The sequence below is a fragment of the Stegostoma tigrinum genome, chromosome 10 (genome assembly GCF_030684315.1).
Source record: "Stegostoma tigrinum isolate sSteTig4 chromosome 10, sSteTig4.hap1, whole genome shotgun sequence".
NCBI classification, from domain to species: domain Eukaryota; kingdom Metazoa; phylum Chordata; class Chondrichthyes; order Orectolobiformes; family Stegostomatidae; genus Stegostoma; species Stegostoma tigrinum.
The window spans coordinates 39609022-39852814 of record NC_081363.1 but is presented as its reverse complement, the minus strand read 5'-3'; the positions used below and the strand labels follow the sequence as shown (position 1 = coordinate 39852814).

The following is a 243793-nucleotide window of genomic DNA, read 5'->3' as shown; positions in this document are numbered from 1 at the left end:
TTTTAAAATATACTGTGGATTAGGCGCCTAAAAGATATTCACTTTTAAAAATTTTCCAATGAATTAATACAGTTCAAAGCTCTAAATTCTGGATCAAGATATCCATATTTCCACATTTACCCTCAATCGTGATGTTAGCTTCCTTGAGTTCAACTGATCATTTCTTCCTGTACGGATTCTGACCTTTACCCTGACCTCATTCTGTTCATGTAGCTTCAGATGAAGTTTCTTTGCTTCTGCAAATTGTAGACCTTTCTACTCTAGGCCTACTCCTACAGATCAGCTTGCCCTGATGTCATTTATGTCGAACTCATGTTCCAACCTTTTAGGTAGTTTAAAAGGGAATGGCGGAAAGTGTCTCTCTCTTTGATTGCTGGAAATCGAACAGGAAATCAAACAACTTCTTCCAGCCAATCTGTAGAATATAAAATCTAAAAAGCAACAGCTGAACTGCTAGAGACAGCACTAACTGGAACTGCCCAATTTAATGATTGCAACGTTACACGATCTAGTCCACACGAAAAAACCATACACTGATTTGTATATCTTTTTAATTTTTTATTGTTTTAATCATTTCTCATTTCTAATTTCTAATCTGTATAGATTGGCTAATTTTAAAGCATTAACATATTGATACTGGGAAAGATGGGAAGGGTCCATTGTTTTAAGTTAAGTTTTAAGTTAACCTTATTGCAACCAATTGAGTGGGATTGAATAACGAAGAGAAGGTAATTCCTCCCACTTCACCTTGAATCGTAAAGAAAGGAACCCCTTGCCAGGGACCAGTTATGATGACGTATTCATGTGAGTCTGCCAATGTTCTTTAATACAGGCTCATTGCACTAAAGAAAGAAAAACAAACATATTGAGAAAAGACACATTTTGTCAAAGTTTTATATTGTGAACTCATCAAGTCAATTTGAAATATAAGAAAGAAATTAACATTTATACTGCATGAGTGGAGAGCTGAATAGTTTGCAAGTGGATTGTGATTGGTTGAGACAAACAGAATGTAACCATTAATGCTAATTGACAGTTAACCACTGCACTTTGTTTAAATTTTAAATCAAACAGTTTAATTTTGATTTATCAGGGCATTGCCTGAGAAATGAACCAGCGGATGGCTTTCACTTATTTTCTGGAGTTCCAACAGGTAAAATGTGCACACATGATCTTTTTGTCTGAAAAGATAGCGGGCCCTGTGTATTAATACAGGTAGCTTCCAGTGCACAGAGGTATGCCATGCTGTGAGCCTGATCGGCAATCTAAATTTGTTGTCTGCATAATTCTTCACACATTTGCAATTAGCAAGAAAATTCTATTCAATTCCAGAATCACATCTTTCTGTCAATTGCTGTATGGGGGCATTCTCTACAACAACACCACTGCAAAATCTATTTGCTGAGCTGGAAAATATAAGTTCATAGGGTCACATACCTGGAGTATATATGTACAGATTGATTAACAATAATTCTATTAATATTGGGGTGTGGAGAAAATTCAGCAGGTTGTTGTCTGAGATGGAACATCCTGGCTGTGAAGAGAGGCTAGAAAAGCTAGGTTGTTTCCTTTGGTGCAGAGAAGGTTGAGGGAATCCTAATAAAGGAGCATAAGTTTATGAGAGGTATGGGGAGGGTGAAGAGAAAGCAGACGATCCCCTTAGTTGAATAGTCACTAATACGGGGGCATATTTTTAAGGTGAAAGGCAGGAGTTTAAAGAGGACTTGAGGGAAAGTTTTCACTCTCAGATGTGGTAAGGATCTGGAATGCACTGCCTGGGAGGATAGCTGAAGTGGGTGACCACACAACCTTTAAAAAATATTTGGGTGAACACTTGAAATGTCATAACATTCAAGGTAATGAGCCAAGTGCTAGAATATGACCAGTGCAGTTTTACTGTAGTTTTGGCACTACACACCTTAAGGGCCAAGGGACATCTTATGTACTGTATGGTTCTATGATTTACATCAGTATTCTTGCAATCTGTTCTGATGAGCGCAAGACAATAAAAGTTTCAATAAAATATGTATTTTTTCAGAAATGCCCAACTTTTGTATACTCAAATAACTATTGAACCAAAACTATCAAATATATTTTATATCACAGTTTAAAAAGATCTTAACATGAACATCAATACAAAGCTTCAACATTTTCCTTTATAGATACTAAATATTAGTGAAGAATCATCCAGTCTTGACTCTTCATATTTTACTAAGTCTTTCCAGTATCAATGGCCTAGGAATATCTTTCTGGTTCTGAAGACTTGGATTTCTTTTCAGTTCTAGTGTTATTGAAGTTTCACTTCAGTTCTCATGGCCTACTTCTCTTTCCAGTTGTGACATCTTGTATATGTCTTCTCAGATTCTCACAGATTGAAGAGTTTGTAAAGTAAAACTACACTTCTGCTGGGGTAAAACAGTTCTTAATAACTGAAAGCCTGGTTCTTCTGAACTGAAACCTGATTCTGAACTGAATTCAAACTGTTGGTGGTCCTTAGTTTGTTTTTTTTTGTTTGTCATAAAACATTCAGCTTTGTAAATACTTCTTACAACACAGATATCCTGCTAGGAATATAAGTTGTATGCTTTCTTGGCAGTTGTGTCTTTAGGATACTGTTTCAAATGTCTTTCCGAACTCTTTATAACAAAAATTACCTTCTCAAAGTTGCAACCATGCATCAAATTTACCTTTACTTTAATAATCAAATGCCACAATAGTTGTAAATTGTTAGAATTAATTACTGGAATATTTACTGCAATGACTATACCTAAGAGCATGAACAAATGGAATCTTTGTTTGCTTTTAAATGAATAGACTGGGGGTGATGACTACAAATGTGATGCCATTAGTTAAGAAAGGGGCAAAGGATAAACCAGGAAACTACAAACATGTCAGCTTGACATCAATAGTGGGAAAACTAATGGAGGCTAGATTACAGGATAAGGTAAATATACACTTGGAGAAAAACAAGATTAATCACATAGCTTTGTCATGGGCAAGTTATGCCTGACAAATTTAGTTGAGTTCTTTGATGAGGTGATAAAGGTAGTGGATGGGGGTGGTGCAATAGACGTTTTATACTTTGACTTTGAGAAAGCATTTGATGTATTGCCACATGACAGGTAGGTTAGCAAATTAGAAATTTTTGGGATTAACAAATCCTTGGCAGTATGGATTAGAAGTTATCCAAATGATAAGAAACAGAGGCTAGGTATAGATGGGCATTTCTCAGATGGGAGATGAGCTGAACGTAATGTTCCCCAGAGGTCAATGTTGGGGCTCTTACTTTTTATGATTTATACAAACAATTTGGAGGTGAATGCTGAGGGCAATAGCTCTAAATTTGCAGATGGTATTTAAGTTAGGAAGAATAGTACATTATGAGGATGGCACTGAATGACTTCAGACAGACATTGATAAATTCAGCAATTGAGCAGACACTTGGCAGATGAATTTCAAAGCAGAAAAATCCATGCATTACGGTAGAAGAAATATGGAAAGACAATACAGGCTCAATGGTACTATTTTGAGGGGAGTACAGTAACAGAGGGACCTTGGGGTTCAATTGCAAAATTCTCTGAAGGTGGTTGGGCAAATTGAAACAATTATTAAGAAGTCTTATTGGGATCCTTGGGTTTATAAATAGTGGCATAGAGTATAAAAACAAGGAAGTGATGTTACTCCTCTACAAATCATTGGCCAGACCACATTTGAAGTATTGCGTGCAGTTCTGGGAGCCTTATTTAAGGTAGTATTTTTAATCCCTGGAGAGAGTTTAAACAAATATTAACAGAATGATTCTAAGAATGAATGATCTTAGGTAGAAGGAAAACTTAAAGACCTTATTGAGGTCAAAATTTTGAATAATTTTAGCAGGGGAAATAAGGATATTCTGCTCTCACTAGTTGGTATATCAGTAACTGGGGGTCACAATTTCAAGATTATGAGCAAGCTGTGAGATGATGAGAAATGTTTTTACTCAGAGAGTTGTAAGGTTTTGGAGAGCACTGCCTGGGAGAGTGGTGGAAGTGGATTCCATTGGAGGTTTCAAAAGAGAGCTGGATATATAGAACATAGAACATAGAACATCACAGCACAGTACAGGCCCTTCGGCCCTCGATGTTGTGCTGACCTGTCATACCGATCTCAAGCCCATCTAACCTACACTATTCCATGTACGTCCATATGCTTATCCAATGACGACTTAAATGTACCTAAAGTTGGCGAATCTACTACTGTTGCAGGCAAAGCGTTCCATTCCCTTACTACTCTCCGAGTAAAGAAACTACCTCTGACATCAAAGTTCTTTGAGAAGGTGACCAAACAGGTAGATGAGAGTAAACCATTTGATGTGGTGTATATGGATTTCAGCAAGGCGTTCGATAAGGTTCCCCACAATAGGCTATTGTACAAAATGCAGAGGAATGGAATTGTGGGAGATATAGCAGTTTGGATCGGAAATTGGCTTCTGAAAGAAGACAGAGGGTGGTAGTTGATGGGAAATGTTCATCCTGGAGACCAGTTACTAGTGGTGTACCGCAAGGGTCGGTGTTGGGTCCACTGCTGTTTGTCATTTTTTGTTTGAAAGTGATGATTTATAGGGCTATGGAGAATGGGACTAGCTGGGTATGTGCTTCAGGAGCTGATACAGACACGAAAAGCTGAATAGCCTTTTTTTTCTACTGTAAAATTCAATGATTCTATGATTACATAATGTTTATATCTATGGTTTTGTTTTGCATTGAGACAATTTTAGACCCTCAACACCCTGGGCACCACCCGTCAGTTTCCTAACGTCCCTCGATCTCTTCATCTCTAACTGCCTTCATGACATCAATTGCCAGAATCTCTCTACCACTCTCACTCACTCCAACCTCTCCCCCACAGAACATGCAGCCCTCCACTCCCTCCGCTCCAACTCCAACCTCACCATTAAATCTGCTGATAAGGCGGGGGGTGGGGGGGAGAGCGGTGGTGGTATGGCGCACTGACTTGTAAATTGCTGAGGCCAGACGGCAACTCTCTGACACCTCCTCCTACCAGCCCCTTGATTGTGACCTCACCCCGATCACCAAACCATCATCTCCCAGACCATCAACAACTTCATCACCTCGGGAGATCTCCTGTCCACAGCCTCCAGCCTGATCATTCCCCAACCCCTACACTGCCTGTTTCTATCTCCTCCCCAAAATCCACAAACCTGACTGCCCCAGCCAACCCATTGTCTCTGCCTGCTCCTGCACCGCTGTACCCACCTCAGCTTACCTTGTCTCCATTTTATCCCCGCAGTCCAGGAACTCACCACCTACATTCGGGACAATACCCACACCCTCCACCTTCTCCAGGACTTCCCATTCCCTGGCCCCCAATACCTCATCTTCACTATGGACATCTATTCTCTGTAACACCTGTATTCCCCCATGCAGACAGTCTAAAAGCCCTCTGCTTCTTCCTCTGCCGCAGGCCCAACCAGCCCTCCTCTACCAACGCCCTCATCTGACTGACGGAACTTATCCTCACCCATAATAACCTTTCCTTTTAACTTCTCCCAAACTAAAGGGGTGACTATTGGCACCCTCATGGGTTTGAGCTATGTCTGCCTTTTCATAGGATATGTGAAACAATCCCTCTTCTGCTGCTATACTGGCCCTATCCTTCACCTCTTCCTCTGCTACATCGATGACTGTATCGGCGCTATCACATGCTCTTGCAAAAATGTGATTCCTTACTCCCAATTCTTCCACCTCTGCCGCATCTGCTTCCGGGATGAAATGTTCCACAACCGGAATATCCCAGATGTCCTCCTTCTTCAAGGAGTGTAACTTCCCCTTTCCTGTGATTCATAATGCCACCAACCACTGCATTTCCTGCACTTCTGCCCTCACATCCCCTCCCATCCTCCAACAACAAGGATAGAGTCCCCCTGGTCCTCACAACCTCCGAATCCAACGCACCATCCTCTGCCACTTTTGACACTGGTAATCTGACACCACGACCAAAGAGATATTTCCCTCCCCACCTCTATCTGCATTTCATAGGGGCTGCTCACTCTGTGACTCCCTTGTCTACTTCCTGCCAACCCCAGCACTCCTGCCACCTTTCCCTGCAACCACAGGAAGTGCTACACTTGCCCCTACACCTCTCCTCTCACCTCCATCCAAGGCACCAAACAATCCTTCTGCATCTGACAGGGATTCACCTGTAAGTCTTCTAACCTGGTCTACTGCATCCATTGCTCTCGATGTGGTCTCCTCTATATCAGAGAGACCAAGCACAGAGTCGGTGACAGATTTACAGAGCATCTGCACTATGTTAGCTCCAATCAACACCGCCTTCCAGTTGCCAGCCATTTCAACTCCCCTTCCCATTCCCTTCATGACATGTCCATCTTGGGCCCCCACCATGACACAATAAGGCCACACAAAAATTGGAGGAACAACACCCTATATTCTGCCTCGGGAGCTTACAGCCTAATGGCGTCAACATAGAATTCACTAGCTTCAAAATCTCCCCACCCCTGGCCTCATTCCATGTTCAACCTTCCCCCTCATCCCCACCTCCTTGACCTGACACAACCAATCCATCTTCCTTCTCACCTGTCCACCCCACCCTTTCCACTGACCAATCTCCATAACCCCTTACCAGCATCCACCTGCCACAATCCTACCTACCTGACCCCAGTCTCACCCCCCTCATTTATTTCTGACCTCTCTTCCCCCTCCTCAGTCCTGATACGAAGCACAACTTTCCTGCTGCTCTCATGCTGCCTGACTTGCTGTGTTTCTCCAGCTCCACACTGTGTTATCTCTGACTCCAGCATCCGCAGTTCTTACTCTATCTCCTTAACAACTATCCTGAGATATTCTAATTTAGCTTATACTGGTGCCATAAAGTCTGAACTTCAAAAAAGCTATATACTGAAATCCAAGGAAGAAGAAAATTAGTGAAACTTACTGTGTGTTGGATTACGTAGGATCTCTCTCAGTTTACTGGCTAAACAATGGACAGCAAAAGAATTTCCGATTCCCAGAAAAATTAATTACATATACCATCAGTGATTTTAGTACTGGATTGATATATATCAACATAATTTGATTTTGTGCTTTATCAGCATTCTGTTGTTTTCAAAGAGGAACAATTAAGAAACCGCTAAGTATTCAATTTCCTATGTTTTGGAATCAGTGGTGGTAACAATTCCTGTTCATAATTACTCCACCAATTTCTTTTCAGAAAGAAATCCCCTACAACACTCCCTGGAGCTGGTGTGGCAAGAGATTTAAAGAGACCAGTTAAGGGTGTTTCTATCCACCCAGCACTGCACACTTACTTTTCCAAAAATCAGATGCTTTACTTTACAAATTTAAGTCATATATAAGAAACAGTCTGACAATTTCTGTCTTGCAGCAATTTCAGGCTCCACATAACAAGAAAAAAGCACTTACAAATTCCACCATGGGACTTGAAAATGCTGGCATTTGCATAAACCTTTAAGTAAGTAATAGATGGTGTTTAATGCGGGCAATGTTACAAGTTACATGCATATGTTGCTTTCATTCAAGTTATAAAAACCGAAAGGACTGTGGATGCTGTAAATCAGGAACTAAACAGAAGTTGCTGGAAAAGTTCAGCAGTCCCGGCAGCATCTGTGAAGAAAAATCAGAGTTAACCTTTCAGGTCCGGTAACCCTTCCTCAGAATTGATGGTATGTTGGAAATTTTTTTTATTATGCAGAAGATAGGGTGGGGTAAAGGGTTAAGGAGTAAACAATTGATGGAGATAGAGCTCAAAGAGAGAGAAGAACAGTTGAATAGATAAAGGAATGGATAATGATTTGGTTAGGAAGGTGAAAAGCTACTAATGGGGACAATTAGTAATGTGTGTAATGGCAGACCATGTGATAACAAGGCTTGGTGTCTGGGGGTTAAGGACATGGGAGAAGGTGCCTCAAGCCCTAAAATTGTTGAACTCGATATTGAGTCTAGAAGGCCGTAGAATTCCCAAGCAGAAAATGAGGTGCTGTTCTTCCAGCTTGTGCTCAGTTGTGCTGGAGCATTGCAGCAAGCCTGAGATAGAGATGTCAGCCAGGAAACAGGATGGTATGTTGAAGTAGCAGGCAACTAGAAGGTCAGATTCTTTTTTGTGAGCAGAACGTAGGTGTTCTGTGAAGTGGTCACCCAGACTACACCTTGATTTCTCAGTGCAGAGGAGACCACATCGTGAGCAGAAAATGCAGTAGACTAGATTCTGAGAAGTGCAGGTGACACCTGGAAGGTGTGTTTGAGCCCTTAGATAATGAGGAGGGAGTAAGTAAATGGATAGGTGTTACACATTCCATGGTTGCAGGGGAAGTTGCTGTGAGGCTGTGGGGGTGTTGAGAGTGAAAGACAAGCGGTCCAGGGTGTCCCAGAGTGAATGGCCATTGTGGAAGGCTGACAGGAGAGGGGAGGGAATATGTGTCTGGTGCTGGCAGCCCATTGGAAGTGGCGGAAATAGTGGCTAATGACCCTAATTGAAGCTGCTAACCTGGTACCATGTATATATTGGTTCTGGGTGGTTGCAACCCAGTTTTAGTTATTTGAAAACACTTTTGTTGAGCATTTGATTGCACTTCAACCTCATACTCCTGGACTTTGGGCATCCAGTGTGGGAGGGTGTGGGCGAGTCAGATGTGCGTATAAATTCATCAATGAGGAAACACGGGTGATTTACTGGTAGTAGCTAATAGGTGAGAAAAACACCCTGGGTAATTTGGTGATGGGAACAAAAACCAAATGTGTGTAAGACCACTTCTGGATATGTGAATCAAAACAGCTAATGAGAATCAAAACAGCTAACTTGCAAGTGTTCTTATGGTGCAGTGCCAGAGATAGGAAAACTAGATTCAAGTCCCACTTGCTTAGGAGGTGTATCATAGCATTCCTAAACAGGTTGTGGGATTAAAACAAAACACAGCTAACTTGCCAGGTCCAGGCTGTGGAAGGGGTCTTAATTTCCAACTGCCTTTCCCTCTTCTGTGGCTATGTTTGTGCCTAGGTGCTCCTCAGAGATGGAGAATGCTCTGTCCACCAAAACAGGATGTAGTTTCACTGCGATGGAGATAACTTCACAGTGCTGCATGGGATAGCTGTGCTGCTAATTGAAGAAATGTTTGAGAAGTTGAACTGACAAAACATAACTAGTTAACTGGTTGCAGCAACAGCGTGAGTGGGAGCTTGGAGCAGGAGCCTGTCGGGAAGCCGGTGAATCACTGTTTTTGAATCTATAAAGAGCTTACCTAGTGAATAGGCGGAGGTACACTGAGCAGGAGCCGACACGGGACTGGTGAGTGAGTGAGGGAATGTATTTGTGTGGTTGCGTTACCCGAGACACTACCCGGGGAGTGTCTCCCACCCATCCTCCTCCTCTAACCAAAAAAAAAGGTTCTGTGTGCCTGATTGGTAAGGTAACAAGTTTATTTTTTATTCTTTATTTTTTAAGTCTTGGGAATTTAGAATAATGGGAACGGAGGTCAGGGCAGTTGAATGTTCCTCCTGCAGAATGTGGGAGGTAAGGGTCACCACTAGTGACCCTGCTGACTACATCTGAGGGAGGTGCACCCAACTCTAGCTCCTTGAAAACCGTGTTAGGGAACTGGAGCTGGAGCTGGATGAACTTTGGACCATTCGGGAGGCAGAGGGGGTTATTCAGAGGAGTTACAGGGAGGTAGTCACTCCTCAGGTACAAGAAAAAGGCAGATGGGTTACGGTCAGGGGACGGAAAGGGAACCGGCAGGCAGTGCAGGGATCCCCGGTGGCCATTCCCCTCAACAATAAGTATACCATTTTGCGTACTGTTGGGGGGACGACTTACCAGGGGAAAGCAGTGGGGCACAGGTCTCTGGCACAGAGTCTGTCCCTGCTGCTTAGAAGGGAAGGGGGGAGAGGAGCAGAGCATTAGTCATTGGGGACTCCATAGTTAGGGGGACAGATAGGATGTTCAGTGGGGACGAGAGAGACTCACGGTTGGTGTGTTGCCTCCCAGGTGCCAGGGTGCGTGATGTCTCTGATCATGTTTTTGGGATCCTTAAGGGGGAGGGGGAGCAGCCCCAAGTCGTGGTCCACATTGGCACCAACGACATAGGTAGGAAGAGAGATGGGGATTTAAGGCAGAAATTCAGGGAGCTAAGATGGAAGCTGAGAGCTAGGACGAACAGAGTTGTTGTCTCTGGTTTGTTGCCCGTGCCACGTGCTAGTGAGCGAGAAATAAGGAGAGAGAGGAGTTGAACACGTGGCTACAGGGATGGTGCAGGAGGGAGGGTTTTGGATTCTTGGATAATTGGGGCTCTTTCTGGGGTAGGTGGGACCTCTACAAGCAAGATGGTCTTCACCAGAACCAGAGGGGTACCGATATCCTGGGGGGGAAATTTGCTAAGGCTATTCGGGTGGGTTTAAATTAATTCAACAGGGAGATGGGCACCAAAATTGTAGTTCGACTATAGAAAAGGTTGAGAGTAGGGTGGTCCGAAATCAAGTTTCAGGGAAGCAAGATGGCACCGGCAAGCAAGAAGTTGGTTTGAAGTGTGTCTACTTCAATGCCAGGAGCGTCCGGAATAAGGTAGGTGAACTTGCAGCATGGGTTAGTACCTGGGACTTCGATGTTGTGGCCATTTCGGAGACATGGATAGAGCAGGGACAGGAATGGTTGTTGCAGATTCCGGGATTTAGATGTTTCAGTAAGAACAGAGAAGATGGTAAAAGGGGTGGAGGTGTGGCATTGTTGGTCAAGGACAGTATTACAGTTGCAGAAAGGATGTTTGGGGACTCGTCAACTGAGGTAGTATGGGCTGAGGTTAGAAACAGGAAAGGAGAGGTCACCCTGTTGGGAGTTTTCTATAGGCCTCCGAATAGTTCCAGCGATGTAGAGGAAAGGATAGCAAAGATGATTCTCGATAGGAGTGAGAGAGACAGAGTAGTCGTCATGGGGGACTTCAACTTTCCAAATATTGACTGGGAACACTATAGTTCGAGTACTACAGATGGGTCAGTTTTTGTCCAGTGTGTGCAGGAGGGCTTCCTGACACAGTATGCAGATAGGCCAACAACGGGTGAAGCCACATTAGATTTGGTACTGGGCAATGAGCCTGGCCAGGAGTTAGATTTGGAAGTAGGTGAGCACTTTGGTGATAGCAATCACAATTCTGTTATGTTTACTTTAGTGATGGAAAGGGATAGGTGCATACCACTGGGCAAGAGTTATAGCTGGGGGAAAGGCAATTACAATGAGATTAGGCAAGATTTAGGGAGCATAGAATGGGGAAGGAAACTGCAGGGGATGGGCACATTAGAAATGTGGAGCTTATTCAAGGAAAAGCTCCTGTGTGTCCTAGATATATATGTACCTGTCAGGCAGGGAGGAAGCTGTAGAGCGCAGGAGCCGTGGTTTACGAAGGAGTTGGAATCTCTGGTCAATAGGAAGAAGAAGGCTTATGTTAGGATGAGATGTGAAGGCTCAGTTAGGGCACTTGTGGGCTACGAGGTAGCCAGGAAAGACCTAAAGAGAGAGCTCAGAAGAGCCAGGAGGAGACATGAGAAGTTGTTGGTGGATAGGATCAGGGTAAACCCTAAGGCTTTCTATAGGTATTTAAGGAATAAAAGAATGACGAAAGTAAGATTAGGGCCAATCAAGGTTAGTAGTGATAAGTTGTGTGTGGAGTCAGATGAGATAGAGGAAGTGCTAAATGAATATTTTTCAACCGTATTCCCTCTAGAAAACGACAATGTTGTCGAGGAGAATACTGAGATACAGGCTACTAGACTAGGTGGGATTGAGGTTCACAAGGAAGAGGTATTAGAAACCCTTCAGAGGATGAAGATAGATAAGTCCCCTGGGCCGGACGGGATTTATCCTCGGATCCTCTGGGAAGCCAGGGAGGAGATTGCCGAGCCTTTGGCATTGATCTTTAACTCGTCATTGTCTACAGGAATAGTGCCAGATGACTGGAGAATAGCAAATGTAGTTCCCCAGTTCAAGAAGGGGAGTGGAGACAACCCTGGTAATTATAGACCAGTGAGCCTAACTCCAGTTGTTGGTAAAGTGTTGCTAAAGGTCATAAGAGATAGGATTTATAATCATCTAGAAAAGAATAAATTGATTAGGGATAGTCAGCACGGTTTTGTGAAGGGTAGGTCGTGCCTCACAAACCTTATTGAGTTCTTTGAGAAGGTGACCAAACAGGTAGATGAGAGTAAACCGGTTGATGTGGTGTACATGGATTTCAGCAAGGCGTTCGATAAGGTTCCCCACAATAGGCTATTGTACAAAATGCGGAGGAATGGAATGGTGGGAGATATAGCAGTTCGGATCAGAAATTGGCTTGCTGAAAGAAGACAGAGGGTGGTAGTTGATGGGAAATGTTCATCCGGGAGACCAGTTACTAGTGGTGTACCACAAGGGTCGGTGTTGGGTCCACTGCTGTTTGTCATTTTTATAAATGACCTGGATGAGGGCGTAGAAGGTTGGGTTAGTAAATTTGCAGACGACACTAAGGTTGGTGGAGTTGTGGATAGTGACGAAGGATGTTGGAGGTTACAGAGGGACACAGATAAGCTGCAGAGCTGGGCTGAGAGGTGGCAAATGGAGTTTAGTGTGGACAAGTGTGAGGTGATGCACTTTGGCAGGAGTAACCAGAAGGCAACGTACAGGGCTAATGGTAAGATTCTTAGTAGTGTAGATGAGCAGAGAGATCTCGGTGTCCATGTACACAGACACTTGAAAGTTGCCACCCAGGTTGACAGGGCTGTTAAGAAGGCATACAGTGTTTTAGCTTTTATTAATAGAGGGATCGAGTTCCGGAACCAAGAGGTTATGGTGAAGCTGTACAAAACTCTGGTGTGGCCCCACTTGGAGTATTGTGTACAGTTCTGGTCACCGCATTATAAGAAAGGTGTGGAAGCTTTGGAAAGGGTGCAGAGGAGATTTACTAGGATGTTGCCTGGTATGGAGGGAAGGTCTTATGAGGAAAGGCTGAGGGACCTGAGGCTGTTTTCATTAGAGAGAAGAAGGTTGAGACGTGACTTAATTGACACATATAAAATAATCAGAGGGTTAGATCGGGTGGATAGGGAGAGCCTTTTTCCTCGGATGGTGACGGGGAGCACAAGGGGGCATAGCTTTACATTGAGGGGTGAAAGATATAGGACAGATGTCAGAGGTAGTTTCTTTACTCAGAGAGTAGTTAGGGAATGGAACGCTTTGCCTGCAACGGTAGTAGATTCACCAACTTTAGGTACATTCAAGCCATCATTGGATAAGCATATGGACGTACATGGAATAGTGTAGGTTAGATGGGCTTGAGATCGGTATGACAGGTCGGCACAACATCGAGGGCTGAAGGGCCTGTCCTGCGCTGTAATATTCTATGTTCTAGACAAATTTGTTGAGCTCACTATCAAGTACCAGTTCAGAGGGATCTGAGCTTCCTTTCAGTTGAATGACTGGTTAGCTTTGAGAAGTATGCAAGCTGTGAGAGTTTGTGTGGAAGTTTGTAAGTTGTCAGAACTGAAAAGGAATCCAGGCTTCTGAACTGGAAAGATATCTCTAAGCTCTCGAAATGAAAGGGTCAGCTAAGTCAGAAATAAAAGAGTTAAGAAAGGAGTGACGCTTCACCAGGGATGAAAATTTACAAAAGATATTGCTGGGAAAAAGGTTGATATTTTGTTCTACTATTTATGTTTAGATTTTTCTAAGCTGTTTTATGTACATATATAGTGAGGGTTTTGTTTGTTTTCTGCTTTTCTGAAATAAATTTTTGTGTTCCTTTGTTAGAGAGCATTCACACTCTTGGGTGAATGTTTTCAGTGGCTAACTGCCACAGTGGCCAATTGCAAAAATTAAACATATGATCTTCTAATAGTATCAGAGATAATGGGAACTGCAGATGCTGGAGAATTCCAAGATAAGATCCCAATTCCTCCGCCTCCGCCGCATCCGCTCCCACGATAAGACATTCCACTCCCGCACATCCCAGATGTCCAAGTTCTTTAAGGATCGCAACTTTCCCCCCACAGTGATCGAGAACGCCCTTGACCGCGTCTCCCGTATTTCCCACAACACATCCCTCACACCCCGCCCCCGCCACAACTGCCCTAAGAGGATCCCCCTCGTTCTCACACACCACCCTACCAACCTCCGGATACAACGCATCATCCTCCGACACTTTCGCCATTTACAATCCGACTCCACCACCCAAGACATTTTTCCATCCCCACCCCTGTCTGCTTTCCGGAGAGACCACTCTCTCCGTGACTCCCTTGTTCGCTCCACACTGCCCTCCAACCCCACCACACCCGGCACTTTCCCCTGCAACCGCAGGAAATGCTACACTTGCCCCCACACCTCCTCCCTCACCTCTATCCCAGGCCCCAAGATGACATTCCACATTAAGCAGAGGTTCACCTGCACATCTGCCAATGTGGTATACTGCATCCACTGTACCCGGTGTGGCTTCCTCTACATTGGGGAAACCAGGCAGAGGCTTGGAGACCGCTTTGCAGAACACCTCCGCTCAGCTCGCAACAAACAACTGCACCTCCCAGTCACAAACCATTTCCACTCCCCCTCCCATTCTCTAGATGACATGTCCATCATGGGCCTCCTGCACTGCCACAATGATGCCACCCGAAGGTTGCAGGAACAGCAACTCATATTCCGCTTGGGAACCCTGCAGCCCAATGGTATCAATGTGGACTTCACCAGTTTCAAAATCTCCCCTTCCCCTACTGCATCCCTAAACCAGCCCAGTTCGTCCCCTCCCCCCACTGCACCACACAACCAGCCCAGCTCTTCCCCCCCACCCACTGCATCCCAAAACCAGTCCAACCTGTCTCTGCCTCCCTAACCGGTTCTTCCTCTCACCCATCCCTTCCTCCCACCCCAAGCCGCACCCCCATCTACCTACTAACCTCATCCCACCTCCTTGACCTGTCCGTCTTCCCTGGACTGACCTATCCCCTCCCTACCTCCCCACCTATACTCTCTCCACCTATCTTCTTTACTCTCCATCTTCGGTCCGCCTCCCCCTCTCTCCCTATTTATTCCAGTTCCCTCTCCCCATCCCCCTCTCTGATGAAGGGTCTAGGCCCGAAAAGTCAGCTTTTGTGCTCCTGAGATGCTGCTTGGCCTGCTGTGTTCATCCAGCCTCACATTTTACTATATGATCTTCTAAGCCAGGTTTCACTCTGGGATCTTACTTGTTCAATGTTACCATCAGCTGGGATCATAACAGAAAAATTAAAGAAGAATTTCTGCAAATTGATATAAGCCCCAACATGGGAAAATTGCATGTGCAGCTCTGAGGTTTTCAGCAATTCATTTTCCCACAGCTGTGTGTGTGGCACAAGAATTCAAAGTATTTTAAACAAATACAGAAAAATATATAATAGTCAATGAACAACATTAAGATTGATTTAATTTGGGATCAGGTTTACAAAACGTTGGCCATGGGATCATGGCGTTGGCCAGGGGGGGGTTTACACGTACAACAGCAAGCTTTTGAACTGAAGTTACGTGAAAGCCAGCTGCTGGCTTGGGCTGGTTTGACAGATCAGTCCTGAGGGATGACATTGGGTGCAAGTCCTTATTTGGTGGAAGACTAATGAGGTAGTCCTAATGGTGTCCTTCGAGTGAGCCTGTAATGGAAAGACACCGGCTCGTCAGATGAACTAAGAATGAACAAGGACAAGATACCTGTAAGATAAAGAGAAAAGCTAAGAATGAAGGATTTTGGTGTGCCAGCAGCAAAAACTCTGGAGATTTTGTGAAGTTGTGGACCCCAAGCTTCGAAGCGTGGAGATAACCCTGAACCTTGGGAGAAATTGCCTGGCCAGCATGAACTTCTAATCTTGCATATTAACCTTTATTTTGGCTAACTGTTCAGGAGGGAATGTCATGGAAACCAATGGGGTTGTGCTTAGTTTCTAGCCTTGTATGAATTGCAGCCTACTGCTAAGTTTTTCTGAACTAAACGGTGTGAATTGTATGTCCATTTTAACTAATTTAATAAAGTTAGTGAAGCTCTAAGGAAGAGTCACTGGACATGAAACGTTAACTCTGATTTCTCTCTACAGAAGCTGCCAGACCTGCTGAGCTTTCATAGTAATCTCTATTTTTGTTCCAAATAAAGTTAGTGGTTAGTTGATACAGATTTACCTCTTTCCCTCTTTGTGCCGAGCCAATAACAGTTGTTGAAGGTGGTAAACCGGCGACAGTGGTTTGATGCCTGTGAAATCCCTCATTTAGGGTTCAAAGAAGAGGCATCTCACAGTAATTCATCAAGAGAGCACTATTAGTTATGTTGTTCCTACTTGCCATAAAATGGTACAGAAATCATGCTGGAAAGAGTTTACATTGACAGAGTTTATGAATGAACAAAGTATCCAGTGTCATATAACAAGTTTTCAGATTGAAGATTTGAGAATTTCTTTTGCTCATTTACCCTATTAACTGTTGATTGAAGTGCGAAAAATGAACTGGCTTCTTATTGCTCATTAATGAATGCTGACAGGGGCCACAATTGTAAATTCCTGTCACCATTTACAGCTAGCTTGTACTGCCATGGAATTGGAGTCAGAGAGGTTTAATCTCCGTATTTAAGGACGTGTATAATGTATTAGAGGCTGGACAGCTAATATTTGTTAAATTGGTTCCTATGATGAAAGGGTTATCCTATGGGAAAAGAATGAATAAATTGGGCCTGTAGGCCTGTATTTTATGGAGTTTGGACAGTTACAATGAACATATGTCCCCAAAGTTTTGTTACCCAATTAGAGGAGCAGAGCCCAGAGAAATTCCAACTCTGCTAACCTGACCTTCAAAAATGACCAAACATTCAGCTCAGTGACATGGGCTGGATTGCAAGTTGGCCCAGGCCTCAGTTCCCATGATGGGCTGGTTGGAAATTCTCCCTCAGGAATTCATCACAGTGTTCAAATTTTAAACATAAAAATTAAAACAGAGAACACCCCTCCTGCTGTCACCTTTCACTCTCCTCGCTCATCTTGTGCTATCAGTGTCAACTAATCTCCTGCAAACTCATATCACCTGTACCAACCCACGTTCTTGCATCCACCTCTTATGAATCCTCGTGCCCTATAGGCCCCCAATTATTCTCACTACTTTGATTCCTATGCCAGCTCAATGTTAACTCATACCATCCACCTATCACCCTTTGCTCTTCCTCCTCCATGCAGCCCTTAATGATGCTCAATATGTGTTCAGTTATATGAGTTTCCAAGGGGCATTAAAGGGAGCTAGGAGCCGACATTGTGTATGAACTTCAATTTGCAAACTTGAAATTGTTATATAACATGTCTAGTTAAGAGATTGGATGATCATTCTGAAAAACCCAAATAATAAGAAGTTGAATAACTATCACATTTTATTTACTGTTGAAGCACCAGAATATAGCCAGTGACTATGTGATCAAACTTTCCAATATGTTTCCAACAGACAATATATTGCAGAAAATTGTTTAAATGACACATTATTTCACATATGCATTAGAAAACAAAAGCAAAAACAAAGATTTTTAATACTGTATAAGTAATATTAGAACACGAGCGTGCAAAATTGGATTTTGAATTTGACATAGCAATTGTTGTTGATATTGGAAATTTTAAGTACAGTACATGCATATTTCACTTCTGGGTATATTTGGAAACTACACAAACATTTCTTAGTTCTTTAAAACTCTGTGCAGAAACATTTATCTAGCCGTATCTGTATACTTTATCTGAAGGACAATTGAAGAAAATTTACATTAATTATAACACAGGTATTATTTAACGCTGTCACAGGTGGCTAGCTGTTAAAATACCAACAATTTAAATACAGTAGACCAAAATAAATGTTCACAGTATCGCAAATATTTATGACAGTCACCTGGCTTTTCCCTTCCTACTGTTTAGTCTGGTTATTAAACTATTTAAATTTTGCTAATTACGGTATTGCAGAATTGTTGGCAGTTCACTCTCTGGTGCCATCCATGGTTATTTCGAAGTTATTGTTTTCAAAGAGGCTCATTAGCTCCAAACACAATCCGCATTTAATACTTGGTAAAAAAAACACAGCTATTGCTGTCTTATTGTCATGTCACAAGACACTCAATAATTGTACCTCACCTACTAAGATGTGAAATCTAGTGATCTGTGACAATTGACCTAGAAAATAATAATAAACTTCATAATCCAAATTGAGAAAATTGTTTGTATTTAAAATACTTTATCTTCTGGTTCCAGTCTTATTTACATGCCCTTCATGTCAAAATTTTTCGTCTATGATCCAATTAAACAAGCATACATAAAGTCTACCAGTAATTGACTGATAAATATTTACTTCTTTGTAAATATTACACCTCATGTCATATCAAAAAAAACTTTAAAAGTCCAGATTTTTGTAACAGAATTCTCTGTCAATGTTGAAATTTTCAGAGTGAAATAAACCATGAGGTGCATCAGTCCAGAATATAGAGTCAAAAATAACCTGAGATTTTTTGTATAACTATGGAGTACATGGTATAATGGTGAAAACAATCACCTTCATCTACGAGGCTCAAAACTTTCACTGTAAAAGTTGTATGTGGTTTAAAATCTCATTCCAGTGGGGAAGGCCACACTGTCCAACATCATTCTCAACGGGCACTTTTAAATTTCAAGTAGACTGCTATGGTTATTTATGGGTGGCAGTGTGGCTTAGTGGTTAGTGCTGCTGTCTTACATCACTGGGCACTAGAGTTTGATGCCAGCTTCGAACGAGTGTCTGTCTGGAGTTTGCACATTCACCCTGTATCTGTGTGGGCTTCGTCCCACAGCCCAAAGATGTGCAGCTGAGCTAAATTAGCCAGACTAAATTGTCCGTAGTGTCCAGGGATGTGTAGGCTAGCTGGATTAGCCAGGGAAAAGGCAGAGTTACAGGGATATGGTAGGAGAGCCGGGGCGGGGCGCTTTTCATACGATGAGTATGGACTTGATGGCTGAATGGCTTGCTTCTACACTATAGGGATTCTACGATCTAACAAAAACTCAATTTCAAAGAATAATCTGTTAATTGTTTTTATGCTCAGGTTCATGAGATCACAATAACTACAGCTATTGTAAAATCAATTATCAGATGGGAATCATGATACTTCTTTGTTACAGAGCAAGTGGCCATGGCTATAAGCATAATTCTCTCATCCCACTCAGTTTTACACACTATAAGAAAAGAAAATACAAACTTCAAAACTTATCATGGAAGTTGTGAGTGTATAACCTCATGTAATTAATTTTAAAAAATGATATAAAAACACTAGTCTTACTTTTTGTAATCATGAATCTACCAGATGGTTGGACAAACCCATCTTGTTTTCCAGCCTTCAGGGATGGAAATCTACCATCCTAACTAAGTCTGACCAGCATGTCAATTCAGATCCCTGGCAAGATGGTTGACTATTAACTTGCCTCTGAAATGGCATGACAAATGATTCTGTTCAAAGGCAATTAGGAATGGGCAACAAACATTGGCCTTGTCAGGAATAAGCACGTCTTATGAAAATATAAATTAAAAATTTACAAAAAAGCTTTGGGTGGACTATATTCCTGACATTTCAGAATGATTTTTCTTTCTGTACAAACGTTGTCTTGAATTTGAACCAGTGTGGCTTTCGGACCCAATCAGGACCTCATATTACAGCACTTGCTCTGTTTCGTGTCAGCCTGTCTCTCCTGTCTATTATTTGTCAGACAGACTATTCCTCATCTATTGCTCTTCCAACTACTTGAGAGCAGAATCAGTCAATATGATTTGGTAATGAAACGCACCATTGTTACCACTTTGTTTTAATGAATAATGGTGTCAAAGCAGCAGCAGAATCCAAACTAACAGTGGAATGTCAATATATCTCACCTTGTTTACAGCATGCTATCCCTAATCTTAATGTACAACCGTAATTTAGAGATAAATTCATTCTGACATTTGCATTTTAACACGTATAAGACCCGGTATGTTCAATGACAATGTAATGAGAAATCCCTAAAGTAGTAAAGTTATTTCAGATCTGCTTTGGACATGATAGGTGCTCCATAAAATGAAGTACTTATGTCTCTAATTAGGCAATCAACCACAGGTTGGTGGGTGTGTCAGAACTGGAAAAGTTCTAACACGCTATATAACACGCTATATCCAACATTGATGTGTTTGTTTACTAAAGTAAATCACCCTTTTGATGGTTACCAGATGATTTCTAGAGAGCCTTAAGTAAGGTAGGGTTGGAAAAGAGTTTGCTCATCATGGGAGAGTCGGAGTTATTCATTGGTGTGTTGAGAATGTTCAGAATCTTCTTTTCATCTGATTTTTTCACACTGACTTTCAAGTGCAAGATGGCTCTAACATGTTCTTTTCTGCAGAGAATGAACCATTTGATTAGGATGAATAGCTCAAAAGGGTTTCATTGCAGCAAAAACTACATTTACAATCTACAGAAAAGTGAAGAATAATTATTCTCTCCAGCAGTAGTTATCTGCATACGTGTGAATTGCTAACTTAACTACCAAACATTCTAGAAGTGAGTCATACAATAATAAAATCTTAATTGGTTGCACCCTTGTGCATAAACTTGAATCAGAAATCTCAATTTTGGAACTTACCTTCTTTGAATTTTTCTTACAATCAAGTGTGGCACTGCATTTGAGAAACTTGATGAAACAACATTAGCTACTCTGTCGAAACATTGCTGTCTATGTTGATTGATACCACACATGAGTTTAATCCCTTTCACTCTGATAATGCCATTGTCTTAAAGCAACTGATACATGTTTTTGATTGTACTAATTGCAGAAGCTTCTTAAAAATCATTTTAATTTGTATCCTGCCATAGGATTGCCATCTAAATGCGTATCAAATTCTAAGGTCTCACGTATTTGAAACAGGGAGCAGATATTTTATGTCAGATATTTTAGGTGGGAAATGGCTGCAGGACCCCTTTGAAACAAATGATATGCCCAGACTGAGAGGCTTGAGTCATAAGTCTGTAATTGTGGCATGTGATTCACCATAGTTTTGCAAACATGGAAAATCCAAGCTCATTCATGCAGAACTCAAAGAAGGGTCTAGGCCCGAAACGTCAGCTTTTGTGCTCCTGAGATGCTGCTTGGCCTGCTGTGTTCATCCAGCTCCACACTTTGTTATCTTGGAATTCTCCAGCATCTGCAGTTCCCATTATCACAGACTTTATGTGTACCCTTACTGCACAGCACTAACTCCAATCATTATTATGACATCAGGTGACTGATGCTAATGAGTGTTAGACAGCATGTGAAAGTCAACACCATGCAAACCTTTGACTGCAAAAGGAACTTTATAAAGTTACAATAGACTATTTGCATATAGGCTATTTGCATATCAAAACGAATCATGCCCTGTTGTGCATTAGTCAGTTCACAAAGATTTCCATATATTACTAATGTGCTACAGCTGTTGTATAGCATCTGAAAGGTGGCGTGACTCCATCTTCTGTCACTTAGTTAACTCCAGAAAAATGCTGTAAACATTTATCAACAATTAAAAATCAGTTCAGAATGTCTCAAAGCAGCCATAATATCCGAAACTGACTGTGTGCTCAGTTCCAGCAAAGATTCTTTGCTGGACTTGATTGATAGACTTATATAAGAAAAGTAGGAAAAAACCAGGCAATTGCACTAAAATGCCATTTGATTGATACTGATTATAAGGTGGCAATGTCACGGAAAGTAGTTTTCTAGTTTTGTGAGTTAGGCTTTTTTGATACTATGTTTAGCTCCACTTACTGTATATTGGTTGCACAATCTCAGATTTGGCTGGAAGTATTATCATAACATCACTTTTTAATAAACAGAGAAACATTTTATCCTTACATTCTTATATGTTTCAAAAAATACAAATGTCGATTAAAAATGATCAGGTCGACTACAAAATCTAAACACTGAAAAGAATACTTTAAAAAAATTTAAAACTTCCTGTTACGATTAAATACTTTGAAAGTTTGTTTTTTTTTGGAAAAACAATAAGTTAATTAGTTAGAGGTTCGGCCATATTGGTATTTTTGAGTTTTGTAGCTGTATTTTCAAACTGTTCTTACCCAACATCTGGGAAATCTCGAAAGAGTGCAGCTACTTCCACCACAATTGCATCTACATCTTTCAGTCTGATGATTTCAGCTATTTTAAGGAGGGCTGATTTGAGAATGGTATCTGCAGATCCCTGGTTAAGTGGAAAAGAAAAGCAATTCTCTTGTTAATGATCTTAAAAAAGGAATTATATGACAGTCGTAACAGAACAGTTATCAATGGGTCTTGATGATATGATGAATTGTAATGGATGCACTCAAATGATTTGTAACCATTACCAAAAACCAAAGTTACAATGATCAACTCATCCTTTTGCTTTTGTTATTAATGACGGTACACTGCCAGATTTACTCTTTGTTGCAACACACATGGAATATAACAGCAATCTTGTCAATTTTGTCATAGTATCTAATCAGCAGCTCGAAGGAAGTCACCACCACAGAGCCTGAGAAGCGAACATTTGCTTGCAGGCTCCAGACAGTGTCTCGAGTCCAAAGGCCCAGTGTATAATAGAGGAAGCCAGCATTGGGAAGTGGGAGGGCTAGGAGGTGACTCTGGTAGTCCCTGGAAATGAATACTTCCTCATTTCCCCATGATATACTCTATCTATTCTATTTCAATTAGTAAACCACTCTATTGTCCTTCATAGCTGCTTTATGATGGCCTCAATCAATCCTGTTTATCTTTGTATCACCAGCAAATTTGAATACATTACATCCATTTCCCTAGACTGTAAACAGTTAAGGCCCGAGCAGTGAACCTTGTATTACTCCATTATTAACATGCTGCTTTTACAGAAATGACCTGTTTATTCAGACTTTGTTTTGTGTTCAATCCTCAGTTCATAATAATAGATTATTTGCAATTCCACAAACTCACATTTTGTGTAACGACATATTTTATTTTGTACCTTGGATAGATTCTGAAAATCCAAATGTACTACATACTTTGGTTATGCTTCATCTAATCTGCCAGTCAAATAAATCAAAAATAGTAACAGATTTGTCAAACACTGTTTTCCTGTCATAAACCCTGCTGATATGATGAATTCTTCAAGTGCCCTATTATGGCTCCCTTAACAATAGATTAACAAATAGCATTTCTCTATTATTTATCTCAGGCTTTTTGGTCACTAATTTTCATGAATAGCTGGCTTACATTTTCTAACTTCAGTCCAGGGGGGCCACTTCCAGAACGTTGAGAAAATGTCAGAATTACAAAATTGATGTATCCCCTGAAATGACGTTTCAGAGGCCGGCATCCCATCACCAATCACCCCTGATTTACAAATGCATAGTCTTGAACAATAGCACTGCCTCTCAATGAATCAGGCATTCAGCAGTCCAAAATCCCAGACATTCACTCTTTTATGTCAGCCAGGGCTCCCTGATTGGACTGGTTTAACAGATCCAATCATATTCTATGAGGGCCAGCTGGCTGGCTTTATCACAATCACTACAACGCCAGTCTCCAGAGGCATATCATGTAAAATGCTGAGGTACAGGCATCAGAATTTAGTTGTATTGATTTCATCAGTTTGTTTTTCTGTAGTAGCCAACCATGGACTCTGCGCCTAGCTGCCACGGAAAGGCTACTAACATCATCAAAGACCCATTGCAGCCTGGTAATGATCTCCTATAACCTCTTCTGTCAGGCAGAAGATATAGAAACCTGAACACAAGCGTAAGCAGGTTCAGGAAAAGCGCTTCCCGGCTGTTATTAGACTGACAAATGGACTCTTTAGCCTCAAATAATGCTGATCTTGCTAACATTAATCACACCTAGTACACGTCCTGTGCAATGTATCATGTATGCCTCTGTCTCAGTCTTTTTGATCTGCACATCCTTGCTTGATATGATCTGCCTGTACTGCTCGTAAACAAAGCTTATGACTGCATTTCAGTGAACATGACAATAAATCAATCAACTAATCATCAATCAATGTGGGACCTTGTCAAAGGCCTTGCTAAAGTCCATGTAAACCATGTCAACTGCACTATCTTCATCAATATTCAGTCACCTTTTCAAAAAACTCAATTAAATTGGTCAGACAGCATCTTCCTCCAACAAATCTGTGACGACTATTCATGCTCGATCACTGCCTTTCCAAGTGTTGATTAATGCTGTCCTTCAGAATTTATTCCAATATTATCCCACCACTGGTATCAGACTAACTGGTCTGTAATTACCTGGCCTAACCCTGCTGCCCTTCTTGAATAAAGGAACCACATTAACTATCCTCCAGTCACCTGGCACTTCGCCAATGACCAGTAAAGCATTATATACCACCTCTAGGGCCCCTCTAATCTCCTCTCGTGTTTCCCATAGCAGCCTGGGATACATGTCACCAGGCTCTGGGGATTTGTGCATCTTTATGTCTGCTAAAATATCTAATACCTCCTTCCTATTAATCTTAATGCATTCACCATCCCAACTCAAATCCCTGGCTAGAATTTCCGTCTCCTCTGTGAATGCAAATGAGAACTATTCATTTAAGATCTCAGCCACATCCATTAGCTCTATGCGCAGACTGCCCCCTTGGTCTTGAATAAGTACCATTTTTTTTCCTGGTAATCCTCTTACTCTTAATACACTTAGAAAATGCTTTGGGTTTGCCTTAATCCCATCTGCCAAAGATATGATGTGGCCTCTCTTTGCCCTCCTAATTTCCTTTTCAAGCCACCTCCTACACTCTCTACACTTTTGAAGAGTCTCCCCTATATTTAATGTGCTTTTTCTGACATATGCTTTCTTCTTTATGTTTATCAAATTACCAATATCCCTTATCATTTAGGGTTCCCTGGACATGCTGCCCTTGCCCTTCAGACTTAGAGGAACAGGTTGTCCCTGAATTCTCACTATACCATGTTTAAAAGGTTCCCACTTTCCAAAGATAGGTTTATTTGCAAGTAGCTGCTCCCGGTCTATGTTTGACAGATCCTGTCTAATGATACTGAAATTTTCCTTTCCCCAGTTGAGATACAACTTCTGCTCTGTCCCTATCCTTTTCCATAATGACTTTGAAATTTACAGAGTTATGGTCATTATCCCCAAAATACTCACCCACTGAAACTGTAACCACTTGACTGGCTTCATTCCCTCGGATTAAGTCTAGCACTGTCCCATCCCTAATAGGACTGTCTGCTTACTGGGACAAGAAAGTCTCTGGAAGCAATTCCAAAATTCCATTTAATCCTTTCACACTAATGTGAACCCAGTTAATGTTAACAAAGTTGAAGCCCCTATAACTATAACCCTCTGTTTCTCTCACCTTTCTGTGATTTGCCTACATATCTGCTTCTCTATCTCCCCCTGACCTTTGGGAGGCCTGTAGTACAATCCCAGTAAATTGATCACCCCTTTTTTTATTTTGAAGCTCTAGCCATACGGTGTCATTTGAAGACCCTTCTAGGAAGTCTTCTCTTATTGCTGCAGTCTTCTCTTATTGCTCAGTAGCACATGGCTCTGTAAGTATTCAGGAGATTACAATCGTAGTAGTATTCATCATTACCACCCATGTCTTCCTGCTGCTGGACCTCACTTCTTTTTTAATGCATGTCACCCTCCCCCTCCAGAGCACACTGCAGCCACTCTGCAATCTCCCTGACGTGGCACCAGGGAAGCAACACACCATGCAAGAGTCTTGTTTGCTGCTACAGAATGGCCTATCAGTTCCTCTTACCATCCAGTCCCCTATCACCAAAGCTCTTTCCAGTCTTTTTCCTCTCCTGCTGGTGCCACAGAGCTAACCGTGGTGCCACAAACTTTGCCTGCTGCTGCTTTCCCCTGAGAGCCATTCTCCTCCAACAGTATCTAACACGGGTTAGCTGTTTGAGAGGGGAATGGCCTCAGGGGACTCCTGCACTGCCTGCCCACACTGACTCATATTCCTGGTGGTCACCTGATGCTTCTCTGTCTGTGTAGCCCCTACCTGTGGTGTGAGCAGCTCACTAAATATGCTAGCCACAAACAGAGGTCCATCAGTGTGTGGAGGGAGTTTAGGGGAAGAGTGGTGTAATGGTCTTGCCACATTCCACAACAAAGGGAAATAAAAACTGAAACTACTGTAAAAACTCAGCACGTCTGGGAGCATCCATGGAAACAGAGCAGAGTTAATGTCTCAGTGACCCCTCTTCGGAACACTTCAGTTTTTCTGACCATGGAATTTTTCCAACAGTTTCTATTTTAGTTTCTGATTCCCAGCACCCGCAATTCTTTAGTTTATTTTTTTTCTAGTCCATAACAAAGTAGATCCTGGCTAATTCCTAGGCGACAGGGTTTAATGCCCTATGTTATAGCTGATGGAATTTAAATTCAATTCAGAAATATTGAATATAAATCTAGTCTCAGCAAAGGTAATAACGAAACCATTACTGATTATGGTAAAAAAACCCATCTGGTTCAGTAGATAATGGGAACTGCAGATGGTGGAGAATCCGAGATAACAAAGTGTGAGGCTGGATGAACACAGCAGGCCAAGCAGCATCTCAGGAGCACAAAAGCTGACGTTTCGGGCCTAGACCCTTCATCAGAGAGGGGGATGGGGTGAGGGTTCTGGAATAAATAGGGAGAGAGGGGGAGGCGGACCGAAGATGGAGAGAAAAGAAGATAGGTGGAAAGGAGAGTATAGGTGGGGAGGGGATATGTCAGTCTGGGGAGGACGGACAGGTGAAGGAGCAGGATGTGGTTAGTAGGTGGGAAACGGAGGTGCGGCTTGAGGTGGGAGGAGTGGATAGGCGAGAGGAAGTACTAGTTAGGGAGGCGGGGACAAGCTGGGCTGGCTTTGGGATGCAGTAGGAGAAGGGGAGATTTTGAAGCTTGTGAAGTCCACATTGATACCATTAGGCTGCAGGGTTCCCAAGCGGAATATGAGTTGCTGTTCCTGCAACCTTCGGGTGGCATCATTGTGGCACTGCAGGAGGCCCGTGATGGACATGTCGTCTAAAGAACGGGAGGGGGAGTTAATATGGTTCACGACTGGGAGATGCAGTTGTTTATTGCTTACCGAGCAGAGGTGTTCCGCAAAGCGGTCTCCAAGCCTCCGCTTGGTTTCCCCAATGTAGAGGAAGCCACACCGGGTACAGTGGATGCAGTATACCACATTGTCCGATGTGCAGGTGAACATATGCTTAATGTGGAAAGTCATCTTGGGGTCTGAGATGCTGCTTGGCCTGCTGTGTTCATCCAGCTTCACCCTTTGCCATCTGGTTCAGGACATCCTTTAGTGACTTTATGTGTTCTGTTCTCCCATTTTTTGAGCCAGTCTCTATTATCGTTAACGCTCAAACTGATTGTCTTAGCCTGTAGCTTACCAACCTATAGCTTTGTGTGTTGCACTATAAACTTAATTTGGATTAATGCCTCACAATGTTTTACATTTTTGTTATTTGTTTCTCCCAATCCCTTGCAGCTTGTTTCTCTTTACTACTGTCACATTCTGGTCCTCATCATTTTCATAACTAATTCTGTTTACTTACATAGAAACTGAATAATTTTTGTAACTGTTGAGTTTCTATCTGTATCTGGTCTGCCACTTGTTTCTCTTGGTTTTCTGTTTTACAACTCAACTTTCTCTTCATAATCCGAAGGACATATTCTGTAATAAGCTGCTTGTGGATTTCCATCAATAGATCCTGTTTAAACAAACAAAGGAAATTATAGTAGGGTGTATGTATCGAACATTCCATTCCCATTTGAAAGCTAACATTATATTCAGGCGTTAAAATTTCTTCTGAAAACATGTTTTGGATCCAAGTAAAATGTTTATGAAAGAGCTTTTCTTTAAAGTTGATACTTACCCCTCTAGTTTCCCCCCTGTTACTTTTCAGATTTAGCACATTTCACAGACTACAATTGCTCTGAAGATTACATTTTTCCCAGAAAGAAAATGATCAGGAGGCCTACATTTGGGCTCTGGGCTCACAATGAAGCAAGTCCACCTGCTTAATATTTGGGATGGCTATCAGTCAGAGCATCTGAAATGAGGGGTGGTTGGTCAATGTTCCTGAACTGACTGGGGAAGGTCAAGGTGGCACCAGATGGAGGCGCTGTACTTCTGACGAGCCCAGCAGCCAATCCCTCATTCTCAGCATTATCAAGTGGATCTGTCTGCAGGAGAACATGCACACAATATCAAGTCTTTGCAGGTGCATGGCTAATGTTTGCTAATTCGATCCTGGCTTCAAACTGAACACAGCATAAGCATATTGTGTTCTTCGAAGACCACATTTTCCCCTTGCCTCCTGTGAATAGATGACTTACAGACAAGGTGTGTCTCCCACATGCAAAAGTGCCCTGCTAATCAATCCTTGCATCAACTATTTCGCCTTTTTGCTGCTTACCAGCATTGCCCTAATGCCTCCAGCAAAACCACAAGGAGACACCAGTCTGTCAGCAATCCAGCATGATGTCCCCTGCCATAAATTTGTCAACAAAGCCTCTAGCCACCCTATCTCCAAAAGTGCCTCAACGCCTCTGGAGAAATTTCTCCTATATTCCCATGAGGGTTGCAATATTGCTACCTGAACTTTATCAGTGATAGCAAACTGTTTTTTTTCAACAGTATTCACTCTAGAAAACGACAATGTTGTCGAGGAGAATACTGAGATACAGGCTACTAGACTAGGTGGGATTGAGGTTCACAAGGAAGAGGTGTTGGAAATCCTACAGAGTGTGAAGATAGATAAGTCCCCTGGGCCAGATCGGATTTATCCTCGGATCCTCTGGGAAGCCAGGAAGGAGATTGCCGAGCCTTTGGCATTGATCTTTAACTCGTCATTGTCTACAGGAATAGTGCCAGATGACTGGAGAATAGCAAATGTGGTTCCCCTGTTCAAGAAGGGGAGTAGAGACAACCCTGGTAATTATAGACCAGTGAGCCTTACTTCAGTTGTTGGTAAAGTGTTGGAAAAGGTTATAAGAGATAGGATTTATAATCATCTAGAAACGAATAACTTGATTAGGGATAGTCAGCACGGTTTTGTGAAGGGTAGGTCGTGCCTCACAAACCTTATTGAGTTCTTTGAGAAGGTGACCAAACAGGTAGATGAGAGTAAACCGGTTGATGTGGCGTATATGGATTTCAACAAGGCGTTCAATAAGGTTCCCCACAATAGGCTACTGTACAAAATGCGGAGGAATGGGATTGTGGGAGATATAGCAGTTTGGATCGGAAATTGGTTTGCTGAAAGAAGACAGAGGGTGGTAGTTGATGGGAAATGTTCATCCTGGAGACCAGTTATTAGTGGAGTACTGCAAGGGTCGGTGTTGGGTTGGTCCACTGCTGTTTGTCATTTTTATAAATGACCTGGATGAGGGCGTAGAAGGATGGGTTAGTAAATTTGCAGACGACACTAAGGTCGGTGGAGTTGTGGATAGTGACGAAGGATGTTGTAGGTTACAGAGAGACATAGATAAGCTGCAGGGCTGGGCTGAGAGGTGGCAAATGGAGTTTAATGCGGACAAGTGTGAGGTGATGCACTTTGGTAGGAGTAACCGGAAGGCAAAGTACTGGGCTAATCGTAAGATTCTTGGTAGTGTAGATGAGCAAAGAGATCTCGGTGTCCATGTACACAGATCCTTGAAAGTTGCCACCCAGGTTGACAGGGCTGTTAAGAAGGCATACAGTGTTTTAGCTTTTATTAATAGAGGGATTGAGTTCCGGAACCAAGAGGTTATGGTGAAGCTGTACAAAACTCTGGTGCGGCCGCACTTGGAGTATTGTGTACAGTTCTGGTCACTGCATTATAAGAAGGATGTGGAAGCTTTGGAAAGGGTGCAGAGGAGATTTACCAGGATGTTGCCTGGTATGGAGGGAAGGTCTTACAAGGAAAGGCTGAGGGACTTGAGGCTGTTTTCGTTAGAGAGAAGAAGGCTGAGAGGTGACTGAATTGACACATATAAAATAATCAGAAGGTCAGATAGGGTGGGTAGGTAGAGCCTTTTTCCTTGGATGGTGACGGCGAGCATTAAGGGGCATAGCTTTAAATTGAGGGGTGAAAGATATAGGACAGATGTCAGAGGTAGTTTCTTTACTCAGAGAGTAGTAAGGGAATGGAACGCTTTGCCTGCAACGGTAGTAGATTTGCCAACTTTAAGTACATTTAAGTCGTCATTGGATAAGCATATGGATGTACATGGAATAGTGTAGGTTAGATGGGCTTCAGGTTGGTATGACAGGTCGGCACAACATCAAAGGCTGAAGGGCCTGTACTGTGCTGTATTGTTCTATGTTCTCTGTTTCAATCACACTTGATTTTGTCCACACCCATTCATGATTCCAACATGGATCCCTTTACATGGGGTCTGTTGGACAGAAGTGAGTCCCACTATTGTTCTTGTCCCAGCCCAAGACTACTAATTGTCCCATTTGTCATTCTGCTTGAGACTGGTTAAGATTGTTTAGTATGATTCTGAAACTTTTGATGGCTCAGTGTTCCATCATAAATATATTTACAAATTGACCTCTCAACAGTATGGTAACATTCTCACACAAGCCTTGTAGAAAGTTGACACAGCCAATGATTGTTAGCTTCACAGAGCTTTGAAAAGTTCATTTTCATGATGAGTTTTCTCTCATGTCAACAATACATTGTGACATACCTGATACTGCGGTGCTTTCAATTTCTTTAATTCTGAGAGATGCTTCTCTGTTATTGCAGATATTTCATTTATTGGTTCTGTACACTTAAACCATTTTTCTGATACTAGCTTTTTACAGTGAGGCTGCGGAAGAATATAATTATAATTATAATTATATAATTAATCTATTTTAAGTCAAATTATTTAAGCATAAAATAACTTCCTTTCAAAATCTGACTGTGAACAAAAACCAACTATTTCCAAATTTTACCGAATCATTCCTAATGCAGATTTGCACATTGCCAAAAGTATATCATATATTCAAGAAGATGAAGACTCCTACTTAATCTTCCTCAATTTTATAAGAAGCTACTTCAACAGTCCTTGAAAGATCATGTTTAGGGTTATTGTACCTTTAATTCACAAAACAAGGTCTTTAAAATAATGTCTTTTTTCTTCCTCTCCATTTCATTCAGAACTGAAAGGATGTTCTCTTTCAACACAAGATTTGTGATTTTCTCATTTGTATTAAGGTGGTTTCTAAAAAGATGAAAAATGCATAAATCCCACATGTTTAAACTGACAGAGCATTGTGAGCAGACTTGTAAAGACAAACCTGTTGGGTCAATAGCACAAAACAATGATCTGATATTTGATGTGTGACCTTTCTGGGGATGAGAATGGGAGAAGAATCAGTCATGGACTATCAGTCATCCTCAGCAGCTCCATAGAAGTGAGCTGCCAGCTCCAACCAGCTCTAAAGCCAGGTGAGGAAAATTAATTCTTAAAAGAAATCATGTTAGCTTGGAGCATATTTCTTGGAGCACCAGATATAGTCATGTGAAAAATAGTTGAATTTTGTCTCTGTCGTCATCCTGATAATAGTCCATCAAGGTCTGATTTAAATCTATCATGTTAACCATTACTGTTGAGCTTGGCTTGTATTATGATTGCAAAGAATTTCTTGTACATTACTACTTTTTTTAATGGCGGGGCCATTAGCTGTTTGACTGTTGGTTCAGAATGAACAGCATGGGTTCAATTCCTGCTACTGGCTGAGGTTACCATGAAGGACTCTCTCGTTCTCAACCTCTCCCCTCATGTGTGGTGTACTGACCCTCAGGTTAAACCACCACCAGGTACCTCTCAATCTAATGAGGGAGCAGCCCTATTGTCTGGTAGGGCCACACCCATTTTATTGATCTACAGATCAATTTGAGAAATTGAACTGATGGTTTTTTCGTGAACTGTTGTCCAAACATAAGTATTTATCAGTATTTTGCAGTAATCCTTAGACTTTTCTGTTTTACACGTAAAATCTAGAGAATGAATATACTTGGTACTGCTTGACAATGCTGCTGTTTTCAATGTGACAGGAATTACGCCAGGCAATGTGTTAAACTTACCTGATAGATTCACAGCTGTTGATCACTGAGATTATGACAGAAATGAAGTTTGGATGGTTCAAATGGCTTTTTTCAAAATTCTCTGTTGATCTCTGAAAACTGAGAAACATTTTACATGTTATTCCTTTTTATTTGTACCACTAGAGCTGTGAACAAAATATTGTATGTATTAATTCGACTTAATTAATTAGATTATTAGGTTTCTTTGCCTTCTGTGTTTCTGAGATGTTCAAGATGTTACAAGGGTTTAACAAGATAGAATGAAACAATTTATTTTTCTTTGATGGGAAATCAAGATCAAAGGGACACCTTAATAAAACAAGTGCGAGGCCATTAAAAAGTGAAAGTAGAATCTACTCTTTTTAAAAAAGGGCCAATGATAATTTGTGTTCTCTTTTAAAATGGCTGACTGAGATTGAAAAATATCTGTTAGATAAAGAAAGCAAGGTTATGCAGGGAAAAATAATAAATAGAATTAAGGGATGTATAAATCATACTCCTGTTATATTTTAATGAACTTCTCTAGGCTTGTTACAACCTATCTTTGTAGACTTCACATCCCGAGGTAGGACTTAATCTCAGGCCTGCTAGACCTGAGGAGGGAACACCACTATTACACCTTTCTGCTGTGGTTAAATAGTGAAACAGGCTTGAAGTTAAAATAGGTCAAACCTTTTCCAATGTTGCAATGTATCATAATGAATATTTTTCTAAATATGTCACTCTCTTTCCCCCAATCTTCAAATACATTATTCAAAACAATCAACTTCCTCTTTGCACCTTTATCTACTTCCTTCCGGTTAACTGCATTCTTAAGACAACCCTGTTGCAGTTTTCATGCCACACTAATTTTTTTTTCAAATTTCTCTGCTAATCTCTGCTGAAGCTGAATAAATGCTGAGATTAGATCACAGTTTGCAGGAAATTAAATCTTTGCAGCTCAAATTAAGCCATTACATTTTCCCTAAAATAGGTTTAGTAGGAAACACAGGAAAGAAAAGATTTTCATCCCAATTGCTTCTGTCCTGTGAAAACAAGGTGTGGAGCTGGATGAACAAGAAGGGTCTAGACCCAAAAATTCAGCTTTCCTGTTCCTCTGATGCTGCTTGGCCTGCTGTGTTCATCCAGCTCTGCAGCTTGTTGTCTCAGACTCTCCAGTAGCGGCAGATCCTACTATCTCTACATAGCGGGGATTTTTCCAATCATCACTTTCATCTCATGTTTAAAAGCCCAAGCCTTTTTGACAGGCAACTGAGAACAGGTAATTGAGTAAGGTGAAGGGCTAGATCACACAGCAGTAAGGTGTTGCTAAGTCAATTGACACAGGACAAGTGGATAAAAGGTTAGGATGCCATGTGGGTAAAGGACTTCTGTAGCAGATGGATGATTGAAGTGGTAGGGTGGTTGAATGACAGGTACGATGGCTTAGTGTAGATGATCAGGGCAAAGGCTTGAAGTAGTGTGTTCAGGGTGGATCAAGTGTCAGCACGGTGGTCAGGTGCTGAGGCTGGGGTTTAGGTGTTCAGTGGGTCAGGCTTGAAAAAGGTGGTGCGGTTGGGCACATGTTGGATTTTCATGTAGTTGGTGTGATTGATTATTTGGTTAGAGGCTCAGCCTTATAGTTATCCAGGAGTTAGGGCAGGTTTTCATCCCTCTAACATATCTTGGGTAACTATCCAGTTGGCAATTACTGCATTGCCAGTGTGTCACAGTTCCCAACAGGTCTCAATACATAATACATTGATATCTTATTGTTCAGAAACCAGAGGATCTGGTCCTTTATGTGTTGAGATTGAGATTCCCCGCAATCTTGTATTTTAACACACAGACTCCCACGGACTGAAAAGATGTGGAGCTCCTTGGATTCTTAATTCAGGAGTGTTGCACTCATTATCCAGGTATGATCCAGAAGTGATGTTAACGAATTTATCTGCAGTGATCAGTTACAGCACTCCTTCCACTAACTGAGGTTTCAGTCTTTATCATTCTATTCCTAGTGAACTTGATTTTCCATTGTCTTTTCATTTGCTCATGGGTGTTTACTGCTCATCACTAATTGCCCAGAGGTCAGATAAAAGTCAAGCATTCCTGAGAGTCTAGAATCACATGTAAGTAAGACCAGGTAAGGATGGCAGATTTTGTGCAATGACAGTGCAAACATGGTCGCCGTTAGACTAACTTGTCCTGGATTTTTATTAAATTTAAATGTTGCCAGCTGCCACGGTGGAATTTGAACCCATATCCCGACAATGTTGGCCTGGGTTTCTAGACTGGTACTTCAGTTACTGTTACACCATATGCCACGATTTGGACCTGCAGCCTTTTACTCACTAGTTCTTGCCTTCAATGAAATTAATTCCAAGCCTAGAGAGGCTGGGTTGCAAAAATTGATGTATTAATTACCACCAAGTGGAAAGGGTTGTTAACCAAGTATCATGGGATCTGTCCATCTGAAATTAATGTGCAGCAGCCTGTGAATTGTATGGTATCTTTCCTGCCATGGCCTGGGATGAGTTATCTCCCATGATCACTCACTTTTCAGCTCATTATTTTTACAAGGTAGATGTTACTTGGCAATTCGTGCGGTGAGCAAGGTGGAAGTGTGAGAACTGTGGGCCCGTACAGCATTGGTGCCATGTTGAAGGCCCAAGTGGACACCAGTTCAGACACTGCAAGCCTGAAATTAGCCCTCAAATTGTGGTGGCTGCCCCCAAAATCTCAACAGAAAACAAAGAGATCAAAATTAGCACTTTTTTTGCTTCACAGACAAAGCTGTTGGACGCTCTAATAGAGAGAAGTGGAGTCCTCTTCACTGCTGACTGCAACAGGAGGCCAACTGGCCATACCCAGCCAGTCTGGGCAGATGTAGCAGCGTGGGTCAGTATACTGTGCAAAGTAATGCAGAAAAAGGCCAATGATATCTCCCACTCAGCAAGGGTAAATGACAACATCTTTCCCCAGCTGCCACCTACTCACAGGGCTACCATTGACCTGAACAGTGACACTGAACATAGTATCTCACCATGGCTGATGGATTACAACTCTCAGAATCATAGCATTATTTCCGCTCGAAGGCTCACATTCACCTCATAACCTATAATTACTAGCCCGTTCTGCTCTTTGTGCTTCCTACTCACTCACTGGGGACACTTCACTGTCAAATGAGATCACTGCTTTTTCATCCACTTCCATCATACATAGTCCTTCTCTATCTCACATTACATGGAAAAAAAAACGGGCCCATAACACAGTCAACAGATTCAAGACTGGCCAGGGTGGGAGGCAGTAGCCATTAGGCTGTTCATGCCTTTGGGAACAAGAGAGTGGAGATGACCAGGCAGAACCAGGCTGCTCATGGGGCAAACAGCACAATGAACTCCATTGTACTATATTCTTCTCTGATTATCATCGGTACTAACACATTCTTGGTTCGTGCAAGCTTTTAGCCTCCTCAACTAATCTTTCTTCCGTTACACAGGCATGACCAGCACTCAAGTAACTTCAAGAATGAAGGGGCCACAGCCTGAATCCTTTGGAAGACACTCACCAGCAGAGAGACTAACACCTTGGTGAATACTGTAGCTAGATCAGATTTAGGGGCACAATCTGATGAATTCATCATTGGCTGAATGGACGAAGCAACAACCGTAGTCTCTGCCAATGAACAGGCACCTGCTCAGCCCTATGCAGAGGACATGCCCCTGTACTTGGTCAGAAGTAACACTGTCAACTTGTAGAGACAAGCACAGGAACATCAAGCAGCTGGGCCAGATGCACTTGGCAGATAGGAACAATCCAACACACTCACTATTGGATTGTTCCTATCTGCTGTGTGGTTCCTGGCCAACTTCATGAAAACGGTGGCTGCAGGTTCAGGTCCAGCAGAATACCTAGCGGCTGCTCGATATGGACTCAGATTTGCAATCCATTTCTCTAGCCTTGGATGTGCAGCATTAATGTCAAGACGAGACAGGTGGAAGGTACAACCTGTACAGCCCTTTGTTTGCCTGTGACCCCAAGTTCAAGTCAAGGACAGTAAACCAGAATCTGAGGAACAGACTCTCAGCAGGGTGAGCCTTCCAGCTGAAAGACACTGGGGGATGGCTATCTAAAGTCTTTAAATCAGCAGGGTGACCCAGAGAACAGGCTCCTTCCTTTCCAGCTGCAATAGTAGGGTCTGAAACCAGATGTAGTGGGAAGGAGAGGAAGATGAAAATATATTGAGGGCACTTAGATGATACATCACTGTAAATTAATCATCATTTTTCACTGTTACAGCATCTGCTGTGTTAGCTTTGTTGCTTTAGAACCAGGTAAAGTGCGATCCACATGATAGATAAGGAAAATCTTTGTACATCCCAAGGGATTTATGACATTACAATCACCAAGCCTTGATCACCTTTCAAAAGTAATCACATTGGTGAATGCAGTTAGCTTCATCCTTCAAGGCAGTGACATGTTCAATGTGCACCTCACATGTTCAATGTTCCTCATAGCTCAACAGTCTGAACTGAGAAGGTGCATAGCACAAGGCTTTTCACAGTTAAACACTATTATAGGGGATGCTCAAGCAGACTGAAACATTGAAGGGATTCAGATGAAGAAAAGATCAAGAGGGGTTTTGTCAGCTTTACTGTCAATCTAGTGGTCCTCGTGAAGGCATGGACTACAGATGATGCTGAGCCCTTAGCCTTGCGGATGGATTAACAGATGTGATGTAAATGCACTGTCTCATAGCCACTCTTCTTATATAATGCTGATGTAGGGCAGTTAAATTGTAACAAATTCAAGGATCATAACATTTACTCTGTTTTACAAGAAGGGATGAAAAGCAAGTAAATAAGAGAGACCTTTCATTTGCAAGAGGAAAATTCCACCCTTAGATCATAATTTTGTGTGGTTTTCTTTCATTGTAAATAACCTCTCATTCAAGAACCTACTTCCTGCTGATTGCAACCTTCAGATATTACAGCAGCAATTCCAAAATAACACAATAAAAGGTTCTGAAACTGAGTTGTACTGTGACTTTACTATAGTTTTCAAAAAATTATAGCTTTGTAGCTGAAACTTTGCGTGAACTTTGCCAACACATTTTTCTTAAAATATTTGAATTCGATCATAGGAAGCTATGGAAAACTCTTTTTCTTTACTCACAGTGGGTTCGGTCCAACAACGGGTTAAATTAGACAGGAGAAAAAAAAATGTTTATTTCTCTGGTATGAAATAGTGACCTGGCAGCTGAGTCTATCTTCTTAACTTTAAAGTTTAAAATGTTGCTGAGGCTGTGCTTCAAAATGGAGGTGTCTTCTCTATTTGAACTGATCTGAAGCCAGCTATTTCTCTCTGAATTGGCGGTCATGCGTCTGGCTCTCCACCTTCATGAGCTGTGCACCCGCCTGTCAACTGGCTACTAATTGATCAAACTCGGGAATGCCTCTGTGGCAAAACTAATATGACCACTGTAGATAAACATTATCTACTGTTTGCAGATGACTGCAGTGTCATTGTCTGCTCTGCAATAGATTTGCAAGTCATTTTCCGTCTGTTCCATTCTGCACAGAAGTAAATCAGTCTGTTGTTGAACACTGCCATAACAAACCATATATTAATCTGAGGAAGGGTCACCGGACCCGAAATGTTAACTCTGATTTCTCTTCATAGATGCTGCCAGACCTGTTAAGCTTTTCCAGTGACTTCTGTTTTGTTTCTGACTCATACAGCATCTGCAATGCTTTCCATTTTTATCATATACCAACCCATACCTAATTTGTAAAATATTCAACATTTATAGTAGATTATTTTGAGTACTTCCTATAATTTGGCAGCTACTTCTCTCCAAAGATGATCATTGTCAAGGAAATCCATCCTTGGATGAGATGTGTGAGCATACATAGGTTTAAGGTGAGAGGGGAAAGATTTAAAAGGGACCTAAGGGGCAACATTTCATACAGAGGGTAGTGCGTGTATGGAATCAGCTGCCAGAGGAAGTGATGGAGGTTGGCACAATTACAACATTTAAAAGGCATCTGGATTGGTTTATGAATAGGAAGGCTTTAGAGGCATATGTGTAAAATGGTGGCAAATGGGACTAGATTAATTTAGGATATCTGCTCAGCATGGACAAGTCAGACCAATGGGTCTGTTTCTGTGCTGTACATCTCCATGACTATATATGGGTATAGACTAGAGCAGTGAATTTTTAGCAAGGCCTCTGTAAGTGTTCTAGTGTACAGAGCAATTATCAGCATCATACCCTTGTACAGCTGCCAGACCCTGGGCTTAATCTTATTTTCCTCTGACTAAGCATGGAGGGGGCCTAAAAATAGGAGATACATTCGTTCACAGACATGATCACACAAATATATGTTCCTTCGCTCTGAGTTCTGAGGAAGGGTCACTGGACCCGAAACGTTAACTCTGTTTTCTCCTCCACAGAAGCTGCCAGATCTGCTGAGCTTTTCCGGCAACTTTGTTTTTGTTTACAGCATCCGCACTTCTTTTGGTTTTTATTTTCCTTAGCTTATGCCCAAGTATTCATGCCCAAGTAAAATGGCAAATTTTACGGACAGGTTGGACATCCTGACTCCCACTGGGACCTCTCCAAATTCCCAGTGCCATTTTTAAAAGGTGCATATACAACACTTCAGCTTCTGCAACCGAAAGTATCACAAATTTTCTGCTCATTCTCCCACCCACCTCTGGAGATGTCTGATACTGGGCAAAATCAGCACCTGGTTCAGCAGTACCTCCTTACAGATTCTCCCAAGGCCTGTCCAGGAGAGAAGCAAAGTGCTTTTCCCTACTGATGACTACATCAGGCCAGACTGGCTGTTGAGGGCAACCTGCATAGATGTGGCTGTGGAGGTGGATTCCAGACATAAGGCTTCTCAAGCCTTTAAGCAGGAGGCTGCTGAGATGGCAGGACAACAAGGGGAAGGGGGTGGGAGAGTGGATATCTATGGCCATGTAGTGAGATAGCCTCAAATCTGCTCTTTCCAACTGCACATCATCCAGCAAAGTCTTGATAAAATCGTGGATAAGAGTTGCAGCTCACAACACAAACAAATTGCACAAATAGAAACGAAGAGCCACAGAGAGTCACCCGAGGATTATTATCGTCTCACAATATTCCAGTAGTGCTTGCTGCAACACGCCCTTCTGTCAGGAACCTAAACACCCTCATCAGGTCAGTCCAAGGAGGTTCACAGGAGACTCCTGACAGGCTGGATTTCTTTAGGGCCCAGATCACCCAAAGTATTCATATATGCATTATAAACAACCATGTCTTGTTCTCTGCTGTCCTCAAGGAGGGACATAACCTCTGAAAAGTGAGAATGTAAGCTATTAATGTTGGGTTTCAGGAGTCACTCAACATAATACAGCTCCTCTACATCTCTGTGATAGATGAATGCCCCTTGCAAGTGAAGTTTGAGCCGTATAAGCAGAGACCTTTCAAAGGCGTGTGTAGCTGCACACTCATGTTTTGATCAAAAACAGTGATCAGGAGGTTTTTGGTACAAATGGAACTGAATCACTTGCAGTCAATGCCAAACAAAGTAGCTAATGTTTTACAATTACAAACCAAGCATGCCCTTGAGGATAGGAGAACCTCTGTGCCAGGATTGATTTATATTTCTGAGTACCCTTCTTCTAGTTTCAGGAGATAGCTGGCTTGTCCATCTCCTGCATTCCTTGCTTCCCCCATCCCCGCTCTCCACCCCCAAACATCTAAGTTCTCACCCCATCATTAAACTGTGTTGTACAAGGTTAAGCAAACAATCACTGTTCTGGAGACCAAATCTACTGTATGCTGGAGTTCTGCCAAATGTAAATGTGTAAATGCTGTAAGCCGTAACCTTTCAGCGATAAGCCAAAGATCTATATAAAAGTATGAGATAGTCACCCTGTGCATTCTACGAACTAGTAAATGTATTTGGAGAAGAAAGGTTGAGAAACAATGTTCAGATCGGCACAAGAATCACCTCACAGTTTTAACTAATAGAGTTATATGCCAACACTTCATAATTGTAAGCTAAATTATTTTTATTTGTAAGAAATAGTAATTCTCATCAAGGATAGCTACCTGGACTATGCTTTCTGTCAATATGAGTCACACTCTGAAACACAGGTAAATTGGGGTACTCTGCATACTTTTCAAAATCTTTAACTTTTAGGACAATTCAGGGAATAGTAGTTCTTGATTTCCAGTGAGGTGGAACAATGCAGACAGCCTGGACACTGAAGAAGTGAAAGTCTTTCATGTTTAGTACAGAAACCTGACTGGATGATGTCATGGAACTGTGGGTGCGACATATTGTAGTCATACCCTGAAATATCTGTAAATCTGGCAGCTCAGGCTCTCTGGGTTCATGGTGAACTGGACAAACTGTATTGCTTACTACAGGCTAAGAGACTCAATACTACTGTTACTTTTAGCACCACAGATATAGACAGCAGTCAAGGGCTGCTTGAATACTGTTGGAGCTGCATTCATCCAGGAAAGTGGGGAGTATTCACATTCCTGACTTGTGCCTTGGAGATAGATGGTGGACAGGTATCAGAGATCCAGGATATGAGCGATCCACGATTCCTAGCATCTGCCCTGCTTTTGGTAGCCAGTGTTTATATAATGGCTCCATTTCAGTTTCTGATTAAGGATAAACCCCATGATGTTGATAGTGGGGTATTCAGCAATGGTAATGTCACAAAATGTCAAGGGGTGAAGGTTGGTCTTCTTTCTTTGGAGATTGCCATTGCCTGGCAATTGTGCGTGAATATTATTCACCATGTACCAGCCCAAGACTGGGTGATGTCCAGATTTTGCTGCATTTGAACACAAACTGCTTCAGCATCTGAGGAGGTATGAATGGTGATGAACATTGTGCAGTCTTTGGTGATCAACCCCACCTCTGAACTAATGATAGAGAGAAGGTTTTTTTAATACAGCAGCTGAAGATGCTTGGGCCTAGGTCTGCCTTTCATTCATCTGCAGGTCACTGAAACAACACTGGTATGCCCTCTCTTGGCAGAGGGGCTGATAGCACTGAAATCCCTTGTTTCCCTTTCCATATACTGCTCTTAGGGCCAAAAGATCACAGGAAATAGAAATGTGAATAGGCTGTTCAGCTTCTCAGTTCTGCTCTGCCATTCAATGGGATTGTTGCTGATCTGATATTTCTCACACCCATTTTCCTGCCTTTTCCCTATAACCCTTGATTCCTCTACTGATCAAGAATTTATCAATCTCAGCCTTAAATACTCATAAAGACTCTTCTCTGTAGCAAGGAGTTCCAAAGACTAACAACCCTCTGAGAGAAGAAATTCCTCTTCGTCTCAGTCTCAAATTGGTGCCCCTTTACTTTGTAACTATGCCCTCTAGTCCTAGACTTTCCCATGGAGGGGAAATACCCTCTCAGTATTTACCCTGTCAAACCCTTTAAGAGTCCTACATGTTTCAATGAAGTTGCTTTCATTCTTCTAAATTCCAATAAATACAATCCCAACTTGTTTAATCTTTACTCATAAAACAATCTTTCCAAACCAGAGATTATCATTCGTGGTGTCTCTGGTTCTGATGGCATTGTCCATCCCTTCACCTTCTCATTATTCATCTTGACTTCAGTAAAGCTAACACAGTTTTGTTAATCAAACACCTGGCATGAAGGTACTGGCCGGTGACACAATGAATGATATGTATGTTTGAGATCTTAGCAAAGTTAAGGTTACCCTTTGGGCTCTTATCAGGTGTCTTGGGTGAAAACCTGCCCTACTGCCAACTTTACATTCTCCATGATTAATTTCCCTCTTCCTGATGCTGCCATGCACAAAGTATTTGTGGCTTTGGTCTTTACATTACTTTCCATGCATGTGGAAATGAGTTAAATGTGACTCTTGGTGGTCTTCATCACTGCCTGATAAACTTGAAATGTATGGCCTGCATAACAGTTTTATCTCTACCCTCTTAATTATTGTACTGTAGCCCTATGTATCCTCACCACTGATGAATACCTCCCAGTACCATCAGCAATGTCGGTGATTCTTGGGTGCCCATCTTGTCAAAGATTAATTAAAGTAGAACATAGGAATACAGCAGCAGGAGTACACATTCACCTTCGGGGATATGTTGTTATGTTGATGTTTGGAGCTGAAAGAACTTAATTGTTTTTATTTTACAGTTAGTATTTCCCTTCATTACAAAACTCTAACTGAAGTCTCTGACAACAATACAATTTGGTTTGTTTAATTGCTACTAGACCTGCTGAGCTTTTCCAGCAATTTTTGATTTTATTTAGTTTCTGATAAAAAAATCCAAAACAACTTTACATGCTGGAAATCAGAAATAAAATGGAAGGGTCATCGGACCTGAAACATTAACTCTGATTTCACTCCGCAGATGCTGCCAGACCTGAAGAGCTTTCCCAGCAATTTTTCTGTCCAAATTGTCACCAGTGTTCAAATTTTTAAGCTCCAACTCTTAAAAAAGACTTTGTTGCTTATCCTGCTTGCGTACGGCACTGAAAACATTGAGGCCATAACTTGTTTCCTATTTGCTAAAGAAGTGACCCAGGTCCACATTGTAATTTCTATCTTCTACTGGTCATGACCCTTCAGAATGCAGGGTTCACGTCCTGAAACTTTACATTTCGACTTAACTATCTTCTGCTACCAATGCTGTATGTTAAAAGGTAACTATATTTGAAGAGAGTACAAATCCCTTCTGATAACCACACTCCATAAAATTCACATTCCACTGATTAATGGCTCCCCATACTTTTACAACCAATTCACCCCTAATTAGTAGATCCGTCAACTGTTCCCTATTAGGTTTCAGGCATTCCTTCTGGCAATATTAGATGGCAACAAGTGTTTTGTATTTTTTATCATCATCAAGTTCAGAGATATTATTAAACGCTTCTGGAGATGAGGCTTGAGCCTAAAAGTAGGGCTGTGCTGTGCTGCCAGAGACATCAAAATTGATGCTTTATTTAACATTTGTTACTCCACATCTCTGGAGTAGATGTGACATGAACCCAGGCCACCTGTTCCAAAGATAGAGACACTACCACTGTACCAGAGGAGCCCTTTGTCCATCCACACTTCATTGTCTTCAGCTGAGCTACTTGTAATGCCAGAAGCCTGCCTTGCGCAACATCCCTCTGATAAACCATCGCCCTCACCAATATCCAAAATGGAAAGCTGATTAGTCAGTGAAGTAAACAGTGCTACATGTCTGATCTTTCTAGACTGTCATGTGGCCATCCACTCCCTCTTTGCCTGCCTGATCCTAATCTACAACGTGACCACTTTGTTAAATGTGGTATCCATTGGGTTCTCAACATTGCAGATACCTGTTTTTATCCCTCACCTGCTCCTCTAGATGGTACTGACTGCACACTTCAGTGTCAACTAGCTCTTAAGAAGTGTCAGTCTTTTGCTACACTCCACTGAATTTTTATTGCAGTTGCATGGAACTCTGCATAGCCGTGTGGCCATGTCACTTAGAGGGAACATTGGTCATATGTGGTCCTGCTGGGAATCCTAAACAATTCTGTGTAAGGGGTGAGGCCTCATGAGGTTGACCAGCTCATGAAAAATCTGTCATATGTGGTCTTGCTTACTGTAGCTAACCATTTACAGTTTAGTAGGTGAAGGGTAACTGGATTCACTAGCCCTGCCCAAATAAGAGAGTACATTAGCTGATATCAGAACAATGATGAGAGGGCAGGAAAGAAGAATGCAACCATAAAGCAGTCTGAAATGAAAAGGGTGCTGTATTTCAAAGACGACTCAACAGCAAAGGCTCACAGAAGGTGGGCTGGATGCAAAAGGTAGCAAGGAATGGAGCTTCATGGTTATCAGGATCATTGTAAATATCCACAGGAATGGAGGGAGCAGAGTATCAAAGTGATAAGGGCAAGGAGGCAATGAAGGCTGGAAGCTGCATATTAAGGATGGGGCACACAACGGGATAATTAGATGCACAGGGGAGTGAAAGCAAGCAAGTAAACTTAATAAGCAGTTGGTGTAAAGGTCTAGGCCCGAAACGTCAGCTTTCCTGCTCCTAAGATGCTGCTTGGCCTGCTGTGTTCATCTGGCTCTGCACCTTGTTGTCTTGGATTCTCCAGCATCTGCAGTTCCCATTATCTCTGGTGTAAGGATGAATCTGGGCATGGGGACTGACACTGGGAGAAGTGCAGGAATATCAAGGGGAGATAATGAAAGGGCCAAAAGTCACACAAAGAATTTGAAGAAGGAGAGAAATGACACCAAGGGAAAGGAGAAGTGATGTAGGAAAAATATATTCCAAAGGAGATGGTAATGAAAGTAAAAGTTTGGAACCATCACCTTTCCACATGATTTCTAGGGAGCGCACAGTACAAATGGAAGGAGGGTCCAAGATCTGTTTGCACGTGTTCCTGCACACACAAACATATCTAACTGAATTACAGCCTGGCAATTTGAATACAGGTGACAATTCGGGCAGATTTGAAGCAATCAAAATAGAAACTAAATAATAGTGTTAACTTCCATTGGAAAGAAAAGATCAAGTGGTTGACTCATTGACTGTTTATGGGTTGTGGTCAGATTTTGATAAATTTAGAAAAACTGAGGACAGCACCATGAAAGAGTACATGATGGTATGCATTGCAGAAATCTGATTTGGAAAATTAGTGGCAACGGTGGTCGGGACAAAGCTAAGAAATTGGAGAGTTCTATCAGTTTCAGATTTGGGTTTGATAACACATGAAAATCTTGGAAAAGAGTGTTCATTCCTTGTTAAGTAGTTGGAATCAGTCTTTTTTTTAAGCTTAGATGTAGTGTTGTGAAATACTTCATTAAGTAGAATGTTGCTGAAGGAAGTACAGATAAAACTTCACATGGAAAACAACAAAACCACTGTATTTGGATAGTCTATTTAAATGCAATTCACACAGTAAGAAAGTCTGCTGCCACCCTGAAAATGCTGTCAGTGCACACGTACAAAATGTGAGTGTGCCATACCATTACCAGTAAAGGCAGTGACATCATTCCAACCTATTATTTCATACTTATTGTGACTATGTAAGAGCTGACATGTCTTTTATTGGCGCAGCGTTTCACAAAGTGCATGTGCAGAACTTTCTGCAAGCACAATATGAACCTGTTGAGGGTGCCAGGAAACACAACCGCACACAATCAAGCATTTGTTGTATTCCTTTAATGGAACATTACCGCTCCACTAAAGAAATGAAAGAAGTACCATTGACATCAGAGATTGAAATTAAGAAGAAAAAAATGACACAGGCTATTTACCCATCTGTCCTCTAAAATATTTAAAATATTAGTGGAAAATGCAGAAATAAGGAGAGGGAAGTAAAATACTCCTCAGAGAGAGAGAGAGACGATAGATGTCAGATTCTTAAAATAAATCATTAAAGGATGCCAATGACAGCCTATGGAAAGTAAGCCCTTAGCTGAGAACCTCATTAAGGTAGTGGCTATTGATCGAAAGGTCTTAAAGAGTCTAAAGATGACCACAAAACCATTGGCAATTGCCAGAAAAACTCATCTAGTTCACTAATATCAATCTGGGATGTTAACTATCATCTTTCCCAGTCTTGCTCACATGTGACTCCAGACCTATCACAATATGGTTAACTCTTAACTCCTCCCTGGCGTGGACAAAAAGCACTACTGGTGTCCACATCCCATCAGCAATTTAATAAAAAACATCCAATATCCTCTTGAATGCTTCAATTAAACTGTCCCCACAACATTAATAGGTAATGCATTTTACACCCAAAACACTCACTGTGTGAAAGCTTTTTTCTCACTGCGTACTTGCTCCTTTTGCAAAGCAAATTAAACCTGTGCCACCTGGATCCTTGTACAATTGGGAACAGCTTCTCCCTACATACCTTGCCTAGACCCTTCATGATCTTGAAACCTTGCTCTTAGTCTTCCCTTCTCCAAGGAAAACTGTGCCAACAGTTCCTAAGGTTTTAGAGTAGATTTGTAGCTCGGATTGTGGATGTTGTGGTTGGTTTCCTCGCCGAGCTGGTTCATTGTTCCTCCGACGTTTCATTACCCTGCTGGATAACATCAATAGTGCAGCCTCTGGTGAAACGCTGTTGTTCTTTCCTGCCTGGTATTTAAACTCTGGTGTCCATTGAGTTAGTTCACCTCACTTCCGGTTTTCCTTTGCAGTGAAGTATATGTAGGGTCCAGCTCAATGTGTTTATTGATAGCCTTCTTAGTGGTCAACCAATTTTTTTTCTGATGAAGGGTCTAGGCCCGAAATGCTTTTATGCTCCTAAGATGCTGCTTGGCCTGCTGTGTTCATCCAGCTCCACAATTTATTACCTCTAGGAATTCTTGTGCTTGTCTCTGCTTTGCCTGTCCCAGGATCCTGGTGTTTTCACAATCAAATTGGTGGCTTTCCTCATCCATGTTGACGGAGATGACTGAAATATTGGTCATGTCTTTTTGTTGCCAGATGATGTTCGTGTACTCTTGTGGCCAATTTCCTTCCTATCTGTCCAATACAATGTTTTTCGCAGTCTTTGCAAGTAAACTTGTGTAAGATATTGGTCCTGACTGTAGTGGGTAACAGGTCTTTGGCTCTGGTTAGCAGTCGGCGAAGGGTCTATGTAGGTTTGTACACTACTCTGATGCCCAGTGGTCGTAGGAGTCTTGGGGTTAGTTCAGATGTGTTCTTGATGTATGGTAGCATTATGAGTGTGTTAGGGCGTGCAGTGTCTTCCTGTTGTTAGTGTGATAGGCATCATCGGACCCAGTTGTTCAGGTATCCGTTGTCCTTGAATTCTTAGTGGAGGTACTCCTCTTCTTTTTAGCGTAGTTCTGCGTTGCTGCAGTGCGTTGCTGCTCATTTAAATAGTGTTTTCATGCAACTTCGTTTGTGGGTGCTATGGTGGTTGCTGTTGAAATTCAGTACTTGGTCAGTGTGCGTGGCTTTCCTGTGCACTTTTGTTAGGAATTTCCTGTTGGTCCTGTGTTCTACCATGATGTCTAGGAATGGGAGCTGTTCATTCTTTTCCTCTTCCCTGGTGAATCCGATCCCGATGAGAGTGTTGTTTATTAGTTCATGTGTCTCTTCTAGTTTGGTCCATTTAATAATGATGACAGTGTCGTCCATGTATCAGATCCATAGTTTAGGTTGGATCTGAGGAAGGCCACGCTTTCCAGTCTCTACATCACTGCTTCAGCTATTAGTCCCGAAATAGGTGACCCCATGGGTGCCCCGTTGATCTGTTCATATATTTGGCAGTTAAAGGTGAGGTGGGTCATGAGACATAGGTCCAGTAGCATGTTGTCTGTGGAGATGGTGTCACTTAGGTCTCGTTCTTTCATAAGTGTTGTTAGTGTTTCTCTTGCTAGTGGTATGTCTGTTGATGTGAATAGGGCAGCGACGTCGAATGATACCATGGTCTCGTCATCGTCTGTTCTTGTGTCCTTGATGGAATTGAGGAACTCCTGGGCTGAGTGGACTGAGTGGGGTGACTTTGCTGATGAGGTGCTTTAGTCTCCTTTGTAACTCCTTGGCTAATCTGTGTAATGGCATGCCGGGCAGGGATTTTATAGGTCTGAGGGGTACTTCTGGTTTGCGTACCTTCAGGAGGCCATAGAATTGGGGGGTGTTAGATCCCTCAGGTTTCATTCTTAGGAAGTCTGTTTCGTTGATCTGTCCGGTCTGTTTGAGTCTCTTTAACGTGTTGAGAATCTTGTTGCCCAGTTGCGATGTCGGGTCTATTTGAACTTGCCGGTATGTGTTCTCGTCAGCTAGTACTGTCTGTGCTCTGGTGAGGTAATCTTGTTTGTTTAGTATTACTGGCGTATGCCCTTTGTCTGCTGGTAGTGTTTTGATGTTTTTGTCGTTTTCCGGTCCTTCTAGGACCTTCCTTTCAGATGTGTTAAGAGTGTTCAGTTCACTCCTTCCGGTCAGTGTCGGGATCACTGTCTGCCTTATGGCTTGTTGTGCTGCCTCACTGATACGGTTGGTCTTCAGTGTGGCTTCTAGTGGGGTTAGGAGGTCTGTTTTTGTAGTTGGCTGTAGCTGTGGTTGTAGCTGAGTCCGCGAATTAGAACAGCTTTCTCTGTCGACAGACAATCGACAGGCATACCAGGCGGGAAAACACAACAGCGCTTCATCGGAGGCTGCACTGAAGATGTTACCCAGCATGGTAATGAAACATCTGCGGAGCAACGAACCAGCTCGGTAAGCTAACCAACCACAACAATCCCAACAGTTTCTAATCCATCTTCATAACTGAAGGTTTTCATCCCTAGAACCATTCTCATACACCTTATTTGCATTCTCTCCAATACGTTCATATGCTTTCTAAAGGTTAGAACTTGCCATATCTCTTGATTATCAATTCTGTGAATTCTTCCGAAACACCTATGGCAGTTGGTAAGAGCAGTAGAGTTTCCAGGTCAGACAGAACCATATGGTAGCTACAGTGCAACAACCAGCCCATACTATAAGACTCCTCATGCAGGTAATTGCCGTGGGCTAGAACTCGGAGGAATGACCACACACACCAAGCTGAAATCTGTACAATAAACGCGTGATAAATATTTGCTGTTTCACATCCTGATAAGTATATGAATATATATGAGTACATATTCATTGTGTGGGCGGCACGGTGGCTCAGTGGTTAGCACTGCAGCCTCACAGTGCCAGGGTCTTGGGTTCGATTCCCACCTCGGGCGGCTGTCTGTGTGGAGTTTGCACATTCTCCCCCTATCCGTGTGGGTTTCCTCTGGGTGCTCCGGTTTCCTCCCACAGTCCAGAGGTGTGCAGGTTGCATGGATTGGCTACGCTAAATTGCCCATAGTGTTCGGAGGTCTGTAGGTTAGGTGGGTTATAGGGGGATGGGTCTGGGTGGGATGCTCCAAGGGTCAGTGTCGACTTGTTGGGCTGAAGGGCCTGTTTCCACACTGTAGGGATTCTATGATATGATTCTGACCCAGAAATATTTAAATGAAGAATAACTCTTCATTCTGCACAATCATTTGGGATTTCGGGGCTCTTACGAAGTCACGATTTAAATAGCAATAATAACCTGTAATATTATCTACATTTCATGCAGTTTACTGTACCTTTCCAGGAAGTAATTTGCTTCTTCCAGCATTATATTTAGTGCTTGGTCACCCAGTTCACTAGCGATTGTTCTGGAGTCTTGAACTGCTCCACTGATTATCTACATATAAGAGGGAAATCTTAGCAGACTGATACGAGAGAAGTAGCAAAGGTTTTAGACCCTTAGAATGACCAAATCAACATTGTAAAATTACCACAGTTTGATGAAACTTAAGCAGACAAGTTTAAACAAGTTCGGCAATAAAATTTAGGAGTAGATAAATTTCAATGGGATTATACCAAAGTAATAGATTGGAAATGGTTATCATCCTGTGTTTCTGCAACTTTTCTTTTTAAAAGCTGCAGTTATTAAATGAAAGAAAAACATTGCTGGATTTTTTGAATCCTTACCAGTAACGTTTACATATAAAATATATCAAGTAATAAGCCCAGGCTCTTTTCATCCAGCTGTTTCCACAATATGGTGAGTGGGTAATGCTAGGTCACCTATTCTTAGGCCTAGTCAGGCCATAAAGCAGTGGGTAGGGCCTTGGAAGGGAAGGGGAAGAATTGTTCCAAAGAAGACTCAAATATCTCGAAAACAGAAATTGAGGAAGAACCAGAAAGTTGCTATAAGGCACAAGATTGAACATGATGTCATGATGAACGCCAGTTCCAACATGCCTGAGAAACTGAATATTATCAAAGTGGCACAGAAGAATGGTAAGGGAAATAATTAGGTTAAGCAGACCTTTACCAGTCTGGAAAAACTTTGCAACTATCAGAAAAAAGTTCAGCAAAGCTTGAAAATTAGACGTTCGTCATACTTTTGGACCCCTAGGCACATTTTCTTTCATTCATTAAAAATTACTTCATATTGCAAAACTAAACTAAAACACTGGGCAGTGGCAGGTGGGCCAAAGTGCTAAAGAAATTTTTGTAAGTGATTCTTTGAAAAATGAGAGGGAGTGGATGTGATGGGTGGGGCTTATATCAAGTGCAGGGGTTTCCTATTCACACTGGGAGCAGTACTGTCATCCCTATTGTTTCCCAACTCTACCAGTTGTCAAACTCTGCTTTCCTGCCTGCTTTTTATTTTTGGCTTGGTATCAGTACGTCTACCACAGAAGGACTTCTTTGATTGTGGTTTGTGGTTGGCAAACCAAGAGGTGATCTTCAACTGGCAGCCTCCTGGCACTGGATTCCCAAGGGAAGGAATTCTGTGAGTGCATCAGCCACTTAATGATTGGTGAGTGAGTGGCATTTCAATTTGCACGGTTTCTCTGGGTTGGTGGTTCATAAACGGAAAGTGAGAGACAGGGAGGCAACTCAGGAGAGGAATTGGAAAAAGGAAAGGTGACATATTGGAGCAATGAAAGATTGGGAGGTAACTGTCAAGACACTGGGACGTATTATTAAAATCCCATCAAGACAAAGCTGGGATGACTGGTCACCTAACCAATTTGGAAAGTATATAATCAATTGAGAACAGGCTTCAAAAACTGACTGCTGCCAGAAATGAACATATATCAAGAGGTTGGGCACAATTTCATGGGCCCATTCCTAACATTCTGATGTCGATTTGTTCACTCGGGCATTGAGTGCCTCAGAACAAGGTCACCCCTGCTCTCCAGAAGGCTGTAAATTTGGCCCACACCCACCATGGATGTGAATCACTGGCCCACTGCAAACACTGAGGGTTGAATATCAGTGATGGCAAGATGAAGCTCTTCAGAGGAGTTACACCATCTCCATTGGAAAGACTACCAGAATCTTTCCCACCCTGGGCTCAATCATAGTGAAAGGGAAGGATGGGAGGCCAGAAGATGGAAAGTTCCTCATCCCGTACATTAAGAGAGAGCAGAAGGCTGAGGAGGGGAGGGCAAGCTGTGGTGGCCCTTTCCCTGGAGGATGTTGCTGTCCAGGACCTGGAACATCGGATGGTTATTTGTTTATGAAGTGGTTAGCCAGTAAATGAGTACCTCAATTATCCAGGGATGGATATGCCACCCAACCTTTATTTTATTACTAAAATATCAGTGGAGATAGGGAGGCAAAGATGGTGGCACCTATGTTATACTATCTCTCTCACTCCATCTGCCAGCCCATTCTCGGTAGGGTATAAAGATTCCACCAATTCTTACTGGTTGAAAATATTATCTTGCTCTCTAACCTCTATTGTTTAGGTAGTGCAGTAGGACACTAAGTTAGTTGTTATATTAGCAATTTGTTAATGAGTTGATCAAAATAGATGTAACTGTGTTATCTGACTGAAAGATAAAGAGGGTGGCACAGTGACTCAGTGGTTAGCACTGATGCCTCACAGCGCCAGGGACCCAGGTTTGATTCTAGCCTCGGGCAACCGTCTGTGTGGAATTCTGCACATTCTACCAGTGTCTGCGTGGGTTTCCTCCCACAGTCCAAAGATGTGCAGGATTGGACATACTAAATTGCCCAGACTGTCTACGGTGTGTAAATTGGGTGGATTAGCCATGGGGAAGGGGTAGGGGGATGGGTCTGGTTGGGATGCTGTTTGGAGGGATGGTATAGATCCACACTGCAGGGATTCTATATGAAATTAAATGCTGTTCTCGGTTCTGTGGGAAAACTAGCTGCGGAGAATAAAATATGTTTTTCTTTGCCCCAAAAACTGGATTTGATTAGATTATATAAGTGGTCCTTTCTAATTTATTATTCAAAATGTACTTGTTTTACTTCATACTATAGATAGTCAAATGGAAGGAAATTCATGTACACAAATCTTTGGATTTCATGTTGCCCAGTTGATAGCTAATGGATAGCAATAGAAATCATTTGGAAACTTTAACGGATTTTGTAAATCAGCTAAATGTCCTGCACTGCCCTTTCCAGGCTGTACTGTTTGGATGGTTGGCAACAACAAAATGTGGAAGGAATTAGTCATATCCTGTTTTGGAAATAAGTTCTACTGCAGGTACCTGAATTATATCAATCGGTAATTCGCTGTGGTAACAATCATTCAGTACCAAAGGCTCTTTTTCACTTCTCCAATTCTCTTCTTCAATTTGCAGGCTTTTTGTCATATGCATTCTAGCATCTGACTAAAATTTAAAAGCAGAACAATTAAATAACATAAAACATTGTCTATAAACTACTTAATCTGTGCAAAAGTCACCTACAAAATATTGCAGCAAAAATATTTGTGATAAATGGATCAACAGTCATCGTGGTATTACTCTACGTATAATATTTTTGAATTCATTCCAAAATAGGTAAAAAAGTGATAAACATTTACCTGTAAAACAGAAAGGTACTCATTTTTGAAATGGTTAATTGTCTTTTCTGGGAGCAATGTGTTCAACAGTTTCTGGCGTGTATCTTCGGATGGTATGACAGCAATCATTATGCTAAACATGTATCAGAAATGACCACATTTCAAAACTCTGATGTAAATGTAATAAATGTAATTAACATTAAAATTAAACCAGCCTTCAACTCTCATTTTTATAATCATACGGCATGCGCTATCAATAGATGTATCAACAGTACATAACAGGGCAGAATTTAAAGTCCGTCCACCCATCGTATTTGTGGGTGATAGGGATTGGGGTCACTAAGTCAGGTGGAGTAGTGGCAGGATTGAAAGCCCACGTCTCCCATCTCTCCCCTGAACACTCATGGACAGATCTGCTGTCTTGCTTCAAATTGAGGCCCTTGAATGGGATTTTAATGCCCAATTAAACAGCTCATCTCTCTGCTGCTGGTACTCAATCTCATCATGCAGCAAGTCCAGAAAGTGAAATCCACGCCAGCTCTCCACTCCCTAGGGGCCTTGATGTTGGGAAAAGATGACCTCCTGATGAGGTAGATTTGCTCTTAATGCTGCAGGCCTTCCCACAAAGAGGGGATGGCATAGTGCTGTCACATCTCTCGTCACCTAGATTTAATTCCACCCACATTAACATGTAATATCATAGAATCATAGAATTCCTATCGTGAGGAAACGGGCCCTTCAGCTCAACAAGTCCACATTGACCCTCAGAGCATCCCACCCAGACCCATTCCCCTAATCTACACACCCCTGAACACTATGGGCAATTTAGCATGGCCAATCCACCTAGCCTGCACATCTTTGGACTGTGGGAGGAAACTGGAGCACCCGGAGGAAACCCATGCAGACACAGGGAGAATGTGCAAACTCCACACAATATACATACAATGTATGCTACTTGTACAAATACTGTGAAAAGTAAGGGCTATTGATTGCCTTATTACCAATAAAACACAAAATTAACTCAATTCCATGTTGTGCTGGGATACAATATATGCCATTTATGGTAAATATATATTGGAATGTAGTAACTGACACTGAAATTTACAATAACCTTAATACATTTCAAGTACAATAATGGACTGATATTAGATGTTTTGGCTTTACCAGGTAGCTTTGACTGCAGTATTAAAACAAAAATCCCCTGCCAGAAAAAAAATGAACTTATGACTATTGACACTCGATTAAGCTGGTGAGATTTATTAAAATTAGGATTTAACACCCTATTCCAGTTTTACTGAGTGTCAGTGATTTAAATGATGAATACTGATGAATTAGGCAATTATAAAATGTAACTCTTTTAACAAAGTAATGCACTAAGTCTGTGATATTTATGTTAAAAATCACCAAATCTGATGTTCATTAAAATACATATTTAAATCAGTTAACTCAGTTAGTAATTTGGTGACATGCAGCAACATTTTGAGTACTGAATTGCCAACCTTTCATTCTTACTTATAATTTTGCACATAGTTGTTGTTGGATGTTAAACAGTGGAAGCTGTTTCTTCATAACAGAGGCAGAACATCAATTTTAAAAATTCATCAGGTGTCTTAAGCACATACAGGGTGCTGATTACAGAGGCAAGATGGGCAGAAAATTGTGTATATGTGAGCAGTTCAAAATTGAATGGAACAGCAATTTACTGAAAATATCCATGAAGAAATCAAGAAGCCAAAAATGCTGAAACCTATGTGTAATTGAGGTCAATGATTAAACTTCTAGTTAAATTCTAGAGGAAATACTGTTTGGTTCTTAGAACTTTTTCTATTCATTTCTTGGCGCAAAAAGAGATTGGTAGCTGAGAATTTTATAACGTTAGAAGTAATACAAATTTCCCAAGGTTAAGAAAATAATTCAGTAAAGGCAGAATCAGAGTGACTTACTCTGGATAGCACTTATGAATCCAATACAGAAGCGGATAAACTTCTTTTCCTTTCAGTCCACTCTCTGCTAATAATGAGATATGGGAAGAAACTTTTTTATGATAGTATTCAGCATACTTTGCACATATATTGTATTCCTTGGGATAACATGGATTAATGTAGTTCACAATGGTGTCAAAATCTGCTTTGAGTTGGCGACGAAGTTGCACCAAACACTGGTCTAGCCAGTTAATCTTATTGTCATCGGAAACACTGGGTGGTTCACTTATTCTTTGGTTCACAGACTGCTGTAAAATGCTTAGCCATTTAGTGTCCCATTGTCTTGGCCTAAACTCTGGAATGCTTCCAAATTTTTCCTTTTCTTCCAGGTATATTTGATCTGCTTTCTCTTCTTGGATTTTCACTTGGACTGCCATTTTCAAGAGATTTGGTTGTTCTTTGGAAATGTTAATTGACTCTTTTACTACATTGAAAATTTCAGCACTAAGCAGCTCATACAATGAATTAAGTTCTTTCATTTCCTTTCTGGTGCCTTCATCATTTGTCATCACATTAATGTATTGCTCATATTCTAACTTGATGAGATGCTGGTCAGCTTTGAAATATCTTTTTTGTTCAATAAGTTCTTTAATTTCTTTTTCTAGGCAGAAGAGAGGCATTATTAGTATTCAGACAAGATCAACCATTTTTTCTGCTTGAATGTGAATTAGAAATGGTTCAATAATTTTAAAAAAAGTTGGTTACCAGCTTGGAGTTTGTGTGCTTGTAAAACTATTACTGTGCAAATGTTTGGCAGTTTTATTTCTGGGTAACCTTTCAGTAAATTTTTTTTTTAGTTCTTAAAAATACCATCAGTCTATTGCAGAGAAAGCAATATTCCATTGTTGGCTATAAATATGCTCGATTATTAAAAGTATAATCTCAATAGTATTAAACTGTGAATAAAATATATAAAATTCATGATTAACCTGATTTAATACCGCTAAAACTGGAATAAGTACTCTGTTAAGAAAAAGCAGAGAGCTAATGTTTCCAGTCCAAGGACCCTTCTCTAAAACAGAAAGTAGCTAGGAAAACGTGGTAGATGTGCTGAAGGTGGGGCCAGAAGGAAATGAATGGATAGGTGTAGATGGAACCCAGAGAAAGAAAATAATTAGGCAGGCAAAGGGATGGGTGATAATATGCCCAGGAGAAAGGAAAACTGACAATGAGGAGCATAAGTAGCTGAACGTGAGCTGGCTGTGTTGAAAGGAGCACATATCATGATATGACAGGACCTGGGGTGTTGGAGTGTGTAAAAGACATAAAGGAAGGTGCTCAGGCCTTAAAATTATTGAACACAGTATTGAGTCTTGAGGGCTGCAGGTCTCCAAGTGGAAAATGAGATGGTGCTCTTACAGGTTGTACTGAGTCTTGCTGGAGCACTGCAGCAAGCCTGAGACAGAGATGTTAGTCAGAGACCATAGTGACATGTTGAAGTGGCAGGCAGCTGAAAGCTCAGGGTCATTTTTTTGTGAACAGAGCATAGCTGTTCCACAAAGTAGTCACCCAGTTTCTGCATCATCTCCTCAGTGTACAGCATACCACATTGTGAGCAGCAAATATGGTGGGCTAGATTGAAAGAATCACTGCTTCTCTGGTACGTGTCTAAAATGTTGGAATAGTGAGGAGGGGGAGGTCATTGGGTAGGTGTTACACATTCTGCGATTGTTTGAGCAGGTTCCATGAGAGGGGTGGGTAGTGGGGAGTGGAGGTGGATTGGACCAGGTTATCCCAGAGGGAATGGTCCCTGAGGCAAGTTGTCAAGGGAGGGAATGGGAATACGTGTTGGGAATGGTAGCTAAAGATCCTTTGGATACGAATGCTTGTGGGTGGAAAGTAAGGACCAAGAAACCCTGTTGATTTTATGGAAGGGAAGAGGAGGGGTAAGAAATGTGGCAAATGGGTCGGACACATGGCTCAGGGCCCTGTCAACCACAGTGACGGGGAATCATTGGTGGACTTTTCTGAGACTCCCTGTTGGCATCGTCAGAACAGATGTGAAGGAGATGGAGAAAGCGGGAAAATGGAATGGAGTCTTTACAGCAAACAGAGTGTAAGGATGGATAGTCCAGGTAACCTTCTTCCCAAAATCCACAGACAGACCCATTGTTTCTGCCTGTTTCTGCCCTACAGAAGTATCTCCTCCTACTTTTGACTCAATTTATTATTCCCCTTGTCCAATCCATTCCCACTTACATCTGCAGTTCTTCTGACGCTTTCTGCTGGCTTCAGAATTTCCAGTTCGTGGGCTCCAGCCACCTCCTCTTTAGCCTGGACTTGTAATCCCCTTATATGCCCTTCCCAATCAGAATGGTCTTGGAGCCCTTCCTGAAAATAGGCCTGAACTGTTTCCATCCACCACCAGCCTCCTCCACCTGGACGAGCTCAACCTCATTTTGAAAAATTCTCCTTTAAATCTTCTCACTTCCTTCAGATCAAAGGGGTGGCCTTGGTCACATGGCCCCCAGTTATACCTGTCTCTTTGTGAGGCATATTGAACATTCCTTGTTTTAATCCTACTCCAGCCCCCATCTACAACTCTTTCTCTCCAATATTGATGATATTATTGGTGCTGCTTCCATCTCTCATTTGGAATTGGAAAAATTTATCAATTTAGTTTCCAATTTCCATTCTGTTCTCACCTTTACCTGGTCCATTACTGTCTCTTCCCTCCCCTGCCTTGTTGTCTCTGTTTCCATTTCTGGAGATAGGTTGGCCACCAATATCTACTATACACCAGTAAACACTTCCACGGTTACCTGGACTATACATCCTCACATACTGCTTCCTATAAAGAATCCATCCCATTGTCCCGAAATGTTAACTCTGATTTATCTTCACAGATGCTGCCAGATCTGTTCAGATATTCCAGCAACTTCAGTTTTTGGTTCCAAACTAATTATGTAAATTAGCCAACAGGAGGAGGAATTTGGTTTTGATCACCACCAAATCAACTTGATCCATGGCGACCCTCAATCCTCCCACACTCACACCCTCAACACTGCTCCCACTACCTGCACCCCAGCCTCATTTGACTTGGTTTGTTCCCAACTGAGCAGCCTTTGATCTCCCTGACATCAGGTCATTCTGAAACTGGAAAGCTGTAGTGAGGTGCCCCTTGGGATTTAAAGCTCCTCAATTTAAATTGAATAAGGTTTGGATCTCAGTATGACTTGGCTTCTTCTAATACCACCCCCATACTCCACACTCAAAACTGGTGGACTGTTATCACAAGATAATAAAATGTGAGGCTGGATGAACACAGCAGGCCAAGCAGCATCTCAGGAGCACAAAAGCTGACGTTTCGGGCCTAGACCCTTCATCAGAGAGGGGGATGGGGGGAGGGAACTGGAATAAATAGGGAGAGAGGGGGAGGCGGACCGAAGATGGAGAGCAAAGAAGATAGGTGGAGAGGGTGTAGGTGGGGAGGTAGGGAGGGGATAGGTCAGTCCAGGGAAGACGGACAGGTCAAGGAGGTGGGATGAGGTTAGTAGGTAGCTGGGGGTGCGGCTGGGGGTGGGAGGAGCACAAAAGCTGACGTTTCGGGCCTAGACCCTTCATCAGAGAGGGGGATGGGGGGAGGGAACTGGAATAAATAGGGAGAGAGGGGGAGGCGGACCGAAGATGGAGAGCAAAGAAGATAGGTGGAGAGGGTGTAGGTGGGGAGGTAGGGAGGGGATAGGTCAGTCCAGGGAAGACGGACAGGTCAAGGAGGTGGGATGAGGTTAGTAGGTAGCTGGGGGTGCGGCTGGGGGTGGGAGGATGCACAAAAGCTGACGTTTCGGGCCTAGACCCTTCATCAGAGAGGGGGATGGGGGGAGGGAACTGGAATAAATAGGGAGAGAGGGGGAGGCGGACCGAAGATGGAGAGCAAAGAAGATAGGTGGAGAGGGTGTAGGTGGGGAGGTAGGGAGGGGATAGGTCAGTCCAGGGAAGACGGACAGGTCAAGGAGGTGGGATGAGGTTAGTAGGTAGCTGGGGGTGCGGCTGGGGGTGGGAGGTTATCACAAGTTGGCCAGCCTTTAGTATAATTGTATTCGTATGTTTTTTTTCTCTGAACGGAAGTGAGAAAGGAATGAGCTTCAGTATATCAGAGAAAATAAATGTTTTAAGAAGCTGGGTTGGATGGGATGAGCTAAACAAGGTGATCATTGAAAGTTTTGAGATTTTCTAATTAAAAACAAACAATTTGATGCTTACTGAAGCAAAGCTTTAAAAAAGCTCATAAAGATTTACAGCAATGCAAAGTCATGTGTCACTGTTCAATCATTTAAACTGTCTAGTCTTGTCATGATTCAACTTACTTACCTGATCAAAAAAAATTAGGGTTTGTTTCACCTGAGATTTGTTTTAATATTTTAGCTTTTTCTTTAACTTATTTTCTGCATGTACTCGAAATGAAGTTATAAAACAGCTCTATGTTACTGTTATAAACATATATATACTGCTACTTCCTCTCACATCAATGAGAAATTCCAACCTTTCTAAAGTTCTTGGATGAAGGTGCGCTATCTTTGATACCCTGAACAACCAAAATTTTATTACTTACAAAAGGCACTACCAAAAGAGAAACCTACCTTGCAGCAGTCTTATTGAATGCCAGAGTTGGCCATTGATTTCCAAAATATCCACAATGTTGTCTGTTGAATCCAAATACTCTTCAGTGTCTGATGCCATATTGTGGGAAGGCACTGAAAAACATGCTGTGAGGAGATTATATTTCTTACCAGTGCTTCGTTTATGACTTTTTCTTGAAGGGTCAGCTTTCTGTGGTTTCAGATCTTTTTCAGTAGTAGCCTTGTTGCCATTATCCTCAATAATGCTTGTCCTTGTAACACATGAAGTGCCTCAAAAGAAAGTGAAAAGAAACAATTAATTATAAAATAGAGAGTAGTGAAGAAAAAAAGGACAAATATTTTCTGACTTCCAAATTTTGTTTGGACTCAAACCGTAACGAATAGCCTAGTTTGAGGTAAGGATCACTGTATATTTATTCTTATTCATCTCTTCTCTTTTATCTGGCATGTGTTATTACATAACAGCAGCTAAAGAACCCAGCAACCATCAGAGAGAAAGACAGAGGCAGGGAGGGAGCGAGAGAAAGAACTACAGACCAACTTAGCAACCAATAATTTGTCCAAACTTTCAGCTTTGGAGACAATATCTGATACCTTGTGAATCAAAATTCCAATCAAACATTATCAATAACAAAACAAGGACACTTTGACTTCTAGAATGACAGGTCATAGACTTAGCTAAGGGCATGTAGATTTAAAACAGAGGTGAGGAGGAATTACCTCTCTCAAAGGATCATAAATCTGTGGAATTCACCACCCAGAATGCAGTGGATGCTAGGACAGTGAGTAAATTTAAACAGGAGATAGAGAGATTTTTAATCTGAAGGTTTATGGGGTTGGGCAGAAAATTGGAGCTGAGGCCAAGATGAGATCAGCCACGATCATATAGAATGGTGGAGCAGGCTCAAGGAAGCTGAATTGCCTATTCCTGCTCCTAGCTCCTACATTCTTATATATTTGTTGCAAATAAAAAGTAAATTTACAGGTCTTTGGATAAGTATGTACTGATGTCCACTCAGACTCAAGCCAGGGCTTACCATAAAAGGCAATGCCAACGGCATATCAATAAGGATAGCAACAATATAGCTACTTTTCACTTGTTTGACAAACTGAGGATGGATGGTGGACTAACTTTCAAGTCAGCTCATGTGTTAACATTATATGGCTAGCTCTTCTTGCTGAAGAGGGAAATAAAATTTGAAACCTCTCGACATTGACTTTAGCTTTTACTATTCAACAAAAACATTGTTTATTGCAAAACTTAAAATATCTCATTTATTTGGAAAACAAGTATTTAAAAGTTAGAAGGAAAAAATAGCCTTTTATGTCAAAAGCTTACCAAAGAGCCTCTTAAATTTGTTCATGATTCTAACCAGTTGTGGTTAAATGGTTTTGAACTCCAGTCTGAACCACAGTAATTTTAAGGATTTATGCTTTACTGCAAAACCTAAATAACAAGGCAGAGAGAGAGAGAAAAAAACTCTTGGCATAAATTCAAAACAATAGCATTTAGTACTTTTCTTCAATTAGTCACCCTTTTTGAACATTGAGAGTGTAAAAGGGAACACAGCAAGATGCAGCTAACAATTTGATATAACTGTGGAGTGTCGAAAGTTGAGGGGTGAGCTTATAGAAGTTTTTAAAAATCAGGTCTTTCCCCCAGGGTAGGGAGTCCAAAACTAGAGGGCATAGGTTTAAGGTGAGAGGGGAAAGGGATCTAAGGGGCAACATTTTCACACAGAGGGCGGCGCGTGTATAGAATGAGCTGCCACAGAAATTGGCGAAGGCTGTACAATTACAACATTTAAAAAGTATCTAGATGGCTACATGGATAGGAAGCGTTGACAGGGATATGGGCCAATTGCTGCCAAATGGAACTATATTAATTTAGGATATCTTGTTGGCATGGACGAGTTGGACTGAAGGCTCTGTTTCCAAGTTGTATATCTATGACTCCATGATTCAATAAACAATTACAAATCTGGATCCATCATATTTCAAACTATCAGAAGAATTTACTGCAACAGCCTACATTTATACAATTTCCTGGACATTGTTAAATATCTCAAGATTCTTCACCAGATATAATCGGATGAAAGAAGTGATATGAATTCAAGAGAGGCACTTACACTTGGTTGGAACGGAATTTTGTTTTCCTCTTTTCCTATTTCAAACATGATGTGTTTTCTCGGGCGGTCAGGTGACGAAGGAGCAGCGCTCGAAAGCTTTCAGTGTGGTTTCAAATAAACCTGTTGGACTATAACCTGGTGTCGTGTGACGTCTGACTATTTCAAACATGATTGCGGGACTGTGCGGAGCAAGTGAAAAGCGATTGCTGAAGGTCAACATCAGCTTGGGTTAGTGTATGTTGCCAGCGTGCAGGCTTTCTAAACCACTCTCTGACCCACACATTTTCCTGTACTCGCAAACTTTCTCACTCAGTTACACATACATACACTCACTTTCACTGATTAACGCTGCGTTACACGTATATTTTATTGTCAAAAAAAATCCTCACTCTTTAAATTTGGGTCAGGTCTATATTCACACGTTAACACTCAAATTCTTTCACTTATGCCCTGAGTCAGTAGTCGTTAGCCGACGGAAAACTCTGATCTCATCTTGAGAGAGATGTGCCAGATTGCACTCCTTCCTATTTTCTCTCATACTCTTTGAGGTGTCCTCTTTCTCAGAAGTTAGCTCACTTTCTTCCCCATACCTTTTCGTTGCGTGGGGTCCTAGAGACAGACCCCTACATTCCTCTAGAAAGTATCAATGTGCGTGTGTTTGTGACTGGGTGTGTGTGTGTGGGGGTGGGTGTCTGTGTGGGGGGTGGGTGTGTGTGTGTGTGTGGGGGGGGGGGTGGTGTGGGGTTGGGTTGGGTGTGTGTGTGGGTGCTGGGGGCGGGTCATAAGTTCAAATAGATAGAGATCCAGAACAGACAGACAGCAACGTCAAAGAACCAGAATACTGCACAGGGCGAGAGGGCGGCTTCAGTACCAAGAACAGTTAATTATTTCGTAAACTATGTTTATTCTCTTCTTCCTAACCCTCTTTCACAACACAATGGGCAGAATCCTCCTGCCACACATCCCCATTCTAATGTACCTTGATCAATCATGTAAATGCCCGGTTTAATTTTCCTTATCTGTCCCTTGCTGGTCATTTGTGAAAAGTTGGAAGACAGCATCCCGAAACTCTGCTAGAGAAAATCAAATGCTGCAGATGTTGGAAATCTGAAATTAAATCGGGAGATTGTGGAAATCCTCAGCAAGATTGGGGGCAGACCAATACTTCAGACTAGAATTTCCAGCATATTTTTGTTTTGGGTTTAGTGTGGGGCTTTATTTCTTTGCGAGATTCCAGAGTGTCTATTTTGACCTGGGGCAATATGTTGGCCTCATTTTTCCCTTGTGCTGACAGCTCAGCCGTCCGCCACACCCCCCCCCCCAACACAAACACACACACACACACACACACACACACATACATACAAACAGTCCAGGCAATTATAACCGAAATGACCTTGAGATTCAGGGTCCCATTCATCAGTATGGGTTACTCACCAAATTCAAATTCTTCGAACAGAACGAATTCAATCCTGCACTGCTTGAATTTTGCTGGTTTTCGTAACGGATCTCAACCGGGGACCTGCGCCGACTCACTTCCGAGCTGCCTCTGTCTGAGCCCTGTGCAGTACCAGCAAGGAGGGAGGGTCTATGATTATAGAATAATTGGAAATTACGTGGGGAATCCCGAACTGGGTCTGCTGTCCCTATGATAGAGAGAAAAGAAAATGTCCAAAAGCCACAGCAGACTATGAAGCAATAAATTATATTTAAAAAGAAAACAGAAAGTGCTGGAGACGCTCGGTCTGGAAGTTGCTGAGAGAAATGAAACCCTGGGAATCTTACAGGGGACTGAAATATTGGATCCAGTGACAAATCTGGGAGAATGGAGTGAAAAATTGGATGGTACCTTTTTCACTGCGGGCATCCACTCTGCATTTTGAAAGAGTTCTGGGCATTGAGATGAGGTTCCCTCTGAGGGGCAGCTAATGGCTATTCAGGACGGTAATTGCTAACATCCTCATTAATGCTGAATCTTGACTTATTAATATGCAGATCCCTATTCCACCTTTGTCTGTGAAAGTGCTTCCTAACATGCCCTGAAGGATCTGTTTCTAAGTTTTAGACTGCGCCCTAGTCCTAGAATCCCCAATCAGTGGAAAGAATTCATCTTTACTCACCCTGTCTTTTCCTGTAAATATCTTGAAGACTTTGTTAATATCAGTCGTTAGCCTTCTAAATTCTAGAGAAAACAGGCCTAATTTGGCATTATTTTCCCACATAACCTATCCCCTGAGGTCCAGATATTATTCTTGTAAACCCAAGTTGTACCAAGTCCAACATACCCTCCCTAAGGCATTGTGCCCAGATTTGATCATGTTACAGGTTGGTGGTGCCATTCAAGGGCTGGCAAGGAAAAGCCAAAGCTTGTGCCCACATGGCGATATGGATGGTGACAGGGTAAAGTTGAGGTATAAGGTTTATAAGTGGTACAGAACAAGAGGGCGTGGAAGGCTACATGAGGTGATTATTAGCTGTGACCATCACCTTTGTCACCATGGGAGGTCAGTACAGGACCATGATGGACATCATTAAACTGTAATATCAGGGTTCAGGAGAGAAAGAGGAAATTTGCAAGTGGACCTCTATGTGGTAGGTGTCGACATCATGGAGGGGTTGGGTGGAGTGTCAGGGAAATCAATGGAACTGGGCTGTCGGAGTACATCAAGGTAATAGGGAACATGGAGTCTCTGGTGTGGGGTAGGGGTTGAAGTGTACCTGGAAACCAGATCAAACCTGGTGCTGACAGTGTCCACCATGAACTGTGGTGCCTGTTGTCACTTGTCATTTGTCAGAGTGATCTGATTGACAGCTGGTTCCAGTAGATGTGTGCTAGGACCAGTAGATCACCATGGAATGTAAAATAATTATCAGTTACCTTGACTATATTGTTTGCATTGAGGAGGCAAACTGGAATTTTGATTTGTTTTGTTTGTATTTTCCTTTGATGACTGTAAATGAAAGGATCACCTTTGGAATTACCTGAATGCTTGCCTGTCTGTGATGGAGCTCCACTGGACAATAATAAGGTAATGGGGCTGCAGAGGGACACTGCAGACAGTATAACAATCACTGAGACAGGGTGGTTGATGGGATACACCTAAGGATAGGTAGACTGTTTGAGTTGGTGGTTAGATATGGACTGGGAGAAGAAAGTGGAGCTCCTTGTGCAAGGAAGTGCCAGCCATTCCAGCTATGTGCTGTGAGCAACATGTGTTTTGGGCTGCTGCGCTGTTACATTGTTAGTGAAAGGAATGGCAATGCTTGGTTGAGTTTGAAGATGGTATAACGGATGCCAGATTCTCCAGATTATTTGGTGAGCAGTGTTCCTCCTAACATCCTTACCATTAGCACAAGTCTCCGAGGCACATGTGACTCCTGGAACTGAAATCAATGCCACAATTAATGTGATCATGCTGATTATCACACGTTGGACATCGGATTATCTGTGCATGAATGCAGCCTTCCAGCTTTGAGGGAAAACTGCCAGTGAGTGGCAAGTTCTTCCAGCTACAGTGAGTTGAAACTTGGCAAAATTGGCAGTTAGCCAAAATATGACCAAAGTTAACATTTCTTGTCCAGTATGATTATTCCTGCAGCTGCCAGAGCTGTTCAGTTTCTTCAGCATTTTTTGCTTCTTATTTCAGATCTCTAGTAGCCACAGTAATTTGCTTTTATTAAATTATATTCAGCATTTCTCTCCCTCTGATCAAAAATTTACTGTCCCTGTTTGTAAAGAGCACAATAAAAATACAGAATGCAAAATACTATCAAATGGGAGCTTGTTTTGACAAATCCAGCAGGGCCTCTAACTTAAAACAACAAATGCTAGAGATCACACAGGGTCAGGCTGCATCCATGGAGAGAGAGCAAACTAATGTTTCAAGTCTAGATGACTCCTTTAACTGTTAAATGTGCATTTTAATTGGTTTTCAAAGGATGGCAGATTGTTGTTAAAACAAAAAAGAAATCATTGATAGGAGTCAGAGTATTGACGAGGTCAACTGAGAAAGCTACCAATAACAGTGCAACAGTCTTAAAAAAAAACTGGCATTGACCAAAGAGTTGACTTCTGAACAAATACAAAGTTGCTGGGAAAGCTCAGCAGATCTGGCAGCATCTGTGAAGGAGAAAACAGAGTTAATGTTTCGAGTCCAGTGACCCTTCCTCAGAACTTAGCTGACTTCTGAAAGTCGTCAACATGTGACAGGCAAGATTTGCATGGCCTTGGTACCTTGAGAGTAGAGAATAAACTGAAATAGATCAAACTTTGTTTAAACAGGCTCCTTATGAACTGGTGATAATGGGAACTGCAGATGCTGGAGAATCCAAGATAATAAAATGTGAGGCTGGATGAACACAGCAGGCCCAGCAGCATCTCAGGAGCACAAAAGCTGACGTTTCGGGCCTAGACCCTTCATCAGAGGTCTGTGCTCCTGAGATGCTGCTGGGCCTGCTGTGTTCATCCAGCCTCACATTTTATTATCCTTACGAACTGGCACTCTTTACAAACTGGTAAAAATTGTATACCTCAAATGTCACCAAGCTCAACTATATTGTTCTGTCCATTTGTTATTGTCTTCTAAATTTATTTACCTCAATGTAATCATATTTGTCGTTCAATTAAATGGCGACATGAAATAGCCATAGCTGATTCAATTTCAAATCAATTTCTTCTCTAATATCATGATCTACCACGATGTCTGAATAGTTAGTTGAAGGTGCGAATGAGAAGGCTCTTTGCAGTAAGTTTTATTTAAGGCAAAGTTGCATTTTTATTTAAGTGATTTATGCTGTAAATGTAGTATAACAGTGATGTCTATACGCCTACATTACATTTCTATTGCTGAGTGTATGTTTTTACATTGATATTTTGGACCTCTTGATTATCTGGAATATTCGATCAATTGGCACACTCCTGATCCTGTGAGTGCTGGATAATAAAATGTTTACTGTAGTATTTCACAATGGAAGAAAAGAATAACATGAACACACGAAGTCAGAAAATCATGCATAACACAGGACAGAAGGTCACCAATGCTTGTGATAGCAATTAAGTTAATCCTGACACCCATTATCTTGAAAATTATTCTCCATTTATTCTTTGTCTATTGGAATTACTGAACTAGACAGTTTCCCTTGATGACTGAAGAGGGGGCATGGAGGCTGATGGCAAATTCGCAGCATTTGTTGCCATTAAAAGGTAAAGTGGCCATCGTTCTACCAGACTATAAGGCTGTCCCGTTAGACAGATGGACAAATACTGGTGATGGTTTAAACTAAGGGTCAATACACCTCAGTCAATAGGAGGAATTGAGAAGGAGAGTACTTCACCGTTGTCTCAGCCAGTGTAGAAATTAAACCTACCTTATCATAGGATCCCTACAGAGTGCAAACAGGCCATTTGGCCCACCGAGTCCACATTGACTGTCCAAAGAGCAACCCACACTGACCCACTCCACTGTTCTATCCCTGCAACTATCCCTGAAACTACAGAACCCAGAGGAAACCCATACAGAAACAGAGAAAATGTGCACACTCCATACAGATAGTCACCCATCTGGCTAACCACAGTGCTAATCACTGAGCCACTGTGCCACACTATTGGTGTTCTCTCTACATAGCAAACTAGCCTGCTAGCTAAATGAGCAAACTAACCCTTCCAAGACTGTACTGTCAGAATATGGACAACTGTGGGAACTATGGGGTTGTGGTCTTAGCTGTGGATATACTGTCCCACCTCATGGCCATCAACCCTACTCCTTCCTACTGCCTGAGATGATGAAATTAGCACTCTCCTCAGCGTTGTTAGGAACCCTGTCAAAAGATAACCTGTTCAACAGGTTTAACTGGCATATGCGTTCCAAAATTTGATAGGAGCAAAATTAGTGAAAAACATTGTCAAAACTGTGAGGTGCTAAAAACCAACTAAACCAAGTTTTAAATAATATCCTAAGCATGCTTGCACAGAATATTCTTTTTCTTTCAGCCAAGTACATGTCTCAGTCTTTAATTTCTTCCATGTTAAAACTGCTTTTAGTTTACTCTTTGCAGGGAAAGGTTTGTTTGCAAAAGTCTTTTCGTGTGCTTGGCTGCTTGGGCAGCCTGGCATCAGTTCAGTTCCATGCTGAGAATCCTCATTTGCATTGCTCAGCAGTAGAGGTAGATTAGAGAGGTTCTCGGATTACATACCGGATTTAGAAGTCAGTGGAAAGCCCCATGCTTTTATCACCAAGCTATGCAGTTAGTTGGCTTGTGACACAGTGATACCAACAGTATCAATTCTGTTGATGTCTCCAATGGAAGGGTTGCCTCATCAACCTCTCCCCTCACTAGGACGTGGTGACCCTTAGGTTACCTCTCTTCAGTCAGACAGCAGTCCTGTGTTCTGCAAAGACAATGGTGACTACTTATTTTGGACCAAAATAGGGTCTGTCTACACCATCTTTTGAGAAAGTGTATTACAGATCATAGCAACACAGTTTTTTTGTATTTATTCACAGGGTTTGGGTGTCACTGGCTAGGTCTAATTACTAATTACTAAATCCTAATCACCTTTTAGAAGACGATGAGTTGATTTCTTGAACCATTACAATCCATAGAGTGTGGATACATTTAAAGCTTTGGCAAAGATCTGTAGCTCAAGTTGTGGGTGAGTTTGTTGACTTACTCGCTGAGCTGGTTTGTTCTTGTTCAGATGTTTCATCGCTATGCTAGGTGACATCATCAGACAGGCCTCCGATGAAACGATGCTATTCTACTCTGCTTGGACTTTATACTGTCCGGTCCGTTATGGTGAGGACTGTCATCTCTGGTTTAGATCTAATGGGGTTTGTATATCGGGTCCAATTCTATATGTTTGTTGATTCCATTACAGGTGGAGAACCATGCCTTGAGGAATTCCCGTGCGTGCCTATGTTTTGTTCAGATTACTATGATTTCCTTGTCTGAACTAAACTGATGACCATCATTGTCTGTGAGTACTTATATTAAGGAGAGTTTGTCATGCTGTTTTTCTGCTCACTGCTGTTCATGTATTCTGATCGCTGGTTTCCCTCCTGTCTGTCCGATGTAATGTTTGTGGATGAATGATTCATCTGCAGATGCCTCCTCAACAGACAACAACAGGAGGACACAGTATGCCCTAACGCACTGGTCACACTGCCCTACCTCAAGAATGTATTGGAACTGACAACAAGACTCCTAAGACCACTAGGAATCATGGTGGCCCTCAAGCCGACAGCCACTTTATGACAAACATTTACAAGGATTAGAGACCCCATTCCCACAACATGCAGAATGAACGTGGTTTACAAAATACCATGCAACGACTGCCACAAACATTACATTGGACAGACAGGAAGGAAACTAGCCATCATGGTTAGTATCTATGAAATCTCTAACAACGACAAGGACAAAAACACCAGAACCAATATCTGCAAGTTCCCCTCCAAGATGTAAACCGTCTTGAAACAACAGTGGAGTTCTGATTTAACATGGATTTGTATATGGTCAACTCATTTAAAGCAAAGAATTCTTATGCTCCCAAGTCCCTCCTTAGACTAATCTAGCATTGTCCTCTACCCTTAGTCACAAGTGATCTATTCACCTCCTTCTTGAAATCATCCAATATTTTGGCCTCAACTGCTTTCTGCGGTAGTGAATTCCACAGGCCCACATGCTATAGGTGTAGAAATTTCACATCTTAATCCAAAGTAGCTTACCTCATATCCTTAAACTGTGACCACAGTTCAGAGATGATAGATTTGGAAGGTGCTGTTAGGTGACCCTCAGCAAATTAGGTGATCAAGGATTATGGAGAGAAAGTTGGACAATGGGGTCGAGAAACATATGAGCCATGAGTGAATGGCAGAGCAGACTCAATGGGCCAAATGGCATGTGGCAGGTAGGCCTGCAGTGCATCTTATAAATGGTACATACTGCTCTGCTGTACACTATAGGTGCAGGGAGCAAATGTATAAGGTCGTGGATGCATTGCAAATCAAGCAGGCAGCTTTGTCCTGCTACTGTCAAATTTCTCAAGTTTTGTTGGAATTGCAATCATCCCAGCAAATAGAGTATTCTATCATATTCCTGAATTGTGCCTTGTAGATAACGGATTGGCTTGGAAAGCCAGTGAATATTTTCCAGGTCACACTGCATATTGTTAAGGACTGCTCCAGTGTCATGATTAGATTCCCTACAGTATGGAAACAGGCCCTCCGGCCCAACAAGTCCACACTGCCCCTTGCAGCGTTCCACCCAGACCCATCCCCCATAACCCACACACCCCTGAACACTATGGGCAATTTAGCATGGCCAATCCACCCAACCTGCACATATTTGGACTCTGGGAAGAAACCCACGCAGACATGGGGAGAATGTGCAAACTCTGTACAGACAGTTACCTGAGGCTGGAATCGAACCCTGGTCCCCAGCGCTGTGAGGCTGCAGTGTTAACCACTGAGCCACCGTGTGGCTCCCCATAAATGGTGCTGAACATAATCATGACCACTCCTGACCGCATGATGGAGGAAAAGTCATTGATGAAATAGTTGAGGATGTTTGATATTGAAATGCCACACATAATGCGTGACCTAATGCTGTCATTAAACTTTCATAGCATTCTATCCAGCTACAAGACATGACACTCTGCTCCTCACAGCCTCAGGAACTTCCAGCCTTCATTATAGATTATTTTCATCTTCTCAAAACGGAATTTGACTCCTTGTCCAACTGATAGATCAAAGCACAGAGAAAATTACAGTACAGGAATAGGCCCTTCAGCCCTCCAACCTTGCACTGACATGTTGCCTGTCACAACTAAAACCCCCTACTCTTCCAGGGACTGTATTCCTCTATTCCCATCCTATTCATATATTTGTCAAGACACCCTTTAAAAGTCACTACAGTATCTGCTTCGACTCCCTCCCCCGGCAAACTTTCCTCGTACATCAGCTTTAAACCTTGCCCCTCGCACCTTAAACCCATGGCACCTGGTAACTGACTCCTCCACCCTGGGATAAAGCTTCTGACTGTCCACTCTTGATAAAGTATTGGGGAAGCAATAGTTAGAAGTTTTGCCGAAATAACGATGTACTATAAATTTTGGAACGTGAGCCTGTGTTTGTGACAAGCTGAAGGTTGCAGCTGTTCTTCCCACAGCTGGGGCTGCTCCCACTATTCAATGTAACATTGTTAACTGCACTGCTTATCTGCTTATGATGCATGTGAACGGTGCAGAATGTGATAACGAGGGCTATAAACTGTACTGCTTTTATGCTATACATAGAGGTCCACCGAGAGACCACCGAGTGAGAGCTTGACTGTTACTCTGGTGTTGACTCCAGACCTCTCGCTGGCTAAGCTAAAATAAAGAAGTTAATGGAACTCTTGTGGGGTCCGGAAGTTTTTGAGTCAACACTCTGTCCATGCCCTTCATAATCCTGTAGACCTCTATCAGGTATCCCCTCAACCTCCGTTGTTCCAGTGAGAACAACCCGAGTTTCTCCAACCTCGCCACATACCCAATGCCCTCCATAGCAGGCAGTAGCTTGGTAAATATTTTCTGTACTCTCTCCAATGCCACTACATCTTTCTGGTAGTGTGGCAACCAGAATTGAACACAATATTCAAAATGTGGCCTAATTAAGGTTCTACAAAGCTGCAACATTACCTGCCAATTTTTAAACTCAGTGCCCCGGCCGATGAAAGCAAGCATGTCAAATGGCTTGTTGACCACCTTTTCCACCTGCGTTGCCACTTTCCGTGACCTGTGTACCTGTACACCCCAACCCCTCTGCTTATCAGTGCTCTTAAGGGTTCTGCCATTTACTGTATATTTTCCATTTGGTTAGACTTTCCAAAATGCATAACCTCACATCTTTCCAGATTAAACTCCATCTGCCATCTTTCTGCCCAAATCACCAACCATTTATATCCTGCTGTATCCTTTGACAGTCCTCATCACTATCTGCAATTCCACCACCCTTTGTGTCATTGGTAAACTTAGTAATCAGACCGGTTGCATTCTTCTCCAAATCATTTATATATATTACAAACAGCAAAGGTCCCAACACTGATCCCTGAGGAACACCACTAGTCACAGCCCTCCATTCAGAAACACCCCTTTCCACTGCTATCCTCTGTCTTCTATGACGGTCAGTTTTTTTTATCATTCTTGCAAGCTCACCTCTGACCCCGTGCAGCTTTACCTTCTGTATCAACCTGCTATGAGGGACTTTGTCAAAGGCCTTACTGAAGTTCATGTAGACAACATCTACTGCTCTACCCTCATCGATCATCTTAATCACTTCTCGAAAATACTCAACTAAGTTAGCGAGCCACGACCTCTCCTTCACAAAACCCTGTTGCCTCTTGCTGATATGCCCATTGATTGCCAGGTGGGAGTAAATCCTGTCTTGAAGAATCCTCTTCAATAATTTCCTTACCACTGACGTAAGGTTCACTGGTCTGTAATTAGCTGGATTTTAATTGTTACCCTTCCTAAACAAAGGAACAACTGTGACTATTCTCCAATCCTCTGGGACCTGCCCTGTAGCCAGTGAGGTTACAAAGATTTCCCTCAAGGTCCCAGTAATTTCCTCCCTTGCCTCTCTCGGTATTCATCAGGCCCTGGGGAGTTGTCTACCTGAATGTCTTTCAAGACCCCCAATACCTCCTCCCTTTTGATCTCAACATGACCCAAATTATCTACACACCCTTCCTCAGACTCATCTTTCACCAAGTCCTTCTCTATTGGTGAATACTGATGTAAAGTACTCATTTAATACCTCACTCATTTCCTCTGGCTCCACACATAAATTCCCTTCCCTATCCTTGCGTGGGCCAACCCTCTGCCCAGCTACCCTCTTACTCTTCCTATATGTACAAAAAGCCTTGGGATTTTCCTTAACCCTACTGACCAATGGCTTTGCGTGACCCCTTTTAGCTCTCCTGACTCCTTGTTGGAGTTTCCTTTAACTTACCTTGTATTCCATCCTTGCTTTGTGTGTTCCCAGACTCATAGCCTTGATAAATCCTTCCTTTTTCTTTTTGATTAGGCTCACAATATCTCCCGTTATCCAAGGTTCCCTAAACTTGCCAAACTTATCTTTCATCCTTAAAGGAACATGCTGATCCTGAGTTCCCAGCAACTTACCCTTGAAAGCCTCCACACATACCATATGTTGATTTGACGTTAAACATCTGCCTCCAATCTACATTCTTTAGTTCCTGCCTAATATTGTTGTAATTAGCCTGCCCTCAATTTAGCACTTTCACCTGACAACTCCACCTATCTTTATCCATCAGTACCTAAAGCTAACTGAATTGTGATCATTGTTCCCGAACTGCTCCCCCACTGAGACGTTGACCAACTGGCCAGGCTCATTCCCAAAACTAGGTCCAGTACAGCCCCTTTCCTAGTTGGACTATTGTTTCAAGAAGCCCTCCTGGATGCTCCTTACAAACTCTGCCCTATCCGAGCTCCATGCACTGAGTCCAGTCAATATATGGAAAGTTAAAATCATCCACGACAACAACACTGTTACTTTTACATGTTGCCAAAATCTGCCTACATATGTGTCCTTCTATCTCCCATTGGCCGTTGGGAGGCCTATAGTAAACCCTAAACATTGTGATTGCACCCTTCCTGTTCCTGACCTCTACCTATATTGCATTACTGTAAGACCCTCCAAGGTGTCCTCCTGCAGTATAGCTGTGATAGCCTTCTTTACAAGTAGTGCAACTCCCCCACCCCTTTTTTTATCCCCCCTCTATCCTGCCTGAAACAGCTGTATCCTGGAATGTTAAGCTGCAAATCCTGTCCCTTCCTTAACCAAGTCTTTGTAATAGCAACAACATCATAGTTCCAAGCATTAATCCAAGCTCTAAGTTCATCTGCCTTCTTGCATTATACCAGATGCCTTCAGTCCACCAGATCTGCTTTGATCAGGAACCACACTCCATCTGATCTTCTTCGGAGTCTTACTGGCAAGGATCCATTCATCTTGGCATCTAAACTGGAGGGGCACAAATATTCTGGCTGGGAGGTTTGCTGGTGTCACTTAGGAGGATTTAAAATATCTTGGCAGGGTGATGGGAACCTATGCAATCAGTCCTTCTTGTACAGGTCCCACCTGCCCTGGAAGAGACCCGAAGGTTCAGATATCAGAAACCATCCCTCCTGTTTAGCCACAAATTGAGCTGTCCTACCCTCCTATTTCTAGCCTCACTGGCACATGGCACAGGGAGTAATCCCGTGATTACAACCTTGGAGGTCCTGCTCTTTAACTTTCTACCTAAGTCCCTGAACTGCTGCTGCAGGGCCTCGTCACTCATTCTACCTATGTCACTACTATCAATACATAGCATAACCTCTGGCTGTTCACCCTCTCCCTTCAGAATGCTTTCTGCTCGTTCAGCGACATCCTGGACCCTTGCACCAGACAGGCAACACACCAACCTGGAGTCTTTTTTACGTTTGCAGAAGCACCGATCTGTACCCCTAACTACAGCTCTAGTGCTCTTTGTCCTTCCCTTCTTAAGAACAGAGCCAGCCATGGTGCCACCAGTCTGGCTGCTGCTGCTGTTAACCCCTGATAGGTCATCACCCCAACAGTATCCAAAACGGTATACTTGTTAGAGTGGGCGGTGACCACAGGAGATTCCTACTCAGGCTGCCTGCCCCTTCTAGTGGTCACCGATCTACCTGCACCTTGGGTGTCGCCACATCTCTAAAGCTATTGTCTATGATGCTTTCCGCCATCCCCATGCTCCTAAGTGCATCCAATTGCTGCTCCAGTCTGACCCTGCTGTCTGTGAGCAGCTGCAATTGGGTGTACTTCCTGCAGATGTAGTCATCCGAAACACTGGAAGCATCGCAGATCTCCCACATCTCACAAGTGAAGCACTTAACTCCACTACCTGACATTTCCATCCCCAATCAAGCTGTTTAGGAAAATTTATTAAACACTTACGCTTACTTATTGCTGCGAATACCCACAGTAGGTCTTCCCTCACTTACCTTCCCAGGATGCTCCCTGGATCTCTCCCTTTCCCTTTGCTTCTCATCCTCACAGCAGTGTCTGTGTGCTTTTTTTTGGTTAGCAAGGAATCTGCAAGGGATTCTCCTCCTTCCATATCTGCACTTTCTTGACAGCAAAACCAATTTTCACTGCAACCATTCTGATCTATGCTGGGTATCTTTAAACAGAAAACATGTCATTTTCAAATGTGTGCTATCATCTTCTGAACTGGATGGGAAACTCAGAAATGGCCTGCTAATGTTGCCAGCTTTGGGGATATTTAGTATCTGTTTCAAGTGGCTGACAAACTTGGATTAAAAAATATGAATTTTAGCCAGTGTGATTAATAAACTTTCAATTATTGGTTTTCCCATCATTTCACTTTTAGAATCCTCTCCTGTGAGGTCAGGATATTGGCAAGCTACAAGTTATGAAAAATACATTGGATGATACATTTTTGTCACTTTCACATACATACCCACTGCCTCTGTTGGGAATTCCAGAAATGATGGGGGAACAGTAGGGATCCAGCAGCACGCTTGCAGAAAATTTAACATCAGATCTGCTCAAGCAATGCTTAGGAGACAATAATAATATTTTCACTCAGAGCTATATTGAGTCATAAAATGGAGAGAGGCTGACAAAGTTTGAGATTAGCTTAGCATTAAGATGAAAATAATAATTAGTTAGCACATTTATAGTTGATCAGCAGAAGTGTTGACACAAGCCAAATGGACAAATGGAAAGATTAGGTGTGCAGTGAAGCAGGCAACTAGTAGAGGAAAATAATGTTGACTTTCTTTAAAAAAAAAGTCAAGAAAACAAGCAATTATTTTCCTTTTAGGCATTGCAATGAGAAGAGTGCATATTTAGTAATGGTGCTCTGTCTGCTGGTAATATTTTGCTTGTGAATTGCTTTATAAATTAAAGAGTAAGGGTTATAAAGAATAAGTGTTTAGAGGGGTATGGGCCAAATGCTGGCACATGCGACTAGATTAATTTAGGATGTCTGGTTGGTTTGTTGGGAATTCCAGAAATGATGGGGGAACAGTAGGGATCCAGCAGCACGTTTACAGAAAATTTAACATCAGATCTGCTGAAATAATGCTTGAGCAGAATGAGATGGACTGAGGGGTCTGTTTCCATGCTGTACAACTCTATGATCCAGGAGTAATGAGAAGTGCTTCAGAGATAATGGGAACTGCAGATGCTGGAGAATCCAAGACAACAAAATGTGAGGCTGGATGAACACAGCAGGCCAAGCAGCATCTCAGGAGCACAAAAGCTGACGTTTCGGGCCTAGACCCTTCATCAGAGAGGGGGATGGGGTGACGGTTCTGGCCACCCGAAGGTTGCAGGAAGCCACAATGATGCCACCCGAAGGTTGCAGGAACAGCAACTCATATTCCGCTTGGGAACCCTGCAGCCTAATGGTATCAATGTGGACTTCACCAGCTTCAAAATCTCCCCTTCCCCCACCGCATCGCTAAACCAGCCCAGTTTGTTCCCTCCCCCCACTGCACCACACAACCAGCCCAGCCCTTCCCCTCCACCCACTGCATCCCAAAACCAGTCCAACCTGTCTCTGCCTCCCTAACCTGTTCTTCGTCTCACCCATCCCTTCCTCCCACCCCAAGCCGCACCCCCATCTCCTACCTACTAACCTCATCCCACCTCCTTGACCTGTCCGTCTTCCCTGGACTGACCTATCCCCTCCCTACCTCCCCACCTATACTCTCTCCACCTATCTTCTTTTCTCTCCATCTTCGGTCCGCCTCCCCCTCTCTCCCTATTTATTCCAGAACCCTCACCCCATCCCCCTCTCTGATGAAGGGTCTAGGCCCAAAACGTCAGCTTTTGTGCTCCTGAGATGCTGCTTGGCCTGCTGTGTTCATCCAGCCTCACATTTTGTTGTAATGAGAAGTGCTGTCTGATTTCATAACACTTCAAGTGATACAAACAGAATTTTTCTGTAATAACAATATTTTGGGGGAAAACTCGTGCAACTCAATTTCAGAAGGCATCAGCAGAATTTAGTCATGTGTTAAAATGCCCCTCTTCTCCTTTCAACTATCCTTCTTACATTATTTCTTCAAATTATTGAAAAAGAATTAGGAACAGTTGTGAAAGATTATAACCAAAGGTCACATTGAGAATTCTAAAAAGGGAGATTTTACATATGTGAGAGAGAAAAAGTGTGATCATTAATTTTTACATGTTCCAACTTTGTTTATGATTTAAACATTAACAATCTGCTATTCACTGCATAATGAGGTCAGCTTGTGGTTTTGAAAATGACATGCACAAGGAGAAATCTGACAAAACATCAATTAAAATTAATCCTTATTTCAGAAAAGAGGCTAACTGGGGATGGGACAGAGAAATGAGAAAGGGTTTTTTTAGAGCTGCTCTACAAATTTTCAGTAAAACACACCATGCTTCAAACGAATATACAGCAAACTTTTCCTATTGTAGATAAGTTATCTTAATATATTACAGGCACATTGGGTAGCTCATAGAAAATCAATTTTTTTAACCCTGCCTTGTACTGAAGGAATGAAGATTTTGTCAGTGGTATTGCTTTATTTTTATAAAAGGGAAAATGTTTTGTGTTATGCAACAACTGTGCATATACACATGTCCCATACGATGGAAGGGCAATTAGAGAATTCAGAGAAAAAACACAATATCAGAACAGTATAACTTGAACTGACTGTGTGGTATTTTTCAGGGTCAACTTCTCTGTTTCAGAACAATCTGTAGCTCATCCCAAGATCTGGACAAGACACCATTGACATCAAATGTTCCATTACTCTGCTGGAAATTTCCATGATTCTAAGTAGAATGCAGCCAGCAACTGTTAAGTCACTAATTGTCTAATTCACTAATTCACTAATGTGGAGGTGGTAGGAAATACCGATGCTGGAGAATCTGAGATAACAAGGTGTAGAGCTGGATGAACACAGCAGGCCAGGCAGCATCAGAGGAGCAAGAAAGCAGATGTTTCAGCTCTGGACCCTTCTTCAGAAAAATGGAAATGGATTGAAAATGAAAATGAGCTGGTCTTTATCATGGAAAGAAACTGCTTCACTGTTTACTGAAGTCAGCCCATCATCTTTCAAATAAAAATTCAGTTCAGCTGCTAAGGGACTTTTATGTAATATGTTGGGTTATGTTATCACATACATTTTGGACAGTACAGAGACATCTATTGAACGTAAAATATCAAATATTTGAAGTATTAATAGCTTGGTTTTTCTTTATCTTTATTCACCTCTACTATCAAAACACTAAAATTAAATTGAATACTTGACTCTCACTTACAAGAAAGGTACAATGATCATTGTGTGATTTTAATATGCAAACAGAATGGATTAATAAAGATAACATGGTGTGAAGGTGGATGAACACAGTGGGCTAAGCAGCATCAGAGGAGTAGGAAAGCTTGATGTTTTGGGTCGGGACTCTTCTTCAGAAATGGATTAATAAAATTGTGAACTTTTCCTTGAGGTCACCCTTGCTAGAGTGCATTAGAGATTTTTTTTGGAGCAATGTATTGGATAACCAACCAGAGAACAGGCTTTTTCAGATTTAGTATCATGTCAGGAGATGGGATTAGTTAATGATCTTGTAGTAAAGGTTTGTCTCAGGGAGAGTGATCATTACATACTGGAAATTGAAATTAAATTTGAGCATGAAAGACCCGAGTCCCACACTAGTGTTCTGGTGTTAAACGGAGGTATTTCAGCAAACATTTTATTAACCAGCACCCATCAGACCAGGAGTGTGCTGCTTGATCAAATATTCTGGTTAATCATAACCACAGTAAACCCTGACCAAGTGAAGCTTTGAGGCATCAGCATCCTTCAAAAAAAATCTATGGGTAAACATCAACATACATCCGAAAATCAATGTAAAAAAATAGAGAGTAATAGAAGCAATGCAGGGATGTTACACATCACCATTGTACTTTATTTGCAGCATAAATACTTGGACATTGTGGTAGATTGCAGTTGAGGTTTATAACCTTTGCCGGTTTATCAAGAGGGCTGGTTGATACCGTGCCGGTTAAAAACAGTTTGCTGTATATAGGCATGAGAGCAGATTTAGGCCCTAGATGAACAGTAGCAGACATTTAAGGAGATATTCAATTTCTCACAAAGTATATTCTTGAGAGGGAGAATGTATGTGTGTGCATTGGGCGGGGAGTGTTGGGGCATGAGATTCCATGATTAAGCAAGCAAGTTAATAGCGAGTTTTGAGAAGATTTGTAGCTCAGTTCTGGATGTGAGTTTGCTCACTGAGCTGGAAGGTTAGTTTTCAGACGTTTCGTCACTATTCTAGGTAACATCATCAGTGAGCCTCCGACAAAGCGCTGGTGTTATGTCCCGCTTTCTATTTATCTGGTTAGGTTTCCTCGGGTTGGTGATGTCATTTCCTGTTCTTTTTCTCAGGGGATGGTAGATTGGCTCCAAATCAATTTGTTTGTTGATGGACATTAACAGACACTGAAAAAGCCGTCTTAGTAAGAGGATTAAATTACAACTTCCAGGATGCGGACAAGAAAGATTTCTTAGCAGCGTTAGAAGCAACACGGAAAGACAACAAACTCTCAGAAGAAACCCAGCAAACCATCAGACATACAGTCGCACCAACATTAAGCAGGAAAAAGAAAGAAAACACACTCAATACGCAAGAAAGGAAAGCCCTAAAAGGACTCAAAAGAGATAAAAACATCGTTATCCTACCTGCAGACAAAGCACGCTTGACAGTCATCTTAAACCGAACAGACTACATTGAGAAAGCGAACGCACTGCTTGCAGATACCGACACTTACCAACAGGTGGCGATAGACCTGACCCCACAACTAGAGAACCGAATCACAGCCTTATTCAAAAACTTCAAAAATCTGGAGAATTAAACAAGAGAGACTTCCAAAAAATGAAACCAGATGGATCCAGCACACCACGCTTCTACAGACTACCAAAAATTCACAAACCAGAAGCCCCCCTCAGGCCCATAGTGTTGCTACCTGGAACACCAACCTACAGATTAGCCAAGGAACTACACCAAAGACTAAAACACCTAGTAGAAGACTCACGCCACTCCATTCGCTCCACCCAAGAATCCTGAACACCAAAGACACCAAGATAGAAGAGGATGAAATAATGGTCTCCTTTGACGTAACAGCCCTGTTCACATTCATCAACATCAACCTGGGCAAAGAAACACTGACTACACTATTAGAAGAACCGAAGACACATACACCAGACACCATCAACCAAATCAGCAAGGACAACATCATCAAGCTAGTGCACCTATGCCTCACCACCCACTTCACTTTCAATAATAAAACCTACAGACAAACCGACGGAACACCCATGGGATCTCCGATATCAGGGCTCTTAGCAGAGGCAGTAACGCAGAGACTCGAACAAACAGCTCTGCCAATCATCCAACCCAAACTTTGGGTCCGCTACGTGGATGACACCTTTGTCATCACTAAACAAAACAAATTAGAGGAAACATTCAAGACCATCAATAATACCCTTACTGGCATAACATTCACAAAACAGGAGGAAAAGAACAACAAACTGCCATTCCTAGATGTCACAGTAGAGCGAACAGTCAATGGGGAACTTCAAACCAGCGTCTACAGGAAAACAACACATACGGACCAAATACTGAACTACAGGAGCAACCATCCCAACACCCACAAATGAAGCTGCATTAGAACATTATTTCAATGAGCCACCACACACTGCAGCACAGAGGAACTATGAAGAGCAGAGGAAAATCACCTATACAGCATATTCAAAAAAGACGGGTACCCAATGAACATAGGCCGCCAATTTCTCAGCAACAAACCCAAACAAACAGACAAAACGGGCTCAGAAACCATAACCACTCTCCCCTACATCAAAGACATTTCCGAAATGACTGCCAGACTACTCGGACCCCTTGGCATCAGGGTAGCCCACAAACCCACCAACACACTAAAACAGCAGCTAATGAACTTAAAAGACCCTATACAGACCACAAATAAAACGAACGTCATCTACAAAAGAACTTGCAAGAACTGTGACAAACACTACATTGGACAAACTGGCAGGAAGCTAGCCACCAGGATACATGAACATCAACTAGCCACAAAACGACATGACCCACTATCACTCGTATCCTTACACACAGATAAGGAAGGACACCACTTTGATTGGGACAACACATCCATCCTAGGACATGCCAAACAGAGACATGCACGAGAATTCCTAGAAGCGTGGCATTCCAACCGGAACTCCATCAACAAACACATTGATTTGGAGCCAATCTACCATCCCCTGAGAAAAAGAACAGGAAATGACATCACCAAACCCAAGGAAACCTAACCAGATGAATAGAAAGCGGGACATAACACCAGCGCTTCGTCGGAGGCTCACTGATGATGTTACCTAGAATGGTGACGAAACGTCTGAAAACTAACCTTCCAGCTCAGCGAGCAAACTCACATCCAGAAGGAAGTTAATTTTTGCCTTTATGGCATCACTAAGGCATACTGTATTGCAAATGTCAATGGCATGCTGGAGGATAGGGAACCTCCTAATGAACAACAAGGGGTAACTAAAAAGAATATAAAGAATGAAGGTGAATTACAAAAGACAACTGGTGCATAGTATAAAAACAGAAAGAAAAAGCTGTGCAATTTTGCTTGTGTGCAGCTGTCCCAAGGTTCCATGTGTGGCAATTAGCATCAGCACACTAATTGTGGCATTGACTTCCGGTTCCACTCACAGGCTTAAGAGGCCCACACAACTAGAAAGAAAATTTGAGAATTACAGAGAAGATTGTCTCTACAAGTATACAAAAAAGGAAGACAGTAGCTAAAGTGAATGCTGGTCACTTAAATGTTGAGAATGGGGAGCTATGGGGAGCTGAGATATCAGACAGATGCAAAAATCAATACTTTACCTCATTTTTCTTGGTAGAAGACACTAAAATCACTCCAATAATAACAGGTAATGCACAGGTTAAGGAAAGAGAACTTAAAACAATTGCCATCATTAGGTTAAAATGTGCTGAGCAAATTATTGGGAGTAAAGGCAGACATATCTCCAGAACCTGATGGCCTACATCTTATAGTCTAAAAGGAAGTTGCATCAGAGATAGTGGACGCTTGGTTATAACTTTCCAAAATATCTCTGGATTCTAGAAAGTTTCCAATGAATTTGAAACATGCTAATGCAATATTCCTCATTTCAAAATGGAGGCAGGAAGTAGGAAACTGTGGACCAGTTAGTTTAAGGAATTTGAATACATTATAAAGGAAATAGTAATGGGACACTTGGAAAATCAAACCACAGAAGTTGTGTCCAGAATTATTATCATTTCAGGTAGGGTAAAAAGTGTTGTAACTAGTTTGCTAGATTTCCTTGAAGATGTAACATGCAAAGTGGATAACACAAGTCCTGTAGCAATAGAATATCTGGAATTCCAGAAAACCATAACATTTAAGAGCTGAATTAGACCATTTAGTCCATTGAGTCTGATCTGCCATTTGACAACCCCTTAATTCCCAGGATCAGTCTATGAACTTCCTTTGGACAAATCCAATGCCAGCACATCCTTCCTTAGTAACAGACTCAAAATCGCTCTCAATATTCCAAATGTCGTCTGACCAGACCCTTGAATAATCTCAGAAGTATATCTCTACTCTTATATTCTAGCCAGCTTGAAAGCAATGCTAACACTGCCTTGAGAGAACCCATGTGGTCAGGGTGATTTATCCACCTTCAGATCTTTCAGCTTCCCCCGAAGCTTCTGCTTAGCGATGACCACTACACTCATATCTTCACCCTAACTCTCCTGAAGCAAATTCTTCACAGTTTCAAACATACTAGAGATCTCATTATACTGAAGTTAACTAAGTAAGATCACATGGAGAATTTTTGTGTTAACAATCCTTTATCAATGTGATCTTGCAAACATTTCTTGTGATTAAAATAGTCATATACTAGCCAATTATGAAACAAAAGCACACCTGTTTTGATGTTGTGATAAAGAATTCACTCAGCATAATAAGCTCTTTAAGGAAAAAGCACACATATTAAAAGAACAAAGTGTAGAGCTGGATGAACCCAGCAGGCCAAGCAAATCTTAGGAGCACAAAAGCTGATGTTTCGGGCCTAGATCCTTCATCAGAAAAGAGGGATGGGGAGAGGCTTTTGAAATAAATCGGGAGAGAGGGAGTGGCAGATCGAAGAGATAGAGGAGAAGATAGGTGGAGAGGAGACAGCCAAGTTAAAGGGGTGGGAATGGAGCCTGTAGAGGTGACTGGAGGTGGGGAGGGGATGTCAGTCCGGGGAGGCCAAACAGGTCAAGGGGGCAGGATGAGATTGGAAGGCAGGAAATGGAGGTGCGGCTTGAGGTGGGAGGAGGGGATAGGTGAGAGGAAGAACAGGTTAGGGAGGTGGGGACAAGCTGGTCTGGCTTTGGGATGCAGTGGAGGAGGGGGTTTTTGCTCAGTTCGCAATAATCAATTGCACCTCCCTGTCATGAACCATTTCAACTCCCCCTCCCATTCCTTAGACGACATGTCCATCATGGGCCTCCTGCATTGCCACAACGATGCCACCTGAAGGTTGCAGGAACAGCAACTCATATTCCGCTTGGGAACCCTGCAGCCCAATGGTATCAATGTGGATTTCACAAGCTCAAAGATATCCCCTTCCCTCCACTGCATCCCAAAACCAGCCCAGCTCATCCCCGCCTCCCTAACCTGTTCTTCCTCTCACCTATCCCCTCCTCCCACCTCAAGCCGTGCCTCACATACCTACCTTCTAACTTCATCCCGCCCCCTTGACCTGTCCATCCTCCCCGGATTGACCTATCCCCTCCCTGCCTCCCAACCTGCACTCACCTCCACAGGCTCCATCCTGCCCCTTTAACTTGTCTGTCTCCTCTCCACCTATCTTCTCCCCTATCCATCTTCAATCTGCCTCCCCTTCTCCCCATCCCCCTTTTCCAGAAAGTCAGCTTTTCTACTCCTCTGATGCTGCTTGGCCTGCTGTGTTCATCCAGCTCCACACTTTGTTATCTCGCATTGTCCAGCATCTGCAGTTCCCATTATCTTTCTCACTTATTAAAAGAACTGCAGTCTAGCGAAAGTTCTACTCAAAAAAGCAGAACTAATCAATAAAGGAAACAGTCTCACATCCTATATTGCACATCTTTCAAGTGATATTTTTTCTATTCCATAGCATGTCAGAAGTACTGTAAATATTTGAATAAAAACAAACTCTGCAGATGCTGAAATTTTTTATTCAAAAATAATCTGCCCAAAATGCTGAGGGTGTCAGACAACATCTGTTGAGAAGAAATAAGCATAATGTTTCACATTGATGATCAGCCTGATTATTTCCAGCACATTTGTTTTAATTATAGATACATTTATAATTTTTAGATGAAATTCTCTTGGTGTAAAGGAATTTGTGAAGATTTTCATGCATGTTGCTATCGTAAATATTGTTGCCAAAGCCACAAACTTGGCAAGATTGGATGATGCTTTTAAAAGTTATCTTCAGTTGACTGAATCAACTCAAGAAGGAATCTCTGAACTGCATCTTCAAGTGGCTAAGTATGGGTTCATAGCAAGTTCATGACTTCAGCTATGCAATCAATGTTCAGTGATTTCCAAAAATTATTCAGCTTGATCACAGTTGTTTAAATATGTCATGCAAGACAACTATTATGCTTTTGGATTCCTAGACTGGGTGTTTCTCTTGGTTTCAGCATCATCAGTGTTTCCAAATAACCTGGATGTATCTTCATTTTTTCAATATCTCGGTAAAAGTAGCACAATTTCAGAATCAAAAAAAATTTGTCACAATGCCATCAGTAACCAAAAGATTATCTGGCTATACATTAGCAGAGATAGTTATTGATTATTAAAGAGGCTTGTAAACTATATTTTGCATGACAAAATATTTTCAATAATTGCAAACTTTCTATTTTCTGAAATAACAGATTTCTACTGTTCTCTCACCATAATTTGATTCTCGAAACATGACTGCTCTTGTTCTACTTCTTAAATTATCACCATTGAACGGTGATTTTGGTTCATCATTCTACTGGCTTCAGACTAATTACTATTGTGATGGACTCATACAGGCACCAAGACCAAGGCAGGATGGAGGCTTTCTTTTTAAAAACAAAGGAAGAGTGTCTAGAAGCCTCAGCATGCTGGATGCTTTAAATTTTAAAACTGAGATTGACAGACATTTTTAGGTAACAAAGATATACTGGAAGAAAGAGTAAAATTGATCAACAAGTGTGTAACAGGAGCAATTGTACAGCCTGCTCCTACTGTTATATATCCCTTTCCGTGTAATCTCTCCCATTCTACTGCATTTACTCCACTCCAAACATTGTGTTTGTCTGATTCTGGCCTTTTGTGCAAGCTCCCTCCTTTCACCTCACAAATCATGACTTTGCCATCTGTTATCTAAATGCTATGCTTCCAAATCACCCCTTTATAACCCTCTGCATCCTCACCACTGGCCCTTAACATAATGCCCTTCTTAAAGCCATCTCTCTGACCAACCAATATGCACTTAAATATTTCCTCTGTTGTTTGGTCACATCTCTATTGCCTAAAGGAAATGTTTTTTAGTGTTAAGCAAATTCTAGAAAAACTATAATGTTATTTGGTGCTGTATGTACGAGCACCTAAATGTTATTCCTTCAAAATCATCTTGTTTCAACCTCAAAGTTACCATTACTTGAAGGAAAGAACCTAATTATGTACAGCAGACAAAATTTTTCATTTTTGCTGCAACAGCTTCCATTTAAAGTTGAGTGAAAGAAAACTGTAATCTCAAATGTAGGTTGAACACACTTCCATTGGTTCACATCTCAACTTCCTATCAAGGCTTGTGCTCTCAAATGATAAATGTAAAGTTTTGGTTAAGATAAGTAATCCAAAGTGAATTAAAGTTCATGTTTTTCCTTAGATTCTGCTTTTCTACAGATGGCCCTATTTCTAAAACTAGCCCATGCTCCTCTTCGTAGTTTTACTCAATAATATTGGAACAGAAATTGTCAATGATTCCTTGTAAAAGGAGTATGGCGCATGGCTAGAATTTTTCTTATCTCCCCAGCAGACAAAAACTATATTTGAAAGCTTTCTACTTACTTTACTATTTGACAGAATTCATTACTATGGAATCAAGATGCCAAATATTCAAATCTTCCTTTCCAATAAAACTAATTCTCTTATTATCATTTACAGGCAGTCTGAATATAATAGCTAAATCATGTCAATGTAGTGAAAATTTTAAGACAAACAGCAAAGAGTAGAAGACCGACAGATTTTAAAATAAACAAATAAATGAAATTTTTAGATCAACACAGCCATTATGTATCGGATGCATCTATATTAACACATTGTGCCCAAGCATGCTTGGTAAGTTTAAAATACATTAAAACTCTCATGTAAATTAAGACATGCAGTTCAGTTGTCCCTCCATTTTAATTTCTTCAAAAAGAGGGTGGGACAGTGTTACTGAGTCTTCTGATTCTTTTAACACTTGGTTGAAATACTTAATTAAGTTGCTTTTCCTTTTTCCTCTCAATATTCCACGAAAATGAAGAAGGGCTAAAAGATGTTTTTCACTGTAAATTAGAGGAACATAGACATTAGAAGAATGTTTTCATAAACTAGAAGATTAATTTTAAATGTTTGGCTGAACATACATATAATAAAGGCACCAAGGATAACAGTTCACAAAGAATTCAAGCAGATAACAGCAGGAGTAAAGGAAAAGGTGGTGTAGTGGGGCAGGAATTAGGTTGAGTTTACTTTAGAGGAGAGCTGTAAAATGGTGTAGAGATGAAAGAGATTAAGTGAAGGTCAAAAGAGAAGCCTTTAATGAGGCCAGAGATAATGGTAGCGGGCTCAGCTTCAGTTTAGTAGCCAAGAACAAATGTAAGAGAGAGATAGAAAGGAAGTGGTTATAGTAGCATGCTGGAAACAGTAAATCAGGAATTGAAAGTTGGTGGCTGAAAAGAACTCAAGAAAGTTAGTTACCAGATCTGCGTGGTGGCTCAGTGGTTAGCACTGCTGCCTCACATCACTAAGAACCTGGGTTCAATTCTACCCTCAGATGGCTATTTGTGTGCAGTTTGCACATTGTCCCCATATCTATGCAGGTTTTTTCCTCCGACAGTCGAACAGGTGCAGGTTAGGTGGATTAGCTATGGGAAAAGCAGGGTGACAGAGATTTGGTGTGGGGGGGGGGGGGGGTGGTGGGAGGGATATGCTCCTAGGAGGGTCAATGTGGATTCAATGGACCGCTTTCACCCTGTAGAGATTCTATGATTCTATGTATGGCAGCTAAATTTGCTAATTACAAGAATAGGTAAGAAAACAAGCTGTGAAGAGGTCCCAAGGACCCTACAAATGGATATAGATAGGTTTAGTGAGCGGGCAAAGATCTGGCAAATGAAGTGTATGGGGGAAAAGTGATAATGGGAACTGCAGATGCTGCAGAATCGAAGATAACAAAGTGTGAAGCTGGATGAACACAGCAGGCCAAGCAGCATCTCAGGAGCACAGAAGCTGTCGTTTTGGGCCTAGACCCTCCATCAGAAGCATACAGGGGGTTCTGCTACAACAGGTGTTCCATCAATGCAAATTGGCTACAATGCGACTGACAATTAGGGGAATGCTAGTTCTAAAACACAAACTTGTGTTGGCTATAATACGACTCCATCGGTGTGCAAAATAGGTTGGATGACTGGACAATTTTTTTCTGACCTTACTGTTGTTTTAGAAGATGTCTTTAGAAAGTATTGCAGGGAAAAAAAATTAGATTCCAAAGATTCTCCTCATCCTGGATAATGTGCCAAGCCATCCTCCCACCATCGATGAACTTCATGAAAACATCAAAGTGCTATTTCTAACCCCAAGCAGAACCTCTCTCCTTTAACCCATGGACCAGGGTGCAATGGAGGAGCAGGGAAATTGACGTTTTAGGTCGGGACTCTTCTTCAGAAACGTCCCAACCCGAAACATCAACTTCCCTGCTCCTCTGATGGTGCCTGACCTGCTGTGTTCCTCCGGCTCCACATGGTTATTCTGACTCCAGCATCTGCAGTTCTTAATATCTCTGACCAGGGTGCAATTGCTGCTTTTAAAGCTTATTATTTAAGGTGCATATTTAATTAAGGCTGATTGCAGACAGTGAGGGGGATAAGGACAGGTTTTTCCAATTTTGGAAGAGCTTTAACATCAAGAATGCAATTGATACTATCATGGAGGCCTGGGGTGATGTCAGAAAAGGATTGCTTGCATGCAGTTTGGTGGAAGTTTCTCCCAGACTTTTTTTTACAAGGTTTTAATCCTTTGATCCATCAGCGGAGCTTCCAAGAAATAAAGAACATTATGTTGATCTTGCAAAAAAGTGAATTTGAAGAAGTTGGGAATGAGAATGTTGAAAAGCTGCTTGAGTTCGACTGTCAAGACCGCTTTGCAGCTGATCTACAACAAATTGTCACCGAGGGGGAAGTGGAAGCTGCAGATGAAGAAAATGAAGCACCACATGTGCTTATCACTTCTGTTTCGTCTTCTATCCTGAGGGAAATTGAAAAACAGTTGCAGCTCTTAGAGGAGAACGATTACAGTGCACAACGCAGCAGGGTAGCAGTTAGTGGAATAAGATCTTATTTGGCACCCTATGAACAACTTCTTCATGAAAGAAGAAAAAGAACAAAGCAGCAAAAAACTGGATATTGTTTTTAAGCCAACCCCTAAGAAACAGTCAGAAGGTAATGAACCACAGTCATCCACTTCTGGGTTAACTATTTTTCACCCTAACCCTGCAACCACAACTGCACCTGAAGGTGATGATGACAATGACCCTCAGCCCCTGCTTTAATAATGGAATAACCTCATAACCTCGTCCATCAAATCATCTTGACATTTTTTCAAGGTGTTAAATTTAATTTTATTTTATTATTAGATATGAATTAAAATTTATTCAAACGGTCCAATCCTTTGTGTTAGGCTTTTGAGAGATTTTGAGTAATTTTTTTTGGTGGTCTGCCCCTAACCCTGCTTTTCTCGTCGGCCTCACTATTTATATAGCGCAATTTTCTACAGCACAATGTTGCATTGGAGCACAACTACTGCAATATTGCAGAACTCCTTGTACTTCACAAGGAAGTGTGAAGTTGTCCATTTTGGCAGAAACAAAAAATAGAAGCATATTATGTAACCGGTGACAGGTTGCAGAACTCAGATACAGAGAGATCCTAGTGAATGAATTGCAGAAGATTAGTATTAAGATAAAGCAAGTAATTAGTAAAATTAAGAGAATGTTTTGTTTTATTGTGAGGGGAATTGGATGCCAGGGTAGGGAGATTATGCTTCAATTATATAGGACAGCATCTGGAGTACTGTGTACAGTACTTGTTACCATACTTCTGGAGGTATGTTAATGCATTGGAAGCAGTTCAGAGACTGTTTGGTAGGCTAGTACATAGAATGAGAGGACTGCCTTATGAGGATAGGCTAGACAGGCTAGGACTGTGTGCTTTAGAATTTAAAAAAAGAGTCAAAGGTGACTTAACTGAAACATACAAAGATCCTGAAGGGACTGACTGGGGAGATGTTGTAAGGATGTTTCTTCTTGTCAGAGAATCTAGAACCGGGATCATAGTTTAAAACTAAGGAGACACTCATTTTAAACAGAGTTGAGGAAACTTTTTTTGAGGGTTGAGTGTTTTTGGAATTTCCTTCTTCAAAAAACAATGAATGCTGTATCTATAGTTTTAAGGCAGAGGTAAAAACATCCTTGATTACCAAGGGATTAAAGGTTATCAAGAATATGTAAAAGTGTAGGAGTTGACATTAATATCAAATCAAACATGATATTATGAAATGGCAAAGCAGGCTCAAATGACCAAATGGCCTATTCTTGTTCATTTTCTGTACGTAGATGGCAGAAATTAGGTGAGCCATACAGTGTTCATAACCAGAGAACTGAGAGAAAACGATACCAAACCTAAACTACTTTAGCATATTTATACTCAATAATTTAATCAAACTATGGTTCAAAATTGATTGCTGAACAATCCAAAAGGTCTGGCCAAATACTCAATATACGATTTCAGTGCGTGTATTTCTGTACTGGAAAAGCAAAGGTCAAGTGCTGGATTTTATGCTCCTCGCCAGTGCGTAAAGGTGGGTGTGGGTGCATAGAAAATACAGCAGTGGTCGGTCTTCCATTCACTGGACCACACTGATTTGACTCACATTTTACTGGGGATACTTTTGTGCAGCCTGCCCATATTTAAGTCCATTGAAATCCTTAAGTGGTCAATTAATGGTTAGTAAAGTGCCTCGTCCAGTTCCACTGCTACTTCACCCATGGCTGGTGGTGGGCCACCTCAAGTGAATAGTAAGGCAGCTGTTGCTGGGTTCTCTATACCTGTCAGAGGCATTCTTCCCCAAGCTCACACCACCCTACCGCCAAGCCCAGCCTCTCAAACATGGTCTCCAATTCCTCTTGCTGGGGGCTGCCAGTGTGAATTTCATCATAGTTCATACATAGATGGATATTGGCTTCCATTAGCTCTGTTCTCTTCTGGGCTGTATGCAACATGTGCACTAGCAACTGCTCAAACCTGGTGTTGCTGGGACTACATAAATATCTGTCAATTGGACAGACTGGTTGCTCGCCAAGTCTTGGCCTATGGTCATGTTGGCTATTTGACAGATAGGGTCTCAACTCAGCATCCGCAGAAGGTGGGGTTGTGGTGGGAGTCAGTCGGATGGGGTTCTTTGAAGAATTTAACACCACCCCGAAAAGTCCTTAAAACAGTATTAAAAGTATATCTGGGTAAATTTAATACAAAGCACACCAATTTACCCAATGTCTGGATAGTCCATATATAATGTTTTCAGTTTTGTCTCAAGTTCACTTTTGTCTGAACTGATAAAATCAGGCAACTCTTGGGCTAAAGGCAAAAGCCACAAAGCAGTACTTCCCTGGAAAACAAGAGATTTAGTTCATTAGTCTGGTAAGGCAAAATGTGTTACTTGTACTGATGCACTTCACAAGTTTTATCTATCTTCTACCACAGTGACTGGTGATATTAAAATTTATAAGCTAATAGTTTATACAGTCGTCAACCAATATGATGTGCATCTACATTTTTAGAACTTACCAGAAATTGTAACAGGATTACAGTGCTGTTTGGCTAATGAAACCATTTTCAAAACACGATTTTTTGGGGAGGTTCTATATCTACAGTTTATTCCCTGAAACATACTTCTGTTACTTTAATGATAAAATCTGCAATGATATTTTACTTCACTTATCTGACACTGCCCTTTGGGATTTCTGACATGTACCTTAGAAAATGCCAATATTTGTAAGTGGAGTTTCCTAAAACAAGCGACCAAGTAAGCTACACCTTTCATCAGGATAAATTTCAAGTGAAATTTAGGCATCTACTAAAAGCAGCGATTAATAGAAACACAAAAAGTCAGACACAAAATTAGCAAATTTCAAATAACGTGACAGTTCAGAATGTGATGGAAGTTCATGATACATTATTATTATTTGGCAACTTGGGTTTAAAGCGGATTAAGAATAGATTTCAGTTGAGTAAAATGTCTATTTTGTTTTATATACAGCAGAAAGTCACTCAGAACAGACAGCTAAAATTAGTATCCCAAATAAAAAAGACTTTTAGTTGAATGTCTTGCATAAAACCACCCTCCAAGGAAGTAATTACAGTACTAAAGTAATTGCTGACTGGAATTTTAAACCTTTAGAGGGAAGAGGGAAGAGGGACTGAAAGAGGTTCATTTCAGTGACAGAGGTTTATAACATGAGAAGTATTCTTAGTGGAAGTCCCCAAACCATTCAGGACAGGGTTGGAGGTGGTATCCTGAGTCACTTAGAAGAAAACTGCAGGAGCCATGATGCCACCCAAAGGCAGCAGGAACAGGACCTAATATTCCACCTGGGAAACCTGCAGCCCAATGGCCTCAAAGAGGACTTTACAAGCTTCAAAATCTCCCCATCCCGGACCTCATTCCAAGACCAGCCCAGTTCATCCCGGCTTTCTTGACCTGTCCATCTTTTCTCTCACTTAACTGACCAAGCCCCATCTCCACTTCCTACCTACTAGCCTCATCCCCACCTCCTTGACCTGGGCATCTTCCCATCCACCTACTTACCCCTCGCTCCTCACTGACCAACCCGCATCCTAACTCCATACCTACATGCACCTTTACTGGCTTCATCCCTGCCTCCTTGACCAGTCCGTCTTTTCTCCATCCATTTGCACCTCTATCCACCTTATACATTCGCCTCCTCCTCTCTATTTCAGAGACCCCTTCCTCTCCCCCATTTCTGAAGGAGGGTCCAGACCCAAAACGTCAGCTTTCCTGCTCCTCTGATGCTGCCTGGCCTGCTGTGTTCATCCAACTCTACACCTTGTTATTCTCAGACTCCAGCATCAGCAGTTCCCACTATCTCTGCAGAAGCAAACATCTGTGAACGTGTAAGAGAGAAAGACATCCTACAGTGCTGTCATTAAGCTTTGGTTGTCTAAGCCTGTTGTTGGGGTAGAAGCCATGAAGCTTTCTAACATTTCCAATGAGATGACTTTAGCTAGTTCTTGTATGGTGTGAACATAGTTCACATGTTTTCCTTTTGTGCAATAAACATTTTTGTTCTTCCATTTAAAGTTATGTTCTTTTGTTTTGGTAAGCTCTTGTTAACATGTTTAGTCACTAATCTACACTGTAAACAAAAAACAAAAACAAATATCATCTGATCTCACTCAGGGATCTGATTTGTCCAGTTTTACCACCAGCTGGGATCATTACGAGAAGGAATAGTGAATAAATAAATTAGATATAGTTTGTTTATTAAAAGTGTTGCTAATTAATTACCTCTATTTCGATTAAATGAATATCTGATGCTTTGAAAGGAGAAAGACATGTTTTCACATGAATGAGATGGAGATAATATATGGATTTAAAATATTATGATCCTAGCTGATGTTATTACGAGACATGTCGGATCCCAGACTGAAACCCAACTTGACGAATCATATTTTATGAAGTTTTAGTATTAACAAAGTTGCCTCTTACTGACATAAACACACAATTTTAATTTTAAAATAAAACAAATTTATTTAGCAAAGGAAATGAAGATTAAATACAATAAACCAAGTTATTTACTTATAAATTCAGGATAGGACATTACACAGTGAAGTATAATCTCATTTAGCCCAAAAACACTTTTCAAGTCCAAAATATATCTCCTATAAAGTACTATACAGTACCCATTTTATATTCTTCACATCACAGGGAGAAAGTCTTTTCCTAACACCTTGATAATGTTATGGTAACTATTGTGTTAAATCCTAGACTAAAACCTCAGATAACTTATTTCTGGTTATCATACACCTAAGTTTAAATGCACTCAGTTTCAAATCCTCTTCAGAATTTTATCCCAACATTTCTAGGTTGTGACTGTCACAAACTCCTTGGTCCAAGATAATCTAGTTTCACTATATGTCATCTTTCCCAGGAGCACTGCTCTGTCCAGGTAACTCTTTCTAAGGGTTTCACGGAATCACCAAAAATTAGGGGGAGATAAAAAGAACATGCTAGAGATATTTCCTAAAGCTTTAAAAAAATACTTTCTAACCTTCTAAACTGAAACTTGTCTAACTTATTTTGTCCTAAAACTCTGCGTCAATGTGTACAACAGGATAGGGCTTAAAACCATTCTAAAAGAAATCACCATATCTACAGAAACATTTACAAGCTAATGACATAGGCCATTAGGGTCTGGGAGCCTGCTTACCTTTACTCCCAATGATTTTATTAGTACTTTTTCACCTAATGATTGAAATTGTTTTAAGTTCCTCCATTTCTTTAACTTCTACATTACCCATCACTACTGGGATGGTTTCAGTGTTCTCTGGCATGAAAACTACTACCATTTCAGTGTCTTCCATTAACAACTCCCCAGTCTTGTCCTCTACGGGACCAATATTTACTTTAGGTAGTCTCTTCTGTTTTGTATACTTATAGATAACATTCCCTCTAAGTTTATTCCTAGTTGCACGAGCTTCTATGGTCTGTGTGTGGAACCAAAAGTCAATGTGCGATAAGTGTGCCGAGGCGGAGGGCTGTAAATGGAACCTTGAAGGTGGCTCTGCACACTTGCAATTCTACACCTTAAAGGGAATGTTACTTATAGAAGCTCTTGCTATTTGTTTTTGTACCTTGTGCTAATTTTCTTTTATAATTCACCTTCATTCTTATTACTTTTTTCAGTTGCCCTTTGTTGATCTTTAAAAGGTTCCCACTCTTCCAGCCTGCCACTTGACTTTGTAATATGGTATGCCTCAGATTTTGTCTTTATAATAAGTTAATGAGCTTCCTTGCTTAGCTATGGATGATCTTTTCTCAAGCTCACAATTTTTTTTTCCTTTCTGGAATAGCATTTAGCTGGGAGCAATTGAGTTTTTCCTTAAACACATGCCACTGCTCATCAACTGTCCCCACTTTTTAGTTTTCCTTCCCAGTGCACTTGGGCCAAATGTTTCCTCATGTCTGTGGAATTATCTTTCGTTAACTACAGAACAATAGTGCAGTACTCTAGTTTCTTGCCCTTGAATTGAATTTTAACTTCTATCATGCTATGATTACTCTTCCCTATAAGACCCATTACAATGGGATTAATTAATTCCACCGCATTACTCGATACCAAATCCAGAACAGGCTGGTTTCTGGTTGGTTCCAAACCATATTGCTCCAAGATACACACAGTCTCTAATACATTAAATAAACTCTCTCCGAGGCTACTCACGTCAATTTGATTAATCTAGTCTATATGCATATTAAAATCACCCATGATTGTTGGTATACCTTTCTTACAAGCCCCTTAGTATTTCTTTGTTTCTTTTAAGGGATCAATGATGCATTTAACCACTTAACCACATTAAATGTGAAACTTTCAGTATAGTGAAACATTGTTTAGGAAAATGTCTAAATACTGACCTAAAAGATATTTTGTTACTTCTAGGTACAGTAGCAGAACATTGCAAAGATATTCTAGAGAAGAAATGATGTTTTAAATATGCAAAGAGGGTGCAAAGTACATGAAATAAGACACATAGGGGTCACTGCCATATTTGTGACTGGTAAGGAAGTCTGAAGAAACATTCAACTTTTAAAGAAAATAAAAATAATACATAAATAAAACCTGTATACAGTTGGTGAATAATGCTTGAAGAGGTTTTGGCTCACCAGGGGAAAATAAGCCAAAGTTAAGCCAGTGTTTGCAGCATATATTCAATTAAACAAAAACATTTACATTACTTACGAATTCTCCATACATCTCATTTATTGTCCCCAATTCTTCCCTGATCTTATTTGCTGCTCTGTCACGTTCTTCAGATGATTTGCAGCGAAAGCGTTGTTTCACGATTTGTGCTATGTACTCTTTAACAAACTGATAGTGGATGCTAGATACCAAAACCTTTTATTTAAAAGAGATAATTAATTTTCATTTATTTTTAATAGCCATTGTTTTTGCAATATTCAATAACTTAAGTGCCTGATCTATGAACTGTAAATAGTATACCTGGTAATTGGCTGGTTTCATCTTCTTGAACTCTTCACAATACTTTTCAGCAATGCTTATTATCTGATTAAAATCCTCACTATTGGATAGCCACTTCTTTGTCATGAGTTTCTTAAAATAAAGCTAGAGAATAATATTTCTATTTCAGTTGAATAACCTTAACGAATAAATGATTTGAAAACACAAATCCCAACATACCTTCACCCGAAGCAAAATTTCATTTGAGATACTGTTATTGAGTTGTTTTACAACACTGATTAATGTCTTTTCTATTTTGTTGGCATGCACATCATTGTCCTGCTTCAGTTTCTCTATATTTTCTCTGGTGGAACAGAAGGGAGATAAAGACAGTAAGAATTTGATATGTAAAATGATGACTACATATTAAAAAACAGTTGATGGGTGTGGTGCATGAAATATAGAATGCTTTAGGTAGCCTTTATTTTAGTTTTAGCTGTTTCCTCATGTTTTAAGAGTGCCACCTGGAGTGTACACTGTGCTACAACACTAGGCAGGAATTTCCTCAGCCTTTCTGCTGCTTTTACCAGAACACATAGTATATTGCTTTTGCTGGACATTAAGTGTGATTTGATAGATGCAGATGAATGAATCAGCAGGTTAGAATCTGGGAATTCTGCACAGTGTAATTCAAACTGCCCACAAGACGCTTGAAACCATGCTGGATAACACAAATCGACTGCTATGACACCCCAAATAACATTATAAACATTCTCTCCACCATTTGTGCATTGAGGCCATTAGTGCCATCTGCAAGTTGTTTTGCAGAACCTTGCCAAGGGTCCTTTGACAGCACCTTCCAAACTTGCAAACACCCCCAACTAGAAGGCACAATTAGCAGGTGCATGAAAACATCAAGATCCTCAGAAGTTCACACACCATCCTGACTTGAAACAATATCACCACTCTTTCACTGTTGCTGGACACCGAATTACAGTGGGTATACCACATCACATAGATGGCAGTATTTCAAATAGGTGGCCTACCATTACCTACAAAAGCATACTTTAAAACTGATCCCTTGCCAGCATGCTTTCATTGCACAAATTAAACAAAAAGATTAGGGCCTACTCTAGGTATAATAAAGGGACTAGGTTGTACCTGGCAAACCCAACTGAGTTTTTTGAACAAGTGACTAAAGCAGTGTACAGAGGGATGTCCATGGATGCTCTTCGTATGGACTTAAGGCAGCATTTGATTGAAGTATCTCATAAACAAGTGTTAACGCTGAAGCTCATGGGCTTCACATCAAATTACTAACCAGGTTATGAAATCTTGAGCTTCAGGGAAAAATAGACATAATACGTGGATACTCTAATTGACAGGAGGTTATTAGTAGCATCCTGTAAAGATTGTGTTAGGGTTTCAACTATTCATGATATTTATTGATGACTTATATGCTGACACAGAAAGCCACATTCAAATACTTTAATGATACAAAGGTAGACACCATTGTAAAGGCATAGACAGAAGCAGAAAAATATCAAGAAACATTGATAAATACAACGAATGGGAAAATGATGTAAAATTAATTTCAATACTGGAAGCTGTAAGCTTATATGCTTTGCACCTATAAAGAATAAAGCAACATATTTTCTAAATACAAAAGTAAAAGTAGAATGATGGAGTACAGAAGTCACGGGAGGATCCATGAAATCAAATTCTTGTTATGTCATGGAAAAGCACAAAAAAAATCAAAAAGACTGAAAGCCTTTAAGTCTAGAAAACTAGAATGCAAGGATTACAGAAGTAATAAGGCAGCTGTAAAAAGCCCTGCTTGCACAACACATACAAGTAGTTCTTGTGGGTCCATGCCTCGAAAAGAACTAAATGCAGCGAAGTTTTACCACAGGATTCAAGTGCTCCAAAAGGCCCTTACGAGGAAAGATTTCACAAACCGGATTACACTCTCATGGATTTAGAATACTGATCTTAAGGCGAAGACAGAAAGTAGCGAACAAGCTATTTCCATTGGGCCAGATGTCTAGGGGGACACAGCACAACTTAAAAATGATAACTAGACATCTGAGGAGTGAGATTGGGAAATTCTTTTACACCTAAAGGGTAATAGAAATTTGAAACTCTTTCATGTACAGTAATTTACAGTTGAGATATTGGGCAATAGATAGACAGACTTAAGTTGTAGACCATGCTCAACTGAATGGCAAATCATGTTCAAGTTGCTGGTCCACTCCAGTGCCTAATGTATTCTTGTAACCATCAGCACATATTCAGGGCTGACAATATTGCAGGAGTAGCAGAGTGTTGCATGAAGGTCCAGTTGGACGTTCAAGATCCTGCAAGTGCTATCTGAAGAGAAGGAAGGGAATTCTACTAGTTTTCTGACAATCAATACCTCAATCAATAATCTTAAATATAAAAACAAGCCCAAAGTACTGGGGCATTTTTCATACTTTTAAATTGAATTGTGCTGAATTTTCTTGTACATTAGAACAGCAATTACAATTCAAAGTAGTTAGCTGAAAATGAATTGTTTTGAGATTCTCTTCAGTCTTCCATTATTTAAAAGTGAAACTAATACAAATATAATGCTATTTGTACTATTTAATAATAAGTCACTAAAAATAATTACCTCAAATCAATGCAGGTGATGAGGCCTACCATCAGAACTGGTACTACATTTGGCTTGCACATTATTATATCATGATAGCTTGAAAAATAAATCAAAATTAATCATTCCTTAATCCTTATGAAAATGAAGTGTATATTGTAAATAATAAAAAAATTAATCCAACATAAAATAATTCACTTCTCTATACAACAATTACTCTAAATTTAACCAAGCCCCAATTTATCAACATACTTAATCCTCAGAGGAGATAAATTGTACATAAAATGTAAACAAGAGATTAAATGGAATAATTTTAATATTCTAATAGCTGGAATCACTTACAAAAGTTAAATATAGAAAAGGTAAAATTCTTGAATCTATTTGTTATGTCCCTTTTCAAAATAACAGTGTTAACTGTTTTTGAAGCACTTCTACATCTTAGGATATTTTAACATAATGAAAGCATTATCTAAAAAAAACTTGTTGTTGATGCTAACAAAATCATAAAAAATGCAAACAAAACAATCAGGGTTTACTTCTGGAGAAACAGTATTGAAGAGCAGGGAAATGAAGTTAAATATGCATGGAATATTTTCTTGACCACACAATGTGTACAGTTTTCAAATCCATACTATGGATAAAAGGATATTTCTGCACTGAAGACGATGTTAAAAAATGAAATGAGATTTTTTGTCGATAAGAAAATTTAATAAACTACAGGAGGCATTTAAACTTCATGAACACATTTGGCAAATGAAAGATAGAGATGATGTTTCTACTTGTGTAAAAATCCAATAAAGGAGATATAAACATAAAAATGGTCACTTATAAACTCAATAGCTATTCAGAAGAACATTTTACACAAAAATTGTTAGACCGTGGTACTGAACCTAATAGTGTCAATGTCTTTAAGGGTAAGTAACTAAACGAGGGAAAATGGAATAGGATGATATGTAGATAAAGTTGAAGTAGGATATGTGGCTCGTGTAGACCATAAACATTGGTACAGAACAATTTATACCCCAAAATAAAAGATGCATAGAACATAAGAAGCCTATTAGCTTATTGTGTTTATATCAACTGAAACAAGACTTAAATAATACCACTTTGCAGCTCTTGGCTTTCAGCCCAGAAACTATGGCAACTGAAATTTAAGTTCAATTTTTAAAAAATGTGATGAAGGTTTCTTCTTCTGCCCTGTTCTGGGCATAAAGGTGCAGCTTCCACCACATTGAATGAAAAGAAATATTGAATGGCATGGCATTCAATTATCTATGAAGTTCCAGAAATTCCAAAAAAAGATGTGCAACAAAAATAATAAGATTAAAAGCATGCAGAGTAGAATTCGAAACCTTTCAAAAAGGATAATTGAGATTCCTTACTTCCCTTGCTGTACAGTCACATTCACTGGTATAAATCAGACAGAGAGTAGCTATATGATTTAACTTTTATTTGGGGAAGGCCTATCAGATTGGAAGATTATTTATTTGGATAATTTATATTTTTAATTATAATATGTATTTTTTATAATAATTCATTCGTTTTTATAAAGGGAAAAAGACAGAATCCAGGAAATTCCAAACCAGTTAGCTCAACATCTGGCAAGAGAAATATGTTAGAAGTTATATTGAAAGAAGTTATAGCAAAAGTTTTAGATAAATTCAAGGTAATCAGGCAGAGTCAATGTGCCCAATTAGGGCAATCATATTTTACCAGATTGGAGTAATTGGAGGAAATAACATGTCCTGTAAATACAGGGTAACTTTATATGCACTTAGATTTCCAGAGACCATTTGATAAAACATCACATCACAAATTATTGCAGAAAATAAGAGCTTATGGCGTAGGAGGATAGAATATTGGAATGGATAGAAAATTGCTTCCTGTTAGCCAGAGACTGGGTGAAAACTGGTCTTTTTCAAGTTGGGAGATTGCAATGTGTGGTGTCCCACTGGGATCAGTGCTGGAACTGTTAATAATTCACAAAACTGATTTGGATGAAGGGATGGAATGTACAGTTGGCAAATTTACTGATGGCACAAAAGGTCAGTAAGGAAAAACTAGGTGGAATGAAAGTATGTTCTGAAGCAGACCTACAAGGCTACAAAATAATATAGGTAGGTTAGGTGATAAAATGTGAGGCTGGATGAACACAGCAGGCCCAGCAGCATCTCAGGAGCACAAAAACTGACGTTTCGGGCCTAGACCCTTCATCAGAGAGGGGGATGGGGTGAGGGTTCTGGAATAAATAGGGAGGGGGGGGGGTGCGGACCGAAGGAGAGAAAAGAAGACAGGTGGAGAGAGTATAGGTGGGGAGGTAGGGAGGGGATAGGTCAGTCCAGGGAAGACGGACAGGTCAAGGAGGCGGGATGAGGTTAGTAGGTAGGAGATGGAGGTGCGGCTTGGGGTGGGAGGAAGGGATGGGTGAGAGGAAGAACAGGTTAGGGAGGCAGAGACAGGTTGGACTGGTTTTGGGATGCAGTGGGTGGAGGGTAAGAGCTGGGCTGGTTGTGTGGTGCAGTGGGAGGAGAGGACAAACTGGGCTGTTCGTCCCCTCCCCCCACTGCACCACACAACCAGCCCAGCTCTTCCCCTCCACCCACTGCATCCCAAAACCAGTCCAACCTGTCTCTGCCTCCCTAACCTGTTCTTCCTCTCACCCATCCCTTCCTCCCACCCCAAGCCGCACCTCCATCTCCTACCTACTAACCTCATCCCGCCTCCTTGACCTGTCCGTCTTCCCTGGACTGACCTATCCCCTCCCTACCTCCTCACCTATACTCTCTCCACCTATCTTATTTTCTCTCCATCTTCGGTCCGCCTCCCCCTCTCTCCCGATTTATTCCAGAACCCTCACCCCATCCCCCTCTCTGATGAAGGGTCTAGGCCCGAAACGTCAGCTTTTGTGCTCCTGAGATGCTGCTGGGCCTGCTGTGTTCATCCAGTCTCACATTTTATTATCTTGGATTCTCCAGCATCTGCAGTTCCCATTATCACTCATAGGTAGGTTAGGTGGCTGGGCAAATGTAACAAATGGAGTATAACACATGAAAATGAGAAATTTCCATTTTGGCAGGTTATAATAATCAATTAGACTATCTAAACAGTGACAGTTTGCAGAGCTGTGAGATGCAGAAGCTCTGCAAATTGTGAATGGCTAATATGTAGAAACAGCAAATAATTAGGAAAGGTAACTTCTTTTTTGGAAAAGGCAGTTTGTGTTTCAGTTATACATGGCATTGATGAGATTACATCTGGAATATTATGTAGAATATTGGTTTCCTTATTTAATGCATAGAAGGATTACCAGACTAATATTTGGAAGGAATTGGGTGTCTTACGAGGAAAGATTGGACAGAATAAACAAAGTACTGCAGATGCTGGAGATCTGAAACAAAAAAAAAGTAATGGAGAAATGTAGCTATCCTGGCAAAACCTGTGTTGATGTTTTGAGTCCTATACAAAATCCTTCTTCTCGAGAGACTTAAACTTGAAAGATGCTGTCAGACCTGCTGAATTTCCCCATCACTGTGTTTTTATTTTGGACAGGATAAACTTACTTTTCAAAACTCCAATGAATGCAAGAAGCAACTTGCTTCAAACATACAAGATCCTGAGAAGTCTTGGCAAATTGGATATGGGGAGGTTTATGTCAAAAAATAAGGGGTCAACTAATTAAAACAGAGACGACATTTTGTTTTCCTCACAGGATACTGTATCTTGGATCACTTTCCTGAAAAGATGGTGGAAACAGAGCCTTGACAAAGGTTGACAGGTTCTTGCTAAGCAAGGGGATGCATTTGTCAACTGCAGGTAGGCAGGAATGTAGACTTGAGGTTACAATCAGATCAGCCATGATCTCTTCAACAAGTACATCAGGCTCAAGGGGTTGAAAGGTCAATTTGTTTAGAATTAAAATCCCTGCAGCATGGAAACAAGTCATTTGGCCCAACAAGTCCACACCAATGCCGTGAAGAGCAGTTCACCTAGACTGTCACCCCCGCTCTATTTCTGTAAACTTGCATTTCCCATGGCTAATCCACCTAGCCTATACATCCTTGGATATGATGGGCAATTCAGCACGGCCAATACACCTAACCTGCAGGTCTTTGCACTGTGGGAGGAAAGCAGAGCACCCGGAGGAAACCTATGTAGACATGGGGAAAATGTGCAAACTCCGTACAGACAGTTACCGGAGGCTGGAATTGAACCTAGGCCCCTGGCGCGGAGTGGCAGCATTGCTAACCACTGAGGCACCATGCTGACTGGTTCCTTTGTTTGTATATTTAATTCCTGTAGAATTTCTTATACGTTGATACTGGTTTAATGGCCATGCACTCTAATCAATGTGGTTTGTATAAGAGCCTTCTAAAAAATCTAGTGATTCAGGTACAAAATCTCCAGTGTCATGAAGGCAGTAAACATACGACTCTAAAACAGGCTATAATGTTAGTATAAAAATTACCAGTGTATTAAATTTTCTAATTCATCAAAACAGATATGTAAAGCTTTGTCCTTCAGTTTTTTGCTGATGTTGTCTACATTTTTCAGACATTCATAAACCATCTGCAAAATAAAATCATTCAGAAATGAAATTACAGTTGTTGTACAATCATACTTTACTTCTCTTAATAGAGCTGATTAAATTTACAAAACATGTACTTACTGATGTTGTGAATCACCAAATTAAGTATTGACTACTATACAAGAAACCAGATCTACTCTCACCATGCTGACACTAAGTTGCATTATCAGCATTTTCAATAATGAATTCCACCTACGAAACGTTTCCCCTTGGTGGAGAAATCAATGACTGGGGACACCTATTTAAGCTAAGACGCAGGATATTTAGAAAAGTTGCAAAGGTTTTAGAGAACTATAACTCATTGCCTGTAAGGGTGGTACAGGCAGACATACAAAAGCATTTAAGTAGTATTTAGATATAAACTTGCACTGCCAAGGCTTTGAACCAAGAGACCATAAAGCCATAATAAATAGAAACAGGAGTAGGCTGTTCAACCCCTCAAATCTGCTCCATCATTCAATAGGATCATGGCCGATGCAGGAAAAAGGGCTAGGTGGTTGTTTTTGATCAGCACAGATCAGATGGGCCAAATGGCCCTTTTTGTGCCTAGACCTCTTATGACTTTAAGGGGAGGGAATCCATCTCAAATATCTCATGACATAAAGCAAGAAAAAAGATAAAACAAAAAGGAAAAAAAGTACGAATAACCTTGATAGTTCCAGTTGGAACTCTTGTTCCATGTGATTTTCCCAGACTTCATCCCTGTCTCAGTTCATCTATTACTCAAATTCTTGTCTGTACCCTCTGTATCATCAAACATTTCAGCAGGCCCCTGGCTGTTCTTCCATATTCTATCCCCTACAGAAACTCACTGATACATCTGGTCTCCAATTTTAGACACTCTTCCATTTTAATAATAATTAATCCACCATTGGCACCTGTGCCTTCAGTTGTATAGTTTCGAACTCTGGAGCACTTTTCCTATACCTCTCTAACACTGCACTTCACTTTCTTCCTTTAAGACACATGCTAAAATCTACACAGAATAGATTAATAGAACCTCTAGAGAGCACAAGCAGGCCATTTCTACCCTTCAAAGACCACCCACACAGACCCAACCCCCTACCTTACTCCTGTAACTCTGCATTTCTCATGGCTAATCCACCTAGCCTGCACATCCCCAGACACTATGGACAATTTAGCATTGCTAATCCACTTAACCTTCACATCTTTGGACTGTGGGAGAAAACTGGAGCACTTGGAGGAAATCAGTGCAGACATGGGGATAACAAGGTGTAGAGTTGGATGAACACAGCAGGGCAAGCAGCATCAGAGGTGCAGGAAAGTTGACGTTTCGGGCCAAGACCCTTCTTCAGAAATGGGGGACGGGAAGGGGATTCTGAAATAAATAGTGAGAGAGGGTGAAGCGATAGAAGATATCAGCCTTCCTGCTTCGCTGATGCTGCTTGGCCTGCTGTGTTCATGCAGCTCTACACCTTGTTATCTCAGATTCTCCAGCATCTGCGGTTCCTACTATCTTGCAGACATGGGGAGATTGTGCACACTCTGCGCAGACAGTTGCCCAAGGTTAGAATCGAACCCAGGTCCCTGGCAGTGCTAACCACTGAGCCACTGTGCTGCCCTAACATGTCCAGCCCAACCTTTGGTCACTCTTCACAACATCTCCTCACATAGTCTTTTGTCCCATTTTGTTTTATAATGCTCCTGTGAAGTGCCTTGACCTTTGTACAGATCAGCAACAACATTTTCAAAAACAAGAAACCTGAAATCTCATTATGTACTGGAAGAATGAAACCTTGAAATTCAACAAAAGCATTACTACTATACAAGTGTCAAACAAAGCGAGCATTAGATTCTAAGAAAAACCTGAAACAACTGCAGATGCTGTAAATCAGGAACAAAACAGAAGTTTCTGGAAATGCTCAGCAGGTCTGGCAAAATCTGAGAAGAAAAATCAGAATTAACATTTTGGGTCCGGTAGGGTTACCGGACCTGAAGCACTAAATTATCTTAGCGCGTCTTCTAATCTCTAAAACACAAAGTCAACATTAAACATATTCATAGGCAGCGTACAATTGATTGCAAGCCATCAGCTACACATCAAATGACAGAAACAGATAAAACAAATCTTACAAATGGTCTCAGCTTTCAGGTCAATCTATAGTCACAAACTCCTTGAAAGCAGTCTTCTTTTTGAAGAATTTCAGCTCTTTTTCTACATGTTGGGCTGCTCACCAATGGATAGCAACACCCGACAAGCCAGAGTTCCACAGACATGTCTTCCTTAAAAAATTAGTACACATCTGCAGAAGCTTCCTGCCTCAAGCTGAATGACATTGATCCAATGTATCTCAGACAGCAAGTGGTTTCTATCTTGAGCCAGTCTAGCCCGGTTATAACTTTATACGTTTCTAGGAGATTCCCCCTACCACCTCATTCTTACAAATATTTTTATGTAGTCTTTTTTTTTATTTAGTCCTACTCGATTCAGTTTCGCTTCATACATCAGTTTTGCCATCCTCGGAATCAGTCTGGTAAAATTATGTTGCATACCCTCTATTGCCAGCACATCTTTCCCTAGATAAAGGAGACCAGAACTGGACACACTACTCCAGGTGTGTCATCAAAGCCCAAGGCAACTGCAGCTAGGTATCCCTGCTCCTGCATTCCAATCCTGTCCTTTTGTAGGCCAGCATACCATTTGAATTCTTCACTGCCTGCTACACCTGCATGTTTACTTTCAGTAACTTGGAAGGACACCCAGGGTGCATTGTACTTTGAGCGACAATAGGAACTGCAGCTGCTGGAGAACCTGCGATAACAAGGTGTAGAGCTGGATGAACACAGCAGGCCAAGCAGCATCAGCTGAAATCTTCTACCTGCCTCCTCCTCTCTCCCTATTTATTTCAGAATCCCCTTCTCCTCCCCCATTTCGGAAGAAGGGCCTAGTCCTGAAACGTCAGCTTTCCTGCTCCTATGATGCTGTTTGGCCTGCATTGTACTTTGCCATTTTCTAACTCATCATCATTCAGATAATAATCTACTTTCCTGTTTTTGCTAACAAAGTGGATAAGTTTGTCTACATTTTTCTTGATTTCCTGTGCATTTGCCCACTCACTCAACTTATTCAAATCATATGGAAGATTCTCCACATCCTCCTCAAGGTTCACCCTCACATCCAACTTTGTACTGTGTGCAAACTTGGTGATATTACATTTAGTTTCTATGTCATTTTAACATATGTTGTGACCAGCTGGGATCCAAACACTGATCCTTGATGTACTATGCAAGTCACCACCCACTGGTAAAAAGATTTGGTTATTCCTACACTTTGTTTCCTAACTGTCAATTAGTTCTCTATTGATGACAGCACACTAATCCCAATCCCATGTACTTTAATTTTACATGTTAATCTCTTATGTGGAACAATAGCTTTTTGTTTTATTATAGAGTCATACAGCACACTAACAGAAGTTCATGGCAGGGCGTGTTTGGTTCCTTCATCAATTTCTCAAGTTCGCAGAAAAGAGTTCACATTGTCAATTTGAGATAACAAAGTGGAACACAGCAGGCCAAGCAGCATCAGAGATGCACACATTTGTTCACTAGGAGAAACACTATTGATGGAAATATCCATGGACTCATCAGAAACAAGTTCTGCCCAACATCACCTCCATTATTGTTTAGAAGCAGCACAGCATTAAGCTGAACACTAAAATCAAATGCTATTTCCCAACCAATCTGCATATGATGCAGAATCTTTGGTCTGCTATGGTGCCACATCAGAGGTTGGACTTGCAAAAAGGCATAGGATCCAGTGAGGATTTGATGGCAAGACAATAATCTATAACAACAATATCCTCTGTCGTGCTGGTCTCAACAGCACAGAGACCACCGCCAAAAATTATATATGAATGGCCAGGGCATACCTCTCTGATGGATGACTACAAAATACCCAGGCAAGTTGTCCAAGAAAATCTGACTCAGAACAAACAGAATCAAACAAGTCAGCACAAATGATAAAACCACACCCAAAAAAGAGAGTTTGATTAATTTATGCCCATTTTCCTAACGAAAGTATTGTATCTGACTGGCCCACGTGGAGGCAAGAACTGAATTTTTTCCCAAATTTCCTGCGGGCCATTTTTGCAAAATTCATAGCAGTCAATGTATCTGGAGGTGGCACAATCACATAAGTACCCACAAGCACCAACAACTACAATATGAAATGTTACTTTTTTGGACACCCATGCTGATCCCACAATCAACTTCTGAGTCACAAGAACTCACAGAAGATTAAGAAATCACTCAGAGCTTGGACATGCATAAACAAAGACAACCATTAAATAGAATTTGCCTTTTTAAAAAAAATTCTACTGCTCCAAAAGGTTTGCTTCTACTGGTTATGCTAACATGTGACACAACCTTTAGTGTTTGATTTATCTGCAAGCCGAGATACCCTCAAGTCCTCTAAATTATTTCAGTTTGCTTCTTCCAAGTAACAAGTGACTGCACCATTCTTCATAACAAAATGTGCAACCGTAAATTTACGTTGAACATCATTTACCAGTCATTTTTCCAGCCTGCAAGTTTATTAATGTCCTCCTGTAATTAGTTGTGTTCCTTTTCAGAGCTGATCACCCTAATTTGGTGTCATCTATAAATTTAGAAGTAGCATTTTTGATTCAAGTCCAAATTGTGAACAGTAGTCCTCTGAATGCTGATTTTTGTGGCAAACCAATTCCCACCTTTTGTCACCAAATTACTCTCCTTTACTCCCACTCTCTGCTTTTTGCCTTCAAAGCAGCTAACAATTTAGTTTGCCACTTGTCCTCTACATCCACATCTCTAGTCTTGTCTAAACATTTATTATGGAGAATCTCATCAAACAGCATATAAAATCCAAAAACTTTTAAAATTAATTCATGGGACACTGGCTGGGCAGCCTTTATTCACCATAACCTGTTGCCCTTCAGAAGAAGGTGGTGATCTGCCTTCTTGAACTGCTGCAGTTCACCTGCTATGGGTTGGCCCACAATGCCATGAGGGAGGGGCGTCCAGGAATTTGACCCAATGACATTGAAGGGACAGCATTTCCAAGTCAGGATGGTGAGTTACTTGAAGGAGAACTTTCAGGTTGTGGAGTTCACATGTATCTGTTGCCCATGTCCTTGTGATGGAAATATATGTGAGTTCACAAAAGTGCTCAGGATCTATAGTGAATTTCTGCAGTGCATCTTGTAGAGGAAACACACTGCTGCTAATGAACATCTGTAGTAGAGGGTGTAGATGTGGTGCCAATCAAGCAGACTGCTTTCACTTGGGGATGGGGTCAAACCTCAAGCATTGTCCGAGTACAGCTTCAACAATCAGGGAATCTTCCATCACACAGTTACACTTGTGCCTTCTAGATGGTGAATAGGCTTTGGGGAGTCAGGAGGTGAGTTACTCACCGCAGCATTGTCTGCCCTGCTCTTATGCCCACTGTTGTCTATGTGGTGAGTCCAGTGAGTTTCTGGACAATGTAACTCCAAGAACGTTGATAGTGGGAGATTCAGATGGTAGTACCGTTGAATGACAAGAGCTAGTGGTTGGATTGTCTCTTATTAGTGACGGTCATAGCCTAACATTGTTGTGGCTTGAACATTACTTGCTTTTTGTCGGCCCAAGCCTGGATATTATCCTGATTTTGATGCATTTGAACATTGACTGCTTCAGTATCTGAACAGTTGTGAATGGTACTGGACACTGCACATCCCATTCTGACGCTATGATGGAGGAGCGGTCATTGATGAAGTAGCTGAAGATGGTTGATTCTAGGACACTAACCTGAAGAGCTCCTGTAGAGAAGCTCTGGAGCTGGAGATGACTGACTTTCAACAGCTACACCAATTTCCTATGTGCCAGGTATGACTCCAATCAGCAGAGAGTTTGACCTGATATCTACTGATTCTAGTTTTGTAGTGTTTCTTGATGACACATTCAGTTGACTGTAGCCTTAATGTCAAGGGCTGTCACTCTCACCTCAGCTCTGGAATTCAGCTCTTCTTTTGTCCATGTTTGAATCAAGACTGTAATTGAAGTCATGAGTAGAGTGGTCCTGGTGGAACCCAAACTCTGTGTCACTGAGCAGGTGCTGCTTGAAAACACTGTTGATAACATGCTTCATCACTTTACCGATGATTGAGAGTAGACTGATGGGGAAATAATAGTGGTGAACAATTAAACAACTCACTGGAGGAGGAGACTCCACAAATATCCCTATCCTCAATAATGGAAGAGCATTGGATTTGTCTACATTGTTGGGTGGTTACCAGTGTTGCAAATTGTTTGGAACAGCTTGGCTAGAGGAATGGCAAGTGCGTGAGCACAAGTCTTTAGTATTACTGCTGGAACGTTGTCAGGACCCAAAACCTTTACACCATTCAATGCCTCCCGTTCTTTCTTAATATCACGTGGAGCAAATTGAATTGGCTGAAGACTGGTATCTGTAATGCTGGAGACCTCTGGAAGGGGCCACAATGAATCATTTACTTGGCACTTGTGGCTGAAGATTTCTGCAAATGCTTCAGTCTTGACTTTTGCCCTGATGTGCAATGCTCTTCCATTATTGAGGATGGGGATATTTGTGGAATCTCCTCCTTCAGTGAGTTGTTTAATCGTCCATCACCGTCATGGCTGGATGTGGCAGGACTACAGCGCTTAAATCTGACCTGCTGGTTGTGGGCTTGCTTCACTATCATTTGTTGCTTACATGGTTTGCCATACAAGTACTACTGTTTGGTAGCTTCATCTGGTCGACACGTCATTTTTAGATGCTGCTCATAGCAAGATCTCCTGCAATTATCACTGAACCAGGGTAAACCCCTGGGCTTGATGGTAATGTTTGGGTGAGGGACATGCCAAGCAATCAGTTTGAAGATTGCACCGAGGTACAATTCTGCTGCAGGTGCTCCATGGCTAATGGATGCACAGTCTTGAGCTGCCAGATCTATTCAAAGCCTGTGCTATTTAGCAAGGTGATAGGGCCACACAACATGATACAGGTTACTCTCAATGTGAAGGCATTGTTTCTAGAAGGATTGTAGGTGTTCATTCTTACCGATATGGTTGTGGACAGATGCATCTACAACCAGCAGTTTGTTATCAATCAGGTCAAGTTATTCCCCTTGCTGGCTCCCTCACCACTTGCAACAGACCCAGTCTAGCAGCTACACTGTTTAGGACCAAACTAGCTCAATCAGTACAGCTGCTGCTGAGCCACTCTTGGGAGTGGACATTGAAATTCTCCACCCAGAATACATTTTGGATCATTGCCACTCTGATATTTCCTCCAACTGTTGATCAACATGGAAAAGTACTGTTTCATCAACTATGGGAGGATGGTACATTGTAACCAGAAGGTTTCCTTGCCCATTTTTAAACGTCATGGGCAGACTCCCAAGGCGACAACCTCTGGTGGGATTGTCCTGCTAGTGGGACAGGACACATGCAGAGACCTAGTCATATTTAAGGAATCATATCTTCCAAACAATGTCAGGCTGTTGCTTCACTAGTCTGACACAGCTCTCCCAATTTTGCCACTAGCCTCCATATGTTAGCAAGGAGGACTTTTCAGAGTCAACAGGGCTATTTCAGACATTGTCTTTTCCAATGCGTATGTCAATGCTATGTTGCCCATCCATGTGACTCCAGACCCACAACAACGTGACTGATTCACAACTGCTTTCTGAGATGGCATAGCAAATCGTTCAATTACACCAACTGCTATGAAGTCTCATCAACAACATCATAATTTAGTTGATAAGACTTCATAGCAATTGGTACAATTGAGTGTTTTGCTATGCCATTTCAGACAGCAGTTGAGAATCAACGACATTGCTGTGGGTCTGAAGTCACATGTAGGCCAGACCAGGTGAGGATGGCAGAGTTCCTTCTCTGAAGGACATTAGAGAGCCAGATGGCTTTTCTAATAGATGACAATGGTTTCATGGTTTAATTATTCATAGCTGCAGAATTATCTACCTGCTCCATAGTTTATTACTTTCTATTTTAATTAAGAAGGAATGAATAAAAGTTGATCAGACAAGTCCTTCCCCTTTCTGTAAATAATCCAATGATTACTTATTATATAGTTCCTTCTAGGTGACTTTCCATCCTTTTCTTTAAGATGGTGTGGAGAATTAGAAAGGTTAATAGATTTGTTGGAGATAAAAGTTATTGTAATTCATAAACCCAAGCTATTCACCTAATCTTTCACTTCTGTATCCTTTTTCCACTAGCCTATTTGTCTGGAAAAGCTGATAGGTTCCATCCAGAGTATGTGCAAGACAGACAGATGGCAAGAGTAATAGGAAACTGAGTCTTTTATCTGCATGACTGTAATAAAGGGTTTTTGACATTAGCCATCTCCAACTCAATTTGGCTTTTGTCCCATGACAATAGGAATACTAACACTAAAACAATATTGTTGCAAGGGTGTGACAGGAAAGGTGGGGGTGGGAATGTGGGGGCGGGAATGTGGGGGCATGTGTGAGAGCAAGATGCAAACTCTATGTAAGGAAGGGCTGCTATTAGCTATGCTGCCAAAAGCAACTGAACTGCATGGAAAAACTTGGAGCTGCGAAGGGCTCGTAACAAATCGGTAGGAGGGGGTTAGGGTTGAAAGCTGACAAATATTTGGAAACAAGTCTAAGGGTAGCGCTGGCCTCGAGAAGCTCACTCAAAAGAGCTGGAATTGTGCCCATAAGTGCTGTAGTTTCTAAGAATCGAATAGAGTGTCGTCCCAGAGAAGGAAGGTGAACGACCAGAACACGAGCTGTTGGTAGAGCAATCGATGACATAACAGTCTTTAAGAGATTTTAACAGGTCAACAAAACACATTCATTTTGAAGTTTTAATAAGGTCCATGGTGTTACCAACGTCTGGAGGGATTGCGCAGAAATCTGCAGGATCTATCTTCATCACACATGCTGTTTGATGCGCTCTATGGAGTGTTTGATCATCGTTTGTGCGTTACCCATATTTGTCCACATTATGTTTGGGATGTTAAAACATGAGGCATATATAACTGAGTGTAGTTTAAGTTTTTTTGTCAATAATCTTCCATGTTTATTGATTGAGGAAACTAAGCTGAATTGTTTCAAATTCTAAACTACAGTCTAAAACCTACATAATTGGCCATATCACCATTCTGGTTAAATTTAAAATTTGTTATGATCATAAGTGGAATGGGACTAGACAGAAATTGGTGCACTTCCAACCTCAGGTGTGACAGAACCATTTGTTCATATGGACTTATAGGCTAAATACTCCACATTCACAACTGGGAATGAAATATTGTCTTGGTTGGGTGAGAGAAGATAGCAAGTAGGAAAAAATGGGTATATACCCAATCAATTCTCTCCCCATGACAGCAAGAAATGGATGAAAGCACTGAATACTGCAAAAGGCTATGGGCCCTGACAACATTCTAGAAATAGTACTGAAACAAAGATTTGTGCTTCAGAACTAGTTGCACCTTTAACCAGGCTGTTCCAGTACTACTTCAACACCAGCATCAACTCAGCAATGTGGAAAATTGCCGAGTTATACCTTACCCAATTAAAGGAGGATAAATGCAATCAAGTCACTTATTACCTCAGTCTACTCAAGTGGTACTTGCTCAGCAATAAAGGGTGCACTAATGCTGAGTTTGAATTTTATCAGAGCCATTCTGCTTCTGACTTCATTACTGGCTTGGTCCAAACATGGACAACAGAGCTGAACTCTAAAGGCTAGATGAGAGTGGCTGCTGTTGACATGAAGGTAGTAAATGGCCAAGTGGATCATCAAGAAGCCCTAGTTAAACTAGAGTAAATGAAAATTTTGAGGGAACTCTGTTAGTTTGAATTATATCCAGCAGAAAGGAAGATGTTGTTGCTGTTGATCGATCATCTCAGTCTCAGGACATCACTATAGGAGCTCCCCAGGATAGTGCCCTGGGCCCAATTGTCCTCAGTTGCTTCATTAATAATGTTCCCTCCATCAGCAAGGTCAAGTGTATAATTGTTCACTGATGATTGCATAATATTCCGCACCATGTTTGACCTATCGGATGCAGGAACAGTCCTCCTCCAAATGCAGCAAAATTTGGGCAACATCCAGGCTTGGGCTGATAACTGACAAGGAACATTCGCCCCACACAAACATCAGACAATGACCATCTCAGGTTGGAAAAAAAATGTAATATTCACCCTTTATGTTCAAAGGCATTATCACATCTGAATTTGGCTTTATCAATATTCTGCCTTTATTACATTCCAGAAACCAAACTAGACTAGCCATATAAATACTGCAGCTACAATAGCAGATCAGAGGTTTTACTTTCCACAGAAATTCTCTCGCCACTCATTTGCCTGGTACCTGTCCACTATTTACAAAGAACAAATCACAAGTGTGACGGAATATTGACTGCTTGCCTGGATGGGTGCAGCTCCAACAATGTTCAATACTATCCTGAATAAAGCAGCCTGTTTGGCTGGCATCATGATCACCATCTTCATATAGTGTATACCACATACGAGATGCAATTAAGAAATTCACCCTGGTCTCTTCACCAACACCATTCACATCTATGACCACTAACACCTAAAAAGAAGTGGACAGCAGATGCACGGAATACCACCAACTGCAAGTTCCCTTCCAAAAAGCATACCATCCCGATTTGGACCTTTATCATGTTTTGTTCACTTGCACTTGGTCAAAACTCCAGACTTCCTCCCTGAAAGCATTGTGAAAGTGCCTATGCTCACAGGACATGTGCTCAAGAAGGCAGATCAACTCATCCCCTTCTCAAGGGCAATTAAGGATGAGCAATAAATGCTGGGCTAGACAATGAAAAAAACTTAAAAGAAGTTGGTAAGAAGTAATGAGTGATGTGCCATAAAACATCTGTGTGGAGGCCTCAGCTACTCACTATATTTGTAACGGAGATAACTCAATAGACAGCAAATATTTAAGAATATCAAAAGATACAAAAATTGATGGCACAGTAAACAGTATAAGCAGGATCCAGTAATTATAAAGATAAACTGATAGATTAAATAAGTGGACAAAACAGCGCCAGAAGGTTTTAATGCGAGAAAGTGTGGCCTTATCTGTGTGCAGCCAAAAAAGATAGCTCCAATATCAAGTAAATGGCAAATAGCTACGAACATTTGGAGGCCTAAAGAAATTTGTGGATATTTATACGTTGTACATTAAAATGTAAAAGTCAGGTACAAAGAATAAATCGAAAAGGTTCATGGAATGTTAGTGGTCATAACTAGAGGGCGATGTTGCTGCAGCCATAGAAAGTCCTGGTATTTTCTGTAACACTTTTCACAAAACAAGTAGCTTGTTTTGAATGCTGTGAAATTACCTCAGAGGATTTTATTAGCAACTGTTGTTAATATAATGCAGCAAGGTTTATTTAAAAATAACTGATAACTTATTACAATTTAGAGAAAATATAATGGCATTAATTGCTGGAAAAACCCAACAGAAAGTTGGGTCCAAGATATTAAAGTGTGAAGCTGGATGAACACAGCAGGCCAAGCAGCATCTCAGGAGCACAAAAGCTGACATTTCGGGCCTAGACCCTTCATCAGAGAGGGGGATGGGGTGAGGGTTCTGGAATAAATAGGGAGAGAGGGGGAGGTGGACCGAAAATGGAGAGAAAAGAAGATAGGTGGAGAGGAGAGTATAGGTGGGGAGGTAGGGAGGGGATAGGTCAGTCCAGGGAAGACGGACAGGTCAAGGAGGCGGGAGAAGGTAGTAGGTAGGAAATGGAGGTGCGGCTTGAGGTGGGAGGAAGGGATGGGTGAGAGGAAGAACAGGTTAGGGAAGTGGAGACAGGCTGGGTTGGTTTTGGGATGCAGTGGGGGGAGGGGACGAGCTGGGCTAGTTTTGTGATGCAGTGGGGGGAGGGGAAGAACTGGTCTGGTTTTGGGATGCAGTGGGGCAAGGGGAGATTTTGAAGCTGGTGAAATCCACATTGATACCATCGGGCTGCAGGGTTCCCAAGCGGAATATGAGTTGCTGTTCTTGCAACCTTCAGGTGGCATCATTGTGGCACTGCAGGATGCCCATGATGGACATGTCGTCTGAGCAATGGGAGGGGGGTTAAAATGGTTTGCGACTGGGAGGTGCAGTTGTTTATTGCGAACCGAGCAGAGGTGTTCTGCAAAGCGGTCCCCAAGCCTCCGCTTGGTTTCCCCAATGTAGAGGAGGCCACACCGGGTACAATGGATACAGTATACCACAATGGCAGATGTGCAGGTGAACATCTGCTTAAATGTGGAGGGTCATCTTGGGGCCTGGGATGGGGGTGAGGGAGGAGGTGGGGGAGCAAGTGTAGCACTTCCTGCGGTTGCAGGGGAAGGTGCCGGGTGTGGTGGGGTTGAAGGGGAGTGTGGAGTGGACAAGGGAGTCATGGAGAGAGTGGTCTCTCCGGAAGACCCTCCCTCGACGTCTTCATCTCCAACCGCCGTCGAGACATTAACCGCCTCAACCTCTCCACCCCTCTCACCCACTCCAACCTCTCCACTGCAGAATGGGCGGCCCTCCGCTCCAACCCCAACCTCACATCAAACCCGCAGATAAGGGAGGCGCAGTGGTAGTATGGCGCACTGACCTCTACATCACCGAGGCCAAACGGCAACTCTCCGACACCTCCTCCTACCGCCCCCTTGATCATGCCCCCACCCCCAAGCACCAAACCATCATCTCCAACACCATCCATGACCTCATCACCTCAGGGGACCTCCCACCCACAGCCCCCAACCTTATTGTTCCCCAATCCCGCACAGCCCGTTTCTATCTCCTTCCCAAAATCCACAAACCTGCCTGCCCTGGTCGACCCATTGTCTCAGCCTGTTCCTGCCCCACCAAATTCATCTCCACCTATCTGGACTCCATTTTCTCCCCTTTGGTCCAGGAACTCCCTACCTACGTCCGTGACACCACACACGCCCTCTACCTCCTCCAGAACTTCCAATTCCCTGGCCCCCAACACCTCATTTTCACCATGGACGTCCAATCCCTATACACCTGTATTCCTCATGCAGATGGCCTCAAGGCCCTCCACTTCTTCCTGTCCCGCAGGCCCGACCAATCCCCCTCCACCGACACCCTCATCCGCCTAGCTGAACTTGTCCTCACCCTCAACAACCTCTCTTTCGATTCCACCCACTTCCTACAGACAAAGGGGGTGGCCATGGGTACCCGCATGGGCCCAAGCTACGCCTGCTACCGACAATACACCTCATCCCACCCAACCTCCTGCAAAAATTCCATCCCCTATTCCCAATTCCTCTGCCGCATCTGCTCCCAGGATGAGGCACTCTACTCCCGCACATCCCAGATGTCCACATTCTTCCAGGACCGCAACTTTCCCCCCCACAGAGGTCAAGAACGGCCTTGACCGTGTCTCCCGCAACACATCCCTCACACCCCGCCCCAGCCACAACTGCCCCATTCTCACATACCACCCCACCAACCTCCGGATACAAAGCATCATCCTCCAACACTTCCGCCATCTACAATCCGACCCCACCACCCAAGACATTTTTCGATCCCCACCCTTGTCTGCCTTCCGGACAGACCACTCTCTCCACACTCCCCTCCAACCCCACCACACCCGGCACATTCCCCTGCAACTGCAGGAAGTGCTACGCTTGCCCCCACACCTCCTCCCTCACCTCCATCCCAGGCCCCAAGATGACCATCCACATTAAGCAGATGTTCATCTGCATATCTGCCAATGTGGTATACTGTATCCATTGTACCCCGTGTGGCTTCTTCTACATTGGGGAAGCCAACGGAGGTTTGGGAACCGCTTTGCAGAACACCTCCGCTCAGTTTGCAATAAACAACGGCACCTCCCAGTCGCGAACCATTTTAACTCCCCCTCCCATTCTTTAGATGACATGTCCATCATGGGCCTCCTGCAGTGCCACAATGATGCCACCCGAAGGTTGCAGGAACAGCAACTCATATTCCGCTTGGGAACCCTGCAGCCCAATGGTATCAATGTGGACTTCACCAGCTTCAAAATCTCCCCTTCCCCCACTGCATCCCAAAACCAGACCAGTTCGTCCCCTCCCCCCACTGCATCCCAAAACCAGCCCAGTCTGTCTCCGCGTCCCTAACCTGTTCTTCCTCTCGCCCATCCCTTCCTCCCACCTCAAGTCGCACCTCCATTTCCTATCTACTACCTCATCCCACCTCCTTGACTTGTCCGTCTTCCCTGGGCTGACCTATCCCCTCCCTACCTCCCCACCTATACTCTCCTCTCCACCTATCTTCTTTTCTCTCCATCTTCAGTCCGCCTCCCCCTCTCTCCCTATTTATTCCAGAACCCTCACCCCATCCCCCTCTCTGATGAAGGATCTAGGCCCGAAACGTCAGCTTTTGTGCTCCTGAGATGCTGCTTGGCCTGCTGTGTTCATCCAGCTTTACACTTTGTTATCTTGGATTCTCCAGCATCTGCAGTTCCCCTTATCACAGAAAGTTGGGTCCAATTCTGAAGGGTCAGTGGAACCGAAACCTTAACTCTGCTTTCTCTCCACAAATGCTGCCAGACGTATTGAGATTTTCCAGCAATTTGTGTTATAGCTTTCCAGCATCTGCGGTTCTTTCTTTTAAATATAATGTTACACATTGTTACTAAAGGCAGTAACAAATTCCACTGCAATAACTATCCAAGATACAAAGTAGACAGTAGGTGTAAACGGATCTTTCTTTAGGGTTGGCAAGACGTAACAAGTAGAGTGCTACCTGAGCCTGCGGCTCATCAGCTCCAACTGCATTTCTTTTCATTTTTTTACCTCCCTCTCCTCTCTTTTCTTTTTTTAAACTTATTGTGTGTTGAAGACCTCTGCCACAGTGACACAATCACTGGTGAGTGGACAGAGGAGTGTGGACTCAAGTAGGCCCATCAGCACAGACCTGCAGCAATGGTGGAGGCAAGTTTGGGTCCCTGGTAGCTGCTGCTCATTGAGGGGGTTCTAGCACCAATTCCTGGCTGCCGCAATGGACGTGAGTTTGGGTTCCTGGTGGCATCTGCACCTGTGCACATTCATGGAGTTGAATTTTGTCCTAATACAAGATCCAGTGGAATTAGCAGCAGCTGCCTTGACAAGGTAAACCTGAAGCAGACCCAAGGTGACAGTAGGGTAGAGTTTCGGCCAATGCGGTACCTGGCAGCATTGGTGGTATCGACATTGGTGAGGTCCGTCAAGGACTCAGTGGCGAAGGTGTCAGTGGGTGCAACATGGCACCGAAGAGTTTCGTTCCAACATAGGCAGTGTGACGAAGTGAACTCATACCTGGCCACCATGCCCATAGCCCATGCTAGAGTACTTAACAAGAAGGACTGTAAAGTTGAACACTTATTCTAATTTCTTCATTTTGTCTGCCTTTGTTTTGGTTTATTTTCTGTGTTTTAACATGACACCGGAGAGTGGTGACTCTATCTAATATTTTTCACTGTATTTTGTACCAAAATACATGGGACAACAAATAAAATCAAAACAATGCTGGGACCTCAACTGTTTACAATTTATATCAGTTGCTTAGATGATTGAACAGCTGCTAAGTTTGCTGATGACACAATAAAAGGTAGGAAGATAACTTGTGAAGCAAGTCTCAAGGAAGTTACAAAAATATATTTATAGGTTGAGCAAATAAAGATGAGCAAGATGGATATTCAATGGCAAAATGATAAATTGTCCATTTTGGCAGGAAGTACAAAAAAATGCATATTATCCAAGAGATGAGTGATTTGAGAACTCAGATGCACAGGCATCTAATCTCCTCAGGTGTAAAATCTGAAAAGGCAAATATTCAAGTACATGAAATAATTAAGAAAGGTAATAGAATGCTATCATATCAGGCAAAGAGAATTTAATACCAAGGTAGAGCAGCTATGTTTCAGTTAAACAGCACATTGATTACTTTGCACACTTTTGGTTACCCAAGAGGCAAGAAAAACACAGCAAGCCAGGCAGCATCTGGAGAGGTTTTGGGTATTACCCATCTTCAGGACTTGATGTGGGGGTAGGGCAAGCTGCGGAAGAGTAGGGCGTTCGGAGGAGGGGGAGGGGTGGTGTGGAATGGTGGTGATGGGTGGACACCACTAGGGAGGCTGGCAGTTTCAGGCCGGGTGAAGATGCTTGGCGAGATGGTCACCTAGCCTATGTTTGATCTCACCGATATACAGAAGACCACATCGGGAGCACTGGAGGCAGTAGACTGGGTTGGGGGAGATGCAGGTGAAAATCTATCTCACCGGAAAGGATGTTTCAGATCCTGGATGGAGGGGAGGGAGGTGGTGTGCGGGCGGGTGTAGTCCAGGTAGTTATAGGATCCTATGGGTTTACAGTAAACGTTGGTCCGTAAACTGTCACCAGAAGTGGAAACAGAGAAATCAAGAAAGGGGAGGGAGGTGTCTGAGATAGACCAAGTGAATTTGAGGGCAGGGTGGAAGTTGTTAGTGGAATTGATGAACAACTCCAGTTCAGTCTGTATGTAGGATGTAGTGCCGATGCACTCATTGATTTAATGGTGGAAGAGTTGGGGAACAGTACCGGTGTACGTACTGAAGAGGGGACTGTTTGACATAACCGGCAAAGAGGCAGGCGTAGCTGAGGGCTGAGTAACTGGAGGTTTCCGAAGAGGTGGAGAGCATTATTTGTATCTGGGTTGTAGGTGCCTGGACCAAGGGGGAAGAGAATCGAGTTGAAGTTGGAAGAGATGAGAATGGTGGGGCAGGAGCATGCAGAAATTGTGGGTCAGCTGGGGTAGTTGGGCTTGTGGATCTTGGGGAGTAGGCAGAACCAATCAGTGCGAGTCTGGGGGTCTATAATGTTGGACACGGTGGAGGGGAGATCACCGGAGGCGATAAGGTAATGGACAATGTGGGTGATGTTGGCTTGATAGGCCACAGTGGGGTCATGGAGAAGGTATGATGTGGTGTTGCAGAGTTGGCGTTTGGCCTCTGTGATGTAGAAATTTTTCCTCCAGACTTCATCAGCAGGTTTGATAGTGAAATGGGGATTGGTGCAGACAGAGTAGAGAGCTGCATGCTCAGACAGGGTGAGATTGGACTAGGTGAGGAGGGTGGAGAAAGAGGGGTTAGATGCCACGTCGGTAGGTAGCAATAAAGAGGTTCAAGGTGGATACGAGACTGCGAAAGGGTGTCTAAGAGGAGAGGTAAGGTTGCAGGCAGGAGGAGGAGTCCCCGCAGGGTGGTTGAGAGTCTTTTGTGAACATAAGGTGGTGGAAGATGTAGAAATGACGTTTCTTCTTCTGAAAGAATCTGAAACTAGGAATCACCATTTAAAAATCAGGGGATGTCCATTTAAAACACATTGGGTGATTTATTTTCTCGGAAGGTCCCAAGTCTTTGGTACTCTCTTCCTGAAAAGGATGGCAAAGAAGATTTTTTCAGTATTTTTAAAGGCAGAGGTGGATAGATGCTTGTCAAGCAAAGGCTTAAAAAGTTATTATACGGGTATGTAGGAACGTGGATTTGAGGTTATGATCAGATCAACCATGACTTTATTGAATGTCAGAACAGGCCCGATGAGGTGAATGGCCTTTTCCTGCTCCTGGCTCACAAGTTTGTACGCAAGGGTCCTTTGACAGTGTCTTCCAAATAAAATCCAATTACCCAGGCCAAGGGCTGCAGATGCATGGGAACACCACTATCTGTAGGTTCCCCTCTAAACTACAAACCAACTGGACTTAGATCTGTATTAACATTCCTTCATTAGTGCTGAGGGAACTTCCTTGAATTTTCCTCCGTTCAGGTCTTTGCCAACAGTAGTTCAAGAAGACAGTCCACCACCACTTTCTGAACACCAATTAAAGAATGAATTCCAGGGAAGGACACTTCCCATGAATGAGTTAAAAATTGCTCTATTAAAAAAAATATACATTTTAAAGCAATAACATGGATGGCATTAGGTTACTGTCGGATCCAGTTGCAATGAATGTTTGGACAAGGCAGGAGCGGCTGAATGGCCTTCTTCTGTTTGCATATGTTGAAATATGAAACATTCAGGTGCTTACCTGAGTGATATCAAAGGCCATATTAGAATGGTAACAACCGATCTTTAATTCTGGGTCTTGTGTTTCAAACTCAAGCATTTTTGTCTTCTCTTCCTCCAAAGAATTTTTCATCCAGTTTGAAATTATCACCTGTAAATTCAAAAAGGACAGAAGCTCTTTCACTTAAAAACCTTGACTTTTGAGTGTGATTTTGTGATTGAACTACACAGATTCAATAATTTCATGTAATTGTTAAAATTTACTGGACATGTTATATTAATGTTAAAATGTTAACTTTTTCAGCTTGTAATAGCTCCACATAAAATTACCAACGGGAAAGAATCTAACTGAACAATGGAACATCTCAGTCCCATATCAATTCAGCTGCAAAGATGGCAAGCTATGACAAATTAACAAACTTTCAAAAATTAAAAAGGTTGAGGCACTGAAAAAGATCAATTGAAAATTTGAACTAGTAGGTCAAAAGTCGATTTGATTTGATTTATTGCACTCACATGTATCCAAGTACAGTGAAAAGCTTTGTTTTGTGAGCAGTACAGGCAGATCATAGGAAATAAGGACATACAGATCATAGGGTGCTTACAGCGAGGCATATGATTCCAATAAATATACAAGGATGGGCAAAAGCAGGATATTATTTATAAATATCCAACAACTTCTGCCATATTTCATTGCTCAGTGACATGAGCTACTTTAGAACTGTATTACTCCGACAACACAAGATAATTGTGCAAACATGAAAAGTATTTGTTCCCTATCCCATGCATTTGTTGAAGTAGCTTGACAACAATGTTAGTCCTAGGAATGAAGTGCATCGATTCCCCCAGCCTACCATATAGCTGAGTTATAGAACTTAAATGTTGGAGGAAATGCACATGCCTATGCACATTCATTTGAAGAGGAGTTATGTAGCCCCAAAACAGGGACAGAGATTCTTCTTCTTGCTTTTTCTCTGCTTGTCGTGGTGATGCATCTATAAAAGTGATGGACATGTGGGCAATACAATAACCTTAGCACTTTCAATGCAGATGTGACCATATATGTGATGAAATTTATGTTTCTGTTACAAATATTGAAGCACACAAAAATGTGGATGTTGAGAACTAATCTGCTCTTTACCATCTTTTTATGATTTTCCTGCATATTTACCAAAACATTGGGTGAGGTGAGGTGGTGGGGGGCTTCCCGCCTACTTGGAGTGGGAAAAGTGCTGAAAGCTAGTGTTGTCATCAACAATAGCCTTTTTGTGCAGTCAGTAATGGATAATATTTGTTTTCAAGAATGATGTGTATATCTGAGAATCCCTACTTAATGTATGAAATTTAACACAGGTATCAGCAATTGTTTATTAATGTGGATAAAAGCTTCGAGTCAGGTGAAATTTTTACTGCTTCGTTTCATGTTAAGGCTGTGAGTGGAGGAACCATTGCTAACATCATGTGACATGTATCATAGTGCATCATGTACATTCCTAGTAAGTTGTAAATGGTGCTCAGTATTGAATGGATTGTATCTACAAATGTGACATGTGCTTATTAAGCTTATTAAGTGGTTTACTCCCCATGACTTTGGCTTTCATGTTGATGAGAGCATTTAAATTTCTTCAGGTCACTCAATTTCGGAGAGTGTGTTGACAGAGGTAACATTGACTACCATAATCTCTGCTAAGCCTGAAGTATTCTGAACATTTGGCTTGCTTTTGTCACTTATGAATCACTCCATTGTTATGATGTTTAATGGTTTGTGCCATTAAAGCCTCTGTAAAGAAACCCCCAAGAAACCACAAATTTTATAGGAAGAAAGTATGTCACTGTATGTAACGTAATTGGAGGGGAAATGATGGTGTAGGTTTGCTGTTGCTGCACTACTAATGCAGGAATTATAGGTTTAACAGTGATTATGAAACCATTCTTGATTTTTTAAAAAAATACAATGATCTATTGCCATGTAGGAAAGAAAATCTTCAGTCTTTCCCTGGCCACAGCTGAATGCACTCCAGACCAGACTTGTAACTGATCTCTGAAATGGTCTAGGAAAATCGTCAACTATCAATGATTTTCAAGAAAAAAACAGGAATGGCACCATAACCAACAACAGGAAATTCTGCCTTGTCCGCTCTGTGAAGCCCTTCTTGCTAAGATCTAGAAGCTTGTAATAACATTAGGGGTGCTGTTAAGCAACAGTCCAACATGTCCTTACTCTCAGAATCATAATTTACAGACAATATCCCAGATACCACTATCACTACCCCTGGTTATGCCTGGTCCCAACAGCAGGACCAATCCCCTTATCATTGATGCGTCTGTCCATGGCAGTGTCAGTAGGTGTGACCACCACACAGTCCTTAGAGATATGTAGTCTGCACACTAGGATAGTTTCCATCATGTCCTATGGCACCTTCAGTGTGCTAAATAAAAAAGGTTTTAAATGCACTCTCCTGAACTTATCATTACTGACCAGCTAAGGGATCACCTCAGACCAAAGAGTGCAGAAGGGCATGCCAGGAGTAGCATCGGGTGTACTTAAAGTGAGTTGTCAACCTGGTGAAGCTACAACACAGGGTTACTTGCTTGCCAAACAGCATTAGCAGCAAATGACAGATAGGGCTAAGCAATTCCACAAACAACAGATTGACAACTAGGCTCTGCACAGTTACCAAATCCATTCCTAAATAGTACTGGGCAATTAAATATCTTACTGTAGGAGTAGGTTCCATAAATATCCTTATTCTCAACGGTGTGGGAACCCAAACATCAGTGCAAAAGACAAGGCTGTAGCGTCTGTATCAATTACAACAACCACCATAACCTTCAGCAGAAGTGCTGAGTGAATGCTCTATCTTGGGCTCTTCCGAAGATCCTGGGCAATACAGATGTCAGTCTTAGGTCATTCAATTCATCCAATTTGTTAAAGAAATTGCTGAAGACAGTGGAAGCTACAAAGCCTTTGGCCCTAAAACATACTGCCAACAGCACTGAAGACTTATGCTCCAGCTATATGAACACTGGCACCTAAACAAAGAATGGAAAATTGACCTAGAGCTGTTTTGGACACAAAATTCAGGACAAATCCAACTCAGTCACTTACTACCCCGTGTGTCCATTCCTGATTATGGGTAAAGTGATGGAAGGGATCATCAATAGAGCTGTCAAGCAGCACTCACGAAGGAATGAACTGCTCACTGGCATTAACAAAATCAAAATTAAGTCCTGGCTTCATTTCAAACTTGTCTTAGTGCAGACAAAAGAGTTGACAATAGTTTTAAGAGGTGACAGTATTAATGATTCCTTTTCACTGAATGTGACATTAAAGGAGCCCTGGCCTAACCACAGTCAAGAGAATCAGGGGACAATCTCTCCGTCAGTAGGTGTCATACCTGGCATAAAGGAAGATGGCTGTGGTGGTTGGATGTCAGTCATCTCAGCTGCAGGACATCTCTGAGGGAGTACCTTAAGGTAGTATGCTGGTCCTAACCGTAATTCATCAATGACCTTCTCTTTATCGTAAGGGCACATGTAGGAACATTCATTGCCAATCATATAACGGTATCTTTTGTGACTTCTCTGACACGGAAACAGACAATTCTCAAACGTAGCAAGACCTGGGCAATATTCAGATTTTGGTAAACAAGTAATATCCACACAACACAAATGCCAGACAACATTCATTTCAATAACAGAGAATCCAACCATCATCCCTTGACATTCAGTGACGTTACCGTCACTGAATTCCCCACCAGTAACATCCAGGGGTTTACCATTGACCAGAAACTGAGCTAGACTGGCCATATAAATAAATGAGTTGATGAGCAATATAGAGGTTAGGAATCCTGGAGTGAGCAACTTAGTCCCTGACTCCCAAAGCCTGTCCACCATGTGCAGGACACAACTCAAAAGGTGTGATGGAAAACTCCCCAGTGGTTGGATGAGCACAGCTCCAACAACACTCAATTAATTTGATACCATCCAGGATAAAGCAGCTGACTCGATGTGAAATCTACAAGATTCACTGCAAAAATTCCCCGAGGCTCCTTCAACACCAGTTTCTAACCCTTAGCCACTATCATTTAGAAAGACAAGGGCAGCAGATATATTGCAACGCACCACCAACTGCAGGTCCTCTCCAACTTACTCACGCCTTTCACTTGGGAATATAATCATTGTTGCTGTAGCTTCACTTAGTCAAAATCCTTTAACACATTCACCCTCAGCAATTAAAACCAACCAAATCCTGTAGGGGGGTTTCAGACCATGGTCCGAGGGCTTTATCTTGGGTGTCTGGATTACAAGTCCAATGACAATGCCACAACTCATTCCTGACTTCCCAAAAGCCTATCCACCATTCATAAGGCACAAATCAGTGGTGTGATGGAATACTCTCCACTTGCCTGCAGGAATGACACATCAACAACACTCAAGATGATTGATACCATCCAGAACAATACAGCCTGATTGATAGTCACCAAATCCACAGACATTCAATCCTCCACCACTGATGCAAGGTAGTAGCAATGTACATCATTTATAAGGCACATTACATAAATTCATTAGGGGTCCTTCAACAGCACCTCACAAACCATGACACTACTACCTAGCAGGATAACAGCAGCAGATACATGGGAACACCACCACCTGCAGGCTCCTGTCCGAACCATTCACCATCCTGACTTAGAACTATATTTCTGTTCCTTCAGTGCCACAGGGTCAAAATCCTGAAACTCCCTCCCTAATAGCATTATAGGTACACCTCCAAACAGATTGCAGTATTTATTGAAAGCGTCTCATCACCACCTTCTCAAAAATCAACTAAGGAGGCCAATAAAATGGCTAATGAAGTGCACAAACAATCGAGAAAAATAACTCCAGCTGTGAAAACTGGCAGCATAAATGAAATTCTGCCTTTATTGAAGCACTGTCCAACATCCTCATGAGCGCATGTAAAAGAACAAGCTGCTTCTATTTAGGGGCTATGTTAAAAAGGTGGAGAGCTGGATGAACACAGCAGGCCAAGTAGCATCAGAGGAGCGGGAAGGCTGATGTTTTGAGTCTAGACCCTTCTTCTGGGGACAAACCTTTAGACCCGCTTTTCTGAAGAAGGGTCTAGACCCGAAACACCATCTTGCCTGCTCCTCTGATGCTGCTTGGCCTGCTGTGTTCATCCAGCTCTACACCTGGTTATCTCAGATTCTTCAGCATCTGCAGTTCCTACTATCTCTGAAACAATCTATTTAAGGGCTGCAGAGTTATGTTGTGGAGTTGTGCCAGTTTCCAAACACTGCCCCAACCCGCCCTACAAAATAAAACAAAATGGTCCTGATTGTTACGACGACCTTGATCAAAAGGGAAAAAACATCCGAGTCAGACTGGAGATTACATTGATCACCAGACTGTCCACTCCAGCACTGCAAAATTTATCATTTCTTTCGTGGTTTGAAGAAAATGACTTTTTGCTGGAGACCTAGCTTCAAGTTTCAATTTTATTAAGCTGAGAACAAATCTTTCTCACTCTGCTCACTGACCCACACCCTTAAGCTCTCCTCCAGTTCCAGAAGAGCCATCAAAAAAGCAACTGTGCCATTGTCTCCTGTATGAGGGATCAGGTTTGAGAACAATAATCTTGGTATGCAAACATTTGTGACCAAAAAGGGCAAGATATTTTGCATTAGGGCCTTGATTTAAACCATACTGCAGTTGTAAAATGTCATTCAACTTCACTTAATTAGTTGAATGGTACTATTCATCATTTAATTCATACCTTCAATGCTTTAGCATATTTGTCCATGACATTTTCCATAACCTCTTGGTTTAACAAAGGGCCAAGTTCTTTCATTTTCACCTCTAGTGAAAGATCAGGATGACTCATAACATCGGGGCTGCAAATGAAATGGTACATTTAGGCACCTGATTTTTAGAATATCACACTCTGAAACTGGTACATCAATGAATTACCTCGATCTGTTTGAAGAACTGAAGGCTAATTCAGGCAACAATTGATAAAAATAAAATATTTCAGATGCTGGTAAACTAAATCAAATTCAGCAATTGCTACTTTGGCAGCATTTGTGGAGAAAGAAAGTTAACATAAAGTTGAATAAGTCTTTTCGCTCGACCTTTGCTTGGGGTGGTAAGGTAGCTGGTGGTTTGCACTGCTGCCTCACAGTGCCAGGGATCTATGTTGGATTTCAGCCTTGGGCAAGTGTCTGTGTGGAATTTGCACATTCTCCCCATGTCTGCACGGGTTTCCTTCTGCAGTCCAAAGATGTGCGGATTAGGTGCATTGGCCATGCTAAATTGCCCATATAGTGCTCAGGAATGACTAGGCTAGGTAGATTAGCCATGCGAAGTGCAAGGTTATACAGACATGGTAAGTGGGTGGGTCTGGGTGGCATGATCTTTGAAAGGTTGGTGTGGACTCAATGGGCTGAATTGCTTGCTTCCACACTGTTGGGATTCATGATGATTCCTTGGATCCTTCTAAATCTGTGAGAAGCCAAAGCTTCTAAGAAAACAGAAGCCTGGAAGGTCATCACCACCAATTCCTGCCTGACTGACTTTGCTATGCAGAACAAAGATACAAAGTTGACACAGCAGCTATTTTGCTTTGATTGTGCCAAGACAGATTGTGAAACACCATTCTGTCAGAACTCCAAGAAATGATTCTACCAGGAGGGTAAGAGTTCTCAGAGAGAGACAGATAAAAGCAAACAGCTGAGGAGTGCTGTATTGAACAAAGCTACCAAGAGCAATAACTTGCAGTAATATAAAAATTAAATAATGGAACTTTCACTCTCTTCCAGAATCGGTTCTGCTCAGTCCACTTGTACAAGCAAACTCCATTTGACTACAAAATTCATTGCAACTGTTGAATTCTGATTTGAAGTTTTCAATCCCTTCATTTACTTTTAATCTTTGTATCTATGTTTTAGCTAAAACTGTACAACTTTTCCTTAGTAACATTCAGCAATAACTGTATAATAAACTAACCATTGGTCTTGTCTAAGAAAAAGCTTTGCTGGTCATTTTTAAATTGCAAAATTTGCAAACACAAAATTTGCTTTTTATGGGCCACTCTGCTGATGCACCTGGTGTGCTAATGCCAAATCTGAGCAAAAAAGTAACATTCACATGAGAATTGAATTCTACAGGGGACAGAACAGGTTTGTTTCAATGTGTGGGAAACATCAAAATGACAAAATCACCATCAGCTATGGTAACTCCCTTGTTGTTAGTAACAGAACATAATAAGCCATGATCTAAAAGCAGACTCCCTATCCAGTATCCTGACAAATATGATGCACAGCATAGGTAGGAGAAAGATGGAAGACATTCAGCTAAAAAAATGCTAATAAAGTAATAAATTAAACATACGTTGAGCCGTTACTAGGAGCAAAGATATAATTTGATGACCCTCCTTGAACCATTTGCAACTGTAATACAAGCTCAGTTTACTTATTTGCCGAGTGAAAAATTAATCAGATTCAGTGGATAAGAAGCAAGGTTAATGGAATTACAGGTAAAATGTGATCAATAGGAGAGAAGCATACTTTATTAAGAATAAGAAAGCAAGTTTCTTCTCTAAAGTGGTCAAATAAATTTTTTTAAAAATCAATGTCAACGTATATGCTGAGCCGTATTAAACTTTAACTTTTCACACCTGTGAGATTCTACAGACTGGCTACATAGTTGTATTTATACAAGTTCAGTGCTGTCCTCCAGAGGTGTACTGTGACTTGGGGGTTGGTTGGTTCAATTGGCTGGTCAGCTAGTTTGCAATCCAGAGGGATATCAACATTGTGGGCTAAATTCCCACACCAACTGTGGTTACCATGAAGAATGAATCACCTTCTCAACCATTCCCATTACCTGAGGTGTGGTGACCCTCAGGTTAAACCACCAGTCATCTCTCAAATGAGGGAGCAGCGCTATGGTCCAGAAGGACTGTGCCAATCTTACCTTTGTTTAGTAACTGTTTGAAGGGAAAGTCATTGACCTGAAATGTTAACTCTAATTCTCTCTCCACAATGAGTTGTCATGTATGTTCGGGGTAACAAAGTGTGAAGCTGGATGAACACAGCAGGCCAAGCAGCATCTCAGGAGCACAAAAGCTGACGTTCCAGGCCTAGACCCTTCATCAGAGAGGGGGATGTGGAGAGGGCTCTGAAATAAATAGGGAGAGAGGGAGAGGCGGATTGAAGATGGATAGAGGAGAAGATAGGTGGAGAGGAGAGTATAGGTGGGGAGGGGGTAGGTCAGTCACTGAAGGACGGACAGGTCAAGGAGGCGGGATGAGGTTGGTAGGTGGGAAGTGGAGGTGCAGCTTGAGGTGGGACGAAGGGATAGGTGAGGAGGAACAGGTTAGGGAGGCGAGGACAAACTGGGCTGGTTTTGTGATGCAGTGTGGGGAGGGGATGAGCTGGGCTGGTTTTGGGATGCAGTGGGGGAGGGAGAGATTTTGAAGCTTGTGAAGTCCACATTGATACTATTGGGCTGCAGGGTTCCCAAACGGAATGTGAGTGGCTGTTCCTGCAACCTTCGGATGGCATGGTTTTGTTTTCAGTTTTCTTTCAGGTTTCCAGCATCTGCAGAATCTTATCTTTATATTAGTAGCATTATAGTTATAGTGACTGTAAAACTATGTATTCTACATAAATTCATAATTATCTAATAATAATTTTTTAAATGATAGGAAGAGAAATTAACAAGAACAGAAAATAGAAAACATACCTTTGATAGGTGTGAAGAACCCAATTGAGAAATGAATAAAGTTCGTTATATTCAAGATGGTTCTGTTGGATGCGCTCCAGGTGAGAAGATACATCACTGTGATAGCATTCTACATACATATTAAAGATCTTGTAATTTTCAGGGTAACATTTTTGTATGAAATTTTTCACAATTTTCAGATCTTCCAAAATAGTTTGTTGAAGCTGTTCCAAGTGTAATGCAAGCCACTTTGCATCCTGTTGCCTTGTAAGTAAACACACAGTAGCTATTCTTTCTTGCACACTTTTACAAACTGTTTCTTTCCACAAATCATTCCACTTCCGTGGACGTCTGAAACAGTTAGTGGTAGGAGGATTCATCCTTTCTTCCCAATTTTTGTCTGCTGCTTCTTGCAGTTCAACAACTTTCAATGCCACACACAAAATTCTACTGTCTTGTTGAGCCACAGTGAATGAATTTGAGGCTATGCAAGTTAATTTTTCAGCAAGCTTGTCGCAGAGCAAGTTAAAATCACGAACTTTTTTAATGTATTCCTGGTGGTATTTTTCATCTTTTTCAGGCTCTCTTTCATTAAATAACTCTTCTTCCAATTTATTTATATTTTCATTTGCCTCTAGTAACAGGTTTTGGGATAATAACTGGTTTATTTCCATTACTGAAAAACATTTAAATAGAATAAGTAGTTTAAAAGCATTATATTTTGCGCACTATTTATATTAACAGCTTGTAATAACTTATTTTTCTGTTGGGATTCACAGGTAAATGTGCACACAATATATTATTATAATGAAGGTTTTGAAGAATATTTCACATTATGTTATTACTACTGCATTAGGAACTGTTTCTAGATAGAAAGATGCTGATCAGAAACAGGCCAGATTCTTCAGTAAGAAATTAGTGAGTTCCTTCAATAGCTTGACCTCTGAATGCATGGTATGGCATTAAGCTTTAGAAACCACTAAGTTTCCAAGTTCAGTCTTAATGAATTAGTTATGCTCAGTTGGATCTATGACTTGGAGTTATACCCAACTTCATTGGCCTGGAGGTACAATAAAAGGGGTAAATTGTCCATAGTTCCTGCACTTCAGACTTTGACCTTATACAGACACAATAACTTCATACACCACCTAAATGAGGTAAGTATTAATTTATGAGCTGCTGAAGCATATAGAAGTTACTCAGTTGAACACTGATGGACATATCTAAAACGATTGATTACAAATCAAGAATCTGTGACCATGGTGTGATGCTTCAGTCACAGCGCACTTTGAGAAGTCAGTTTCTTTGGCAATCAGCATTGAAGGAAGTGTTCCAATTTTGGTGCAGTACGAAGAAGTCCATAAAACTGATTCACAGGCAAGGAAATTGATTTACATCCAGAGTTTACAGTACATTTCCCCAACATTAAGGGTTAAAAGTAACACAAAATTGGTCCTCTGGATTCATTCATACTTGTGTGCACATTCTAATCAGGAGGAACATAGAGTCAGGATGCACTCCTCCACCTGGTTTCTCAAGAATGCTTCTTCAAATTAAAAAATACAAGTTAATTTTGTTGGTAGTAGCAACCTTGAGATTTGGATGTTGTAGCTAGGTACAGAATTGAGAAAGAGTTAAAAAAATTTTTTTAAGTGTAAGCAATGAAATGACAGCCTTGATTTGGTACAAGTTGTATGCAGCACTTTAGCATATGCAAGATTCTGTGATTAAATTGTAACATGAATCAAAGACATTTTTCAGAAAACACAGCAACAGAAAATCAGAGTGGAAACTGGCTACTTCTGATGGGCAATTCCATTTCACCTGGAAAACACCTGGAAAACCTCCATAAGTCTCTACTTAAACTGGAGACTTCAGGTGGTTCTGAATAACAGTTATTCAGGAACAGTTAGACTATTAAATATATAGTGCAACTCCTGAATAACTATTAAAAGAGGCCCCACACTTGCCTCACACACATGTTACTACATCCCAGACTGTGTCAAACAATTACCCCAACCTCTCCTGCCCTAACTACTGGGACCAGGCTGGAGCTGACCTGCCTAACACTTGACTTGACCCTTCATCACCTCTCTCCTCCTCCCTCTGCTGGGCTTGAACCGACAACACACTTGTCGCAAGACCCATCCTGAGCCCCCAAATGCTCTCCACTGCTGGACCTGAACTCTTCAGTCCTGACCCCCAACAATCCCACCTCTACCAGGTCCAATTTCTTACCCCAATCTTGTCCTACCCTAAACAATAAAACACTTACCTTGCCACTTTGCAGCCTAACACCATAATCTTTTCCACTTGGCATCATACCCACCTGGCTCTGTATGTCTACTCATCTAGTGTCCCACCCTCACCTTAGTGGGCACTTTACCTACCTTGCACCCTACCCTCCCAGCACCCCAACATCACACTTACCTTACTTACTTAGGGTTTGACAGCAACTGTCAAAATGGCTGTCAAGACATTTAAAATTTCAGAATACTGTAGCTAATTGCCTTGAAAACAGTATGTAGGTTTCATTCGAGAGTTCTGAAACAAAAGTCAAAGTGGAACTATGGCACCACATTTGTCAGGGAGCACTTATTGAAATCTCCTTTCAGAAATTTAGACCTCCTTGTCTTTGTAAGAGAGGAAGCCAGAATGTTATTCCTCAGAAATTCCAACCCAAACTTCCTCAATCTATAACCATTTAATTAATACTCCATTATTCTGTTTCTCCTGCCAAAGTAGATAACTTCAGACTTTTCTACATTATGTGCATTTGTCAACTCACTCAACTTGTCTAAGTTTCCTTGAAGCCTTTTGACTTCCTCCTCACTGCTCAACTCCACTTAGGTTTTGTGTTATCAGCAAACATCACAAATACTAGGGCAGATATTCCACTGGCTGGACTGTTGTTATTCCAGTATAGATCAGAATTGCAAATGGGGACCTTGCATACTTCCCATTATAGCACATTCTGAAGGAATTGGCTGGAAAATTGAAATTTCTTTCAGTCAATTTCTCTAATCCTGAAACCCTCTGAAAGTCTCCATTAAAGTTGGAGACTTCGGATGGCTCTGATGAAATTTGGTGAAAATAAACTAACTCCTGAATATCTATTAAACTGACCCCATACGTAGCTCACACCCCCAACTACACTCCCCAGATTCTGACCTGACACCCCCAGGGTTCAACATCTCCTCCCCAGTGACATTACATAACCCTATTCCACTAGACTCAAATCCCATCCTGCTATGGTCACTGGACCTGATCCCCTGCTGGACCTGAACTAATTCTGAACACACACCCTTGTCCCCTGCCTCTGGAACTGATCTCCATATCCTAGCCCACAACTCCCACACCACAATCAGACCAAACCTAATCCGACATCCCTGCTGCCAGACTGACCACCAATTCCCAGCCCACACCAGACCTGACCTGAACGTCCAGGACCTGATACCCACTCATTCTGGTACCTTGCACCCCCCCATCCCGCCCACATCCCTCGCTGGCACATTGAAAAAAAATCAGTTACCTTATATTGCTTATTGCAGGTGTCAGAGTGACTATCAGGGCTTTCAAAGTATCGCAGCTGACTGCTGTGAAAACAGAGTGTGGTTTGCCTCCTTCTGACAGTTCAGTGCTAAGGAAGAAATGTCAGAATGGAAATATGGCTCTGCATTTCTGAGGGAGCACACAGTTGAATCTGCTCTCACAAATGTACAGCTTCCTTCTATCATAAAAGAAAATAGGACTGGATTGGCAATCTCATGCGGATTGCCGTTCCCTGGTAAATCTTGCCCATCATATTTGATTCCCTCATCCAAATTAGTGCTCTATGTTGTGAATAGGTGGGGCCCAGCAGTGATCACTGTCGTACCCCAATAGTTTTCACTGTCTTTCATTTTGGTTTAGACACTTTTAATTCCTTCTGTTTTTGTCTCTTACCTGACAGCAACTTAGTGTTCTCAGTTGAGCATTTAGCATCTTGGTTTTCTAGTGAATTACACTTTTCTTCCTGTTCTTTGATGTCTCCTTTCAAATTATTTGCTGTATTTCCATCTGACACATTTACTGTTTTGTTTTTGGTTGACGTCAAACTTAACCTTTTGCTCAACCTTTTGCTTATGTTTCTAAGTATTCCAGTCTCTTCTCTCAGATTTGCATCAGGCTCATCAACCTCCATGTCACTGGTTTCTTGTGATACTTTTTTACTGTTATGGAAGAAGCTTGGTTTGTTTTTGGTCAACCCAGTTTTAACATCTGAAGGACTGCAAGCAGCGTGGCTTCCATCAGGCGAACCTTTGTCTGCATGTAAATCATCACTTGATACTATTTTTGAATTTGACATCTTTTGCTGCCAATTTTCTGTTGTGTCTCTAAATGTGAATAAAATTGCAGTATCTTCTTGACACTTAAAAGAATAAAATTAATCATGTATGTAGGTTATATGGTTGAGTACTGAGTTACAGACTTTTAGTCATACAAGTGCCTAAGTATTGTATATTTGCAAAATGTCCACCAACTAAAACGAAACAGAAAAAAAATGTTAGATTTTTTTTAAGAAAGTTAGATTTCAAACTACTATATAGAACTGGAATTTAGTAACTCTGACCAATTTCTCTTGCAGACAGCTCAGTAACTGCAATTACATTCTATATATTTTTCAAGTCTGTTTTTGACAAAAGGTTATGAAATAGTTAGATTATGTGATGAGTTTCAAAAGGCAGGTAGTACCTTAATGAGTTGTCTAACATCAGCTTTGCCCTTTAAGTTACAAAGAACTGTTCCTCAGACATGCTAACCAATGTGTGTTGTTACAATGCAAATGTTCTATAGTAATATAGTCACTCTCAAGTCTGGTCTATGCAAGTCTCAAGGTATTAAGTACTGTGCAACAAACCATTCAAAAAGACTAAGTGTCTGTCCTGCCAAAATCTTAGTGTGGGCATCCTTTTCTACTAGGTAGATTGGGTTTATACTCATCGGAGTTCAGAAGAATGAAGAGAGGCTTCATTGAAACATACAGGATTCTTCAGGGTTTTGATAGGGTAAATGCACAAAGACTCTTTGAGATCAGCACCAGACAGTGCAATCCCAGAGTAAGGAATCACCAGTTAAAACAGAGATGAGGAGGAATTTTGTTCTCTCTGCAGGTAGTCAGCCGATCTGTGGAATTCTTTAGCACAGACAGCCAACAAGACCTGGTCATTAAGTATATTCAAGGCTGAGACAGAGATTCCTAATCAATAAAAACTAATTAAGGGCTTATGGAGATACATCAGGAAAGTGGAGCTGACAATGATCAGCTCAGTCATGATCTCATTGAATGGTGGGGCAGGTTCAATGGACTGAATGGCCTACTACTTCTTTTTACATTTTATTGTCTTTGGTATCAATATCTCAAACAAACAAACAAAAAACTGATTACTGGCGGCACTGAATCTATCCAGGGTATCTCAGATGGCTCTGATGGACACAATCACAGCACACATCAGTTATGCTCTCTAAGCTCTGAGCTTCTGGTTCAAAGCCAAAAACAGTAACATTATCAGTGTGGTTTAAACAAAGGAGTAGAAGCAATTTGGAGACTATTAACCTCACATCAAATTAAACAACATACTTGGATTTGCTACAGTCACAGATAAATTAGTTTCTTGGGAATTCAACCACAAAAAAATAGCTAAAACACATCTGGTGAAGATTTTCTGAACTTGGAATTCATACAATATAAATTAAGTATATTGCTGGAAGAAAAGATTCAAGTGAGATATAATCACACATGGAGCATTAAGTAAATATGCAAATCAGTCCACCAACAGTCAACTAATTCTCTTGAAATTAAACCTTTTAAAAATGGTACACAGTCTGACATGAACCTCAAAACATGAAAGAAATATTCAATCTTTAAAAAGTGGAGGAAAGATATTTTAAACAAAAAGGAAAACAAAACTAATCTTTTTTACTCCTTATGGTGCTCTTCGTTTCAGAAGAAATTTATTCTTCTCTGTTCCGTCAACCTCATCTGGATCGCCAACCCATCCTTGAATCAGTTAAATCAAAAATTTTTGTATCTTCACATGGGCTACTGCAACTGAAGTAATGTGCTGGCATTGAAAAAAGGGCCACCACCTTTCTCATTATGTTCACCCCATGATTCTTCACCAGCAGTGCCATGCTACTTGGGAATTTAAATGTCACATTCTGAGTACTACAACATTCCAGTAAAACACTGGATCATTATGATGATGCCATCCATGATAGAGCCAAATAAAAAGGCATTTCACAGTGTTACATGTGACTGTGCCAATCAGTTACCTTTGAATTTCATCGAAGTAGGCACACAACCAAAGTAAATGTAAATCCACTTATGTCAGAGATGAATTCCCTAGTCTGTGACCAAGGAATTAACCAAAACATTAAATGAAGGCAGAAGGGTTTTTTTTTAAAAACTTACACCTCCCAAATAGAGAAGGCTTTATGTAAGATAACAAAGTGTGAAGCTGGATGAACACAGCAGGCCAAGCAGCATCTCAGGAGCACTCCCGAGATGCTGCCTGGCCTGCTGTGTTCATCCAGCTTCACACTTTGTTACCTTGGATTCTCCAGCATCTGCAGTTCCCATTATCACAAGGCTTTATGTAATACTTACACTCCCCACTTAAAATCTCAAAATGTAAAATGATAAAAAATATTGCATGGCAAGAAGTATGAAAGGATTTCGTTTTCATCTCCCACCTCCTCACATCTCCAACCAACATCAAACATTTTCAATTGCCCGTCTGAATCATTTTGCTATTTGTCTGGATATCTCTTCTCTTTTCCATTAGATTTACACTGCTCTCTCTCAATAGCTCTGGGTCAAACCTTAACTTTAATTACTGACTCAACCTACTGGTTTGGAATGTGACATTGGCTGATCAGTCTTAATCAAAGATTCTTAGCTCACTTCACAGTCTTCACTTTGTCTTGCTTTTCTCTCACTTTGTTCAATGCAGGTTTAGGCAAACTAAAACTAATCCTAAGAGTTTTTTTTTAAACTCTTTTGTTGTAATCTTCAGTTGGGCCATACAGAACAGAGAAATTGTCTAATCTGTGTCAAAGAGAAACATGGAAGCTAATGCCTAGCTTGCCACTGACAAAACACTTCTGCAAATATCTCTTTTCAGCACATACAACACTTCTTTGTGCAGTGCCATTTAATGTAGAATGCTGTGGTGGTATTAGATTCCCTTCTTATCCTGAAATATTTCAATCTCTTCTCCCTCCACCAGTGACACTCAGTAGCTGGGGAGTGCACTATCAACAAGACGCAATGCAGATATTCACCAAAGATCCTCAGATGGCACCTTCCAAGTCCGCGACCACTTCCATATGGAAGGATAAGGGCAGCATGGGAAGACCACAACCCTACAACTTCTCCTCCAAGCCAGTCACCACCCTGCCTTGGAAATATAATCACTGCTCCTTCACTGTCACAGAGTCAAAATCCTGGAATTCCTCTCTAATGGCATTTTGGATCAACCCACAGCTGATGGTCTGCAGCAGCTCAAGAAGGCAGCTCACCAACACCTTCTCAAGGGCAACTAGGGATGTGCAACAAATGCCGGCCGGCCAGCCAGCCAGCAACATCCACATCCCACAAATGAATTACAAAAACTGCAGAGCCTAATCTGAACTAACATATCTGGTTACCTACAAATTGCAAAGCAAGGTCTCTAACCTTAATACCATTAGCACTTGCAGCATTGAGCATTGATTCAATAATTATCCTCTTGTTATATACAGCAACCAAAAACAAAGTACTCTTTCTAAGATAATAAAATGTGAGGCTGGATGAACACAGCAGGCCAAGCAGCATCTCAGGAGCACAAAAGCTGACGTTTCGGGCCTAGACCCTTCATCAGAGAGGGGGATGGGGGGAGGGAACTGGAATAAATAGGGAGAGAGGGGGAGGCGGACCGAAGATGGAGAGTAAAGAAGATAGGTGGAGAGGGTGTAGGTGGGGAGGTAGGGAGGGGATAGGTCAGTCCAGGGAAGACGGACAGGTCAAGGAGGTGGGATGAGGTTAGTAGGTAGCTGGGGGTGCGGCTTGGGGTGGGAGGAAGGGATGGGTGAGAGGAAGAACCGGTTAGGGAGGCAGAGACAGGTTGGACTGGTTTTGGGATGCAGTGGGTGGGGGGGAAGAGCTGGGCTGGTTGTGTGGTGCAGTGGGGGGAGGGGATGAACTGGGCTGGTTTAGGGATGCAGTGGGGGAAGGGGAGATTTTGAAACTGGTGAAGTCCACATTGATACCATATGGCTGCAGGGTTCCCAGGCGGAATATGAGTTGCTGTTCCTGCAACCTTCGGGTGGCATCATTGTGGCAGTGCAGGAGGCCCATGATGGACATGTCATCAAGAGAATGGGAGGGGGAGTGGAAATGGTTTGCGACTGGGAGGTGCAGTTGTTTGTTGCGAACTGAGCGGAGGTGTTCTGCAAAGCGGTCCCCAAGCCTCCGCTTGGTTTCCCCAATGTAGAGAAAGCCGCACCGGGTACAGTGGATGCAGTATACCACATTGGCAGATGTGCAGGTGAACCTCTGCTTAATGTGGAATGTCATCTTGGGGCCTGGGATGGGGGTGAGGGAGGAGGTGTGGGGACAAGTGTAGCATTTCCTGCGGTTGCAGGGGAAGGTGCCGGGTGTGGTGGGGTTGGAGGGCAGTGTGGAGCGAACAAGGGAGTCACGGAGAGAGTGGTCTCTCCGGAAAGCAGACAGGGGTGGGGATGGAAAAATGTCTTGGGTGGTGGGGTCGGATTGTAAATGGCGGAAGTGTCGGAGGATAATGCGTTGTATCCGGAGGTTGGTAGGGTGGTGTGTGAGAACGAGGGGGATCCTCTTGGGGCGGTTGTGGCGGGGGCGGGGTGTGAGGGATGTGTCGCGGGAAATGCGGGAGACGCGGTCAAGGGCGTTCTCAATCACCGTGGGGGGGAAGTTGCGGTCCTTAAAGAACTTGGACATCTGGGATGTGCGGGAGTGGAATGTCTTATCGTGGGAGCAGATGCGGCGGAGGCGGAGGAATTAGGAATAGGGGATGGAATTTTTGCAGGAGGGTGGGTGGGAGGAGGTGTATTCTAGGTAGCTGTGGGAGTCGGTGGGCTTGAAATGGACATCAGTTACAAGCTGGTTGCCTGAGATGGAGACTGAGAGGTCCAGGAAGGTGAGGGATGTGCTGGAGATGGCCCAGGTGAACTGAAGGTTGGGGTGGAAGGTGTTGGTGAAGTGGATGAACTGTTCGAGCTCCTCTGGGGAGCAAGAGGCGGCGCCGATACAGTCATCAATGTACCGGAGGAAGAGGTGGGGTTTGGGGCCTGTGTAGGTGCGGAAGATGGACTGTTCCACATAACCTACAAAGAGGCAGGCATAGCTGGGGCCCATGCGGGTGCCCATGGCCACCCCCTTAGTCTGTAGGAAGTGGGAGGAGTCAAAAGAGAAGTTGTTGAGTGTGAGGACGAGTTCCGCTAGGCGGATGAGAGTGTCGGTGGAGGGGGCCTGGTCGGGCCTGCGGGACAGGAAGAAGCGGAGGGCCTTGAGGCCATCTCCATGCGGAATGCAGGTGTACAGGGACTGGACGTCCATGGTGAATATGAGGTGTTGGGGGCCAGGGAATTGGAAGTCCTGGAGGAGGTGGAGGGCGTGGGTGGTGTCACAGACATAGGTGGGGAGTTCCTGGACCAAAGGGGAGAAAATGGAGTCCAGATAGGTGGAGATGAGTTCGGTGGGGCAGGAGCAGGCTGAGACGATGGGTCGACCAGGGCAGGCAGGTTTGTGGATTTTGGGAAGGAGATAGAAACGGGCCGTGCGGGGTTGGGGAACAATGAGGTTGGAGGCTGTGGGTGGGAGGTCCCCTGAGGTGATGAGGTCATGAATGGTGTTGGAGATGATGGTTTGGTGCTCGGGTGTGGGGTCATGATCGAGGAGGCGGTAGGAGGTGGTGTCGGAGAGTACCGCTGCTGCAGTCACCACCTCCACGTCCAGGTACTACAGCCCACACACCACCCTCACCTCAGCTGCTGCCGCCCACCCCGATCCTCCCACCGCTGACGGAACCCCGCCCACGGTCGACGCCGACGGAACCCCGCCCACGGTCGACGCCGACGGAACCCCGCCCACGGTCGACGCCGACGGAACCCCGCCCACGGTCGACGCCGACGGAACCCCGCCCACGGCCGTCGGAACCCCGCCCACGGCCGACGACATCATCGCTCCGCCCACAACCTCCACAGCCTGCAACCCCAGAGGAGACAGCCACCCTGAGCCCTGCCGAATCTTCACCATCCCCCCAGACCTCCCACTGACTGAGGACGAACGGTCAGTCCTGAGCAAGGGGCTCACCTTTGTCCCCCTACAACCACACATCAACGAATACCAGTCACGGTCGGACATAGAGCAGTTTTTCCGCCGTCTTCGCCTGCATGCCCACTTCTTCAACTGGGAACCCAACCCTCCTTCCACTGACCCCTTCACCCACTTCCAACACAAGTCCTCCTCCTGGACACCACCCCCAGGCCTCCTATCCTCCCTCGACCTCTTCATCTCCAACTGCCGTCGAGACATTAACCGCCTCAACCTCTCCACCCCTCTCACCCACTCCAACCTCTCCCCCGCAGAACGGGCAGCCCTCCGCTCCCTCCGCTCCAACCCCAACCTCACCATCAAACCCGCAGACAAGGGTGGCGCAGTGGTAGTATGGCGTACTGACCTCTACATCGCCGAGGCCAGACGCCAACTCTCCGACACCACCTCCTACCGCCTCCTCGATCATGACCCCACACCCGAGCACCAAACCATCATCTCCAACACCATTCATGACCTCATCACCTCAGGGGACCTCCCACCCACAGCCTCCAACCTCATTGTTCCCCAACCCCGCACGGCCCGTTTCTATCTCCTTCCCAAAATCCACAAACCTGCCTGCCCTGGTCGACCCATCGTCTCAGCCTGCTCCTGCCCCACCGAACTCATCTCCACCTATCTGGACTCCATTTTCTCCCCTTTGGTCCAGGAACTCCCCACCTATGTCCGTGACACCACCCACGCCCTCCACCTCCTCCAGGACTTCCAATTCCCTGGCCCCCAACACCTCATATTCACCATGGACGTCCAGTCCCTGTACACCTGCATTCCGCATGGAGATGGCCTCAAGGCCCTCCGCTTCTTCCTGTCCCGCAGGCCCGACCAGGCCCCCTCCACCGACACTCTCATCCGCCTAGCGGAACTCGTCCTCACACTCAACAACTTCTCTTTTGACTCCTCCCACTTCCTACAGACTAAGGGGGTGGCCATGGGCACCCGCATGGGCCCCAGCTATGCCTGCCTCTTTGTAGGTTATGTGGAACAGTCCATCTTCCGCACCTACACAGGCCCCAAACCCCACCTCTTCCTCCGGTACATTGATGACTGTATCGGCGCCGCCTCTTGCTCCCCAGAGGAGCTCGAACAGTTCATCCACTTCACCAACACCTTCCACCCCAACCTTCAGTTCACCTGGGCCATCTCCAGCACATCCCTCACCTTCCTGGACCTCTCAGTCTCCATCTCAGGCAACCAGCTTGTAACTGATGTCCATTTCAAGCCCACCGACTCCCACAGCTACCTAGAATACACCTCCTCCCACCCACCCTCCTGCAAAAATTCCATCCCCTATTCCCAATTCCTCCGCCTCCGCCGCATCTGCTCCCACGATAAGACATTCCACTCCCGCACATCCCAGATGTCCAAGTTCTTTAAGGACCGCAACTTCCCCCCCACGGTGATTGAGAACGCCCTTGACCGCGTCTCCCGCATTTCCCGCGACACATCCCTCACACCCCGCCCCCCGCCACAACCGCCCCAAGAGGATCCCCCTCGTTCTCACACACCACCCTACCAACCTCCGGATACAACGCATTATCCTCCGACACTTCCGCCATTTACAATCCGACCCCACCACCCAAGACATTTTTCCATCCCCACCCCTGTCTGCTTTCCGGAGAGACCACTCTCTCCGTGACTCCCTTGTTCGCTCCACACTGCCCTCCAACCCCACCACACCCGGCACCTTCCCCTGCAACCGCAGGAAATGCTACACTTGTCCCCACACCTCCTCCCTCACCCCCATCCCAGGCCCCAAGATGACATTCCACATTAAGCAGAGGTTCACCTGCACATCTGCCAATGTGGTATACTGCATCCACTGTACCCGGTGCGGCTTTCTCTACATTGGGGAAACCAAGCGGAGGCTTGGGGACCGCTTTGCAGAACACCTCCGCTCAGTTCGCAACAAACAACTGCACCTCCCAGTCGCAAACCATTTCCACTCCCCCTCCCATTCTCTTGATGACATGTCCATCATGGGCCTCCTGCACTGCCACAATGATGCCACCCGAAGGTTGCAGGAACAGCAACTCATATTCCGCCTGGGAACCCTGCAGCCATATGGTATCAATGTGGACTTCACCAGTTTCAAAATCTCCCCTTCCCCCACTGCATCCCTAAACCAGCCCAGTTCATCCCCTCCCCCCACTGCACCACACAACCAGCCCAGCTCTTCCCCCCCACCCACTGCATCCCAAAACCAGTCCAACCTGTCTCTGCCTCCCTAACCGGTTCTTCCTCTCACCCATCCCTTCCTCCCACCCCAAGCCGCACCCCCAGCTACCTACTAACCTCATCCCACCTCCTTGACCTGTCCGTCTTCCCTGGACTGACCTATCCCCTCCCTACCTCCCCACCTACACCCTCTCCACCTATCTTCTTTACTCTCCATCTTCGGTCCGCCTCCCCCTCTCTCCCTATTTATTCCAGTTCCCTCCCCCCATCCCCCTCTCTGATGAAGGGTCTAGGCCCGAAACGTCAGCTTTTGTGCTCCTGAGATGCTGCTTGGCCTGCTGTGTTCATCCAGCCTCACATTTTATTATCTTGGAATCTCCAGCATCTGCAGTTCCCATTATCTCTGATACTCTTTCTAGTCCAGTTCAAACAAATTGACACATACCCATTTCTACAGTTTTGGGTTTGACCGTGGAAAGAAATAAACATTGGTTGAATCATACAGTATGGATGCAGGCCAAATGGCATATCAAGTCCACACTTATCCTCCAAGGAACATGCCACCCAGGCCCACCTGTCACTATCCCTATAACCCTGAATTTCCCATATCGGATCCACCTAGCCTGTACATTTTTGTACAGTATGAGCAATTTAGCATGGCCAATTCACCTAAGCTGCACATCTTTGGACTGTGGGAGGAAACTGGAGCACCTGGAGAAAACCCACGCAGGGAGAGCGCGCAAACTTCACACACACAATCGTCCGAGGCTGGAATCGAACCTTGGTCCCTGTTGCTGTGAAGTGGCAGTGCTAACTGCTGAGCAACCATGCCGTCCCTTCAGTTCTCGTCCCAAGAACCACTTTACAGCAATTCTTTATTACCTCCCTCTACCCTTGCATCTCAAAACAACTTATTTCTACTGCTTTCACACAAACCATCTCTGTGCTCATAAGCCATTCCTCTAATAATTTCTCTCCAAACCTTGGTGGAGTTGCTTTTAAACGCCAGAGATAGTTGCACCTGCCCAGGCAAGTGGAGAATATTCCATGATATCCTGACTAATGCCTTGTAAGAAAAGGCATTGGGAAGGCAGGAGAACAGTTACTGCAGAACCCCTAGCTTCTGACCTGCTCATGTAACCATAGCATTAGATAACTGGTCCAGTTCAGTTTCTTGACAGTGACCCATCTCCCAAAAAGATGTTGATTCAACAACGACAATACCAATCAAAAAGCAGTGATGGTTTGGGCTGAAAACTATTACATTGGTACATCATTAGAAGTGCAATAGACAGTGTAATGTTTTCAAAAGCTTTTTAAAACAATGAAACTAACTGGAAAAAAAAATCAGTTTTCATCAAGTTACTTGCTGCTTAGGGATTGCACTCAGGGGGTCTTCAACAGCATTCCATCTGGCGAATTTCAAATTCAACAACAGTACCTTTTGGATTTTTATACATTTGGACTCCCTGAAGTTGCTGTCCACTTCTTTAAAGCAAGGATCGTAAAGCAAAAAGTTTTACTGCCATTATCATCACAAAATACAGGTCATTAACATAATGTAAACACTTCAAAAGTAATATTTCATTCTAAACTTCAATGCTTAATCCTATCATTTAAAAAAAATTAAGGAAACTTCAGTCAAGTTTGTTTTTGTTCATAACATTCACCACCAGCTCTCAAGGACAATCATGGAAATGCTGGCCTAGCAAATGTCACCTACATTCTTTAGAGGAAATAAAAAAGGAGCGAAGATTAGTAGTAAGAACACATGCATGCATTCTCAGGGTCAATTCACTTGTCAAACTTACATTTTTCAGCAACCCCAAATAACAGATTTATTTTTTAAAAAGATGAAAATGAAAACGAAACAAAACCTGAATAACTAGGAAGTAGAAGGAAGATAATTAAGATTTGAACTGTCTACAGAACCTTACAGTTTGGAGGCATAAAAATATAACATAAAAGGAAACCATTCGGTTTGGTCAATGCTGAATCGAGTTCTACCTTAGCTACCGGTCAGCCTGTGTCTAGGTCATTCAGGAAACCTGCCCGAGGCCGTCATCTAGCGCGAGATCCTGGTGAAGTTTGGCTGCTGATTACACCAGGTGTAGCTTCGCGCGGTTGAGATTTGAGCCAATGTAGGGTGCACGGGCTTTTGTTTTAACAGTTATCGTCCTTTTTCTTTCCCTCAAACCACATTAATCGCGACAGAAAACAATATCTCTCATCTTCCTCTTTCACTTTCGTTATGGCGTTGCAGAACAGGTAAGGACTAAAAAAAATTGAAAGTATGCTCCACCCAATTTTTGACCTATTCATATGAGCGAGGACCTTTAGCTTCTCGTTTCATCGTTAAGACTAGCTCTTTAAATTGGTACATTGCTAGTCATGGTATGGAAAGAGGTATATTGGCGCATAAGCTAAATAATTCTCAGTGGTATGCTTATAACTTTTAACTTCCTGACTTGCGTCAAAAAGCTTCAATTTTGAAAACGTTCCTTCAACCTTTTTTGACTTAAAATGCTGCACAGGACCTAAGCGGATAAACTCTTGCTTCCCCCACCGCATCCAAAACCAGCCCAGCTCTTCCCCTCCACCCACTGCATCACAAAACCAGTCCAAACTGTCTCTGCCTCCCTAACCTGTTCTTCCTCCCACCCATCCCTTCCTCCCACCCCAAGCCGCACCTCCACCTCCTTGACCTGTCCGTCTTCCCTGGACTGACCTATCCCCACCTATACTCTCCTCCCCACCTATCTTCTTTTCTCTCCATCTTCGGTCCACCTCCCCCTCTCTCCCTATTTATTCCAGAACCCTCACCCCATCCGCCTCTCTGATGAAGGGTCTAGGTCCAAAACGTCAGCTTTTGTGCTCCTGAGATGCTGCTGAGCCTGCTGTGTTCATCCAGCCTCACATTTTATTATCTTAAACTCTTGCATAACTCCAAGTATATACAACACTTTAACTTTTTTAAAAATCATATTTCTGTTCCATGTACTGCAGTGAGGTATTGTCCACGAGTGCAAATATAAATCAAAATAATTTTAAGGAGAGAGCAGCTGATGTTGTGAATCCTGCTTCTCAAACTGGGGATTAATACTTTATTTAACTTTATTCACGTTAACTAATAAATTACATTTAATCCACTGTTAGAAGGATCAGTAACCATGGACACAAAATTTTTGGTAATTGGCAAAACACCGAGAAGGGTGATGAGGAAGAACTTTAACACAGCAAATTTTGTATTCTAGAACATTATCAATAATGATGGCAGATGCCGATTCATTAATTCAGATTTTGCAGTTCGTAATGAAAAAATGAAGACCACTAATCTGGAAGGAATCTGCCAACAAAGGTTTAGCAGGTTCTCGGTGGATTCTATGCCCTGTTACCAGTGTTGGTTTTGTTCTAGCCCAGTCCAAAAGTGATACCTAGTACTCAGGAACTGTAAAGTCATCTTGCAAGCTGAGCAGTCAAACAGGTTGAAGGCTTTTCAGACAGCAAAAGAATTAAAATAATCACTGTTCACCTTTTATAAAAGCAGGAAGTTTTGGAGAAATTTAGTAAGTCTCACAGCATCCGTGTAAGGAGAAACAAAGTTAACATTTTGAGTCCGATATACCTTGTGAATGATTACATGCTTTGGAGTGGGGAGGGAATGTAATGGGAAATCAGAGGATGTGACCTTTGTGACTCCTCTCAGGGCATGTCAGATGCCTTGAGAGAGATATCAAGCTTGCCATTGCAAAAACGTCTTCAGAAAGGAAGGTTTGCAGACTCAGGACAGGATGGATTTCTGAGATGGAAGGGTGGGGAAATATTAGATGCCTCAGCAGAGAGTTTCTGTGAGGTGATCAATCACAGTGGGCATTGAAGTAGATACACTGAATCAATCAGAGTGAAAATATGCTTTTCCAGATCCAGCAGCCTTTGCCTTCCTGTAACCTTCATATTCCCTTCTGTGTTGCTGTCCCGGTGGTTCCAATGAGATTTCAGTCTCCTGTCCATATCTGTTAAGAGTCTTGTATGCTGCAAGTGATCATAATCATTCAGCATGAAAGAGGCCCTTCCGCCGTCATATCCACGTCAGCCAACAAACACCAAGCTACACTAATCCTGTTTACCTGCAATTGGGTCCATAGCCTAAAATTTTAAAATATTCACCCAAATGCTGCTTATGTTTTTTGACAGTGTCAGCTTCATTGAGTATCATGAAGGGTTTCTATCTTCTAAGCCTCGTGGATTTTCTTGATCTGCCTTACCAAACCCACTTCATTAACTATATACACCACCTGATTTGTCTGGTATTACCCCATTCTAACAGTCACCATACACTGAATAAGTCACCTCTGCCAAGATATCCTGACCTGGGCTGGCATCTCTGGCACTGGCACCATAATTAAAAGGTTGTGATGTATTTGGATAAATGCTGATGGTTAGGAACTGCTCTGTATGTTTTCAAACACTTGCCCTAAAAGAAAAAGTTGGTGCCTGCTTTGCAGACAGGCCCTTTGAGGTCCTACAGGACAGGGTGACACAGAAGTAGGATGTCTCATTTCTCCAGGACGTGAAAAACCAAACCATGCCAGCCTAGTCTGAGGTTGTACTTGAGTCGAAACCCATTGCAGACTTGCCTGCTCAGTCTGCTTTTACTTTTTCCTTTTTTTTTAAACTTTAAGCTTACTTACCTTCTGTGGAAAGCATCCAACAGCTTCAGTGGTAGCTCCCTTCCTGAAATTGGCCCAGTAAGGTATCGTGGTAGCAACATTGTCAGTAGTGGCAAGATGGTACTGAAGAATGACAACACAGTTCTGAATGGCATTGTGGTGAGGAGTTCTCGTGCTGGCGTTGGTCTCAGTGTTTGGGTGGAAGAGTCCAGATCCAGGCCCATGCCTAAGCACTTAAGAAGGATTTCAATGCTTAACTTTTGACTTTATTTCTTTATTTTCTACTTTATACTGAAGATTTTGTACCTACCTTTGTACCTGAGATGGCACTGGAGCATGGTGACTTGGTTCACTGTACTCCTGTATCCCATGTGACAACAAAACCTAATTCTAGTTCTACTACCAGAATCTGTGCAGTCTCAGACATATGGAGGAATGCAAAATAGTGGAGGAAGATCTTCTCCGTTCTATCAATGTAGCGTCACTGTCTTCTCTCTGTTACCTCATACTTACTCTGCCCCTACTGCTGCACCCACCTCCCTACACAGCTTTATCTTTCTCACTATTGCCTGCGACATCTTCCCTTGTGTGCATCATCTCACCCCAACTCCTAACACCACTAACCCTGAATGTCCCTTGCTCTGTTCAGTCACTCACTTGGGACAACTCCTCACTTACACCAAAAGTAAAAGCTCTGCATCTCATTTTCATCTCTGTCTCTCGTTCCTTGGGAAGGCGGCCTCTCATACATTGACAAGTTGGTCAAATGGGTAGACAACTGGCAGATGAATTTCAATGCAGAGAAATGTAAGGTATGCATTTTTGTAGAAGATACATGGAGAAGTAACACAGCTCAATAAGGAGGAATTTCTGGGTTCATGTGTATAATTTCTGAAGGTTGTCGGGCAATTTGAGAGAATTGTTAAGAAACCGTATATGATGCTTGGGTGTATAAGTAGAAGCACATAAAAGCAAGGAAGTCATCCTACACCTCTACAAATCATTTGGAGGATTGTGTTAAGCTTTGGAACCTTTATTTAAGGAAATATTTTAAAGCCCTGGAAGAGAGTACAAAGGAGATTTACGAGAAATATACCAGGAATGAAGGACTTTAGATACAAAGAAAAATGAGAGGGGTTGGGCTTATTCTCCCTGGAGCAGAGAAGATTAAGAGATGACCATATTGAGGTGTTCAAAATTATGAACAATCTTGACAGGGAAAAGAAGATTATTCTGTTTCCACAAGTTGGTATATCCGTAAGTAGGAGTGTCAATTTCAAGATTGTCAGCAAGAGTTAGGAGTGAGTTTAGGATTTGGAATGTGCTCTCGGGAGAGTGTTAGTGGCTAATTCCGTAGGAGATTTCAAAGGAGAGCTGTACATTTATTTTAAAATTATAAATTTAAAGGCTACTGACAAACGGCTGAAGAATGGTTGCCTGTACAGTAAGTGCAACAGAGATGTGTCATGAGGTTCATGGGGGATTAGTACTTTAGATGCCAAAGTTTGTAGACATGGAGTGCATGTGGCCAATGACCATTCAGTGTGACCTGAGTTATTGTGGTGTCCAATAAGGTGTGTTCGAGCAAGTGGTGAACTGAAGTCCCAAGGTACCCACTCTGACTTCCATCTCAAGAATTCTCAGCATCCATTTGCTCATGATGGGTACTATGATAGAAAGCTGCATATTAATGAGACCTACAGTTATTCAGGTTGTTAACAAGTAATAACTCCCCTTAAATAGGTGACTTGCCACTGCCTAGCAAAAATCTTGCCTCGACAACCAGAATTTAATTAAAACGTACAGAAAGTTGTTCCCAACATTGAGATTGATCTTGCTGAACTTCTCAGGGGATTCAACCATAATTCTCACCATTGGCCATGTTATTCAGATCCCAAAAAGATTCTAGCCTTTATCTTTTTATCATTGGGACATCGAGATTAATGTGGTTGGAGACATGGACAGGGGTGTAGCTTTCAGAGATGAATTGAATCTCTTAAAATTAAATTAATTTATCATTTAAAGGCCTTCATTTTGGGTGGGTAAAGTAAGTCCAGTTGACCATCTCGTCCAGACCTTAATTGGCAAGAAGTGAGTGAGTATTTCTCCAGGATCAACTCATCCAATTATTTTCCCTTTCACTACCAACACCACTATCTGAGGTAAGGGAAATATTGCGCCCACAGTTGCTAGTTGGCTGCAGAGTAAAGCTTTTTGACTCCAACATAAAACTACTAAAGTATAAAATTGTCAAATTTGAGGCTTCCTAAACTGTGGATCATGACCCCTTCAGGAATCACCAGCTGAAATTTTGAGATTGCAAGCTGCAATGTAGCAATGTTTGCTGTGGAATTATTACTGGATGCTAACAGCTATAATGCTTATCAATCAACACATTTTTTCAATAGTAGCCAAGGTCGAACTAGTGGTCTTTGAGGTCTGAGATAATGGGAACTGCAGATGCTGGAGAATCCAAGATAACAAAATGTGAAGCTGGCTGAACTCAACAGGCCAAGCAGCATCTCAGGAGCAAAAAAGCTGACGTTTTGGGCCTAGACCCTTCATCAGAGAGGGGGATGGGGAGAGGGTTCTGGAATAAATAGGGAGAGAGGGGGAGGCGGACCGAAGATGGAGAGAAAAGAAGATAGGTGGAGAGGAGAGTATAGGTGGGGAGGTAGGGAGGGGATAGGTCAGTCCAGGGAAGGCGGACAGGTCAAGGAGGCGGGATGAGGTTAGTAGGTAGGAAATGGAGGTGCGGCTTGAGGTGGGAGGAAGGGATGGGTGAGAGGAAGAACAGGTTAGGGAGGCAGAGACAGGTTGGACTGGTTTTGGGATGTGGTGGGGGGAGGGGACGGCTGTCCCCTCCCCCCACTGCATCCCAAAACCAGCCCAGCTCATCCCCTCCCCCGACTGCATCCCAAAACCAGCCCGGCCTGTCTCTGCCTTCCTAACCTGTTCTTCCTCTCACCCATTCCTTCCTCCCACCTCAAGCCACACCTCCATTTCCTACCTACTAACCTCATCCCGCCTCCTTGACCTGTCCGTCTTCCCTGAACTGACCTATCCCCTCCCTACCTCCCCACCTATACTCTCCTCTCCACCTATCTTCTTTTCTTTCCATCTTCGGTCCGCCTCCCCCTCTCTCCCTATTTATTCCCCATCCCCCTCTCTGATGAAGGGTCTAGGCCCGAAGTGTCAGCTTTTTTGTTCCTGAGATGCTGCTTGGCCTGCTGTGTTCATCCACCTTCACACTTTGTAGTCTTTGAGGTCTGATTGATTTCTTACAAAACCGCCTGAAAAATAAATGCTGCTCATTTTAAAAACTCTGGATTAAACAGTTCCCTCCTCCCACTCCACACTCACCCTTCACCCTTTCACTCTGCCCCTGCCATGATGGTCACAGGTCTCATCCATATGCTGCCTATTGTCAAAAGTCTTCTGCCTTAACTCCTCCAGACTGATAGGGGTTTGTGGCTTTATGGTATTGTCACTGGACTTGTAATACAGACATCCAGACATCCCTCGGGACCTGGATTCAAATCTCACCCTGGTACGTAGTCGATTCTGATATTTTTAAACAATTGCTAAGAGTGACTGAGTTCTAGGATTTTTGACTCAGCAACATTACAGGAATGTGAGAGCGTTGAGTTGCTTAAAGGGGATGTGCAAGCGATTCCTGAAGGGGTCATGATCCACAGTTTAGGAAGCCTCAAATGCTATGTATCTCCTGTCTGTGTGCTTCTAGATGGAAATGGTTGAGGGTTTGGAAACTGATGCCTGAGGAGCTTTGGGGAATTTCTGCCATGTATCTTGTAGATGGGTATTGGACGGACAGAATGTTCGTGAATGTGGTGTGTTTATGAAGCTAGATGCTTTATCCTGGGTGTTGTCAAGTTTTGTGAGTTTTGTTAGAGCTGTGCTCATCCGGCCAGCTGAGTAGTATTCCTCAACCCCTGACTTGTGCCTTGTGAACAGTGCATAGTCATAGGGGAATTGGGTAAGTTACTCTCTTGTAGTATTCTTAGCTTCTACTAGTCCAAAGCCTGTCCACAATCTACAGTGCATGTATCAGGAGTATGATGAGATATTTGCCACCTGCCTGAATGAGTGCAGCTCCAATAACATTCCAGTAACTTGATGCCACCCAGCATAAGGCAGCCTGCTTGATTGGCACCACATCCACAAACATTAACTCCCTCCCACCAATGTGCAGTAGTACCAGACTGTCCCATCTACAGGATGCACTACAGCAAGTCACCAAAACCTCTGAGCAGCTTTCAAACCCATCTTCTCAATCCATGCTAATACATTACTGTCAATTTCATGAGCTTCTGTCTTGTGTGATAGCCTTTTCTGTAGGACATTTTATCAACTGCCTTCTGAAAATCCATCTATCAGTTTCCCTTTATCAACCCTGCTTAAGTTCCCAAAGTACTTGGGCACATTTGCTAAACATAATTCCCTGTCACGAAACCATGTTATTCTATTTGATTGTGTTTAGCTTTTCAAACAGTCCTGCTATTATTCCCTCAATAATTGACCCCAGGAGTTTCCTCGTGACAGATGTTTGCCTATAGTTTACTGTTTTCTGCTCCCTCCATTCTTGAACAGGGCCCTCATTAGTGGTTTACCAATTACTTGGATCCCTCTAGGATCCAGTGAGCTCTAGAGTACTTTGGTCACTACCTCCCTTATCTCTGCAGGCCATTGCATCCTGGCAGTTTGTTTGACATCTATCGCATTAGTTTATCAAATTATTTGTTTCTTGTATTAGAGGCTGTTATAAGACTCTTCCTCCCATTGGCTCTTTTTTTATCAGATGCCTTTGGGATTTTTGCAGTATCCTCCACAATGAAGACTGGTGCAAAATAGTGTTCAAATTATTTGTAATTACCCTATTCCTTGCTATCAGTTCCTCAGTCACATTCTCAAAGGATCCTATCTCAATTTAACTATAATTCTTTGTATATCGATAGAAGCTCTCAATCTTCATGTTTGTTTCTTCCTTATTTACTTCCACAATCAATTTTCTCCCTTTTTGTTGACTTCTTAGACATCCATTGCTGTTCTTTTTGGGGGAAAAAGTCCCAATCATTTGGGCTGCTTTGTATGTCTTAGTATTTTATTGGATACTCTCCTTGACTACCTTTTGTTAACCATAAACAGACTAAGGATAGGTTTAGGCCATCTAGGCCTGAGATGAGGAAAAATTTCTTCCCCTGGAGAGTGGTGACCCTGTCGAATTCTCTGCCACAGAAAGTAGTGGATGCCAAAACATTGAATGTTTTCAAGGTGGAGTTAGATATAGTTCTTAGGGCTAAAAGGATCAAAGAGTTTGGGGAGAAATCAGGAACAGGGTACTGAGTTGGATGATCAGCCATGATCAGATTGAATGGTACAGCAAGCATAAAGGGTCAAATGGCCTATTCCTCCTGTTTACTAAGTTTCTAGGTTACATAGGTCATTATTCCTTCTTATTGAGTCCTTATTTTTGATCAGAATAACATTTTCAGGGCATTATGAAATACGTGCTTAAATGTCTGCAATGCTCATTCACTGAACTTTCCCTTAGTCTATTTTCCCAGCCAACTTAAGAAAACACTTTATTCTTGACTCTGTAATTGCCTTTATTTAAATTGAGGGATTTGAGAACCAAGTTGTTCTCCCCCAAACTGAATTTAAGATTGTGAGATGATAGCATAGTGATAGTATCACTGGACTGTTAACCCTGAGACCCAGGTAATGTTCTCAGCACCTGGGTTTGAATCTCACACACACCAGATGGTGGAGTTTGAATTCCAATAAAAATCTGGAATCACGAGTGTAGTGATAACCATAAATTCATTGTCGACTGTTGGGGAAAAACGTATCTGGTTGACTAATGTCCTTTTTAGGGAAGGAAACTGTCATCCTTACTGACTGGTCTGGCCTACCGTGAGCCCAGACTTGCAGCAATGTGGTTGACTCTTAATTGCTCTCTTTTAGGGCAATTAGGGATGAGCAATAAATGCTGGCTTAGCTAGCAGTGCCCTCATCCTCTGAATGAAAAAAAATGTTGTGATTGCTCCCCTCAGAGAATCTTTAACTGTGAGATCCCTTTATTAATCCTACCCCATTACACATTAGATGTGACATGGCCGACTCATGGGCAGGTTGTGCCACATACGGCTCTTAGAGCCACTTACACAAGTACCCACTGAACAGCGACCTGCAGTTCAGGAGAATTCTGAGCATCAGCTCCAAGGAGAAGGAACTGCAATGAGAGGTTAAGTAAGTAAATGAGAAGAGGAAGAAGCTGGTTGTGGTTATCAGCAGATACCTGTTGATGGGAAAGAAAGAAGAGATTTGGGTAAACGAATGGATTAATTGTAGTATTACAGCAGTATTTAAAAATTTCTGGTTGAAGTTCCTTAAGTAATTATTGATGAATGGTAAATTCATGACATTACCCAATTGTTTATTGTAGTAACAGCTACAATCATTCCCAGTTCTGATGAAATGTTATAAAGTTGAAAGTTAACTTTTTCTGTTCATGTGACCACCTGATTATTTTCAGAATTTTTTGTCAGTATTAAAATTCCTAATGTCTTGTTAAAAATACAGGTATGAACATTTGCCAGGGTTGTCTGATATCATGAACAGTGCTATGATTGGTGATGAGAATGTTTTTATCTTACCTTCAGTTGAAAGGTCACCCTGAATTTTAGCAGACTGCCTCTTAAATATCGCACTTCTTTACACAAAGCCTACATGTTCTTCCTGGAGTGAGATTTGGCTCAGTGATCTGTATTGGGAATGTTTGCAATGTTCAGGTATAATCCTTCATCAACAGCCAAATTATTACACAGCTGTTGAGAATTTCAAGGTGTCTCCTTGTATGCAGCTTCTTTTAAAGCTCAAAGTGCTTTCAGAGAGTGATCCAGTGTGGATTGGTACATCCACCTTTCTGGTCTAATGTGAAAAATTTTACAGTGTAAGCAATAGCAAGTGTGATATTTACAGCACTCAACTATGAACCATTTCGGACCCTTATAAGCAAAACTTCTGTAGTTCACTACCATGTCAGCTGACCCAGCCTGAATGTGACATTTCTGCCATTAGTATACATCAGATGGGTATTTCAATCTGGCTAAAGTCATAATCCCAGTTGTTGAACTGAGTGAACAAGACACTGCTTGATCATCATTCCAGGCCTTTGGGCTGTTTGAGGCTCTTTGTTATCCTTTCCCATCCACAGCTGAGAAAATCTATTCCTGGTGACCCTGAGATTTCTGCCTCCTCTCTTTCAGTCAGCTCAAGGTAGGAAAAATCAATTTACTTTCAGTTTCCCATAGGAATATCTGGAACCATGCATTTAATGTACTCCGGTATCCACCTAGCAACTGCTTATCAGTGTGTTTGTATGCATGTTTGTGTGGGCCCCTGAACCTAATATCTAGCTCCCTTCTGTGTGAACTATTGTTTATGCTTGTGCAAGTAGCTGAAGAAAATCTAAGCAATGGTTAATAGAATGTGCCCAGTCTGCACTGTTTCAGCAAAAAGTCTCATCCACGTCTTCTCAGAACCGATTGAAAGTGTCTATAGATCCCCTTTTGAGAACCACTGAAATCGTAAACCCTCTTTTACAGGAGTGTGAGAAAGGTTGAATTTTGGGTCTTTCTACAAAAAATAATTTCTTTGCAAATTACGTCTCATGATAAACTCGCAACTTTGCAATATTGGATATATTTTTTGTAAATTATTTTGAATCAGGCAAAACAGCATTAGACTGTTCTTCCCCTCTTTCTTTTCCCCTTTCTCCATAGTTTCACTTCTACAACCACACAGTGCTTCCTCTTCTCATCATTACACCTGCCCTTTTCTTCCTTTGTATATTTTGATAAACAATGACATTTGTTTCAAAGGATTTCATAGGACATACAGCATAAAGAAAATTCCACCAGTGCTTACTGGTGTTTACACTTCACTTGAACCTGTTTTCTAAATCTATATCTAAATTGTCTATATTCTCCTTTAAATGCTTGCTGCTTCTTGAGTGCATCCATACCATTTGCTTCAGTCATTTCTTGTGGTAGCAAAGTCGACATTCTTACTACTCTTTGGGTGAATCGCTTTCTTCTGAATTTCTTATTGGATATATTGGTGGCTACCTTGTATTGATGGACTCTAGTTATGCTCCTTTTCACAACTGGAAACATTTTACCTCTATCCGTCATATCAAATCTTTAATAATTTTAAAGACCTCACAACCTTTTTGTTTCAAGAGGCAGGAGTCCCACTATAGCCAGTCAGTTCTTTCCTGATATGTATAACTGTGCATTTCTAGTCTTGTCCTTGAACATTTTTAATGCGCATTCTCCGGTGTCTCCGTATTCTTTTCATAATATAGCAAACAGATAATATGCAATATCCAAAACATGGTCTAACCAAGGTTCAATACAGACTTTACATAATTTTGTTTCCAAATCTATCCCTCTGGAAGTTAAAACTAGCGCTTTCTTCATTCTTTTTCACTTGCTAATATGTGCCACAACTTTTAGTGATTTCTGCATCTTACTCCTGGATCTCTGGGTGTATTGTTCCCTTACTCCGCAAAGACTTGTACTTTCCAAATAATGCATGACCTCCCAAGATGTACTGCATTATGTTTATCTGTGTTGAACTTTATTTGTCAATTATTTGCCTATTGTACACATTAATGTCCTTCTGTAACTTGTTGCAGAAGTCTTCAGTGTTGATGAACTCCCAATTTGGTGTCATCTTAAATTTAGAAAGTGTTTTTTGATTCGAAAACACAAATCTTTCATGTAACAGTAAATTGTGAACTGCAATGATTCAACTTTGAGCTTTGTAGAAATCCGTGTCTCATTTTCTACCACTCTGAGCAACAGTCCTTTATTTCTACTTTATCCTTTTTTTTCTTCAAGCCAATTACCAATCTATTCTGCCACTAATCCCTCAGACTCCACATTTTTTGATGTTGTCATTTTGTATTGTGGGCAATTTATCAAAGGCCTTTTGAAATTCCAGTTAAGTTACATCTACTGCAAGTATATTCATCACATAAATTACTTGTAAATTATAAGTCTGTTCCCTGATCCTTCAAGCACTCTTTAGTGATCTAACATTACTAGCTAGCATTTTCTAACGACAATCTATGCTTTGCTTCCAATTGGTTTTTAACAAAACTATTTATTATTACTTTAATTTTTTGGATACATTTTGACTTGCTGATTTAACAATAAATATTCTTCAGTTTGCACCAAAATTAATGCTACTGTCCAGGAAAATATATAAAAGGCATTGTACTTTTGACTGCCTGCCAGGCTGTTCTGAACACTAATTGTTAGAGCAGTAGAAATACATCTTGCATTGGCATGAAATCAAAATACAATCAGTGCACATGACTGTCAATTTTGTGAGCAAAATGACAACTGTGAGAAAAATGTAAGAAAGATGACTTAGAATGAGATATGCTGACAAGGTACAGAAGATGTTACTATGGTAATCTGAAATGTCCATGGACCTGATTATGTGACACCTGACTTGAATTCAGTAGATTTAGATTCATTTGAAACATTGACAAAGACTCATGACTTCACCCTCCTCACTTAGATAATTGCGGACAATTATATTCATTGTGCAGAATTTTTTTTTTCATAGAGGGATGACAACTGTTATGTCACCTTCCAATTACTTAATGTTCTGTTTAATTAGCAGTTTAGTGAGCAGTCTAGGTTACATAGATATTTCCTGAATTGCATTAAGAATCTGATTGAAATTGTGCATTTTTAGAGAACAGGTTTAGAAGGAAACTGGAATGTCCTTTCCATTCTCCCTTTGTTGCAAAATCACAGAACAACAGTTCTAGCTTGAACTGCATCTTTATTGATTGTAAGATGGATGTCTGCTTGTAGTAGAGGGCACGTTATTATGGCAAGCCATGCAGCACTTTGGCTCTGTCCACAGTTGGTAAGGGGTCTTTGGTTCTTGTTAGCAGTTGCATAGGGTTGATGTAGGTTTGTCTGCTACTTTGATGCCCAGTGGCCGTAGGAGTCTTGTGGTCAGATCAGATACATTCATGATGTACGGTAACATGACAAGTGTATCAGAGCGTACTGTATCTTCCTGTTGTGTGACAGGCATTCAGCTGTTCAGGTATCCGTTGACTCTAAATAGTTGGTGGAGGTATTCTTCTTCATTTTGGTATTGTTTTAGGTTGCTGCAATGTGTTGTGGCTCATTTGAGCAGTGCTTCAACACATCTCCATTTTTGAGTGTTGGGATGGTTACTTATGAAATTTAGGACGTGATCCATGTGTGTGGCTTTTCTGTATACTTTGATCAGAAGTTCCTTGTTGGCCCTGTGTGCTACCAGCTCATCTAAGAATGGGAGATGTTTGTTCTCTTCTTCTCTGATGAAAATGTTGTTTATAAGTGGGCCACACCCACAATAGACAGAACTAATGTAATGTACAAGATTCCATTCGACAAACATTACATTTGGACAGACAGGAAGGAAACTGACTATGAGAATACATAAACAACAACTAGCCACAAAAAGACATGATCAATACTCGGATAGCAAGAACAAATGGGGAGGGGGGGAGGGAACTCTAAAATAGATAGAGAGAGGAGCAGGGGTGTGCTGGGGAAGGTAGGTGGGATGATGATAGGTGAGTGCAGGTAGGGAGTGATGGGGATTGATCAGTGGGGTGGGAGAGAAGATGGACAGGTTGTGGCAGATGAAGGAGGCTAGGATGACAGGGAGGGTTGGTCATGTGATGAGGCCGGAGTTGGGAAATTTTGAAACTGGTAAAATCCATGTTTAGGCCATTGGGCTGTAGGCTCCTGAGGCAGAATGTGAGGGGCTGCTCCCCCAGTTTGCAGGTGGTGTCATTGTGACACTGGAGGAGGCCCAGGATGGACATGCCACCCAGACAGTAGGAGAGGAGGTTAAAATGTTTCACGACTGCAAGGTGGTGGTGTTTGTTGCATGCCAAGCGCAGATACTCTACAAAGCAGTCTCTGAGTCTCCACTTGGTTTCACCGATGTAGCGGAGTCCACATCGCATACAGCGGATGCAGTAGACTAAGTTAACGGATTTGCAGGTGAACTCCCTGGATGACTGAGCAATCGTTGGTTAATTTCTGCAGTGCATCTTATAGGTAGCAGCACTATGTACTACTGAGTGTCACTGGTGGAGAGAGTGGATGCCTGTGGATGTAGTGCCAATCAAGCGGGCTGCTTTGTCCTGGATGGTGTCAAGCTTCTTGAATGTTGTTGGGACTGCACTCATCCAGGCAAGTGGGAAGTATTCTGTCACACTCTTGACTTGTGCATTGTGGATAGTGGGCAGGCTTTGGGGAATCAGGAGGTGAGTTACTTGCTACAGCATTCCTAGCCTCTGACCTGCTCTTGTAGCCATTACATTTATGTGGTGGGTCTAGTTGAGTTTCTGATCAATGATAACTCCCAGGATGTTGATAGTGAAGGGTACAGTGATGGTAGCACCATTGAATGTCAAGGGGTGGTGGTTAGATTGTGTCTTATTGGTGATGGCCATAGCTTGGCATTTGTGAGACACAAATGCTACTTGCCACTTGTCAGCCCAAGCATGGATAATGTCCAAATCTTGTTGCATTTGCTGCTTCATTATCTGAGGAGTCACGAATTATGCTGAACATTGTGCAATCATTGGTGAACATCCCCACCTCTGATCTTATGATGGATGGAAGGTAATTCATGAAGCAGCTGAAGATGATTGGGCGTAGGACACTACCCTGAGGAACTCATGCAGAGATGTCTTGTAGCTGAGATGAGTGACCTCCAACAACCACGACCATCTTCCTACTTCTAACGCTCTAATCAGCAGAAGTCTCTTCCCCCCCCCCCCCCCCCCCCCCCCCCCCACCACCACCGATACCCATTGATTCCAGTTTTGCTAGGGCTCCGTAATGCCATGCTTGGTCGAATGCAGCCTTGATTTCAAGGGCTGTCCATCTCATCTTACCTTTGCAATTCAGCTGTTTAGTCATGTTTGAACCAAGATTGTAATGAGATCAGGAGTAGAGTAGCCCTGGCAGAGTCCAAACTGGTTGTCACTGAGCCGGTTACTTCTGAGCAGTTGCTGCTTGATAGAACTGTTGATGACACCCTCCGTCACTTTACTGATTATCGAGAGTAGACTGGTTAGATGGTAATTCATCAGGTTGGATTTGCTTTGCTTTTTATGTACAGGACATACTTGGGTAAGTTCACACATTGTCGGGTAGATGCCAGTGTTGTAACTGCATAGGAACAGCTTGGCTAGGGAAGTGGCAGGTTCTGGATCACAAGTCTTCAGTACTTTGCCAGAATGTTGTCGGGGCTGTAACCTTTGCAGTATCCAGTGCCTCCAACTATTTCTTGATGTTATGTGGAGTGAATTGAATTTGCTGGAGACTGGCATCTGTAATGCTGGGGACCGCAGGAGGAGACCGAGTTGGATCATCCGCTCAGCACTTCTGGCTGAAGATTGTTACGAATGCTTCAGCCTTATCTTTTACATTGATGTGCTGGGCTCTTCCATCATTGAGGATGGGGATATTTGTGGAGCTTCCACATCCTCTGTGTTGCTTAATTGTTCATTACCATTCACGACTGGATGTAGCAAGATTGCAGAGCTTAGATCTGGTCCGTTGATTGTTGGATCGCTTAGCACCCTTTATCATTTGCTGCTTATGTTGTTTGGCATGCAAGCAGTCCTGTTTAATGGCTTTGCAAGGTTGGTACTTCATCTTCAGGTATGCCTGGTGCTGCTCCTGGTATGCCTTTCTGCACTGTCCATTGAACCATTGTCTTGTCTTGATGGTCATGGTTTAGTGGGGGATATGCTGGGCCACGTGGTTACAGAATGTGCTGGAATACAACTCTGCTGCTGCTGATGGCCCACAGCACCTCATGGATGCCCAGTCTTGAGTTGCTAGATCTTGCGAAGTCTGTCCCATTTAGCATGGCCATTATGTCACACAATACAATGGAGGTTATCCTCAATGTGAAGGCAGGATTTTGTCTCCACAAGGACTATGCAATGGTCACTGTTATCAATGCATGGACAGATGTATCTGCAGCTGGCAGATTGGTAAGGATGAGTTCAAGTATGTTTTTCCTGTTTGGTTCCCCCACACCTGCTGCAGATCTAGCCTAGCAGCTATGACCTTTAGGACCTGACCAGCTTGATCAGTAGTACTGCTGCTGAGCTATTGTTGGTAGTGGACATTGAAATCCGCCACCCAAAGTGTTTTTTGTGCCCTTACCATCCTCAATGCTTCCTCTACGTCTTGCTCAATCTGGAGGAGTACCAATTCATCAACTGAGGGAAGATGGTACGCAATAATCAGCAGGAGGTTTCCTTGTCCATGTTTAACCTGAAGCCACGAGACTTCATGAGGTCCAGAGTCAATGTTGAGAACCCACAAGGCAAATATCTTCTGACTGTATACCACTGTAACGGCACTTCTCCTGGGTTGGTCCTGCTGCTGAATCCAGACAGTTCCAGGACTGGTGATATTGGTGTCTGGGACATGGTCCGTAAGGTATGATTCTGTACTGATCTGGGTCTCTCTGGCATTAATCCGCCTAGCGATAATACAACTAGGCCATTGCCTTCCCCAACTTCATTGGTTTCACTAAGAGATTTGATATCAATGCCATACTTGTTTATTTTACGAAGGAAATTTTCACATGTATTTATGTATTTCAATCATAAATTGCAAACAATCCTAATTTTCTTTGCTTAATTGAAGATCTCATGTAAACCCAGTTTTGCAGTTTCAGGAAAATCTGTGCTAGGATTTATTCAAAACCAGGTAAAAGCCATTAAGAGATAACAAAGTGTGGAGCTGGATGAACACAGCAGGCCAAGCAGCATCTTAGGAGCACAAAAGTTGACGTTTAGGGCCTAGACCCTTCATCAGAAAAGGGGGATGGGGAAAGGGTTCTGAAATATATAGGGAGAGAGGGTGAGGCGGATCAAAGATGGATAGAGGAGAAGATAGGTGGAGAGGAGACAGACAAGTTAATGAGGCGGGGATGGAGCCAGTAGAGGTGAGTGTAGGTGGGGTGGTAGGGAGGAGATAGGTCAGTCCGGGGAGGGTGGACAGGTCAAGGGGGCAGGATGATGTTAGTAGGTAGGAAATGGGTGTGTGGCTTGAGGTGGTAGAAGAGAATAGGTGAGAGGAAGAACAGATTAGGGAGGCGGGGACGAGCTGGGCTGGTTTTGGGATGCAATGGGGGAAGGGGACATTTTGAAGCTTGTGAAATCCACATTGTGCACTGCCACAATGATGCCACCCGAAGGTTGCAGGAACAGCAACTCCTATTCCGCCTGGGAACCCTGCAGCCATATGGTATCAATGTGGACTTCACCAGTTTCAAAATCTCCCCTTCCCCCACTGCATCCCTAAACCAGCCCAGTTCGTCCCCTCCCCCCACTGCACCACACAACCAGCCCAGCTCTTTTCCCCCCCCACTCACTGCATCCCAAAACCAGTCCAACCTGTCTCTGCCTCCCTAACCGGTTCTTCCTCTCACCCATCCCTTCCTCCCACCCCAAGCCGCACCCCCATCTACCTACTAACCTCATCCCACCTCCTTGACCTGTCCGTCTTCCCTGGACTGACCTATCCCCTCCCTACCTCCCCACCTATACTCTCTCCACCTATCTTCTTTACTCTCCATCTTCGGTCCGCCTCCCCCTCTCTCCCTATTTATTCCAGTTCCCTCTCCCCATCCCCATCTCTGATGGGTCTAGGCCTGAAACGTCAGCTTTTGTGCTCCTGAGATGCTGCTTGGCCTGCTGTGTTCATCCAGCCTCACATTTTGTTATCTTGGAATTCTCCAGCATCTGCAGTTCCCATTATCTGCAGTTCCCATTATCTTTGATACCATTGGGCTGCAGGTTTCCCTAGCGGAATATGAGCTGTTCCTGCAACCTTCCCAAAACCAGCCCAGCTCGTCCCCGCCTCCCTAATCTCTCACCTATCCCCTCCTCCCACTTCAAGCCACACCACCATTTCCTACCTACTAACCTCATCCTGCCCCCTTGACCTGTCCATCCTCCCCGGTCTGATCTATCCCCTCCCTACCTCCCCACCTACACTCACCTCTACTGTCTCCATCCCCGCCTCTTTAACTTGACTGTCTCCTCTCCGCCTATCTTCTCCTCAATCCATCTTTGATCCACCTCCCCCTCTCTCCCTATATATTTCAGAACCCTTTCCCCCTCCCCCTTTTCTGATGAAGGGTCTAGGCCCGAAAAGTCAGCTTTTCAGCTCCTAGGATGCTGCTTGGCCTGCTGTGTTCATCCAGCTCTACATGTTGTTATCTCAGATTCTCCAGCATCTGCAGTTCCTTTTATGTCTGATACAAAAAGCCATTAAGGCAGTTTTTCATGTTTTTGGGGCAGGGTTGGGGTTGCATAGATAGATGTCATTAGGGGTGTGATGATACTTTGGCTTTAAGAGATGTATTTTGGCCTGATTTCTTTTTTTAATGTAGGGAGGGTGAATCAGAGGCATACAGTGGTCAGATCAAAGACACCAAAGTTAACAGCTTGTTTGGTCTTGGGTTTTTGTTTTAAGTTGGAACAATAGAAACAGCCTGAACGGGCAAGGTCAAGTTCTCACAGAACCAGGATTTTAAGTTTAGCTTTCAGTAGCAGTTGCTGGGATCTTGAAGCTGGATTCGGAAGCTCTTATTTCTCTCTGTTATGGCTGCTAGACTTGCATGTAAGACAATCTATTTTAGTGACTACCTTTGGTAAGGGTGTGCTTATCAGATATTACTATACTGCAACAGTTTCAGTAGCTTATTACTTTGATAAGTATTTCGAAGAAGTTACAGTTGAGTCAATTATTTTATTTTGTCTGTATTTTAAGTATATAGCAAATTAATAAAATGTACTTTGTTTTAAGCCTGATAGTTTGACCAACTGAATTGTACCCTGAATGCAATACCTTACACTTCCCTTTAAAATAACAGAAAGTTACTCTCTAGGCCATCTTCTTGGCATGTTTTGAGTGGCTTTGATCTCATTCATAACAGGGGATGCAAGTAGTTACGATGACCCCCTAGCATAACACTGAATAAAAGTTGACTTAGTTGTAGGAGGCGTAAATTCTGATTAGTAGATCAAATTTAAAGGCATGGGTTAGCTGTGCAAGTTTAAAGACTGAGGAGAATTTGCACGCAAAGAATAAGTTATCTTAATCATTGTGAAGATTGGTCTTGACCAATTTATTTAGACCAGCAACTATTAACAAGTAAAATTCGCTTTTGAGAAACCCATCCCTACAAGGTAGACTATTTGTTATCACTGTTCCCGTTGCACCAGTTTCATATGGGTGAGAAGGACACCAGTTGCAAAACCAAAATTTATAGAATATTTGAAGTCTTAATGAGAATTGCTCTGATCAGTATTGCAGTGTTCAAAAAATCCTTAGCAATTTTTCTGGTTGCAAATGCAGTACATTGAGCCAGGCTACGTACTTGGTTTCACAAGGTGACTTTAACTTATAAGGGAGGTTCTATGCTGCTACTGGAGTTGTGCATAAATGGCAGACTCTTTTACAGCCTCTACTGGAAGAAATGTGTCAGTGAACAGTTTGAATTATCGGAAATTCACTGAAATTAAATGACTTTCTTAGGATGTTGTTGTTAAAGCTCAACATTACAGTGATTTTATTTTGGATAAGTGTATTACCCTAAAAATATGCAGCTCTGGAATTGTTTTCCATAAAGCAGGGAAGGTGGCGGAGGGGGGGGGGGGCCTAAGCTCGTCCCCGACTCCTTGACCTGTCCGTCTTTTCTCCCACCTATCCGCTCCTCCCGCCTCACTGACCAATCCCCAAACCCACTTCCTACCTACTAGCCTCATCCCCATCTCCTTGACCTGTCCGCCTTCCCTCAACTGACCAACCCTCGACCCAACGCCCAACCTACACTCACTTTTACAGGCTCCATCCCCGCCTCCTTGACCTCTCCGTCTTCTCTCCACCTATCTGCTCTGTTAGCCACCTTCCATCGTCGCTCCTCCCTCTATTTATTTGAGTCCCCTTCCCCTCCCCCATTTCTGAAGAAGGGTCCATACCCGAAAGGACAGCTTTCCTGCTCCTGTGATGCTGCCTGGCCTGCTGTGTTTATCCGACTGCACACCGTGTTACCTTAGAATAGCTAGATGTTTGATGATCAGCATGAGCATGATAAACATTCTTTCAGTGCTGTGAAAACTGTAACTCTGTGGTATGCTCTAAGATTGCCCTTGTTGAGCACTGTGCAGCATTGTAACACCAGAGGGCTTTGAGGGTGAAGCATTGCTGTAATGGTATTGTCACTGATTTAATAATCCTAAAACTCGGGTTAATGTTTTCATATGCTGATAGCTAAATTCAATAGAAAATCTAGAGGAAAACAAAAGCTACATGTATCTACTGTAGGTTTACCGCATAAAAGTGCATAGACAAGATGGTGGTCAGCTCGCCAGAAGACTGTAGCTATCTCTGTTCTTGATGCTGAGACATCTGGAGATAATCGGTGTGCGTTCTGATGTTCCAGTGTTCTTCAATGATGATAATGTGGTTCAGCTCCACCGAAATTCCATCCCCTTGATACGTTCCAGCAATCAATCATGTTGTGCCAGTAAGATCTCATATGGTGACTCCTCCTCCGCCACCCAAGGTTGCAAAAAGATTGGGTATATGAAGCCCATTGTAGATTCATAAATTGAACTGTCAGAAAGTGGTAAGAAAGTATACTAGGGCAGTTACAGGTGATCATTGGGTTTCCATAACATTCCAATCAGCCACAACCAGAATTTGTCTCATTCCACCATGGCTCCCTCTCAGAGTAACCTGATCTATAGTAAGTTTCCTAATAGCACCTGATCTCCAGAAAGGTAGCAGATTCTTAGCAACCCTGTTGATGGACACCAGCAGTGAGATCTTGCAGCTGGATCTGCTCTGCCCTCAATATCACTTTGCTGACTTGTCATCTTTGACGTAGCTGTCTCCCCTGGATACATCGAACAAGACCATTTCAATGATGGATCCCTCTCTATAAGCCATTTGTGACTTCCTTCAGCCCACTATTTGTTCCAGTCCCCAAATGTGCCACTGCCTTGGTGTGCTGCTGCTTCACAAACAGACCACAAACTCCATCCTTTGACCAGACCAATTGCTATGCTATTTGAGGACCTGAGCATCATATTCTGCACTCCCATCTCAACCATTGCATTCTCTTCCCCTGCTAACATTCTCTGTACTGCTGATTTAGACAAGGATTTGACCTCAACTCAAATTAAAAGATTGAACAACCTCAGTGGTGCATGCCTTTTATTTTACAAAGAAGAACTGTTTTCGAAACAGAATGTATGAGTTTCATTTGCACCATTGACTAAAGGTGGGACTGAATCTGGTAGTGATTCCCAATGAATAATTATTCATGTCATGCAAAGGTATTAAAAATAGGAAACTGTCAATAGCAAACAGCATGAGGCCTGACATGCCACAAACATACTACTGAATTAATCTCTGCATTTTAAAACACTATTAGGAAATCAAAATTTCAACCCCTGTCTAATTCAGCCTCTGTGTATACGATTTTTCTTACTGTTGCGTGCTCCAGGCAGTCAGTACCCTTTCCCTGCAGTGTGCAAAACCTCACATCACAAATGCAGATTTGTACAGCCTTCAGTTTCCTATATTCTGTATTTGACACTATCCATTGATTTCCACATTCCACTGCCCTCCATGATGTTTTTTTTTGTGTTTCAGTAATGTTTTATAACCTCCCCTTACTTTCGTTGCTGTAAATATTGAGCTGTTTTGCTACCTAGTGATGGGCAATAGGTGCTGGTTTAGCATCCCACATCCTGTGAAGGCCTTCATAAAAAAGTATAAACTTTAACCCAGGCAAGTCCATGCTATATAAACTTTTTTTAAAATAAAAAACTTGTGTTTTGATTGGCACTTTTCAGAACCACCAGATGGCTCAACATGCTTTAAAGTCAATTAAGTACTTAAGAAGTATGGTGATCGTCTTGTTTCCTAATTACAAACAATCAATATGTGCCCAACTGACTTCCACAAACAGTATAGAGCTAATGACCAGAATTTTTGTGTGATGTTAATTGAGGATTGCGGAGGAATTGGGGAATATTGGTAACTTCCTTGCTGTTCTTAAAGTAGTGCTGTAGAGTTTTTTGCATTCACCAAGATGTCACATGAGATACAGATCCAAGTTCATCACCTATGGATCATCCTTATCTTCTTTGGAATTTGTGTCTGGCAGTACTCACCCAGTAAACAATTTGTTAGAAAAGTATTTGACAGATAAAATAATTAAACCCTGCTGAAAGGCAACTTGTGATTTCAAATATTCTGGTTAATGAGAGTTATTATCAATTTTAGTTCATTGAGTCTGACCATTTTCCAGAAAAAAAATTAATCTTTCACATCACCTTGGCAAAATACTTGTGGCTGTTTGATTATTTTGTTAATTTATTAATTTTAATGGAGCCTTCGTAATCCACAATCTAGTCATATAGCTCCCGAGTTTTCCATTAGAATTTTCACTGGTCAAAACAATGCACCAAATATTACCACAACACAACCAGCTAACACTAAACTCCTGCATGACGCAAACCAACATTACAGCCTAAGAAAGGCACATCCTTTTCATTTTAATTTCAGGAAACATGTTTCCTTCAGTTTTGATGTACTTAAGAAATACACTTTCATCAATTAGATTCCATTATTCATTCAGAGAGCCCACTCTTAATATAGAAGGTAATAGGATTTCTGCTGTTGTTTGCTGAATTATGTGAAGCCTTGCCAGAGTCTGCTTTATTGGGATTTTAATCTTCAAATTCTTTGAACGAGTTACATGATCTACCATTGCTGGTAAATTGAGCTTATATTTTTGAATTGATTTTGAGGGATAAAGATAACGATGGAGTGATTTCCAACTTTTTCCATAACTGGTGAAAATAAGGGTCAATGCAGTCAAGGATGCACTTTTTTTTAGGAAGTTAAGAATAGGAAGTTAAATCCCTTAAAAATGATGTTGGCTCAGGTTCCAGCATGATTTCACTGTACGTATTTATGCTGCTTTTGGGTACATCATTTACATATTCCAGTAGGTAACTAAGTACTGTTTCAATCCTTGAGGTATTTTTAATCAACCTGCTCAGATGTGCTATGATCCACTTCTGGAGCAGTTGGTAGTTGAACTTGGAACTTCCGGCCCAGGTTGCACTACTAAACAGCAAGAGCTCCTCTATTTCAACTCTTTACTCTGATTTTTAACATCCAGTGTTTCCATGGGTTGTCTGCATAATACCGGGATGTAAGAAGTGAGGATATACATTGCTGTGATTATTTATGTAATTTGAGTTGAGAAGACTTAGAACACTGAAATCAGCAAGTTTGTGTGAAAGGCTTGTACTTAATTTCATCCATCAGACAGAAATCATGAGCTCCTTTCTTGCACCTCAATTCCTTCCTGTCACCATTCACTTCAATAAGAGAACAATGCATACAGCAAAAACTGGAACACTAAGGATGAGGTTCAGGAATACCATTAAAAACAAGGGCGTACTATATCATGAAACTACCTTCGTCTCAGCAACTGAGTGATTATTTAGTAATTTGACTTGAGAAGACTTAGAGTGCTGAAATCAGTAAGTTTGGGGTTAGCCACAGTGAAAGGTTAATGTTTGTAGAGTTTCTTATGGCAAGTGGGAGGAACTGAGATCCAGCTAAAATAAGGCAATCCCCAACAAAGGCTCTATTGGCAGAGCATTAGCTCCTTCGATATTTTAGCACCAGCGCTTCAGATTGCATGGCAGATTATTATAACAAGACCTTGTTCCCAGTCGACCAAGTAGTATTTTTAATGGCAGTCAAGGTGCCTCACTTGGAATGTGTCTCTCTAGCTGTCCTCAAGGTTAAAGCCTGCCTTCTTTGCAAGGTGAGAAAGTAGAGTTATGATTTGTTCAAAATTGTTTGTGTTGATGGCAAAAAAGGACATTATTTGGGGAGGGTGACTGTTATAAGGCATGAAAGTGAGAGAACAAAAGGATATGAATGAATGTGAGCATTGACTCATCAGCTAATGATGTTAGGAGGTATACAAGATATATTATTCTGACTAATACTGTGTAGGAGAAAATTGTTAGCATCAGAGTATGGTATTTGGCTTCCAAAAGTGTTATTCTACAGACCTTTCCTGTCTTTCTGAAATCCTTGATCTTCTAGCATGATCTCATCTGTATGTCTCCTGTTGACCTGTTCAACTACTTCTGTGTGCTCCTGTCTCATTGCAGAGACTAGCCTTTTCCTCCTGCCTTTGGGGCAGATCATCTTATTGCAGTTTCTTCGGCTCTTGCAGCCAGATCTCCAGGTATGAAAGAGAAACAGAGGATCAGCCTTCCCAGATCTCCTCTCTATTTTTCATGGTTGCTGGAGTCTCAAAGATTCTCGTGAGGTTCACCTGTTCTGAATACCGTCAGAGTTCCCTTAATTAGAAGGTCCCTCCTGTGACACGTTAGATGTATGATCCAAACTATTCTCTTTGAATTCTTGCGAACCCAAAAGTTGCTTAGCATGTGGTTCAGTGAAAGAGCCTTGGCAAAGTCTGTTGCACATTCTAAGAGGTGCCCAACTTCCTGAAGGCCCATCATTTACCAGAGTCAATCATTTTAAAATACAGTCCAAAAAATTTTAAAACTTTATAAACACTGTAAACATACTTTAAGAAATGGAACAACGTATACTAGCAAAATATTTACCCTTCTTTTACCAAAGCTTTTCAGAAACACAAACAGCCTTTATGAATAATAAATTTCCAGTAAGCAAAGGTAATTGTTAATAATATTGATAAGGATGAATTGGAGCACTTTGTGCAACATTTCATAGATTTGGCCTTCTTGTGGCAAAACTTTACATCTTATCAAATAAGAGCTGGTGTTGGAGCAGTAGAAAAAATGGAAGGGTGTGGAAGGTTTTCTCTACCGATAGGCAAAGTAGACCATACCTATACACCCAACCAATCTAGACAAAGCAGTTTGGGTCAGTGCAGTATCCTAGCTGAGACGTAATGTACAGTACTGCAGGAAGAAGGTGAACAGTCTTCTGCACTCTGCATTGGTAAAATCGACCGTATTATCTCTTTGGTAGTTCATGCTCAGGGTCAGAACATAGAACCTAGAACTGTACAGCACAGTACAGGCCCTTCAGCCCATGATGTGGTGCCAAACTTTTACCCTAAACCCTGGGTCTATCTAACCCCCCTCCCCTACCTTATACTATCATCCATATGCCTAGCTAATAGCCGCTTAAATGCCCCTAATGAGGCCGACTCCACAACCCTCTCCAGCAATGCATTCCAAGCCCCTACCACTCTCTGAACAAAGAACCTACCTCTGAAGTCTTCCCTATATCTACCTCCTCTTACTTTAAAACTATGTCCCCTCGTAATAGCTACCTCCACCTCTGGCTGTCCACTCTATCTATACCTCTAATCATTTTGTACACCTCTATCAAGCCACCTCTCATCCTTCATCGTTCTAAAGAGCAAATCCCTAGCTCGCTCAACCTTTCCTCGTAAGACTTTCCCTCCTTTCCCGGTAACAGGTAAATCTCCTCTGTATCTTTTCCAAAGCTTCCACATCTTTCTTGTAATGAGGCGACCAGAACTGGACACAATATTCCAGATGTGGCCGAACCAGTGTTTTGTTTAGCTGGAGCATAACTTCATGGCTCTTGAACTCAATCCTTCTATTAATGAAAGCTATCACACCATATGCCTTCTTAACAACTCCAACCAGCTGGGTGGCAGCTTTCAGGAACTGTGGACATGAACCCCAAGATCCCTTTGCTCCTCCACACTGCCAAAAATCTTGCCGTTAACTCTGTATTCTGCTTTCAAAGTTGTCCTTCTGAAATGAATCACCTGACACTTTTTTCAGGGTTAAACTCCATCTGCCACTTCTCAGCCCAGCTCTGCATCCTATCAATGTTCCTTTGTAACCTAGAACGGCCCTCTGCACTATCTGCAACTTGACCCACTTTTGTATCGCCCGTGAACTTGCTAATCCAGTCTTCCACTCCTTCATCTAAATCATTTACAGAATCACAAATAGAAGAGGACCTGGAACAGATCCTTGTAGTACACCACTCATAAGTGACCACCATGTTGAATATTTTCCGTCCACTACCACCCTTTGTCTTCCAAGGGTCAGCCAATTCTGAACCCAGTCTGCCACATTTCCCCCTATACCATGCCTCCTTACCTTCTGCATGAGCCTACCATGAGAACCTTATCAAACACCTTACTTAAATCCGTATATACCACATCTGTTGCCCTACCTTCATCTACATGTCTGGCCACCTCTTCAAAGAATTCAGTAAGGTTTCTGAGACATGATCTACCCTCACAAATCCATGCTGACTATCGCAAATCAAACTGTGCCACTCCAAGTGATCGTAAATCCTATCTCTCAAAGCCCTTTCCAATAATTTGCCCACCACTGAAGTAAGACTAACTGACTTGTAGTTTCTGGCGTTATCGCTATTCCCTTTTTTGAACAAGAGAATGACGTTTGCTACTCTCCAATCTTCCAGCACTATACTTGTGGACAGCACTTAGTTTAATTCTCCACACATCTCTCACCGTCTCTTGTGGACTACAACACTCACGGTTGCAAACGTAAGGTCCAGTCAATGACAGTCACCTCATCTTCCCAATTATTAATCTTTCTTGTCTTCTGCCCTTCCTACTTTGTCAATTGCTCTCCCATCCAGTTCTTTCTTATACTTTTCCTTTCGTCTCATTGTAGGAATAAAATATCTCACAATTGGGCTGGGAGGGTGAAGACTGGCAGGGGATAGTCATGGTGGGCATAAAGCTCCATGCTCCATTTAATGGGAAGATGTTGGATTTGTCTGAGAAAGAATGTATCGACTCACATGGAGACATGTCATTGGGTACCTCCACTGGCAATCTACCCGGTAAGCTTTGTTGTTCTGTTCTGTTCTCCTATCACCAACACCAACTTGTTCTTAACATGCACAACCTTTTATTTCTTTGAAGCAGCTAATTCCCTCTTTTCTCTTATGCAGACACTAGCACAACACAACAAAATTCTGCTCCAAAGAGGCTGTAAGCATCACAGATCCTCAGCCTCACCTCCATCTCTATCTCTGAGGAGGAAGCTATTCAACCCTCAGTGGAAGCAACAGCAACTTCAGCTACACCCCTTACCGAGTTAGAGACTTCCACTTTGGTGGATTCACTACTTAAATTAGACTCGGGGGCATAATCTTTTTAATTATTCATTGATGGGATGTGGGTATCTCTGGCTAACTCAGCATTTATTGACCATCCCCAATTGCACAAAGGGCAGTGAAGGATATTAATGAACCAGATGTGCTTTTCTGTTGTTTTGGTAGTCATTATACTCTTAATTGCAGATTTAAAAAAAAATTCACATTCCACAACCTGCCATGGTGGGATTAAAACCCAGGTTTCCAGAACATTCCTGGGTCTCTGAATTAATAATCTAGCAATAATACCACTAGGGCAGTCAGAGCACTGCAGGTGACTAATTACCTCTCAAACCCAGGCAAAGGTTGATCCCTCCGTCTTGGTCATGAATGATTTGATCAAAATGCATAGAGAGGAACAGGAGCAGCAAGGAAAATGTTTGGTTAAGGCACTCATTAGGCTGATTGAAGGATAATGTTATTGGCCCCATGCTAGCTCTGGAATGTTGTGAATCTGGCTACCACCATTGAAACACATGACCAGCACTCTGTGTCTGCTGAATATGCACACAAACCTGCATTCCATTACTTTAGTAACAGATGCTCAGCATCGGTGGCAAGGTGAGAGTGTGATGAGGGACTTCCAGTTACCCCTTCCTCCTTAGGGCGATAGACTAATGTCAGCAGGCACCTATTGGGAGGAGGAGTGTAGTGGAGAAACTACCAGGAGACGCAGAGAATTCTTCAGGAAGTTAAACTTTTATTTGCAAACAAAAGCTGTGACAATTAGAAAATGGTTTTCCGATTGCCCCCGATCCTCAGGGCTCGTCATTTTTTATACCTTTTTGCTAACCTATTTTCTTCAAATTATCAGCATGCCCAATGATATTAATTGGTAAGCAACTTATGTCACTACTCTTAGATCATTTCTATCTCACGACAGAGAGCCATTGCATCTGCACTTGAAGGTCAGTTAGAGCGGTTAGTACTCGTCTATCTTATCAGGTTACTGCTATATTCTGAAAGGCGCATTGTCTACTGTCTTCCTTTGCAGCAGCCTGAGGGTTAGTGATTTATGTAGCTCTAGCAGAATTAATAAAATTCACAGCCTAGAAGCCATTTTGTTGCTAATATGCATCGAGAAGCCATATTGTGCCTGTATCCAAGTTTCCTTTTATTACTACAGCTGCCACAATGGTCCTTCGCCTCGGGTTGACCCCATTACGTCATGCTAGTCCTTAGTTCTATGTTACTTGCTTTAATTAACCTAATTAAGCTGCCGTTAATAGCTAACCTAGGTGTCCTACCTTTGTTTTACACTCCCTTGACCTATGCTCAAGCACTTCATTCTGTTAAGGTACAGCATTCTATTGATTATCGTAACACTCCATAAATCAGTACATCATCCTGCTGATCACTGTAAGATTTAACCCTTCGTCTGCCCCTATAATTTTAATTTCCATCAGGAGCCACATACAGAAGCTTCCCCTCAGGACCAGAGGTCTCTGACCTGTCCACCATCTTCCTGTCAAAGATGTTAAATCCTCAAGAGTCAAGCCTAGGAAGGCAAGCCTGCATCTGAGCAAGAGCTTCTTAGCAGGCCTGAGTCTTCTTGCCTAAACCACCCCCGAGTTCAACCAACCAAATCTTCTATGTGAAAAGTTCCAAATACAGAGCACCTCAACTGTGGACTTTTCAACTACACTTAGCCTCCCACTCAGTCTAAGGAATATAACATTGAGTATGCTGACCAGGACCTGTGGGCAATATAACCAATAGAAAGACATGTAATGAAAAAATTTGAAACTCAGCTCCTTCATCTTGAAAACAGTTTTCAATTTGGCTCTTTCTGACTTCTCATGTCGAACAGTTTATAGCACTGTCATGCTGTCTTGGATTTCCATCTCAGTCAATATCCTCATCTTCATCCTTAAACAATTTCTAACAAGCTGCTTTTCATCTGCATCGAGGAAATACCCCTCCTTTGACACTTCTTTAGTGAATTGCACAGCTTGTCATAATGACGCATCATTGCATTTCTGGGTCCTAGTACGTCCAGGCAGCGAAATCTCATTTTACGGAGGCCTTAAGACTATTCTACAATGACCTTGGTGGAATTGTGGGCAGCACTGTATCTCTGTTCAGTGTCAGTCTGTGGATTACATAAATGGGTCATCAGCCATGTTTAGAGGGTGTACCCCTCATTTCACAATAACCATTCCTGTATAGTTCAAGGACCTTGGAAGGTGACAGAAACCTGCAGAATGCATGCAAAATGGCAGCTCCCAGCTAATGAGGTGTGTATGTCCAAAATCTACCACTGATGGTCACAGATAATTTGAATATTGATGGACTAGAAGCTTTATCCATTGATGGACTCTGCACTTTGGTGATTGGGATTCTCAGAACAATTTGGGTGCTGTCCTGTGTGCTTACACCTACAAGAAACTAGCAATGATGGAGACTCCCACTGCCCAAGCTCCTTGACACTCCTAATCACAGTGGAAGATATAAACTGTGAGGCTATTGTGACACAGTGCTAGTATCCCAACCACTGGGCCAGAAGGTTTGAGTCCCACCTGCACCTGCAATGTGTCATAACATGTCTGGACAAGTTGATTAAAAATATTTATAAACTGATGTCAATTGGAGAAAGTAGCATCAGTGATAGTCATTTGCATCTGTGAGCCAAAAGATGGGCAATGCCACACAGTTCCCTGGATGCTTTTTGAAACAAAAATCTGGAATTAAAATTAAAGTTGGTTTAATTTTGGTCACCCACTCCTCCGTGTGCAAGCCTTGCTGCAACAGATGACATAGTTCAGTGGCAATGACCGGAGATATCTTTCATCTGTATGTGCAATGTCTTTCTGAAAGCTGTAGAGAAAATGACAACAAGGACTTTAGGTCATATCATTCTCCTTTGCCCCCTCTGGTTTCAGGGCTGGGGGTGGTGGTCTTTTCCTGCGGCTCCTTCATCTGAAGGCTGTGGGGCAGCCTTGGAGGTTGCTGTTCCCTCGAGGCTTGCTGACAACATTGTAATTGTTCTCTCCTTCAACACAGTCTTTATGTGTGCAAGGCCATGAGGAATCCACCAAGTGCAATGTTCAAATCAGATTTGTAACCTGATGATCTGTGGAGATGTCCAAAATAGAACAGCATTTTAGTAACTGTAGCACTGAATCACAATGAAGTATGACATATACCCTCAAACAGTGTTCCACAAAGGTTTTACAAAGAATGCAGTGTCGGGTCTCAATAAGTAGCTCTGCACTGTGTAACATTATCCAGATGTATGTTGCAGATTTAAAGTGCTAAAGCTACCTTTAGGAAGTGAAATTCTGGAACTAATTTATTGTGCCAGAATTTCCATTCAAAGACTCATCCTTAAACATCACAAATCATGTCCTGACGTACTTGCAGTTCAGTGTGCAAGTGTGGCAGTTCTGAAGTGTTGTCAGGTGTAAAACGTATAAAATGTGATTTAGAAATTATAAATCTGCATGGGACATTCAAGTTTGCAACCAAATAGATTTGCTTACTTGACATAAGTGGGCGAGTGTATAAACAATGAAATGGGCATGGTTGTTTGAGGCCATAATTTTAATTGTTCTTCCCTGGAAAAAGAATGACCTGCCATTAATTGCAATTTGATCACTAATGGAGATCACAGATCTCTGATCTGTGGATGTATGAATAATGCCATTGGCCTTCGTAGGGCCTCAAATTCAAAATTCTATTCTGCATGAAGAGACAGACAGTTACTTTGCCCAGTCTGTATGATGAAAAGCAGTGCAAGCCATATACGCTGGCAGCCTCTGAGCATGTGCAAAGTGGGCCAATACAAGGGAAGTAAACTAGGAGCCATCTGATGCATCTTGGGTGAATGCATGAGGTGCTTGTTTGTCCCTGTGTATAGAGTAACCCAGCAGAAGAATGTAAGTCATGTGTCCTGGAGTGCCATACTGGACTACTGAGTGATTGAGGTGGTGTACATTGCTTCAAACCAACCTCCTGGAAACTCGGAAAATAGGTGCGGGAGTAGGCCATTTGGTCCTTAGAGCTTGCACCACCATTCGATATGATCATTTACTGAGTATCCCATTCCTGCTTTCCCTCTGTACCCCTTGATCCCTTTAACCACGAGGGCCACATCCAGCTCCCTCTTGAATATATCTAATGAACTGGCCCCAAGAGCTTCCTGTGGGAAAGAATTCTGCACGTTAACAATTCTGAGTGAAGAAATTCTTCCTCAGCTAGTCCTGAATGGCTTAACTGTACTGATGTGTTGAGGCTGACAGTTCCTCAATACCCTCTTATGTGGTTGACGGGTAGAAGAGTAGAGTTATGGAGCAACTGGGACACCGTACTGAGGTCAGAGTAGTCTGAAGGCCCAGAAAAGCAAGCAGCTGCCAGGTTCTGTCTCTGAGAGTCATAGTCTCATACAGTACAAAAACAGACCCTTCAGCCCAACTTGCCCATGCCGACCAAGTTTCCCAAACTAAACTAGTCCCATTTGTCTGTGTTTGGCTCATACCCCTCTAAATTGTTCCTGTTCATGTATCTATCCAAAGTCTTTTAAATGTTGTAATTGTACCTTCGTCTACCAAGTCTCTTAAAATCTTTTTCCTCCCAGCTTAAAAATATGGCCCCTAGTTTTGACTGTCAGGAAGTGATGCCTTCTGGTTTCTCAGGCAAGGAGAGTAGATTTAAGAGTGCCATGGAAATGAAGTGAGTTTAGCCATTTAATGAGGTACAAAATGCATGGTAGTTCCCACTCACAAGTGAGATTCAGAATTTGTGTTCAAACATTAAGGGACAAATTGGGTATTTCTTTTATGAGGGTGAAAATCATATTTTCTCATTTTTGCTGTATTTTCCCAACATTCGTGCGCTTTCCCATGTGCTCAAGGAAGTGGAGAATTAAGCCCAGCGTTCTGTTTCTAACCATAGATGCTGCCTGATCTGAGTTTTTTTTTTATTTTTATAGAATCCTTACAGTGTGCAAACAGGCCCTTTAGCCCAACAAGTCCACACCGACCCACAGAGCAACCCACCCAGATCCAACCCCCTATAAACCCACCTAATCTACACATCCCTAAACACTATAGGCAATTTAGCATGGCCAATTCACTTAGCCTGTACATCTTTGGACTGTGGGAGGAACCCGGATCATCCAGTGGAAACCCACACAGACATGGGGAAAGCATGCAAACTCCACACAGCCAGTTGCCTAAAGGTGGAATCAATGTTATGCTGCAGCCGTACAAAACTCTGGTGCTGCCGCACTTGGAGTATTGCGTACAGTTCTGGTCACCGCACTATAAGAAGGATGTGGAAGCTTTGGAAAGGGTGCAGAGGAGATTTACTAGGATGTTGCCTGGTATGGAGGAAGGTCTTACGAGGAAAGGCTGAGGGACTTGAGGCTGTTTTCGTTAGAGAGAAGAAGGTTGAGAGGAGACTTAATTGAAACATATAAAATAATGAGAGGGTTAGATAGGGTGGATAGGGAGAGCCTTTTTCCTAGGATGGTGACGGCGAGCACGAGGGGGCATAGCTTTAAACTGAGGTGTGAAAGATATAGGACAGATGTCAGAGGTGGTTTCTTTACTCAGAGTAGTAAGGGAATGGAATGGAATGCTTTGCCTGCAACGTTAGTAGATTCACCAACTTTAAGTACATTTAAGTCGTCATTGGATAAGCATATGGACGTACATGGAATAATGTAGGTTAGATGGGCTTCAGATCAGTATGACAGGTCGGCACAACATCGAGGGCCGAAGGGCCTGTAATGTTCTATGTTCTATGTTCTATGAAATCGAACCTGGGTCCCTGGCACTGTGAGGCAGCAATGCTAACGACTGAGCCACCATGCCTGACACTTTCTGTTGGTATTCCAGTTTTCCAGTGTCCATAGTATTTTGCATTTGTGTAAAAATAAGGTATATGGGGATGCTTGAAAGGTAAGTTAGTACAGATATCAAAACGTATTTCTTCAGAGGACAATTAAAATTGGTATGCTAGATTCTAGAAATAAAAATTCCAATGGGAAGATGGTAAGTTTGTTATTATGGAAAAATGAAATAAAGTGCCCTACTTCTTTCAACCTTAACATGTCTTATGATCTGGTGTACCAATAATATGAACCTCATGACATATGTTTGTGTAAGGCTGAATCTTACAAGGTGCTAGATCCTCCACACTCTGATGGCGTCACTCCAATGTCTGTCATATAGCCATTTCAGTTAGAGGGGAGATTTTCACCTGTCAGGAACAAGACGTCCTGCATGAGAAAATTGTGGACCAATCTGAGGCCTGTATCTCCCCCTAATTTTGCAATAACGGTATGGGGCATTGAACAGGGATTTGGGTAAGCTGGTAGACCTTGGCAGCAGGAGCTGAATGGGCTGGGGGTCTCAAGTTTCAGAGGCTAAGGAGGATGTGTCCAATCAACGTAAAACCTACGGGGGTCATTTCATGCAGTGTACCCAGAAGTCCATTAAAGAGGGACTCTTTTCTGCACCTACCTACCATCAGCTCATGCATGTAAACCTATCAGGCTGGCTGCTTGGCGATTACTTCTCCCACTATTGGTTAAATCCTGATAATGATGTAATGAAATCCTGTTATGGGAATGAATTGCTCATTTAACCTCCTCATTTGGTCCACTTGTGGATGAGTTGGCTACAGTCACCCCAACTACAATAACCCCTGCTCTAATAATAGTAGTAGCAAATGGTCTCTCATTGTATTTAATGAGACTTCAGCCTTCAAACTTCAGCCTGTTACTTAGGTGCACAAGATCGGCATGTTACTGATTGAACAACTACAATTAATAAAATTAGTTGATTAAGAACCTGCAATTATCATGATATGGTTGTATTTTAATCTTTGTACAGATATTCAAATTAGTGATGCTAAAAGAATTGATGTATATCAGATATATTTACATGCAGTTATCTGTCAAATAGACTGTAATTAGGTTTGAATCAGCTTCTGTAACAGTAAAATGCTATTCAACAGTTATGTCAGTATAATGTGCAACTAGTATTTTGATTCCCACAACTTGGTGTGCTGCAAACCTACATTGATTATGCATGGCAGTGTTACATGAAATAATTTGCATGCAAGCAAAATCTCTATTTTGAATATCTGGAATAAGAATATTCCTGAACTGAAGAAATTCATTATGTGCAATAATATCACTGCATTGAAAGGCCAACGGAACAATGACCATTTGTGTACAATCATAATATAAGCAAAATTATTGTCACATTTTATTACTGTCTATATTACTGCACAAATTACTGTGATGAGGAAACCTGTTTGATTCAAAATGATAAGTTTACAATAAATAACTTTACACTAGCTTCAATTTGTTTGTTACAGGATGTTTGCTATTTTGGAGCTCATTAAATATTTTGTGTTAGGTTAATCTTGACGGGCTAAGCATATGTGCAGCTCATCAGATCTGCTTGCATTCTAGTGATAATAATTGACTTGCATACAGATAAGAGGAAAATAATTACAAGCAGCCAATATGAATTTCTCAAAGGAAGATTGGATTGACAGACCTGAAGTGATTTTTTTTGAGAAAGTGACAAACTTAATGGATGGAAGAAACACGAACAGTGCATGTGCTGTCATTGAATTTTCAGGAAGCCTTTGAGTTGACGCCACATAGGAAAACACTGAGGAGAACAAAGTACGGAATAGACGAAGGGTAACTAATTGAATTGAATCGAAACATGTTCAGCAGCCAGGGAGCAGACTGTGGGTGGTGGAGTGTTGGAATGACAATTTTATTATTTAGATGATAAGAAATGGGAGGAGGGTAGGCCGTTTGGACCCTTCAGCTTGCTCCACCATTCAATAGAATCAAGGTCGATCCGAATTCCTCTTGTCCATTTTTCTGTGTTTTTCCTGTAACCCTTGATTCATTTACTGATCAAGAACCTATCTGTCTCAGCCTTAAACATGCACAAAGACTCTGTCCCCGTTGCTGACTTTGGCAAGGAGTTCCAAAAACACTCAATCCTCAGAGAAGAAATTCTCAAAATAAAGAGTCACTAATTTAAGACTATGCATCTGGTCCTAGACCATCTCAAGAGGGGAAACATCCACTCAACATTTGCCCTATCAAGCCCCTTAATCATCCTGTATGTTTTAATGAGATCACCCCTCATTCTTCTGAAGTTCAGTGAGTATAGTCCCAATCTGTTTAGCCTTTGATCATACTGGAGATCATCCTAGTGAACCTTCTCTGAACTGCCTCCAATGAAATAATATCTTTCCTTAAATAAGGGGACCAAACCTGCTGACAGTACTCAAGATGCGTCTTATCAGCACCTTGTACGGATGCAGTAAGATTCTCTGCTCTTATACTCCAACCTGCTTGGAAGAAGGACCAACATTCCATTCGTCTTTTCATTTTTTGCTGCACCGATGTGCTAGCTTTCTGTGTTTGTGCACATGTCACTTTGTGTTGCAGCTGTCTGCAGTTTTTCTCCATTAATAAAAATTCTGAGTTTGTTTGTTCTCCCCTCCTCCAAAATGAACAACTTCATATTTTCCCTCATTTCACTCCATTTACGAAGTTTTTGCCCACTTACTTAACCATCAATATCTCTGTAAACTGTTTGTATCCTTCTCACCTTGGATGGCTCTTTACCTTCCTGAAAATTTTGATCTGCCTTTAACAGGAGGGAAAGCTGACAATTTCCTGTCCCAAGGAATGGAGTCATAAGGATAAACTGATTGATTACCTTCAAAAGTGGATGATACATGCTGCTCCTGTTCATATCTGAATTTTGCAAGATTGCAAAATTGAGCAAGGTTCTGAGTTTTCATAATTATGAAGCATGTTGTCTGGTTGAAGTGGCCTATTTACAAGCTGGCCTGTACATTACACAGGTTATGACTCTGTTTTCCCAAATACAAACCATTCACACCCCACCCACTCTTTCTCAGTCACCCTAAACCCCACTTCCCACCATATATTTTCTAATCAACCTGTTCAGTGATATTATTACACATTCCTGGTTTTCCCAGCTCAGGAAGGGATGCTGTCACTGTGTTCAGAAACTCCCACCTCCCATTTTACAACCAGGGGCCACATGCCGTCCAGTCAGAAAGATATTTGTGCATTGCATTGTTACCTAGTGGTATATTACATAGTAAGAAACGGAAGCTTGAAGAGTCACGGCAATTGTATTTATTGCTTAGTGCAAGATGTCCAGCATGTTATTGTACAAGGTACTTTTGTTGAATCACATTTGGTAGCTGCTGATAATCAAAACTTAATTATTTAGTCAAAAGTCATGCATAAATTAATTGAGAACTTCATTCCACCCTTAACATATGTATAAAATTCTTACAAACATGTGGAAATTGAAGTTGAATAAGATTAACCAGACTCTGGAAGGCGTTAATCAAAACCACTTCTGTTTCTTTGTTGTATCCTTTCTGACTTTAACCGATAAGGGTTGATGTGACAATTTGAAAAATGTGCTGGGTCTTATTATAGCTACTTTGCTTGTTGCTAACAATAAAATGTCAGTCTTTACTAATTCTGTACCTATTACATGTTTCCTTTCTCTAATCTTCTACAGCATCTATCTTTATCAGGCTTAGCTTGTAAAAGGGGCTATCAATCTTCTTTTATCTTTGTCATTCTACTTGCTCATTTATCCTCATAACTATCTAACAATTATAGTGGCTTCAGTAATGGCCAACAGGCAAAATGTAGCCAATTAAATTTGTTTCTGGAGATGTTTCATGACTATGGAGGGGCAACTTTCCTCAGTTTTAAAAATATCATGGTATAAATCATAAAATGAATTACTGCAATTTTTGGCAAGAAAGAGCCTCTGGTGACTATGTGAATCTTTCAGATGGTGTGAGGTGCTTTGAGAATCTTGTTTCTTTAAGTCTTAAGACCTTCAGAAATGGTTGGAGGAAGGCCGTTTGTGACCCTGACCATCTCCGAGGCCAGCTGTCACATGGTAAACTTGAGGCAGGCTTCAGACCGAACATCACAAAGGGACATTTACAGTTGAAGGACGTTGAAACTTGAAAGTAGAACAGAGGGCATGGTGGTGTGGAGTGTCAAAAGTGGTGAAGGAGAGGAAGACTAGGTCAGCCAGAGATGTACTGCAGTCATGTGGGCGGCACGGTGGCTCACTGGTTAGCACTGCAGCCTCTCAGCACCAGGGACCTGGGTTTGATTCCAGCCTTGGGTAACTGTCTGGAGTTTGCACATTCTCCCCGTGTCTGCGTGGGTTTCCTCCGGGTGCTCCAGTTTCCTCCCACAGTCCAAAGATTTGCAGGCTAGGTGGGTTGGCCATGCTAAATTGCCTGTAGTGTTCAGGGGTGTGTGGGTTATAGGGGGATGGGTCTCGGTGGGATGCTCCAGGGGCGGTGTGGACTTGTTGGGCCGAAGGGCCTGTTTCCACACTGTAGGGAATCTAATCAACCTTAGGCTGGGCTCCAGTCATTCTGAAGCTGTTGTCTTGCAGTGAGCCAGGATTAAGAAGATGTTGACCAGGACATCGACAATACTGAGGAAAACCCATGCCTTGGCCTCAGTCTAGGCATCTGGTGAAGCGAAAGGAATAGTCACGGGAATGATGCAGTGGGGTGAAGTAGGATGACAGTCAGGGTTAGGGAGCATATAATCTTGTTGGGTGGGGGTGTGGAGGTGGGGTGCCAAGGAACATTAGGATGCAGTGCTGGCATTGGAATCGTGCAAAGACCACGTTTGGAGATTTCTACTTCAACCTCCCTTGAGAGAAGATGTTATTTTGTGTGGCAAGGTGCACGGGCACAGGGCATGTTATCAGTAGCCTGGGTAATGTGTACTGCCACCATATACTTATCAGGTAGCTCACAAGGAACTGTCCTTTGAAGTCACACAGAATATAGCTTTCCATGGAATGTATGATTGTGGAGATATTGGAAATGCTGTGAGGTAAGGGATTTTTCTACGCATGATGGAGCAGATTGGCAGTGTGAACAACTAAGAGAAATATGACCATCTGCAACCTATTAGTGTCTTCACACATCTCTTGAAAGTGATATCACAACATCATGAATTAACCCTACTCTTTCTCATTTTTTTCTCAGAAGAAACTGTTGGCATCTCCTTTTCGAGCAGGAGCAGTAGCAACTCTGCAGAATCTCAAAGGTATCCAATTATAAATATATGGAGGAAGGGATTGATGCTATTGTCTAAGGCTGATTATCTATTTGATTCCCTTGGATGTGAATCAGGTAGCCAGTGCAGTGGCCTTTTCCACAGGCCCAGGTGCAACTGATCTGTACCCACATAATCATCGGACCGCTTTAGCAATAACCAACTGATTTGTACCCACATAGTTATCGGACCGCTTTAGCAATAACAAGAGCCTTCATGAATGGGAAAGGCTCCTACTCTGTGAATTTGCAGATCCTTTGTAACCACACCACCCAGATTTGTAGACATTATGTATGGAGCTATCAGGATGCCTACAATCTAGAACACATGCATTTTTCAGTCCTGTTTAGTCCATACAGGGATGAGTGAACAGAGACAAGGATTACCTCCTCAAAATCTGGCTGACGTCTGTAAAAAATGCATAGACTGATAACAAGGAGAGGTACCACACTGCACATGCCTCCGCAAAGGCCAATATAGAGCAAGACGTAGGCTTCCCAAAGATGAGATTCAGATGGTTTAGCTGGTCAGGCAGTAAAATGACACAGCCTCCCACGTTATAATTGTTTGCTGTGCTGTCCACAACTTCACTTGACCCAGAAGAGATGTCTTTCTTAAAGACATTTTTATTCATTCACGTGATGAGGTCAGTGTTTATTGCCCATCCCTCATTGCTCAGAAAGCAGTTAGTCACCCACGTTGTTGTGGATTTGGAGTCACATGTAGGCCAAACGAGGAGAGGATGACAGCTTCTGTCCCTAAAGGACATTAGTAAACCAGATTTTTTTTCCCTACAATTGACATTGGATTCATGGTCATCATTGGACTCTTAATTCCAGTTTGAGTGATCAAGAGGTGAAGGAAGGAATGGTATCCTCTGAGGAGGAAACTGAAGGTGAAGATATTGAGGTGACCCCAGGAGTACCCTCACACACACCAAGATGATAGGCCTACAGTCTGAAACGCAAGAGGTGTTCGTGAAAACGTCATAATCAAATCATTCCCAAGGGAACTGAGTGACATGGACATAGTCATTAATGTTCTGTTTGTTATGGATCACCTGCTAGTTGTCTGAATTTTGCTCTATTCAGCGTATTCCACCTAACTGAGAAGTTTTTCATTTTGCATTCTTGGTTACAATAAAGAAAATGTTCTTTTTCTTATCTGCTTGTATTGTAACAGCTTAGCTGAGAAACTTCATTGGCTTTGTGCTGTGCACGTAAATGTCAGTATAACATAATGGACACTCCCACAAACAGGAGCTTATGAAGGCTTGCAATACTGTGAGCCTTCCAGTACAGAGAAGGCAATATAGGGAACATTTTATCTTTAGGAAGACTCCCCAGTTTTCTGACTTTCTATTTAATGTAATTAGATGCATTCTCCCCTCTTTCCCTATAGCCTTACAGAATGGTTGGAACCTCTAGCATGCTGTTGTAATAGGTGAGCATCCTTAGTTAATGAGCCTCCTCTATAATAAAGTGCACAAATGCAAACACTCAGTCTGCCTCTGCATCAAGGAACATTGAAAGTCACCTTTCAGGAGCTCGTTGGTGACCTCATCTCCTTAAAATATCCAGTCTGAGTATGGAAGCCCAACCAAGCAAAAGACCTTTACCACCATGAATTGCCTATGTAAGACTGTTAAAATGCTAGGTCTATGGTTTGCTGCGTTATGAGATGAACTGCAGGCACACACATTGATTGTGAGATAATAAAAGGGTCTCCTGATGGAACAGCACATCATCTACAAATGTGGAACCATAGTGCACTGTTTTGATTTCAGGTAAGCAATTCAACTCCCAGTGGGGAAATCAGACAATAACAGATGTTAGAACAGTGCAATTGAATATATGTTTACACAAGCACTGTGTGTGTGTGTCTGTGTGTCTGTCTTCATATACCTATGCCACTGAGGTCCCCTCAAAATGTCTACATTTTCCTTTGGCGCCCTCTACTTTTAGATGCAGCCTTGATGTCCGCTCAGAGAATGGAGGAACTTTGTTGACTAGTGTGACCGAGGCTCTGGACTAGGAGCGCCTTGGACTGCCAAGAGTCTCCTGTAGAGATGTAGGTGCACCCTACTGGGGCTGATTTGCTGCAGACAATAGGAATACAGGCAGAGCAAAAGGGGAGGGGCAGGGCACCTCTGAAATGTCCTGAGATGAAGCCCTTAGAATTCTTCTCTATCACACTCCTCCTATGAGTCTTTTCTGGCAAAACCCTATCTCTTGCAGTTCAGACAGAAACTCCAAGAGTCTTTTAATATTGGCATCAGATGCTGCATCAAAAAGCATGTGTGATTTCTGTGAAGGAGAACTTATAAAAATGTTACTCAAACTGGATGTCACATTGCCTTATTCTGATCAAAGCTTTCTGGAAAAACCTTCTGGACATTCTACGTCTTGCTGGAAAGTAGACATTAGCATGAAGCAACTGTCAACGTAAATGCCATGTTTTAGATGGAGCCAACAGTGCTGCAACAGTCAGCAAAATGCAACAAACCAATTAGACCCATCCTAGATGCTGTTGTTATCCAGATGTTGTCTTGGGTTTCTCACATCTGCAAAACATGGGACCAAAGGATAATGAGTATGTAAGTACAGAAAGTCTAGCTTCAAAAGCCAATCCAGGCCCCAGAACAAGGTAGAGGTGTCCTCTGTTTCTGTGACATTGTCCAACAAGATGGTGCAAGGCATAGTACTGGCAGCATGGAAACTCGGATAACTGTCTACAAATATATGAATGAAGTGAAGAGCTAACAAACTGGAAAAACAGCCATTGAAAGATGACCAAGCCGTTTGCGCTGTCAACCTCCTGTGCTGATGGCACAAAGAAGAGCACAACTGTCAACATGTTATGTCCTCAAAAAGCAGGTAGGCAAACCCTGAAAACCAAAATTGATACAGAAGTAAGTGCCAACATATTGCCACTACACATCCTAAAAGACACGTACTCCAATAATTGGTGCATCATAGTGCTGTCTACACAAGACTATCTCACCAATTCCGTGCAGTGGCACAATCGTTCTGTAGTGTCCATAAACTAGTTCAGTGTGGATCTTCTACCTGTCTGATACCAATGGTCCAGGAGTACCATGGCTACCTGTATGCACAGATTTCAGCACCATGACTATTCAAATCACTCTCGGGATTGGAAAATGGCACCAGCTTTGCTTCTTCAAAGATGGAGGAGAATGAAACAAATGGATCACCAATGTGCAGGTAGAGTACCCTCACAGCTATATATCAGGCACACAGTGAGAGTCAGAAATCCATTCTCAAATACCTAGATATAAGCAAAGGCTTCTAAAATACCCAATCAACCCAAGTTCAATGAAGTCATTATCAACCATGGTGCTACATTCTGAAGAAACAGAAGTCAAGCCAGACCAGTGTATGACACGCCAACAGTGCACACATAAAGTAAAGAAAACTGCAACAATGAGTAATACCAAGTGATATAAACCAACAGCAAGACGACCAAGTTGTCAACCCAGAGTAACTGAAAGTAACACACCTCTCTCTCCCGATGTTCATCAGATCAGTTGTTGTCAAACTTCCAAATGTTACATTGAAATTTTAATTATTAATCCAGTTAACTTTGATTTTACATATTTATAAGGCTACTGAATTGACAACACATGCCTATAAATAACAATTTCTATCTGTTTGGGATTTATTTTCTTTGAAATAAAAGGTGAGTGTTGTGTTATGTCTTCAAGCAGATGTTCAATATATCTTAAGGGACATATTCGAGAGATCCTTACTGTATTATGGTGTAGGAGCTACTGGTATAAATTTCACAGTTTCCATTTACTGACTGTTTTGTTGCAACATGTCATACTGGAGCGAGCATGCTGAAGAATATACAAGCGGCTTAGCTTGCGCCCAGGCATGCAAGTTCTAGTGATTGTAATATACATATGCAAATATTAAGTTGTTTAATAAAAGTTCATTGCATTCTTCAGTATTATGTGACCCACATTTTGCTCTTCTATTTCTGGAGCCAACATAAGTATCACAAGGTGATGACGGCACATCAGTACATCAGCTATCGCTTCATATCATGGTGACATACCATGTAATCAAGCAAAGGCCACCTTCAACAAGAGGAGTCTAACTAAGAACCCATGATGTTCAATGGTAACGACCATCATTGAAGTACCTCTCCCTCCATATCAACATCCTGGAATCTATACAAATACTGTGCCACGTGAGCATGACAGAAGCTGGGAATTTTGCAATGAATAACTCACCTGCTGACTCCTCAGCCTGTCACTTAAGACACAAGCCTGTTGCTTGATGGAAAGTCTCTATACTTTCCAAGATGAGTGCAGCTCTAAAGCACAGAGGGAAACAGGGGAATTCATAGTGGGGAGCAAAGAAATGGCTGAGCAATTAAAGACATTATATCATATTGTGTTCACAAAGGAGGATGCGAGTAAAACGCCAGATACATTGGGGAGCATAGGGTTTGGTGAAAGGGAGCGACTGAAGGTAACCAGTCTGATTAGGGAAATGGTGCTGAAGAAATTGAGATTGAAAGCTGATAAATGCCCAAGCCCTGATAATGTGTATCCCAACATAATCAAGGAAACGGCCCTAGAAATAGTTGATGTATTGATAGAATTTTGGAAGATGACTACCAAATCAGGAACAGTTCCTACTGATAACAGATCCCTTCAGTTTAAGAAGGGAGGCAACAAGAAAACCAGGAATTATAGATCAGTCCGTCTCATGTGAGGCCATGCTGGAGTCCATTATGGAAGAATTAATAGCTGTGCATTTAGAAAACATGGCAGATCGGATAGACTCAGCAGGGATTTACAAAAGAGAAATCATGATTTGACAAGTTTACTAGAATTGTTTCAAAGTGTGAGTAATACTGTGAATGAAGGGGAGCCAGTGGATGCGGTCTTTTTGGACTTTTGTAAGGTTTTTGGCAAAAGTCGCACATTGGATATTAGTGCATAAAATTCAAGTGCATGGGACTGCGAATAGTGTATTGTTACGGATAGAAAACTGGTTGGCAGACAGGAAACAAAAATCAGTTATAAATAGGTCTTTTTCCAAATGGTAGGCAATGACTAGTGGGGGATCACACAGATCAGTGTGCTAGGATCCCAGCTATTCACAATGTATAATACCAATTTGGAGAAGGAACTAAATGTAACACCTGCAAATTTGCAGATGCCACAGTCTGGGTAGGAGGATGCAGAGATGCTTCAGTGTGATTTGCACAAGCTGAATGAGTGAGCAAATGCATGGCAGATGCAGTATGGTATGGATTAATGTGAGGTTATCCACTTCAGTAGCAAAATCAGAAAGTCAGATTATTATATGAATGCCTATAAATTGAGAGAGGAAAATGTGCAATGAGACCTGCGAGTTCTTGTACATTAGTCATTGAATGTAAGCATGTGGGTGCAGCAGACAGTTAAGAAGGCAAATGGTATTTTGGCCTTCGTAGAGTCACAAAGATATACAGCACGGAAACGATTTGGTCCAACTCATATCTAAATTAATCTGAGATAGCTGGAACTGCAGATGCTGGAGAATCTGAGATAACAAGGCGTAGAACTGGATGAGCACAGCAGGCCAAGCATCATCGGAGGAACAGTAAGGTTGAAGTTTTGGGCCTAGACCCTTCTTCAGAAATGGGGGCGGGGAAGGGGGATCTGAAATAAATAGGGAGGGGGGGGGAAGTGGTTAGAAGATGGATAGAGGAGAAGATAGATGGAGAGGAGATGGACAGGTCAAAGAGACGAGGATGGAGCCAGGAAAGGTGAGTGTAGGTGGAGCCGTAGGGAGGAGATAGGTTAGTCCAGCGAGGACAGACAAGTCCAGGGGATGGGATGAGGTTAGTAGGTAGGAGATGGGGGTGGGGCTTGACGTGGGAGGAAGGACAGGTTAGGGAGGTGGGGATGAGCTGGGCTGGTTTTGGGATGCGGTAGGTGGAGGGGAGATTTTGAAGATTGTGAAATCCGCATTGATACCATTGGGCTGCAGGGTTCCCAAGCGGAATATGAGTTGCTGTTCCTGCAACCTTCGGATAGCATCATTGTGGCACTGCAGGAGGATGAAAATGTCATCTGAGGAATGGGAGCGGGAGTTGAAGTGGTTCACGATTGGGAGGTGCAGAGGTGTTCTGCAAAGCGGTCCTCAAGCCTCGGCTTGATTTCCCCCATGTAGAGGAGGTCACAACAGGAACAGTGGACGCAGTATACCACGTTAGCAAATGTGCAGGTGAATTTCTGCGTGATGTGGAAAGTCGTCTTGGGGCTGGGGATAGGGGTGAGGGGGGGAAGGTGTAGGGGCAGATGTAGCACTTCCTGTGGTTGCAGGGAAAAGTGCCGGGTGTGGTGGGGCTGGAGGGGAGTGTGGAGTGGACAAGGGAGTCACAGAGACAGTGTCCCTCCGGAAAGCAGATAAGGGTAGGGATGGAAAAATATCTTTGGTGGTGGGGTCGGATTGCAGATGGCGGAAGTGTCGGAGGATGACGTGTTGGATCTGGAGGTTGGTGGGGTGGTACGTGAGGACGAGGGGGATTCTGTTTCGGTTGTTATTGTGGACAGGGAGTGTGAGGGATGAGTTGCAGGAAATGCAGGAGACACGGTCGAGGGAGTCCTTGACCTCTGAGGGGGGGAATGTTGCGGTCCTTGAAAAACGAGGACATCAGAGATGTAAGGGAGTTGAATGCCTCATTGTGGGAGTAGATGCAGTGGAGGCAAAGGAATTGGGAATAGGGGATGGCATTTTTGCAGGATGGTGGGTGGTAGGAGGTGTATTCTAGGTAGCTGTGGGAGTTGGTGGGCTTGAAATAGATATCGGTTTTTAGGTGGTTGCCAGAGATGGAGACAGAAAGGTCCAGCAAGGAGAGAGAGGTATTAGAGATGGTCCAGGTGAACTTAAGATTGGGGTGGAAGGTGTTGGTAAAGTGGATGAACTGTTCGAGCATCTCGTGGGAGCACGTGGCGGCACCGATACAGTCATGAATGTAATGGAGGAAGAGGTGGGGTTTAGGGCCAGTGTAGGTACGGAAGAAGGATTGTTTCACGTAACCTATAAAGAGGCAGGCATGGCTTGGGCCCATGCAGGTACCCATGGCCACCCCCTTTGTCTGTAGGTGCCCTGGTCAACCCATTGTCTCCCACTGCTCCTGCCCCACCAAACTTATCTCCACCTATCTTGACTCCATTTTCTCCCCCTTGGTCCAGGAACTCCCTACCTACATCTGTGACACCACCTCCTCCAGAACTTCCAACTGCCCGGTCCCCAACACCTCATCCCTATACACCTAGATTCCCCATACAGATGACCTAAAGGCCCTCCGCTTCTTCCTTTCCTGCAGGCCCGACCAATCCCCCTCCACTGACACTCTCATCCGCCTAGCTGAACTCGTCCTCACCCTCAGCAACTTCTCTTTCAATTCCGCCCACTTCCTACAGACAAAGGGAGTGGCCATGGGTACCCACATAAGCCCAAGCTATGCCTGCCTCTTTGTAGGCTATGTGGAACAGTCCCTCTTCGGCACCTACACAGTCCCCAAACTCCACCTCTTCATCTGTTACATTGATGACTGTATCTCAGCACCACCTTGTGCTCCCACGAGGAGCTCGAACAGTTCATCCACTTCACCAACACCCTTCACCCCAAACTTAAGTTCTCTATTACCTCTCTCTCCTTCCTGGACACCTCTGTCTCCATTTCTGGCAACCACCTAGAAACTGATATCTATTTTAAGTCCACCGACTCCCACAATTGCCTAGAATATACCTCCTCCCACCCACCTTTCTGAAAAAATGCCATCCCCTATTCCCAACTCCTTTGCCTCTGCCGCATCTGCTCCCACAATGAGGCATTCCACTCCCGCACATCCCAGATGTCCTCGTTTTTCAAGGGCCGCAACCTCCCCGCCACTCAGTGGTCGAGGATGCTCTCGACCGTGTCTCCCGCATTTCCCACAACTCACTCCTCACACCTCCTCCCCGCAATAACAACCAAAACAGAATACCCCTCATCCTCACGTACCACCCCACCAATCTCCAGATACAACACATCATCCTCCAACATTTCCACCATCTGCAATTCCACCACCAAAGACATTTTTCCCTCCCCACCCTTATCTGCTTTCCGGAGGGACCACTCTCTCTGTGACTCCCTTGTCCACTCCACACTCTTCTCCATCCCCACCACACCCGGCACTTTTCCCTGCAACCACAGGAAGTGCTGCACCTTCCCCTACACCCCCCCCCCCCCTCACCCCCATCCCAGGCCCCAAGAACTCTTTCCACATCAAGCAGATGTTCACCTGCACATCTGCTAATGTGGTATACTGCATCCACTGTTCCTGTTGTGGCCCCCTCTACATCAGGGAAACCAAGCTGAGGTTTTGGGACTGCTTTACAGAACACCTATGCTTGGTTCACACTAAACAACTGCATCTCCCAGTAGCGAACCATTTGAACTCCCCCTCCCATTCTTCCTCAGACGACATGTTGATCCTGGGCCTCCTGCAGTGCCATGACGATGCTACCTGAAGTTTGCAGGAACAGCAACTCATATTCCGCTTGGGAACCCTGCAGCCCAATGGTGTCAATGTGGACTTCACAAGCTTCAAAATCTCCCCTCCCCAAAACCCGCCCAGCTCGTTATTCCTCCCTAACCTGTCCTTCCTCCCACCTCTCCCCTCCTCCCACCTCAAGTCCCATCCGTATCTCCTACCTACTAACCTCATCCCACCCTCGTGACCTGTCTGTTCTTCCTGGACTGACCTAACTCCTCCCTACCTCCCCACCTACACTCACCTTTACTGGCTCCATCCGCGCCTCTTTGACCTGTCTGTCTCCTCTCCACCTATCTTCTCTATCCATCTTCTATCCAACTTCCCCCTCTCCCTATTTATTTCAGAACCCCCTTCCCTTCCCCCATTTCCTAAGAAGGGTCTAGGCCCAAAATGTCAGCCTTCCTGCTCCTTCGATTCTGCTTGGCCTGCTGTGTCCATCCAACTCTATGCCTTATTATCTCTAAATTAATCTAGTCTCATTTGGCCCATATCCCCCTAAACCCTTCCCATTCATATTGTACACATTCAGATGTCTTTTAAATGTTGCAATTATACCAGTCTCCACCACTTTCTCTAGCATTTCATTCCATACATGCACTACTCTCTATGTGACAAAGTTGCCCCTTGGGCCCCTTTTAAATATGTACCGCCTCATCTTAAACCTATGCCCTCTAGTTTTGGACTCCCCTACCCTGGGGAAAAGGCCTTGACCTTTACGTTTTATAAACATCTATAAGCACATCCCTCAGCCTTCGATGCTCCAGGGAATATAGCTCCATCCTATTCAGCATCTCCCTACAGCCCAAACCCTTCAACCCTGGCAACATCCTTGTCAATCTTTTCCAAATCCTTTCAAGTTTCACATCATCCTTCCTATAGCAGGGAGACCAGAATTGAACATGACTTTATAGTGAGAGGATTTGATTACGGGAGCAGGGATGTCTTGCAATTTTACAGGGTCTTAGTGAGACTACACCTGGAATACTGTGTGCAGCTTTGGTTTCCTTATCTGAGGAAAGATGTTTTTGCTATGAGGGAGAGCAGAGAAGGTTTACCTGACTGGTTACTGGGACGGCGGTACTGACATATTAGAAGAGGCAGATTGAGTTAACTTCATATTTGCTATAGTTCAGAGGAATAAAGAGGGGATTTTCCAGAAGTCTATAATGTTTGAACAGGACTAGATGGTTGATGCAGGACAGATTTTCCCGATGGCAGAGGAGTCCAGAACCAGGTGTCACAGCCTAAGGATACAGGGTAAACCATTTAGAACTAAGTTGAGGAGAAGTTTTCTTCACCCAGAGAGTGGTGAGCCTACTACAGAAAACAGTTAAGGCTAAAACAATGTATAATTTCAAGAAGGAGTTGGCTATACCACTTGGGGCTAAAAAATGAAAGGATTTTGGGGAAAAAGCAGGAACAGGCTGTAGAGTTGGATGATCAGTTATGATCATAATTAATGATAGAGTAGACGAAAGAGCCAGATGTCCTACTCCTGCTCGAGTTTTCCATGTTTCTCTGATTGAATTCCAAATGATAACTCCACAAATCTGTCATTCTTTGGGCCTGAATTCTCCATTCCTGTGATTAGTTTCACCTTGTGCTTTCAGATTCATACCTTACTGACATCACTTCAATGGCAATTAGCTGTTGCTGCACTATGCAATATATGCCACTGCTGAATGAAATTTGATCTCTCTGTTCATAGATTGTTCAAAAACCAAACAGTGAACATCATGAACACTTCCACATCTCTGCCTTCTGCCTGCACCTCCATCACTTTACACTTCAGTGCATGTAGATAGATCTAATAAGCAAACCAGGTTTTATGTAGTTTTTACACATACTCTATGATTAATAGACAGACTTAATTACAGAATAATGTATCCGCAGGTAACTTCATTCTCCAGTTTATTTCAATAGAAGGCATTAATCATATTGTCAGACAGTAATTCTCAAATGAAAACTAAAAAGTCATTTCCTAAACAGAGGCAAAAGAAGAATAGCAAGAAATCAGTAGCCGAGTGTTTGATTTACACAGTACATAGTCTTTCAAATCAAAAAGGCAAACGATGTAACTCAAAATGGATAACTGTGAATCAGCAACATACTTTACAACCTATAGTTTATTTTCTGGTGAGTTCATTAATCCATTTGCAACACTGGTTCAGAGCAATTTCATCTCCAAAGCGTGAACAACAATTTCCTGTCTATGTCGTGGTCTATTTCTTTTTGACACCTGCCAGTACTTAAAATTATATGCAGTTGTGGAAAAAATTTCATTGGATACTCAGACTCTCCTGATAAATATGTTCACGCCATAATTATCACTTTCCCTGCTTGACCAGGCTTTTAAACGATATACCTGGTTCCTCTTAAAAGCAAAGTTCTATTATTTAGTTCAGCATTTAGACATACCATATGAATTTACTGACAAGTGTATGGTAGCTGTTTCCAGCAATTGGAACCAAATCTTTCCCTGTTTATCAGTAATTAAACTTTGCATCATCCTTCAAAAGACTAAACTAGTCCATGTCCAAACACAGCAAGACCTGGACAATATTCAGGTTAAGAGTGACAAGAGGCAAGTATTCTTCCCACACAGCTACCAAGAATTAACTTTCTCCAAACACAGGGGATCTAATCATCACTCCCTTGACATTCAATAATATTGGAATCTGTGAATCTTCCAGTATCAACATCCTGGTGTTGCCATTGTCCAGAAACTGATCTGGACTGTCCACATAAATACTCTGGCTGCAAGAGCAGGTCAGAAGCTAGGATGGCAGCACACCACCCACCTTCTCATTGATAAGTAGTGAGGAGTAATAAAATGCTGACTCAGCAGTAATGTCCATATTACATGAATGAGTAAAAAGGTTTGTTAAGTAGAAGATTTTTTGTTTGTTTCACCAATGGATACTGCACTTGGCTCTGGAATTTACCCTATAAACGTCAACAGCACAGAATGAGGCCATTTTACCCAACTATTCTGCACAAATCATTATATTCCACTGAAATCTCACCTCCCCCCCACTCTGTTCTATTAAATTTATTTCAATGTATTCTCTCACGAGGATAGTTTTCTTTTGAAAGAATTAAAGTTTATTATTATCTGTACAGAGAACATGAGTGTAACTGGTTTGGCCAGCAATTGTTGCTGATCCCTAAATGCCCCTGAGCTCCCTTCTTGAACTGCTGCCATCTTTGGGATATGGGAACATCAACAATGCTAATGGGAGAGTAATCCCAGGATTTCGACTCATCAGCAGTGAAGGAATGCCAATATAATTCCAAGTCAGCATGGTGTGTTGCTTGGAAGCACACTTGCTGTTCCCTAGCATTGACTATCCTTGTCCAAAGAGGTGTTAGAGGCCACTGTATGTTGGTGATGGAGGGAGTGAATGATGGAGGTGATGGATGCGGTGCCAGTCAAGCAAGCTGGATTATCCTGGATGATGATAACAAAGTGTGCAGATGGAGGAACACAGCAGGCCAGGAAGCTTTGGAGGAGCAGGAAAATTGATGTTTTGGGTCTGGACCCTTCTTCAGATCCATTTCTGAAGTAGCGTCTTGATCCAACATGTCAACTTTCCTGCTTCTCTGATGCTGCCTGGCCTGCTGTGTTCCTCCAGCTTCACACTTTCCACCACTCCTGGCATGAGGACTTCAGATGACAAGGAGATACAATGTGAGTTACTCACTAGAAAATTCCTAGCTGTTGATCAGCTCTCCTATCACAATATCGACATGGCTAATCTATTAAGTTTTCTGGTTAATGACTGTCCCTGGGTTGATTAAGCAGCTGAAAATCATCAGGTCGAGGAGACTACAATTCTAACTTGATGGTGTTCGTCCTGGGAGACCTTGGGAATTGATGGATGTAATACAGCACTGGCCCTGAGAAGGAAATGATAGATTTTATGAACAGAAGTGAGAAAGGGCTGCTAAGTACACTTTTTTTAAAAAAAGCTATTGTGCTCAATTACACTTTTTCCCACTAATTTATTTAAGCTCTACTATATATGATAGTTATAGGAGGTTCAATTGCATGATTATTATTCCAAAACTGTGCAGTATTACAGAAATGCTGTGTATGTCTTTCAGTTCTTTTCCCATTGTTACCCAAAGTAGCCCATTGTTACTGACAGAAATTTAAGTGCTTCCCTTTACTGCCAGTGATGAGAATGTGTTCTATGGAAGAGATTATATATTCCTACTCTTGCTGTATGTGTGCAAATTAAATATTTGCAACGTTAATTTTTTGTAAGTTTCGTTATAAAGAAGGCTATTTATTCTCAGACACTTACCCTGGATTTCAAATGAAATTTCTCATTGATTCATTCCCACATGGATTTTCACACATAAAAATATTGGTTACTGGTAAGGATAGTAAATTTTTAAAAAATTTATTGACAGGATGAGGGCATTGCAGGATAGCAGCATTTACTGCCCATCCCTGATTGCCCAGAGGGAAGTTAAGAGTCAACCACACTGCTGTGGATCTGGAGTCAAATGTAGACCAGACTATGTAAGGATGGCATTGGTGATAATGGGAACTGCAGATGCTGGAGAATCCAAGATAATGAAATGTGAGGCTGGATGAACACAGCAGGCCCAGCAGCATCTCAGGAGCACAAAAGCTGATGTTTCAGGCCTAGACCCTTCATCAGAGAGGGGGATAGGGTGAGGGTTCTGGAATAAATAGGGAGAGAGGGGGAGGCGGACCGAAGATGGAGAGAAAAGAAGATAGGTGGAGAGGAGAGTATAGGTGGGGATGTAGGGAGGGGATAGGTCAGCCCACGGAAGACGGACAGGTCAAGGAGGTGGGATGAGGTTAGTAGGTAGGAGATGGAGGTGCGACTTGAGGTGGGAGGAAGGGATGGGTGAGAGGAAGAACAGGTTAGGGAAGCAGAGACAGGTTGGACTGGTTTTGGGATGTAGTGGGTGGAGGGGAAGAGCTGGGCTGGTTGTGTGGTGCAGTAGGCGGAGGGGACGAACTGGGCTGGTTTTGGGATGCGATGGGGGAAGGGGAGATTTTGAAGCTGGTGAAGTCCACATTAATACCATTGGGCTGCAGCGTTCCCAAGCGGAATATGAGTTGCTGTTCCTGCAACCTTCGGGTGGCATCATTGTGGCACTGAACCAGTGTATTTTTTTTGACAATTGACTCATGGTCATCATTAGATCCTGAATTCCAGGTTTTTTTTAAATTGAATTCAAATTTCACCATTTGCCGTAGCCGAATTTGAACCCAGGTCCCCAGACATGGGTCTTGGAATTAACAAGCCAGTGATAAAACCACTAGGCCATCATCTTCCCAATGCTATAAATTATGGTTAACTCAGTCTCTGATTCACAGTCTCCATCCCCCATGAGGCAGGCCTAGTTCTTTGAATGAAGTTGATGCTGTAGTGTTGAATTCGGGATTAGGGGTTTGGCATTAGTAGAAGTAAATTAAATTACATGATATTCTTGAAACAAGTGCTATTGGTTATGCACAATTTTGTCTGGCATAATGAGATATTTGACCAAGAGTGGTTTTGAAAACTTTAGTTCAGTGTTTGGAACAATAACAGGCTGTGTAGCAATAACATTTGATTAAGTTCCACAGAAAGATAAGGAGACTGAAGATCAAACAGGCCAGTTGAGTCACCCAAGATGGTGCAGACCCAAGACTGAAGTTTGCAATAACAGGACCCTGAATGCGTAAAGACCCCCAAATATGTGGTGTAAACTCCATTATTCAGCAGCTATTTTGGGTAACTGAGATTTTGTCTCTTGCGTATGCTAGAATAAAGCCTAGCTTTCATGATTTGCGCAGACTCAAAGTTGGTCATTTTTCACATCGACGAAACTTTAATAAGGTCGTTGTAGAGTGAAGGGTTCTCAGCAGGCCAAGAAGATTCTTGTTGTGATAGGCTCTTATTGAACTTCAGGTTGGAATAGGGTAAGGGAGTTGTTCCGTCTGTTGGCATCACTTGCTCACAAGCTATTGCTGTTAATTATCTTGGTGTTGAATTACTTGATGCTTATTTGATGGGGTTGATGAAGCTTATCTGGAAGCAGCTTTGAGATGATTTTAAAAACATATTGTTGCCTATTATAAGATAATAAAATGTGAGGCTGGATGAACACAGCAGGCCAAGCAGCATCTCAGGAGCACAAAAGCTGACGTTTCGGGCCTAGACCCTTCATCAGATAGGGGGATGGGGAGAGGGAACTGGAATAAATAGGGAGAGAGGGGGAGGCGGACCGAAGATGGAGAGTAAAGAAGATAGGTGGAGAGAGTATAGGTGGGGAGGTAGGGAGGGGATAGGTCAGCCCACGGAAGACGGACAGGTCAAGGAGGTGGGATGAGGTTAGTAGGTAGGAGATGGAGGTGCGACTTGAGGTGGGAGGAAGGGATGGGTGAGAGGAAGAACAGGTTAGGGAAGCAGAGACAGGTTGGACTGGTTTTGGGATGTAGTGGGTGGAGGGGAAGAGCTGGGCTGGTTGTGTGGTGCAGTAGGCGGAGGGGACGAACTGGGCTGGTTTTCTAGAGAATGGGAGGGGGAGTGGAAATGGTTTGCAACTGGGAGGTGCAGTTGTTTTTCCCAATGCTATAAATTATGGTTAACTCAGTCTCTGATTCACAGTCTCCATCCCCCATGAAGCAGGCCTAGTTCTTTGAATGAAATTGATGCTGTAGTGTTGAATTCGGGATTAGGGGGTTGGCATTAGTAGAAGTAAATTAAATTACATGATATTCTTGAAACAAGTGCTATAGTTATGCACAATTTTGTCTGGCATAATGAGATATTTGACCAAGAGTGGTTTTGACAAACAACTGCACCTCCCAGTTGCAAACCATTTCCACTCCCCCTCCCATTCTCTAGATGACATGTCCATCATGGGCCTCCTGCACTGCCACAATGATGCCACCCGAAGGTTGCAGGAACAGCAACTCATATTCCGCCTGGGAACCCTGCAGCCATATGGTATCAATGTGGACTTCACCAGTTTCAAAATCTCCCCTTCCCTACTGCATCCCTAAACCAGCCTAGTTCGTCCCCTCCCCCCACTGCACCACACAACCAGCCCAGCTCTTCCCCCCCACCCACTGCATCCCAAAACCAGTCCAACCTGTCTCTGCCTCCCTAACCGGCTCTTCCTCTCACCCATCCCTTCCTCCCACCCCAAGCTGCACCCCCAGCTACCTACTAACCTCATCCCACCTCCTTGACCTGTCCGTCTTCCCTGGACTGACCTATCCCCTCCCTACCTCCCCACCTATACTCTCTCCACCTATCTTCTTTACTCTCCATCTTCGGTCCGCCTCCCCCTCTCTCCCTATTTATTCCAGTTCCCTCTCCCCAACCCCCTCTCTGATGAAGGGTCTAGGCCCGAAATGTCAGCTTTTGTGCTCCTGAGATGCTGCTTGGCCTGCTGTGTTCATCCAGCCTCACATTTTATTATCTTGGAATTCTCCAGCATCTGCAGTTCCCATTATCTCTGATACTTTGTTGCCTATTATGATTTTTTTTAGGTTCAACGATGCTTCCAAATGATCATGTTAATTACATGACTTCCGTAGTTGTATAGCTCTTTGCGATTTTGAGACAGTCAGTGTCTTTGAGTTTGAATGACTCATTCAACTTCAAGGTAATGCCAGCTAGAATTAGATTCAGGAAAGAACATTGATTCAGATCAGTTTGAAATATTCTTTTTGGTTCATCTGAAAATAAGGGAATGAATGAAGTTCACAAAAGAAGTCAGGTGACTTTTAGACAGCCATTCATTTTTTACAGTATTTTGTTTCCTCCTTTAAAACATAGTATAAACTTTAAAGTTGAAATTAATTGATTAGTTAATGAATTAAAAATATGCTGGGTCATGCCGCCATAGTACACCAATATTTAAGTGAATCATTCCTACTATATCTAAATCCTCTCAATAAATTATTGCTTCCAGTTCATCACCTTCAGATTTGCACATTTCATATTTTTTGTACCAATAAATCACTCTTATTTATTGTTCCTCACTCTGTCTTATTGGTAATTTTACCTTTCTGATAATTTCTCTAATCTCTGGCCAGTGGTATTATCTTTAATTGTCCCCTTGGTCGCGTTTCCTAATTCTTTTGTTGTTGAGCTTCTGTATTTTTGGTCAGCATTCTCCATCTGTATTAGTAATTTGAAGATGTACTTACAGCCATAGTTACCCTTTCTGCTAAACCTTAGTCCCAGCCATTTCAGAACAATCGCCTCTCAGTTGTCTCCTTGTCCCTGTCCTGGTGCCAATGACCCATAAAATGAAATCTCTATTCCCGCACCACTCCTTTAGCCATGGGTTGACTTCCAAATCTGATTGCCACTGTAGCATATAATGATCCAGCCAATTATCCAATGAGTATTATCTATAAGGTTTTGTGTTTCAATGTATCTCCTAATTCCTAATACTCTGTGAACAAGAATTCTTCCCATGTTGATTATAGCATGAAGCCCAATAGTTGGATACTCCCCCATCCCTTCCAAATTATTTTCCCTTAAGCCTGTGCAGCTATTCAATAAGATCACAGCATATTTGATTACTCTACATTTGCATCATTACTCCCACCTGCAGCCACTGCAAGGTTCGGCTCACAATGATCAGCATCAACTAGTCGATTGCAGCATTCATTTCCACCTCTGGGCTACAGAGGCTCATGCATCTGGAAAGAAAATTCGATGGAATGCTGCTTCTCACCTATCCCCTCAATATCTTTTCACTGTCTTGTTATCAAGAATTTATCTATCTCTGCAAAAAATTTCAACTATCCATTCTATCCATGCCTTGCATAATTTTGTAAACTTCTGTCATGTCACTCCTCATCTTCTGACATTCAGGTATAAACAGACCAAGGCAACATCCTGGTAAACCTTTTCTGTAGCCTCTCCAAAGCATCCACATCCTTCTGGAAGCATGGCAACCATATTCACTGCAGGAATTCACAAAGGGTCCTTGGATAGCACCTTCCAAACTCATGACCATTTCCACCTAGAAGAACAGTGGCATCAGACACTTAGGAACATCGGTCACCTGCAAAACACTCGCCATCCTGACTTGGAAATATGTCGCTATTCCTTCACTGATGCTGGGTCAAAATCCCATTGTTTCCTCTCTAATAGCATTTGGGTTAATCCACAGCACGTGGGCTGCAGCAGTTCTAGGAGGCAGCTCATCACCACCTACTCAAGAGACAACAAGTGATGTGGCCAATCAGTGATGCAAACATTCCGTAAGTGAATAAAAAAATCTGTACACGTTATTCCAAATGTGGCCTAACTGAAGTTTATACAGCTGCAACATGACTTGCCAATTTTTATACTCTATGTCCCAGAATACATCCCAATGATCCACATACCTGAAGCCCTCCCTCTTAATGTCAGCTCTTTAGCCATGTATTTAACCTTATTATCTTCCTATTCCTAGCCTCACTAGCGTGTGGCACAGGAGATAATCCTGAGACTACAGCCCTAGAGATCTTGCCTTTCAACTTCCTGTCTAAGTCACTTTGCACGACCTCATCTCTCTCTTTCTGCTTATATCATTAGTACCAATATGGACCACAACCTTTGACTACTCACCCTCCCCCGCCAGAATATCCTGCTCCCACTCAGAGACACCCTTGACCCTGGCACCTGGGAGGCAACACACTATCCTGGAGTCTCACTTATGGCCACAGAAGCACTGAACTTTGCCCCCATCACTACTGCTTGCCTATACTTTGACCCTCCTTGCTGTACGACAGAACCAGTCGTGGTGCCACTGATCTGGCTGCTGTAGTGGCTTTCCCCTGAAAGGCCATTCTCCCCAACAGTATCCTAAATAGTATACTTGTCTGAGAGGGGAGACTCCTGCACTACCTACCTACACTATCTTCCTGGTGATCATGAGACTCTTTTTCTGCTAAATGTGTGTACCCCAGTAACCTGTCCTGCCTCCTTTAGGGATCTGTAAGCCAATTGGGGGCAGATCCTCAATTCTATCAGAAGTGGAAAAATCCCTCCCACATCCACCTTATCAAGATCTCTCAGGATTGTATATCCTCAATCAAGCCACCTCTTACTGTTCTAAACTGCACTGCACATAAGCCCAGCCTGTCCAAAGTTTCCTCATAAGGTGGCCCATATCTTTATTCCCATGCCATAAGGCTTTGTTTTCTGCAAAATCTTTATATAGCACCTTTATCAAAGGCCTATACTCTCATATATCTACAATGTTTCATCTCTGCCCCACCTGTTCCCTGGTGCTTGGTTGGAAATTTGGCATCCTTCCCACACTTCCTTCTTAACTTTGCATGTATTGAAGACTTTGTACCAGTTAGGCAGGACTGGTATCTGTTGTGCCTCTTTACTAACTCTCCTACTTAGCTCTTAACTTTCTGACTGACTGTCAAACCTCTCCTTCCTGTACTCATGTGTTCCCCTGCTGAGGAACTGACCGTGTAATAAGTTAACCTTTCATTACTAGTGCAGAAAAGTCATCCTGAGATTGCAAAAGGCATAATGTAAACACAAAGTCTTTCTTTTCCATTCTTATATGAGATTAATTGTTCTTCTGCCCCTCACATGAGATTGCTGCAATAATAGCATGTAAATAAAAGAAAGCAGCATTAGCCACATTGTTGTTTCAACAGCACATTCTAGACTATTGTAATCACTCTTCAGCTGTGTGTTGATTTTAGTGAAAACTATTTGTTATTCCTGAGAATTTATATTTTGTTATTTCCCTGTTTTATTTATTAGTTTCATGCATTTGGGAAAGGTGCATGCTGAAGGCTGAAAGATTGGAGCTGGTAGTAGTTTTGACAGATATAGCTTTCCTGCGTGCAATGATCAACAGCTGGAAGAACAAGAACAGCCTCCATACTGCCTCTGGTCCTCAGACTGACTTCTTGGATTCCTGTGGGCTCTGTTCCTGCTAGACTTGACACTTGGATCTCCTGCTGTCAACACTCCTGGCTCAGCAACTTCAGATCCCCCATTGTCTCTTAGATAGCAACTGTGTCATTTCAATTAAATGAATTTTTACACATTTGCTGTAAGATTCCTGCTTGTGATTGTGCACGTAACAATTTTTATTGCAGGTGCCTCAGCTTTTGAAAATAATTAATTTGCATTCTAAGTGAGAATTTCTTGCATTAGATACTAAACGCTATATATAATATTTAAAGATTTAAAAGGAATACAAGTAGAAATTAAGTTCCTGTTATGATACTGATCTTTGTGCATTGTGTATTGCTCTGCAATACTTCTAGTAGATAGTAATGGATCAAAATCTAAGTGTTCTCAGGTTAATTCACAGTCGCTTGTTATTTGAAAGAAAATCAGACATTTCAGTTGTATGAATTACTTAATTTGAAGAGAATAGCACAGAGCCTTTTCTATATATTTGCAATCTAAATGAAGCAGACTTGAATTTGGCAATTTGTGTGTTAAACAGGCATTTTAAAAATTGGCTTTCTGCAGTGAGAGAGTTTGTACGTGGTATGTACTCTTTTTTTTCTACATGCTTGCACTCTAAATATAGGTAAATTCACTTGGTCTTACAGTTTCTGAAATTAATTCTCAATGTGACAAGACCAACATTTATTGCCCTTTCTGAATTGCCCATTGGAAAGTGGTGGTGAGCCACTGTAGCCCTGTAGTGTAACTACATATTCAGTGTTGTGAGGGAACAAGTTCCAAGAGTTTGGCCAAATGACATTGAGGGAATGGTGATATAATTCCAAATTAAGATGGCATGTTTCTTAGAGAAGAGAATGTAGCTGATGGTACTCCAATGTGCCTGCTGTCCTTATTCTTCTTCAAATAAAAGGCTGCAGATTTGGAAGATGCTGTTAAAGGAACCTTAGCATGTCACTGTTATTTAATACGTAGATGGTGTTCACTGATGCCGCTATACACTTAAGGTGGACAGACCGAGTACTTAAGGTAATGGTAATGTCATTCAAGCAGAGTATTTTGTTTTGAACATTGTTGAATTTACGTGCTGCTGAAGCTGCACTCATATAGGTAAGATCAGAGTATTCTCTACTGCTCCTGACCTGTGCATCATCGGCTATGGACAGGATTCTAGGGAGCCAGGAAGTAAATTACTCACTGCTAAATTTCAGCCCCTGATCTTCTCTTGTAACTACAGTCTTTATGTGGCTGGTCCAGTTAAATTTCTGATAAACAGTAAAACTTCAGATTGTTGGTGACAGGGTTTTAGCAATGCTAATACATTTGGAAATCAAGGAAATATAATTATATTCTGTCTTGATGTAAATGGTTAGTGCTAGGAACTTGTAGTAATGCAAATGTCATATTCTCCAAAGCAGTCAGTGCTCCATTACCATTGTGGGGACCGAGAAATCCACCCATGTTTCCGTCTCTCCACACATCCTGAGGTCTATAATTGTCCTCACCCCTGACATTGGCAGCCCAACAACACTCCCCTGAGCCTCTCCCGTCCTCACGTCCCAATACCTGCAAACCAACTGAAAGTCAAATACAATTAGATAATTAGATATGGCATGAAAATTGTTATTATTGAATTAATTGAGATGTCAATGGATTATAATTACAAGACTACAAGACAATGAAATGTCTGGCTCAATGGTGAAGGATAATTTGGTTACACTTCAATGAATTTTTGCACAGCGTTGAAGAAGGAAGTGGGAAATGTTATGGGTCTGTTTTCAGGAACAACCATTTTTGGGCTTATCTCACACTCACTGATTCCACAAAGGATAACTTACCTTCTCCACAAATGTTAGGAGCCCTAGAGATACATCCTTGGATCTCATTCCCACTAGTAATTGTGTTTTAGGATTGTACTAAGAAGGTCGGGTCGAAGTTTAGATTGCAGCAAGAGCTGCAGAAACTCACAGGTAAATAGAAAATTATTTTAAAATTCCCCTGGGGTGGTGATCCCAGCCCTCCGAGGGTGGATTGTGGATTTCTTTGTAAATGTAGATCTTGAGCAGTGAGGCTATATTGCCATTTGCCTTCCCTCACAAGGTCAAAATTCACACGGCACCAGGTTATAGTCCAACATGCCTGCTACCCCTCACAAGATTTGCAATGTCCCTGACTGCCTCAGTCTTGCCGCAAAGACCTTAATTAGGCATCAAGCCCATTACTTGCATATGTATAACCTTCCTCAAGTATAGGTGAAGAGTACCTCCTCGTATTTGACCTTATGAGAAATAGTGTGTAGTACATCGCCAGTCACATATATGTACGTACACCCTGACTGTCATTTTAAGAACTTAGCAAGGTAAGTCATGCCACCAAACATGATCATTCCCAAAATCCCTCCCCCAGAGATGATATGCCAACTGGCTGTAATCAGGGTTGGCTAATTTCCTGAAGAAAGGCCTATACCTGAAACGTCAGCTTTCCTGCTCCTCTGATGCTACTTGGTCTGCTGTGTTCATCCAGCTCTACACCTTGTTATCTCTGGCTAATTTCCTGCTGACTCACAACCAGTAAACTGCAGCAGTGAGCACAACACCAATGGCACTGACAGTTCACTGTTAGCAATCGAATGAAATCTGAACAGGATGTGGTTTGAACCTTTGACAAGCAGGTGGCACGGTCACTCCACCAACTTCATACAAGATTTCCTCATGATGTAGGAAGTATGTATGCATAAAATCTATCCTACACTATCAAATAACAGCCGCCTTTGTGAGGAGATCATGTAGTTCATTGGGGGTTTATCCTTATAAAGAAATAATGCTATCAGGAGAGAAAAAAAAAATAGGAAATTATGTTTTCAAATAGTTGTACAGTGCTGTAGCCTTTTTTTTCAGATCATATATTTATCTCACCCTTTTACCAGTTTGCTCAGATTTTCTATTGACATTGATTTGATTTTGTTGGGAATGCATATCCATATTTCAGGAAAGCCTAGTAAAAGCCAGAAGATTTTGAACTATTTCGAAAGGTTTTTACCATGTAATTTCTTGAAAATGAAGTGGATGATCCAAGTGGATCCATGTAATTTCTTGAAAACCAAGTGGATGATCCTATTCAGTCTCCTATAGTGATGCCCAGCATTACAGATACCAGTCTTCAGCCAATTCAATTCACTCCATGTGGTATCAAGAGATGGTTGGAGGCACTGGATACTACAAAGGCATTGGACCCTGACAACTTTCTTGCAATGGTAATGAAGACTTGTATTCTAGAACTTGCCACTCCCCTAGCCAAGCTATTCCAGTATGACTACAACACCAGCATCTGTCTGATAATGTGGAAAATTGTTCATAAATGTCCTGTACACCAAAAGCAAGACAAATCCTAACCCGGCAAATTAATACCCTATCAGTCTATTCTCAAGCATCAGAAAATTGATGGAAGGTGTCATCAACAGTGCTATCAAATGGCACTTGCTCAGCAATAACCTGTGCATTGAGTCTAGTTTGGATTCTACCAGGGCCATTCATCTCCAGACCTCATTGCAGCCTTGGACAAAAGAACTGAATTCTAGAGGTGGGGTAAGAGTGACGGCCCTTGACATCAGGGCTGCATTGGACCGAGTGTGGCATCAAGGAGCCCTGGTAAAACTGGAATCAATAGGAGTCAGGGGGCAAACACTCCAGTAGTTGGAGTCATACCAGGCACACAGGCAAAAGGTTGTGGCTGTTGAAGGTCTGTCATGTCGGCATCCAAGGCCCAACCATCTTCAGCTGCTTCATCACCCATGTTTCCTCCATCATAGGGTCAGAAGTGGGAATGTTCAATGGTAAGCCCAAGAATGCTGATAGTGGGGGAATCCAATGATGGTAACGCCAATGAATGTCAAGGGATGGTGGTTAGATTATCTGTTATTGGAGACAATCTTTGCCTGGCACTTGAGTGATATGAAAGGCCCTTGAGGAATATAAAGAAAGCACCACCTGGACAACACCCGAACAGCATTTAGGCTTGGGCTGACAAGTGCCAAGTAATGTTCACAGAACATAGAACAGTACAACACAGGAGCAGACCTTTCAGCCAGTACATCTGTACCAATCATGATGCTGTTTTAAACTAATCCCATTTGGCTGCACATGGTCTGCATCTCTCTATTCCCTGCCTGCTAATTTGTCTGTTAAAATGCCTCTTTAATATTGCTATCATACCTACTTCTACCACCTCCCATGTTAGCGTATTCCAGGCACCGAACACCCCCTGGGTAAAACACATGACTTGCGCATCTCCTTTAAACTTTCCCCCTCGCACCTTAAACCTGTGCCCTCTGGTTTTTGACAATTCTACCCTCGGAAAAAGATTCTGACTATCCACCTAACCACACCTCACATAATTTTATATACTTTTATCAAGTTATTCCCCAGTCTCTGTTGCTAAAGTGAAAACAATCCAAGTTTGTCCAACATCTTGTTATAGCTAATATTCTCCAATCAAGGTGATATGCTGGTAAACCTCTTTTGTACCCTTTCCAAAACTTCCACATCCTTGGCTCCTCTCCACTCTACCAGAACCTTTCTTGTGGCTAAAGTGGAGACAAAGATATCTGTCAATGCCCCAGCAATGCTTGCTTTCCTCCCTCAGTATCCTGGGATAGATCTCATTTGGATCTGGGGATTTACTTACTGTCATCCTTCATAGTATTGATATGCCCTAGAATACCAACATACCCCTATATAATTTTACCATTATCCATGTTCTTCTCCCTGTTGAATATTGATATGAGGTACTCATTAAGGATCATACCTATTTCATCTGGCTCCATGCTTAAATTCCCTCCTTTGTCCTTGAGTGAATTTACACTTTCCCCGGCTACATGGTCGCTCCTAATATATGCAAACATGCCTTGGGGGATTCTCCTTAATCTTACTTGCCAAAGACATTTCAGGAACCCTTTTAGCCATCATACTTATTTACTAAATTGTTTCCCGCTTTTTTTTGTTCTTCAAGGGCCTTTCGCATCACTCATGTGCCAGGCAAAGATTGTCTCCAATAGCAGATAATCTAACCACCATCCCTTGACATTCATTGGCGTTACCATCATTGGATTCCACCACTATCAGCATTCTGGGGCTTACCATTGACCAGAAACTCAATCGGACTCACCATTTAAATACAATGGCTACAAGACCAGATCAGAAGTTAGGAATATTACGATGAGTAACTCTCCTCATGATTCCTCAAAACCTGTCCACCATCTGGAGTCCACAAGTCAGGAGTGTGATGGAATACCAGATAACAAAGTGTGAAGCTGGATGAACACAGCAGGCCAAGCAGCATCTCAGGAGCACAAAAGCTGACATTTCGGGCCTAGACCCTACATCAGAGAGGCGGATGGGGAGAGGGAACTGGGATAAATAGGGCGAGAGGGGGAGGTGGACCGAAGATGGATAGAGGAGAAGATAGGTTGGGAGGGGATAGGTCAGTCCAGGGAGGACGGACAGGTCAAAGAGGCGCGATGAGGTTAGTAGGTGGGAAATGGAGGTGCGGCTTGAGGTGGGAGGAGGGGATAGGTGAGAGGAAGAACAGGTTAAGGAGGCGGGGATAAGCTGGGCTGGCTTTGGGATGAGGTGGGGGAGGGGGCGAGCTGGGCTGGTTTTGGGATGCGGTGGGGGAGGGGGAGATTTTGAAGCTTGTGAAGTCCACATTGATACCTTTGGGCTGCAGGGTTCCCAAGCGGAATTTGAGTTGCTGTTCCTGCAACCTTCAGGTGGCATCGTTGTGGCACTACAGGAGGCCCATGATGGACATGTCATCTAAGGAATGGGAGGGGGAGTTAAAATGGTTTGCGACTGGGAGGTGCAGTTGTCTATTGCGAACAGAGCAGAGGTGTTCTGCTAAGCAGTCCCCAAGCCTCCACTTGGTTTCCCCAATGTAGAGGAAGCCACACTGGGTACAGTGGATACAGTATACTACATTGGCAGATGTGCAGGTGAACATCTGCTTGATATGGAAAGTCATCTTGGGGCCGGGGATGTAGGTGAGGGAGGAGGTGTGGGGGCAAGTGTAGCACTTCCAGCGGTTGCAGGGGAAGGTGCTGGGTGTGGTGGGGTTAGAGGGGAGTGTGGAACGAACAAGGGAGTCACGGAGAGAGTGGTCTCTCCGGAAGGCAGACAAGGGTGGGGATGGAAAAATGTCTTGGGTGGTGGGGTCGGATTGTAGATGGCGGAAGTGTTGGAGGATGATGCGTTGTATCCGGAGGTTGGTGGGGTGGTATGTGAGGACGAGGGGGATTCTCTTAGGGCGGTTATTGCGGGGGGGCGGGTTGTGAGGGATGTGTTGCGGGAAATGCGGGAGACACGGTCCAGGGCGTTCTCGACCACTGTGGGAGGGAAGTTGCGGTCCTTGAAGAACATGGCCATCTGGGGTGTGCGGGAGTGGAATGCCTCATCCTGGCAGCAGATGCGACGGAGGTGAAGGAATTGGGAATAGGGGATGGAATTTTTGCAGGGGGTGGGTGGGAGGAGGTGAATTCTAGGTAGCTGTGGGAGTCGGTGGGCTTGAAATGGACATCAGTTTCTAGCTGGTTGCCTGAGATGGAGACAGTGTCTTGTGTCCGCTTTCCTGGATGAGGGCAGCTCCAACAACATTCCAGAAGCTTGACACCATCCAGGACGACAGCTCATTTGTTTGGCACAACAAGCACAGGTCTGCACTCCCTCCACCACCAATGCTTAGTAACTGCAGTGTGTATTGTCTTCAAAATGCTTTGCAGAAATTCACCAAAGGTCCATAGACAGCACGTTCCAAACCTATGACTACTCATACCTAGAAGGACAAGTGCAGCAGCAACATGGGAACACAACCACCTGCAAATTCCTCTCTTAGCCACTCACTATCCTGACTTGGAAATTTATTGCCATTCCTTCACTGGTGGTGGGTCAAAATCCTGGAATTCCCTCTCTAAAGGCAACGTAGGTCAACCTATTGCATAAGCACTACAGCGTTTCAAGAAGGCAGCTCCCCACTCTTCTCAGGGGTGATTAGAGAAGGGCAGTAAATACTGGCCAGTCTTCAATGCCTGTGTCCCATGAGTAAATACATAAAGAATGTTAAATGTGTGCTAATGTTTTGCCTGCTGTTTACTTGAAATCAATGAGTTTGGAGAAACAGCAAAGCCTTTAAGGAAATAAAATGATGGAGTATGTTGCCTTAATTACTGTGAAACTGGCTTTTAAAGGACTTAGGCCTTCTATGCTATTGTTTGCCTAGCAACCTTTTCTGATTGGAAAATTATGTTTTTCAGACTCAGAAACTTGACCAAAGAAGACAGTTCAGAAGCTTCAAGCCTTGCGCCTAAAATTTGTTTCTCAGTAGAAGTTCCTGGGAAACTGATACAGTTTCCAAATATCAGCATTCTGTCTAACCAGTTAAAACGTGAAAGGGTAGAACTTGTCTCATCCCTAAAGACTAGCATCTCTGCAGAGACTTCTTTTGTGTTGAGTATGTCCATGTGCGAGATTAAGAGGGTATTGTTTTGATTTCAGATCATACTTTAGGTGTTCAGCAGTATTTATTACTTGCTTTAAGAAGAAGTTTTGTTCACAACAAACAGATGACTGTGCTCGTTAAATAAGTCCGGTGGACGTTTCCTTTATTTTTAGATAGTGGTACTAGAAAGAAGCAATTAGCTCCTTGGAAAGTTGAATCAATACGGTTGTTGTAACTGGTGGAGTAATGGAGTTTGATTAACAATGTATTCCACTGTCATAACAGTATTATACTGATGTATTGACTTACATGTATTAATTTATACATATCTTTATTCATCAGAATATGACCGTTTCATTTATTGCAGTTTGCAAAACAAAACCTGCAGCATTTCTTTACAATACTGATTCTCAGCCATGTGTTAACAAACAGCCTAATTTAATATGAATTAATACATGGAACACTATAGTTTCTAAATATATTTATGGATTTATGTATTCCTTTTGCAGTTTTACACTGCTGCTTGCTTCACTGTATCATGATGCCCTTCATATGAGATGGCAATGGTATCAGTAATGGATATTTTATGTATGTTTCCAGCTACAACATTTCATCGCCTTTTTCCTTCAGCCAGTATCAGTAACAAGCTTTAACCGCTTTGTCAATGACCTATCATTAGCACTTTTCGTCACATTCATTGTTCCTCCATTGCTGTTTGAAAAATATTGTGCTGTGCAACTGGATAGTTTGGATCTATTTACATGCTTTTTGTGAAATAAACAGAATGTTTCATATCAAAGATTAAAAACATCAACTCTACCTGTGTGTTGAGGCCAACTTATTAAATCATGTGATATCCACTGTTAGGAATAGGCCACTACATCATTAACACAAACACTTTTGCTTTTATTGTTTCAAAGCTACTTAACTCTAAAATGAAATACAAGATTAAGAAACATTTTCTAAATGAAAAGCACACAAGCCATTTACAAAACCACATTTCTGGCAGCAGCGAGAGTGCCGACCTGGTTTTCCAGGGTTGGGTTGTGGGAGGTAGGCTGTGGTACCATCTGCAATCTGCACGGGTGTACAACTTTTGTAAAAGATATTGGCACAAGCAGGTGTATCCCCTGCATGTTCCAGAGTGTGCTGTCCTGGTGTTTTCCTGATACCATGCAGCCTACGGATTTAGGAAATGTCTGCATTGTCTACTCGTTTAAAGGGTGCAAATAATCAAGATGGGCTCAAGAGTAGAATAATTTAAAGGGCCATGAACCCTGAATACTGGTAAGTTACATTTTTTTGAAACATTTTCTATTGCAAAGTGTCTGAAATCACTCTGGGTGTTTTTGGAAGTGCTTTGGCCTATTTTGACTATTGCCGTCTCTTCAAATGGCTATGAGATATGGATACAGTAGTAGTGATACCTGTGGGTCTACAATATTACAGTAGATGGGACAGTGAGAGTGCAAGGCATAGAGCTGAATGAACACTGCAGGCCTAGCAGCATCAGAGGAGCAGGAAGGCTGATGTTTCGGGTCTTGACCCTTCTTCAGAAACAGTGGGACAGTGATTGTATCGAGGTAACCTCTATGCCACTCCTTTGCCAAATTGGAGTCAGTGTTCTCCATACTTTCTGTCTGTGACAGGAAGCTATCTAGCAGCCAGCTGACATACCCTACATCTTCCCATCCATACAGCTGCCATTCTTCGGCAAGCTGAGTAATTGAGAACTTTATTTCAACCCACTGCAGCAGTAGCTATTTGTTTCCTTGCCCTTCAGTTAGCTGGCAAAGAAACCATCTTTTACCCCAGGCCTGGTTGCAGCCCAGTCACGCCTGTGACTCAACATGTGCTGATTGCAACTTTATACAAGCCTTCAAGATATGCATGGTACTTGTATCCATTGTTATACATGCAATCATTTGCTCATCATGTTAAATAGCAGGATCAGGATATGGTGAGAATTGAAATGGAGAAGCCAGAATATGTCTCCCTTCTCAATGTTTTCAGCGATTTCAAGTGTTATAAATTCTGTCACAGCCAGTTGAATGATATGGAAGACTATAGAAAACCATTAGAGCTAAGGAGACACAAGCATTCTTGTCCACTCTATTTCTGCTCTGCTATCTGCTTCTCTGTGCTTAACCCTGTAAAAGAGCAACATTTCTGTGGTTCGGTGGCACAGTATTTGGGAGATGTGCCTGTCAAAGCTGAATAGCTGGAAAGATGTGCAGGTAATGAGAAGTGGGTCCGCAGCTGGCAATATTGATTGGTTTAAAAAAAAGTTGAAGTTTCTGGTTGCTAAACATGAACCCTGAGTGCCGAAGAGCATTGCTTAGTGATTGGCAGTGCAGTGCTTTGAATAACATTAAAGTTCAATGAAACAGTGAGTAGGAAATATGAACATAAAGCACAGAAGACACAGAAAGAGACAATTTGGCAAATCATATTTATGTTGGCCGAAAAATCTATTTACTCCAATCCCACTTTATAGCTTTTAGTCTGTAGCCCTGTAGATTAAATGCCACACAAAGGTGCGTTCATTGACATTGACCGCTTGGGTGTGGTTAATATGTAGCTTGTAGTACTGTTGTTAGACACTCAGGAGTTCAGCTTACTGGCCACTTGCTCTCATTCTTTTATTTTATTGGCCTTGTGGGTCTCATTGCCCGTAGCGGAACTGTAGTATCTCCCATGATGCCTACTTGCACCATTAATGCTTCCAGTACATTATTCATCGGTCTGGATGCCTCTGTGTTCAGTTCCCAAACAAGTAAATTATAGCACCTTTCCTGTGCAGGTTCATTTTGAAAAACTATGGATGTGGATGATGGAAGTTGAAAAGTTGCAGGCAACGTTTGATGTCCAAAATGTGCAATTATCATACAAATATGAATTAAAACAGGAGATGCTAATTTCTTTACATTAACCCAGGTGCTTGATTTCAATGTCTTTTGATAAAATGGTAATTTCGATGCAAATGATTTTGTTTATTCCAGATTGATCTTCTAGATTTGTCCCAATCTGTGATCAGGTCATCTGCAAATTTAGAGTAGCATTTGACATTTTTAAAACCATCTTAGCGCAACAAAAGTCTCAATAATAGTAATCAAATGATGGAAATTAAAATTTGATGGTCCACATTTACCTCTGTCATTACATTACCAATGTGGAGTTTTACAAAATTGTTATGTTTGTACTCTGTTTGAATATGCTAAATTATAGGAATGAGGCAGATTATGTCACGTGCTCAGTATTTTGTGACAACAAGCCTGAGTTATTTAATTGTTAAAAGGATTAAGTAGGCCTTTTTTTTAAACTGGTAAGAAGATGCAAGGGGATTGCAGCAAAAGCAGACAGTTAGTTTCCAAAGTCCCAGGAAGATGCTAAAAATGTCAGGTTTTGTAAATGGTTAGATTTAACTGTCCATTCAATTTCGAGATAGAGTGAAGTTTAGGCCTAAAACTAGCTAATAGCATTTTTACATGGATACAATGTAGGTGTGATTCATGTTGCTATATGGATGGAATTTGACAGGGCAAGGCTGTATAGGAAGCCATTGTAGGATTAAATTATGTTCTCCTAAAACATATCCCTGTGTTTCATAGTCAGTCAGTCTGCAGGCATTCAAGAAAAAGCACAGGGAGAGAGAAAGAACAACTAGAAACAACAAATCTCTTTATTTCATCACTCAGGAATGTAGGTGGGAGTTTGCCTTAGGTTTGAAAAGATGATATTTATCAGAATTTGATATAAGGCTGGAAACTTTCCTCATATTGAGTTCAAAGGAGAACCTTTAGGAACCGTAGATGTTTGGATGGCATTTTTGCAGAAAGGTGGGTGGGAGGAGGTGTATTCTAGGTAGCTGTGAGAGTCGGTGGGCTTGAAATGGATATCGGTTTCTAGGTGGTTGCCCGAGATGGAGACAGAGAGGTCCAGGAAGGTGAGAGAGGTGTTAGAGGTAGCCAGGTGAACTTTAGGTTGGGGTGGAAGGTGTAGGAACCCCCTCATTATGAAAGTCAGGCTGGGAAAGAAAATCAATGATCAGAAGTAAACCGTTGGGAATTACAAGTTGCATTAAAAAACAAAAAGGGACAGGAAGATGATGTGAGTAAAAGGGGATTGGAGCGTACGATTGTATTAATTGGTAGAGCAAGCTTGATGAGCTGAATGGACCACTTATGTTCCTGTGTGGACTGGTTGTGTGAGAATTGTCTATCTACTTAATAGGCAATGAAAATTATAATTCGAGTGAGGTTTTCAATTTTGTTAAAAGTGAAACAGAAAGTCAAATTTTAAGGTTTAAAGTATAAGTTATCTGTAAAATGTTGTTTAGTTGACATTGCTGTTGCTTTATTTGTAAAAAAAAACTTTAAAAAAGAACCTTGGAGTCACCCTTTCAGCTATTCATATAAGTTTGAATTTATTTCCGTTAGCTGTCGGTCCCTACAGGTTCATTACTGTCTGTTAGGCATGTTTACACAGGTAGTAGAGCTGGTAGGTACTTACAGATGTCACGATGAAGGAATTAAATTTAGAATTAAATGTAGAACAATAATTCTGATATTTATTCACTGCTTTCTGAGAAAGTTTATTTATTTGATTTCATCTTCATACATGAACAAGACTGGACTGCTTAAATAATACATCTCAAAATTGCTTACTGTGAGAAATAATTACTCAACTGTAGAGGAGTAAGTTGCAGCCTCAGTTACATAACTAATGAGGTGAAGAGTGGAAGATTGTGAGAGAAATGTCACTCCGAGCCATGATGGGGGCCATGAACATCATCCAACAACACTTCTACCCAAAATTCGAAAATTCCGACTATAAACACTAAGACTACTACGAGCCAGGACAAACATGTCTGTCTCCATCTCAAGCTGGGCTCCTCATTTCCACTCAAAACTGTACGATATCATCAATTTTGGTGGAGTTCAATTCAGGTTCCAATATTAACCCTTCCAGAACCATTACCTTATACAGTAACATCCTCCTAATGTGCATCTCCCAATTGTGCACAATACTCCAACGAGGGTTGAACTATTATTTTGCATAGGTTTTGCATAATTTCTCAACTTTGCCATTTAAAAATCCATGTTTACGTTGTTCATTTTGTGGACATATTTTGATATTCTTTAAAAAAGTTTGCAAACTAAAATGATATGCGCTACGATGATTTTATATGGGAGCTTTCCCACACTTCATGTAACAATATTCAAAGGAATTGGCCAAATTTTTGAGGACTAAAAATTCAGATGATTAGCTGGACTGGAGCGAGGCTGCATGCCTGAGATTGAATGCCCTGCACAGATTCTACGCTGCTCCACCAGCTGTTTCTGGTAGAATCTACACAACCCAGCATCGTGAGAAGGGATCTTACATGGCTATTTTCTGCGAATGTCTGATGCAACTAAACATGTGATGTTATGACATTACACAGTCCTATCAGCTGATATGATGCCTATTTTCCAAATTTGAATCAATAAGATCTATTTACTGAACTTTTCCATCATTCAACAAAGAATAAGCGTTCTGCTTAAAAAAGGTACCCAGCACTACTATTAGTTGATAGATTAGTTATACAACATATGGTGAAGGTAATTTTTAAAAAAATACAATAGTGAAGTTTCTTGAATGTTTTGGACAATTTTTGGTAATGTGGTGAATTCTGGATTTCAGATAGTGTTGTTGCATCCTCCCAGGTTGGAAAGAGGAGTAGGTGATCAGTTCACAAGGAAAGCTACAATACGTAGGGAAAGCAAGAGATAGAGCTCTGGAGTTGGAAAGATGGAGCAGAGGCTGCAGATACAGCAGAAGCTGCAGGGAGGTTACGTTTTGTAGAATGTTCTCTGCCAACTTGGAACTAACTGCTGCCATGTTCCTTGGCAGAAGTGGGAAGCTGATTGGCAGGTCTGCCAATGTACATGGCATTTTTGTTTGCATCTGTATTAGTGCTCTTTTCCATCAAGCTCCTCATTTGAGTCCACAGCAATACCAATTGTCTGTAATCTTGACATCTGGTAAACCAGTAAATGAACCATCCTTTTTACCACCTGTGCTGGTGACAAACTGCATATAAATACCAGTTTCTAAAGTACATACTGTGCCAATATATGAGGTGGTGGCTGCAAGTGCCATATCAAATAAGAGAAAGGTGGAAATCAAGAGATCCATGTAACTTGGCCATCATGCAAACTAGCACCATGATGCTCTATTGAGAGTTGAGGAGGAATATAATGCAAGAAGCTATCAACGTCAATGTTTTTTTGTGATACTTAACAGTCATAACTTCTGTTATGGTTAACCCCATGATACACCCCTGTAGGACTCAGGAGATATATGTGTCTTTGGTCCCTCAAGTTCTTTTCTGCTCCCTTATTTTGTGCACCACATCATTTTGCAAGAGATATGGAAAAAAATTATTGATTGTGCTGCACTGTCTAAATGAAATACCTGCTATTGCTAGATGAATTGAAGGTATGCACAGCTAATGAGAGGTGATTGTAAGTATTAAAGTGCTGTGACGTGTATGAAGGTGTGATTCCTCAGTATAGAGACTGGTGCTGGGTGAATGAAGGAATGTAGTGTGTTGAGCAGTGTGAGAAGTTTGTGTAACTGTGGGTAGCAGATGTCATGAAAAGATGCATTCACTGATTTTATTCAGATGCATTAGGACTTCCTGTGGCACTATTGGACATGGGTCAAGGTAATAAGAGTTGACCTCCCATCTTTAAGAGGAGATGGTTGTGTTGCAATAATCTCATTGGACTAGTAATACAAAACGTGAGGCACATGTTCTGATGGTGTTGGTTTTGAATCACTCCGTGGTGGATGGTGAAATTTGATATCAATAAAAAGCTAATCTAATGATGACGGCGTAACCACTTTTGATGTTTATTAAAAGTCCATCTTGTTCACTCACTAATGTCCTTTAGGAAATAAAATCTGGCATTGTTAACTGGCCTGACCTACATGTGATTCCAGACCTACAGCCGTGTAGTTGAGCCTTACATTTTCACCAAAAAAGTAGGGATGGGGAGTAAATGCTGACCTTAGCCAGTGATGCCCATGTCCAATCAATCAACTAAATAAAATGCCACCTGCTCCCAGTCTCTTCTGAGAGTTGTTGACAACTCTGTAGCAGACAGTTTAAAGAAGGTTGCTCTCCTCCTTTCCATTTCTAACACAAAAGAACTCCAGCATTGCATTCATGGCCCCAACACTCCCCATTCAAGTGTTTCTTTAGAACTTCACAATTGTATTTAGCTGCAGCCTTCTGTAATTAAATGCAATTTCCTTTAAAGAGAGGTAAGCTGCCTTTAAGAACAGAAAGCTGGCTGCCTCTCGTGCTACCTTTGAATATGGCTTATCTCCCTGCTGAGCTCAAAGGCATGGCTGGTACACTGATCAGCGCTGTAGTTTTCATTTGCATTTTGATCATCTACATTTAGATTTGTGTACTCCCTATCTCAACTAAAATAGTATTTTTAGCACTTTGTCTGTGAGGTCAGCATAACAGAATCGTGGATTTGCATACAAAGTGTGGGTCTGTAATTTTACCATATCTACTGTTGTTCCAATCATGTTTTATATTTAATATCGCTGAGAGGATTAGGATTTTGAAAGAATGTGGAGAAAGGAATTTATTTCAAGATTTGTCGATATCCTTTTAAAAGAGATAATTGAAGGTTTACCTTGGACATTGGAGATCTTAGTTTCAAGCAAGCCTTCCTAGAAAGCACATGACTGGCAATAATTGCTTGCTGTGTTGTAGTCTCTGTTGAAGCTGTTTTGAATAAAGTGTCTGTCTTGAAGTGGTTCTGGTTTTGTTCACTTAAGTCAGAGGGAAGTCTGCAAAGAACATGATTTGTTGGAGAAAAGCTTGTTAAGAACAAAGTTGGGAGAAAGCTTACAATGAACAAGTTGCCCATCTGATCGCTCCACATCAATTCAAGATGAAACATATTAGTTCATTAGAAAGAATTATTAGAAAAAAATCTCAAGAATGGATTGCTTTTGTCTGCAGGTCTTCAGAGACAACCATGAATGATTAGTGACTTGACCACTGAAGAATATCAGAGTAACTCACTGTAGAATAGTCTATACTTGATCTTTCTGTCTCTGCCTTCAAAAATAACTCCGGCCAAAGTGTTGTTTTGTTTTGCAGAAAGCCAAACTCAGCTGAAAAAAGAGTTTTGTTTTTTCTATTTTCTAGAGAGAAAGTGTGTGCATCCATGTTTGTGTGCACGTGTGTTTGTGTACATTTAGGGGCTGTTTAGAGGGTTAAGCACATATACTTTCATATCACTGATTGGATATGTTAACCACAGAAAGTATTTTTAGTGAATAAGTATAAATTTGATAATGAATACATAATAGTGCTTATGAAGAAATCTAGTTGACAGATCTCTTTGTTTGCAACATGATGTGGAGGTGCTAGTGTTGTACTGGATTGGACAAGATTAGAAGTTACACAGCATCAGATTATAGTCCAACAAGTTTATTTGAAATCACAAGCTTTCGGACATTGTTCCCTTGTCAGGCGAAGTCTTCATTCCATTTCACCAGTTGAAGGAGCAGCACTCTGAAAACCTATGATTTCAAATAAATCTGTTGGACTATAACCTGTTTTATTTTACCTTTGTTTGCTCAACAGATGAGGGCGTCACATGCTAGGCAGCATTTATTGCCCATCCCTAACTGTCCAGAGGGCAGTTACGGGACAACCAAATTGCTGTGGTTCTGGAGTCACAAATAGGCCAGAACAAGTAAGGATGGCAGTTTCCTTCCCTAAAGGACATTAGTGAACCAGATGGGTTTTTCCTGACAATCAACACTAGATTTATGGTCATTATTAGACTCTTAATTCCAGATATTACTTGAATTTGAATTCCGCTATTGACCATGACAGGATTCAAACCCAGTCCCCAGAACATTATCTCTGGGTTAACAGTCCAGTGACAATAACACTAGGTCATTGCCTTCCTCTGTGACTGCTGGCCTTGTTTGAAACATGATGTGAAATAAGGTATTTATTTGGTCATCTTGGTAACTGGAGAAAGTATTTTTATTTTATGTTGTACGTGGTGAGAATAGATTGATGGTGCACTCCTCCAACCTCAGTTTTAATCGCGTACAGGGAAACCTCTGCTCAACCCAGTGTTTGTTTTAGATTCTCAGATTTCTTAAAGGCCTATGATAATTTCAAATTAGCAAGCCCTTTTTAAGTACACTTCTGAAGGTCAAAAGAACACAATACTGCACACCGTGTCACATATAATTGCTTGACTAAGATTTTTAGAAATCAAAATGATCAAGCTTTTAAAGAATAGATGCCTTATTAAGATGAAAGGAGTAAGGAAAGCAATAGTATTCATAGCTTTGAAAAGCCTAAATGTAATTTAGTATTTTATCAGCTTCAGGTATGATGTGCAATTTATGATCATACTATTTTGTGTTACTTTGAGAATACATTTTTGACATATAATGTTCCATCTAAACACAAAAGCAGTGAGATCTCAAGAAATATAATCACTGATAAGGTTACCACCATATGGACTCTGCTTATTTTCATCATGTGTTTTCTTACACTGACAATAATGATTGCCATCAGAATCCTCAGTGCATAGCCAATGGCTTATGCATCTTTTGTCCTTGCTGTGGAATTGGAAACGGGAAAAGAGAATACACAGTCAGCTGACTTCTTTTTATCTATTTCTGGAGCTAACATTAAAGCAGAAGTGCTTTGCAAGAATATGCTTAAGCGTTTATAAATGGACTTTTTGGCAGATGGCAATGCTATCAGACAGCATGTTTAGGGAGCAGCTATTCTAAGGGCTTACAATAGGCGAGTACTTTTTAATTAAATGCACTTGCTATGCTGAGTAGAAATCAATCAGATGGGAAAAGCATATGAGAAAATTCTTTCCAAATGAGCAGGAATTTGAAATTTAAAAATGAAAAACATTGGGTTGAATTTCACCATGTGCCAATTTTGGGGAGTTTCATGGAGGGTTTCTATCTGTGAGCTCTTGAAAATGATCTCAGACAATATTTGACATTGTATTTAAAAGGTAATTGTGCACCAGGGCAAATGCTACTAGCCAGGAATAGCCCTTCGCAGCGTATGTAGTGAGCGTAATGTTGGATAGAAAAGCTTCTGAGAGCAAATAGATGGCACAAGTCACACTTCATTGGGAAAGCAATCTCACATCTGTAAATGTATTGTTGCCACTTTACATCATTACCTGTCTGACCAATTGTCATAGTAACTGCAGCTGCAAGAATGAAGCTCGAGATGTTACCTGTCCTTAGTGCCAAGAATCCTATGTTAGAATCCTGTCTGGAGAGCTACTCTTTTCCTAATGCCCAGTGTAACATCATATCTCATAATTCTCCAATGAGGGGCCATTGCATGTTCATAGAATCCCTACAGTGTGGAAGCAGGCCATTTTGTCCATCAAGTCTATACTGACCCTCCAAAGATCATCCCACACAGACCCACCCCCACTCCCCAAAACCCTGCATTTCCCATGGTTAATCCACCTAACCCATATTCCCAGACACTATGCACATTTTGGCATGGCCAATCGATTTATTCTGTGCATCTTTGGACTGTGGGAGTAAACCGGAGCACCCAAGAGGAAACCCAGACAGGAGGAGAATGTGCAAGCTGTACCCAGTCACCTGAGGATGGGATTGAACCCAGGACCCTGGTGGTGCAAGATGCAAGTAGAGTCTCAGAATGTCTATGTGATCAGAAATGTATCAGACTGATGGTCCGCATTTTGGATGGGAGTTATCAATCACTGCTGCTGTACCTGTCATTACAGTCTGGTTATGTGATAAGGCACCCACTGCATAATGAACTTGTATCTGTTCTTACACTTCTCCCAGCAGCCATCTTGATCCATAGCTTGTTGTTTCATTCACTTCTTCCCCATTGACAATGCTTTTGCTCTTCATTAACTTTTGGTGAAAGGCTACCAACTCTGAGCTTGATGGTCCATAAGACCATAAGAATTAGGAACAGGAGTAGGCCCCATGTGGCCCCTCAAGTCTGCTTCACTTTTCAATAGGATCATGACTGATACAATACTCCTCAAGCCCATTTTCCCACTCGTTTTCCACAACCCATGACACTGAATGATCAAGAATCTAATACTGTCTTAAAAACACACAAGAACTGTGCCCTCACAGCTCTCTGTCATAAGGAGTTCCAAAGACTAACAACCCTCTGACAGAGAAAAGTCCTCAACTCACCCTTTACTCTGAGACTGTGCCTTCTGGTCTTGGACTGAAAACATCCTCTCAGTATCTATCCTTCAAGCCCTGTGGTGTTATATATATTTTGAACAATAATATATAGATATATATTAGAGAGCATTGAGTGCCTTGCACTATCAAAACTCATTTGTTTTAGCATTGGCCTCCAATGCAGATCTACCACATCCAAGTTTGAATGCTGATTGACAATTAATTAACTGTCCCTTCGAGGTGGTGGCCCCATAAACTTCCCGGAGTCAACACTGGTATAACCCATTACCTCAGTGCAATAGGCAAGCCTGAAATATTTGCCACCATTTCAGCCAGAAGCACTGAGACAGTAACCTGTCCCAGCCTTCTTCCATGGTCAGTAGCATCATTGATGCCAGTTTTCAGTCAATTCATGTGAAAAAAGAAAGAGCTGAAAACACTCGATATAGCAAAAGGCTGCAGATACATGCTCTAAAATCATTTGCTAGCTATCAACACCAGAATTTACCTGACCAAGGAAATAGATCAGGTTGGTTCTACTCTCAAAAAGCAAGATAAATCCAATCCCAATGCACTATTTGCACCAGTCTATGCGCAGATTCACTAACGTACAAAAGCAGTGAAGTCCTATCAAGTGGTACCAGCAAAAATTTGTTCACCAGTGGCCCTGGCTTCCATGGTGTAATGGTGAGCCCCCTGGATTCTGAGATCGGTGATCCAAGTTCAAATCTAGGTGGAGCCTTTAAGGGTCGCACAGTGGCTCAGTGGTTAGCGCTGCTGCCTCACAGTGCCAGGGGCCCTCGTTTGATTCCACCCTTAGGCAACTGTCTGTGTGGAGTTTGCATGTTCTCCCTGCATAGCTTTCCTCCACATGCTCCGGTTTCCTCCCACAGTCCAAAGATGTGCAGGCTGGGTGGATTGGCCATGCTAAGTGGCCTGTCATGTTCGGGGGTGTGCAGATTAGGTGGGTTATAGGGGAATGAGTCTGGGTGGGATGTTCTGTGGGTTGGTGTGGATTTGTTGGGCTGAAGGGCCTGTCTCCACACTGTAGGGATTCTATTCTATTGTAATGATCAGTTCAGTTTCCACCAAGGGCTAACAGTGGCAGATGCCATTCCAGCCTTGATCCAACTATGGACAAAAGGAATCAATTGAAGAAGTGAGATTCTTCACATATAAGTGACTATCCTTGATAAGCCAGTAAATACACACCAGTAAAAATCTTGAAAAAAACTGAAATCAATGAAAATCAGCAGAGAAGCCTTTCATTGGTTAGAGCATTTATCACTGTGGAATATGCTTGGATTGTTGGAAACCAATCATCTCAGCACCAGACACTGAAGGTGTCACTGATATTGGGTTTTCTGGCTCATCTGCTCCTCCTCAATTTATTTTTACCTTTGTTGTTTTATGGCCAGAGCAATAATATCCCCTGCTGTGGCTAAATCTATTGGTCACGGTTCCAATGAACCTGTGTGGGGAATATCGGAAACAGTATAGGTCCTTAACAACATGAGCATTTGAGTCACCAAGAAATGAAAGTTTAGTATAGTACTCAATACAATAAGACATAATGGACACTGACAAGGGTTGGGGGGGGGGGGGGTGGCGCATGGAATGCTTCCACATTGAATCTTGACATAGGAGACATTATTCTGACGTATGCAGCTCAATTCATGCTGTACAAATACAGTAGGAGATTGTAAATGTGGTAAGGTTACTGAAAACCTGTCTCTCTGTTATGTGAGATAATGGGAACTGCAGATGCTGGAGATTCCAAGATAATAAAATGTGAGGCTGGATGAACACAGCAGGCCAAGCAGCATCTCAGGAGCACAAAAGCTTTTGTGCTCCTGAGATGCTGCTTGGCCTGCTGTGTTCATCCAGCCTCACATTTTATTATCTCTGTTATGTGATGCAGGTCTGAGATTGAAGAAGTCCATTACCTTGACTGATCACTGCTGACAAGCATGACAGGCTTTGTGTCTTTAAATCAGCAAGGCAAGAATGAACAATTCTGAGCTTTTAAGCTCTGAATGAGGTGGCAAAGTGTAAAAAGGCAGGGCAAAGATGCAGTGAGCATCTAGGAAGGTGGACCTTGAGAACAAAGTGAACCAGTGAAAATTCCTGAGCTACACCCTGCTCCAATACATGAGATGGGTATTTGCCTCTGTGTGCAAAATTGATTGGCCATAGCATTACAGCACAAGGTGTGAATGTACTCCAAAGTGCTGCATTAAAATGGCGAGTTGTATTCTCAGTGAGTCAAAGATATACCATGATGACTTGATGAGGTTGATGCATGTCCAATGCTAACTTCTGTGGATGGTTGGAGAGTGGGAAGTTCCAGATTGTTGCTACTCAAAGGGTACACCCTGAGATGTTGGGGACTTCTGTCCAACTTCTGCAAACCAGGAAGAGGAAGCAACAAGCTGGAACTGCAAGGCATCCACTCAGACCTTCACATCGATAATTGTATCAGAGATAATGGGAACTGCAGATGCTGGAGATTCCAAGATAATAAAATGTGAGGCTGGATGAACAGAGCAGGCCAAGCAGCATCAAAGAGAATCCTTGCTTGGCCTGCTGTGTTCATCCAGCCTCACATTTTATTATCATCGATAATTGTTGCCATCTTGTTTTTCTTTGATATGTGGGAGAGTAGAAAATTCCATATAAATGAGGCAAGTTTACATACAATTGAAATGTAAATGCATTTTAATAGGCCTCTCCCTGCTTGTTAGTAAGATTCTCATCTCGCTGTTCAAACATTGTTTGGAAAATCTTACTTTTATTTCTCAATATCAAGAATCTGCTGTACTGTAACTGTTTATTTAATTTCAAGCTAGAACTCAGTTGAAGGTCTAAAGGATAGTTAATTAGCATTACTACTTGGAAATAAGACCTATGTGATTTATAATTTCATACTTGGAAAAGGTTTGAAAATGGATGGTGATGTGGATTTGCCTCAGAGTGTTTTACCTCATTCAGCAATGTTTATGTTATTCCTTGATACATAAGAAAGTAGACATGAATGTTGTGGTAGTAAAGAACCCAACCGGCATTTACAATAGCTAGCTATTATGTACAAACATTATATTCACAGGCACATAAATGTCTGGGCTAACATCAACCTATTTTGTTACACAGAGTAGCATACTTCGTGTAGCATGTCATATTTTAAGAAAGCTGATATAAAATAGAGCCTGGGATCTTTATGCTGTTTAGTCACATGTTATGATGAAATGATGTTATGAGCATGGCACTGAAAGAGATACAGAATGTGCCTTAAGGGGATACTGAAAAGTTGACCATCAAACATAACACGACAGAAGTGTCCAAAGGAAATATTTCGTAGAACTGGTTACAGGCTTTCCAAAATACTTTTTTTTCCCCCTTTATTCTTTATTTCCTTTATTCTGGGCATCACAGGCAAGGTCTGAGATAATGGGAACTGCAGATGCTGGAGAATCCGAAATAATAAAGTCTGGGGCTAGATGAACACAGCAGGCCCAGCAGCATCTCAGGAGCACAAAAGCTGACGTTTTGAGCCAAGACCCTTCATCAGAGAGGGGGATGGGGAGAGGGTTCTGAAATAAATAAGGAGAGAGAGGGATGCGGATCGAAGATGGATAGAGGAGAAGATAGGTGGAGAGGAGACAGACAAGTTGCAGAGGTGGGGATGGAGCCAGTAGAGGTGAGTGTAGGTGGGGAGATGTAGAGGGGATAGGTCAGTCCAGGGAGGACAGACAAGTCAAGGGGGCGGGATGAGGTTAGTAGGTAGGAAATGGGGGTGCGGCTTGAGGTGGGAGGAGGGGATAGGTGAGCAGAAGAACAGGTTAGGGAGAAGGGGACGAGATGGGCTGGTTTTGGGATGCAGTAGGAGGAGGGGAGATTTTGAAGCTTGTGAACTCCATATTGATACCATTGGGCAGCAGGGTTCCCAAGCGGAATATGAGTTGCTGTTCCTGCAACCTTCGGGTGGCGTCATTGTGGCACTGCAGGAGGCCCAGGATGGACATGTCATCTAAGGAATGGGAGGGCGAAGTGAAATGGTTCGCGACTGGGAGGTGCAGTTGTTTATTGCAAACTGAGCGTAGGTGTTCTGCAAAGCGGTCCCCAAGCCTCCGCTTGGTTTCCACAGTGTAGAGGAAGCCACAATGGGTACAGCGGATGCAGTATACCACATTGGCAGATGTGCAGGTGAACATCTGCTTGATGTGGAAAGTCTTCTTGGGGCCTGGGATGGGGCAAGGGAGGAGGTATGTGGGCAAGTGTAGCACTTCCTTTGGATGCAGAGGAAAGTGCTGGGTGTGGTGGGGTTAGAGGGGAGTGTGGAGTGGACGAGGGAGTCAATTCCCATACATATTAATTTAAATTACCTTCTGCCAATTGCCATGGTGGGGTTTGAACCCCTCTCCTGAGTGCATTACATCAGTCCTCTGGATTAGGCGTCTATTCACATCACAAATACACCTCCTCTTCCCAATGTCCTGTAAATCATTAACAAACCAATCTACTAGAAAGAGAAAGAGACAGAGAGAGCAGTTAGAAGACAGTTTGTATAGTTTAGCATGTAGGAATGCTGGCAGGAGAGCATTCTTGGATTGAAAAGATGAACTTTATGAGAACTCAAGATGAGGCTGGAAAATTCACCAAGATTAAGCTACAGGGAGTATATCAAGGCAATCTCTTACTGTGACAAACAGCAGCATGGCTGGTTTCCTCAGGTTTACGATGCAACAGATTGTACATGTTATTCTGACAGCACTGTATCATAAACGAGAAGAGCTCATCAATACTGAAGACTTTTATTCAGTAAATGTACAAGTCATCTATGATCATTGCCACATCTTAGAAGTTAGCACCAGGGACCTTGGAAGTAAACCCTTGTGAATCACGAATCACTTTGGACAGGTTCAGAAGAATTGAAAGATTATTTACAGGACATTGTAAAGTGTAATAGTGGACTGTGATTATCATGGTTTTAAATGTAAAAAAGGATAGTATGGTCCTATCTTTTAAAGCATAAGTTACTTCCAGAAATAACATTTAGTTAATGAAGCATTTGATTTGTCACTTTAAAAGTTTTTAAAAATAAAATCTTATGTCATCTTTTCAGCAGTAGATGGAAGATCAAATTATTTTGTAAAGTTATCAGTCTGTAAGAGGGCCATAACAAACTGGGGGGGGGGCGCTTTTAGGATTGCAAATCAATAGGTGCACTTGAATTTGCTAAAGTTTAAACAAAAATAATTACAACTTTTCAATAATTGACCTTTGCTGCATTCACTGAAAAGTTGATATGACCATGTCTATTCATTCTATGAAAAAAAAATTATCTTAAAGTGCCTTGAAACAGTTGATGGAGATTAATTTGAAGGTGTGAGAAGAAAAAGTAGAAGTCAATTTAACAATCAGTACTAAGAAAGCAGTAATTATTGAGGCATTATCTCAGTATCTATACTTTGAATTAGTAAAAAGGGATTCAGAGCGGATACATAGCCAGATCCAGATGCAATTACAACATCAAGGATTATAGCTCCAAAGGAACAGCAGGAAAAGAAATAGGGAAAGAAAGAAAAAAGAAAAAAAATTAAAATGAAGGAAAAAAAGATAGATGCAAGAGTTAGAATGTCAGGGAGTAAAAGAAAGGAAAACCCTTATATTGAAAATAGAAAGGAAAGCAAAATTTGCATTGTACGGAGAAATGATTTGATGAACCAGGCAGGTAGTCTTGACGAAGGGTTAGATATTTTTATTTATTTTGCTTTGGCATGGAATATACCTCTAGTACATAAATTCTGCGGGGAAGAAATTGAGATATTTTATCTCACTTGAGAAATTTGTTACGAAGTTAGAGTGGCTAAATTAAATTTGGGTAATTCAGTTGGAAAGTGTTTTGGTTAGGAAAGTATTGGGGTTCCATTTGATCTTTTGGAAGAACAAACTCGTGATAATGATGTGGTTTTGACTGCTTTACTTATGTATTTGTCCCAGAACATTACAGTCAAATACAATAGTTTAGAATTCTGAGGAAGTGACAGAATCAGACATTTATGGAATTTTCTCAAGGAAAGTGGAAGTTTTTTGATCAGTAGTATGGAGCAATGAATCTTGAACAAGGTTATAATGTCCTCAGAGAGATGTTGCTAACAGGGTACTTTAAAATAGTATTCTTCAGGAAATGAAGTCTCACCTCAGAGAACACATAGTTTCTTAAATAAAGGAAGGTACTGTTGTGTTCAGGGGTTACAAACAATCTCATGAATAAACTGGGGGCAGTAAAGCTTTGTCTGTAATCCAGCGGGGAAAATGTAGAGTTAAGAGAAGTGATAGTGAGCAGAACAGGTCATAAAAGATTAACAAGAGTTTTATATTCAAGGTTGAAGTACCTTCATTTTTGACTCAAAGGAGACAAAAAGATGGCTAATCTTATGAATTTCTCTCCACTGAGTTCACTAAATAGAAGTGCACTGATATAGAAAATAGAAATTGTTTATCAGTTCAGTTGAAACATGACGTTAAACTAGTAATTCTGTTAATTTAGAAAGATGTTCAAATTGCCTATTAATAATGTTGACACTTTGAGAACTGATTCAGCAAGAAACCATGTGCTGCTCTGGATGTTCCCTCAAATTTCACGTGACATTATTAGCCATTAGAACGTAGTGCTGAAATATAATGGACTTGAAAACATAAAGGGCTGTCTCTGTATTTGTTATGCAGTACAATGATTTGACTCAATATGCCCAAAGAGTTAGAAGCTCAGATTTCTGAGTTTAGAAAGACACTGAAATCTCGTTTGACAACAAAGTGCTAGCAACAGTTGGAAATGAATTGATACTGTCTGAACTAAACTTCCCTGCTGACCCTAAGCCATAGTTGCCAAAGCAAAGATTTGGCGATGACTAATACTGATAACAGTGAAACTACGAACATTGAATGCTTGCTATGTTGGCCACCCTTATGTCGATGCATAATCTAAGTTCACCATGTTGTGCAATGATACCCATGGTGATAAATCAATTTGTTCAATTACATTGTTTGCTTCAGGTCATTTCAGCTCCTGTGACACTCCAGCACAGATAGCAAATGACAACTGCCTGACATCTTGTGAAACTCACAGAATTGACATTACCCCTTAATTCTCCTCAATTATTCTCACTTACTCCTCAATTCTGGTAAATAAAGAGAAATATCTCCCACTGGGTATGGTCAGCCAATGATTTTATTAATATATGCTCCCACAGCTCTTCAGCTTGAAGCCAAGCTTTTTGAACAGATTTACCCTCAATAAACTTCTGTAAAATGTGAACCTGTCTGAGATGATGTTTTCATACTATACTGAAACTGAGATCATTGCCAAAATCAAAATTAGATCATCTTTAGCTTGAGGACTATCTGTTGCTAGAGTAGAGGATGTTGCAAAAATTTTTAATTTTGTTTTCTAATTTCTACTATGGTACCTTATCAAAATCCTCTTGAAAATCCAACAAGATTGAGCGGTTTTTATTTTAGACTAGTATGGAAGGGTGACTATTCCAGGTAGTGGAGGCCAGCAGGTCAGGGCATCCCTGTATATGGACGCCATTGCTATTTTTGGCTTGGATTGCAGTCAGTCCACAGACTCATGAACATCCATGACTAGTTCGAATTGGCCTTGGGAGCCAAGGTAAATCGAGGCAAGAGTGAAGCTATGTTCTTTGGGAACTGGGCCATCCAATCTTTTATACCATTTACCACCAGGGCAGTTTATCTGAAGGAGCTGGATATTTGGTTTAGAGGGTCTAGGGCATGCACCAAAACTTGGGAGGAGTGTATCACCATGGTGAGGCAGAAACTGGGCAGGTTGGAGCACCGCTCCCTCTCCATTGCAGGGAAAAAAAACCTGGTCATCAAGTACTAGGTTCTCGGTGTTGTATGTGGCACGGGTCTGGCCTATTTGCAGGGGCCTGCGCTGCTGCAGTCACCCAAGCTGAGGTGGGTGAGGTCAAAGATGGACTGGGTTACAAAGCCCCTAGATAGGTCGGGGGGTGGGGGGAGGAATGTACCCATCACTGCCCTCATCCTGATGCCCACCTTCGTGTATGGCTGCATCAAGCTGTGCGTAGATCCTTAGTACACTATTATCAAATGTCACTACATAAAGAGATTCTACCTGTCTCTGGCATTATGAAGGATTCGTCTGGCCTCGTTGCTGTGGAATGCTTCAAAAAATTAGACTGTCCCATATTATCTGTTCCTCATGGAAAAGTGTGTGACAGATAATGCTTTTGACCACAAGTCCATCAGGCAGTGGCCAGCACATAGCATCCGAGAGACCCTGCAGGAAAAGGAGACGATTGATCCTGTAGTGTGGTTCTCTGAGCAGACTCTCAAAGCCATTTGGCAGAATGCTTCATCACAAGAACTTTCTAACAAACATCAAGATGTTACTTAGCTGGTGTGAGAAGGGCACTACCTGTGCATGCCTGGACCGTCTGTGCCATGCTGCGATTGTAGGAACTGCTGGGGGGATGAGACTGACACACATCTCCTACTGGAAAGTGCCTTTGTAAAGGAAGTCTGGAGGGAGATGCAATGGTTTCTGTTGAGGCTCATCCCAAGCATCTCCATGGTGCATGAATCTGTACTCTAAGCCCGTTCCCCCAGATACAGACATCGAATGGACCTGGAAGACCATCAACTTGATGAAAGACACTCTTTGGTCTGCCTAAAACTTTGTTCTTTTCCAGAGCAAAGAGTTGACCTCAACCAAATGTTGCAAACTGAGACATTCCAAGGTCCAGGACCACGTGCTATTTTAAAGCATGGGGTAGCTCCACCATGGCCACCATCTCCGGTCTTCCTGCAAAGTATAATCGGGTCAATTCAGTCATTGGACCCTCCCAGTGCCTCATATACATGTAAATAGTACATTGCATAATTAGGAAATGCCTGTGGGCTTGTTGTAACTATTGAGAAAGTCAAACCCCAATGTTCGTTTCTTTCTCTCCGTGTGCACAGACTGTACAGACCTGAACTGCTTTAGTAATTGTGCATGTACATAAAGACTTTTTATGAATAAAGTGTATTTTTGCAAAAGAAATGCCTTCTGAAAGTCAAGGTAAATCATATCCATTGACTTCCCAATATCCACTCTTCTAGAGTCACCCTCAAAACATTCCAGCAATTTGTCATGTGTGACTTCGCCTTCATAAATCTGTTTCAGTTACACTGTAACTACACCTAGGCCTGACTAACAGCACACAGAATCAAATCAATGGATCACATAATGCAGCACTGAACAGTTGAACAATTAAGTACTCCAAAAATATTTTAAATGTGCCAGTACAAGTGGACAGGGCCATCAAGCTAGTTTTTTTTTAGGTAGAAATGATACAAACTCAAGATAATGATGCTCAAAATTATACCAGGATTAGGTCATGTGCAGGTGGAACTTTGGAATGGTTATAACAAAGCGGGAAAGTTGATTAGATTGACAAAGACAAAGGCAAAATACTATAGTTGCTAGAATCCCGAATTAAATACAGTAAGGGCTGGAAAGAAACCCTCAACAGATCTGGCAACATCTGTGCGTACAGGAACAGAGTTAACATTTTAAGTCCAATACAACTGTACTTTGATTCCAACGGGTGACGTTGGACTCAAAGCAGGAACACCACTTTTCTCTTCACAGGTTCTGACAGATTTATTAGATTGACTAGAATGTTGGAAATGATGAGTGGTTACAGTTATGAAGAGAGATTTGACAAATTAGGCCTTTCTTCAAGAGAATGGAGAAGGTTGACAAACACTCTGAAAGAGATACCAATAATCAATGATAGAGGAAAATGTTTCTACTGGTCTGTGAAGTGTCAACAAGAGGTCAGAAATTTCCAATAATGATAAACAGGAATGAGTGACCAGTACAGAAATTTATTCTTTGTTCGGAGATAACTAAAACAAAAAAATCTGCATCACTAAATTTTTTTCTAAAGAATTAGGTTTGGATTTTAACTTAGGAGTTCCCAATATGTAGTGACATATAAAGCAGGCAGAGCTTATGTTTTTGATAATAAAGTGTGGAGCTGGATGAACACAGCAGGCCAAGCAGCATCTCAGGAGCACAAAAGCTGACGTTTCGGGCCTAGACCCTTCATCAGAGACGGGGATAGGGTGTGGGTTCTGGAATAAATAGGGAGAGAGGGGCAGGCGGACCGAAGATGGAGAGAAAAGAAGATAGGTGGAGAGAGTATAGGTGGGGAGGTAGGGAGGGGATAGGTCAGTCCAGGGAAAACGGACAGGTCAAGGAGGTGGGATGAGGTTAGTAGGTAGATGGGGGTGCGGCTTGGGGTGGGAGGAAGGGATGGGTGAGAGGAAGAATAGGTTAGGGAGGCAGAGACAGGTTGGACTGGTTTTGGGATGCAGTGTGTGGAGTGGAAGAGCTGGGCTGGTTGTGTGGTGCAGTGGGGGGAGGGGACGAACTGGGCTGGTTTAGGGATGCGGTGGGGGAAGGGGAGATTTTGAAGCTGGTGAAGTCCACATTGATACCATTGGGCTGCAGGGTTCCCAAGCGGAATATGAGTTGCTGTTCCTGCACCCTTCGGGTGGCATCATTGTGGCACTGCAGGAGGCGCATGATGGACATGTCATCTAAAGAATGGGAGGGGGAGTGGAAATGGTTTGCGACTGGGAGGTGCAGTCGTTTATTGCAAACCGAGCGGAGGTGTGCTGCAAAGCGGTCCCCAAGCCTCCGCTTGGTTTCCCCAATGTAGAGGAAGCCACACCGGGTACAATGGATACACTATACCACATTGGCAGATGTGCAGGTGAACCTCTGCTTAATATGGAAAGTCATCTTGGGGCCTGGGATAGAGGTGAGGGAGGAGGTGTGGGGGCAAGTGTAGCATTTCCTGCGGTTGCAGGGGAAGGTGTCGGGTGTGGTGGAGTTGGAGGGGAGTGTGGTGCGAACAAGGGAGTCACGGAGAGAGTGGTCTCTCCGGAAAGCTGACAAGGGTGGGGATGGAAAAATGTCTTGTGTGGTGGGGCCGGATTGTAGATGGCAGAAGTGTCAGAGGATGATGCGTTGTATCCGGAGGTTGGTGGAGTGGTGTGTGAGAACGAGGGGGATCCTCTTTGGGCAGTTGTGACGGGGGCAGGGTGTGAGGGATGTGTTGCGGGAAATGCGGGAGACACGGTCAAGGGCATTCTCGACCACTGTGGGGGGAAAGTTGCAGTCCTTGAAAAACGTGGACATCTGGGATGTGCGGGAGTGGAATGCCTCATCGTGGGAGCAGATGCGGTGGAGGCGGAGGAATTGGGAATAGGGGATGGAATTTTTGCAGGAGGGTGGGTGGGAGGAGGTGTATTCTAGGTAGCTGTGGGAGTCGGTGGGCTTGAAGTGGACATCAGTTACCAACTGGTTGCCAGAGATGGAGACTGAGTGGTCCAGGAAGGTGAGGGATGTGCTGGAGATGGCCCAGGTGAACTGAAGGTTGCGGTGGAAGGTGTTTGTGAAGTGGATGAATTGTTCAAGCTCCTCTGGGGAGCAAGAGGCGGCGCCGATACAGTCATCAATGTAACGGAGGAAGAGGTGGGGTTTGGGGCCAGTGTAGGTGCGGTAGAGGGACTGTTCCACGTAACCTACAAAGAGGCAGGCATAGCTGGGGCCCATGCGGGTCCCATGGCCACCCCCTTTGTCTGTAGGAAGTGGGAGGAATCGAAAGAGAAGTTGTTGAGGGTGAGGACAAGTTCGGCTAGGCGGATGAGAGCTTATGTTTTTGTCTGTTTCCATCACTAACCTTTTTCTGGATCAGTTTTCCAATCTGCTGACAGTGACTATATATTGGGGAGCACTTCATATCATTCGTAACTAACCAAGACTCTTCCACCTTACAACCTGCCATAAGGATATTGGAATGAGCCATAGGTTGATAAATAATCAGTGTGGCCAACTTACAAACAAACCTTCTACGGCTACCCAGTCCTGGAATGAGCTTCTGGCTCAGAGACACTCTCAAAAGGAAAATACTGGCTTGAAAAAGAGACATTTTAAAGGATGTGGGGAGAACAAAAAAAAGTGCATATTTATTGTCAAGCGACTTGTTCTACTGTAATTTCCACTAGTTCTATGAAATACAGTTCTGCCAATGTAACTGACTTTTGGTAGGTTGAAATGGGTTATGCTTGTTCGTATTTAACACTATCATCAGCTTCAAAAGGAAAAATATTTCATTCAGCAACACCCTGATCTTTAGAGTAACAGCAGCAGTGCTTAAATTAATACAAAAAGCATTACTGTGACATCAGATAGTTGTTTCATGGGTGGATGAATTTAATTCTGCATTCAGAAAACATCAATGAAGGAGCTTGTGAACTGAAGGAAAAGTGATATATACTGTATCGTATTATTTTGTACCTGATAGTTAAAATGATGAATTTTCTCTCGGAAATTTATGAACTCTTTGTACTGACAAATATTTGCAGATAAACATTTTAACCATGCATTTGAATGAATTGAACATTAACACTTTATAGTCACAAGTCTGCAATAAAGAAAAGGAAAGCTAAAGGTACAGGAATGTTATTTTCCAAGATAAAACACGCCAGAAAACTGAAGTGTAACGTATATGAATTACTAATGTAATTATAATTAGGTTGCAAGGCATGTGCAAGGACAGAGATCTTATTTGTATTACCACTGGAAATCATACAGTTTTGTAATCAATATTAAATGAGATAAGTTAATGGGAGAATCTTCAATGTTCAAAAGGTTTGTAATTTTATTGCAACATGCCTTCTGTGATGGAAAGAGCTTCTTAGCATGTTTATTCTTGTTGCATTTATTTTGATGATTACACGGGGAGAGATACTCTTGTTGCTGATAATTTTTCTAAACAAATAAAAGGGTTTAGAAAAACTTGCATTTGCAAATTAGGTAAGTTTTCCATCTGGTAATTACAAATGGTCAGGAAATGTAGTCGTTTAGTTCTTTCTGTTGATGCCCATAAAGCTTTTACATACAATTCACGTACATTGTCTGTAATGGTTTGAAATACAATAACTATTTTCCTCTCTGTAAGATACCACAAAGAGCAATGAGCTCAATTACCAATTGGTCCTTTATTTAATGGCATACTTAAGGGATAATGTCACTCGGGATTTATTTGTCTTGGCATGTGAGCAACATAAGCAAGCCAACATTTATTGCTGAATTAAAACATGGAAATAATTAGATTAGGTAATATTTGTGAAAAGGTGAAAATAAGGTTAATGGCAGAATATTAACATTCAGAACCAGTCATGCTGGGGGGATTGGCATGGTTTTGATCCTAAAAGTTGCTGGATTTTATGTTGTCATGGAACTTTAAGTCAGTCATGACATCAGCCTCCTGCTTCCAGATTTCACAACAAACTGAAAATAGCAAGTGTGGTATTGATTCACACCTGACAGCTAAAGACTCCCAATTCAAAGGAACCATGGTAGGGATCAGAATAGATCTATTCCAGAACTGCCAGGGGTGACAGGGCAAATGCAATGATGTTGTCTCAACATGCAAAGACTTTATTTCTATGTGGTACCTTATATGTCATGATGTGGGCTGTTATGTCCCGCACATAAACACTCTTTACAGTGTTTTGGTGGATAATCTTATCAGGGTAGGAAAGCAGATATATATATATATATATCCCATATATATGTCACAAACTGCAGACTGCTACTTCCCCACATTCTCCCGACCAACACAGCTTGCAGCTTTATCCACTTCTCTTTCTTAAAGTACTCTTTATGTCCCCAAAAGAACAGCCAAAGTTGACATTCATTTGAGTCTTATTGCCATTTCACATCCATCACTGTTGCTTTCCTCAAATTTGCAGTTCAATCCTATCGAACAGTCTTTTTTTTTCACTTATAACATGCTGCTTTTGCTACTTATAGGAGAGGAGCATGCAGAATTTTAGAGAACTAACAGTTGGCCCTCTAATTATTGTCACCCTGACTGCTGTGGGGAAGGAGGCATTAAAAATCAACAGATTGTTAGACTACCTGGACATTGAAAATGGAGATATGTGGATCTTACACATACCTGGTGACCAAATTAATTAACACACACACACACACACACACACACACACACACACACACACACACACACACAAACACACAAACACTCATTCATGTGGATTAATGTGGCACTCATATATGAAGTATGATCATCTGCACAGTTTAACACTTTCCCTTTGTCTGTTCAAATTCATGTTTTCTATTTTCTAAGGGTACTTCAGGCACAGCTCAGCAACTGGTGTGTGTAGCAACCCAGGAGTTTAAATGAATGTTACACACACTGAGGAAACACTGTCAGATATTTTACACACATTTTCTACAGCTCTGAAAAAGATATCGTACAAGGCAAGTTGTTACGTTATCACACTATGACAGCTCCATTTCTCCATAACCCTGCACATTGTTTCCATTCAAATAATTATCTAATAGCCTCTTGAATGCTTCAATTGGATCTCCCGCTTCCAGCTGTTTAAGCAGTCTTGCTAGTCTAGCAGGTTTGAAAAAAGAATATCTGTGTTTTTATCTTAGGATTCAGTGATGAAGCAGCACTGAGTTAGCTTAGCACTGTGACTTATGAAGCAACAACACCAGAGAAAATCACACCTGGTGAATGTGCAGAAAATTGTCAGAAGGAAAACTTGCAACCTCATCAGTTAAATAAGAAATTTTAAAGTTAAGATTTATGTGGTATTTCACTGGAGCTGAGTGTCTGTAAAGGATATTGCTGTGAAATGGATTGATTCTTTATTTTGCTGTTTATGTTAAACCTTTCAAAACTATCATATCTATATACACATAGATTTGTTGTTTTCTTTTATTTTGTGCAATAGATGTATGTTCTTTTGTTAAAAGTATATTGACAGCATTACATGAATATGTTCAGGGACTGATCACTACAGTAACCTAACTATATTAATAACATTTACAATCTGTCAAGCCAGGTTTCACTCTGGAATCTGGCTATTGTCATCTGACAGGATCATAACAATGTCCAGTAACTATTATTCTCACCTATTGCTCAGCCAATTTTGTATTCATGTTACTACTATCTCCTTCATTCCATGAGCTCTAACATTGATCACAGGTTTGTTTTGTGCTATTGTATCAAATGCCTTTTGGAAGTTCATGAACACCACACCAACAGCATTACCACATTAACTCTTTCTGTTATCTCATCAAAAAACATGAGTAAGTTAGTTAAACATAACTTTCCTTTAAAGAATCCTGGCAGGCTTGCTTTAATGAACTCACAATTCGTTATGTGACTGTTAATTGTATCACAAATTATTGTTGCCATAAGTTTCCACACCACTGAAGTTAAACTAACTGATCTGTAACTTGGCTTATCCATAGACTTTAATTTTTGCAATTCTCCCATTCCCTGGCACCACCACTGAGTCTAAGGAAGAGTACACATTTTCTACTCGAAATTTCTTCAACATCCTTGGACATGTATTCCCTTTAATTTTTTAACAACCGCACAGCCCTCCTCTTAATTTCCATATCCTTTATCATTGTGGAAGTTCTGTTTTGTTTGTCCAACTAACATATTTGGAAATAACTCAACTTAACTGTGCCCAAAAAATCATGTCTTTGAAGGTAGTCCATTTAATACCAGATACGTTTGGACATGGAGCAGTTTTTCCGCTGCCTTCGCCTCCACGCTTACTTCTTTAACCGAGAGCCTAACCCTCCCTCCACTGACCCCTTCACCCGCCTCCAACACAAGTCCTCATCCTGGACACCACCCCCAGGCCTCCTACCCTCCCTCAACCTCTTCATCTCCCACTGCCGTCGAGACATCACCCGCCTCAACCTCTCCACCCCTCTCACCCACTCCAACCTCTCCCCCGCACAACGGGCAGCCCTCCGCTCCCTCGACTCCAACCCCAACCTCACCATCAAACCCGCAGACAAGGGAGGCGCAGTGGTAGTATGGCACACCGACCTCTACATCGCCGAGGCCAAATGCCAACTCTCCGACACCTCCTCCTACCGCCCCCTTGATCATGACCCCACCCCCGAGCACCAAACCATCATCTCCAATACCATCCATGACCTCATCACCTCATGGGGCCTCCCACCCATGGCCTCCAACCTTATTGTTCCCCAAACCCGCACGGCCCGTTTCTATCTCCTTCCCAAAATCCACAAACCTGCCTGCCCTGGTTGACCTATTGTCTCAACCTGTTCCTGCCCCACCGAACTCATCTCCACCTATCTGGACTCCATTTTCTCCCCTTTGGTCCAGGAACTCCCTACCTACGCCCGTGACACCACACATGCCCTCCACATCCTCCAGAACTTCCAATTCCCTGGCCCCCAACACCTCATTTTCACCATGGACGTCCAATCCCTATGCACCTATATTCCTCATGCAGATGGTCTCAAGGCCCTCTGCTTCTTCCTGTCCTGCAGGCCTGACAAGTCACCCTCCATCGACACCCTCATCTGCCTAGCTGAACACGTCCTCACCCTCAACAACTTCTCTTTTGCTTCCTCCTATTTCCTACAGACAAAGGGGGTTGCCATGGGTACCCGCATGGGCCCCAGCTATGTCTGCCTCTTTGTAGGTTACATGGAACAGTCTCTCTTCCACACCTACACAGGCCCCAAACCCCACCTCTTCCTCCGTTACATTGATGACTGTATTGGGGCCAACTCTTGCTCCCCAGAGGAGTTTGAACAGTTCATCCACTTCACAAACCCTTCCACCCCAACCTCAAGTTCACCTGGGCCATCTCCAGCACATCCCTCACCTTCCTGGACCTCTCAGTCTCCATCTCAGGTAACCAGCTTGTAACTGATGTCCATTTCAAGCCCACCGACTCCCACAGCTAACTAGAATACACGTCCTCGCACCCACCCTCCTGCAAAAATTCCGTCCCCTATTCCCAATTCCTCCGCCTCTGCCGCATCTGCTCCCAGGATGAGGCATTCCACTCCCACACATCCCAGATATCCACATTCTTCACGGACCGCAACTTTCTCCCCGCAGTGGCCGAGAACGTCCTTGACCGCGTCTCCCTCATTTCCCGCAACACATCCCTCACACCCCGCCCCCGCCACAATCGCCCAAAGAGGATCCCCCTCGTTCTCACACACCACCCCACCAACCTTCGGATACAACGCATCATCCTCTGACACTTCTGCCATCTACAATCCGACCCCACCACCCAAGACATTTTTCCATCCCCACCCTTGTCTGCCTTCCGGAGAAACCACTCTCTGCGTGACTCCCTTGTTTGGTCCACACTGCCCTCCAACTCCACCACACCCAGCACCTTCCCCTGCAACTGCAGGAAGTGCTACACTTGCCCCCACACCTCCTCCCTCACCCCATCCCAGGCCCCAAGATGACTTTCCATATTAAGCAGAGGTTCACCTGCACATCTGCCAATGTGGTATACTGCATCCACTGTACCCGGTGTGGCTTCCTCTACATTGGGGAAACCAAGCGGAGGCTTGGGGACCGCTTTGCAGAACACCACTGCTCGGTTCGCAATAAACAATAGCACCTCCCAGTCGTGAACCATTTTAACTCCCCCTCCCATTCTTTAGATGACATGTCCATCATGGGCCTCCTACAGTGCCACAATGATGCCACCCGAAGGTTGCAGGAACAGCAACTCATATTCTGCTTGGGAACCCTGCAGCCCAATGGTGTCAGTGTGGACTCCACCAGCTTCAAAATCTCCCCTTCCCCCACTGCATCCCAAAACCAGTCCAGCCTGTCTCTGCCACCCTAACCTGTTCTTCCTCTTACCCATCCTTTCCTCCCATCTCAAGCCGCACCCCCATTTCCTACCTATTAACCGCATCCCACCTCCTTGACCTGTCCGTCTTCCCAGGCCTGACCTATCCCCTCCCTACCTCCCCACCTATACTCTCCTCTCCACCTATCTTCTTTTCTCTCCATCTTCGGTCCGCCTGCCCCTCTCCCCCTATTTATTCCAGAACCCTCTCCCCATCCCCCTCTCTGATGAAAGGTCTAGGCCCGAAACGTCAGCTTTTGTGCTCCTGAGATGCTGCTTGGCCTGCTGTGTTCATCCAGCTCCACACTTTGTTACTATTGTTTAACACAGCTTTTCTGTCAATCTTTAGATTAAGGATATTTTGGTGAACTAGTGATGTGTTGCAACCTTAAAAACATCACAAGTTTCCCATTGACCAATTAGTCTATCATCAAAAAGCGACATCTCACCAACCATAGTGGACTGTGTTTTATATTTGTAGGTTTCTTTTCTGGCCAGAATTCCATTCAGTATTGATGTATGGTGACACATCCAGTATGCCTTTCTGTTCTTCTCTGATTAAGCTAATCCTTCTTTTTGTTAATGTTCACAACATTTCTATTGCTGGAGAATATTAACTGAGCTTGTCAGAAAGTTCTTTATCAGCTGGTATCAGTAATGGTGTTAGGAAGCGCATATATTGATATCCATAACTTCCCTGACATGTTTTTGGTCTAGAATGAAAATCTTATGAAGCAAAGGCGTAGTTGTTGCATCTGTGGAGACATTCTTGTCATTTCTTTTTCGAACACAGAGATCAGCAGTTTCTGATCAGTCTTCATAAGACTATTGAAACCCAATGTGGAATCTGGAAATTTCTCACATGCCCATGTCATTTCCAACAGTTTCCTTTCCAACAGCTGCATATTGAGCTTCCATGTTAGATCATGCTTCTGGCGCACAATATACTGATTTTCTGTTTCTATTTGGCTGTTCTTAAAAGAGAATGTGCAAGCACAGCAATTAATTAGAAAAGCTAACAGAATATCTTTGTTTATTGTGAAGTGAATTGAATGCAGAAGAAGAGAGGTTATGCCTCTGCTAAACAGATGCAGATTGATCTCCTAATTTAAGGAATCATTGGAAACAGTTCAGAATAGGTTTATAGGCTAATAACTGAATGGAAGGAGATAATGGGAACTGCAGATGCTGGAGAATCCGAGATAACAAAGTGTGGAGCTGGATGAACACAGCAGGCCAAGCAGCATCTCAGGAGCACAAAAGCTGACGTTTCGGGCCTAGACCCTTCATCAGAAAAGGGGGAGGGGGAGAGGGTTCTGGAATAAATAGGGAGAGAGGGGGAGGCGGACCAAAGATGGAGAGAAAAGAAGATAGTGGAGAGGAGAGTACAGGTGGGGAGGTAGGGAGGGGATATGTCAGGCCAGGGAAGACGGACAGGTCAAGGAGGCAGTATGAGGTTAGTAAGTAGGAAATGGAGGTGGGGCTTGAGGTGGGAGGAGGGGATAGGTGAGAGGAAGAACTTATGTCAGGGGGAGGCGGGGACAAACTGGGCTGGTTTTGGGATGCAGTGGGGGAAGGGGACATTTTGAAGCTTGTGAAGTCCACATTGATACCATTGAGCTGCAGGGTTCCCAAGCAGAATATGAGTTGCTGTTCCTGCAACCTTTGGGTGGCTTCATTGTGGCACTGCAGGAGGCCCATGATGGACATGTTGTCTAAGGTATGGGAGGGGGAGTTAAAATGGTTCGCGACTGCGAGGTGCGGTTGTTAATTGCAAACTGAGCGGAGGTGTTCTACAAAGCGATCCCCAAGCCTCCGCTTGGTTTCTCCAATGTCGAGGAAGCCACACCGGGTACAGTGGATACTGTACACCACATTGGCAGATGTGCAGTTGAACATCTGCTTAATATGGAAAGTCATCCTGGACCTTTCTGTCTCCATCTCAGGTAACCAGCTAGAAACTGATGTCCATTTCAAGCCTACCAACTCCCACAGCTACCTAGAATACACCCCCTCCCACCCACCCTCCTGCAAAAATTCCATGCCCTATTCCCAACTCCTCCACCTCCGCCACATCTGCTCCCAGGATGATGCATTCCACTCCCGTACATCCCAGATGTCCAAGTTCTTCAAGGACCGCAACTTTCCCCCAACGGTGTTTGAAAACGCCCTTGACCGCGTCTCCCGTATTTCCCGCAACACATCCCTCACACACCGCCCCGCCACAACCGCCCAAAGAGGATCCCCCTCATTCTCACACACCACCCCACCAACCTCCGGATACAACGCATCATCCTCCGACACTTCCGCCATCTACAATCCAACCCCACCGCCCAAGACATTTTTCCATCCCCACTCTTGTCTGCCTTTCGGAGAGACCACTCTCTCCATGGCTCCCTTGTTCGCTCCACACTGCCCTCCAACTCCACCACTCCCGGCACCTTCCCCTGCAACCACAGGAAGTGCTACACTTGTCCCCACACCTCCTCCCTCACCCCCATCCCAGGCCCCAAGATGACTTTCCACATTAAGCAGATGTTCACCTGCACATCTGCCAATGTGGTATAGTGTATCAATTGTACCCGGTGTGGCTTCCTCTACATTGGGGAAACCAAGCGGAGGCCTGGGGTTCACTTTGCAGAACACCTCCACTCGGTTCACAATAAACAATTGCACCTCTCAGTCGCGAACCATTTTAACTCCCCCTCCCATTCTTTAGATAACGTGTCCATCATGGGCCTCCTGCAGTGTCAAAATGATGCCACCTGAAGGTTGCAGGAACACCAACTCATATTCCGCTTGGGAACCCTGCAGCCCAATGGTATCAATGTGGACTTCACAAGCTAGAAAATCTCCCCTTCCCCCTCTGCATCCCAAAACCAGCCCAGTTCGTCCCCTCCCTCCACTGCATCACACAACCAGCCCAGCTCATCCCCTCCCCCCACTGCATCCCAAAACCATCCCAGCCTGTCTCTGCCTCCCTAACCTGTTCTTCCTCTCACCCATCCCTTCCTCCCACCTCAAGCCGCACCTCCATTTCCTACCTACTAACCTCATCGCACCTCCTTGACCTGTCCATCTTCCCGGGACTGACCTATCCCCTCCCTACCTCCCCACTTATACTCTCCTCTCCACCTATCTTCTTTTCTCTCCATCTTCAGTCCGCCTCCCCCTCTCTCCCTATTTATTCCAGAACCCTCTCCCCATCCCCTTCTCTGATGAAGGGTCTAGACCCGAAATGTCAGCTTTTGTGCTCCTGAGATGCTGCTTGGCCTGCTGTGTTCATCAAGCTTCACACTTTATTAACTGAATGGAAAGTTGTCTTATGAGGAGATCTTGGACAGCCTAGTCTTGTATCCACTGGTGTTTAGAAGAGTAGGACACTGCTTGATCCTGAGACGTGTTGGCAGGGTGAATGTGAGAGCTTGTACAACTAAGAGTCACTTTAAAAATAAGGGGTCGCCCATTTAGAACAGAGACGAGGACAAAATTTTTTTCACAGATTCATGAAACTTTGAGCTGCTCTTCTGCAAAAGCAGAACAAACAGAGTCCTTGAATATCACTAAGGCCTAAGTAGATACATTCTTGATAAGCAAATGGATGAAAGGTTATCCTGGGTAGGTGAGAATGTAGAGTAAATCAAACCAATTTTAATCTTATCAATTAGCAATGCAAGAGTGAAGAGCCAAGTGACCCACCAGATCTCCTAATTCGTATGTTTGTACATTGGAAATTTAGTTTGATAGAGAAAATGAAGCTACAAACTGTGGAAATCAAGGTTGGGAGTGGAAGTAGAATGAAAGGCTGAGGGACTTGAGGCTGTTTTCATTAGAGAGAAGAAGGTTGAGAGGTGACTTAATTGAGACATATATAATAATCAGGGGGTTAGATAGGGTGGATACGGAGAGCCTTTTTCCTAGGATGGTGACGGCGAGCACGAGGGGGCATAGCTTTAAATTGAGGGGTGACAGATATAGGACAGATGTCAGAGGTAGTTTCTTTACTCAGAGAGTAGGAAGGGAATGGAACGCTTTGCCTGCAACGGTAGTAGATTCGCCAACTTTAGGTACATTGAAGTCGTCATTGGACAAGCATATGGACATACATGGAATAGTGTAGGTTAGATGGGCTTGAGATCGGTATGACAGGATGGCACAACATCGAGGGCCGAAGGGCCTGTACTGTGCTGTAATGTTCTATGTTGTACGATTTCTTTTTCCCACATATTTTCAGTTGATGAGTGTTTTAGAAGGGTTGCAAAATGGCATGGCAATGGTACCTGTTACATATTAGATGGAAACAACATTGTCACTGTTTGTTTTTGAGGATTAAACTAGAAAATTGATAAATGAACACTCAAAGGATGGACAGCAATGTGGGAATGTTGACTGATGGCTACACCATTCCTCTGGATCTAATTAACAAGACTCCCAGTGGGCACTTAATTCTTTCCGATAGGGAATGGTTTCTCCTTGAAAGATTATGGTGGTGCAAATTTGGAGAAACAATGCATTTGACACTGCTTAGTGTGCAACCAGGTTGTTATAGTCTCATTTTTTTCTTCGCTATAGATGTAGTTTCTTTCAATTTTACAGATCTCTTAGCCCAAGGATAGAAAATGCTTGCTTTCTGAGAGCTGTGACAGCGATGTGGAATTGCACAACCACTAAATAAGGAAACGTAATTTCACTCTTCATTACATGTGAGAATGCCTGTTATTCAGTGCATCAGTGGATTAATTAAAATGAATATGTATTCAGCCATTGTAACTGCTGGATCACTGCAACAATTAGCAGATTCATCTGTGCATAACAAGGTGTGAAATGCTCAGTTTAATATTAACTGTTTGATTGTATGAATTTTGAAAGTGCAAAACTCATTGCATTTTGGGAGTTGAACAAAACGTGGCCTTAAATCCACAATAATATTATTTAGACTGTTATAGTAGTGGACAAATGCTGCTAGCTGTTGTGAAATTTTTTTAAACGTTTATTTAATATGCAGTTTTCATAACCATTGAACATTTGAGAATTTCATTTGCATCTATATTCATTATTTTTATTTCATAATGTTTAATTAATGGAAGCAACCTTAGGGGTTTGATGTCTCATACAACCCCACATTTAAGAATGATTTCAACGTAGAATGTGTAGCTAACAGTCCTGCTTTTCTGTTCACTGAGGTTGTTTAAAATATTATCACTTACCAAAAAATTACAGGCTTTTATTGAGGAAATGCTTTTACATTAATCAAATAGTATTATTCAGCACGTAAAAACATTTTCAGTTTTGCCTGGTGGCAAGAAGTTTATGATGTGAACATCACTGTCACATGAGAACTTATCATTTCATGCAACATCACAAATGTTTTATCTCCCAAGTTACTGGTTTTATTTATTTGCTCACTTAACCACTGCTTTTGTACTGATGACCCACATAAAGAAAGACCTAGAAGCAATTTCTGTTCCATTTTTTGGCAGTTTATTTCTTAATGACGAGTTCTTTTTGTATATCTATTTAAGTAATATTGCTGTACAAGTTTTCTGATGTTATGTATCATTTTTCTTGTGGTACTGGTAGCGATTGTTGCTTTTTCACGATGAACAAGCAATGTTCTCAACATAGAGTACTCCTTTGGATATTCCACAATCATGCAAGATTTGGCAAAAAATTCATAAAAAGCTGAACAGGATTGAATTGCAGCATTTGACATCTACTTCCCCTTCTTGCTCTTCCCAAAAAACCTATGTTTAGATGCCTACCTGGATATGTCTGAAAAATCTGCTTTCACTGAGTATTATTCATCATGGTTTATGGGCCAAGCGATCTCACCATCACCATAAGTCCTCTGTATAAGTTGCGTCAATGTTGCAACTTCATCCATTAAGATGACTATTGCATTATGTTTCTATACTTCTGGACTGCCAAGGAAAAGTACTGGCAACATTTGTCAAGTCAGAATTCTGCACACCAATGAATAAGCCAATTGTCTGGGAAAAAGAGCACCAGTGTGCGAGGATTCTTAAAACTTTAACATACTTTTGCTATACATCAGCAAGTGTATGAAGATGTTTTAAAAACCTGAATGGAATATGGACAATTTGCCTTGAACCAAGATATACACAAGGAGTCAGGTGACATTTTGTGATTTCTGTACAGGCATTGGCTCATGTTTCTAGAAAGTTGTGAAAATGTAAACGTCTCTTTGGAGAACCAATATTTGAAATTACACTCAGAATG

The 243793-nt window shown here is 42.3% G+C and overlaps 2 protein-coding genes and 1 long non-coding RNA gene across 9 annotated transcripts; 1 reads left to right on the top strand and 2 right to left on the bottom strand.

The window, feature by feature from the left end:
- Positions 1 to 17395: 17395 nt before the first annotated feature.
- Positions 17396 to 62901, bottom strand: LOC125455709 (tumor necrosis factor alpha-induced protein 2-like). 3 transcript variants are annotated; one of them, XM_048538051.2, is made up of 13 exons: positions 62566 to 62901; positions 60339 to 60446; positions 59000 to 59269; positions 54381 to 55020; positions 52459 to 52570; positions 52142 to 52264; positions 49205 to 49305; positions 32102 to 32200; positions 31109 to 31235; positions 30717 to 30839; positions 27593 to 27748; positions 22127 to 22248; positions 17396 to 20411 (listed from the first exon to the last, which is right to left on the bottom strand). In XM_048538051.2, exons 2-13 carry the CDS (start codon positions 60361 to 60363, stop codon positions 20255 to 20257), a joined length of 2055 nt encoding a protein of 684 aa, XP_048394008.2. In that variant the 5' UTR covers positions 60364 to 60446; positions 62566 to 62901; the 3' UTR covers positions 17396 to 20254. The 3 variants fall into 3 exon arrangements, with proteins under 3 accessions (XP_048394008.2, XP_048394010.2, XP_059505098.1); XM_048538053.2 differs by having other exon boundaries at positions 59150 to 59269; XM_059649115.1 differs by lacking the exon at positions 62566 to 62901 and adding an exon at positions 61129 to 61254.
- Positions 60933 to 77525, top strand: LOC132210057 (uncharacterized). Its single transcript, XR_009446232.1, has 3 exons — positions 60933 to 61356; positions 68006 to 68104; positions 76888 to 77525. It is a non-coding gene; the product is annotated as an uncharacterized LOC132210057 (long non-coding RNA).
- Positions 77526 to 83490: 5965 nt separating this feature from the next.
- On the bottom strand, positions 83491 to 143595 carry LOC125455708 (exocyst complex component 3-like). Of its 5 annotated transcripts, none has more exons than XM_048538046.2 (12): positions 143341 to 143595; positions 132711 to 133176; positions 128787 to 129441; positions 125818 to 125935; positions 120064 to 120192; positions 101887 to 101987; positions 97443 to 97520; positions 95030 to 95153; positions 94832 to 94954; positions 94571 to 94726; positions 90083 to 90201; positions 83491 to 85823 (listed from the first exon to the last, which is right to left on the bottom strand). In XM_048538046.2, exons 2-12 carry the CDS (start codon positions 133111 to 133113, stop codon positions 85649 to 85651), a joined length of 2181 nt encoding a protein of 726 aa, XP_048394003.2. In that variant the 5' UTR covers positions 133114 to 133176; positions 143341 to 143595; the 3' UTR covers positions 83491 to 85648. The 5 variants fall into 5 exon arrangements, with proteins under 5 accessions (XP_048394003.2, XP_048394005.2, XP_048394004.2 ...); XM_048538048.2 differs by having other exon boundaries at positions 94832 to 94942; XM_048538047.2 differs by having other exon boundaries at positions 132711 to 133169.
- Between the last annotated feature and the right edge of the window lie 100198 nt (positions 143596 to 243793).

Excerpts from the sequence above, each read along its gene's own strand:
- LOC125455708 (XM_048538046.2), bottom strand. The coding sequence starts at position 133,113 with ATGTCAAATTCAAAAATAGTATCAAGTGATGATTTACATGCAGACAAA. Across the intron at positions 120,193-125,817 it reads AATATGCTAAAGCATTGAAG|GTGATAATTTCAAACTGGAT; the intron begins GTATGAATTAAA and ends TTGAATTTACAG. Across the intron at positions 94,955-95,029 it reads AAATTTTGCTTCGGGTGAAG|CTTTATTTTAAGAAACTCAT; the intron begins GTATGTTGGGAT and ends ATTATTCTCTAG.
- LOC125455709 (XM_048538051.2), bottom strand. The coding sequence starts at position 60,363 with ATGAACAAATTTAAGAGGCTCTTTG. Across the intron at positions 55,021-58,999 it reads TTCAATAAGACTGCTGCAAG|AAAAAGAAATTAAAGAACTT; the intron begins GTAGGTTTCTCT and ends TCTTCTGCCTAG. Across the intron at positions 30,840-31,108 it reads CCTTGTTTTGTGAATTAAAG|CCTCACTGTAAAAAGCTAGT; the intron begins GTACAATAACCC and ends ATTCTTCCGCAG.